Source organism: Semicossyphus pulcher, unplaced genomic scaffold (genome assembly GCF_022749685.1).
Source record: "Semicossyphus pulcher isolate SPU_LCO1_2020_fin unplaced genomic scaffold, fSemPul1.0.p SCAF_5, whole genome shotgun sequence".
Classification (NCBI taxonomy): domain Eukaryota; kingdom Metazoa; phylum Chordata; class Actinopteri; order Labriformes; family Labridae; genus Semicossyphus; species Semicossyphus pulcher.
This window is the reverse complement of record NW_027211726.1, coordinates 31509935-31774847: the sequence shown is the minus strand read 5'-3', so window position 1 is coordinate 31774847 and position 264913 is coordinate 31509935. Positions and strand designations below refer to the sequence as shown.

At 43.4% G+C, this 264913-nt stretch overlaps 3 protein-coding genes across 3 annotated transcripts; 1 reads left to right on the top strand and 2 right to left on the bottom strand.

The window, feature by feature from the left end:
• Positions 1-16532: 16532 nt before the first annotated feature.
• On the bottom strand, positions 16533-33745 carry scin (scinderin). Its single transcript, XM_069680963.1, has 16 exons — positions 33473-33745; positions 26791-26945; positions 26134-26295; positions 25882-26031; positions 25119-25211; positions 24279-24411; positions 24102-24190; positions 23794-24009; positions 22678-22799; positions 21869-21959; positions 20048-20218; positions 19785-19962; positions 17656-17777; positions 17397-17474; positions 17263-17323; positions 16533-17004 (listed from the first exon to the last, which is right to left on the bottom strand). Exons 1-16 carry the CDS (start codon positions 33663-33665, stop codon positions 16841-16843), a joined length of 2178 nt encoding a protein of 725 aa, XP_069537064.1. The 5' UTR covers positions 33666-33745; the 3' UTR covers positions 16533-16840.
• Positions 33746-51699: 17954 nt separating this feature from the next.
• LOC138609516 (transmembrane protein 106B-like) lies at positions 51700-63799 on the bottom strand. Its single transcript, XM_069682149.1, has 8 exons — positions 63722-63799; positions 61866-62063; positions 61608-61671; positions 59904-60063; positions 57899-58039; positions 57743-57792; positions 55484-55537; positions 51700-55391 (listed from the first exon to the last, which is right to left on the bottom strand). The coding sequence occupies exons 2-8, from the start codon at positions 62053-62055 to the stop codon at positions 55277-55279; spliced, it is 774 nt and encodes a 257-aa protein (XP_069538250.1). The 5' UTR covers positions 62056-62063; positions 63722-63799; the 3' UTR covers positions 51700-55276.
• A 44155-nt stretch (positions 63800-107954) lies between these two features.
• thsd7aa (thrombospondin, type I, domain containing 7Aa) lies at positions 107955-263738 on the top strand. The gene is made up of 29 exons (XM_069681280.1): positions 107955-108108; positions 176100-177342; positions 186652-186897; positions 188882-189066; positions 198167-198322; positions 200909-201112; positions 213472-213666; positions 219103-219343; positions 221821-221939; positions 223130-223262; positions 223657-223760; positions 226074-226268; positions 226560-226696; positions 226739-226826; positions 229030-229208; positions 229361-229366; positions 230105-230238; positions 231607-231760; positions 233540-233681; positions 233774-233889; positions 233974-234091; positions 240437-240582; positions 241043-241217; positions 244464-244637; positions 244761-244856; positions 248706-248788; positions 258785-258998; positions 259647-259734; positions 263083-263738. The coding sequence occupies exons 1-29, from the start codon at positions 107955-107957 to the stop codon at positions 263168-263170; spliced, it is 5313 nt and encodes a 1770-aa protein (XP_069537381.1). The 3' UTR covers positions 263171-263738.
• Positions 263739-264913: the final 1175 nt, after the last annotated feature.

The following is a 264913-nucleotide window of genomic DNA, read 5'->3' as shown; positions in this document are numbered from 1 at the left end:
ATCTGAGTAAAAATAAGTTAATTGTCTAAAAATCAAAAGTAGCAAAAACAGATTCATTTCTATTAAATTACATTTTAAAAAATACCTCTTGTCATGATCAGTTATTCCCCTGCTAACTTTTATTACAGATGAATGAATGAATTCAGAGGGAGCAGGAGAATCTCTCTGTCAGCAGGTAACACTTTTTACGTGTGAGAGTGATCATCAGTGAGGTCGGGTTTGATCAGCTGGACTTCATAATATTCTCAACTCTCTTGCTCCGCTTAAAACCGGATCTGTTTCCTTTTCTGTCTCCGCCCCTTGGTTCACCCCTGATCTTCGCACGACCCGGCTGCAGGCAGTCCACGACCCGTCCTGGAATCTCTCTTAGGTCCAGTCCTCCGAGCCCCCTCCTCCAGCTGCTTCACTGACTGTCGGTGATTCCAAAACTAGAACCAGTAAACAGCACTCTCCACGTCCATCCTCTCTGCCTCCGCTCATCCCTCCTACTACTTTAATAGTCGGTGATTCCATAATTAGAAACATCCGCTTTGTTAACGCAGTCACACACTGCTTTCCCGGAGCCACGACCCCTGACATCCTGAAGAAGCTCCCAGGACTCTTGGCCTCACTCCCATCGTCGATCACGAAAATAATGTCCGTCAGCAATCTGAGTTGACAAAAGCCGACTTCCTTCTCCTCTTTGAACTGCTAAACAGTACCGGAAAGTCTGCTCTCATCTCCGGTCTAGTACCAACGCTGGGCCGAGGATCTGCGAAATTTAGCCGAATCCTGAATCTTCATACCTGGCACCAATCCGTCTGTAATACCCACAACATCGGTTACATTCATAATTTTGATTTGTTCTGGGAGCGCTCTTCTCTGTACGCACATGACGGACTTCACCCTAGCAGGTTGGGCTGTCGCATGCTGGCGGCCAACTTACAGCATGCAGCGCTGTCCTTCCCACGTGATTGACTATTAACATCACACACACCTGAACCCCCGTCTTCTTCTCCGGTTCCATCTCAGAACCATCTATCCAGCGCCAGCCCCCCCTACTGTCCTCCCCCAGCAGTAACAACAGGTTATTCAAATACGACAATGGTCACTTTGGCTCGCAGACCGCAAGCTGACCTCTACCGCGCATCGTTGCCATCATCCCATTCAGGCACAGACTCACTAGCTCCCCCTTGTGCTCAGATGCTTTCAATGCCCATAATCCCAATTGCTAGTCAGGGATCACAGCATAGGACAAGATTACACAGACGGAAAAATCCCAGAAATCCAAATAATATTACTGCTATACCTCACCAAATTAACCAGTTATATCCACCACTGACATGGCCCTACTTAATGTAGGATCACTCACCACAAAGTCCTTTGCAATAAATGATTTGATCTCAGATAAGCACTTAGATTTCCTATTTCTTGTAGAGACATGGCTCAGCTCTGATGGTGCTGCGGTCCTTGTTGAAACCTGTCCTCCCAACTACAGTTTCTTTTATTCTATTAGGCAGAATAAAAGAGGGGGTGGAATTGCCACCATTTTCTCAGACAAATTCAGTTGCACTAGGGTAAGCTTTGGTGATTTCTCTACATTTGAGTACATTTCATTTACTTTAAAGGCTGAGCCAGTGGTACTCATACTTACAGTGTATCGCCCTCCTAAGCTATGGACAGGTTTTCTCTCAGAGTTTTCAGAACTTACGTCACTCACTATCACTAACTACGATAGAATAATTGTAAATGGTGATTTCAATATCCACGTAAATGATTTATCTGATTTCAAAGCCACAAAATTCCTCAACATCTTGGACAGCTTAGAACTCAGTCAACATGTTACAGGCCCTACCCATAACCGTGCTAACACTCTTGATCTCGTTATCTGCAGAGGAATCACTGTCACGGACCTAGTGGTGTCTGATATCAATGTGTCTGATCATTATTGTGTATCTTTTAATGTCTCATTGAACACCATAAGAAATCACTCTGAAACCATGATTAAAAGACATTAAGATACCACTGCAGATCTACGATTTACTGAGCTCACAAATTCTCCAGATCAAAATATCTTTAGTTATCCTCTAAATGAAATGGTAGATGCCTTCAACAGTGAACTGGCTAATATACTTGATAATGTAGCTCCTATGAAAACAAAACAAAGGTCTCAAATTAAAGCGCGGCCTTGGATGAACACAAATACTCGTGCACTAAAGCAGTCTTGCCAGAAAGCTGAACGAATATGGAGAAAAACTAAACTTGAGGTAAACCGTAATATTCTGAAAGAGAAAGTTGCCATGTATAACAAAAGTGTTCGCTTTGAGAGACAGACCCATTTCTCTAAGATTATAGCTGAGAATAGTGGCAACTCTAGGGTCCTATTCTCAACCAGCGATAGGCTATTAAATCACATTCCCTTTCACTCCGAGCAGGTTTCTGCTCAGAGATGTGAGGAGTTTGCCACCTTTTTTAATGACAGAGTTGCCACGATCAGGTCAGACATTAATAGAACAGCTGATAAGCCTGCTGAAACACCCCACAGCCACCCTCCAGCGTTTAAATGTTTTAACAGCATTTCGTATAACGACCTCCGTAACATTGTGGCTCAAACATCCTCCTCCACATGCACTCTTGATCCAGTCCCCAGCAATTTCTTCAAACGGGTATATGATAGCTTGTCTCCCTCGATCCTAAAGATAATCAATACTGCCTTTAAAACTGCAGTAGTGAAGCCTCTTTTAAAGAAGCCAAATCTAGATAAAAACATCCTCTGTAATTACAGACCTATATCCAACCTCCCCTTTATAAGCAAAGTTCTGGAAAAAGCAGTTTTTAATCAACTTAATACCTTTCTCAATGACAACAGTATTTTAGAGAACTTTCAATCCGGTTTTAGATCCAACCACAGTACAGAAACGGCCTTAGTCAAAATAGTGAATGATCTTAGACGTGCCACTGACTTGAATCAAGTGTCGATCCTCATCCTTTTAGAATTAAGCTCAGCATTTGACACCATTGACCATACTATTTTAATAGATCGTCTGGAAAGATGGGTTGGTCTTTCTGGCAGTGCTCTAGACTGGTTCCGTTCCTACATAACTGGCAGAAATTTCGATGTTTGTTTGGATGAACATGTGTCTGTTAAACATGACCTGCCGTTTGGTATTGCACAGGGAAGCTGTCTTGGTCCCCTGCTATTTTCCTTATACAGGCTTCCGTTAGGCTACATCATCAACAAGTTCAATACAAATTTTCACAGTTATGCAGATGATACCCAATTATACATTTCTGTTGAGCCAAGCAACCCAAATGGCCTATCTTCTCTGACTGCCTGCTTAGCCTCAATAAAACAACGGATGAGTGACAATCTTCTAAAACTTAACGAAGATAAAACAGAGATACTGCTTCTAGGACCAAAATGCAAAAGAGAGACACTTTCTAATGGGCTTGGGAACTTTGCTCACCAGAACATACCCGAAGCCAAATGTCTCGGTGTCATTTTGGACTCTGATTTAAGCTTTGAAGCCCACATTAGCAAGGTGACCAAGACAGCTTTCTTTCACCTGAGAAATGAGGCCAAAGTAAGACCGTTTGTAACAAAGCAGGATGCAGAGAAACTGATTCATGCTTTCATTACCAGCAGGCTGGACTAATGCAATGCCCTCTTCACTGGCCTACCTAAAAAGCTGATAGGGAAACTTCAGCTAGTTCAGAACTCTGCCGCCAGACTTTTAACAAAGACGAGGAAAAGAGAACACATTACTCCTGTTTTAGCTACCCTGCACTGGCTCCCCATTTCTTTTAGAATTGATTTTAAGGTCCTTTTACTAACATATAAAGCTCTAAATGGTACAGGACCATCTTATATTTCAGACTTTTTAACCCCTTATCAACCAACGAGAGCCCTTAGGTCCTCTGATGCTGGTATTTTAACTGTTCCCAAAGTGACCCACAAAACGAGTGGGGAAGCTGCTTTTAGTTATTATGCTCCAAGACTGTGGAACACCCTGCCCAGTCACATTAGATATGCAAACTCTGTTGAAGTCTTTAAAAATCAACTGAAGACCTACCTGTTTAGGCAGGCATTCAGTTAATGTAATGTTTTTATTTCTTCTTACTATCTGCTCTCATTTCTCTGCCTCTTACTGGATCTCCTTTAAGTAACTTTTATTTGTATTACATTTTCCACTGAGTTTCTGTTGCTCTTAATACCATACCGTAAAGCACTTTGGAGCTGTTTTCTTGTTTTTAATACGACATTTTGTGTATGAAAGGTGCTATACAAATAAAGTTATTATTATTATTATTATTATTATTAGATCTTTCTTAATGTGCAAAAGACAGTTTAAAAACAGGCTTGCTTTGCCTAACTGGTTACCATATTTGTGACTTTAGGGAAAATTCAGAACTAAAAAAACTCTGGAGCAAGAATTCAGAGGAGTGTGAGCAGGGCGGTGGTGTAGCTCAGGTGCTGGAGTGTGTGCTCCATGTGCAGAGGCTACAGTCCTCACTGCAGCGGCCCAGGGTTCAACTCCACCTCAGCCCTTTGCTGCATGTCATCCCCACTCTCTCTTCACAATATTTCCCGTCTCTCTAAAGCTGTTCTATAAATAATGGCAACATGGTCATAAAAAAATCTATAGAATAATATTTTATATTCATATTTATTTGATAAATTCTTACCTTCCATCAGCAGGATGTCCAACTTTAAAGTCAATAGGTCGACCCATAGACCGGTCACTCTTCATGGACACACAGCTGGGTCCAGGAGAGTCTGGTCTCTGCTGCTGCATCCTGATACAAACAAACAACATGATTAGTTACAGTGAGCTGTTGTTCACCTGTTCAGCAGCTGGGGTCCGTTTCAGAAAGCAGGTTTAGTGAAAACCCCGGGTTTGTTAACCCTGAAATGAGGGAAACCTCGGGTTTGTCACGATCAGTTATTCCCCTGCCAACTTTTATTACGGATGAATGAATGAATTCAGAGGGAACAGGAGAGTCTCTCTGTCAGCAGGTAACACTTTTTACGTGTGAGAGTGATCATCAGTGAGGTCGGGTTTGATCAGCTGGACTTCATAATATTCTCAACTTTCTTGCTCCGCTTAAAACCAGATCCTTTTCCGTCTCCTCCCCTTGGTTAACCCCCGATCTTTGTCTCATGAAAGCTGAAAGTCGGCGACTCGAACGACAACACAGAAAAACTGGTCTCACTATTCACAAAGAAATGTACAGTAACCACATATTACATGACAAGGACTCCATTGCCAGCACTAAAACCCACTACTACTCCAGTATAATCACCGCAAATGATGGAAACTCCAAGTCACTGTTCTCCCTGCTTAACAATTTCAGCCAACCCCAGGACTCTCTCCCCCCTCACTTGTACACAACCACCTTCTGCAACTCCCCCTCATTTCTGCCATTATCCACTCCTCTCTCACCACTGGAACTGTCCCTACATCCTTCAAAACTGCTGCCATTACCCCAATTCTGAAAAAACCTGGCGCCGACCCCTCCAACTTCAACAACTTCCGTCCTATCTCCAATCTACCCTTCATCTCCAATATCCTCGAAAAAACAGTTGCCTCCCAACTCCATTCTCACCTATCCCACAATGACCTGTATGAACAGTTCCAGTCCGGTTTCCGCCCACCCCATAGCACTGAAACAGCACTCATCAAAATCACCAATGACCTCTTTATGGCAGCTGATTCTGGACTCCTCACCATCCTAATCCTGCTCGACCTTAGTGCAGCCTTCGATACCATCTGTCACACCACCCTCCTCAACAGGCTATCTTCCATTGGCATCACCTACACTCCATTAGACTGGTTCACATCTTACCTCTCTGGCCACACTCAGTTCATTCAACTCAAGTCCTTTAAATCCACTCCTTCCTCCGTCACTACAGGTGTGCCCCTGGGCTCTGTCCTGGGGCCCCTCCTCTTCATTATCTACCTCCTTCCCCTCGGCAATATCTTCCACAAATTTAACATTCAGTTCCAGTTATGCAGATGACACCCAGCTCTACCTCACCACTTCACCCTCGTCCACTCTCCTGCCGACCTCCCTCACTGACTGCGTCTCTGAAACAAAAACCTGGTTCACCCTAAACTTTCTTAAATTAAACAGTGACAAAACCGAGGTTCTCCTCATTGGCACCAAATCCACTCCATCCAAAACCAACAGCTTCTCCCTCACTATTGATAACTCCTCCGTTTCACCCTCCACCCAGGTTAAGAGTCTGGGTGTCATCCTTGACAGCACACTATCCTTTCAATCCCATATCAATAACATAACCTGGTCTGCCTACTTCCACCTACGAAAAATCAATCGTCTCCGCGCCTCCCTCACCCCCCACACTGCCGCCATCCTTGTCCACAGTCTCGTCACTTCCCGTCTGGATTACTGTAACTCCCTCCTCTTCGGCCTCCCTCACAAATCCATCCATAAACTTCAACTGGTCCAGAATTCGGCTGCCCGTATCATTACTCGAACCCCTCCATCTACCACATCACTCCTGTCCTCCAACAGCTCCACTGGCTCCCGGTTCAGTTCCGTATTCAATTCAAAGTCCTCCTGTTAACATTCAAGGCCATCCACAACCTCGCCCCCCCATATCTGTCCGACCTCCTCCATGTTCCCACTCCCTCCCGCTCCCTCAGATCCTATTCCTCCTTACACCTGTCTGTCCCCTCCCCCCGTCTCACCACTATGGGGAGCAGAGCATTCAGCTGCTTTGCTCCCCGTCTCTGGAATTCATTACCACCCCAACTCAGAAACATTGATTCATTCCCCGATTTTAAATCACAACTCAAAACACATCTGTTTAAATCTGCCTATTCCATGACGCTAATTGCTTTGTCACTTTTATTGTTTTTTCTCTCTCTTTTCATGTGTATTTTGTATATATATATATATATATCTATATATATATGTAGATATATATATATATCTATGTACGGTGTCCTTGAGTGCCGAGAAAGGCGCCTTCAAATAAAATGTATTATTATTAATATTATTATTTCTATTTACCCTGAAACTTTTAGCCTAATAAATAATTGTCATAGTTCATGAACAGACAGTATTTGGGCTTATTAAATAATTAATTCAGATCAGATGATCAGTGATCAAAAATGTAAATAATGAACAAATAATATAAAGACACAGTGCTGGTAAGAAATGTCCGTCTGGCTCTGCAGCAGGAACACAGACTGCAGCCTGTTCTTCATGTGCAGGTGTTTGTTACACAGGTAACAGGTTACAGAGAGGAAACACTGTTACTGTGTGTTTTATTAGAATTAATACAGTGCACATGTGTGCAGACACAAACAGCTGTTAAAGCAGACTGACAGCTGATCCAGCTGTGATCAGCTGACGCGGTCATCACAAACAGACGTCGCAGCACGTGACGCTTCATCGGAAAGGACGTATCATGTCTCTTAAAAAACATTCCCTCGTTTCCTCTCTCCTCTCTTGGTTTCCTCGCGTCTCTGGTGGGAGGGACTAAGACGCAAGTGAAGGACACAAGATAAGGAAGCATGGATGCAATTTAAGAGACATGAGAAGCAGTCTCAGAGTTTCGCTCTGTCTCCTCCCTCTAGAATATAAAACCCTCATTCGACTTCATCCATTCATTCATTCATTCAGCCCATCTCACGCGCGGTTAGAAATTAAAAAAAAAAAATAACGTTGCATCTCTGTGCTGCTCTGACCCCTTTTTAAAAGTATTTTATAATTGTGATAAAATAATCAAATCTGTGTCAAAGTCATCATTTGTAGATTTTCCAACACCACTGCCGAGAGCGCTCAGATAAGACGCCGTAAGTTACTGGATTTGTTTTTGTTTTTTTAAACTAACACAATTCAGTTTAATCAACATGAATTATAATGTTTGTGAAGTCAGCATCATGTTAGGGATACAGCTAATGCACATTAAAACAGCCACTGAATGATATTTCATTAGTTTAATATTTAAAATATGATTGAAGTGAGGTTCAGCCATGAGCCTGTTCTGCCTGAGCCGCACCTTTGAATGATGTTCTGGTATTTTATCTGCTTCCATGTACGTTTTTCTCCCGCTGGATTGCTACATAATTAATATACATTTTAGCTTCCGGTCGTGATTAAGTATTAAATAAATAGACCAGTTTAAACTTGCGCATTTACTCGAGCAGCAGTTTCTTCCCACGCCGCTTCTCTCTCTTTTGCAGCTGCAGCCGTGTTACTTTATTTTTCTAAAAACATGCTCGTCTTCGCTGAACGTCTGCATGAGGATTTCGAGCTCCACTGGTGTGACGTAGGAGGACCTCTTTTTGTGTACCGTTGTCATGGTGAATCGTGGTATCGGGGCTCCATTAATGCTGGCTTTTTATTTTTATACGCACTAAACTCTGGCTGAACCTACTCAGAGTTGATTGAACTAACTCTGATCAGCTGTTCTGAAACCAAAAAGCCAGCAAATTCTAACTCAGAGTAAGTCAAACCACAGTCCGGGGTTAGACTGAGGGTTTGTTGAACCTCCTTTCTGAAACAGACCCCTGGTGTGATCGTCAGAAAGCCGCAGCTGGATAAACACAAACTCCTCCTTTAACTCGGTGTGAATAACTCCAAGTTCTGCTGTTTGGACAAACGATCACACGTTCACACTAAAGTGTGATCGTTTAGGAAAGGAAAGAATATCATTATTATATCTGCTGACCAATCGCGCTGCTACGGTCTGGATCATCTGCTATGACTACCAACACCACCAACTGGGAGGGTGCTAGGCCAAACGGCTAACCGCTTACCGGAGGACTGACACATCACAGCAGGCCCAGTCTCTGCTATATTACCGTGCTTTCCGCCGTGGGCTCCCGTTGTGGAGCCCTCGCGGGTACGTTTCGCCCGATGTTGCTGCCCAATTACCACCAAAGACAATAACATTGCATTTACTCCTATCACAACTCCTTTTACTGGCCATTGCTGTCTTTACTTCCCCAGCAAGTATCACCGGACACCATACATGTCTCCACTCACCTCTCCATCCGGGTGCGACAGCTGTCTCCGCCTGACACAGAAAATCACAGAACTGGAAGGGAGAATTTCCACCCTGTGCCAGATCAAAGAGGATGAACAGCTCCTGGACTCACTGGTCACTATCGGCCCCGCTGCCATCACCACAATCGCCGAAGAGCTGGACTCAACTGTCCCCTGTCCAGAGGCGGCAGACCGCTGGATCCAGCAGGGAGCTAGACCCAAGGCCCCGGTCAGCTCCACCCCTGATCAGAAAGAGCCATAAACCGCTGTTCGTAAGGGTATACATGGTGGGAAGTTCCTCTTTCCTCCCCCTCCTCTTCGGGCCCTTCAGCTGACCACAAACAATAAATTCTCCATCCTGGACGAGCAAGAATTTCCACCACTCACTCGCTGCCATATCTCCTCATCTTCTGATGGCTCCTTGTCGCCACCACCACTCTCCACAGCTGTGTCCAAACCGTCCGCATCTCCTGTTAACCGTCGCTCTCAATAGCATGTTCCCTCTTCAAGATCCGGCTGCATCCAGTTCACCCCCCGCCCTGTCACCAGCTCTCTGGTCCAGGTCTCCGAACCGGAGTTGTCTCCCCCCAAAAGACACGCCCCCTCCTCACGACCAAGCTGCAGGCAGTCCACCGCCCGTCCTGGAATCTCTCTTCGGTCCAGTCGTCCAAGCCCCCTCCTCCAGCTGCTTCACTGACTGTCGGTGATTCCAAAACTAGAACCAGTAAACAGCACTCTCCACGTCCATCCTCTCTGCCTCCGCTCATCCCTTCTACTACTTTAATAGTCGGTGATTCCATAATTAGAAACATCCGCTTTGTTAACGCAGTCACACACTGCTTTCTCGGAGCCACGACCCCTGACATCCTGAAGAAGCTCCCAGGACTCTTGGCCTCACTCCCATCGTCGATCACGAAAATAATGTCCGTCAGCAATCTGAGTTGACAAAAGCCGACTTCCTTCTCCTCTTTGAACTGCTAAACAGTACCGGAAAGTCTGCTCTCATCTCCGGTCTAGTACCAACGCTGGGCCGAGGATCTGCGAAATTTAGCCGAATCCTGAATCTTCATACCTGGCACCAATCCGTCTGTAATACCCACAACATCGGTTACATTCATAATTTTGATTTGTTCAGGGAGCGCTCTTCTCTGTACGCACATGACGGACTTCACCCTAGCAGGTTGGGCTGTCGCATGCTGGCGGCCAACTTACAGCATGCAGCGCTGTCCTTCCCACGTGATTGACTATTAACATCACACACACCTGAACCCCCGTCTTCTTCTCCGGTTCCATCTCAGAACCATCTATCCAGCGCCAGCCCCCCCTACTGTCCTCCCCCAGCAGTAACAACAGGTTATTCAAATACGACAATGGTCACTTTGGCTCGCAGACCGCAAGCTGACCTCTACCGCGCATCGTTGCCATCATCCCATTCAGGCACAGACTCACTAGCTCCCCCTTGTGCTCAGATGCTTTCAATGCCCATAATCCCAATTGCTAGTCAGGGATCACAGCATAGGACAAGATTACACAGACGGAAAAATCCCAGAAATCCAAATAATATTACTGCTATACCTCGCCAAATTAACCAGTTATATCCACCACTGACATGGCCCTACTTAATGTAGGATCACTCCCCACAAAGTCCTTTGCAATAAATGATTTGATCTCAGATAAGCACTTAGATTTCCTATTTCTTGTAGAGACATGGCTCAGCTCTGATGGTGCTGCGGTCCTTGTTGAAACCTGTCCTCCCAACTACAGTTTCTTTTATTCTATTAGGCAGAATAAAAGAGGGGGTGGAATTGCCACCATTTTCTCAGACAAATTCAGTTGCACTAGGGTAAGCTTTGGTGATTTCTCTACATTTGAGTACATTTCATTTACTTTAAAGGCTGAGCCAGTGTTACTCATACTTACAGTGTATCGCCCTCCTAAGCTATGGACAGGTTTTCTCTCAGAGTTTTCAGAACTTACGTCACTCACTATCACTAACTACGATAGAATAATTGTAAATGGTGATTTCAATATCCACGTAAATGATTTATCTGATTTCAAAGCCACAAAATTCCTCAACATCTTGGACAGCTTAGAACTCAGTCACACTCTTGATCTCGTTATCTGCAGAGGAATCACTGTCACGGACCTAGTGGTGTCTGATATCAATGTGTCTGATCATTATTGTGTATCTTTTAATGTCTCATTGAACACCATAAGAAATCACTCTGAAACCATGATTAAAAGACATTAAGATACCACTGCAGATCTACGATTTACTGAGCTCACAAATTCTCTAGATCAAAATATCTTTAGTTATCCTCTAAATGAAATGGTAGATGCCTTCAACAGTGAACTGGCTAATATACTTGATAATGTAGCTCCTATGAAAACAAAACAAAGGTCTCAAATTAAAGCGCGGCCTTGGATGAACACAAATACTCGTGCACTAAAGCAGTCTTGTCAGAAAGCTGAACGAATATGGAGAAAAACTAAACTTAAGGTAAACCGTAATATTCTGAAAGAGAAAGTTGCCATGTATAACAAAAGTGTTCGCTTTGAGAGACAGACCCATTTCTCTAAGATTATAGCTGAGAATAGTGGCAACTCTAGGGTCCTATTCTCAACCAGCGATAGGCTATTAAATCACATTCCCTTTCACTCCGAGCAGGTTTCTGCTCAGAGATGTGAGGAGTTTGCCACCTTTTTTAATGACAGAGTTGCCACGATCAGGTCAGACATTAATAGAACAGCTGATAAGCCTGCTGAAACACCCCACAGCCACCCTCCAGCGTTTAAATGTTTTAACAGCATTTCGTATAACGACCTCCGTAACATTGTGGCTCAAACATCCTCCTCCACATGCACTCTTGATCCAGTCCCCAGCAATTTCTTCAAACGTGTATATGATAGCTTGTCTCCCTCGATCCTAAAGATAATCAATACTGCCTTTAAAACTGCAGTAGTGAAGCCTCTTTTAAAGAAGCCAAATCTAGATAAAAACATCCTCTGTAATTACAGACCTATATCCAACCTCCCCTTTATAAGCAAAGTTCTGGAAAAAGCAGTTTTTAATCAACTTAATACCTTTCTCAATGACAACAGTATTTTAGAGAAGTTTCAATCCGGTTTTAGATCCAACCACAGTACAGAAACGGCCTTAGTCAAAATAGTGAATGATCTTAGACATGCCACTGACTTGAATCAAGTGTCGATCCTCATCCTTTTAGAATTAAGCTCAGCATTTGACACCATTGACCATACTATTTTAATAGATCATCTGGAAAGATGGGTTGGTCTTTCTGGCAGTGCTCTAGACTGGTTCCGTTCCTACATAACTGGCAGAAATTTCGATGTTTGTTTGGATGAACATGTGTCTGTTAAACATGACCTGCCGTTTGGTATTGCACAGGGAAGCTGTCTTGGTCCCCTGCTATTTTCCTTATACAGGCTTCCGTTAGGCTACATCATCAACAAGTTCAATACAAATTTTCACAGTTATGCAGATGATACCCAATTATACATTTCTGTTGAGCCAAGCAACCCAAATGGCCTATCTTCTCTGACTGCCCGCTTAGCCTCAATAAAACAATGGATGAGTGACAATCTTCTAAAACTTAACGAAGATAAAACAGAGATACTGCTTCTAGGACCAAAATGCAAAAGAGAGACACTTTCTAATGGGCTTGGGAACTTTGCTCACCAGAACATACCCGAAGCCAAATGTCTCGGTGTCATTTTGGACTCTGATTTAAGCTTTGAAGCCCACATTAGCAAGGTGACCAAGACAGCTTTCTTTCACCTGAGAAATGTGGCCAAAGTAAGACCGTTTGTAACAAAGCAGGATGCAGAGAAACTGATTCATGCTTTCATTACCAGCAGGCTGGACTAATGCAATGCCCTCTTCACTGGCCTACCTAAAAAGCTGATAGGGAAACTTCAGCTAGTTCAGAACTCTGCCACCAGACTTTTAACAAAGACGAGGAAAAGACAGCACATTACTCCTGTTTTAGCTACCCTGCACTGGCTCCCCATTTCTTTTAGAATTGATTTTAAGGTCCTTTTACTAACATATAAAGCTCTAAATGGTACAGGACCATCTTATATTTCAGACTTTTTAACCCCTTATCAACCAACGAGAGCCCTTAGGTCCTCTGATGCTGGTATTTTAACTGTTCCCAAAGTGACCCACAAAACGAGTGGGGAAGCTGCTTTTAGTTATTATGCTCCAAGACTGTGGAACACCCTGCCCAGTCACATTAGATATGCAAACTCTGTTGAAATCTTTAAAAATCAACTGAAGACCTACCTGTTTAGGCAGGCATTCAGTTAATGTAATGTTTTTATTTCTTCTTACTATCTGCTCTCATTTCTCTGCCTCTTACTGGATCTCCTTTAAGTAACTTTTATTTGTATTACATTTTCCACTGAGTTTCTGTTGCTTTCAATACCATACCGTAAAGCACTTTGGAGCTGTTTTCTTGTTTTTAATACGACATTTTGTGTATGAAAGGTGCTATACAAATAAAGTTATTATTATTATTATTATTATTAGATCTTTCTTAATGTGCAAAAGACAGTTTAAAAACAGGCTTGCTTTGCCTAACTGGTTACCATATTTGTGACTTTAGGGAAAATTCTGAACTAAAAAAACTCTGGAGCAAGAATTCAGAGGAGTGTGAGCAGGGCGGTGGTGTAGCTCAGGTGCTGGAGTGTGTGCTCCATGTGCAGAGGCTACAGTCCTCACTGCAGCGGCCCAGGGTTCAACTCCACCTCAGCCCTTTGCTGCATGTCATCCCCACTCTCTCTTCACAATATTTCCCGTCTCTCTAAAGCTGTTCTATAAATAATGGCAACATGGTCATAAAATAATCTAAAGAATAATATTTTATATTCATATTGATTTGATAAATTCTTACCTTCCATCAGCAGGATGTCCAACTTTAAAGTCAATAGGTCGACCCATAGACCGGTCACTCTTCATGGACACACAGCTGGGTCCAGGAGAGTCTGGTCTCTGCTGCTGCATCCTGATACAAACAAACAACATGATTAGTTACAGTGAGCTGTTGTTCACCTGTTCAGCAGCAGGTGTGACAGTGAGTGTGAGTGATGATGGTGCAGTGATGTGAGTGCTGAGCTGTGACATGGAGGAGAGTCATGGACAGTTAGAGATCCTCATCTCACCTCAGAGCTTCATGTTCCCCACACAGAGAGCTTTTAGAGGGAGGGGCTCCCTCCTCTGTGTCCTCACACTGATCCATAGCAGAGCGCCCCCTGCTGGCAGAGCTGCACTCTGAGCAGAAGCAGCACATTGATCAATAAAGAATGATTACAGCTTCATATGAAACTGTTCACAATGAGCTTCACAGTAAAACACGTGGTACACCTGAACGCATCACTGACAATGATGTCATCATATCACATGTTACAGCACACTCACACTGTGTACTTTTACTGCTCATACTTTAAGTCCATGTAGCTGATAATACTTTGAGCTTTTACTGCAGCACAGACTGTGAAGACTTCCTGAACATCACACTGATTCTGTCATGATTTGTATGTTTGACACGTTAATAATAATCGATGTCGTTCCCTCAGTTTCACTCACTGCTGTCTCTAACTGTCCTGTTAGCATGGTTAGCATAGCCTGCATGGTAAAATTAGAGTCATTGTGCTGTCTGCACTTCTACAGTAGTCAGAGCAGCTAATGCACCCGGTGGTTAACTGTTAGCTTACAGTTTTTTTTTTACAATTAAATTAAACTGAGAGTCTTTAAAACAGTGAAAAGTGTCACTTACCAAAGCTTCAACACGGAGAACAGATCTGCGTCACAACGAGAGAAAATGAAAGTAAAAACTCAGGAAACGCAGGAAATACCAGTCTGTTGATCTGCATAGCAACAAGGATTCAAAAGTCACAGCCTCCATTTGACTGAAGGAAGTTTGGTTTCACAAAATTGTGAATCAAGTTGTGTGAATCAAATGTCAAACTCCAAATCAGAAGCGTTTCAGTCCCAAACTCCCTCTAAGTTTTAACAACGCACCGATTTTTATCAGTAAGTACACGGAGCCGGCGGGTAGTTCATGGAGCCTGGGAGAGTGGAGTGTTACCGGTAATTATACACAATATATATTAACCTGAGATTTTACCAACATACTGATGTGTTTTCTGCCAAAGCCGAAATATGTGGTTAAAGTGTTTCTGTAGTTTTTACTGAATGCTTTATTCTCACATTTAGCCACAAGCTAACCCCAGAGACGACTGTCAGACAGACCGCTGTTATCAGAATACACATCCTGCAAACATTCTTTCACATTATGAACACAAACAGGCCTTAATCTATTTACAAATACAGGTTTTGGTCGTTTCTTTGTGAATATTTAATTATTCTTTTTAGAAATATAAACTGCTGAATGAATCAAAAGATATGAACACAGGATGACTCTAAAGATGGCTCTAATCTAAATTTTAAATAGACATATTTAAAAACAGAGCAAGTATTTTCTCTTTAATAAACACCATGTTTTTCTGCTAAAAAAGAAAAAGTAATTACAGTTATTACGCAGCAAATAACATCCACATGTTTGTGTTGTTCCCATGAAACATTTCACGTGTCAAACAGCGACCCCATGTGGCAGCGAGTGGTAATGAGAGTTAAATAATCTGACATCAGTCACAGGGCAGAGTGTCTGAACATGGACAGATTACAGTTACTGTATCGACAGATTTGATTAAACTTTATGTCCCCACAGTAAGTACAGCAGCTGCGTTTACAAAGTACTTACGTTTCTCAGGAAGTATGAATACAATTGGGACATACACCTTGAACTTTGACCCTTGTGCTCATTCATTAGTTAGAGTTTGTGGTACAAGTGTTGCCTTCAAGGTACAACAAGCCATTTCCTGAGCTCAACAGATGATGTCTCCTTCGGCCAAATAAAAAGCCTGCTGGCGTGAGAAAATGAGACGAGATGTAGCAGGAAACCCTTTTGCATAAAAGTTACATGATGTGGAGATGTTTTTATGACGTAATAAATACTCCTGTCACCTGTCAATCACAGGGCTGACACACAGAGACAGAAAACCTTTCTCGCTCACATTCACACCTACGGACAATTTAGAGTCACCACTGAACCTAACGAGCATGTCTTTGGACTGTGGGCTGTGTTTCAGCAGGATGTCCCTCCTGATTTTCACTTCACATTGTCTATCCGGTCGCTGATTCATCGGGAACCAGTGAAACGATTTGTCAGATTCACTGTTTGTATGTTTTGCAACATAAAATACCTCAGTACAACATTATAACAACACTCGAGCTTCCCACCCTGAGCATGATGTCACAGTAAAATGGCAACTGTGTGAATATGGTCAGTTAAGTGCTCTGAAATGCTAACTAGTTATATAAGGGGATGTGTTACCCTAACAGGAACATAAAGCAGTCTTTCACTTGCTTTTAATGAGTTAACATTATGAAATTATATTAAATATTTTCTCCAGAGAGAACCAGCTGTTTGAAAGAATATCTCAGCATCTCAGGAAATATCAATCTTTATTTATTTTGCATGCAAACAACAGACAAGTAATTTTACAAGAACGATTGCAAAGGAGACAAAATATCTGAGAGAGCAAATCAAAGACCAGTGGTTCTTCAACGTTTCCTTGTGTGCCCCCATTCAGCATCACATCCTGACAGTTTGAGAACCTCTGTGAAAGACGTCAGAGGAAGTGTGAGTGCCACAGTGCGGTAAAGAAAAGCACACGCAGACATTTATCAAAGACACTGAATGGATTAACTGATCATATAAAGAGCTTTATTCCAGCTGTCCTGTGTGATCTGAGTCTACAGACGCATGGCCTGCATGCTCCTGGTGACAGAGTCCCAGTGGGAGGGGTCCCAGCCCAGGAACCAGCCGGTGAAGGTGGGGGGCTCATGGCCTTGTTTCACCACCACCAGAGGGGTCTGCTTGTCCCGCCCGCTCGGGTCAGACTCCACGTACTGTTTGGCTGCAGAGGAAAGAGAGGAGCCACTTTTAAAACACGGCAAACAGCTACATGTGCTGATCAACATGTCTGCACCGCCCTCTTGTGGCAGGGGGAGGAAATACATGTGAAATGTATTATCTAGTGTATTATCTGGTGCTAACGTATAAAAATCCTGCTAACACCTTCCCACAGATTGTCCTCTTAATATTCACTCAGACCTTAAAATGCACCACTGCAAACCGAGCACCTCTCTGGACATGAGTCAAATAGAGAGCTCACCAGATTTGACAGATTGAGTCCTCTCCACCTCGTTGGCGTCCTTTCCGATCCAGACAAACACCTGAAACAGAGGATTGTGTTTATTAGAGTGACATCAGAGAGATGATCTAACACCTGATGAAGCTGCAGTGTACCTGATCCCAAACATCCAGCAGCATCACGTCGTCTTCAGCCAGGTCGTCCTGAGTGAACTCTCCTGGAACCTCCTCGATCTGCACAACAAGAGAACACGGGTTACTAAAGTGACTGCTGCAACACAAAGCAGTGAATGCACTGAAGAGGACTCATTCAGCCTCATGAGGAAGATAACAGCTTACTGAAGTGTTTGAAGGAATGTGTTGAAAATGATTCTTGTTACTGAGGAGGTTTTAATCATCTGGACCAGATACTTACGATGAACCTGCCCGTCTTGTTGGAGCATCCAAACAGACGAGGAGGGTGAGTCAGGGTCTGACTCTCCAGTCTCTCTGAGGTCTGGTACTCTGTCCTCCCGCCTAATGCTGCCCACAAGTCGGCTGCAACACAAACACACACATGAGAACACACACACTCAGGTGGACCTGTGCAGCAGGAAAGCAATTAGTGAACAGCAGAAATATAAAAATCTTACTGAAAATCTAAATCATGACACAAAGTTAATTCTAATCTTAATCCAAAAAGCAACTGGACTTGGTTGAACTTCTTGAAGACATTCTTAGGCCACCACCTCTGATGGTTTTTCCAGCTTCAGACACAACCTATCACCCACTTACAATGCAGTGTTGAATTCTCTGCCCAAACAGCTGAGATCACACTCAGGATCATGTGAGCCTAACGACCCATAAACACCAGAGGGTACTTAGGACTAGCACACTAATGACCTACAGAGGCTTACATTTCTAGCTTCGTCCACCAGAAGCCTTTCGGATGAGAGGTGAAACGTCTTCAAGAACTTCAACCAAGTCCAGTTGCCTTTTGGATTAAGCCCTGAATTACCACGACCTGGATGACTGAGACCCTTCACAGACATGAGACACAAAGTTGAGGCAAAACTTTGATTTAGTGTCACATGTCTGCGGCTCTTATCCTCCAATCTGCTCCCAGGTTGTTCAAAAAGGTTTAATCCGGATAAGAATTAAACTAGATTGAATCCACCTGATCCAGATACAGACTTTTAAAGGCTCTACATGGGACTTTACATTTACTTACTTTGTCCACATGGGGGCGCCAAAATCCACACAGTATACCACCCCCACATGTGTGACATCATCAGAAACCCCAGGATGTGACCTTCCCAGTGCGTTAGATCTTAAGTATATTTAAGTATAAAGGCCTCAGTGTCATGAACACCGTCATGCGCATTTTGTATACTGTATGTTTTATGTTGTATGTCACATGAGCCCTGAGACACTGATCTCTATTCATCGTAAAGTCCAACTGAAATCACACAAAGTCATCCCCTGTGGTCGACAAAAATAATAAAGAAGCTCTTATAGGAGATATCAGACATGTTCCTTTTTGTCACAAGAGGGGTATACAGGTCTCTGTGTGTGACTGACGGCAGTGTTACACCGCACTCAAGAGACAAACAAACTAACCCTGACCCTGCATGTCAGGGGAAGGCAGAGTGTATTCAAGAACCGCACCCTACACAAGAAACCATCCCGACACGAGGGATGTTTGCACGTCTGTTTTCTGACTAGGCAGGACTGATCAAGCTGTCTGACACGCGTTCCATGTTTACTTGGTCTTGTACACAACACAGTTAGCCATGCTGAGGTTACAGTTTATTTAGTGACCTGTTTTTCTGGCTGGGAGTCACAGCTGTTACTCATGTTGACACGAGTGTTTCAAAGAGAAATCCTGCATTTTTACACCCTGGCCTGTTTTTTTTTTCTACATACTTTTGGAGTCTAAATGACTTGATGGTTTAAAATATCTGATTTTCTCCAGTAGGTTGCTTCAGCCAGCGGCAACAATGTTCCTGTTCAAAGGTCGTCCACTAAAAGTTCTTGTTGTTTCCACTGACAGGCTCAGATTGTTATTCTAAGTGTGTGACAACATGACAGAAAGGATCCCTACAGAGATAGACCTTTTTGTTACAGAGGAAGATGATTGTTTTAACCACAAACAGACGTTACATCGCTCTCTGCAAACACACCAGACTCCATTCATAAAAACAGTGATTTAACCTCACAGAACACAGGAGTTAGTTTGTTAGTTTTTTTGTGTAATTATGTGACCTTCATGTTTTAAGTGGTTAGTTTGGATCCAACACAATATTTTTAACACACAATAACACAAACTAACTAACTGATCCAGGCAGCAGTTATCCAATAACTCCCTTGTTCTTCAAGGTAAAATTGCCGTTTTTGTCAATGGAGTCTGGTGACTTTGAAGGAAGCAACATTATCAGCTGTTTCTGGTTAAATAAACAAGTATCTGTCTGTTTAACAAAAAGGTCTTATTACTACTAAATGTGTAGATGATAATTAGATAGACACAGATTACTATATGTATGTAGGTTAAATGTAGACAATGACCTGGTTCATTTCCTTCCGTGATGCGTTCGCTGCTGCATTTCAGCTCTTTGCTCATGTACTCAGCTCCCTTTAACTCTTCCCCACTCGCTCCTTTACCCATCCACAGGTAGCCCCGCCCACCAGGCATCTTCAGCAGGAAGGCATCGTTAGAGTTCAGACTGGCTGCGACGGCGTCCACCTGAAACACAGCAGACATTTAACATATTCAAATAAAAAGAGGGATGATTTACTTTGTGTAGAAACAGCAGCAGGAGACTCCTCACCTCAGCGATCCTGGTGATGGTGCCGAGGTTCCGTCGGACCTGAAACAGTTGGGTGGGAGGCGTGGGAGCCTGACCTCCAAGGCGGGACGTACCACTCTTATAGACAACCAGGGGTTTAGATTTGAAGAGACTGAGCAGATGAGGAGGCTCTTTACCCTGGCACACTCTGACCTGATGACACACACAACATTTAAAGTCATCATCATGTTCATTTAAAGGAGAAGCATTCAACAAGACAGACTTCCTTCTCTCACTGAGTTGACCTAAAGATGATATATATATATATGTATTGTGTACCATTCATAATTCTTTATAATATTAATATCAGGGCTGACAAATGCAACTACTTATTTTGATGAGAGATTAACGCACGTGCGTTCCATTATAATGACCCTCCGCCCGCCCCGTAGTTTTGGAAATCACAAAGCAATGCAGCCGTGAGCAGAAATGGATCAACAAAAGGGTCTTTTAAATGTTCAGCCTCAAAGCCCTGCGAGATGGTTCTCTGGATAAGACAACACTTATTTGTATTTCCTGTCGATGTGAACCGAGTTACCACCCGAGGACGTCGAGTCTTAAATACCACTTGCTGGCCGAGCACACAGCTGATGCAGAGAGCACCAGGTTGTGAAAAATGTCTGTAAGTGATTAAACTTTGACTAACATGATGTTATTTTATCTCCTGCTGCAGACTCACTGACTTATACTGAATGTTACATTCAGGTCAGTATGCCGTCTGTTGTTGCTTGTTGGGCTTCAGTTTGCCATGTTCTGCTTTCAGCAGATTTTTTGAGCGTGCAGTACCTTTGAGGTTATTCTGTAGAATATTCTGGACAGTATTTGTCATTGTTTTGGAATGTTTCAATAATAATTAACATACATTTGCATAAAGGAAGCATGTTTGTCCATTCCCATGTTGACATGAGGATTAAAAACTTGAAGAATATCTCTTAAAGGTACATTTAGAACAGGTGAAAAATGTGCCATTAATTTGCGATTAATTGCGAGTTAACTAAGGACAACCACATTCCTCATTTCAGCCGAGGCAGCTGGCCGCTCTTCTGATATAAAAACATCCGAAACCACAGCCTCAAATTTGACACATTTTTTGCTTTCACATGGCCCCCGTACTCCATCACATATGCCAATGCTTTAAAATGACATCAAGTTAGGCAGGAGGTGGCTTTTAAAATATTGCAGGTCATTACCATTTTGATCTTTATATAGTGCTTGGTTGCTATTTAAAAGTAATAGCTTGACCCTTTTACGCTTTGAAGCCTCAGCGAGGATGGGGTTAGCGTAGCTTAGCATAAAGACTGGAAACAAGGGGAAACAGCTAGCCTTGCTCTGTACAAAGCTAACAAAAAGCCCTTTTTTAGCACGTCTAATGCTTTATATTTAACACAACATGCCTTGTTTCCTCCTGAAGCTGTTGGATATTTACCACAGACTGTTTGGTGATCATGTTATTATGCATCTGGACCTTATGTTCTACATAAGTTAGACTAACCAAAGGGTTTGTTTTAAGACCTGCAGTCTGCTTCTCTGACTGCTCGACCTTCTGAACCTTTGTTGGTGATGTTCAGCACTTCCTTTTTTTGAGTTTTAGATTGTCACTACCAAAAGGAACAATGACCAACAACTGCTGTATTAGATCCATGTTTAGATGATGCGGCATATCCTTTAAAAAAAGGACTTCCTATATATTATTCATACAGTGGTGTTCAGTTTAGTGTGTCAAGGCCCTGCAAACCTCACCAGGCGCAGGCAGAGAGATTTATGAGCACTTTCAGGCACATTCTGTTCATGTTCTCTTCATACCTGAACTGCATTCCCTCCCAGAGATCGATCCAGCTGCACCGTCAGGAAGGCCGAGGCCGTCAGCTCGTCCACAGAGCAGCTAGCTCCCTGCCTGCAGACCGGAAAGAGACACGTGACAAAGATCAGTGTCTCAAGATTAAAATATAGTAAACCTAAAGCTGAACTAATTTAACTAAATCATTTTGGTTTTACAGTACACAACACTTCCTGTCAGCACCTAACAGCAGATAAAGTTAGCTCCTAGCGAAAATAGCAGAGCATTAATCAGCTAAAGTGGAGCTAGAGCTGGTGGAGACTAAAACAGCTAAAACGAGAGATCTTATATTCATCAGAGGGACACAAACCTCGCTCAGATTGGATGCTAATGTTGCTCCATGCATGCCAAATGGGTTAAAAGGCAACTGTTTGCTACACATAAGCAATATATCAAGTTTATTAGGTAATAATATGTCCAGACGGCGAGTTCTGCTCCCCTGTTGCCTAAAAGTCAGTTAATATTCTTTAAGCCTGCATAAATATGCCTTTAAATCAAATCAAAGTACTTAAAAAGCTTCAGAGAGCCGACGGCATAGTTTTCTGTAGGGTGGACATCTTTCACGTTACACGGTAATTTGATAAAATACAAAAACAAAGCACTAAATGTGTCATTTCGACTCAACAGTTGGAAATTTAGATGCTCTGAAAATATGAAAATGAAGCACAGATGTGGTGTAGATAAGAGAGGAAGCAGAGTGGAGCATCAGAGCGTCTCACAGAGCGTCTCTGTGTCATTTATGTAAAACCGTCTCTGGGACCGATCGGAGGCGTACCAGGTGTAGATGATCTGTCTCTTCCCGTACGTGTACAGGATGATGTAACAGTCGCCGCCGTAGAACTGACCGTAGCTCTTTGGGTCCACAGGAACTCTGCCGCTGCTCTCCACCCTCCAGATCTGACGGATGGAAACAGGAAGCATGTGAGGATCATGACAAAGAGAGGACAACATTTTGGTTAAAGGTTCTTCCTTCATTAACCACAGTCCAGACTTCAGGTGCTGCCGGGGTCAGTTTCAGGTCAAGTCTTTCTTGGAATGAACTCTGAGATTTAGTTTAAGGTGGAACCGACCTTTCTCTTTTGCATTTTCAGTTTCTAGTTAAGTTAGTTCACTTAAATATTTTGGTAACTTTGTGACTGAAGACTCAGGTTTTGATGGCTGATGTGTTGTTGCACCATTTCCTGTCAGCTGATCCAGCAGATAAAAGCCCCTTTCACACATGACTGCACTCCCAACATTTCCTGACATTGTCTGGTTGGGCTGCATGTGTCCTTCTTATTTCTCCCCACACACCTTCTTCACCTGCTGTACCTGCACACAACGGCTCTTTCTCTCACTACGTGTGTCTGCTCTGTTCACGTTCATCATGAGCTGCACGTTTTACAAAGTCAGCAAAAAATCCAACTTGCATTCTGATTTTTTCACTCACAATGTCATTTCTCCTGCTGTGAGGGACATGTGTGAGAGGGCAACTCTTGAAAATTTCAGAGGCAGACGGTCCTGGAATGTTCAGGAAAATGTCAGGAGTGCATGTGTGAAAGGGGCTACAGACGCTGCAACAGGTTTTCCACCCTCACTCGACAAATACGGCAGCTAAAGCGACCTACTAAACCCTTTAGCGTCTAAACCCATGCTTTAGTCCCTGATCACCTCCCCAAGTTGACCTCCACACTCTTCATACTGGCTTGAACAGCACATCGAAACATTAAGCAAGAGCACAGCTTCCATAAATAAAGTGTTGAGCGACTGATCAATCTGCTGGGAGTGAGAACAGGGTGAAACAGAGAAACATTCTGGAGTCACGTTTGTGCCTCATAGAGTGCTCACTCTGGTTTGGTCCCTTCAAAATCCAAAAGCAAAATGATGGTGGAGGAGTCTGAAGCCTGCTCACCTGTGTGTCTCCGCTCCCATCGTCCACCATGTTGTACTGAGCTGCCATCTGCTGGGACTCGTGGAGCTTTGAGGCGTCAAACTCCACCTGCTGGATCCTCGCAACCCTCTCAGTGACGAACACCTTCCCGAAACCATCGCTCTGATCTCTGTCCCTCCAGCCCACGAAGAACTGCTTAAACATGGGGGTCTCTCCTCCTTCAGGTAACACCTGGATCTGCAGGAACAACAGCAACAAAACCATAACCAAATCCATGCAACAAAACACTCCTTAAAAATAACACATACAGTATAAAAGTGAAAGTGAACCTGTGTGTTTGCAGGGTAGCCCATCTGTTTGATGAAGCCCTCGGCTGTTTTCATCGCCTCCTTTCTCTCACTGGGGTTGGCGTTGTGCCCTGATGGACATAAAAGAGATTAAACTGTGGTTGATTTTAAGAACTCACACAACCTGCTGCACAGTGTGAACAGTCAGTGTCTGATTACCTTTCCATACAAATATCATCCTGTTTCTGCCGTGATCCAGGATGAAGCACTCCTCTGAGATCAGGTCGCTCTGGAGGAACGGATTCTCCTCCTTCACCACCGTCACTTTCATGGATCCTGACGCATCAGACACCTGGGAACACACCAACACAATAATCATATAAAAAGATGGGGTTTTTTTAGCTCATCAAAAAGTCTTACTAACAAGAATTTTCCCTAAAAAACATCAGGTGCGCACTCACTAAAAAATAATCCCTCTCAATGATCACTTACGACCCTTTAGAAGGGTGTGTTGTTGTGTCTGCAGAGACCCTGCCCCTTTGCCTACATTATGTTACTTTTCTATTGTTCTGCAGTGTTTGGGACGCTTCTGGATGTCAAACTTTGGGCAATTGTTGTTGAACCCCCGGCTCAAACCACACGCCGTCATACACTGCTGTCCCCGTCTGAAGACTTTCAGAGATGCCGCAGCGAGCAGGATGAAGCGTGGCTTCTGCTGGATTCACATAAAATCCAGCTCCTTCCTGCAGGGTGGTGCAGAGGTGGTGGTGTGTTTATTTGTGTTTATTTATTCTATTAGAAACGGAATTTTTATTCCTCGTTTTCACTGTATTTTTCTCGGGTCGTCCACTGATCACAGGTTCAATCCCCACCTCTTGTGCACGTCCTAGACAGGACACTGAACTCCTGTGTGTGTAATAAATGTAGCAATGTTTCAATTTAGCCATTTAGTCAGAGAGTATGTTTGCATGTGTGTGTGTGCGTGTGTGTGCGTGTGCGTGTGCGTGTGTGTGTGTGTGTGTGTGTGTTTGTGTGTGTGTGTGTGTGTGAACACTGTACCATGTAAAGTTTGGCCATTCTCCTGTTGGACACGTCTGCCTCCGTGTCATCATCGTCATCTCCCTGTGAAAGCTCCGGCTTCGCTCCGAGGACCTGTAACGTGAACAACGATAATACAAACCCTCGATGGATCCAGTGATTCAGGCTGAGTTAAACTTAACAGCATCCGACATCCAAACATCCAAAGCATGTTGAGCTTTACCACAATCCATATTATAAACTGTTGAGCAGATGGAAAATATTCACTGAACAGACCAACATAATGATTTACACTAACAAGGAGATCTGTCTTTGTAGATTTAGGATCTGTCAGAGGGATATTTCCGCAATCATGAGAAGATAGGCACCAGTCTCATGTCCTACAGTATGTTAAAGAGCGCTCACAATTCTCTGCTTGAAATAATACATTCTGTCTGAAATATTTTTTCTGCATAATAAGATTAATAACCTTGTAAAAATCCTCCAAAGGCATCCATCTCCTCCTTCCCTCATTATAAATTCCCCAATCTGCAGAGGCCCCGCCCACTACCCACTATAAACTTGAGTGCAACAGCTCTTTCTACATCAGTAGACTAATCTGCCTGATCCTCACACATCTTTATGCCGAGGTGGAAACTCAGACAACAGCCGGCTGGAGGAATGATGTTGGCCACATTATTACATCAGAAATATGTCTCTGGTTTTCTTTCTGTGTGTCCACTCTGAGTCAGACGCACCATGAGACACGTCCATGACGAAGAACTGTTGATGTGAAATAACTCACATCAGTCATTGTGGAAGGTTCACTTCCTTCTTCTACGACCACCAGCTCCGCTCTTGCGTTCCTCTCATTGTCGCGGATGCCTCGGGCCACTTGTGTTGCCTTCAGGCGCTCGAACTTGTTGCACTTGGATCCGCACCACTGATAGATCTTCTACAGTAAACACACAGGCAGGCGGGGAATCACTGTACACATATAAACGTTACAACAGACTTGTAACCCTCCCTCGGCAAACATGAGACACTTTGTCCTTACGCTCCCGAGGTCGACGATGAAGCAGTCCCCGCTGTTGAAGCTGGACCAGCTCAGAGGGACCTGCGTCGCCCTGATGACCCGCCGACCCTTAATGTGGAGCAGTCTCTCTGCTGAAAGGTCATTGGTGACCACATGATGAAAGCCAGAGGCCACGCCCCCTGTCTGAGGAAGAGAAAACACTGTAAAGTTTCTTCATTCACCCGTCTGTTGACATTAAACTCTGACTTCTTCTTCTGTCCCATGACTCATTGTGGTCAAGTTAAATCCTGTAACAGGATTTATGGGGGAAAAAACACGATTCATCAATAAAGTTCACCTCAGAAAACAGGAAGGCACAGGTTGTACGTGCTAATTAGCCATGCTTTGTGGTGTGTTCAAGTGCAACTTCTTGTCAACCAGAAAGGGCTTAACACAGAATGAGCCGAGCTTCCTTCAGGCTGTAAATCTTTTAAGCATTTTTATGTTTCCAGGAAGAAGTACAACAGCGCTAACTTCGGGACAACATTTACATTTTCAGACAGGTTTAAAGATGATTAAATTATCTAGATGTTGTTTAATCTGTTAGGAGCTGCTAGTGGAGTGTCTGGTACTAAAAGGCATCTGTAGACTTATATAACAGTGTAACTATATTCCACAGTTTTCAGATTTGATCCGTACTTTGTAGGTGATCCCTCCCTTGAAGTAGCTGGTGAAGGCTGTGGACTCGACCCCCTGCAGCTCTCTGTACTGGACCGGCTTCCCCCCCAGGTAGTCATCCAGCTGCACAGTATAGATGGCCGCTGCAGTGCTCTCATCCTGGCTGCACTCTTTTCCTTTAAATGACAAGCACAGGCTTAAACCAGATCATTGACTCAATGTGCAAACACTAAGGGCGCATTCACACCTAAAGTCGGTAAGTTTGGTCCGAATCAAAGACCAAATTGTTACAAAGTCACATTTTGCCTCTTGTTTGGTTTGTGCTCACACGGCAGCTTTTACCAGCTGACCAAAAGTTTTGATGCGCGGGGAAACTGCTCTCTGATTGGTCAGAAGTTCCACGTGTTAAACCTGCCTGAAGTAAACAAAGCAAGAGAGCACACTGATCGATCACACTTAACATGGTCGCGGACTTAAATGTTTTAACCGTCATTGTTGCACAGATCGATCAGCTCCACTCTCCTTCAGTTTTTCTCTGAACAGTTTGAACACCTCCGTGTTCTCGTGCGTTTCCACGAGCATTTGTGAAATTGTTTGGTCGTCCATTTTTCTATTTCCTTGTCGCTCCCCCACGCCTGTCCTCTACTTATCTCGCTGCATGTCTCTGCAAATGTCAGCACCTGTAAACATACTGCAATGTTACAACCGTTTTCTGGTTTGTTTCCTGTATTTGGTCCTACTTTAAGTCCGTTTACGTTCTCACCAGAATCAACCACCACCTAAACGAACCGCACCGAAGGAACAAACGCTCCAGGGTTCGGTTCAGTCGGACTAAACAAGGCTGGTTTGATCCCGCCCTCAAAGAGTCAAGTTATTTGTGAGTTTGTGAGTATCTGCAACAGATTTCTGTAACTGGGATTCTAAGTGGGCGTGTCTTTGACAGGATGAAGCCCAGGAAAAGGAGCATAATGTGGAAAGGAAAGAAACCTTACTGAAGGCTGTATTCAAAGTAAGTCAACACAACGAACCCGGTGTGATCCAAAAGGAAAGTCAAACAGAAAACTGTCTAAATGAGTTTGTTTCCACAGCTGAATACTTGCTGTCAGACACTAAAAGGAAAAACTTCATGTTCTCTTTCCAGCATCAGTCCAAATGCTCCAACCAAAATAAATGCCCTACAGCGTTGTACACTATGTGTGTAATTTAACTGCCCTATAGTCTTCAGTGCATGTTATCCTATCCTTTGGTATCGTGCCATTCCAAGACTTCACTGAGTGAGACAAAATAAATACATAATTTATATGGATTCCTACAAGATCTTTTGTAAATGTAAGATGTTTATTGGGTTGTTTTGTTTGTTTTTTAACAGAAACAGCTGTTACATTTTTCTTTTCCAGGCCACCAGACTCCATTCACAAAAACAGTAATTAAACCTCATAGAAGACGGGAGTTGCTGGTCTACCGCTGCCTTGATTAGGTCATTTGTTTGTGCTATTGTCTGACTTTGTTTTGTGAAATGGTTAGTCAACCAAACAATAACTAACCGATTGAGGCCCAGTTAAACCAACAGCTCCCTTGTTCTGTATCGTTAAATTACTGTTTTTGTTAATGGAGTCTGGTGGCCTTGAAGAGAGCAATGTAACGTCTGTTTCTGGTTAAAAAAATCACCTTCCTCTTTAGCAAAGACATACGTAAATTGATCTGTGTCTATCTGATTATCATCTACACATTTAGTAGTAAAAGTTTTTTTTTAATTTTTAGATAGAATAACCATTTTAAAAAGAAAAGTCACCAAATTACACAAAAAGAACAAACCAAGTAACTCCCCTGTTCTGTGCGGTAGAACTTTTTGTTTTTCTGAATGGAGTCTGGTGTGTTTGCAGAGAGCGATGTAACGTCTGTTTGTGGTTAAAACAATCATCTTCCTCTGTAACAAAAAGGTCTATCTCTGTAGGGATCCTTTCTTTGATGTTGTCACACACTTAGAATAACAATCTGAGCCTGTCAGTGGAAACAACAAGAACTTTTAGTGGACGACCTTTGACCCATCAAGGATTAAGTTGCAGCCATTACAGCCTGTTTCACTGCTGCAGGTACCAGCATTACCCCCATGTTTCACCTGCTAACCCTGAGGAGAGTTGTGCACAGATTGAAGCATGCACAAGCTAATCTTACTTTAAGGAATGACTGAAAAACATCGTCAGTATTTAATGTTGAATGTCTTGATGCATTTTCTGCAGTGTGACTGTTGGTGGGTGTTTTCAGCATCAGCAGAAACCTCTTTCACTGTGCTTCTACTCAAACTGCGTGTTAAGTGTTTTATCTTGCTGTGGTTCGCTGTGACAGGAAGGAAGTGTGGAGTCCATCTGCATGTAAGATGCTTAATGATTCATGCAGATGGGTCGTAACTCAGGGTAAACATCTAAGTGGTATTGACTTTCTGCTCTCAGAGGAAATGTAGTTTCTCTGCAGGAAGGAAGTATGCTCACTGATCAGAAGCAGCAGATTCTAACCTCAGACACATCACATTTTACAGTACTTAGTGGATTATACATGGTGCATTATTATTATTTGAATGTAATGTGACTTTGCCGTTTTAAATGGTTAGTTCGGAACTACACAATATTTTTTAAACACACAATAACACAAAAAAACACTAACTGATAGTGCAGCAGCAGACCAGCAACTCCCTTTGTTCTACAAGGTAAAATTACTATTTTTGTCAATGGAGTCTGGTGGCTTTGAAGGAAGCAGGAACAGGAACAGCCGTTTCTAGTTAAAAAAGTATTATTATTCTATCTAAAAATAATAATATTACTACTAAATGTGTATATGATAATCAGATAGACACAGATCAATTTATGTATGTATTTTTGTTAAAGATGAAGATGATTTTTTTTAACCAAAAAAACCTGTTACATCCCTCTCTTCAAAGCCACCAGACTCTTTTGAAATTGAAAAAAAGAGCAATTTAATCTTACAGAGCCAACTGGTGTAGATGGTCTGGTTTCTTGACTGGGGTGGCCCAACTGGGGCACTGACTTATGCAGGGGTGGCATGAAGTATGTGTCCATACACACACACACACACACACACACACACACACACACAAATGAATAGCATTTCATTTACCCTTCCTTCTAAGCTTAATTCTTTAAGGATTCAAACAGACGATGTGGTCAGAGTAACAATTTAAAGTATTAAAGGAAATGTGCCACACTGAAATGGAAAGAAAGCTACAAGCAGCTTGTTACAACACAGCCCAAATAGTTGATTTTTACACACATCCTACCGCTGACGAGGCAAATAGCCAATCCTAGTTTAGGATTTTGAGGTGGCACTTGGGGTGGCCAATCAGATTTCAAGGGGTGACCAGGCAACCCCTGGCCACCCCTCTGGATCCGCCCCTGCTGCTGCTGCCTGAATAATTAAGTTTGTTTGTGTGATTGTGTGTCTTTGGTGTTTTTAATTGCTACGTCTGATCAAACACAACATTTGTGTATCAATAACACACACACATTTAAAAAACAGTTTTTTAGTTCAGTTTTTGAGATGTGTCCGGATTTTCACCCTCATGAAACTGATGGGAAAGAAGTTTCCAGTTAACAGAAGAGGAAGTTTTAATAGTTAAATGATCAGAGACAGATGTTTCAAAATGTGGACGGATGAAACAATTATGGGGACTATTTTCAGCGGTGGATGAATCCACATGTGATGCGATCTCATGAGCATTTGGGACAGCTAGATGGTCTGTGTGGGACTGAGTAAATATATATAAGTACAGTGTGTGTGTCCGTGGTAAAGAAGGAACATGGGAGCCAGTGCAACAGTGTGGCTCATTGATGTGTCCTTTGATGGTCTTTGGACCACAGCGGAGCTCTGGGGCAACAAGAAGAAGATGTGTCAGACGCCCATGAAAGACTTGACAGTTATACATTCAGAGTTGGTGTGAGTCTGAACATGTAACTTGTCGAAATATGAAAAAGGTAGAAAATAACTTCAAGTGAGTTCGTCCGAATATGGCTTCATGTGTAAATGAACGTTACTTTACTTTTATCCCAAACACGTTGGTCAGAAATTAGGCCACCTGTGTGTTTTTTGTCAATACTTTTGTGATAAATATATTCTACGATTTCATATTCAAGTATTCCTAATAAATACTCGTGTTTTTTAGAATCCGTGCAGTTATTTAATGTGATGAGACGTCTCTTTCTCTTGTTGGACATTTTGCCTGAAAGCCTGACAGAAGCAGAGTCTCCTTGCATCAGAGCAGTTTAACTCACATAATAATCTTCTTTCTGCTTTAAACATATATTTAAACGTACGACCTCTGCGATTGGCTTCATAGTTTATTTTTTCTAAAGTTAAATGCACATTTATTGACATGTTTTTCTGTTTTTGTGTAGAGCTTTTTGTCCTTTTCCTGATTTTCTTCTGTTTCTATTTTATGAAACAAACGTCCATCCAGCAGTGTAGTTAAACATTTACACCATCAAGAATCTCAGTTTAACCCTCATTATTATCTTCTATATTTATCTTAATTAGTCATTTGAAAGCTTTAAAACAAATGGTGATCGCGCATAGTCAGTTGCCTAAACAGTCTTCCATCTCCATCCATCCATCATAGAGCTTTCGGAGGGGGGGGGGCTTGTACCCCCCTGTGCCCCCCTCAGTAAAATTGTTCAAGAACCACCGCTGCTTCCATCTCCATTAAAGTGTTCTAAACTAAGACTCATCATTGTTCTACAACCTTTCATCACCATTGTTTGGTTTAAAGTTTTTTGTTACTTCTGCAGTGCATTTTATTTTTTCTACTTTTATCAAGATTGCATTTATTCATTCACGTAAATCGTCTTATTTTTATGTCGGTTTATATTTGATAATTCCTGTTTTTTTTTTGTTTTTTTTTATATTATTATTATGCGCATGCACATGGAGAACATGCAAACTCCAGTGTTTTTTTTGACCCAGTTATGTAAGAGTGTAGATCCCAGTTACCCTTTCATCTCGGTCTAAACTATGTATTTCTTTTTCATTCTTGGTGCATTCAAGTGTTTCAGTGTTTTTTCAGCCCTGACAGTAACTCAGTGCAGTGTGTGTTTACTTGTATCCACACAGAGAACACACACACACACACACACACACACACACACACAGAAGCTGGTCAGTCAGTGTGTTAATATTTCCACGTGGACGCGCTGTGAAAACAGCTGGTAGGATGGCTGTCACTTTGTTGTTGTGTCTCTGACTGACTGCCTGCATGGCTGGAATCACTCAGAGAAGTCGTCAAACTGGAAAAGTCGAGTCCAGACTCTCCTGAACGGACTGAAACAGTTCTGCTGAACGTTTTAGGAAGAAATGATGGTGTTTATTCTAAACTTAAAAATACAGCCGTAAAGATTCTGTTTTTATCTTTATAAATGTTTCCTTTCACTTGAATGCAGCTGAGCAAGTCTTTCTTTAGACTCTGATGTGACACATATCTTCTATCTCCTTTCCTTTCATGACTACCAAACATGACTTCACCTTCTAACATCCCGTTATCAGATATTCAGCAGAAGAGGAGGTAGATCTTTGTTTTATTTTCCATTTAAGAATAAAAACAAAATGTTAAATAGAATTCTGTGAATAAAGGTGAACATGCAGTTTGACGGACAGGTGTTAAAATAAAAAATAAATTTCAATCATAAATACAAACAAAGTGTTTGGTATGTTGTATGTTGTAAATAAAGTCAAACTAAGTGCCAGGCTAAAAGTAAAATAAGATTTCTTGTAATCATACACTTGTGGAAAGAAGTCCGTCAAAAGAAAGTAGAGCCACAATCAAATCTAAATATTCAGGATTAAGTTCAAATGTTGAATAAAGTCGAAATGTTTAAATGTTTTTCTTTGTCCAAAGTCAAAATGTACGGAAGCCCTGAGCGGACATGCATCTATGTACTCTGTTGTCCTGTGATAACGAGTCCTTTCAGTTGTTTTCTGGAGATCAGCACACTTCAGACTGAACAAGTTTTGAACCAGAAGAAGAGGAGACTGAAGTAGAACCAGAGACAGAGGAGGACGTCTCAGAAGTGGAAGATAACACCGATTCATTTTGGAACACATTGTTAGTGTCTATTCTTTGTATATTCACTGCAGTTATCATGTTAACCACTAGTGTGAGACATTATTGACAGCTTAAAAAGGTATTAAATAACATTTGGTGATGATTGATGGTTTTTGTGTTCACGTAAGAGCAGATAAAACACCAAAGTAAGTCGAGAGAAACCAACACGACAGGAGGGTTGAGCCTGTTTCTGTGTTTGTTTGGTGCTCTTGCTGCTCTGGGGATACGAGTTATGATCATCTGACGTTACGGTGCTGCAGCGTTGTTATCTCCAGATGACGAGATAAATAAGTCGAGATCTCCAGAAAACCCCAGAAAATGAACCAAATCTACCTTTGATTTGACTTCAGATCTATGTCTTTGTGCGGTACGTGGCTCTAATACTGAACGTTTGACTGATCTCTTTTCGATCTCTGTTGCTTTGATGCTGCTGAGGAAGTCGTCTCTGACACAGGAGGACTTCATCTTCAACACTTTCCTTCCTTGACTCCCTGATTATCCCGAGTGCCTGTTCCATCCAATTACCTGACTCATTTATTTTGTAAGACAAAAAAAAAACAGACCAAACTGAGAAGCTTCGTCTCTTTACTATCTTACCTAACCAGTAGTGCAGGTGGTAGAAGAAGCTGTCTCTCTGCTTGACCGTGCTCAGAATCACGTAAGCGTCTCCGGTGTAGAAGTTCCCCTGTAGGCTCTCTGGAACAGGAACCAGCTCCAGACTCTCGATCCTCCAGATCTGCAGGCCGGCGGTCTGCCCTGCGGTGCTGAACTCTTTGTGATGAAGGACCATCTCTGCTGCTGCTGGGACGCTCAGAGTGATATGATGATGAGAGGACGACGGAGAGCAGGGACACACTGCTGCTCTGTTCCTCAGACGGGCTGACTGTAGCTGCAGTTTTTCCACTTCTGCTTTTAGACAGCCCTTAGACACACACACACACACACACACGCTCAGTGGGTGTGTCCACATGCTGCCAATACACACACACCAGCATCCTCAAACACACAGACATGAATGAAGCCTTTCAGCGCTCATGCAGACACACACACACACACCTTTGATTTTTTTTTTTACATTTCAGTGAATCAAAGCTTCACAAACTGAATGAATGTATTTTTGATCATTTATAAACTATTAAAGGAGAAACAATAGTTTACACATTAAGTGCCAGACATGCATGTTATGATTAAAGCTGCATCAATTCACTTTTTGACCACTAGGGGGCAGCAACATTGACCAAAGTCAAATATAATGTCCTGGTCAAACAGGCAACGCTAACACCTCAGCAAACAGACGTCTGTTTACACATCCAGCTGACACAGAGCAACATTAGCATTCATACAGAGCTCTGTTTGTGTGCATCTGAGTCCAACATGCACTCTCTTTTCGCTCTGTTTTGGTCCCCACCAACTCCTTTAAAAACATATTTGACTATTTCAGGTGGGAGTCAGGAAACAGTGTCATGGTGGAGAGCTTGAGAGATCAAGTGTCCAACCTGCGGCCTGCATGATGCAGGTTTCTGTGAGCAGCCTGGATGTGCGAGGTCAGGGGTGCAGGCAGAACAGTTTGTTGCTGCTTGATCTCCAGAGCGGTCCGGCTCGTCTGCCTGGCCTCCTGTCCATCCTCCAGGGCAGCTCTACATGTCTGACAGACTCCCAGAGCTGTCCTGCTCATGTAGCCACCCTCCAGATTGGTTATGACCATCTGCTCTGCCTCCAGAGCAATCCTGCACGTGCCCCGCCTCCAGAATGGTCCTGCTCGTCTGCCCGGTCTCCAGAGAGACCCCCACGTCCTTTCTATCCTCCAGAGCTGTTCCATCTCTGTTCCCCCATCCAGATCTACTCCACCCATCTGTCCTGACCCCCAGGCCAGCAGCTGTGCGACCGCTCGGCTAGATCCTGCTTTCCACTTTGCGTAGCAGCCTCTGCCATCGGTGTGTAAATGTGTGTGTGAAAGGGTGAATGTGACATGCAGTGTTAGAGCGGTACTAGCGGAGGTACTCTGCTCCTTGTACACCCGGCATCAACTACACTTCCTGCAGATGTTTTAAATGAGGTAAATCTAAACTCTCAAACTCAACATCATTAACGTTACTGAAATATAAACTAAATGTTGCTAAATTATACGATATATATCATACTTTAAAATATCATGCTCAGTCCAACTTCTCATTCTCCCCGAACCAAAATGATTCAGCTTTTTATCTTCGGGATTTCTGCCACAGTTAAGACAACGAAACTGGATTATCTTTAGCAATGGAATGGTTTGAGTTTAAATAAAACATTTACACTGAATTAGAGTTTCAGTTTATTGAGACAGGAACAGTGGTCTCCTGAGTGGAAGACAAACAGCTGAACTAAAATAGTTAGTCCGCAGCGATGTTTTCCAGCTCCTCCTGCAGGATCCCGAGGCGTTCCCAGGCCAGGTGAGTCACATAATCCCTCCAGCGAGCTCTGGGTCTGCCCTGGGGTCTCCTCCCAGTTGGACGTGCCCAGAAAACCTCCAGAGGGGGGCGTCCTAAGGGATCCTGATCAGATGCCTGAACCGCTTCGACTGGCTCCTTTCGATGCGAAGGAGTAGCAGGTCTAAACGTCGGATAGTTCAACTGCATGCAGAATGAAACAAAATGAAAATGTGTTTTTGTGTTGTTTTTATGCTACAAACATTATTGAGTGGTTGATTTTTGAAGCTTCCGAGTCTCGCAATATGAAGCAGCGGTTAATCAGTTGCATCTTCATCATTTGATATTTGTAAACTCTCTTTTAGGGGAAGATATATCCATTAATGCGATCAGGACTTGGAACAGTGCTGCAGATGGATTTTTTTGTTATTATAGAAATGGTCTAAATTTGGTCTGGAGCTTAAAAACACATTAAAACAGGGTTTATTGAAAGCAGACAGTACTAAGTGCAGAAAACCAGCAGACAAAGAGAGCTTTAAATCTGGATCACACGGGACGCAGAGGTAAGAATAAAGAGCAGCAGAGACGCCACTGAAGCTGTAGTCATGCAGAATTACAACAGAAGAGTGAATACATTTAATGTGATATGACGTTCATTAGTGATGCCTTCATGTGACCAACAGTCATCATACATTATATTTAATTCACAGACTTACACAACAGCGGATCGAATCTATTTAAAACTGTGCACAGACTCGAAACCCTACCTCCTGATTAATCACATGTTGAAGAGGATGACATAACGCTTCCTGTGAGTCACACAGCCGCGGGACATGTACTGAAGGTTGAGAAGGGAACACTTTAAGTGAAATGAATTTAGCATAAGGCTGCAACAGAAATGTATACAGGAGAGTTATGAATTTATTTTTCAGATCATGAAAATAGTCAGCGGACTGCTTTTTACTGAAATTGTTTAACAACATTTTAACCTGTTTGGATTTCTGTCGCTGCCCTAGTTTTGCATGTTATCTGGATTTCGTGTTCACTCACTTGTAGAGTTCCATAGTCGTATTTGTGTTATTCGTGTCCTGGCTGCTCTCTTGGCAGCTCAAGCTTGAAAAAGAGAATTTAATTTCATTGAGGCTGTAACCTGGTAACACAAAGTATCTATCCTTTTCTTGTGCTTGTATATATATTTATACAACAGTGAGTTCCGACCACAGACTGTATAACAAGATGGACGACACGACAGCTCCCTAAAAGTGAAGCCAAAACATTTCGGGCGCCCCCTGCTGACTGGCTGCAGTATAGCTCATAAAGCCCGCCTCCTACATGTTTAAGGGGGCATGGCTGGAGGATAACCTAGATTTAATTAATATGGAGAGAGCAGCCAGTTTGCTGACAGACTTATATACATATATATATATATATATATATATATATATATATGCACATAACTGTATTTGTATGTATATATTTGTATCTGTGTGCATGTGATTGTATACCAATCACCTGAACCTGTATTTAAGTCACCTCTTATATTCTATATTCTTATCTGTATAATTCTAAACTTGGTGAAAAGGATAGGCTGCAAGATTTCATGTACCCCCCCCACCCTTCCCCACACAGTCATGTTTTGTTTATCGTTTGTCTGTTATTGTTTTGTCTCTTCTCTGTGTTTAAAATGCAAAAATATTAAATTTAAAAAAAAAAAGAAAGAAAACAAAAAGGTTTTTTTTTTTAAACATTTATTTATAATAAATAAGAATCAGAAATACTTGATTCTTCTTTCAAACAGGATATGTTGGATCACAATCCTCCTAAAAACAAACAGATTAAAACACAGTCAGTAGAAACCAACAGGTGAATTCAATTCAGATTCTGCTCAGCAAAACAAAATGACAGAACGACAAGCCATCTTTTTTTTTTCATAATTAAATGAATGACTAAAACTACACATCAATACCACTATGATCAAAGAAAAGCTGATATTGGCAGCCTAATGAAGTTGCAGGCACATGATCGTGTTGTAACTGTGCAGTACCAACAACGTATTTGGTCCTAAATCCACATTATGCAGGTTACAAAGTGAGACGACGATCAAACATGACACAAATCTTTGTGGCATTACCTTGAGATGAGGCTCTCTCTTTCAGTCCACCTCCATTGGGGTCTCCTCCGTTGTGGCAGGTTGGGATGCCACATTACTGCAATGAGAATCAATGAGTCATTTATTTACATGACATTTAGCATGCATTAAACACAAGGCACACATATACATAACAATGTGTACAAGCGAATTAAAAAGATAATAAAACACTCAGTTCAGACATCAGACAGGATTCTGCTTTCTACTTTCAGTGCTGTGACGATCCTGCAGAGTTGATCTCGTTGCTGCAGACTTTAACCACCTCATATGTCTTGTGAGGTTCATTGAGGTTAAAGAGTAGGTCAGCACAGACTCAATAAAAGATTGATAAAACATTGTTATCAGGGCTTTAACATGATCTGACTTTGTTAAGTCATTTATAAACTAATGAGCTTTAATTATTTCGTGCCGATTAGATGAAAACAGATGCCACAACTGTACATGAGCAAAGACTATTCCCGTTCCCCAGGGACTAGGGACTTTAGGAGGTACTCGTTCTGTTTCCACTGCAGAGACCAGGGTCTCATACAGTCCCAGGGACCTTATTGTACCACCATAAGGTGGGGGTGGGGTGGGGTATTCTATGGTTAAAGACTTTGGGGTGGGAATAGCAATGATGAATGTTTGTGATTGATTAGCTACTGTAGTATCTAACCTGAGATGTGAGTTGCTTACAAGTGACTCTGGAATGTTGTTGTGCAGGAGTAGTAAAACTAATGGTATATGCCCTGTCTAAAATGATGTATATGGTACTATAAACATGCCAATGAGGAGAGGACCATATCTAATGTGTTGATGAGTTAAGAGTTTTTTGGGTTGAAAGAAAAGGGGTTTCGTCCTCATGTGAAACACATGGTAAGAGAAACATAAACACACCTGGAACATATATAAGTGCATGTTGGACTGTGTTTCGGGGAGACACTATTTGGCCGAGGTGATCTCCCAGGTATTCATGAAGCCTGACTGATGCTGATTCTTTGTAATGAATCTGTGCTTATATACAAACAAGTCGGTGTCAACGGAAGTTCTTTTCATCATCTGCGCATCATCGATGTCTGAGAAACAACAGCACTCACAGTGTTCAGAAGACTTTCAAATCTTAGCAGACTACTTTCTCCTCACGGGTATGTAGTTTTATATATTTATCAGATTTAGATCAAAAGTATGTGTGTTTCACTCAGTGAATCAGTTTGTCTCAAACCTGCATCTTTAAATGTATAAGCTATATTTCCACTGCAGGAACTTTTCCAAGAGGCTAAGGACTTGAACTAATGAGTTACGACCGCAGGGACCAGGGTCTAAGTTAAATCCCAGGGACCTTGTTTTAAGCCCTAAAGGGTTCTTTCTGATAGTACAGGGACTTTGGGGGCTGGCATTCATCGCTGAGCATTTCTGACTGGTTAAGTACTTGAAGCGTTCAGAAGACTACCTGGCTTAGATATTTCAAACCCTCTGAGACAGTAGTGGCTAACATTCAAAGCTTAATGCAGCTGGACCTGGTTGGAGTTCTTGGTCGAAGGCTTCTTCAGTTCTAAGTGACTGGTGGACGGAGCTAGAATATAAAATAAATAACCTGTGTGACCTTTTTCTAAACCAGGCAGATTTGAGAGAGCCAATCAATCAGTGATCTCTCACATTAGCTATCAGTGCTAAATTATAACTGAAACACAATTTGTGACTTAATAGACTGAGGTTGTCACCTGGTCAGTTCCCACTCCATCTCCCTGGTCTCCCACTCTGACTCTTCACCTGCCTGATTGGCTGATGGTCTAAAGGTAACAGGACATAATATGATCAAACTATGATTCAAGTGAAAATGTCATGAACTGCATATTTCAAAGAGCAGTGCTTCTGAAAATAGTTCCAAGATATACTGTACGTCATTATTGTCAAATTAAAAATGTATTTAGAAAATGAAGTCGTACATTGATTCTACCCCCGTGTGTGAGTTCTAAATATCCCTCACATCATCAATAGAGTTCCCAGTATATGATGTTCCCTAACATTGAGCTTTAATAATGTCAACAGTTTTTATAACTTTTATTTGCTCGAACATGTTTCAGTTCAGATATTTTTACAGTTAGATTTTTACCTGGTAGTCTCCCAGTCCATCTCAGAGGCTTCATCTCCTGATCCTGATGGTCTAACAGGTAACAGGACATCTATGTTCACAATATGACTGAAGTGAAAAGGTCCACCAATAAACACCTGGAATAAAAGAGCAACTTCGATATAAATCCGTCACTGCAGTTGCTCTGACCCGATTGCTCCCCAATACTACCAACACACTCCACAGAAATCTGCAAAATCATTCAAATTATCAACACACTGCAAAACTTTTCCAGGGTAACGCGAACAACTAGTGTTGCAAGCAGCATCGAACCGGCCCTCAGCCCTTCGTGAACCACAGAACGGTTTTTCACTTCGTCATTTCACAAGAATAAGTAGAAAAATAAACTTCCTCGGCTGCTGAAAACATCACTAACATGCTATGTTTGTGTAAAACAACTGTACATTTTTGCTAATGTATGTGAAAGCAAAGCTTATACCTGTCGTGGGGCGTCCATGTGCCCTTCCGCTAGATATGAGGGATCTATAATGAGATTACACAAGATACTGGCACATCCGTTCTAGGACATTATTAAAGTAAAGTCATCGTGGAGGGCATGAAAATAATTACAAATCAGCTCAAACTATTTGTTAGAAGTATAATTTTTTTTTGGTTGTAATTGAGTTTTTTTAAAGATTTATTTTCAGCATTTTGCCTTTATTTGATAAGGAAGTGAAGAAGTGAAGCCAGGAAATGTAACAAAGAGCCGCGAGATGGAGCCACATCGAACCCGTCGAGGGCTTTGCCTCTGTTCATACAGCACCTGCTCAACTGACTGAGCCACACCGACACCCCTGGTATATCCACCGTATAGCACTTTTCAAAGGTCAGTTCTTAAGGACTTTACATGTTACAGGCAGATACAAGTAGTAACATAAAAAACAACATAAATACAAACATAAAACTAAAACTAAACTAAGACTTTCTCAGATGGCAACAATATCAAATAATATATCTCAATCTTTTTAAGTGGTAGAAGAAATATCAAGATCATGTACTTACCTCACATGTTGAAATACCTTTAAGAAAATATCACTGGTCCAAAGCAGGTATATGAAATGTTGGGTAGTTCCAGTCATTACCAATCCACCCAGTAAAAAAGTGCCCTCGTGGCTCGACTGTGGCTCCTTTTGAATTCCCATAAAAAGGAACTTTAGAAATACGTCTCTCTTTGAGGTTCTTGAACAGAATTATAATTATTCCGACTTTTCCTTGATTCATGTTGGTTCTTGTTGGTTCACCATCTCTGAGAGATAAACTCAACATCTCAGCTCAGAGAAAATAAATCATGAACATCTATCCTCGCCGGTCAGTTAGCTTCAGGTAAGATGTCTCTGTAGGTGACATCCATCTGATATCCTTCCAGCCCTCCTGGACTCAGCTCATGATCAGAAGTGAAATCTTGGAGCTTTGTTGAGAAAGTCTATCTGTCTCTGTTCTCATTGCTCACCACACTGTGATGGTCAGCTGCAAGAGTAACAGCCACAGTAAAGTCAACGGGAAGTGAAAGTGAAACTCAATTGTGAGAATTTTCTATTAAATTAACTTCTATTGCTATGAACCAAAGTCTTTGAGGCATTACTTAATGACCATATCATCTGTGAATAATACATATTGATCTTGACTTAGACTGAACAAAAATATAAACGCAACAATTTGTTTTTGCTCTCATTTTTCATGAGCTGAACTCAAAGATCTAAGATTTTTTCTATGTACACAAAAGCCTATTTCTCTCGTGAGGCAAATGGTGGTCACACCAGATACTGACTGGTTTTCTGACCAGAGAAGGAGAAGTGCTCACTAACACAGATTTAGAGAGAAATAGGCTTTTGTGTACCTTAGAAAAAGTCTTAGATCTTTGAGTTCAGCTCATGAAAAATGGGAGCAAAAACAAAAGTGTTGCGTTTATATTTTTGTTCAGTGTAGTTTACGTGTCTCTCCTGAATTAAATAAGCTATGACATTAGTGGTATGTATGATGTTCGTGACTATCCAGACCTAAATTAGTCACAGAGAGGGGAATACAGGGATCTGTCTGACGCGCTGAATCCACGGAGGAAACATGAAGCCTTTACTGCAGTTGCGGTTGTTTATTTGACTTTCAATCAAACATACTTTCCGACACACATCAAAAATGTAGAGTGACTTGCAGGACTAGACTATATGGTGGAAAAAGGTTTTAGCGGTCAACAGAAAATATAAGCACCCTGCCTCCTCTCTCCCGGTATCAAACAAATTCACAGGTAGATGCAGGTGATACTCATTAGCCCATCAGTCAGCCCCAGTGACACACACACACACACCCACACACACACAGCTCCGCCCACACACACCCATTGTGTCAAGTGAGAAAACACATCCCGGCCTCTACATATGATGTTAATCTATAATTGTCACTTTGAATAGTAATGGCACCGATCCCATACAAATGGTAAATGGACTGTACTTATATGGCGTTTCTCTAGTCTTCCGACCACTCAAAGCTGCTTTTATACTACATGTCTGGTTTATCCATTCACACACTGATGGCAAAGGCCTAAAACAGAGTAATCACATTGTCCGTGTGTTCCAATACTGTGTTATCATGTTAACAGAAAGCCCCCATTGAAGCTGTGGCTGATGTGTTGAAGTCCGAGTCCTTTATTGTATTTTCTCCCGGCTCTTCTGACTCAGGAACAGGTGGAAAAGAGAGTTTTGTAACAAGATCCTTTTAAGTTCTGGATGTTTCTTTATCTGGCAAACATGGACATAACTTTTAAAAACATTCAATTGTCACTACTTCAAGACAAATTTCAAGTTAAATGTTTTGAAAATGGGTGAATCAAATCAGAAGCAGCAGGTGTAAAAGGTAAGGCATCTGTAATTGGTTGATAGTCATTGTCTTGATCACGATACCAGCATTTTGAACTTTGATACAACACTAGTTAAAAAAAAAAAAAAAAGGATACTTGATACCTGTTTGATACCACGGCAACAAAAACTCTTAGGTACCAAAAAGTAGTGTGAAAAATGTATTTACATTTTTTCCTGAACACTGTGCTGGTACAGAGAAAGCCACTGAACACATACCAGCTCATAAGACTTAGACAACTGTTTACAGAAAGGCTGATTGAGCAGGGTTTTAATGTTTAAAATGTTTATTATTAATATTATTTGATAGGTTATTGTTCAGACCAATATTAAAATATAGCCTACCATCTCTATTACCAGTCATAGACACAAGAAGTGTTTATTTGTATCTGCAGAGGATCTGCCCTTTGTCTCTATTTTCTCATTTTCTTTTAATTCTGCTCTTTGAGACATTTTTGGGTGTCAATGACTGTGTGTGACTGTCTCTCTGCTCTGCTCTCTGTCTGTCTCTCTGCTCTCTGCCTGTCTCTCTGCTCTGCTCTCTGGCTGTCTCTCTGCTCTGCTCTCTGGCTGTCTGTCTGCAACAGAGGCTAATGTAACCTTTGCTTTGTAATCTTCTATTAGACGCCAAAGGGACTTCACAAAACGTTGGTATTTGCTGAAATGGGAATGAGAACAGCCCGCTGTGTCGTCGCTATAAGCTGCAAGTGACAAAGGGCGGAGCAGACAGACGGTGAGTGTACAAAAGGCCATCAATCAGCAGTGATCGCACGATGCGCGAGCTTGATGTCTATGGCGGAAGCGCGTTCACTTGCATTTAAAACAATAAACACGCATAAACCTTTAAATTGTTGTTAGAATTAGTATTTGGGTCTAATAAACCTTTAAAAACTATAAGTTGTTTGACAAAAAAGTGGTATTTGGGCGGAAAACGGCAAGAAATGCAGTCCCTCAATTGCTGTCCTAAACCTGCAGACACATAGTATTGTTCTGAGGGGTAATGGTGCTTCACTTCAGCCCCTTGTGGCCAACATGGGTACTACCATAACAAATATAAGGAGGAAGAATCAAAAACCTACCATGCACATGTTATTTGAAAGGTTTTTAATGTGAATGAAATTAAATAAAATTAAGCAGTATCACACTCGAGGTTGTGATGTTGTACTCAATATCATCATGGCTGTGATTCGGTCGTAGGCACAAGGTCGCAGGCTGTTATACAACAGTTATACGTCAAATAGTAGTAAACAGGAACAAACAAACAACAGATTACTTTTTTGTTCCACCAACTGAGCGAGTTCCTCAGCTTACATGAAACTGGACTGTTGTTGCCGAGTAACCCAAACGTTCTCCTGCACTCTGTGTCTACAGGTGACCACAGATCAGCTGTTTTTATCTGTTTGTTTTAATTGATCATCAACCAGAGAAATTAGAGTCTGCTGTGTGATTCAGAGGTACCAGCTTGATCAGTGTAGACATACACGGCCTGCTGTGTCAGTTAACAGTACTCAGAACAGCTGGCTGAGGCGGAGTGATACACACAGTGACAAGTCCCAGTGATGTTGTTCTCTATATCACCACTCATGGAATGCCTCTTGTCTAATCAGTTTACTTGGTCGGAACCAATGACTTTATATATAGATGGACGACGCATCTCCATCTGCTTGCATGGTAAGAAAGTGATTCCAAAATAGCCCCCGTGATAGGCGCTGCCATCTTGCCATGGTGACGTCATACGGAGCCAGAGACTGCGCAGTAGAGATCAGCGGCCGTAGCCACTTCCGCTAACCCCAACACACACTTAACTTACCAAAAAAACAGCAAGGATCCCGCACAGCGGCGTGTTTAACAGCAGAACAGCTTCTTGTGTTGGTCTGAGGTTAACGTTCACGTGTATGGAAACTTCAACGACTGTAGTGATTGTTTCAGTTACGTTTCCACTCGCGGATCGTCCTCCGCCAACCCAGAACTGATCAGCTGCAGGAGCCGTATTGGTCAACAGAGCTGTCAATCATCATTTTTACAGCGTCAAATAACTAATTAAAAATAAACTTGTCCGAAAAATGAACACTTGGACATAAATCAGCATGATATGAACTAACTATAATGACAGAAACCATGTTTGAGAAAAGTTTATTTGACGTGTATTTTGATTTTATAGTTTGACTCATGTGCGTATAATAACCGGACTGGTTATATTATCAGGCTTCTTCACAATAATGCATACAGTAGGAGATAAGGGTAGATCCACATTCAAAACTCTCTGTCATCATGGCATGCATCTCTAACCACAGAGGTTTCACAACAGGACAGTCCCATAAGAAGTGAATTAAGGAGCCAGGAGCACCACAACTATGCCAACATAGCTCTGAGATGATTAAGGACAAATTTGGTGTCAAGGACTCTTTCTTTTTAACAGATGCTCAACTGTCCTCTATTTTGAAAAGTATGTGTGTGGAGGGTGCAGAGCCTTCTTGTCGCGAGGCACAGTTTCTAATAATATAGCTTGTTGTTTTTGGATGCTCACAAAGCCTGTACTCCAACTCAACTTAATACGTCTCTTTCTACGTCACAGTGGGCTTCTATATAGAGGTCAGGCATACATATATCTAAATGTGTCAGATACAAGATTATTCAATTTAAGATTTAATGTAGAGCTTATGTTGGCACCTTCTTATTTTCAATTATTCTAACACACACAATTATAAATGTTAGGACATCTTGTCTCGAGCATCTGACCTGAATGGGAATTTGACTTCCAAGTTTTTGTAGAAATATCAAATAAAATATTGTTTCCCAGCCTTTTTGACACCTTAATTCAAGTTGTGTTTAGACTAACTACTAAAACATTATTTAGTAGTAAAGATAAAATTATAGAAGTGAGCTTTGTTGATATTCCATCACAACCAGGACATTTTACTTTCCATTGGTTAGCATTCATATGTGGAATTTATACCATGAATAAATGGTCTATAACAATAATGTAGTTTTAAACAGATTTGTGTTTACTTGTGTGTTTGTATTAAGTTTATAAACACTTTAAAGTTTCCTCATAGCTGCGTAAAAAACTACAGTATAGTGGGTAATAAATTATGTATACTCCCAACAAACGCTGGACAGGTGGGACTTAGAGTAAACATTATGATGGCTCTGATGGCTTCACCTCTGCAGGTAAAACATTTAATTATTTTCTGGTGTAATGTGAAGACTGATGAGCCAAAAACATGTTGTACCCTCACTTTGATCCTCTCATTGAGTCGACATAATAATAAATCCACTGCTTTTGGAGCTTGATCCATACTCGCTGAAGTGTCCCTAATGTATGACAGTCGTTCACACTAAGCAGCAATGTGAAATGACATCACATACACGACGGTGTTTTTAAATTTGTGTTGCACTTCTGAAGATCAGTTCTCACTGCTGTCGAAGGAAACACTGGTCAATAAGATACTAATCAGGGATGTAACAGATCATGAACCGTTAACAGACAAGATTTCAAATGTAATATTTAGAATCAATGAATCTCTGTGACCCCTTTAAAGCATGAACAATGAAGTCAATTCAAAATATTCAAACAATACATTATCCTTTATAATAGGTTATGTGTGAGCCACTCCGGCACCGGTCGTGGCTGTAGTTTAACGGCAGTTTAACTCCGTGGTTCTCAACTGGTGGGTCGGGACCCTTGCTGGTCATTTTGGTTGACCGTTACACTGTTGTGTTTTGTGACGATGACATACTGTGGTGTTTTGTTCTGTCTCAGGTCCAAACTGCACCATGTTTCATTTAATAAGTTTGAGTTTGAAACATTTCTAAAATTTGAGGCAGACCAGTTTAGAACCGCTGCTTTCAGATGTATCACAGCTTTGAAGGGGAATTAGCCTTACAGCCAAAAGTCCAAAAGTAACCAGATCTTTACACCAGTCACTCACACATTACATCGTTTACATTAATACAATGAAAAAACAATACCAGGAACCAGGCTTTCAAAAAGACTTTATTAAGACGTTCTAAGCCTTTTCATGTCTTGGCAGGTGCTCAGTCATCCAGGTCATGGATAACGTCTTCAAGAACTTCAGCCAAGTCCAGCTGCCTTTTGGATTAAGCTTATGATATGCCTTGTCATCTTATCCACCCTCCTCCTCCTCCTTGAGACTGTGGGGAAAAAACAGAGACTAATCATAGGGATTACAGTCATTATAAAAAGTACAGCGGATGTAACAGCCTGAATTAGCTCAAAGCAGTCAAATATGCATTTGATCATTAGCTATACATACAGATTGAAAGAGGAGTTTTATTACCTAGCTGGTGAAGGACTGCTCGTCTCTTGAGGGTCCCAATCCATGTCCTGACTCTCATCATAGGCAGATAGGAAAGGCTGCACACAGCTACAGCACAACAGTTGCACAGAGAGATAAGTGCATTAAAAAAGATGTGTAGTATTAACAGATACAAATGTTACAAAATAATTTCACTTATTGCATGTACACTGGTTCATGTAATAAGTTTGATTCAATCTAACCCTTTGAATATCATAATCCAATAAATCCTGTTGATGAGTTTCAGCCTCATCTTGTTCCATCTATCACGTCTTTCTTATGTCTTCAATACAGAGTTAGTGTAGAGCTTTGAATCGCCCTGTTGAACAAAGACGCTATGTGAACACATCAGCCTTGACTAACCTGTAAGGTCCTTGTCCACCATCTTGAGCAGTCCACTCCATAGCATCCTGACCGTGCTAGAAAGCACAAAACACAACACTTAACATGCACTATATAAAGGTGTATGAACTCTGACGATAGATTTAAAGTGATTTCGACTGTGCCACTCCAACTAAGTGGTACAAGTCTTACCTGTGGAGGAGGAATGGGGATCGTTAGGTCATCATAGACAATAACACCAGGAAGTCCATCAGCATTGTCCACACACTCAATGGAAATCTGCAATATCATCAAAAATATACCAGGAAATAACAAATCTCATTCCGATATCAAACTGTACCACTTCACTTGCAAATGGCCTAAATTAATATCAACGTCCTTATTAGCTCGCTATGCTAACGTATTATCCGAATGAAAGGACTCGACTACGATAGAATCAATTCACGAGTCATCCTGACTCCAAGTACTAACCGTAACTTCCCAAACTACAATACATTCACACACTTAACCCAATATTTGTACATCTGTGTTCATTTCAGCCTGAAATATTTTAACTTACAGAGCAGTCCATATCAATGATGGACGCCACGTTGACTGCCAATGACAAGTAGCGTACTCAGGCTGTTTGAAGGGCGGGGCATAAAAAGGAGCATGGTACTGTAAGCCATATTGTATTCCCATGCTTATTCAGACAAGTGTATAAAACCATTTGCTTGGTCTAGTTATATTAATTACACTATCAAACTACCACATCCTTTAAAAAAAATCACTACGATAAAATAGTAAATTACTTCCTTCCCTCCTTAAAAAAAATACAATCGGTACAAATTTAAAATGCTCTTCTCCAAACAGGCATTTGTCAAATGCAGATTTTCACTACTCAGGATTTGTTAAAGAAATTAGCCCAACTCTCACAAGTCATTTCCATGTATGCTGATGACACCTGATTCAACATTTGTACCTGAAAGAAGTACAAACTATTGTTCTTCACCCACAACACAAAACAAAACATCATACCTCTTTCTCTCAGACCCTTTTGAGCTCTTTTCTTCTGTTAATGTTGATTCAACATCTCAGCTAAGAAGGATAAATCATGAACATCTGCCCCCCGTTGGTCAGTTAGCTTAAGATAAGATGTCTGTGTCTATTAGACCCCTGTAGGTGACATCAGATGGCAACAATATTTAATAACATACCTCAGTGGTAGAGGAAATATCCAGATGATTCCAAATGATTGGTAATCCCAGTCATTACCCATCAACCCAGTAAAAAAGGTGCCACAGTGGCTCGGCTTTGGCTCCTTTTTAACCCCCATAAAAAGGAACTTTAAAAATACGTCTCTTCTTGAAGTTCTTGAACAGAATTAATCTGACTTTTCTTTGATTCATGTTGGTTCTTGTTGGTTCACCATCACCAAGAGCTGGATAAGTGAAAAGATTTACCTACTACGCAAGTGACATACAAATCAAGCTCCACCCTACCCTCCTACTGGGCTCACAATCATGAATGTTTTTGTTACTCTGGTTGAGCACAACAACAATCGTATCTTTTACACTACACCCTCATTCCCCAGATCAAATCTGAAGAATGTGCCTACAGATCCCGTTCAGACACAGTGTGTGACCTGTGTATGATATCACACATGACATGGGCTGGATGTTAGGTTATGACTTGGGAACTTCAAAGCCGAGCGAATGAGTTATTCATTTTGATGCTGATGAATTGAACACACACAGATCATCATGATGACAACTGACAGGTGAAGTGAATAACATTGATTATCTTGTTACATTGGCCCCTGACAGTGGATGGGATATGTTAGACAGCAAGTGAGCCCTTTGTGAAGTCGATGTGTTGGAAGCAGGAAAAATGGGCAAGTGTGAGGATGTGAGCGACTTTGACAAGGACCAAACTGTGATGGCTAGACAGCTGGGTCAGAGCATCTCCAAACCTGCAGCTCTTGTGTTGTGTTCCCGGTCTGCAGCGATCAGGACCGACCAGACGTGGTCAAAGGAAGGAGAACACGTGAACAGGTGACAGGGTCATGGGAGGCCAAGGCTCATTGATGTGCATGGGGAGCAAAGGCTGGCCCATGTGGTCCGATCCAACAGAAGAGCTACTGCAGCTCAAACTGCTGAAAGAGTTGATGCTGGTTCTGATAGAACGGTGTCAGAACACACAGAGCATCACAGTTTGTTGTGTATGGGGCTGTGTAGCGGCAGACCGGTCAGGGTGCCCATGCTGACCCCTGTGCACCAAAAGCATCAGAACTGGACCACGGAGCGATGGAAGAAGGCGTCCTGGTCTGATGAATCACGTTTTCTTTTACATCATGTGGATGACCGGGTGTGTGTGCGTCTCTTACGCCGGGGACACACCGGACAAGGAAGCGCCGCGAAGCGGAGCCCGTTTCCTTTCGGCGCCCATGTTAACCGATTGTGTCGTTCACACCAGACGCGAAAGTCACACATGAAACAACGAGAGAATCCGGTCAATTTTCAAAATTAAAACAATTTTCAAAATAAAACACCGCGATTGACAAATGCGATGTTATATTTGTTAGCTTTTATATATTGGTCAGTATCTAAACAGAGCGCGAGAGAAATGAAGATACACACACGCATGCACACGCACACACACAAGAAAGAGAGAGACACAAAGTTTGCTGGCTATAGGGGGTGCGGGCGGGGTGTCAAAACACACACGCAAACAGAGAGAGAGAGAGCAAGAGAGAGAGAGCATGATGAAAAAAAAGGTCCAAATGTGAGTAAACAACAGCTGAGGAGCAGAGGCGCTTGTCGACCGGCACAGAGAAATGCGCGTCTGGTGTGAACAGTAGTGCTCGCGGGCGATTTTCCTTGCGCTGCGCTTCCTCGTCCCGTGTGTCCCCTTTGGGCAATGTTTTGCTGAGATCATGTTACACGCCAAATATTCAAATATTGTGCAAGATCAATCCTGAATAATGTTTTATCAAATGTAGTAGTGCTGTTTAGGTTAATGCTAAAGGCCGTGGTTATCAACTGGTGGGTCAGGACCCAAAAGTGGGTCGCTCTTATTTTGAAGGATATGACATTCTTGCAGTAGTCGTGTAGTTTGTCTATGGGGTAATCCCAGCTACGGTTACATTTACATTCTTGAAACTTAATAAGAACGACAGTAGTTGTGTTTATGTTTTATGTTTTTTTTTGCTTTATTTCTGTTGAAAAAAGCTTTTAATGAAATATTTTTGTCTTATGCACCCTTGCTGGTCATTTTGGTTGACTATTATACAGTTGTGTTTTATGATGATGAAACTGATGATTAAATAAATCCATTAAATAAATTATGGTTACGAATTGTCATTAAGCACCTGCTGGTGGGTCCTGAGGTTAGACCAGTTGAGGAACCACTGATAGTATTAGTGACCTGAATGATTGTTATCAGTTAAACGTCTCGATTACTAATCTGAACTAAAAAGTGGATTGACAGGGATACAGTCTTCGTTGATGACTTGCAAATGGAAAATTTGCATCTTCTAAGTTCTTCTTTCTGGTTAAAAAAAACTTTCCTGTAACACATAAAAAATATCAAATGGAATTTATATTTATTTATATTTATTAAAGGGGTCTCATGAAACCAGGAATTAGAAGATCCATGGGCCAAACCGTTGCTCTCTGTAACTGGGGTAGATTTGAGAAGCCATAAATGCACTAATAGACGTATGAGAATATAAGAAGGATGTGGGGATACAAGCGGCTGAAATGAGTTGTCTGGGCTCAGCCTTAGAGAGAGGAGACATCCAGAGGGAGCTTGGAGTACAGCTACTCCTTCACATTGAAAGGAGCCATTTGAGGTGGTTCAGGCATCTGATTAGGATGCTTTCCAGGCACATCCAAATGAGAGGAAACCCCGGGGCAGAGTTTGCTGGAAGGATTATATTTCCCACCTGGCTTGGGAACGCCTTGGGATACCCCAGGAGGAGCTGGAAAATGGTTGCTTGGGAGAGGGACGTCTGGGTCAACTTGCTTAGTCTGCTGCCACCGTGACCCGACCCCGTATAAGCGGAGGAAAATGGATGGATGGAAATTCCTACAAACTCAAGATGTGCTGAAACTAGAAACAAATGTGACTTTAGTACAAAGGAAGAAGACGACGTAAAACACTTATTTTATGAACGTCCGCTAACCAGGATATTCAGGAGAGCTGTGGGGAATGAAGTTGTTATTAAGATGCATTGCATAATTAATTTAGGGCTGAATGACATCATTTTATTTCACAGACAATAAAACTCTTGATGCTTCTTCTTCTCTTGCTTCTAAATTTCATATCCATAAGTCTAAATTCAGTAAATCTCCCCGAGCTTCAGTGTTCATCAGTGAATGTAAACGTTAGTTTGAAACTTTAAAACTTATTAACAAGAAATCTGTGCACACTACACATCTGATTATCTAGAAATATCAAATGCCTCTTAATTAATGTTTACTGTCAATGTGTTAAAACTAATTATACAAAATGTAACATGCAAGCTAAAACAGGAAGTTTAGTTCTCCTGGTCCTCAGTGTGTCTTACTGAGACTGAAGCGTTCATTTGTTTAATTAGAGAACTTACTGTACCTGCTCTCACCTGACTTCACTATAAATATATATAGAAATAAACATCACTCCACAGGTAACCATGTTTTAAAACTTTATTTATGCTCCCACAACAAAGCGTCTCTCTGAAAAATGACAACAAAATGTTTAAAATGACATTAGAGGTAGGAGTCTAAAATAGCTTTTTAAATGAAATCCACTCAGTACAAATGTTAGAGCTGTAGTTCATCAAAGTTATTATCTAAATGTTTACAGGATGGTGACATAAATCAGACGAAATACTAGATTTGCCTGATTCTTAAAATAGCTCTGGATGATTTACGATCAAAGATGAAAAAATATACGATTTCTTTTAGAGTTGTGTCAAAATAAATTACGTGAAATGCTCCACAAAATATTCATGAATATTATTTTAAGAGAGAGAAATAAGAGCAACATTTTGAATACAGGAAGTAGAATGTGGAAATGATCAGTGTGAGCATAATAGGCAAAAAAAAAACATGTAAAGTCAGAACAGCTTTTAAATCACAGGACGCCCCAAAATAATTTAAGATCAACTTTCATCAGCAGGACAGGAAGTGCAGAATGTAGCGATGCATTTGGGAAATGTTAGGAAGTTGGAATTTCTGTTTGCATGAAAGCAAAAAATACTTTATATATTATTTAAATTTAAAAAACAACAAGAAAAAAAGCCAGCCACAATAATATATGATTTATAATGTTGAACATTGTTAAAATGAAAATGTCTCATGACTTTATGGGAGAGTTGTTAATGCACCAGGAGCGTGACTAATTGATTTGTGAACCACCAACAATTCAGGTAATCAATCAATATCTAACTTACAGATGAACCTGAAATGTCAAACACCTGTTGGTCTGAGTTTAGGTCGATATGTTTTGGTTATGGACAGATTCATCGATAATTGTGAAAAAGGTTTTAAGTTGCAGCTCTGCACCAGTCCTACAGCCGTCCAACACTGAGGGAAACATGCCTGTTCCCCGTTTAATGAGCAAAACACGAGCTGTAGCTGAGATGACGAGGAGTGGCAGAAGTTAGAGAGGGAGCATAGCATCGCGCCGGAGAGGGGGCGGAGATTAGTGTGTTTTAAATGGTGATCGGAGCCGAGACGATAATTACCGGGTCTACTGCGGAGTTATTTGACCCGGGTCTGAATGCCGATTGTTTCCCATAACAAAAAAGCCGGTTGTTAGCGGGTGGTTTTTTGACCCGTGGGAAAGCGGCTTAATTCGCCAAGCGAGCTAGCCAATGAGCGAGGAGTTCACGCCTGTCTCTTCACTGCACAGACCCTGCCTCTTTTGTGGAGCAGTTCTTGCTTCAGGGTTATATCAGAGACACATGATGCAACAGGTCCCTTTCTCTGTGTTTAAAGATAAGGCGTGTTAAGTTTTGTACCACTTGGCAGTGCTAAACATATGTCAAAGATTTAAGTTGCCCACAGAAGCAAAAATCCTTTTAAGGGATTCCTTTGAAATGAAAAGATTTTGGTTTTAATTTGATTTGTTTTCAAATCCTGGTGTGACTGTACCTTAATGATAAATTACAGTATATTTAACATGGGCCCCATATTTAAATATGTTGAGGTCTATATGACTAATACACACAAAAGGTTGGGACAACCAACTCCCAAGTTCTGCAAGGTAAAATTACTGGTTTTGTCAATGGAGTCTGGTGGCTTTGAGGAGAGCGATGTGACGTCTGCTCCTGGTTTAAAATAAGTATTTTTTGGTGCATGTTATTGTGCGTTACACAAATAATGTGATGGATCCGAACTAATTATTTAAAACACCAAAAACACAAAAGAAATGAATAACGGATGCAGCGGTAGGCCAGCAGCTCCTGTGTTCTGTGAGGTAAAATTAATGTTTTTATGAATGGAGTCTGGTGTGTGTGCAGAGAGCGATGTAACGTCTGTTTGTGGTTAAAACAATCATCTTCCTCTGTAACAAAAAGCTCTATCTCTGCAGGGATCCTTTCTGTGATGTTGTCGCACACTTAGAATAACAATCTGAGTTAGTGGAAACAACAAGAACTTTTAGTGGAAAACTTTTTGTACCTGTACCTAAGTTAGTAAATATGCTTTAATTACCATAAGTCTTAAATAATATGATCAAGAATTCTTATCAGATTTTTGTTAGAAATAAAACATGCATATTTCCCAAACGTCTGGAGCTGGACCAGAGCAAATCAAAAGGCTTGAACTACGACCCATAAGAAGACTTTCAACAACATAACAGTAGATTTTCTATCTTTAAACAGATTGCAATAAGAGTGCCTTCTTTTCCTACAACATGGGAGACAAAATCAGCAATATAGAAACTATAATAACAAGCAAACCCCAAACAAATACTACAGTGTGTATGTCAGCAGATTGTACAAATAAAGGGACACTTAAGAGCTCGTCTCCCACAGTATCTACGTAATGTAATAATAATAATAATAATGTTTTGTTGATCCTTCATGGAGCCGAACACACAGTGGTAGAGAAATAAGCTGCAGAACTTATGACTGCAGATAAATGTGCATTTTCAATAGACAATAAAGTGCATTATGGTTTGGTAGGTAGTCAAATACGTCTGTCAAGGCTTTGCCTCTCTCCTTCTGCTGAGGAGCACAAATCATAAATCATAGATGGTGGTTTAAAACACAAAAGTGGAATCTATTCATTAAACCAATCCCAGCTGTCATTGGGCGAGAGGCGGGGTTACACCTGGACTGATCACCTATCAATCACAGGGACATAGAGACAGACAACCTTTCACACTCACATTCACACCTACGGGCAATTTAGAGTCACCGATGAACCTAACGAGCATGGGACTGTGGGAGGAACCTGGAGTACCCGAAGGGAACCCACGCATGCAGGGGGAGAACATGCAGACTGCACACAGAAAGGCCGAACGTCCGAACCGAGGTTTGAACCAGGAACCTTTTAGCTGTGAGGCAACGGCACTGCCGTTTAAATTGTAATATTTAAGCCTGTTACGAAAATTAACTTGACTTGAAGCTTGAGATATAAAATATTGTTTTGTCTTTATCAAAAAGTAAACGTGACGTTATTTATAACCCTGGTTGCAACTAAATTGGGATGCTGTTTAAAAATGAGAAAAAAATAGTGCATATGAAAAGAATGTTTCTAAGGGTGAAAATTCAATGTTTAGTCTCTGTTCTGTCTTTAATTGAATATATGTGAAAAAGGATTCAGATTTATTTACGTTTTGCGCAGCGTCCCAACTTTTTTGGAACCAGGGTGGTAGCAAAGAGACTACTACTGTCTGACAGACTTAAAACTTTAAACTGCTTCCTTTTGAAAGTTTGGGGATATTTAGCAAAAGAAAAAAATCAATTCACAAAGAAACACAAAACATTCCTCACACTCGGGACTGAAAACAGAGTCTATGTTTTGCTACAAAACTTGAAAAATTGAAATGGATGTGATATTTCTCTGCTGGATGCAGTGGGCATCATGAGAAACATCCTTCTCTCATGTCAGTGTGCGTTTGTTTTAGTAGTGATGATGTAAACATTGTGACAGCAGTTAGTTGGACGCAGCAGGTGGGGGAGACGTGAAAACAGTGGACCATCTAAGGCTTCGTCGCCCCGAGTCTGGGCCTGTGAGGAGGACTGTGGTGGGCTTACTCAGCAGGAGATCATCGCTCTGAGAGAGGTGGTGTTCCCTCCACAGTCCACGTACTGGTACATCTCCTGAGACACCTGCTCCGCGTGACCGAAGTACGTGGTGGTGACGGTGACTCTGCAGAGCACAGAGAGGACCAGGTGAGGCCACGTTACAGACACACAGTGAACGCTAATGTTTGGATAAGATGAGGATGCTGTTAGACTTACTGCATCATGACGACGATGTTGTGAACCTTGATGGTCTGCAGAGTGCAGTAATCACTGAAAGACAAAACAAGTGATAGTTAATGTGTCTGCGGACCTTAGGGTTGTCAAAGTTATGATATTTTCGATACCACGTGTTTTATATGAGTCAGTCTCGAATCTCTCTCTACTGAAGCTTTAAAAAAACAACCGACCAACAGCCAGATTTTCAACCCAAAGCTGCTGTGAGCAAAAGACAGAGCTGCTGTGGTCGAGTGACACAGGAAGTGAAGAGAGCAAGCGCCGTTAATGTAAATAAAGCAGTGAAACAAAGGTGTAATAATCCCGCCTTGAACTGGCAGTGTAAAAAGGACTCGAGAAATAAGACATTATGTTCTACGCTCTGAACAACAAACTAACACGCCTACACCTCCGCACAACCCCGCAGGAAGGGTTTAGGTTTTATAGGCCGAAGACGACTGTGTCTGTCTGCTCCGCCCTCCGTCACACCTGGAGCTCTGACACAGCAACGACACACCGGGCTGTTCTCATCCACAGAATGGCACATGGAGACGTTTCGTAAAGTCCCTTTGTGTCTAATTAAAGATGCAGAAGTTACGATAGTGTCTGTTACAGAGAGACAGACAGAGACTGTTACAGAGAGACAGACAGACAGAGAGCAGAGCAGACAGACAGAACAAGGTCACATCAAGTTTTCATCAAGTTATTTGAAAGGCCAAAGGCAGCGGCAACAGATGAGCTTTCGTGTGTGTTGGTCCTGCATCTCTGCAAACTGTATATGCACTGAGACAGAAGCAGCTTTCAACAGGGGGTGAGTCGGCTCAGACCGGATGCACCGGGCGTCCTAGTTCATGTACAAATAGGAAGGATCAGCCCAGGTCGTGCTTGCAGTGTGACAACATGCAAAGCGCTGATCCTGCATTAGTCTGAGGTCAGAGAAAAAAAACAAGCCATTCCAGAAAAACCCTTTTCTGCTCAGAAACAGTCTTTCCCCCACAGGAGCTATTCAGGAAAATGTAGAAAATCAGAGCTGGATCCTCGTCTGACCTCGGGATTCTAATTTTAAAATCTCACTAAAGCGGCTGTGAAACACTGAATGAAGCAGTTTCACATCAAACATCAGGATCTTTACGACACTTAACTAGACTCAGGATGTCTGGAGGATCTGTGACGTGCCGCTGCTGCTAACAAACTTTTTTCAGTTTCCTGGGTTGAGTCACTTCAGTGTTCATTGTTTGGCTTGTTATAACACAAGCTTGGTGTCACGTTCTGCCACAACATGGATTTTGTAATACGGTCAACACTGTGAACACAAACGTTTTGGTTTTGGTACACGTTTTCCCTCACTTATCTACAGGAAAAGTCGGTCGGGTAATACTGTAAACATGCGTGCGACGCTGCAGTCGACGTATGATGTTGGCGGGATAGCTGAGTCAGACGTGCAGTTATGCGAGTCTGCTTTTCAGTGCATATGTCCCCGTTACTTGCTGAACCCTGTCTCGGTGCTGTGGCCACATGAACGGATTGTTCACGGAGCAGTGGTGCCGCGGAGTGTTTACTCTCAGCTCACGCTGATTAAACGTACATTTGAACACCGTTAAAAACGGTAGATGACAAGTGACCCAGCTTTAGCCCACAGGTCTGTTTGTGGTCGCTGAACCAAGTGTGGTGAAAGTAGGACGATTTTTGTTTTGTAGAATAGAAAATAAAGTCCCAAATAACATTCAGTGTAATTGTTAATTGTTTATATGGACATGAAAACACATTGAGGTGAAACCTTACAATCATGTTTAAGTACCTTTTCATTTTGTAAGACCGCAATATAATACTGAAACTGTCAAAAGGAAAGGAAACACTGTGGTATACCGTGAAACCGCCCAGCACTACCACAGGCCACAACTACACGGTCACCGAGTGCAGTCTATCAGGAAAATGGTGTTTCTTTGACGATGTCTGGTAAAGAAATAAGACTAAGAAACAAAATCTAAAACATGACGGCGATTTGACTTCACGCTGTAAGAAAGTAGTCGACAAGGAATGTTTACATGTCCGTCATCGAAGCCAAAACCAGCAGTTTGTCTGGCTGTAAGTTTGCTGTGCCGTGTGAGAGGCTGTTTGATCCATATACACTTAGAAAAGTGCAAATTGTATCGTTGTTCACAATCCCATGTTTATTTTTTGTTTTTGTCATGAGGTTTAAAACCTTTTGACAGAGTATAGCTGGATTAAACTATGTCAGTCAGGGAGGTATAGAGTACTTACTACATGTAGTTCATCTCATCTGCAATGATGGTTGGGACCATATAATCAATCTGTAAACAGACAATAGGAACCAGAACAGAGTCAGAGCTGCACCCACACAGAGGACAGTTTAACAGGTGAACACACTCCAAGCTGCTGTACCAGGTTCCTGTGTACCTGTTTCATGTCCAGAGGACTGATGGCGGTGGTGTTACTGATGCGAGACTTTCCGATCACCGTCTTGGCAAACTGAACCTGAGCTGTGATGTTGGCCACCTCCACAGAGTAGTAGTTGTTGTTGGTGATGTTCAGAGTGTTCTGGAGGACAAAAAGCAGAAGAAAAGAGCATGAGTGAAGTTGTAAGTGGCCACAGATTTCTTTAACTGAAAAACACAAAATGAGTTCATCCTCATCTGCAGCTGTGCCCCCCAGGTGACATGTCCCCATCTTTGACTTTATAGTTACACATGCTCCCCAGGTAAGTGTTAATCAGCAGTATTACACTCACTGATGGTGAAACAGCAGTCATTCTGCCACACAGCCTCCTTTTTTAGCACTTGCATGCCACTTTGCAGCTCAGTAGTCCAGAAGGGACGTCATTTTTTTACTGAACTTTACTCATACTAGGGAGGGCGACACCAAACTTTTTTAATTCAATACAACACTGATACTTTTTGTTACAATTTTAACGATATCGAAACTGATCGTTTCTTTAAGTAATAATCTCAAACTTTTTCATTTAAATAAATGTCTGTTAGTCTCTATCTATCACTGATTGAGCTAACACAATGGTGATTTCGCATTTGTGGAAAAAAATCACAAACGGCGCCCAGTTAGTGACGCGTTTTCCATCAGCCAGCAGTGGTTGGTCTGCCAGAGAGGGTAGGCGGAGCTAAGCGGCTGCTTTTCCAGAAAGAAAAGATGGATGACTACAGATACAACTTCAACAATAAGTGAAAATCCAAAGAAAAAGAAACAAACTCGACGCTCAGATGAAGCAAACAGTCTAAAAAGAAAGTGAGGAAAATCAAGAGTTAGAACCGTGACAAAGGGAGCCAGCCGTAGACTTCTGGTTAAATTGATGCGTGTGCTCCTATAATCATGATTACCGCCAGTGAACGGCGTTCAAGAGCACAAAATCTGAACTATTCAAGATTGGACCTTTAAAAGCGCACGTGATAACTCAAAATAATTGTCTTTTTAATTTTATTTAAAGATCATTAGACTGAAAGGCAAATCATGCGACATACTGGCCACATACAGAAAAGCAAATGTGAGTACAATTAAATCAAAATGTTTGTGCTCCTAATGTAACAAAATAGTTACATTTACTTATTTACTATAGTTATGCTTTTATTCGGATCACCCCAGAATGTCCGACAGCCGACCACTAACGTTTTAGTCCCGTCATGTCTCCTTAATGAAAACAAAACATGTCGTCAGAGTTTTTATTATCAACGATCTATTTTTAGCTCGTCAACGCCTCGTCTTTGTCACGGAAAACAGATCGTTGAAGAACATTATTTTCGTTAACGAAATTAACACTGTTATGAAGTGATGCAGCTTCCCACGTTCTGCTGAAATATAATATTATTTTCTATATATATCTTTTAAGGAACCGATGCCAAATGAGTAGCTTGTGAGTACCAAAGTATTGATAACACAGAATCGATCCGCCCATCCCTACCTCATACCACTTATAATATGAGCTGGGAAATACAAATGCACAGGCTGGTTTTTCCTGTAAACAGTTATTTAGTGCACATGACGTTCCCTCTGGATTTCTCCAGGTTCAAACAGCACATTCTTTACCTTTCAGATACCAATTATAATGTCAATAATTGTCTATTTAATGACAATCATTGAACATATTGGGCTCACACAGCTTATCTGGAACATACCAAACTATCAGCACCTCCTCAGTTATAAACCATTTATCCACAAGAGGGCAGCACAGAGGCAACTTTCTACTTTGATAAACTTTGATTATTGGTGAAAAGCTGAAAAAATGTGTTTAGAAAGTAGTTGTATTCATCTCTACTAAACATGAATAAAGTGTGTTGCAAAACAAATCAAGGCAACTCGTTTTTTCAATATAGAATGAGAGAGATACAATTTCTTCTAGTCTAAAACACCAAACAACAAGTTTCAGTGGTTTAAGGCTGAGGAAACAACACCTCACCGTGATGTTGAGATAGACGCTGCGCTTGTCTTGGTCGTAGCTGACGAAAACAGTCTTCACCCCGGCGTAGGAAACGTCGATGGAGCGAGGGAAGAGGAAGAAGACGGCCAGACTGGAGAGCAACAGGCAGAGAACCACTGATGCCGATACGTACAACTTCCTGCAGAGGACACAAGGAAACCACAGGACCCGCTGAATAAAGCATGAAGTACCAAATCCACACTTTCATATCTTAATCCACGCATCAACACTGCACCAGCACTTTATTAAAATGATTATTTATAGCAACATAAATAACAGTATGTGAAATAGTTTTGAAGAAACATGTATCCTTCATCTTTGCATCCACCAGGTAAGAAGTGAAATTACCCTGTTCTCATTTATATAGGTGTATTTGATGAGGCAACATTATGTTGCAGCAATTAGTAAGCCAGATTTAACTTATTTACTGCACAAGCCTAAGCTTTTTTACCCAGGATTCCTCTGCACGAACAAAGAAGGGGGTTGTATTTTTAATGTTTCTGTTCCAAATCATGAACAGAAATCAATATTTTAACCTTTGCCAAGGAGGTTTACAGTAAGTGGATTTATTTCTCAATCAAATGGCTTGATTAAAAATGTAAAACCTGGAACAGATTTTAACCACTGGGTAACAATTTTGTGAAAAGATATTGTTTAATGATTTTAAAACCCAGCAGTGCATAGGTGTGATGCAGAAGTGTTGTGTACTGTGCACATGCAGAAACATGAATTTAAATGCATCTCTGTGTTACCTCGGAAAGCGTGTGAACGTTTGGAGGTTACAGAAAGATCAGAAACAGACATCGCTCTCTTCAGAGCCACCAGACTCCACTGGCAAAAACAGTCCTTCTACGCAACTTCAGTAGCTGGCAAAAACAGTCCTTCTACGTTGCACAAAACTGAAGTTGCTGGTCTACGGCATCATGACTGGTTATTTTGTTTGTGTTACTTGTGTTTTAAACGATTAGTATATTATTATTATTATTCACAAACTACCAATGTCTCACATTTTCTGTGAGGTAGAATGACTGTTTTTGTCAATGGAGTCTGGTGGCTCTGAACAGAGTGATGTAAGAGCTGGTCTTCCTCTTTGTACCTATTGTTCATTAAAGGGATAGTCAGGTTTGTTTGAAGTGTAAAACACTTCACACATGAAGGAAAACAACGTCCTCTGGTCCGCACCGTGAACGGCTCTTTGTCGTTTCCATAATATTGTATTTTCTTTAGTTTGTTGTCTCTGCCACAAACCGCTGACACAACCAGCTGATCCGACACCGCACGCTGCAGGCGTAGCAACACGTATGTGCCAAACAAAGAGGCGTTCGTACTGAAAAGTGAAACTATTCGATACCACTATTGATTTTTAGGTGAGATGTCCTTATAAGTGGATAAATTACGTGTGGGGTTGACCCTATCTGCAGCGGCATATAGCCTAGCTTCCACTTCGGCCGGTTTCTAAACACCGGGGGCCGTGCTGTCCGGCATCCACTGTATGTAGCACACTTACTATTGATAAGTATCTCATACAACCCCGCTTCAAACAAACCCAAATATCCCTTTAAGACGCCAAAATATGTTTAAAAAAATAGACCAAGGTTTATAAATACCAGAATGACCTTTAAAAAAATGCAGTGGTTTTGTTGCACAATGCTTTAAAGGTGACTCATAGAAGAGAGTACTTACGTCCTCCTTGGCCGCAGCCTTTGGTCACTGTATGGAATCAATGCCACGAGTTGATTTTCTTGTCCTGAAACAGGCAACAACAATCAACGATGAGTCACTGTCTGCTGATTTGGAAACTACGGTGGTGCAACTAAAGCCTATCTTACACCATCGGCCTGATTTTACTAATGATCATCACTGGATATTGTAAAGTCACGAGGTTATGAAAGACAGACAGCTAGAGGCTCCCTCCATCGTGCCTGAGAACAGCGGTGTTACCTCTGGGGATCCTCCCGGTGCCCTGACATGTTGGGCATGTCACACTGTCCCGCCCTGTGAACTCCACATAAGGAAACTGGGAGACGTCCTTCCCGTCCTCGGTCTGGTTGTCTTCCAGAGGAGACGTAAGGATGTCCTGACCATCATCATGTCCGCTCTGCTTAGAGAACAGGGAAAAAGACTCCCCCATAGTCACACCTGGAGGAGAACAAGGCGACTTAGTGGTGAAGAGAAATCAGCACTTGGAGACATGACTTGTTAAAATACATCTAATATTTAAAACATAAGACATAAGACCTGTAAGCTATAGCTAATATGCAAACCTCAATATTAATGCATCTATTAGACATTGCATTGTCATCACAAATTGTACTTGCATAATATTAAAATTACGTTGTGCAGTCTCTCTCTTTAGCTGGCCTCTTCATGTATAGAACTTCATTCATGGAAATAAAGAATTATTTAATCTCAAAACAACACAGCAGTGCCAAAAAAAAGCATGCTAATATATAAACAACAAAACTACAGGGCGGGCGGAGTTTGTAAGAAACCTCCGTGAGCAGAAATGGATCAACAAAAGGGTCTTTTAAATGTTCAGCCTCAAAACCCTGCGAGATGGTTCTCTGGACAAGACAAGGTTATTTGTATTTCCTGTCGATGTGAACCGAGTTACCACCGGAGGACGTCGAGTCTTAAATACCACTTGCTGGCCGAGCACACAGCTGATGCAGAGAGCCGCAGGTTGTGAAAAATGTCTTTAAGTGATGAAACTTTGACTAACATGATGTTATTTTATCTCCTGCTGCAGACTCACTGACTTATACTGAATGTTACATTCAGGTCAACATGCCGTCTGTTGGGCTTCAGTTTGCCATGTTCTGCTTTCAGCAGATTTTATGAGCATGCAGTACCTTTGAGGTTATTCTGTAGAATATTCTGGACAGTATTTGTCATTGTTTTGGAATGTTGCAATAATAATAAACATACATTTGCATAAAGGAAGCATATTTGTCCATTCCCATGTTGATAAGAGGATTAAAAACTTTAAAAATATCTATTTAAGGTACATTTACAACAGGTAAAAAATGTGCCATTAACTATGTATACACACACACACACACACACACACACACACACACATATACATACATACATATATATATATATGATTATATTTCAGGAAAATAATCAATAAGCCCATGTGTCTAAAGACTTAATGTAGAATGAGAAATAAAATCAGGACGCACGTATGAGTATAAAGAGCATTTCAAAATATATTGATTAAAGGTACTCTTCATAGTCTGCTGTTCATAAATAGCTACCTATCAACAGGTCAAAGAACATAACAGACAGATAAGCAGTCAGCCAAACTGTCAGCCATAACTTCTTGTATATAAGCGCTCTTTACCTCACACACCTTACATTGCATTTAGACTTTTAAAATTGAGGCTGGTACAGTAGGTGTAGTATTTAACATGCTAACGCTAACATTTAAACTGCTAACATTAGCTTAGTTCAGGCCTGTGAACTTTAAGTAGGAGCTAACTTCAGTGTTTCCACAAGACATGAAGGCGGTTAACATTAGTAATACATAGGTAGGACTACTGCTTTCAGCATTACCGATACTGAGGAAGCTGTCAAAATGACCCCTTAAAAAAAAAACCCATCACACTGACAGCTAGCCTATAAGCTAACTAGCATACAGCTAAGAAACTGTCCAAAAGGAACATACGCCATGGGCATTATCACGACAGCTAACTTACCTAGCCACCTTAGCATTAAACGGTGTTTTCGTCTTCAGTTAATGTGCGAATTGTTGCAACAAGAGGTAGTGAAATGAGGTCAGAGAAAATTACCTGAATGTGACTCTTAATCCTCCAGATATCTGCTACTGCGGTCCAGATTTGTTTATCCACAGAAGAGCAGACATGCGCGAATATGACGCGTTCAATGCCGTAGGAAAGACCCGATTTGAGCATAGAAATATAATTCAGCTCAGTTCAAACACCACTAGGAAATAATTCGAACAGTATGAACAGCAGAAGCTTTGAGAAGAATTATAAATTAGCACACAATTTAATCTGATAAAGAGGGTGTTACTTAAACTTGCCAAGAACTCGTTTTGCTACCCGTGACAATCCTTTAGTTAGGTGCAATAAATACTTATGATGTAAATCATTTTCTTTGTTCTGGTACTTTGAATCCGCCAACGCCCTCGAATTGACCGACAATTCTGACGATTTAGCTTAATCTTAGAATAATTATATTTTCTATGTCTATAGTGAATTGCACACTGTGGGATATGCTGTGAATATAATTACAGTACAAATAAGGATTCTAAAACAGTACAAAGTAAAACATTTCAAAGACAATATAAGTTTTGATTTCATTTTGGCACATGGCATCGTTGTAAAAACTTGTTGGAGTCTGGTTTTCTGATGTTTACTCTTCTGTGAAAACTATTAGTTTTATTAGTATTATTTTCAGTCTTATTTTGATTAAAATATGGCATAATAGAAAATTGTATATTCATAAAATATGGTTGGAACCAAGCCAACTTTTCTCCATTTCAGCAATAAAATTAAACAAGCACCATCTCATTCAAAGCTAAAATTATAGAAATTGAGAGATTTGACAAAATAACATGCTGAAATTCTACATAATCTCATCAACAAACTTAGATGGTTTGTATATTACATTCACTTATTAACAACCAACATTTGCAGCAACATTTACTCAGTCACAATCCACCACCGCTTCACATTGTCTCATTATTCTTAATTTGCAGTTTTTTTAAAACTGAAAAAGACGGAGCAACCACGACAAACAGAAACTGATAACATGCTCCTGCTGGGCTTCTGTCTTGTAGGAAGGGAAGGGTGAAATGTACAGAAGCCCAAAGCGGACATCCGTCCATCCATTTTATTTTCTCTGTTTTCCCCTCATAACAAGTAATTTTACTTGTTTTCTGGAGATCTCGACTTATGTATCTGAAGATAAATGAACTGGTTTTCTCGGTGATGACGGGATCATTTCCTGTCGATCTAGAAAACAGAACAACTGTGATTACAGAGCAGGACGCCATGCTGCCATCGCCTACACTGATGAGGTAAGTTAAGCCTGTTTGAGTTACGATCATCTGATATACTTGTACTTATTACTCGTTATCACAGGAAGACAGTAAATAAAATGTATGGATGCATGTCTGCTTAGGGCTTCCATAGAAAATAACAAGGCAAAAAAGTATTGAACTAGTTAATTATATTATTAGATTAATTAATTAACATAAAATAATCTAATAATCTACTGACATGAACTCATCTGAACACCTACATATATATACTGAATACTTAACACACACTATTATGTTCCTTTAATTTTGAAATAACCAAGATCCCTTAGAGAACAGTGCCTTCTTCATCTGAAGATTTCAATTCATCTCTGACTGCAGTTTTATGATCCAGCCACTTGGTGTCAGTGTTTATACAATTTCCCTGACGTGTGCGAGGCCGTCACTGCTGATCCATTCAAACATCTATAGCGTTTACCTTATTGGTACAAGTCATGGCGTACCAGGCACCTGATATTACCTCATGATTTATATAATTAAGTCTGAAGTGCGAAAGCCTCCTTCCGTGAGGTTAAAGACGCCGGTAGATTATTTTGTTTCATTAAAAATAAATAATCAAACCGTATCATCAGACTAAGAGACAATTTCCTACTCTATAGTCACTTCAGTTAAGATATAAAATAAGCCCTAAGCTTCATGACGGCTGCTTTTTTGACTTGATGATCACTGATTGGTCCATCTAAGCAATCTCAGTCTTACTGCTCAGTCTTACATGCTGCTTGTGTTTTGCGCACACAGATTACAGTTACTCAGAGCAAGAGGACATGGCAGTAAGACACACATGTTCCTCCATGATCACTAACAATAGTGATGAAATGCAGTGTCACTTCTGTCGGCTGCTGTCAGCTCGGAGACGACACCAGAGCTCCTCGTGTTAATGATCATACTGAGGAACAGTGACGCGTCAAGGGGAGTAAGGGATACATTATTATTATAATTGTGTATTGTTGAGTATTGTTAAATCTCTAATCTTACCAGAGATTTGTTTCTTTACATATTAAACATGTTAGTTGTCGAACACATGTAAAATATTATGTTTTGCTTCCGACGTTCATCCCAAGAGACTTTGACCCTCCATGCATCACGTCACCTGCCCTCCAAAAGGCTTTGTTGCTGCAGTCACAGTCAGCACAAATTTTAAACTAGTGCCAAATGAAAGTTATACTGTCAGGAAGAAAAGACACATTAAAGTCATGTACAAGGTCACCCCTATTTCTAGAATCTTGGATTGAAGAGCGAGATGATCAATCATAGGTGGGCATTGATGGTGAAGGACTCGCCTTAGAGTTCCTGTGTGAACACAAAATCTACTTTTGAGTGATGCATCTAAGTTCTCACATTTACATAACGTCATTCGTAGCCCTTTTCCCTTCAAAATGTAGCGCACTGAAGCAGGTTTTTCAGACCTGGGACAACCCGCTTATAAAAGCGGATTGTCTCTTTTCCCATTGCCAGTGAAGTATACTCCTGTCGGTCTCTTTTCCGCTGCGTCACCGTCTCACGTCACAAACGCGCCTGAAACAGGGTTAGTAACCAGTGAAGATGTGGTTAGGTCTTTATTGTATCTATTACTATTTGGAACGATGTTCGAGCGCTGCTCGGACGGAGACGGGTTTGTAGCTGAGATGACGAGGAGTCGCAGAAGTTACCGACGGAGCATAGCGTCGTGCCGGAAAGGGGGCGGAGATTAACGTGTCGACATGGGTTTACCCGGGTCTACCGCAGAGTCATGTGACCCGGGTCTGAATGCAGATTGGAACCTTTCCCACTAAGCCAAACAGCCGAGTGTAAGCATTTTTTTTACCAGTGGGAAAGCGGCTTTACTGTATGTAACGTAACCTTATGTTTTCTTACCTCACAGCATCCTTTTCTTACACGAACCACAACTTTTTTCTGAGTCCAACTTGACTGCGACTATTTCACAATGTGTTTGACTTGTTTGTCTGGTACGTACGTGTATATGGCTACGTTCACACTACAAGCCTGTGTGCTCAATTCAGATTTATTGCTCAGATCCGATTTTTTTCTTTGGCTGTTCACATTATTTTTCACATGTGGCCAGTATCAGATTGCAGTGTGAAATGGTCATGGCCCTGAACTGACCCGCATGCACTAAAGAACAATAGCAAAGACTACTCGCAGCACGCTGTTGTATGTAAACAAACATGTCAGCGTTTACGGTTTCATGTAGGTACATATTCTTTTTATTAATGTGCAAGATTTCGGCCAGTCTGCTGTAGGGCCTATCCTGTCCCCGTGCTTATTTTCCGGAGCTTGTTACCAGAGTGGCTGTGAGAGAGATATGTTTTGTTTCTATTACCAGAGCTGCTAATAAACAGCGTGTTGGTGCCAAGAGTTATATCTATGCCTGGTTCTTCACACAACGCATGAGAGAGAGTACACAGCCGCTACGGTCGCAGGAATTCCGATTTGACAGTTCAGACTCAGGTCGCGTCGCAAAGCATCAGACCTGTGTCTGATTCAGGACCATATATGAAAGTGGCCCAAATCCCATTTCAAAAGATCAGATTCCATGTGATTTGTGCTGGCGGTAAAAAAACAAGCAATCTTGTTTCATCCTAGATGTCATTTAAAGGTATAATAAAAAATAAAATATAGACTTTTACAGATATAATATAAATCATCACTTCTGGGCCTCTGTACATGTGTGTAGGTGAGTGTGTGCGCAGACCCTTGTGAGGCCCTTCCCTCTGCGTCTATTCTGTTGTTTTGCTTTGCACGAGACGTTTTCAGGAGGGGCGCTGTTGTGGTTCCCTGAGCCAATCACAACGTACAGGTGAGTGTGGGAGTGGTTCAGATTAGCAACTGGGCCCCATTCAGACCGGCGAACATGGATAAAGAGCGATGCAAAGTTGGCCTTCTTTCTGTTGGACAGGTAGGTGTCTCAAACCAGGTAGGACAAGTTAACGGCGGTTAACATGCTAGCACAGAGCTAACCCACGTTTAGCATGCAAGTGCAAAGCTAACCATGATGCTGTCGGTGTTAGCTCGACGGGGTGGGCATGTTCTCACAAGAGAGTGAGAGTGAGCTTCTGGTGATGAAGAGCCCAGGAGGAGGCGCCCAGTGTGAATGTGTTGTTGACAAAATGCAAGAAAAAATGCTGTTTTATTATATATTATACATATTATTATACCTTTAATTCTCTTAATATTATGACTTTTTTTCTCGTAAAATCACGACTTTATTCCTGCAATCTTAGATAATTTTTTCCCCTGAATGTGGCCCCACTAATCCGGCGTACTGTTCCATTTGGATGCCTAATATGAAAACATTCAACAACCAGGACAGCGAGGAGCTCCACACGCTTCTGGAGCCGTCTGAATAATCTCAGTTCATGTGAGGACAGAATGCTGTCTCTGTGCTAACTGGTTTCCAGTTTCAGTCCAGTCAGGTGACAGTGTAATGTATTTTATTCTCTGCAGTGGAAAGCTGTCATATTTCATCGTGGTGTTTGTGACAGGACACTCACCTCCCATCAAATCAAGCCAGAGGTCGCGACCTTTCATGCACGCACTTGTCAGCAGCTGAAGAGCAGCTGTCGCCTGTGAGAGTCATCGTCGCTCTGCAGCAGTCAGTCCGGAAACACTGTGACTGCTGCTTTCGTGCTCGGACACTTCAGCGCTCCACTGCTTGATTCTGTGCGACTGAGATTAATTGTTGTTGCTGGATTTTGCTTCACTTCAGCAGAGGCCTGAATTCTGGTTCACTGTACCGACCCAGCTGCTCAAATACAGCGACGTGTGACCTCGGTGTCATGTCCTCAGCGCTGTTAACCTCAAACATATACATTAAATGATCACTCCTACATTATCTTTACATAAAACAATTAGAAAGAGGTTTGCAAAGAGAATCACAACCCAAACGTCTTCTTGCTGATGAGTCAAAGCTTTCCACCTCCTTTTATGCTCAAGACGAGTGGTCCATGTACGACCGGAAGTTCCTGTTTAGATTGTTTACAGACACTAGAACTACTTCCTCTTTGTTGTGCGTGCAGTTTTCTGTGCAGTTACCCGTCCTAGTCCTAATTAAGCAAGAGGTGTGCATAGTGTGCATAGTTTTTTAATTATTATTATCAAAATATTTTTTTTTGTTGTTTGTATTTTTCATTTGATTACTTTTTTCTTTACGCTTGAGCTGCTTTAACAACTTCCATAAACTGGGGATCAATAAAGTTTATTTTACCTGTTCTTATCATATTTTGTCTTTGTTTCCTTTACATCACCTGAAGCCTACTGCCTCCTTTCTTTCAGGCCCATTTTTAGTCCTTACTCACATTTTGAAGGCTCCTTCAGATGGGTCCTTCTTTTCTCGGGCCACAAAGGATCCATCAGGTGCGTCCTTCTTTTCCCGGGCCACAAAGGATCCATCAGGTGCGTCCTTCTTTTCCCGGGCCACAAAGGATCCACCAGGTGCGTCCTTCATGGCCAAACGTATCTCAAGATTCAGTTCAAGAGAGCGCCAATTCAAACGAGATGGTGGAGAAAGTGGCCGAGGAATACACTTTAAATGTACGTTTTTGGTTTCATTCAATCGAATAGCTAGTGATACAAATGTTAATGAAGGAAAGGGGCCTATAAGTTATCTTTAAAATAATAAGTTAAAGTAATAAATAAATAAATCATTAAATAAATGTCTTAGTCACTATCTATTAGAGGTCTTCACAGGTCCACCAGAACCCTGACCCGGGACCTGACCCGTCTCATTTCAGTCGGGCCTTAGCGTCTACACAGGCACTGAATGAGTCATCCTTCGTAGCCTGAGTCCTTCGAAGGATGCAGCCCCCAATTGAGACACAGCTATCGTCTGGACTCTTACAATTTAAATTAAATGAGAAGAACAATAATCTGTTGCTTTGTTTGTGTCCTGTATTAACATTCTGCAGACTAAAGAGACATTTTGTACAGCATCCTGTTGTGTTTCTATACAGCATGTCTGTAGGGTTACATAATAAATATAGAGGAAAGTCTTAGTTTAAAAAGCTTTGATTCTCTTAACTCTCAACATATATTACAGAACATGTAGAGAACATGTGTCCACAGATCATCATGTTCTGTTTGACCTCCTCACCGCTGATTGAGGGACTATTGTCATTAGTCTTCTGATGAGCACTCTGCAGTTAAAATCAGCAGCTGCTTTGATGAGCTCCTGATTGGTCCTAATGTTTAAATTGCAGTCCTCGTCATTTCCATCGAGCGCACGAGGAGGCAGTGATTGTGTCGGAGGGCGTGTCTGAGAAAATCAGCAGTTTTCTGAGTGTTGTCTCTGCTGCACACTGAGGGCGACAGGAAGTGCTGTGACAGCACATATTTCTTCACCCTCACGTGCAGGAGCAGGGACGGAGTGCCCTCCTCCACCACCACTCAGAGAATAAGACTCAACAATTCATCATGTATATATATATATGTATATGTATGTATGTATAGAGGGTTTACCCATGTATTTGCATTGTACAAGTAAGTGGAATAAAAGGATGAGTTTGATATGTTAAACCTGGACCCTATTTTATCATATTTTGGTGTCTAAACGACTAAAAGGTACAAAAACTTTGTACCCTTTAAAGCAGCAGTAAAACAGGCTTTAACGGCTGCCACATAATCCTCAATGGATCAAAGTGCGTCCACTAAAAGTTCTTGTTGTTTCCACTGACAGGCTCAGATTGTTATTCTCAAACAATCAAGGCAGACACAGACCAGCAGCTCCTGTGTTCTGTCCTGGAAAAGTTAAATCCATTAGAACCATAGACTGTATAAATAATGTAGTCTCGGTGACGTCACCCATTGGTTTCTGAAGAAGCATTTTGAAGCCCGAATTGCGCCGGCGCTGGGGGTCGCCATATTGGAAATGCCAGAGGCAGGCAAAGAGGCGGAGCACAACCGAGCTGAAGCCTATGGCTGAGGACTATAGGCGGGCCGCATGAATCAGCCAGCTATGGCTATGAAGCTAGGCTAAATGCTCCTCAGCGTAGCTAGGAGATTCTCTTTGTGACTGACTGCAGGTGTTTAGTTACCAGAGTTAACAAGTAGCATAGCGGCGAGCCGACACGTAACGGGAAATAACCGATGTTCTCATCACTACGGTCCGCTGTAATCTCTCCGGGAAAAAGCCAACAACTCCGGACTCCTGTTTACTGACCGACGATTAAATAAATGTTTGATAAACACTGAACAGGCTGACAAGCAGCTAAAGTGAGCACAGTATACCTGCTACTTAGTGCTAACAATATATCAATACAGTAACACTAGCATTTTTTCAACATCGGAGCTTGTCGCTTGATTGCGACGTGTGGGGGATCTGAACAGGAGAGGGAAAAACATTAATTTTCTCCTTAATTTCCCGTATTCAGATGTTTTCGGGCTGATATAAGCTTCCTGAATGTTTAACTCTCTGACTGTTGACAAATCTGCGTCATTACAACCAACCACAGGAAGGTATTCTTCTATTCTGTTTGCATTGAAAGCTCATCTTCCTCAGGTATGTTATTTTCCTGCCTGTATACGACATACCTGCACACAGCTGACTCTCCATTATGTCTCTGTGACAACGCTAACAGAACAACACAGCGGTCCTTCAGAGGCCAAAACATGACACATCAACTGGTGTCTTTCAGTTTCCTTTCCCTCTCTTGCCATTTATTGCACTTAGCAAAGGTCAGACCTGTTAGTGTGCACATGTGGTCGCTATGGCAGCACTGAGGTATGTGTTTCATCCGTATCTTTAAGGGGAAATGCTGTGATTCAGGAGACAGGAGGACCGCCATGCTCGAGACCAAGCGAAGGGTCAAATACTGAGAACCATAAAAGTACCTGTGTCTGAACTGATATGTGCTCAGTGTTAGTGGGTTATCACACATCAGCAGCAGCTCTCATGACATATCAGCGGTTGCTAAGGTGTCTAATGATGGAGTCATTGTACAAAGTGTGCTGATAGTGTAACACTTCCAGTTTAGCCCAGCCCAGGCTGATCTGTGTGCTCTGCATGTCTGATTAAAGTCTGCACTCCTGCTACTGCAAAGGAAAAAACATGCAATGATTATGATTTATATTGTTTCACCCAGGTGTGACTGGACTCTAATTAAAGAAAGGCTTATTAATCATAACGCATTTAAATGTAACGCATATAAATTGAACTTTCAAAATCCAACACAACACACAGAAATGGTGAAAGAAGCTCTTTACAATTTCTGTGTACCAAAAGTGAAACTTGCTTCTTTTGTCCGACATTTCACAATCCAAAGAGCCTTCATTAACTATAACAGGAAGTTGACCTTTACATTTCCAGCCCACTATACTGTAATTATTGTGACCGTTTCATCCATGTTTGTTTTATATAGTATGAACCACCTGAAGTCCTGTCCTGTTTAATGTCGGTCCTTGTGTACTCTATCTCCACTTCCACAATTGTTTTGTTCTGTTTTTTCACCAATAAAAATATATAAATAAAAAATTAATACATTTCCAGCTCATTAACTGATTGGTTCATTGATTAATTGTTGCAGCCCTTAATAAGACATTTCACAAAAGACATCCTCGTTGTGTTTCGTCGCTTCGCAGTGCTTTTTGAAATGTGATTGTTTCTCCATTGACTACAGCATACGCCGACTATATAAAGCTGGACGCTGCCTCGTTTCCACCTCCTCTGTGTGCTGAGGTGTTACAATGTTACAATTAATTAAGCAGACGCTTTTGTCCAAAGCGACGTACATCTGAGAGTTCATACAACACAAGCAACGATCGAGACGGGAGGGAACAAAGTCAGTAAGTAAGTAAGTCAGAGCCAACAAACAGCTTCAGGTGCGATCGGACGCTGGTGCTGACAGGAAGTGTATAGGGCGTATATCAACATCAACAAGATCAGTATATTCATCATCATCATCATCATGAAAATCCTAGTCAGCATAAACTACATCCTCAATGTCAACATCATCAATAGCATCAGTATCATTAAGGTCAGAGGTGTTCATAAAGAGCTGGGTCTGTAGCTTCTTCTTCAAGGTGAAAGGGACTCTGTGGACCGAGTGGAGTTTGGTAACTCGTTCCACCACCGGGGGGCGACAGAGGAGAAGAGTCGAGTTAGAGACTTAGGGCCCTGTTGTGATGGAAGCACCAGGCGCCTTTCATTGGCAGAGTGTAGTGGGCGGGACGGAGTGTAGACCTGGATGAGGGCGTTCAGGTAGGCAGGAGACGATTGTGTTGCTGTTTTGTATACGAGCAACAGGGATTGAATTTGATGCGTGTACTACAAAGCCGAATTAGAGGGTCTGTTGAGTTTTTCGTGTCACAAAGCTGGCTCTCTTTTAACCTGGCTAAATCACCATGGTAACTTACTCTGCAGAGCTAACCTGGTTGGGACCAGGTTATGTTCAGAGTTTGGGCTTAAAGTTGGCTGTAAAGCGCTGTCCCGTCATTAATAATGTCCTCCGCTGGTAATGTAGATCCTCAGCTGAGAACCTTTAGAACCGTGTGTTTTTTGTGAAGGTTACTTTGCGCCTGTTCTAGCTGCAAAATGTTTAACTATAATATTTTAGAAGAACAATTCTTATTTGGCTGAGCTCTACAAAAGCACAAACGTGTTCCTCTGAAGTTTTACGCCTCTAGTGGCGTCGTGGAGATGTTCAAAGGTTTTCTGGTTCATCTTGTGCGGACTAGACGGCATATGAACCGATACGTGACTCTGCTGAAGGTGTCACACTAAGTCCACAAGTGGTAGCAAGGTGAGTAACAATAAATGTAAGTATAGCTTTAGTTCACATAAAAATAAGTCGGATTCTCCAAGAAGAATAAAATATAGACTTTTACAAATATAATATAAATCATCTCTTCTGGGCCTCTATACATGTGTGTAGGTGAGTGTGTGTGCAGACCCTTGTGAGACCCTTCCCTCTGCATCTATTCTGTTGTTTTGCTTTGCACAGGACGTTTTCAGGAGGGGCGCTGTCATGGTTCCCTGAGCCAATCACAGCGTAGAGGTGAGTGTGGGAGTGGTTCAAATTAGCAACTGGGCCCCATTCAGACCGGCGAACATGGCGAAAGAGCGATGCAGAGTCGGCCTTCTTTCTGTTGGACTGGTAGGTGCCTCAAACCGGGTAGGACAAGCTAACCGGCGGTTAGCATGCTAGCGCAAAGGTAACTGGCGGTTAGCATGCTAGCGCAACCTTAACTGGCAGTTAACATGCTAGCACAATGTTAACCGGCGGTTAGCATGCTAGCGCAACATTAACCGGCAGTTAGCATGCTAGCGCAACAGTAACTGGCAGTTAGCATGCTAGCCCAACTGTAACCGTGAGCTTGAATGGTAGCTCATCAGGGTGGGCGTGTTCTCGCAATAGAGAGTGAGAGTGAGCTTCTGGTGACGACGAGCCCAGGAGGAGGGGCCCAGTTTGAATGTGTTGTTGACAAAATGCGAAGAAAAAATCCTCCTCATTATACCTTTTAAAAAACCCTTCACACTGCCTCGTTACACGGAGTGTGTTTTCCAATAAGTGAGAGCTCTAATGAGAAGGATGAAGCGCTGGAGGACGTCCTCACCGTGAAGATTGATTACATCCAGTCAAATGTTTCACTGAGTGTCGCAAAACAAATTGTGTTAATTACTTTCAGTTCAAACGCTGCCGATCAGTGAAATATAAAATGATGTCATTTCATCAAAAGGGGGGCCGCCGTGTTAATTTGATTTACACTCCGTCTGAACAGCTCCAGTGCTTTCTGATAGAGCACATTAACAGCTCTGTTAACAGGAGCACACACACACACACACACACACACACACACACACACACACACACACACACACACACACAGGTCGACAGTAATGACTTCTTCTTTGTGACTCTGACATAATTCCACTTGGGAATTGTGGGAAGTGATGTGCGTCCCGGTGGAGCCGCAGTGCTGGAAGAAGAGACACTGCTGGCTCAATTATTGATGCCCTTTGATTCCCATGATGCTTTGCTGGTCATTCAATTCAATCCATAATGCAATCCTATAGTTTAGGATGGTGTAAATGGTACTAAAAAGCCAGTTATAGTTATCGTTATTATGTATCATGTAATGTCTTTACCATGCTGTAAAAGGTTACCACATATCCATCTGAAAGACCATTTTTTGCCATTATTTCATCCTTTATCACAGTTTAAGACCCCTCCTCCTCACCGTAGACGTGCTGTATGTCATTACATTCTATGAGATGAATTAAAGAAGCCATTACAGCTCAGCAAACAAGTAATAAATGTCAAACACTGCTGCTCCTGCTGCTGCTGCACAGGAACAAACTCATCAGTGTCTCTGTTCAAACCCCCACGGGACGACAGACACTTTACTGTCTGCTACATGACGCACACTGAGGATGGATTATGGAGGAGTGGAAAACTTACATCAAGTTATGATCTATAATTATATTGAGGCGTACTCCTTTCAGATATCATTGATAATAACCTTTAACTCAAACAACCTATAATTCAAAAATGTTCCCTCCCTAAAGCACAGTCCAACCCTGCTGCAGGTCAAACCAAGCGCTCCCTAAACTAACAGCCGCTCCCCCAGGGGACGATGGAGAGGTTTGGGCTTCACTTTTGGGAGAGCTGGCCTGTCATGTGATCAGCGCCAACACTGCAGAGTGGAAGAGTAAACAAAAGAGACGGTTGGAGAAACTTAAGTCAAAAAACAGCACAAAGTGCAACATGATGAGTGTGTGAAGGCCGAGAAGAAGAACGAGCTGCTCCCCGTCCTCCAGCGTCAAGTCAGACATCCAGAACAGAGACGCTGAAATTACCCATGATGCACCACATTCAGGTAAAGAATCTGATTTTAAGTCTTAGTTTGATGCTAAATTTGTACGAGCCTGAATGCAGCACATTAGAAACTGAAGGTGTTGTTTTTTTTAATTGTCCCTTAAAGTAATAAATAATCGTGATTATCATTTTAGTCATAATCGTGCAGCCCTTAAGACGAGCATTGAGAGTTGGTGTCCTGACATCGACGAGAAGAATCAATCAGCTAACTCTTACAACATCAGTTTGTGCACGTTCACCTACGAGCTTTATATTCCTCTATGGCTCACCAATCGCAGCTAACTGAGACAAATATTGACATCACTCCAATCTGAAGTCCTGCTCACACCACAAAGTGATACAGCTAAATTCATCTGATCTTTAAAGGGATAGTTCGGATTTTTGGACACCAAGTCGTATGACATACTCTCGGGCCCGCCGCAAGCGTAGTGATACTGGATTTGTCAAGAGAGAAAATAGTGCCAAAGAAAATGGCGCAGAATATGAAATCCTAGGACGATGATTTTGGAAATGACCCTGGCATCTCACCGGAAAGACTTATTCTACATTCGGAACCGGACAGAACTCCAACCATGGGACTCGGTGAGTGAGCTAATAGCTTTGCATCCACAGCGAGCAAGTGTTTCATACAACTTGGAGTCCAAAAATCTGATCTATCCCTTTAAGAAATATTCTGACTGTTCTGTTTCCACCATCTTGACATTTTTGACAACTTTATGCAGCATTAGAAATAAATAAATAAATAGCTTCCTCGTTAGCTTAGCTCAGTTGTTACAGGACACTGGGTCACACAGTTTTTTAAGGTGTATTTTAACCATCCAGACCTATCTCATTACAATCTGTGGATCATTGGTCTTTTAAAAATTTGCCTGAGTAGGTTTGATGAAAGTAAATGATGCATCACAGCTAATAAGCTCAGACTGGGTCCTCCATTCCTGACTCTTTCTCTTCACTGAAAACTCGGCACTGCCAACTTTACTTTGTTGAATGGTGCAAATTTACAGGTGAACTTGGACACACAGATTCCTTAACCCCTCAAAAGTGAATCCACTTATCACGATACCGTCAGCATTATTTAAAACGTGACATTTTGCAGTTTTCAGGGGTCGTGACCAAAAACCTTGATTCCTCTTTTGTCAAATTACAAAGACTCTACTGTGTCTATGAAAACTGAGGCTAAAACTGACAATCTCGAAGATTTCTGATTCATTCTCTTGGGCGCCACCTAATGGTGATATATGGTAGTTGTAGGAGGACACTTCTCAGTTTAACCAGACGTCCACGTTTGGCTCCGGTTGTAGCTCTTGATTTTCCTCGCTGACGGTCGCTTTCCTTTTCAGACTTTTTGCTTCATCTGAGCGTCGAGTTTGTTTCTTTTTCTTTGGATTTTCACTTCTTGTTGAAGTTGTATCTGTAGTCATCCATCTTCTCTTTGTTTGTTCAGCCATAGTAGATTACTGTTTACTCGCAACACTTGCAGAGAGCGGAAAAGCAGCCGCTTAGCTCCGCCTACCCTCTCTGGCAGACCAACCGCTGCTGGCAGATGGGAAACGCGTCACTAACTGGGCGCCCCTTTTGATGTTTTCCTCTAATGGCGCCACAGACATCCAGTCTGTAATAATACTGGCAAATCAGGAAGTCAATAAATAATAGATAGAATAATAGAATATAATAGAGATAATCTCAACAGGTCGCAGACCTGAAATGAAATGTCTTTAGATGTAAGAAGTGACTGTCCGTTGTGTGTGGATGACCGAAGTTGAGCTTTTGTCTTTGTGATGCTTCGGCGGCGAGAGTCATTCAGAGACCCTTCATCTCCCATATGCTCCTCTCAGCTCATGATCACATGACATCGTCCAAGCCTCTGTGTGTAAATGCTGCCTTTAAAGCCACCTGAGGTCCAGAATTGTAGGTCGATGGGTAAATCATCGATGTGCATGTGCTGCCAGCACAGTGATTGTCTGAGTCAGATTAATAATAAAGTATTCTGTGTCCGCGCTGTGTGGTCAGTCCAAATCTCTGCCCCGAGCAGAGGTCAAATAAACAACCACGCCGCAGGTCTGTGTTCCAAATCTGAAATGAAGTTTTTATGTCCTTCCTGCCAAGAAATGCTCAACATAATATAAACTCATGCCAGGAAACATTTACACTTGTCAAAACAAATTATTTTCAGAGCAGTATTTCACCCGCTTACAGAGTCTGGTGCTGAGAGAAACGCTGGATGAAATAGGTCAACGGGAATTCTTTAAATATCTTTAAACTTTCTTTCAGGGATGAGACGTTAACTTTGACATGAATCTGATGTTAGCCTAGCTTAGCATAAAGACTGAAAACAAGGGGAAACAGCTAACCTGAAGTTAATGTAGCCCACATTCAAACTGAAAGTCTGGTACTTGGTGAACAGCAGCCCGTTGCAGTGACTGACTCTTTATAGTAAGGCAGTAAGTCATCTTATCCCCTACCACCAAAACCTGTGCTTACTGGCTGTCTATAGAAACCTACACTATAGCCACAGATACTGAACTGAGTGTATGGATCAACAAGCACGCACTCCCCCTAAAAGCTAAAATTGATGCTTAATACAGTTTGTACAGAGTTTAACCTCCCGAGACCCTGAACATGATTTACATTTTACTTTTCATTTCTATCTGGGATGAGACCTGATAAGTATATGAACTAAGCATTGTCTGTAAAGAGGAAGTACTTTTGAAAACAATGAAGGCTTCATATTAGGACAATGTGATTATTTAGCTGTTGGACACAACATAACACCATGTGTCACAAATCATAAAAAGTGTTTACATCAATGCCTGAATGTCCCTGTGTAAAAACACGACTGCTGATGCAGCAAATCTAAAAGCCTTGTGATTTGTTGGCGATCCCCACATCGGAGTTGTCTCCTGCGTTTGCATTCAATCGAACACGGTTGCGCTGATTGAAAGAGAAATATACTCTTCTTCCCAAGGTATGTTTCCTTATTTCAACACGTTTACTTTGCATGAACAATATTAATGGTTCACCTTCTAACAGAGAGACAGAATCTTCTCAGTTACAATCAGAACATCGTCATAATTGACGACCAGCTAACCTTTAAGGTTCACGTGGCCTCGATTGCTCGGTCATGTTGATTTGCCCTGTACAACATCAGGAAGATCAGACCCTACCTGTCAGAGCATGCGGTACACCTGCTGGTACAGGCTCTCGTGATGTCACACACTAACTACTGCAACTCCCTCCTGGCAGGCCTTCCTGCATGCACATTCAATCCTCTGCAGATGATCCAGAACGCAGCAGTGCGACTACTGCGGTCTACAATCAACCCAAAACAGGACACGACACTCCACTGCTCATATCCCTCCACTGCTCATATCCCTCCACTTGCTACCAGTTGCCGCTCGCATCAAATTCAATCCCTGTGGCTCGCTTACAAAACAGCAACAAAAATGGCTCCTGCCTACCTGAACGCCCTCTTCCAGGTCTACACTCCGTCCCGCCCACTACACTCTGCTAATGAAAGGCGCCTGGTACTCCCATCACAACTAGACTCTTCTCCTCTGTAGTTCCCAGGTGGTGGAATGAGTTACCAAACCCCATTCGGTCCACAGAGTCCCTTTCACCTTTTAGTAAAAAGAAAATGCTCTGTGCGTTGTCTCTGTGCTCTTCCTGTCAGCACCAGTGTCTTATCGCACTTGAAGCTGTTTGTTGGCTCTTACTGACTTCGTTCCCTCCTGTCTTGATCGTTGCTTGCATTGTATTAACTCTCAGATGTACGTCGCTTTGGACAAAAGCGCCTGCTACATGAAATTGTAACATTGTAACATCATCACCTGTTCCCATTAATAATGGCATCCCACAGGGCTCAACTTTCGGGCCTCTATTATTTTCTTCACACACGTATATTTACAATTATTGGACACATTTTCTTTGTGTTTAAATTACATCAAACACTGCATTCTTCAACTTAAAGAAAAACCAATTGAATTAATCACGTTTGGACATCCTGGCTCAGAATGCGAAATACAGTTGGGCACCTGTCTGCAAATTTGCATAGTGAGGTCAAAAATCTTGGCATAATTTGAGACAGGTTACTTCCATTGTGAAGAGCAGTTTACATCAGCCAAATTAAAGACGATTTTAACCTATAAGGACCTAAAAACGCTTTTATTTAATCTCATACACTGATGGCTGTGTCTTTGGGAGCAATTTTTGGGTTTAGTGTCTTGCCCAAGGACATTTAGACATGTAGACTGCAGGAGCCGGCGATCGAACCACCAACCTTAAGATTAAGATTAAGAGACAACCCATTCTACCATCTAGCCAAGGAAAGGCTGTAGAATGAAGTGTCGACAAATGAAGAAAGTTATTTATGAACTTTATAATAAAACAGTTCATGCTTCTTGTCTATACTTTAACATTGATTTAAATCCAGCTCGAGAAGTTAAAGTAATATACAGTGCATCCCACACACAATGCTTTTAGGTACAGAATATTGACATGAAATGTAGATGATAAAAATACAAAAACAGGTAAGAAATAAGCAGATATAAAATATGTACTTAAAAAATAGAGACAACCCACTCTACCACCTAGCTGAGGGGTAAGTGGCAGAAGAACTTGATGACACTAATAAAAACAGGTCTAAGGTGAGCAGATTGAAGTATACGGTGTTGCAAGCCCAAAATGCAAAGTCCCCATATGAGGACGCAGGGTATGATATGTGCATGAGACAATGGTTTGAGTTCAACGGTGTTGGTGTGTTTATTGTACAGGGTAAATATCAGGGCTGGGTATCGATAAGGATTTCTCAGTGTGATTCGATTCCGATTCACAAGGTCCTGATCCGATTCGATACCGATTTGGTTCGGGGTATTTCAGTTACAATATCAGTGCACCTCTAACCTGGTGCATTATCAAAATGTTTAATGTTTACAATAAGAATTGACCCTATCACTGATGTCTCCGTAGTAGCTGCAGTAAACAAGTCCGGGCACATCTCCCTCACTGCCGTGTTTCAGAGTTTCGGGGGATCAGCTGAGTCGTGCTGCGTTCAGGAGCGCTCAGAAACATGAGTCATCAGACATGAGACCGTTTTTACACATATTTTTAAAGATTTTTAAACCCAGCCCTACTAAATATTACCCCCTGCTGCCAGTGGCGTACTCTGGCTGTATTAAGGGGCTGTACGTTTTACGATCACAATTATGTTTACTATACGTTTAGATTCTACATGCTAACTTTTAACTTGCTAACTTTTAACATGCTAATTTTCAACATGCTAACTTGCGAACAAACTCCAAAATGGTGTTTACTGGCTCCAACCAGGGAGGGAAATGAGGTAAAATCAGGCTGCCACACAAAGGTTTTTTATAAATATATCTTCATAAAACAACAACAACAACAACGACAACAATAGGGGCATTTTCAACTATAAATCATCCCATAAGGGCACAGGGGTTTGTGTTGGCCTGAGAGGGCACTTTAACCCCCCTGCAGCTCCAACTGAGTACACCACTGTCTGCTTCCAGCCTTTATGCTAAGCTAGGCTAACCATGTGCTGATTTCAGCTCTGCATTGATCTCAAAATGTTGAAATACTCCTTTATTTACTGTTCAAAACAAACTGTCTCACAAGTTTTTTTTCAGAGTTTGGGGCCTTTTTAAAAGTTGTTTAGGAAAAGGTATGGACTTCATACTGTTTGTGCTTCTTCTCTCTACTGTAACATTGATTAAAATGGAGCTAAGTAATATACAGTACATCCCACACAGCAGGGCTTTTAATAGGCACAGAACATCGAATTGAGTTGAAGATGATACAAACACAGTAATAGGTAAGAAATAAGCAGACAGAAAAATAAATACATTAAAAACACAACATTTCGACAAGAAGCTGTTGGCTTCAAACCACTGAGCGGTTTTTACATAAAGAGCTGTGGTTTAAAATCAATATAAAGTGCAGCACTGGACTCAATCCTGGAGCTGAGGTGTTCTTTGGGGATTTCTATGACTTATCGATATTTGACAGTGAAAGTCTTTCCCTCACCCCCCTCCATTAAAAAATGCTTTAGTTACAGTCCGTAGATATTGTAAGAAACCAAATGAAATACGTTGACGGTGAATGTTTTGCAGGTATACAAACATTTCTCATTGTGTTGATAAAAACTGTGTGTTATTTCCTGCAAAAAACATTCAGGACTGTAAACGCATGACGAAATAACCCTTTGGTAACACTTTGGTCCATGAGACAGAATCTTATTGAATAACATTTTATTGTCATGAAATTAGGTCGTTTAATTTCCCATAACGCTATTAAACAGCATGTTTCATTTTATTCCAACACAACCCCTATTTTTTTCACTGACCCAAGCCCAAACCGCAAAGAGACACAGAAGCTCCTCCATTATACAACTTTATTCATAGGTTGACTGGTAATAATCTCGACAAATAAGCTGAACATTAAATGTAAGAACATCTGTGAAACAAATTTCCTTCTTTATTAAGCCTCCTTATTTCCACTGTGCATGTAATACAGTTGAGTGTGTGTGTGTGAGTGTGTGTGTGTGTGTGTGTGTTTGGTATGCTACAAACTATAAAGGCAGAACTCAAGCTCTGTCTCTGTATTTATATATCCACAGCTATCCTGTTGCTTAACCGGAGTGTACATATAGGCCTAGTTGAGTCTCATAGCACCATACTGTTAGCATAAGTTAGCATATTGCACATATAACTCAAAACACGACCACAGTAAACGAAGATACATTACCATCGTTAATAAAACACCTTTGCAATGCAGCTAGCTAGCGCACTAACTGCTACCATGCTAATCGCTAATGTGCTAACTGCGGGCATGCAAATCACAAACTGAAGACAAAACATCAACTTTATGTTGAGTGCTTTGATATTTCGTATATAATTTCAGTCACGGGCAGCATCGAGGCCGACTCCTTATATCAGTTATCATCTCTTATGACTCATCAACAGCAGCTTACTTATTCTGCAATGATAGGGACCATGGTTTCAAACCTCCAAATAGGGACCACAAACACACATGTATGAGCTCACGATGGTACAATTGGATTTTTCATCAGTGCACCTTTCAACACCATGGACAGTGCCTCAGCAGATGAAAACATTAATGTCTCCTAAGATCAACCGAAACTTGAAAAATGTAATTATATAACACCAGTAAAGACAAAACACAAGGAATGCATTGGTGTAACAGAATATAATTCATTTATTTATGAACTTTGTGTTCCGGTTTCTGTTTGTACTACGCTTGTAGTCCGAGTAATATTGACCAATCACGTATCAGCAGGCTGCGGCGTATGCAGGAAAAACAGTCTGCGTGGAGAACAAAAGCAGGCAGATCCCATCAGCGTCATCTGACAACAATTTAGCTTCTTATTAATCTCCATAAACAGACATCTGCATGCTAACAGCTAACAATCTGTTCTAGATCTAAAATTCAACTTAAACAAATTCCTTGATGCTGTTTCACGAAAGCCATTCAGCGTTCAAATTTCCTGACTTCCTTAAATGCATCAGAAATGATCGATCCAACCTCTGTTCAACAAACGAGCATTTTAAAAGTAGTTTTCTTCTCCTCTTGAGGACAGACCTGACAAAGCTTCATTCTGACTTTTTACTAATCTGCATCATGATGTTGAAATTTGGGCGAAGGTAAGAGCCGTTAATTAAAGTCAATGCAGCACGCGGAAAAGGAAGTCTTCACTGGAAGTCGTTTGACAAAAACAAGGTAGGCCTGGAAATATCTTGAGGCCAATATATGAAAACATAAAAAAGGCACGACAGCCAGCCTACCTGACGTTACGCAGCAGGTCCTGCTGTTTTAGTATTTCAATAGGACAAAACCGGGAAATAGTGTTTTATAGATATTTCTCGGGACCCGGGACACAGAGCTTGAAAACGGGACAGTCCCCGGACATATGGTCATCCTATATGCAATAAGGATATTTATTTATTCAATGTTTATTTGTATAGGGACAAGTATGAAGCGAGTAAACCGTTGCCACACACCACAGCATCTGTAGACTTGGCTAATTTGTAATGCCCGTCCCAGATGGGCCTTTAAAATAGATCAAATCAATGTAAAATGCACAAGAGACGAAACAGACTCAACCATAAGACAGATATAACAATACAGGATACAAAATATCCTACCATAAAACAGGAAGCACAAAATCATACATGACTACAAGACTGAGCCCTCTTCAAACAACAAAAAGTCAGCGTCCAGTTTGAGCTCGGCAGGTGAGGCGTTCCACATATTGATCCCCTGAACAGAAGAGGCGCTTCGTCCAAGGGATCATTTGCGAAAGCGCACCTTACAATCACCGTGTAACAAAAAGCAGGCACGCAAACACAAGGGAATCAAGGCTGGAAAGCATGAACACAGGAGGGTGACAATGACAATCTGGCAGAGGGTGAGTGGAAACACAGGGGTATATATACAGGCTGGACTAATTACCAATGAGACACAGGTGTAGGGAAAAAACTGGCGGGAAACTGAACAAAGGCAGGAAGTAACACGAGACATAATACACAAGCACCAGGATACAAAATAAAACAGGAAGTGAACACAGAACAAATTAAAACAAACAGGTTACACAGAGCATTGCACTCCATTAGATGCTCCACGAGTTACAGAGTCTGATGCTCTCAGTGGAACCACGAGGTCACTGAGCGCCTGAGGCGCCTGATGATGAAAGCATTTATGGACGAGTTTAAGATTAGCACATTTAAGAAAATGATCAAAACGTAACATATTTTTTTTTAGAACATCACAGTGATATGATCTTATCGGCTTCCTGTCTAAAATCTTTATGGCTCTATTATATATATCATCATCAGAGGCCTGATTGTTGAAGGTGCTGCTTGTGACCAGGAGGTCACACAATAAAGTGTATAAAGCTATGAGCAGCGTCTCTAATAAACCTGAATGTGTGTAAGTTTGTTTATGCGACTCTGCTCACCGTTTTCACATGCTTTAGCTTCAGGTTAAGAGAAAACATGTGTCCTAATGTTTTCCAGACAGCGCTCTTCTGCCTTTTCAAAGCAGTTCAGACATTTTTATCAAAGATCATTTATTTAATCAGAGTTTAAGTGCTTGAATCAAGACCCTGAATTGGAAGAAGACAGAAAGAAGTTCTGTCAGGTAACATTACATTTAAACAGCCAGGAGACATATCCTTTAGCAAAATCCATTATGACAAAATATCTTAAATAAGACCAAAAAGTCCATTGACTAAATATTGATTAAAACAAAAAAATCTAAAATATGAAACCGACTACAATCCTCAGGAAGAGACTCGGACTGAAACAGCCCAGCCATCTGAAGTATCAGTTATGTGTTGTGCAATGCAGACTGCAGCCTCTAGGGGCCGATAGTGAGGTTCCCGATTGGGACTGGTTATTGCCTGGCTGGTTGCTGTCTGCATGCTTCCTCTCAGCCTCTGTAGAGTGGGGAGTGGTCTGCAGCTCCCCTTCCTCAGCTGCAGTAGAAAAACATGGCTGACCCACATTCGAGGAATATCAGCCTTCAGTACAGAAGCTGAATAATACATACTTTGTCACCAACACACACGGGACACTGTGTGTATCCCATACACTTCTACACCACAAGTCCTCACCTATAGAAAGTGGAGTTACTCTCTGAGCCACTGAAGCAGCGCAGAGATGAAATTGAAATTCATATCAGCTCTTTTTATCTCTTATCGCTTCTTCGACACCTTCTTCCCGCTCTCTTCACGCCTGTGTTCCCCTGCCGCCCGTCCTCCATGACGCTCCTGGATCAGCAGACCGCGGCGGGTGTCACAGTGAGCTGAGCGCTAGTTCAGAGCGTGACATTTCTGATACAGCAGCCAGACAAACCGGGAACATCAATTACCTGTGTTTACAGCACGCAGAAACAAGTGGCTCCTATTAACCCCGCTGTGTTCTCACAGCCGGCCTGGCGCGCTACCATTTCCCAGCATCCTTTGCTGAGATTGAGTGGTATTTCATTGCTAAAGGACCCAGGAAACAGCTGATTCCTTTTGTCTTTCAGCACGCCATCTCACTGATTAACTTGGTCACAAGGCTTGTATCCAGGAGGAGCATGAAGCGTGCTTAATCTGCAGATTAAAGAAACTTCTTCTGGTTGCATGTCTTGGAAAACTATCGGCTTCAGGAGGAGTTTTGTAGGTGCTGACGTCAAAGACAACAGATTTAACTTCACTGGTGACCAATTCTTTCAAAAGACATGGATAAAGTCTCTGAGACATTTCGTATGCATGTGAAAAAAAGTGAATGCGAGTATCTAAATTTATGCATTCACAAATTTAGATACTTGCGAGCTCAAAATCTTTTTGACCTTTTTTTAACCCCATAGGGATTTTGCTATTTTTGAGCCTGGACCTTATAATTACATATTTTGGGGTCTACCCAGAAACAGCCATTCTCTCTCTCTCCCTCTCTCTCTCTCTCTCTCTCGGTTGGTTAATGTGTTTGTGTTATTAGGTCAACATGGAGCGCTGCTGGTTTGGTGAGAGAACAAGTGCCTGTTTACTCTTGCATGCACACGCCTGTGTGTTTTCAGGTTTGCTAATGCGGACAGAGATTATTTCTGAATGGTGTAAAAACACTTGAAGACTGTTTTGGTTTCTAAAAGCCGTCACATTAAATTAAGTAGCTCTTCTTAAAACCAGTTTTCTTCTTTCAGTCACAGAACGATATTTGTAAATCACGCTTAACGAGGCTTTTAGCTGCAAAACGGTTGATTTTTGTCATCTTAGTTGGACTTATCGTTTTAATTCAGAGGCTTTGTTGGACTGAAAGTTTCTGGAACAATTTTGCCAAAACATCAGATTGATATAATATTGATAAATATTTGGACAAACACAGAAACAGTAATATAAGCAATACCAAAACATGTACCATCAAAACATGTGAAAATATCTGTAAAAACATTGAAACCATCCAAATGAATGTGGATAACTACGGAAGCCCGAAGCGGACCTGCTTCCATACATACATTTGATTTACTTTGTTTTCCTGTGATAACGAGTAGATTCAGTTGTTTTCTTGAGATCTCAACTTATTACTCGTTATTACGGGAAAACAGAGCAAACAAAATGTATGGATGCATGTCCGCTAAGGGCTTCCGTAGTTAAAGATACTATCTCAAAGATTTTCATGTAAATAAAAATCTGTTAAGTCTCTATCCATCGCCGAATGAGTTAACACAATGTTGACTTAGCCTATGGCCCACTGATGAAAGCCTTTGTATTTGCAATATATAGTATTATTATGGGCTGGGTGTCTGTGGCGGCGCCCAGTTAGTGACGCGTTTTCCATCAGCCAGCAGTGGTTGGTCTGCCAGAGAGGGTAGGCGGAGCTAAGCGGCTGCTTTTCCGCTCTCTGCAAGTGTTGCGAGTAAACAGTAATCTACTATAGCTGAACAAACAAAGAAAAGATGGATGACTACAGATACAACTTCAACAAGAAGTGAAAATCCAAAGAAGAAGAAACAAACTCGACGCTCAGATGAAGCAAAAAGTCTGAAAAGGAAAGCGACCGTCAGCCAGGAAAATCAAGAGTTACAACCGGAGCCGACCGTGGACGTCTGGTTAAAATAGGAAGTGTCCTCCTGCTATTTTAACTATCGCCAGTGAGTGGCGCTCAAGAGCACAAAAATGGAAATATTCGAGACTGTAACTTTAAAGTTATTCGTGTGGATGTTGTTCTCAACCTGTCATTCTGTAATCTTTCATAAATAATTTGAGTGCATTTTTTTTATATCTCTTTATATCAAAACAACTGAACCTTTTTGGTTCCTCAAATTTGGGTGAAGAAGGTTTTTTGTTTGCCCCAATTTTCCAGCTCTTTCCCCACACTCCCCTGCAGTCTCAGGTGTGTTACAATTCCTGAAATGAACAACTATTCTTCCCTTTCCTGACCTGGATTTGGTCTCAATGTAAAGTCCGATGGGCATTAAGAGCCCATATAATACCCCACAGAATCCGCTGACCCATTTATTTATAGGCCTTACATTATTGTTAGGTTGTAATAGGCCATTAAAAGAACATCTGTACTTCACCAACAGTATCCATGTCACTGTTACGCTTTCATAGAGAACATGCAAATGAATTTACAGCAGAAAGCTGCTGGATGTTTCTCATCTGCAGATTTGCTCGGGTTTGCAAAAACATCATTTGGAGAAATTGGATTGGATGAGGCTATAAATATAATGTAATCTCAGCTCCCCCAGCTGACATATTGTGACACTGATATTGACATTATGCTGAGCTGATTTTATTAATCTGAAGCAAGTAGCTCTGCGTTTCCAGCCCAGCCTCATTCTGATGCACAAGGAGGCTCCCAGCAGTGCAGCTGGAAATGTGAGAGGGGTCCGTGCTGACCACGGGCGTCCTTGGTTTGACTTTGAAAGGGAATCAAATGTGTGAAGAAGCAGGATTTTAAACTGTGCAGAATGAGAAATAAATACGGAAAATGTTTTTTTCTGTGTGCATGGCTTCACCAGGCAGCCAGTTGCCATGCCCGAGGGTAGTAACCATGAAAACCCACATATTGTGCACTTTGCCAATTCGGTAACTCTGTGAAGTGGAATCATTCGGCGCTGAGCTTGTGATTGGTGTTGAGCGGCATGACAGGCAGAGGGGAGGATGCACCAGACCTGGAGGTTCTTGTCTCTAGGAAGGAATGCGGCTGTAGAGCGCTCATTGGCAGAGCCCTGAAGATCCTGGGGGGTCGCGGGGAGTGCAGCGGGGGTTCGGGTGTTGGGGGATGGGGGAAAGGAGGCGTGGGGAAAGCATGGGGGAAAGATGAAAAACAAGCCCGCGTGGTTCCTCCAACCTCGTTAGAGCTAATATCCCATCAACTGTAATTAAGGCTGCCACTTTGTTGCTTTGCTTTAAACTTCTGTCACCGAGGTCTCCACAGACTCCGTCTCATTAACACACGGCTGCTAAATAAGTAAGAAAAATACTCGTCTCATGCGCTTTGTGAACATTCCCCCAACCACAAGAATATTCATGGCTGCAGCTTCATTTCTTAATCCCAATGTTGCAAATGTTAATGTATGCACAGCATGTGAGGCTGTGAAGGGCCAGATACCCTGCACACATGCTCAGTATAATACACTCAATATGAATGTTGTTGTTTTTTATCATGAGTGAAGTCTCATTCAGATACACATTTCTTTTTAAGTGTGTCCAGGTCAACACAGGCAGCAGACAACACACAACCATCTGCAACAAAAAACAACAACAAACATCTACATTATAAGATACAAAAAAAGCATGCATCAACATCTGCAGCCATATGTTCAATCAATTTATTTGCGTGAAGTGAATCCACCTCCTGTAGATTCAAATCATGTTGCAGCTGATGCGAGTAGAGGGAGCAGCATACCCGAAAGACCTTCTTCAAGTTATTTCTTTTGTGGCTTTTGCCTTTGTTGAGTCGGACTGTGGACAGAGTTGGAAATGAGGGAAAGGATGACTTGCAGCAAAGGGCCAGCGGTCAGAGTCGAAGCTGGGGTCACTGCGTGGAGCACTGTAGCCTCCATACAGGGGTTTTACATGCGCTTTAACTGCTGAGCTAAACTGGCACCCTGACCGTTTCCAACGTTATTACAGACTTCAGAAAGCAGAGCAGAGAAAAAAACAACCATACTGTTATAAAGAATGTCGATCGACATAGCTATCAAGTGTTTCCCAAGCGGCAACCTCCGGTGTTGACAAATGAAGCAAATGCGGAAGTGCAAAAAACTGCAGTTCCTCGAGTGGCCACTTGAGGCTCCAGAAAACAAGAAATAACATTACAGCAGAAATAAACATGTTTACAGCCTGGTACAGAAAACGGTTTTGTTATAAATAGCAACTTTTATAGCTCATGATAACTGTACGGGGGTGAATTTCTTTATAACACACCCGTTTTAATTATATTAAGCCTTAAATCATAGGGGCTGGATCACTTGATTGACAGGTGGATCCTGCTGGCTGTCTGCTAGACGTCAACACAGACACACAGACACTGAGCTTAACTTCACCTGTTTGTGTTGTTGGAGCCTTTAGAGGACAAATAATCCGTCTCTCTGTGGGATTTATGGAACTTTATGGCCGTGCAAGAAGTCTGAGCTCCAGCTTTTGAGTTAAATGTTTGTGTTATTGTACTGATATATTGTTAGCACTAAGTAGCAGGTATACTGTGCTCGCTTTAGCTGCTTGTTAGCCTGTGCAGTGTTTATCAAACATGTATTTAATCGGTCAGTAAACAGGAGTCAGGAGTTGTTGGCTTTTCCCCGGAGAGATTACAGCGGACCGTAGTGACGAGCAGAGCGGTTATTTTATGTCCTCTCCTGGCCTCATCTTATTTTACCACCCTGCTCTCGTCCATTAAAATATCTTCTTTGCTGTCTACACATTAATTATCTGACAACTTGTCAGGTGTTTATTTCCCATAAACCCAAAGACAGCTTTGGTGCAGAGTTCCTGCAGAAACGCAGCGTGGAAAGCTTTGTGACTTAATGTGAAACTGATCTCTCAGGTGCTCGAGGCAAATGAACGAAACAGGTTGGAAGCACTGCTACCTCCAAGCAACAGTGTCTGGTGCTCATGTATCTGCATCCAAGGTGGAATATTGCCAAGAATAATTTCATTTTCATCCTCCGAATATGTGATGCCCTTCTTTACTGCAGACCTCGCCGGTACTAGGTCTACTGTGAGACCATCCAGAAAGGTGTGGAAGGTATCTTTCCCAGACTCACCTCCATTGTGCAGGCGCCGGGACCGACCAGTAGGAGCTGCTAGTGCAGCAACATGGACTGGAACACACACTGGCTTATAACCAACAAATAACCAGTGACGTTGAGCTTACTGGAACTTCAGCTGGAATGCAGTGCTAAATGCACTGTGCTAAAAGAGGTACTCTTCAGTCAGATCTATGATATATGACTGCACAACAGTGGCAATGGAAGACCACAGAGCACCGCCTGTGTAAGGCAGGCAATGAGGCATGGCCCTGCTGGAGGGTGTCCCGGTTCCCTGTGGGGAAATTTCTGTTCCTGTTGTATGTGAATGCCTCATAAGACGCTGGAAGTTGGAAGTAAACTTATTCACTGCAGATTTTCCCAAAGATGGCTGACCTGATCTGGCCTTTTCACTACATGTCTGTGTAAAGCTCTTCTCCGTCTCTTGGATCCTTGGGACGCATCACATACATAAATAGTCAGATCCTGTGCTGTGGGTCCCAGAGAGCTGACAGATGGTGAGTCACACACACGCCTCGCTTTGCCTTTAAAACATCATCATCACTCTAAATTCCACCGGGGATCAGAGACCGGACGCTGGCGCTACGTGTAAAGTTGCAAACCACCCTGCTAATGGTGTTAATTTGCTTTGAAAGAATTGAATTAGTGTCCCAGGGGAGGCTGCAGTCAGGGCGACACGCGGCAGGCCTCTTCACCCACGCTGCTCTGTGTGTGACGGGGCTGTTTGTGCAATCACAAATCAATCAATCAACCCCGGCATGTGGAAGATGAGATAATGGAAAAGACTAAGAGTACACCGCGGCATGTTCTTTTAATGGCACTAGATGTTGGCAATGGGCCTCACTGTGTGATTAGAGGTTATTTGGGAGATAACAACGCTTCTCTTGTCAGAGCTAATTTGATTTGAGTGAATGAAATGTCACAGTGCAGGATGAAGCATGAACCTTTAGAAATTTAAAGCAGAAGCACGGCCATGGTGGACTTCTGACAAGCCCCCGAGGACGCTACCCCTTACACCTAACCTTAATCCCACTTGCCCCAGGTGGAGCCAGCAGGGAGCAGGAAAATAAGAGCTTGGACCCAACAATGATGCAACAGTCTTTAGTGATACAGGTTCTGACAAGGTGGAGCAGTCAGGCATCAGATAAACGATCTGGTGATGAGCAGGAAAAAGGGCAGGTCAGGAATTCTTGCTTCTCACATTGTCAGACTTTAAACATTGCAGCGCACTGAAAAGGAAATCCTTCATCACTAACCGCTCGCACCAAAAGTCGCCCGTTGCTGCCAGGAGCCAGATGTCACTCAGAATGTTATCGGCCAGTCGACTCCTCCACAGTAGAAACGGACGAACAGCAATATGAGCTGGATTTTGAAATCGGTTTTCAAGCCAATTTTCTAGAGTCTTTAAAAGACACTTACTATCAGCTGAACGGTCACTAGCAGAGCACATAACACTCGTTATACGAATGAGAGCTGACGACAGTTTATTTATTCCCTCTCCAGCAGCTCTGTGCACATGAAGGACATCTTCTCCTTGTGCTCAAGGTGCTGATGGACCTCTCAGTCTCACAAAGGACATATATTTGAATATGTCACCAGGTCCAGTGTGCTGCAAACCACAGCAGGATCAGTCCTGTCATACACAGCTGCCAGTACACATCTGTCAGGAGATGACAGGGACAGGCCTTACCTGAGCGTTTCACCTTGTCTGCAGGGCGCAGTCCGTCTCATCGTGGTGGACGTTCAGTGTCAGGAGGATGTGAGAGCGGCTCAGGACTCCTCTGTGAATATAAACCCGCCTCCTCAGACTGTGACAGAGACGTCTGAAATCACGAGCAGGTGAAGGAAACGCGCGCAGTGGGAGCGTCGTCGGATAGACTGAGCAGATGTTCGGATCCAGTCACAGCAGAGGAGATCCTGACGGCACAGCTGGAGCTTCACTACACACACACACACACACACACACACACACACACACATGAAAATGGTGATGAAAATGATCCAACAGGAACTGAATCCTTGATTCTCTGGTATGCCTCCTTCCTCACCTGCAGAGTCCAGCTTGTTAAGGTGAATAAAACTCTTTCATCTTCCTTCCCGACCGGTGCTGGTGCTCCCCCGGGCTCAGCAGTGCTTTTTACTTTCTGTACAGATGTCGTTCAGATACACCAAATCAAGTATTCTGATGATACAGCCCTGATTTCTTTGCTCGTAACTCAGCACACACACACACACACACACACACACACACACACACACACACACGCACGCACACCAGCATGCTGTGAACAAAGTGGTGGAGTGGAGAACAATGCTCTTGATAAGTACAAAAACCTCAGAAGAAAAACTCTCATGATGCTTCTATTATTATCCATAACAAAGAAATCAGGCAGGTTCCTTCTTATAAATACTCGTCTCGTCTGCAAAGAGACAAAACAAAGAATTTATTTCCATCACTGCCGTAGATCTTTCAGGGCGAGTAAACAGTTCCTCTTTTGTTTTTCACTTCTGTGCAGAGTTTACGCTGGACTGTTTTTTTGACGGACAATTTGGCCGTTAATAAACCAGAGCTCCCACCGTATAGAAAAACTATCGGACATATGAATAGCAATATATGCCTAATTAATTAATTCACCATGAATGAATTCATTAGACATCATCCTAAATGTGTGTCTTTGCATGTGATTAACGTTGAATAAAAAGCTACATGAAGAAGTCAATAAAGGTCTAAAAAAAGACCAAAAAAACTAATTAAAAGTAAACTTGTCAGAATGTTTGAGAAAAATGTATTTGACGTGTATTTTGATTTAATAGTTTGACTCATGTCCCATCTGTTAACATGGAGGAGGCGGGCTTTATGAGCTATACAGCAGCCAGCCAGCAGGGGGCGATAGAGAGGGTTTGGCTTCACTTTCAGGGAGCTGTCATGTCGGCCATCTTTTTATACAGTCTGTGATAGAAACAAAGAAAAGCAGTCAGCAGGCATCGAGGCACTCTGGTGTTGAATAAGATGTATTTAATCATGGATAGGTCAAGTCACTGGTTTCCACTTCATCAGCTGTTTAGGTCAGTTTGCGGCTTCATTGAACACAACTGCTCCGCTGCTTCCGCAAAGTTGAAGCCATCCAACCCGTGGGGACAACTTGCAATACGTTGCGATTAGTAAGGCTGTTTTTATCCGGTTCTGGAGCCACACGGGAATTGTGCTGGCAATCTTTTCCAGCTTTGCCCAGTCGGAGAAGATTTCCCTCAAATCCCGGATGATAGTTTCACAGGCCGTGTGGAATTTCAACGCGCCGTAGCTACATCTCGCAGAGATGTGCTGTTGTCCGTCTCCACCTGTCCATCTCTGAAAGGTTCTCACAGTGGAGGCAAAGGCTGTTTATCCAATCAAATTTAAGTTCTCTTGACAACATTTAATTAACACGATTTAATTCACCATTATTAATTTTGTAATTATTTATTTATTTGGCATATTTTCTCACCGGACATTTTGGCCATTGATACATAATGCTAACATTAACGAGGATTCTGTGATTAGAGCTGCTTTCCCACCGGTCAAAAAACCCGCTAACACCCGCTAACATACGGCTTTGTTGCTTAATGGGAAAGGTTACAATCTGCATTCAGACCCGGGTCACATGACTCTGCTGTAGACCCGGGTCATTATCACCTCGGCTCCGATCGGCAGTGATGGGAACACAAAACCCTTGTCGACACGTTAATCTCCGCCCCCTTTCGGGCGCGATGCTACAAATTCCGCCGTCTCCGTCCGAGCAGCACTCGAACATTGTTCCAGATTCGTCGGTGCCGAGTTTGATAAACAGACTGAATGAGTAACAGATACAATAAAGACCTAACCACCGTAACATCTTCACTGGTTACTAGCCCTGTCTGCGGCGCGTTTGTGACGTCAGACGGTGACGCAGCAGAAAAGAGACCGACAGGAGGATACTTCACTGGCAATGGGAAAAGAGACTATCGACTATTATAAGTGGGTCTTCCCGGGTTTTTCAAACCCCAGAGCTAAATTTAGGTGGGAAAGGGGTATATGAGAAACTTCATGAATCAGCCTGAAATAAAAACGTGTTCAGACTGGCAAACACAGTGTCTGAGCCCAGCCAGGCTCTGAACAGCCAGTATGAACTATGACCATCAAACCAGAGATTTTAATAAGGTCAGACTGAAGCACTCTTTTGTTCATCGGTGTATCCTAACACTAAACATGGAGCTGAATCCCAGATCAAAGGTGTTGAAGAGCTCTGAACACTGTGTTCTGTGTTGTGAACGTTTGTAGTTTGTGTCCTGTCCCTAACTTTCATGTTGCAAACAGAGCTGCTGTGATGCAAGAAGCACATCAGACTCGGTCTGACAGTAAAGTTTTATCTCTCCATCTTTTCTTGAAGTCGTTTTGGCTTCAGCAGCTCTCCAGCTCTCAGATGGTCAGCGAGTCGCCTCAGCTGCTCTCACATTTGCATTTTAATGTCGTTCCACCTGAAAATCGAATTTGAGGCATCTGGCACATCGAGGATAACTGTGTTAAAATAACAATTCAAGATTCTCCATGGCAGAGTCTGATGTCTCTTTAAGTATCTGGTTCATGTTAGAGAGGCTGTAATGATACTTTTAAGTGCACTACATATTTGTTGAGTCTGATCACTCGGGGAATTGATCGTGTTATGTTAATGTTTGTCATGATTTTGTGCACCGTGCACACTGACTTCATCACAGAGTTTAGCTTAAAAAGGGATCCTGGTTAAACCCTAAATCTGTCCTGCATGTTATCCACCCCTTCTCCAGAGAGATGCAGACATGTGGAACTGGTTTTGCCCCCCCGTAGATGGTGTAATATTTACAATGACTATTTCTTCCTGCAGCATGCAGCTGAGCCTGGTGCTTCCTAGAGAACAAACAGGGTCTGGTGCACACTGACTGATCTGCAGACATCATTTGACTCTGATGAAGACACAATGAGGTTGCAACACAATTAAAGGCTGCGTATCCCAACGTGCTGCAGGCTGTATCTGTGGGAAGTTCCTTCAAGTGGTTTCATTTAAAAAAAAGTTCAGTCCCACATTGATTGGTGGGTAACAAGCAATGAGTTTATAATTAATTCATAATATTTACTTCCTTGTGAAATCCACATCTGTGTGTCATGAGTCCAGGGGGAATCGTGTTCAGCCAGGGGGGGGCAGGGGGAGTCACGGCGGGAAAACAGGTTGACGGATAGTTAGACTCAGCTATAACACAATGGCCTCGTGTTTGTTTGCGTGATTCCCCGGAGGTTGCTCTTATGTTGTTGATAGTAGCCCGTTTAAATCCTCTTTTTGGGGTGTTGCAGACAGCCTGAAGTGGGACTTTTTCGGGGCTAAAAGCAGTGCCCCCCTCCTGCTCCCCCCCCAATCTGGTTACCAGCTCTGAGCCAACGAAGCGGAAGACAATGGAGAGCTGGGGATGAGGCTAAAGGCCGGTTGCCGTCATGGCCTCCGCCTGGCTGAACTCATTTCAGGGATGATTTGCTTTGACTGATATGAGCTGCTTGGATTACTGTTGAGTCTCTTTGTTCCTGATTGGGGAAGGGGTCAAAACAAGCTCCTGAGAGCTTAGCGGTTCCTCATAGTGCCCCCTGACACCCCCCTGTCATAGTGCTGTTGCTCATATCAGCGCCCTGCACAGTATACATGGATCTGCTTGACTTCAGAGGAGGAGAAAAGATCGATCTGCTTCCTTTAACTCGAACAGGAATATCCCTGTTGTTAAATGCACATTTCTTTCTCTGACGACAAAGAGACGCTTGACAGGAAGCTTGTTGTTTGTGTTGGTGACTTACACTGCACATGTCTTTCTTATTTGACTGAACAAATGAACCTCTTCATAGCCGAACATGTCGATCCACATTTCACCGCAGACCCAGTCTCTGATCCTTTTCTCCCTGGAGGTGAGACACGAGGCAGCGCTCCTGTTTTCACAACTTCTAAATGCGATAATTGATTTGTCGATCGTGCAAACCAACAATAGAAAACATTTAATTACATTACGAGCTGTTCTCTTCTGTTCTCCGTCATTGCCACCTTGTTTCTCCATCCTGCTCCCTGTGATAACATTTGCATATTTAAATTGGATGTGCTTGGCTTGGCCCTGAAGCCCCCCCTCACATGCTTTGGTAACCCCCCCTCCGCCGCCGCCACCACAACACACTCCTCACCCTAACCCCTACCCCCTCTTTCCACACCCCCTCCAGCTAAAAGCTAAGCACTGTAGATGTGTTGAACAGAGACTAAACAAAAGGATGTCAGGCTCGCTGCCAAACACTGTTTTTACTTTCTATTGTTTCATCCTTTCTAATGGCCAAAAAACTACAAGACTGAAAGTCAAGTGGTTTCCACAAGATGCAAGGAATTAACAACATAATGCAAATGCTCATGGACCAGATATAGTGCATGTCATGGTGTATACTACATCATGCATACAGCACACACACAACCCTGCACATGATGTAAGTACTGGTAGGTTTTCTTATGTGAGGTCCTGAAGGTTTCGTTTGTGTCCCAAGTTTTTTGTTTGATGTTTTCATGGGCCTCACTTGAAACGGAAGTTCTTCCAGATCCGCCATCTTGCACGCCGTTCAGGGGTCGCCAGCTCTTAATCTCCGGGAACCATAAGCGAGGACACACATGAAAAGCATTAATGGAAGACGTTTACTGGCCGACAAGCCCCACTATTGGATCTTGGTTGAGCAGTATTGATTGGACGCTCACTGAAGTTTCAGGCTGCACAGATCTTGACACAAACGCCAAAAGGACCTTAAAAATATGCAAAACATTCATTTCATTGGTTGTTCCCTCTTCTTATATCGTTTCTTTTCGGCTCTCCATGCATCCCACATGGGACAGACTACAACGAAGACCAAGTCAGGGAACCATGGATGCACCAAAGACAATCATTTGGGTTTAATTCCAACAATTCCTCCAACAAATCACAGGTCAGGGGTCACCAGATACAACAAACAGCTCATCCTGGGGCGTACAGGTCTTCATATGTCCAAGTTGTCTCTGATTTACTGTAGACTTATCTCAGGTGGGGTCCAACTTGTGTTTCATATAATCTTGGTCTGGTGAGGTTCTGGTTGTATTGCAAATATGTCTTACACAGAACTAAAACAGACCTGAGTTAATCAGCTCTGACCAGGTGATGGATCATCATCATCATTGCAGCAGAAAGACGTGTTTGTAAGATAGTGTGCAGTGCAGCAACAACGGCATGTATTTCAGCTTGTTAACTGGTGGAGCATCATTCTGCGGGCAGCGTCGGTGTTCCATCTCTTTTCCTGATTGTTCAGGTAAACCCATATTTAAATTGGCTGTAATAATCCACAGTTCGATTTGAATCCGATTCAGAATCTGCTGTTTTGGCCAGGTATGTGTGCACATACGAGGAATTTGACTTTACCTTGCTCTCAGTGCACACAGAATCAGACAAACAGCTTAACACAGGTAACATTACATCAACAATAAAAAAACAACTCTTTACATTTGACTACTATTTACAGGTATAAACATACGAATCAGGTCTGACTGTCCTGAGGCTTCAGGTTAGGCTGATTTGCATCACACAGAGCACATTATAAAATTACATTATTGAGGCCTTAATGGAGCCCGAACATGCCGCCCTGGTCTTGTAGAGGATCTACAATCTTGATTTGTGTGCGTGTAAGTGTCACATCAATGGTTAATTGTAAATGGACTGTACTTATATAGCTCTTCTCTGGTCGTGCTGTATTGACCATGCTATACATAATGTTTAAACGGGTTGTTCGAGGTGTTATGCAGATTATTATGCACATGGTGCATCTCCTCATTTGTATATGCAGCCGCTAAATGTTGCGTCATCTACCGTGTGTGGAATGTGGGCGTATACTTGTTGGTGCTGGTACGTTAGGTTGCAAATAATGGGGCTGCGTAATTGTTTTTTGCCCAGAGCAGCAGAAGTGTAGGCGCTCGGCGGCAGTCCCGATTGCAGCCATTGCAGCCTGTTCTGCAGCTGCTGGCTGAAGCAAGCTACAGGAGCAATATCAGAACTCATTTAAACCCGACCACATGTGAAAAATAAAAACTGGGCCCAGGTTCGGAAATCACAGAATTAGCCTTGAAATGCTCCCACATAAATTTACATGAAGATGCTCATTTCGAACTCAACAGTCTTACACTTCTGGTGACTCCAGATTTTATTTGACTCTCTGCTATCTAAGAGAGAGCGGAACATTTAAGTCGGTAAAGTACGTATGAAACCCTCCTCTTATAATTTGTAGCCTCGTGTTATGGCAGCAGCTGAGTTATGATGATGCTCTACTAATGGAGACAGTAATAAGTCTTTTATGTGCCGCCTTCAGCCTCTGAGTGCCTGCAGGGTTTTATGACATGGCTCCCTGTGATATGTTCTCTTACAGGCACCGTGCACATAGCTGCTAGGCCGAGTGCCTGGAACAGTGGAATTAATGTGTTGTGTTGGATTTGCATTAGCTGTGATATGCATTTCGGTGTCTGTTGATCAGAAACCATCAGAGAGGAGCATGTAGCGCTCTCCTCATTATTCTGCCTGGATCTGCTCTACTTATGCAGCCCTATTATTCAAATACACAACCCCCCCCCCCCCCTCACCTCTCTACATGTTAATCTCTGCCCTGTGCAGCCTTCATCTCTCTCTCTCCCTCATCATCACCTCACCTGATGTGTGTCTTTGGAGCTCTGTGATATGTGTCTTACACACACTCGTACTCGTCATTATCTTCCATGGTAATACGTGTGCCTTAAACAGCCAGAAATACAGAGACACGTTATGTAGAGTGTTAAAATATTCACTAAACAGCACCACGTGTTTTCTTACTCTTGCTGGTTAGCAAATTCTCATTTTATATTCAAGCCTTTTTAAGCATAGTGACCTGGTGTTGGAGGTGGCACATCTGTGTATTTGATTGAATTGAACCTTTCAAGGTGCTTTTATTGTCGCCAGATTTTTTGTACAGTCTGTGAACCTCTTGGCGAGCTTGGCCGTGAGCTACCGCTGCTCAAGTGATCGTTTACTTTAGTGAAGCACATCAATCTAAACTACACTGTACCATCCATTATCTATACCACTTATCGCGGGGGGGCTGGAGCCTGTCCCAGCTGTCATCGGGCGAGAGACAGACAACCTGTCACGCTCACACTCACACCTACGGGCAATTTAGAGTCACCAATGAACCTAACGAGCATGTCTTTGGACTGTGGGAGGAAGCCGGACGGAACCCACGCACACACGGGGAAAACATGAAGACTCCACACAGAAAGGCCCACTACATCTGGACCGGGATTCGAACCAGGAACCTTTCCGCAACCTATACTACACCAAGCTAACTTCCTGTTATTAAAATATAATCACTCAGGATGACGAGTGTCCATCTCAGGTTGTTGTCCGCTTTACATTTTCACTCTAGAAATGAAACAGTTATACAGCGTCCTTTCTTACAGAGGTGAGTTTAAATATAGACGCAGCCTCTACAATATAAAAAGATACGTCACCAGCGTCCAATGGGAATCGTCGTACAGATCTCGGCTTTGTATGGAACTCTTACACCTTGTGTAGGTGTGCTAAACCATCTAATAGACAGAACATGACGCACACTTAACTCTGTTTCCTCACATGGCTTTTTAAGTCTCTCTTAATCCATCATGATACATTACAATCTAAGATTATAATCTCTTTACTGTTTGTTGTTTAACAAAGCCCTCCTCCTCCTCCTCCTCCCGTATCTGCTCCCTCGCTCCTTCTCATTACCAGTGTCTGTTTGTCGTCTTAAACGCAGCAGCAGCTGTAATCCCACCCCGCAGATTCCCACTAATCAGGGTCACATTCATGCCCCTTAGAGCCCTGATAAGCCCTCCATCAGCCTCGCTCTCACTCCAACCTCGCTTCCTCCCGCTCCATCTCCTTCCACCTTGAGATGACCCGATGTGACCACTTGTGCAGCCGCACAGGCTGCCGTACCAAATGTGCACCTGGTCCTGAAGAGCAGAAGGCATTGTGGGAAGTGGCTTTCCTTCAGAGAAAGTGCCACACAGAGTCCTGCAGGAGCTCAGGCCATCATTAAAGCTCTGATGAGGATTTCAGTCTGGTTGTCTCATTATCTGGAAATTTAATTCATTCTCTCCGTTTCAGTGAAGTACAAGTGATTGCAGGAAACTCGTCAGAGCAGAAATGTATCCTACTGTTACAGTTTGTATCGCTAGTGTTGACCCGAGTTTTAAAAAATGTATGCATGTAAGGCCATTCACCGTTTGTGTGTGATGAATCTGGCTTCCACGGGGGTCTGAACAAAGCACCATGCCAGCTGGGTAGAGGGGGCCCGTGCAGCATGGTCCGTGCTGGGCTAATTTGTCGCGGGGTCCACATGGAGCAGCAGGTGAAAAGTTCCTTTATTAAGCTAATGGCTGTGAAATGACTGAAGGGGGCCTGGGGGGATTGGGGGGCTGTGTGGTGTGACGGAGGCTCTGGGGCGTTGTGTTGGTCAGGGCTGGCAGCAGAAGGAGGGTATGCATGTTACACCCCGTCTGCCAGCGAGGGAAGAAGAGCCACAACATGTCACTGGTTACATAAATATTTAAAATTAAATATATTTAAATAGATTAACGAGATACTTCCAGATTTTCAGACTGAAAAGAATAAAAAAAGCGTTAACGTGTGGTCATCAGCGTTGGGGAAAGTAAATCTGTTTCCCTTCTTCCCGGCATTTGACCAGGAGTAGGGGCTTTTAAAATCATTTGACTAGTCCGCGGTAGCTTGCTAACGTCAGTTAGCATGTTCTGGAATGACAGTTGCTCTGTTGTTAGTGCAGCAACTTGCGTGTAACGTGTTGCTGACAGCAGTAGCCAAAGTGCCTGCAGTGAAGCTGACATCGGATCGAATCACCGCGGGATCCTGCGTAGAAAGTAATCAGACCCGTCCATCGAGACTGTGAATCTCAGGAGGGCTACTATATTGTGTACATTGTGTGCTTGTGGATCCTACTGGCACACCGGGCCACTAAAATGCTTTATCTACTGGCCGGGGGGGTTAAACACATACCATCGGGCCACCGGGCCAGTGCTTATATCGAGCCCTGTTTTACACAGCCTCTTGTTTTCAAGAGTCTTGCCAATGCAAAATGCCTTGGTCCTATAGGAGAGAAAATGCTCCTCCTCCTCTCCTGATTTATTCCCTCAGTAAACATGTTCCTAATGACTTCATGTTCTCAATCTCTAGTTTCAAGTCTTCTTCAATACAGCAAGATGTTTGTTTAGTCAATTATGGCTCATTTTTAATGATAAATGTTCGTCAGAGACCTTTTTTTCCATCATGAAGACGAGGCGTTGACGAGCTAAAAAAAGCTTGTTGATCATAAAATCGACACGTATGTTTTGTTTTCATTAACGAGACGAGGCAGGACTAAAATGTTAATGGTGGCTGTCAGACATTTAAAATCCATATTTTCCCCCACTGTGTGTCTGATCTGTCCGTCACAATACAAGCAATGCATTCCTGTAACTGGTTGAAATGGTTGAAGGGCGTGCAGATCCTCCTGAGTCCGACCCTGCCATACAGGCGAGGATGTCCCAGAGCGGCAGCTTCACAAAAGCATGACGACATCCACGCGAAACGCTCACAGGTGTTTGTAGTAGCATTAATGATGGCTGTATTCCATTTAGCTGCTTCAATTTCATGGTCCTTGTTGTGTGCATGCTGACTGCCTGTCATGGCTTTCTCAGACACCTGAATAGAACAGAACCATTGTTAAAGTTATTATTAACACCTGTGCAATCTTGGATCTCATGTGCTACAGTCTGAGACGATACAGCCTCTGGGGACACCGGCGAACGTGCCGGGCACTAAGCGATAATCGATAGTCGACTTCCGTCAAGACTTCTTTTTCCGTGTGCTGCATCGTTACAGAAAGAGAAACCGTTTCCTTGTGATTTACGTGTTATTAACAGCTCTTACCTTTGCTTAAATTTCAATATCATGATGTAGGTCTGTCAGGTCTGTCCTCAAGAGGAGAAGAAAACTTTTAAAATGCTCGTTTGTTGAACGGAGGTCGGACCGATCTGATGCATTCGAGGAAGTCGGGAAACCTGAACGGCTTTCGTGACACAGCGTCAAGGGAGTTCATCTCGAGTAAAATTTTAGATCTAGAACAGATTGTTAGCTGTTAGCATGCAGATGTCTGTTTATAGAGATTAATAAGAAGCTAAATCGTCGTTAGATCGCGCTGATACGAGATTGGTCAATGTTACTCGGACTACAAGTGTAGTTCAAACGAAAACCAGAACACTTGACTTCCCGGAAATCCACGTCCCTGTAAAAAGAGATTTACACCTGTGCTTTTCCTCTTGTTGGATGTAAAAATGTCCGCTGTGAAAAAAGCCCATGTCTCCATAAAACTGAGAACCTGACGGCCTAAATGCCAAACTTTATACGGTTCTTTATATCACTCTGCAAACCAATGGATTGACGTCACAGTGGCTTTGTTAACTTCTTCCATACAGTCTATGATTGAAATAAGCGACTGGGCAGTTAGCTTGTGTATTAATCATGAGCACGTTTAAAAAGAAAGAAGAATATCACCAATTTAAAGTCACATTTTGAAAAGAAAATTAAGAACAAGTGTCAGGTGAGAACAGCGATGAACTACTGGCCCTAATCATGTTAATAAATCAAATAAAACCCTCTGTACTCCCATGGCTGCTGTGTGTGAGTGTGATGAGTGACACTGTCCATTTGATTTACTGACCCACCTGCCGCTGATCAAATTTATGATCTGCTTTCATTGAGTGCAGCGGTCGGCTCTCATGAATAATAAGTGGCTCTCCTGACTGAACGGGGACTCTTGGGCTTGAATATCATGCAAGGTCAAAGTGGTCAAACTGCACCGATCATTTCTACTTTGCTTCAGTATTTTTAGATTCTGTTCAATTTTTTTTGTACATTTAAATATAGACAATCCAACCAGAAGATACACAGAACAACACAAAACAAACTGTCATATTGTACAAAATGACCTTAAAGCACATTCATCATTACATTAACTGGTCCCTATAAACTGTTTCAACCTGAGTGTGAACCGATCCCAGTCAGGATCCATTTTTATTTCTTTGATTGATGCCCACAGAAAGAAGTCCTCCCTTCTCTTACACCAGAAATAAAAAGAGAAGAAGAAAGTTTCCCAAGGTGCACCTAAAAAATTGGGGCAGATTGTGTGAGTTACTGAGTCGTACACCCCAAGAGGTTTCACACTGTTGTTGGGAAATTGACAAATGTAAAGAAGTCGTATTCACTACTTAAGATCATGGCAGCCTCCGTTAACAAATTTAACTCATGCTTAAGTTGTGAATGCAATCATTCGCTAGTGTCTGATGCTAGCTAACAGGTTATCAAAGATGCTGTTATCCTTTCATAAATGGTCCGAAGGTACCTCCCTCCAGATTTCCATTATAAATGGTCTTTTCAGTTGCTTGTTGATTGGTAAGCAGAAAAATTCTAAACAGATACCCCGAATTTGTACGACTCAAAGTTGATGTGTTGGAAGCAGGAAAAATGGACGAGTGTGAGGATGAGAGCGACTTTGACGCGGGTCAAACTGTGATGGCTAGCCGACTGGGTCAGAGCATCTCCAAACCTGCAGCTCTTGTGGGGTGTTCCCGGTCTGCAGCGGTCAGGACCGACCAAAAGTGGTCCAAGGAAGGAAAACTGGGAGAACCAGCAACAGGGTCATGGGAGGCCAAGGCTCATTGATGCATGTGGTGAGCGAAGGCTGGCCTGTGTGGTCTGATCCAACAGAAGAGCTACTGCAGGTCAAACTGTTGAAAAAGTTAAAGCTGGTTGTGATAGAAAGGTGTCAGAACACACAGAGCATCACAGTTTGTTGTGTATGGGGCTGCGTAGCCAAATGCTGGCCCAGGCTGACCCCTGTGCACCAAAAGTGCCTACAATGGAGACGTGAGTATCAGAACCGGACCAGGGAGCGATGGAAGAAGGCGGCCTGGTCTGATGAATCATGTTTTCTTTTACATCACGTGGATGGCCGGATGCGTGTGCATCATTTAACTGGAGAAGACATGGCACCAGGATGCACTATGGGAAGAAGGTGAGCTGGCGGAGGCAGTGTGATGCTCTGGGCGATGTTCTGCTGGGAAACCTTGGGTCCTGCTGTTCATGTGGATGTTACTCTGACACGTACCACATACCTGAACATTGTTGCAGACCAGGTACACCCCTTCATGGAAACAGTATTCCCTAATGGCAGTGGCCTCTCTCAGCAGGATAATGCGCCCTGCCACACTGCAGACATGGTTCAGGAATGGTTTGAGGAACGAGTTCAAGGTGTTGACTTGGCCTTCAAATTCCCCTCAATCCAATGGAGCGTCTGTGGGATGTGCTGGACAAACAAGTCCGATCCATGGAGGCCCCACCTCGCAGCTTACAGGACTTAAAGGATCTGCTGCTCACGTCTTGGTGCCAGATACCTCAGCACACCTTCAGAGGTCTGGTGGAGTCCATGCCTCGAAGGGTCAGGGCTGCTTTGGCAGCAAAAGGGGACATACACAATATTAGGCAGGTAGTCATAATGTTATGATAATAAACAGGGCTTATAATACGTCACATACAGGCTCTGACTGGTAATCCGGCGTTTCTGGCTATTGCAACATGGCTCTGACATTGCGAATTGCCATCAGGCTTCCTCTTCTGTAAGGCAGGTGCAGTGGTTCGAGCCGTTGTCTCCTCCCCCCACCCAATCAAATGTAGCCGGACATGTAAAGTCAGAGGCCAAGCAAGAAATAATCAAACGAGATCAGGACAGAAGGAGCACAGTTGAATGAAAATACAAACGAAATGGATGAAAAGGGGAAAGGTACAGAAGAAAAGGTCAGACAAAAAACCCATGAGGCTTTAAAAAACATGAGGGGACCAGTCCAGATGAAAATTGTCTGGGCCAAATTTTGTTCCCAGCCCGACTAAGTTACAAAATCGGTTGTAAATGCTTCTCAGCTAAACTGGACTGTCTGAGGCAGGATTGTGCACTTGTGCAGTTTACTGTGGATAATAAATAATCATATTCCTCAATGTCCTGTAGTATGGGTACTGGGAAAGAGGATGGAAAAGAAACACGTGAGAACTACACAGCGTATTGTTGCACTAGTTCTTCTGCACTCCTGCACAGCCAAAAGACTTCTTAGACTTAAAATCAATGTAAGGTGCAGACTCAACCTTTAACGACTTTGTTAATGGCCTGGGTGCCCCATAGACTCTCATTACATGAAATAAATCATAAATAATAGAACAAAAATCTGATTCAGAAGTGTGTAAGCATGTTGTCCAGGATTGTAAGCAGGACCTGAGCTGATGAAAGGTAAGCCTACGACTAATTGTCTTGACTGCCGAGGTGGGATCTACAGCTGTAACTGTAATTAGGGAGAGTTTTCAGGAGTCACCTCGTATTTCTGACAACTTTTAACATCTGTGCTGAAACAGGCTCGTTACTTTAGCTCTAATGCATTTAAGAGGAATTATTGATTTTTGTGTGCTGCCTTCCCAACAGCTAGATGGTTAAACCTGGATGATGGACAATAACTGATAGAAACCACGATTCCTCACGCTCGACAGATGTAACATGACCTAAACTACCTCACTCTGTGCATTTAAACTCACCTTATTCTCTTTGGCAGCACCTGTGGTGAAAAGCAGTACATGCCGGTGTTGTTTGGACCTCGCTTCATCTGAACGTCAAATTTCTTTCTTTCGTTCCTTTTTCTTGGATTTTCACTTGTTTAAGAAGTTTCATCGTCTGACTTCATCAACCTTTTCTGCACTTGTTCCAATGACAATTCAGCCAGTAATCAGAACACAACTTTCACCTGGTCACTCTGGAGAACCAAACCACTGCTTGTTGATGTACGCCACTGGACAACCCAGTTCATACTAAGACGAAATGCTGCAGGCTTTCATCAGTTAGCCAGAGACTCAATCACTATTGTTTTAGCTCATTCTAAAGTCCGTTTGTTTGATCCGAATCAAAGACCAATGCTGCATTTTGCCTCCTGTTTGGTTTGTGTTCACACGGCAGCTTTTACCAGCGGACCAAACGTTTTGATGCACGAGGAAACTGCTCACTGATTGGTCAGAATTTTCACGTGGGAAAAAAACAAAGACAGCCAACAAGAAGAAAGAGAGTCTTTTTTACTTTTAACTGACATTGTTGCACCGTTCGATCAGTTCTCGTGTTCTCCTGTGTTTCGACAGCGTTTATGAAATGTTTGGTCAGCCCATATTTCCCTCAGAGCCCTCATCTTGTCGTCCCCCACGTCTGTCCTCTACTCATCTTGCTGCCTGGCTGCGTGGCATCTCTGCAAGTATTAACATCCATTAATAACCCTGCTGTGGTTTGCTTCTCATATTAGGTCCTACTTTAAGTCTGATTACGTTCTCGCCTGAATCGAACTGGAGGTTCATTTGGAAACAGACCGAGTCCCGTCTTTTCTGGCGGACCGTGGTCCGGTGGTTTGGTCCGCACCTGAGTTTGAATGTGTCTTCTCACCTGTCCATGTCCTGTCTGAAGATCTGTGAGATTAACTTTAGGTTCTGCAACTTCAAGGCGGAGATTTTTGAAATTGTTATTCCAGAAAAAAGGACAATATCGTCTGCATACAGGAAAATCTGAACCGACAGAACCCAGTGGAATCTGTGACATAATTAATTATTAAATAAACCTCATAAAACGTAATGATTGAAACTGCATCTGCAACATTTTTAAGTTTAAGTACTTTTTGTTTTAAAAACACAAACAATCACACCTCCACCTGCCCAACACAGCTGCCTCCTCTGTTCAGAGTGCAGACCAGCTTCACTGAACCCTTTGAAAAGAGGATGAGAGATGAGCGGGAGGGAGGGAGGGTGGAGGGAGTGGGCGTGTGTGCATGTGTCTGTGTGTGTAAGAGAGAGAGAGAGAGAGAGAGAGAGAGAGAGAGGGAGAGGGAGGGAGGCGCTGCATCAACCCGGCATACAGCAGCAGCAGCAGCAGCAGCAGGCTGGGCTTAGGGATCTATTGTTCCCTGTTTTATTACTGCCAGACCTTGTTCTCTCTCATTAAGGTTCCAGGAGAGAAAGAGAAACGGAGAGGACGAGGAGAGCGAGAGGAGACCTCAGCCCCGTTCGTCCGGGATTACTTCTTCTTGGACGCACTGCTGTGGACAAAGCAGAAAACACTCACTTGAGTCCAGCTCTGTACCTCGTGGCCAGGCTTGCTTTTTTCTCCTTCTTCACTGCATTGGGATCTACAGTACTCCCCGTGTGGTGGCCATGGGGCTGGCCGGCAGAGCCATGGGGACGCTGGGGGTCTCGAGAGGGGCACCGCTCCTCTTTCTCTGCAGGATAGTGCTGCTCTTTCTCTCCATCTGGGAGCTGGATGCACAAACCGCAGTGGAAACTAAACCTCTGTACATCTGGCAAACAGGTACGGACCATCCTCTCTATTCTTTCCCTCCGGGGTTCTGAAGGGGGGGCTTGGGGATGCTGATGTCCCATCCTCTTCTACTCGTGCAGCCTGATGTAATATTAATATGCAAATGTGTGTGTACACAGCAGAGTGCAGGGAAGCTGGTGAACTTACTCAAAGTGTCTTTCTTTGTGTTTTTTGCTTGATTTATTTAATGAAATCTTCCTTCAAATCAGCAGAACCTTCATGTACAGCTAAAGTTTCTTCCCTGTGCGTCTCTCCTCGCATGTGCCAGAGGTTGATGCATTGGAGCCATCTTGCTACTGTATAGTGTGGTAACATATTTACTGCAGTCCCTGAGGTGAAGGTCTCTTTGCCCCCAGACTAGGGGTGAGAGGAGCGGAGCTGTGCTTGCTGTCTTTTGGCTGCGCTTCCCCCGTCCTGGGCTGAGGCAGCTGGGAATCCTCAGCTGCCCCGCGCTGCTATTGGGCTCATTTATCACTGTTTGACATGTGTGCAATTGATGAAATGGTGTGTGCACTGTAGCTGCATGTGGCTCCTTTATGAGTCGGGGGAAATACGAGCACACTGCAGAGGAGACGGCAGAAGCACCCTGTAGTATTTTGGTGCTGATGCAGGTGTTTGATTTGAGTAAAAGTGACCCAGCGGTGGGTTTTAACAAGTGTTGTGAGTACAGTAGCTTCACTGTGAAGGAAGCCGTGCCGTAGAATACAACGCCCCCCTGCTGCCGCTGTTGTTTTGGGTGGTGCCCCTCACCGGTCGAGGCTCATTCACTGTGAGAGAGCAGCACATGGGCAGAAGGACACAATACTGATGAACGGTCCAACGAGCAGAGTGAAGGAGTGGGAGAAGGAGGGGAAGGGGGGTGAAGGAGGAGGAGGAGGAGGAATGATGGGAAGAAGAGTAAGGGGGATGGAACCCCCCCATCCATCGGGACAGGAGTGCCCTTTGGATGCAGCAGGAGATCAATGTTCTCTTTCTCTACTGTCTAATCTCTCTCTGTTTGGCTGGATCAATGTACTGGTTTCACTGGGATCCTGCAACCCCCTCACCAGTGGGAGCTGATCAATGGGTATAGTCCTGGCAGCCTGTACGGGATCAATGCTGGCTTTGGGTGGAGTCTAAAATGTAATCTATACTTGTTATTAATCTGTCTTCAGACTGAGCAGGAAGCAAACACTGGAATGCTTTCACAAATCAACTGAAATGAATGTGTGCTGACAAATCAACACGCAGGACACATGCCCAGCGTTTGTTCTGAATTGTGCTCTAATTTAGTCGATGTTGTTACATCCAGAAAGAAGGAGTTCTGTTTGTTTCTCTGCAGCGAGCATTGGTTTGATCCAAAGGGCATGAGTCGTGCAGCAATTTGATTTGTGAAATACCTGTGGCTGTAAATTAAAAACAGTCATTTTAATCAGTTTTAGTTTCAGCCAGTTTTAAAGGTGGCCAGCGTCACGAGCTATAATGGTTACGAGACGAACCCGCCTGGGTTAAAAGATTCCTCATAAGTCTGTTCGTTAGCCATCACCACATCATCCCGGAAGAAAGACTCTTGCTCTGACTTGAAAGATGTAAAATGCAGCGATACTTCGGAATGGGCTGGAATACTGAAAGGCAAAGCTGTGATGTGCACAATGTTGTAACAATCAAACACGGCCCGTCGAGTGGAGCAGGTCTGACTCGATGTTTTCCCACTGTACCTCTGAGCTTTAGGCGATCAGGCACGAGCTGGCACAATCACTGGATCTGGTTTGATTGGCTGCTCTCGAATCAGGAAGTAAAGTTTTGTTCTGGGTTTACTGAAAAGAAGATTTTTGGAATAATTGATGTCCTACATTTGGTGCCACTCTCGGATGTTTAGAAGGAGTCTGCAGCTGTTAAACAACATGAATGAAAGTGATATTGAGCCCAACGTTAGCGAGCAGACTTCCCTTTCAGAGTTCAGCACAAGCCGGCCTGGGGCTGTAATCTTACAGTGCTGAAGACAGAAATCAAAGCGATTCAGACTTATTAACGTTCAAACACTGACCTTTAATCTATGATGATTTTTCGCTGGTCACCACAGAGCTGACACGGTGTTACAGAGCACTGCCATCACTCAACCACTGCCACGTAACACTCCCACTCAGAGGACTCAGAGGGCCGAGGCTTACACAAAAAGCTGTTTAAAAGCTGTTTAAATAAAACTGATGAAATCTCTCCAAACACAAAAAGTGAAGTTTTAATTTTTGTTTCTTTTCGGCTCGGGGAATAATTTGTTGTGTCTAACTTTTCATCAGACTATTCTTCATTTTAAAGCAGGAACAAGCTGCACTTTTTTGGCAGAAAATCAGCAGAATGATGTAAAATTTAATTGCTGTTTCCTGTTTTTTTTAGTCCTGTGGGAGCCAAATTTAGCAGAGGAGGAAACAGAGAGCTTGTTAGCAGTGCCAAAACCTGCATTTATAATGAATGTAACATCTCTGCAGCACATTCTCTGCTGTAGTACCTTTAAAGGACGATTTTTGATCCTTCTGCTCACATTTATTATTGTTTACGAGCTCCATTGTTCACACTATGTGCAAAGGAATGGAAATCCTGTGGTATTATGTGCTGTACCTCCCACCGAGTTAAGGCAGGGGAGGAGATTAAGGGTAGAGAAACCAGAGCAGATTGGCCAGACAAAGTTAACCTAGATACAGTATAGACATGTTTATGTGTGTCTCCTCTTGGCTTAAGTGCGTCGGCACTTGGCTCTCTGATGCTAGTTTGGCTCGCTGTCGACGCCGTGGCACCGATGCCGAGATGAACGCCAGCTTTTTTTGTTGCATGATGTTGGTGCGTTCTTGTCTTTGATGTGACATTTTTGGTACGAGCCTGGCTTCCTCTCGGAGCTGCGACGCTTCCCCACGTGCTCTAGACTACAATACAGGAGGGTTTTTTTACACCTCAGCACCTCTCGTCTGCGAGGGAGGGGCTGGAGGAATAATAGTGCCTGTGACATCTTGGAAAGAGAGGTTTTTAGGGGGAGTATTATATTTATTTTTGCAATGACAAATTGGCTAAATCCCAGCCTCTGGTGCAGATGGGCGGCTGTAATCAGCCACAGGAGTAATGTGGGGGGTGGGTTCTCAAGAAGCTGCTGCTACCGGCAATAACTGCAGAAGAGCCGAGGGAAAGAGTCTTATTTCACTGGAAGCACTGCGGAAATATGAGTATTTAATCCATTTAATCATCCCCCGTGGATTAGCACAAAGCTGGTGTGTAACCAGGCCAAAGATGCTCAATGAAACAAACACATGACTCATGTGTTTCACATTAGTCCCCTACATTACCTGCACACGTATGGAAGTTTAACACAGTGTGTAATCTGGCACTGTGCGTAATGTCTCTTGGCAAATGACTTGCTGGTATTGTGTCAGTGTTGGAGCACAGAAGCACAGACAGAAGGTCGGGGATTAGAGTCCCGTTCCTCTCTGAGAGCGGGTTGAAGGCGTGTTCTGTCGGCTTCCTTCTTAGAAAAGATCCTCTCAAACAAGGTTTATAACATTTGAAAATAACCACGTTCGGATCAGATTTCAAGACAAAAATAACAGAATTGAAAAAGTATCCATATCAATCTGCAGTAATGTTGATGGATCTCAAGATATTAATGAAACGCGCTGAGCTGATGTCCGCAGCAGCCCAGCTCGTAGCCTCCCCCGACCTGCTGTGTCTGCAGAACGTCAAAGAGAAGCTGTTTTTTTAATGTTTTTACCAGTTTTGATTCGACTTCAAAAGCGATTCCTCTGTGCTACTTTGACGTCACAGCTGTTCTGATGATCATGTAGAGAGAGCAAACGCTGCGTGGTCCTCTGCTGAGACACGTGTGAAGCAGAAACTAGAGGTTGTTCAGATATCATGTATAATCAGATTAAACTCACCACTCAATGACGAATCAAATTAACAGGGTGAACGATCGTTTTCAGACCGACGGTGTGTGCTCTTTCGGTTCCAGCAGTCTCACTGTTAAAACGCAGTTTTGAGGGGAGTAAATAAAATCCATGCAAAGTATACAAGTCAGCATGTGAATTAATTGAAACGAGTAAGGCTTACCTGCATTGCCTCATTTTCAACAGTGACAATTGCAACCCAAAATAACATCATAAAATCTACCCAGAGATCTCGGCCTGTTCTGCAAAGTGAGCATGCGTCAGCGATCGTTCTTGGCTGCAGGCCGAGGTTGGATTAATCGGTGTGAGCATCGCCAGTGTCGGCCAGCCATCAGGGTTAAAGTTAAGATTCCTGTTTTGCTGTGTATAATAGAATGAATTAAAGTGTTTATATATTTATTAGTTAGATATACCAGACGATTTGTAGTCGGCGTGTCTGTATATGACAAGAAATGTAGCCCTGTAGCCCTCTCCTGGCGGTTACACTGGCTGAATATAAGTCAGTAAATTAACACGAGCAGGCTCATGTTGTTGATCATAATTTATTTTTATTAGAGCATCTTGAATTCTCAAAAGGCAGCACGGTGGTGCAGTGGTTAGCGCTGTCGCCTCACAGCTGGAAGGTTCCTGGTTCGAATCCCTGGTTCGGACATAGGGGGTTGTTCTCCCCGTGCGTGCGTGGGTTCCCTCCGGGTACTCCGGCTTCCTCCCACAGTCCAAAGACATGCTCGGTAGGTTCATCGGTGCCTCTAAATTACCCGTAGGCGCGAGTGTGAAAAGTTGTCTGTCCCTGTGTTGATACTCCAAGTAATTAGCTGTTTAATCTAATGACAAACGTTAAGTATAATTTACTGAATTTATTTTTGTGTATCATAGTTGTTTAACTTAGGTACTCTTCACTCAAAACATGGGGTCAAATTTTCTCAGTCCAATAAAGTGCAAATTATTACCTCAGTTTTATTGAGTAGATTCTATAGGTAGCTTTTTATAGAGCAGAAACACCTGCTGACCTGAATGCACCTTTACACCTATTCAGCTCCACATCGGTATCGGGTGGTTGGGCATTGAGAAGCACAGAAGAAGAGGACTCGGCCAGTTCAAACATTTACAAAAAATCGATAAACAAAATGTACTTGCAAAAAAATACATTTAGTCTGACGCTCACGGAGGAATGAGGAAGCGGATCTGACTGTTGAGAGGGCATTGTGACATTGCTGAAAGAGCCCTGATGGTCTAGATGAACCTGCAGGCCAGCGATCAGTCAGGTTGTAAACAAACAGACGTTTTTACAGAAGAGGAAAGCAGATGTTAAATCATGACCCAGACGATCTCTACTGCTCATCACATTTCACAGACCCACTGTACTTACCAAATTTGTTCTCTCAAGGGTTTCTGCACAATCCTGCACAAAGTAAGACCAAAGTCGTAATAACCTGGAATTATTGTTCAAAAGCTACCTTAAACAGTTCAGGGACGAAATCTCTCAAAGCAGCGTCAGATTATCGAGCACAGCAGTAACGTCCGGCCGAGTGTGTTTGAGGTAAAAGTCCTTCAGTTAAGTTCAATCTGCAGGTGTTGAAGTGAAATCATTTGAACCTGTATTTAACTACCAGTCGACTTGTTCCAAAATGAGTCCTAATGTGGTTGTGATAGAGTAAAGTTTAGGTAGAGATAAGAAGTCGCAGGCTGATTTGACCCAGAAGAGTGTCGTGTGTTTCGTGCTGCCGTCTTAAAAACGAGACAAAGAAAGCAGCATTAGTTCCCCACCGCTGACCAATCCTCTCCTGCTGCACTGTTCGGAGGTTTTGGACAAAAAGCTGATTAATCTCAGTGGCTCAGTAGTAAGTGCTGTATACTTCCAGGGTGCACTTAATGGTCTTTTTCAAGGAACCAACTGGCTTACACCAAGGGGCTTAACACTTCCTGGTACAGAGCGGGACAACAAAGCTCTCTGCAGAGCCAAACAAACCAAGAGATGACTGATGCTAATTAGTGGGGCAGTCCGCCTGTCCGGACCCAGTCAGCTTCAGAAGGACCCGATGAATGGAGGCTATTTAGGCGTGTGTGTAAGCCACACACACAGAAAACAACACAGTGTCTCTGCATTGTCCTCGCGCTGCTCTGCTCGGGCCGTCTGCCGCAGATGCTCGAGTCCGTGTGCTGCACAAAAGAAAGAGCGAGATTCACCTCGAGTCACATGGCCCGCTCTTTGTTCTTCCTCCGATGTCCCCACAGAATCACCCCCCGTCACACACCACCCTCTCCCTCTCTCAAGGTGACCTTTAACCTCTGAGCTGAGAGGGGTCTCGTGAGGGCATCAACAGTGAAAAGGAGGCGGGGGAGGCGGGTGAAATACAGCAGCTTCCCCTGATCAAGTGTCAAGTGCTTAATTCAGCCATTTACACCAGAAAATGTGGTCAGCTGTGAGTGGAGGTTCTTTAAAGATACAGTGATAGCAGTACCTGCATGTTGTGATTACAGATTCCAGTTATTTATGCACAGATCAATATTTCCTCATGTGCAAGTAGCAGAAGTACATGATGCATATGGGAATAGTTTCTGGTGTCACTTTCATGTCTGCACCCAGCACAGAGCTGGGTCCCGGATGTGATTAGCCTAGCTTAGCATCCAGACTGAAAACAGAAGTAGCTGCAGGCTTACATCAATATTCCTTCAAGTATATGTCGAGGTTCTGACGTTACTTTATTTAAATGTTGGGAAACTCTTAAAGTTGGAACATTGCATTTACAGTTTGCCGCAGCACGTAGTTTCTACTTGGTTAAATTAGAGTTTAACTTAATCTAGAGTTGACTCGAAGCTTCAGCGTTTCCTTCCCCTTTTTCCCACTTCAGCTCAAACCACACTCCTCTCACAGCCTACGTGAGTCTCACCTCTAAGACCCTTGTTTATCACATTTACCATAAGCGCCAGCTGGGGGCCAGACACACAAACATTTGCTCTCAGTATGTCAGGTCACACGTTGTTTAGCTGTAGCACAAAACCAGATGAAGGAATTGAGTAAGGTAGCAAGCCGAAGTTAGCCGTTCAGCTCGCAGCCCCTGAAGAAGATCATGGAGAAACACAGAAGTGCTTTCTGCATTATGTGTGTTGGAGAGGAAACCTCCAATGATAGTTCATCTTTCCGTAACAACTCATGATGATGAGCAGGGACGTGATCCAAACCTAAAACAAGTAAATTGCGGCAGCTCGGCTAGCAGCCCCTTCTGACGTCAGTTTTCTGTGGAAGAAAAGTGTCGGCGAGACGCAGAATTTCAACGTAAAACCACTTTTTTCTGATCCCATTGTGTTGGAGGGGAGAGGTTCTCTGTAGATTATTCCACTCTCAAGGAAGAATATTGGTTTTTCATTTTTAAACAGTCTGTAAAGTGGCTGTGTGACCAAAGGATGTATATCAGTAAGCAGAGGAAGCCCACGGCCCACCAACGACTGGTTCACGTCTCTAACAGCTGCTGTGTTAGTAACCTGCTACATTTCAGGCGCACCGGTGCGACCAGTGAAAGTGTAAACTCGTACTTATAAGATTGTTGACCCACTAGAGCTGTGAGCGAGCTAAATAAGGGAAGCGTGAGCGTGCCGATGGTGGTCAGCGAGGGTCAATTAAAGGATTGCGATACAGTTATTCACGGACACACGCCGCTGACGTTGCAAAACAAACCTTCATCAACAACTTAGAGTATGTTTTGTAGTGATGGGAGCGCCCGCCCCTGGCGCCCGACCTCACGTATTTTAGTCGCCAATTTAGATTTCTACCTGCATGTGGCGAGTGGCGGGTGCTGATTTTGCACCCTGGCTGCTCCTGCTCCTGCTCCTGCATTTTTCTGTGTAAATGAATGCAGCTCAAAAGAAGAAAAATGCTGATTTTCAAAAATGGCAAAATACTACTCGACCCCTGAGACATTTAGGGGTCATCAATACATAAATATATATTAATTGTTGTGTTAAAATCTTGACAGGGAAAGTGCGATGGCTCAGGAGGGAGTTTAAGGTGCATATGACCATTGTTTACACTGTTTTTGTTGCAAAGCAAATCTGAAAGCTTAAATGAAACAGGTTAAGTTGTTTGGCTTTTACTTTGACACCAGAGATGCTTAATCACATCCCATCTTCTACTAACAGTCTGTAGCTTTTTCTCTGGCTTCTGCTTAATTAAAGTTTGTGTTTTTCCTCATAAAGAACGATTTATATCTCAGCTAAAGGTCTGAATTCTCCTCCCGTCACTGCTACTTCAGTGCATTTTCTAATCTCTGATCAAAAACTCATAACATCAGGATTTATCAGACGACCTTTCCACACTCGACGATGTTGTGTAACCTATAAATAGATGCTGTGCTCTGCTTTCTGTCTTGATGCTAAGCTAATCCCACCTGGGCCTTTTTGCATGAGTCACACAGATAAAACCGATCGATCTTCTCGTTTCACCGTGACAGCAAACAGCCGTGTTTCCTAAAATGTCTGACTGTAACTCAGCAGCATGTGCAGCTCTGGTGGATTTTCTTCCTCCTTCTCCTCTGATGTGGTGGCACCCTTTCCAGTGAAAACATATGGACGCTCACAAGTGATTAAAGGACATTTGTTGTTGTGAACAGACACTCGAGCGTCAGATTGGCCTGCGCAGACGGAGCTGGAGGAGTGCTATCAAGCCATAATGGAGGCGGGTGAAATTATTTCTGTTTTCTCTGGGATTCATCAAGTGCCAAATTGCAGCCATTATTCTGTGTGGGTTTGAAGAAGCTGCATCCAGCTGTTCATTCAATCCTGCCGGGTGGACTGCCCCAGGTGGAGGAGGGATGTGTGTATATGTGTGTGTTTAAGCCCTCACACACACACACACACACACACACACACACACACACACACACAAGTGCATGTACAGAACTCAGTGCTCTGTCTTTGTCTCTTTGTCGGCCGTCTGCTGTATCTAATCATCCCCGTTACTCCTCTTTCTTTTCACTCACTTTTATTCACCATATGAACAAGGCGGCCATTTTCCTCTGACATCACGCTCAGGGTGATAATCTAATAATTGTCATTAATCATTTCTTTAATTTTTGATTAATCAGCAACTGAAAACACAATACATAATGAAAATCTAGAGGGGCATTTGGCCATATTTCAAGGTATAACAACATGTGTGTAAAGCCTTAGCTAGCTGTAACGTTAGCAAGGAGGTGGCTGAATGCTAACGTTAGCCATTGTCTCACGGTAGCTAACGGGTTATCAAATATGTTGTTACTACAAAGTTAAGTCTGTTAACACCTTTCCGAACATACTAGAACAAACTCAAAAGGTAACGTTAGCATTCAGCATGTTCCTGGCTATTGGTAATGTTAGCAAGGAAGCGGCTGAATGCTAACATTAGCTTTCTCCTGACAATAGCATATTTGTTGTTTAAACTTTCAGTGTGTGTCCCTCCAGATTCAATCTGAGATCACAATGATTTGTCTGATTTACTTCATTTATACGACGAACAACCTGGAACACAGCGTGAGACATTACAACAGCATTTGAGCCTGACTGTGATAGCTGCCATGTGACGACGCCCACTTCTTCTTTTTCTTCCTTGACAAGTGAAAAAATTATTTATAATCAGGTATTTTAAATCTCACCTTCACAAAGGCTGAGTGACACCCCCTCTCTCACCCACCTCCCTGCTATTTTATGCTTTTATTTCTGTCTCACTAACAGCATGTGCGCACACACAGGGATGGGCTTTGTGCAGAGCGTGTGTGCATGTGTGTGTGTGTGTGTGGCGTGCCTCATTACTCCCAGTGAGAGGGCTGACAGTGGGGGAGGAGTGGTTCTGTCAGTATCCCACCTACAGGCAGTGGACACGGGGAGGCTGAGTAATTACATGGGAGTGGGGTTTGTTCGATCCAGGTGCGACTCCACTGCATGGCTGCCACCTTGTCTGTTAACTGACAAGAGGCCAGCGCAGACTACATACACACTCGGGTTTGACTGATAAATGTGTTTACAGATGTATGTGGCAGACACCGGTCAATTATTTACAGGAGTACATGTCTAGAGAGAGTGGTCACAACATCCACAATATGACCGCGTTAGGCAGCACCAACAACAAACTCACAGTTAAATTGGGGCTTTTTCTGAACGCTTTCTAAACTCATATTGAGGCAAACTTTTACCTTGTGTTACCTGTGCAAGTTAGACCAAAGGATCATTTGTTTTTTCTCATTTTGTTTTAACATGATCCCCTTTCCCTTCCTGATATCTGGGTTCATAACATCATCCGTAGGTGCACACAGCTCTACCTTTTACAGGAACTATCTTGATTACCATTATTGCAGCTTACAGCTTCTTGAAGTTGACTAATTCCCGGTTTAATGACCTGTTAGCTAGGATACCGGGAATTTTGGGCTGGAAACCATCAGCACCTGTCCATCTGTCTCCGGTCAGTGGCAGATTTACTGTATCTGTCGGCTGTACTACAGCGCTATGAACCAGAAACATATTGTTGTAATGTCAATAAACAGGTTGAAAGGAAGCTGAAATGACTTCACGATGCAGATTTGTAAAAAGGCTGACTTCATGCTTTGTCAGGTCCGTCTGCAAGACGACAAGAAAACAGCTGTAGAGTTTAGTTAAAACCAATGGATTTTCCAATTCAGGAGAATCTCTGATTGATTTGACTTTTCCTGTCGGCCTGAAAACTGTAAGATAGTAAAAATCAAGGGGGTTTGAAGATTGACCTGTTTGTCAAATTTCAATGCAGTCCATCGGAAAATTCCAGTCTGGGTCCAAGTCGTGGTCTAAGTGAAAGACCTACAATACCTTCTCCTGAGCCACACTGCAAAGGTGACAAATCAGCCACCAAAATCCAGTAATGGTGGTTTATAACTATAAAAATGGCTGCTCACTAACCAACAGACCTAACAGTGAAACAAGAATGGAGGCATGTTGAGGTGATTGTGCTGGCCAAAAGGAAGCCCTGTTTAATGCTGAGCAACTGTTTGTGTGTGGGTGCAGCAGAACAATACCACACTACAACTTGCTAACCACATTACAGTGATAAGCTTGGTCTTCCTGCTCTGAGATAAACCCTTGTTTCCCTCCAGGCCTAACTCATGCTGCCTGTGTGGCTTGAGTAGCCCTGCTGGGTAACGTGCTGGAGGATTGGCCTAAGCAGCATAAAGAGCTTTTCACCAACCTGCTTCTTCCTCTCCATGTCAACATCTATTAGCGCTCACCTCAAGCTAACCCTCAACTGACATATGATCTAAAAACACAGCCAAGTCTCTCAGTGTTGGGCATCTCCAATTCTTAACTTCAGATAGTTCATAGGTTGACCTGGGCATGAGAGCATATTCAGCTGAGTTCACAGATATTCTTCTCTGTTCTCAAACATGAACATGACATACAAATGATGGCTCGCCTCTCACTACAGGTTATTAAGACTATTGTGTGTGCCAGAGAGAGCCACCGCCTCCCATGATCTTGTAACTTACACGATCTCACAGGGAAGCATTGTGGTGTAGTAGAGACAGAATCGATTAGTGTGCGAGCCATTCAGGAGGATTAAAACAGGATCTGTAAACCCCAAAAATCTGGGCTGAACGTTGGTACCAACCAAGAGTCCTCCCCTGATTGTAAGGAAACTGCTGTAGTCTGAGCCCCGCCCGATTGGCCACAACAACAGTAAGGGTTTGCTAAAGTTTTGTGTCTCCATCCAACCAGACACGATCCTGTCGGGGTTCCACCCGGACTGATCACCAGTCAGAGACAGACAACCTTTCACAGTCACACCTATTGGCTTAAGTTTAATGCAGTTAAACTACTTTGTTCGGGCTAGAGGAAGATGTAAGTCACTGGTTGGTAGTAGACCGAAACAAATAGCAAGGTCTGCTGTCAAAGTCTGACTCTTTCTTAATCTTAGAGTTGGAAGGAGGTGCACTGGGCAGCTTCCTCTCTGAGACCGTTCCATTTTACACCTCGTGTGAAAAGATGTTAAAATGGGAAACCTAAGTTTGTGGTGATGGTGCTAAGCTACATTTAAAGTTAGAACAGTATAGTTAGAGTTACCCTGAATAGTGTCTCCACGCTGTGAGGCTGTGCTGGCAGAACCCTCAGTGACACACACACATACGCACTGATAAGGTGGATAGGACTATTTTAGCTCCGTGTGATGTGTTATAAATAACCAAGGCGCTGACACAAGCAGAGATTCACCTCTGGCAGTGAAAACTGTGCAGGTAGACAAATAAGCATGGACACACACCCACGCATAAAGAAAGACAGTGAGATAGAAACGGCATACACTTTGAATGATTCTGATGCACGCAGAAGAAAGAAGATCGTATTTCATGGGGAGGGAATCTAGAATCAATTTATATGGAAGAAAAATGTACAATGGAAATAAAGACGTGGCCTCATCTGCAGCAAGGGAGTCCAGAGCAGGATACCTTCAACACGACCTGCTTAGTTACAATGACATTTGGCATGGTGTTCATTATATTTACTGAGTTCATTCATGCTCCCCAGGGGACGATTCCTTGTGCTGACCTCATGACTTGGGTACAGCAATACCTTCAGATGGGCAATTCACCTTGACGAATACGTTCTCTGAGAAACCCTGTCATGGACTGGATTTTCATGTTATTTGGAATGGACTCGATGGTCATCTGAGGATTTTTTCAGAGGATTCCTTATAAAAAGGTTTCTTTTAGCAAAGCAAATCCATCGGGAAAATATTTCACCTCGGCGCGTTGTTAATGTTTCAAAACCAAATGACTGGATTTGGTGACTTCCTGAATGTCCTTTTCCTCTGGTTTACAAGATGTATTTATAACGTAACGTAACGTAACGTAAGTAACGTGTGATTACTTTTGCGTTACCAAAAATTAAACCCCTTTGCGACTCGTTACACACGTGTGTTATATCATCAGGACGGCGTGTAGCCTGCTGTACGTCTACCTCTGAATGCATCGACTCTACCGTCTCTGCAAGGCCTCGTTTACGGCCCATAATCTGTAACTCTGCAACCAACGAGGGAAATATAAATGTCTATAAGGCAGATTGACATATTCATGCTCCTGAAGGACGAACAAACTTTTCCATGTAGGTCACCTCATGAGTTTTCCTCGTTTTATCAGGACAGACTTTGTCCACTTGACTTTTATTAATACGATTGTCACAATGCTCTTTCATTTGTTGAGTTTGTTCACATTCCCAAGTAGAAGATATTCTGATTATTAGACCTTTTGACTTTCCTCCAGCAACTCCAACAATTCATTCATTCAATGCATTCTCTAAGAAAATCTAAACTCCATGTACAGCATACGTGTTCTATCCGGCACTTTGGTATTTTGGTTTGTCATGCATACTGTGTCTCAGCCTTCAGGGGGGTTCGGTCTTCTGCTCTTGTTTTGAACTGAACTAAATTAAATGTAATTCAGTTCAGTGGAGAGAGAGAATGATAAGATATGAGATGCAAAATATTTCTTCTTTTTACCACCAAGCACCAAAGAAAGTCCCTTAAATAGCACTTTAACTGCACTCATCGCTGCATTATTCATCAGGTCTCGGAGGCAGCGGCTCCCTGGAAGACACAAACACAGTTACACCAGGCGTCCTCGGCCTAATGAGGCCCCGAGGAGGCCGCGGAAGTCAAAACACAACCAGCACCCGGAGAGTGAGCTGACTGCTTCACGGTCAAAGGAGTCAGACTAACCCTTTAATAAAAGATACAGCAGGAGTAACACTAAAAGGAAGAGACAGTCGCTCCACTCTGAATGAGGGGTTAAATTCAGGTCCCAAGTCGGAGGCTAAAATATTAGCTTGCTCTCTGTCACAGCAGTGTCACTTCAGTCTTTCCTGCTTAAAGTCACCATCAGATCTGCTCACGAAGATGAGAGGACGTCCCTTCCTGAAAAAGCAGATTAAACGATTGATTCAAGTGGAAAGATTGATCAGTCTTATCGGGTCACGGCCACATTTCTGGTCATTGTGTCACTGATTCCAATGCGTTTCTTCAAGTCAATAAAGAACATCTGCTTTATACTTCAACAGTTGTAAAAGTAAATATTGGTTTAAATAAGCTGTTGCACAGATGACCTATAAGGTCATGTTTATTTTAGTATAAAGTCTTGAACTCGTGCCTCTTCTCCTTTTTGCCTTACGCTTAATTTTATATTTAAATATTTACATTATTTCATGAGAATTTGGTTTAAATAACACATTTTGATCGTTTTTTAAAAACTCATCTGGTCTGAATCAAACAACCAATCATGGTTAGCTTATGTGTAACTAGCCAATCACAGTAACTCCCTAAAAGCTAGCATCATGCGGCCTCTACGTGACTTGTGTAGGCAGAGGTTCGATGTGTCCAATCCTTCAGAGATGCACTGCACATCGAGTCAGACAAGATGGCGGACACTTAAACGGCCGAGGATTACGCTTTAAATGTAAAAGTTTTTGGTTTCAACTCAGTCGAATAGCTAGAGATACAAATGTTAAAAAAAGGGAGAGGGGCCTCTTTTATCTTGGCTAGTTAGCCCGCTAGCTAGTTGCTAGGTGTCAGGAGCCGTGTTTGGTGACGCAAGGTGAAGAAACATCTGGTGACGCAAACAGGAATGACTCATCCGCCGTAGACCGCGTCCTTCTAAGCACGCAGCCCCCAAATTGAGACACTAGCTCTAACGGTAACAGCTAGCAGTAGCACTAGACTACAACACTTAGGGCAAAAAGGTCTGTCCGCACCCAGAACCAGAACTATAATAATAACTGTAGTAGTCCTTGAACATTTTGAAAGCAATAAAGTGTTCTTATTGAAATAAACAGCATCTGTCTCACTCTCTCTCCTGGCATCTGTGTTGCTGAGTGACGCAGAGGATGTTTTCATCTGCACTGATGGAGTTCTCCTCGTGGATATTTGACAAAAGCTCAAAACATATTTTTATGTAGCTGCTCTTTCCATAAATATGTTAACGACAGAAGTGTATGTGTCAGCCAGTGTTCAGGCTCTGAAATACCTCTCTTATAACTAGGACATATCTGTGTCACATCACATAATCTGACATGAAATAAACACAGCGGTCGGTCAGGAGTTGGCCAGGGAGCTCTGCAGGGGCCGTCAGTGCGCTGTGGGTCGGATTTGGCAAACTGTGCCTCTGACCTTGATCTATGGACGGAGCTGTTTCCTCCTGACGATGGTGATTCAGTCACTAAGAGATCAGTCTGGTCATCATCGTGCAGCTGCAGCAGTTAGAAATAAGCAACACAGCCTGTCTAATAATAACCACTCCTGGGTGTACAGAACGCACGAGGCATATGTGAACGTGCAAAGTGAGAAATGAAGCTATAAAGGAGCTTTTTTAACAGTAACAATATGTGCAGACGTGATTGAAGTGTTGATATCAGTGGGAGCAAAGCTGTGAGCATCTTTTCTCTTTATTTCTCATGTTGGAAGTGAGATTAAAGAAACTTTCAGGCTGTGTGTAAATGTTCATTTACTTTAATCACCTGAACACAAATTGAGAATATAATGAGGATACAGATGGCCTGAAAGGATCCCAGCAAACAGCAAGGATCTTCAGCTGGGAACAGAACTCATTTTTCCTGGCAACTTGGAGTCAGCAGAAAAAACATATTTACATATAACTACCTTATAGAGTTCACATGGCAAACATGCTACCACTTCCTATTTACAAATCCATCCGTCACAAAGAAACATTAGCTTTTAGCAAAATCCACGACATCTACGTGGAGGCCAAAACAGAGCTCAGAGTGGGTCCTGATTCCACATCATAGTTGGCAGAACAATCCTGAAGTGTAAGCCTCTACATCTGCTTCAGATCTTTCTGACCAAGCTGTTCTTATTCACAGTCAGTACTTCTTATGAAAAGAAAAGCACTGGAATTCTAATAAAACCGTAATTTGGAGCCAATTTGGAGGTTTTGGTTCCACTTGCTGCAGCCGTCCAACTTGCAGAAAATTAGGTTACGCAGTGGGAAGCGCAATCTCGGAACCCATCGGCTCTAGTCTGACGATGATATATCCTCTGGGAGCAACGGCAAACATGCCAGGCATTCTGGTTTAGCGATAAACTACTTCTAGCCAAGACTTCCTTCTCTGTGCGCTGCATTGTTTACAGTCCAGTTAGCAGCTTGAGAAGCGACCGTGTGTTCAGATCACAGTGAAGTGAAATTCTCCCCTCCAGATGTGTCTGCTAAATAAACGCTGTCATCTCTTGGTCCCATCCCCCGGAGGAGCGCCCGTTCATCTGTCTGTGCTGAGTCTCAGTCTCACTGTAAACAGTAAGTTACACAGAGGCTGCACTCTGGCTGACTTCAGCGGGATGAAGCCCAAACAGAAACAGATTTTCTTGTGATCGACTTTAATTAACGGCGTTTCAGTTTAATAACAACATCATGATGCAGATTAGGAACAAGTCAACATGAAGCTTCGTCAGGTCTGTCCTCAGGAGGAGAAGAAAACTACTTTAACATGAGACGGAGGGCGGAGCCATCGTTTCTGATGCATTCAAGGAAGTCAGGAAATCTAAACGCATAACAGCTTTCGCAACACAGCGTCAAATTTTTGATCTAGAGGAGATTGTTAGCTGTTAGCATTACGTTCCGCCTGCTTTTGCTCTCCACACAGACGGTTTTATCTGCATACGCCGCAGCCTGCTGATACGTGATTGGTCAACACTACTCGCACTACAAACCTACTACAATCGGAAACCAGAAAACTTCCTGTACTAAAATCAGGTCGTGTGCAAAGAGATCATAGAAATAGTAATAAAGTCTCCTGGAGGTGGTGTTAGGGGGTGATGGAGGGGTCAAACAATGCAGGTCTTTGAACAGGACACCGGGGTTTAAGTCCGGTGTGAACGAAAGAGTCAACATTGAGATTATTTTAACCCACATAATGTTGTGTTTTCTAAACGTAGTCAAGTTCTTTGTGCTCCTAAACCTTACCAAACAGAAATCTGAATGTAAACCACGTGTTAGGAAGCATCTGCATCAGGCCCATCAGGGCACGGTGACAATGTGTTGGAACTAGACGACATGGATTGAGAACACGTTTTACATTCTTAGAAATGGGCACGAAAAAATTGTGCCTTACATTCTGTAAGATATCATACGAACCATTGAGTGAGGAGGCTAGAGTGTGAGTATTGGTGGTGTTTACTCCGTTTCTTTGTACACTCTCTCTCTGTGACCTAAATTAGTTCACAACCTAGATATTTCTGTCTGGGCTGAGAACAACGCTTTACTTCTTCAATAGCGGATGAGAAAATCGAGCTATTCAGCAGCCAAGGTTACTCCTTCCATTCTTCAGCTTCAGTGCCGCCACATCCGCTGAGACTGAACCAGCTCCATGAGCACACGGAGAGAGATGTAAGTGTGAAAAAGACAAACTTTGTGGATAAAGAGGTTGGTTTTATTCGTGTCATTTTTCATCTGTGGGTGTCTAAGGGCCTGGAGTTAAGTGAGTTACAGGCTCCGCTCGATTCATCATACTTATGGCAGTCATGGAGCTCCCTGAAGGAACGCTTCAAATCATCCTTCTCTTTCTTCCCTACGATGCACCATTACCCACAAACCACCTGCCGCCCTCCACCACCTCTGGCTCATCAGCTTTACAGAATGGGACTCACTGGTTGATGGCTCTTTGTGGACCTGTTGGCCTCGTAACAGTATCGACAGCACAACCAAACAATGACTGTTGGATTTCTACTGTTGCTACTGCAGGCCTCGTATCACATGGCACAGAGAGTAAACAGCAGGAAAGATGGAGGTCAAAGGTTGTGTTAACCTTTGAAATCATTGTTTGCATACAACCCAAATTCAAACTTTATTTACAACATGCATTGAGGTTAAATGTCTTGAGACTGTTGCCTGACAGTGGCGTCAGTTCATGGGAAGGGTGTTTCCTCTGGGGTGCATATCTTCACTGGCCAGTAGATTCTAAGATATATTATAACTTATTGACTGAACAATAATCGCCTGCAAAGCTACCACTACAAAGCCATGCTAAAGCACACCATGCTAATGCTCTGTCCATGGGAAAGGGTTTATCCTCTGGAGAGTGTGCTACAGTTCCACGGTAATATGTGTGTAACTGTTGATATTTCTTCTGTTTTTAGTGCAGATGTATTCGACATTTTCTGATATTGCTGTTGAGATGACAGGACATCTCTTTACCACAGTTGGGTTGACAGGCTGACCACCCGATCTTGGAGCCTGCTGGTGATCATCCTTTAGGGTCTGGAGCCGGCTTTATCCTTTTACAGGAGATGACGTCCTCCTCCCTGAGCTGGGCATGGTTTACAATCTAACTGGCATTTTGAGAGGCAGAGTGGAGTTGTCTTCGAAAGATGAAATCTACGACCGGATTGTAATCAGCATTCATGCAGAGATCTATTTCCAAAGGCAATCGCGCTGCAACGGCCCAAACAGTTTCTATTGGAGGAAACAGGCTGCAAATCAGAAATGATGCAAATTCAAACACACATGCAAAAGTCCAAAACACATGAGCCAACATCAAACAAGCTGCTGGGCACCTTTTCCGGGCACGTCCAACTGGGACGAGACCCTGGGGCAGACCCAGAGCTCGCTGGAGGGATTATATATCCCGTCTGGCCTGGGAACGCCTCGGAATCCCCCAGGAGGAACTGGAAAATGTTGGTGGGGAGAGGGACGCCGGGGTCACCTTGCTGAGCCTGCTGCCACCGCGACCGGCCCCGGATAAGCAGAAGATAATGGATGGATGGAAGCTGCAAATACAGAAATGATTCCAAGTCAAAAACACACAAACTCAGAAAACACATGAAAAAGAAAAACACTGCAAATCCAGTCAACACAACAGAAGTGCTCCGGGTCAGCCATTGTAGATATCTGTTCAGAGATGAAGGAAAAGCTAAATTGTCAGAATCCGTTCCGCCTCTTTTGATGTCCACATTTCCTGCAGACAACTGACAGCCTACAGATTCTGTCTGCAAATTTGCACAAACAAATCATGACTGATATCCTACAAAGCTAGGCAACTAAACTCCATCTTTTCCAAAGATTAAGCACTTACGAAAATCTAAATAAATATGTGCTTCTTCTTGTTGAAGCGACACACGGCCACCAGAACAGTTCCTGAATGTTTTAGCATCTACATAACAAAGGCCATCAATCTTCAGCTATAGCTGAAGAGAATCTTTTACAAGCTATCAGGTTAAATTGAGGTGAATTGTGTGAGTTGTGCAGTTCACCTGAAGTGAACAGCAGCAGCAGCCGGAGCAGCAGCTAATCTATAAAGCTTACAACCTTTTAGTCCAGCCACATCGAGGTCAGGGGTCATTCGTGTCTCATTAATAAAAGTGAACCCTCTGCTTGCGACACACACACACACACACACACACACCTAAAATATATACAAATATTTTAATGATAAAAGAAGCCACACAGAAGGAATGAAACACGCTGGTCCTTTTGGCAAACGTCCTGTATGACATGTCGAGCTGCATTAGTCGTGTTAATCTCCTGCTCTTCACTCTCATCTCAACCTGCAGACTTATCTCATTCAGCATCTGTTGTGGCTGTTTGGCTCTCCACAGTTAGGCCTACGTGATACCTACAGACACACAGTATTGAAAGTGCGATGTATATTGTAATATGTCACTTTTTATTCAGTTTCTGTCATGTTGTCATCATTTAACACACCGACACTGCTTAGTTAACACTATTTAAATGTAGATGTTTGCTGTCTGCACATTAACTCAGCCCTCCTCCCAGCTCCTTCTTCATACTTTGGGAAAAGAGGTAAAAAAAAGGAAAGATGGAGTCACAGTGAAAGACTGTTTATTCCTCTAATGACTGTGTTGAACTAATTTGCACACATGCTGATGTATAAATATGCATGGATGAATGATTTAATACAAACCTGTGTTAAATGCTTTGAGAGGATTTAAAGAGCAGGTAATGTGCACTTCTGCTCCTGATTCACGAGCTCCCCGCTCTGCTGTAGCGCTGCAGTGAAAGGTGTTCAGTCGTCGGAATGACTCATAAACTGACAGCCTATTTACCAACCGTCTGTAATCCCTGCCAGACGAGATATTTTTAGGATGATTCTCATTTTATCCTGTTTAACCCAAATTCGCATGCCTACTGTTTCTGCTCAGTGTGACTCTGTCCTTAATTCTGCACGCCATGATACGTTTCTGGTTGCTATGGCTGCATGAATAAGGTCTCTGATGATATAATTAAACACTCACATCTGATTAGTTTTATTGTTATTACAGGCACTCAGTGGAATTCATAATGAAAGCCCAAACACTGTTTAAAGCTAAATTACTAAACCAGTCAGATCCTCACAACTGTTTCCATTGTGTCTGATAACTCCATCCATCCATCCACCCAGCTTATCCTGCTCAGGGTCGTAGGGGGGGCTGGAGCCTATCCCAGCTGTTACTGGGCGAGAGGCGGGGTTACAGCTGGACAGGTCACCTGTCAATTACACAGAGACAGACAACCTGTCACGCTCACACCTACTGGCAATTTAGAGTCACCAATGAACCTACCAAGCAGGTCTTTGGACTGTGGGAGGAAGCCGGAGTACCCGACGGGAACCCACGCATGCACGGGCTGTGAGGCGACAGCACTAACCACTGAACCGCCGTGCAGCTCAAATATTTTATAAATTATTCGTATTTTTCTCTTCGATCGTTTTGCTTTAAAATTGTAATTAGCTAAGGACTTAACTCAATGTTTTACCTTTATATCGTTTATCTTTATCAGAGTTTAACAATGGTGATGGACCAATGACCACCATAGTAACGTCTGCAGCATTAGCATTTTTGGGGATGAGTAACTGTTTCTATGGTCTATGGTCTCAGTTTCTAGTTTCAAGTCTTCTTCAACACAACGTGAAGTTCATTTAGTCACTGATGCTCCCACTGAGAGTCACACAGACCAGGAAGATGGGAGGGTTTAGGGCGGGGCTACCTGTGTGCTAGCTATGTCCGTCGATAACTTCTGCGACTCATCCCCGTCCGAGCAGCGCTCGAACATCGTTCCACATGTGTTGGCGCCGAGTTTGATAAACATACTGAATGAGTAATAGATACAATAAAGACCTAACCACCGTAACTTCTGCACTGGTTACTAACCCTGTCTCCGGAGCGTTCGATAGATGAGAGGAAAACAAAAAAGAAGGGGTTGGGGAGGGATGTGTCAAAGGGGGGAGGAACGGATCAGGTGTGGTTAAATACATTCAGCACGGAAATGGGATGTCTGTGAGGCGAGGTCTTTGTTCCCGAACCTGGTTTAAAAAACGTGATTTATTTAAAGCCTGTTTGTGGCTAGCCAAAATTAGCATCTCATTTAACAACATAGTAATCCATTTTCAAGCTCCACCCTCTCTTCCATATGCGGTCACTTCTGGCCCCCAAAATACAAGATGACGACGGCCAAAAATGACAAAGTCATGGGACTATGTCCTCGATAGAGTCTGTGGTTCTGATGAATGTAATCCTGCAGAGTGTTGTACATTTAAACAAGGGGTGTTACCCAACGCACACACAAGTTTTGACATGTGTTGAACCTGTGCACGTTCAAATTTCACCATCAGAGGGATTTAGCACTTTAGGTACACAGCTCATAATAAGTGTGTTTTATAATTTGCCACAAACTTGTTACTTACACATTAACCATCGTCCCTCGGCCTCCTGGTCCTCGTGTGGCCTCGCTGCTGTTCTCCTGCACGGCCTCGGCCTGTCCGCTGGTGTCAGAGAGCCAGCGCTGTGTGTGCCAACCCTTCCTGCCTATTTAACTTCTCTGAGGTGTGTGTGTGTGTGTGTGTGTGTGTGTGTGTGTGTGTTTGTGTGTCTGGAGTGACATTCCCTGGTGCGTCTGTTTCGCACCACTGCCCAACAAAATAAAATGGTCTGCACGCTGCGCTGACACATTGACACACACAAGTACAAATATATCACACTCACATCGCCAAACCCAGCCTCTCTCTTTAACACACACACACACACACACACACACACTCACACGTCGTTAAGGCTCTGTTTGTGTGGACTGCTTGATTCAGTCTGGCCCTTCATAACCTCGCCGCTACACAGAATTATTCTTTCCACTTCATCATTTACTGCCAGCGCGTTAAACAAAATGTCAGCGGCAGACGAGTGCTCCACCTCCTCAATAGCTGTAATTTGCTCGCCACTTGAGGGGCTAATGGCAAGCAAACATGACAGTTGGAATTGGTAAGTGTTGGTGTCTGGCTCGCACTAAACAAAAGGGCAGCAGGCTGGTGCAGAAGTGTTTTTGTCTGAATGTGCAGTCATCAGATAACACTCCTGCAGGAACACGAGAAGGAGGCACAGTTCAGTGTTTCTGTTACGCTGCATAAACTGTTAACTGTCTCCATCGCTGTGTGCAGCTTGAAATGATGCTATAAAATCACAGTGCTTTTAGTCTGCTCGTTTGGCTCTTCTCCACACAGTAGATAAACACAGACAGGCACCGCAACGAGGGGAACTAAATGGGGTGGATACTTGCACCAGCTGCTAACACAATCCAGTTCAGATTTTATATTTCACGTTACTCTTCAGGTATCTGTTGACCTGTAATAAAGCTATGCTAGCTTAGAGACATATCCTGGCATCTACGCCACCAACTATCAAGCATGCAGGTTAATGACTCAGTGACCCGAACATGAAGACAGACTGACACATCTCTATGAAAGTGTCCGTGGCACAGTGTCAGCTCCTCTCAACTTATTAATCTTAATGTGACTTTAATTATGCATTGAGAGCGATAAGATTGTACAGGTCAAAGGTTTAGTCTTATCAGGGTTCAGAAGCTTGTGAAACTGCAATAAAACATTAATTATCTGATGTGCCACCTTTAAAGTTAATGATGCCACAGTCACACACTTTACTACCAACCATCCACCCTGTTCTCCCTGAAGAGCTGCACGTACCAGGGGGGGCACCTGCATCCGACTCATCTTGCAACCATCCTTGGTTTAACTATTATTATGATACAAAGAAGAGGAAGAGGAAGATTTTCTTTGCATATCATATATATGATATATATATCATACAAGGCAGCTCAATGTGCAACGGGGCAACGGCCGGTGTTTCAGGGCTTCCTGTGCAGCCGGCGGTGATACTGATAACTGATATCGGATATCCAGGTCAAGACCTCCTCTTCAGTGGCTGATCCTTGTTTTAATCTGAGAAGCAACTTGAGACATGAGGACGGTTCAGAAACGACGTCTACAACCAGATTATCATCAGTTTGTGTATGTTTACAGAGATCCATATTAGGGATGGGGACGAGTACTGGAGTACTCTTCGTTGATGTCATTATTCGATTCACAGATGAGAGACAGAAGAGGACAGGTTCTGTTCCTTGCCTACAGCTTTTTCATTCGTATGAAAATATTTGTTTATTGACTCAAACTGGGGGTGCAGTGGTTAGCGCGGTTACCTCACAGCTGGAAGGTTCCTGGTTTTAATCCCGGTTCAGACGTTCTGTGTGGAGTTTGCATGTTCTCTTCGTGCATGTGTGGGTTCCCTCCGGGTTCCCCGGCATTCCTCCCACAGTCCACAGACATGCTCATTAGGCTCACTAGTGACTCTTAATTGCCCGTAGGTGTGAGTGTGAGCGTGAAAGCTTGTCTGTCTCTGTGTATCAGGTGTAACCCCGCCTCTCACGCAATGACAGCTGGGATAGGCTAAACCCCGGCGACCCTGAACAGGATAAGCGGTATAGATAATGAATGGAAGGATTTTCGAAGGAAACAAAAATGTCGCCTGGATTATTTTCTATGGCAAGGATGTGCTGCAGTCTTGCACCGTGCACAACTCACATAAAGTGCAGAGCTTTGACACCAGAGGCTGTGCTTCACATCCGAAGTCTTTTTCAGATTGTGAGGTTTGTGCCGGTTTTACTACAGGCACATCAGTAGGACGTCGCTCCTGCACTGCAGTTATGCTCCGGCCTCCAGGCAGCTTCAAAGCCAACCAGAGGCCTTTAGAAGCACAGCATGTTGCCTTCCACATTTTATACCTTGCTCCAATCTTATTGATACGGCCATGTTTCTATAAGTTTGGGCTTCTACCCTGGGCTTTGCTGTTAAACATTGATGCACTGTTATGATTTACAATTGGGAATGTGCACAGGGTGTTTCATTTTGAAAACTGATCCGATCAAACCGCACGCTGTTCCTGTGTCGGACGTCCTGCCCGGCTCACCCGCTCTGCGCAGCTTGACGAGTGCGTGCAGCAGCTCTGTCAGAAATAGACAAGGTGTGTATTTATAGCTGATCAGAGCGATGTGTTGCTGCTGGGACACCTCTGAAACGTGGTGCGGCAATCTGGTGGAATCACGAGCATTAAGGCGAGTGCCTGTGCCAAGGAATCAGAGAGTAAGCTATAAAAACACTTTTACTTTATTAAACAAAGATCTATACTTTATTGTACTTTTCAGACACACAGCACTAATATCAGACTACATACCAGAGCTGGATCTCATCTCATTGGCTCCCAACATGAACACATGGCGGCTGCAGTACCTGTCCGTGTGACGCGCTCGCTGGCCGCTGGCCATGGAGAGCAGAGAGTAAAAAAAGCTTACGAGAGGCAGTAAAGCAGCTTATGGTGACACAGCAGAGGGCAGCTGGACATTAACCTTCAGGTGTGGACACTGCAGGGTCACTGTGCAGTTAGCTGGAGGGAATCCTGCCTGTCGGAGCAGCTGTCTGAACACTGCTGTGGTTATCTTTATCCACACACATTTATCCTCGCTCTGCAGGACTAATGACAGCGGAGAGAGGGACAACGCTCACACACACCTTTTCTATCAGTGTGTTTACGCAGACGACTCACCGCTCTGTTTCTCTCTGACCCCGGCAGCAACAACACATCAGTCGCTCTCTGGAAATGTCTTAAGAAGTTACAAACTGGCTGTTAAACAACACTAATCACCTTTTATAATCATCTTTACTTTAATCAGCAAGTTAAATCGTCTGATCTTGTTTTTACAAAACAAACTAAACATGACCTCCCAGCTGGGTACCTGTGTGTCATCTTTTTAAGGTGCTGATTGGACTGCCTCCTGAGTTCATCAACAATAGTCTGCCTCCAACAAACCTTACCTGAGATCCTCTGGTTGGATGCATCTAACATGTTTTGTGACCTGTCAGAGTCATTCAAAGAAACAGGCTGCAAATTGCAAACAACACGTGCAAAAGTCCAAAACAAATACAACGATGTACACGTGCTGCAAATGAAAACAACGTGCTGCAAAACGACACAACAAATGTGGTTACATCAAACACGCTGCAGATACACAAACGACGCAAAGTCAAAAACACACAAACACTAATAACACATCCAGTCAACACAAGTGCTCCAGGCCTGTAGGGGGCGCTACATGATGTTTACAGTGAAGCTAAACTGGACTCTGACAGAGATGAGTTAGAGGGAGGGGAGGTCGGGCATTAGGAAAAAGCTACACGTGAGCCGATTTCTTTGCTCATGTTATAAAGTGACAAAGTCTGATAATGAATAAATTCACTACCTCCTCTCCCTCTCTCTCTCCCGTCAATAATAGACCTGTTGCACAGAGCGCCCCCTGCTGGCCTGGAGCCTTTCTGATTTGCACTGTTTTTCTTGTGTGTGTGTTTTCTGGCTTTGCATTAATTCATTAAATAATTAGTCACTGCATTTGTTTCGCCTTTTTGCAGCACATTTTTTTCATTTTCAGCACGTTTCCATCGTTGCATTTGTTTTGGACTTTTACTTGAGTTTAGGAATTTGCATCATTTGCAGCCAGTGTCTTCTAATTGAAACAGTTTGGTCTGTTGCAGCGCCATTGACCTTGTCGGCCACCGTAGGCCTACTACCCAAATATGAGAAACTCTAATGTTACCTGTAATGTCTTTGGATTTGTCTGATAATGTAACCTCTGAGATAAACGCTGGAATCTTCTCCAACCTTGACTGGCTTCAACTTTCAGTCGGCTTTTAACACACTGCAGGGCTTTATTGTGTTTACAGCATTCCAAAGGTGCAATGTCTCTGAAAAGCTTTAATATGAACACTGTTGAATAATGTCCTGAACATGGTCGTATTTAAATCAGCTGTTGCTGACCTAAATAAAGAACCAATATCAGACTTCTAGAATGCAGATAAAATCATTTGATGAATTTTGTGTTTAAAAGAGGAGATCAATAAAAGGTTGAGGTCAGGACACAGCAGTGAGTGAGATAACGACGGAGACAGGAGAGATTTATGATGAGCTGCAATGAGGAGGGCAATATCCACTCATGTCAGTGTGTGTGTGTGTGTGTGTGTGTGTGTGTGTGTGTGTGTGTGTGTGTGTGTGTGTGAGAGAGAGAAAGAGCTGGTGTGTGTTTCGCTGTCAGTCCTGTAATTGAGTGATGGGACGTCAGGATGTCTTATTGCAGTGAGATGCAATAACATCTCCTCTCCTCCTTCCTGTCGCTGCTGCAGTCTTCATATCAGTCTGTCGGTGTGGACAGGTGAGGTGGTGCTGCAACCTCTTCTCCTGCAGCAAAACATTCTCCATTAATGATGTCGGTTGGGTTTTAAAATCAGCCCAAACCTTTCGAGGCCTTGTAAAAAATTAGACTCTCATTTATAACACTGAGAGCATTTTTTGCTAAAAATGGCCTGACGCGCTCTCTCTTTGTTCCTCCAGTTAACAGTCTGCCTGCACGCTTAAATAAAGTTGAATTTACTGTAGTTTATTAATGGACTGTTTCTGAACATCAGTGGAAAAGCAGAGTGTAGCTAGATGTATTAATAGACCTTTGGAGAGAGTTGGACTCCAGCTGAGTTAATAATTAATCAAATCATAAGGCCTGCATCCATTCCTGTTTAAAACAAAGCAGTCTAGTTGTTCATGGTCGCAGCTTGAGGCACCAAAACGAGAGGGTTAGGTTTGGGCAAAGATAAAACTTTATGTATCTTTAAAAGAAGCGAAGATTGTCGGTTGGCAGGGCTGCATGATATTATAAAGTCTTAAAAAAAAAACTTCCAATTTTTACCACTTTTGCGACTCTCACACTGACTGATGAAAAAGTAGAGAGCTCAGGCGGAGCAACACGTTGCCTCTTAAATAAACACAGACAGACTGGTGGGGTGCAGTTGTGTTTCCTTTATGCTGTCAGCTACCATTTCTAACTGTGTTCAAATGTATGTTTAATCAGCGTGATCAGCTCCCTGACAGTAACTGTTGGAAAGGAAAGCTCACCTTATCCTACTTCCTGTTGGCAAACACAACCTCACGGCGTGTGTGTGCTGCAGGTGTAGCCGCTAAAGTAAACACTCCGCGGCACGTCCTCTCTGTTAACGGTCCGTTTATGTGGCCACAGTGTTAACCAGCGCTGAAAAGAGGGACCGCTGATCGCCAGAGTACACGCTGTCAGAAGCTGCCTCAGGTATCGGAGCGTCTGCCTCGATTATCTCACCGACATGATCTGTGACGGCAGCAGCGCACGTGTTTACAGTTTACAGCCTCTGCATGCACAGCGGTCAGTTCTCCCTGAGCTCTGGTGAGTTCACGTTTTGCACCGAGCAACAATAAAGCAGCAGCTTGACGTGTTTTACTTGATTTGCTTCACTATTGTCGTTTAACGATTTATCGTGCAGCCCGATCAGTTGTTCCAATAAGTAATCAAATCCAGCTCTTCTTATTAAAGTCTTGTGTTTGTGTTTGTACTCCAAGCAGGCTTTTGTACCCGTCATACGTCGACTGACTTTGATGGCACATGGGGACCATGAGCGAGAGGACGACGTCCAGAAATAAGCTGGGAGGGGAACGTTCAGCATCATCAGTATTTAGGGAGTGACTATTAGCGAGTGATTAATGCTGATCTTCTTTGTTCTCGAGGTAGAAGCTTATTCCCAGCACATCTTTGCACTGTTGTTATGAAATGAAACTGATTGGATAATGTCTGTAAAAACACATTTTGGCTGACAAAGGCTCAAAGACGATATTATTTAACATGAGCTGAGACGTAATGACAGCGCGACCGCTCTCAGCTCTGTTCCCAGGTGATCTCAGAGTCTGGATTTACACAGGAGCAGACATCACAGCACAAGATGACTACAGCAAACGAGGAGCTTGTAATTAGCTTGCTGCAAAGTGCCATTAGCTTAGGTTGGCTCTCTCTTTATTTCCTCCTCCGGCTCCTTCCACTGTGCCGCTCGGCTCGCTCTCATTAAGAGAAACCCCGAGCATCAGCAGAAAGCCGGGGGTCAGGGTCGGGCCTCCCCGGGACTCTCACATCCGGAATATTCTGCTGTGTTTATAGCAGGACAGAGGGAGAGGTGCTGCAGCGTTTATGCTAAATCCCCCATGACTGCAGAGAGAGTCAGATAAGAGGGAGATGGAGGAGTTTGGTGGGTCAGTGGCTACTCTTGATCTTTTCCCCGCTGATAAAGAGAAGATTTAAATGCAGAATCGAGCTGATTGACTGACAGTTGAAGCAGAACTGGCAGAGAGTGTTCGGCTTCACAGACGGGGAGCTTACTGCCAGAAGGACTCGTGTTGCTTTTTGACCAACACACGCACACACACACACACACACACACACACACACACTGAAGCGTGTCTGAAGAAGGAAACCCGCTGAACTTAAAAAAATTGGAATCATCGAGATTAGAGGAACAGTGAGACTTTTTGGGAGATGTGCTTCCTCGTCAAAACGATTTGGTCTAATGTGAAGATCAATATTCAGATCAGTCATTTTGGAAGGCGGTTATAATTCACATACAACAGTTAACGTTTCCGGAAGCCTATCAGCATTTAGATTCATCTTGACGATTGGTCAAACCAAACTCCATTCAAAAAACGAGCATTTTAAAGTAGTTTGCTTGTCGTCTTGCAGACAGACCTGACAAAGCATGAACTCAGACTTTTTACAAACTTGCATCATGATGTGGTTTTTTCAGCATCCTTTCAACCTGTTAAATGTCATGAAGTCTCAGTAACATCTGCTTATTTAGGGTTCATAGCTCTGCAGTAAGCCAGATGTCAGATGGACAGGTGCTCCACAGCTGAAACAAAACGCTGCTAGTTGGTGTCCATCCGAGAAATCCTGGTACTGATCCGAGCTAACAGCTCATCACACCGGGCACTTATCTGCCTCAAGGAGCTGGAAGCAGCAGGAGAGTTCATGCAGACATCCAGGCGTTTGGTTTTCATTACATCTGGAAGGGAAAATATTTGCAGGTTGTGTTTAACCAACAGGAATAAACACAGATGATCCCACGGCTTGATTTACTTCTCTTCTGAACACAGCAGGAAACAGAAAACGTGAGGAAGTAAATAAGAAGAAGACTGGGAGAAAAAACATTTCTCACCCTGTGATGTTTGCCCCCTCCTCCCATACAAACAGTATGATGTTGTTCTTTCTCACATGAGCGAGGAGCACCACCTCAACCTTTCATTGTTCTCTGCAGCGCTCTGGCCTCAGGCTGTTCTGACCACACTGGAAGCTCTGGTACAGATCTGCTCTGCACAGTTTAGCGCTAACAAAGATTTCCCTCTGAATCGTCTCCCTGTGGGCGTGAAGGAGCCACCCACCACCAAGACCGCACCTTTGGACTCTCATCTCTTTGACTCACCCCGGCTTGTGGTTTTACATGATTACTGGTGGAGTTATTTTAGAGAGGAGCTGTAGAGGTCGGTGTAGCTGCAGGGCTGCATGCAGTCAGAGAGGGCGCTGAGAGACACAGGCCTCCACAGTCCAGGGAAGGTTAAGCTCACATCCATCCCTACTTTGTGCATGAATCAACTCTGCTGCTGGTTGTGAAACTGGGATAAACTTCATTGTGAATATCATCGTCTCTTTACTGCTGCTCTGTTCAGAGAGCAGGTGGCTGACCTCGTAAACCCCCCCATCGATGACAGCATGCTTTTTGCATTCAGAGGACACTTCCTGTAAACACGGTGGTTTAATATTCTGACTCAATTTTAAAAAGCATTGTAGAGGTGACGTTAAGTTCAAATGTAAAAGTTGAATGCATTCATTTTTTGATATGAAAACGTATGAATAATTGTTCTGATGTATTCTTATTCTCGGTTTGCAGATATCGTTTCTGTTTTATTGTTTCAACTGGCTCGAACTGTGCGTCGGTATAAGATGCACCAGGTAGCGTCAACTGAGCATTTCAAGGTATCCTTCAGCATCAGTCTTCTTCATGTCTAACACAGTGTTAGGCCTATTTATAGGTATCCTGTAGCATTCATTTTCTGGTCTGTTTTCTTCCTGTCTAACTCATGGTTAGGTCTGGTTTAAGGCCCTGTTTAGCATCTATTTAAAGGTCTGTTTATGTCCTTTGTAACATGAGGTTAGGTCTGCTTTAAGGTGCCCCCTAGCATCTAATTTAAGGTCAGAGTTCTTGCAGGTCACATGGTTAGGTCTGTTTCAGAGTACCCTTTAGCATCGGTTTTAAAGGCTGTCTCCTTCCTTTGTAACACCTGGTTTGGTTTTATTTGACCCTTTGCTGTGTGTCTGTTTTCGTCCTGAGCATTTCATATTACAGACGGATTGTCTCACCTTTACATTTAAAGGTTAAAGTACGAACATTGCATGAGTACAGTTTACATCCAAGTGGTGATAAATAAACATGATGGAGCTTTAAGACACAGAGATAGACTCTAACTGTCTGCCTCCCTACAATTCGAGCTCTCTGCATGTAAACTGTGTGGGCGACTAGCTCTGGATCCTGAGATCAAACCCAGCTCAGCATTACACTGCTTCCTGTTTACTAATGTACAGCAGACCAGCGTCCCTGTAGCAGCCTATATAATATGTTATAGTCCAGTGGCTGTGTATTGTAAAGGGAAGCCTGTGTAAATAAGTTGTATGTGCAGCTTTAATCAGTTGTTGTTTGGCCCAGGGGTTCAATGAATATTCCTGCAGAGAGAGTCGATCGACAAACAGCAGCAGCAGCAGCAGCAGCACAGGGACCACTGGTTCCTTACAGGCCACTTACAGCAGGATGGCTTGTTTAATGCCAACGAAAGTGTGCACAAGCAACAGAGGATAAAACTGCTGATGTGCACAGATACTGCACAAGTGCATTTATTGATGATGCAGGCTGTATTACAATAATTGTACCTGGGAACAGCCTGGGTCCTATTTTTGCAGCTAACAGGTACAAAAGGTTTTGGAATGTCTCCAGTCGATGTGTTCATCCTGCAGCAGTGAAACAGGCTGTAATGGCAGCGACGTAATCCTCCATCGATCAAAGGTCGTCCACTAAAAGTTCTTGTTGTTTCCACTGACAGGCTCACATTGTTATTCTAAGTGTGTGACAACATCACAGAAAGGATCCCTGCAGAGATCCTGAGACACAGAGAGCCTGCTTCATGGAACCAATCACATGCTTTTCAGAGATCATCACCCAGTGGAGATTTGACTGATAAAATATCCCCAGTAATAAAATCTTCTTTTAAATATTGTTTGTAGTCCGAGCGGTGTGATTGGTCTATTGACCAATCACGTTTAAACAGGCTTTGGAGGATGCAGTCTGTGGAGAGCAAAAGCAGGCGGAACGTAATCCTCCGTAACGACATCCCGGCTCCATCAGCTCATCTGACAACAAATTAGCTTCTTATTAATCTCTATAAACGGACATCTGCAGCAGTTCAGTGTTCTAGATCAGAAGTCTGCTTGATGCTGTGTCGTAAAAGCCGTTCCTGAATGCATCAGAAATGATGGCTCCGCCCTCCGTATCATGTTAAAGTAGTGTTCTTCAAACAAAGCTTCACGTTGTTCCTAATCTGCATCATGATGTTGTTCTTTCAGCAAACTGAAGAGCCGTTAATTAAAGTCGATCACAAGAAAATCTGTTTCTGTTTGGGCTTCATCCCGCTGCAGTCAGCCAGAGTGCAGCCTCTGTGTTACTTACTGTTTACAGTGAGACTGAGACTCAGCACAGACAGATGAACGGGCGCTCCTCCGGGGGATGGGACGAACCAAGAGATGACAGCGTTTATTTAGCAGACACATCTGGAGGGAGAATTTCACTTCACTGTGATCTGAACACACGGTCGCTTCTCAAGCTGCTAACTGGACTGTAAACAATGCAGCGCACAGAGAAAGAAGTCTGGGCTGGAAGTCCTTATGGCTAATCGCCAGCTACACCCGAATGCCTGACATGTTCACCGTTGCTCCCAGAGGATATATCGTCATCCCACTGTAGACGATGGGTTCTAAGTTTGCCTGCAGTCACAATCTGTAGCTTTGCTTGGCCCTGCTGTAAGACAGAAAGTCATAATGCCTTGCTTTGCTTCACATCACTTTTATTTTGAAAGGAAAAAAATGAATGAAGAAAAACAACATGAAGAAGATCTAAACTTAAAGCCCCCGTACAAGCTTCTTTCCTGACCTTTAAACTTTGTGAACTGTGTGCGAGATGCTAATGCAAACTATCAGCTTGGGCAACGATTGATCAATAAGTTGCAGAAACATTATTGCTTGTTGCTTTCTTACTTGGGCCGGATCTTGTTTTCTTTCGAGGGCACCATCCAGCCAATGTGTGTGCTTCCTGCTGCGGCTCCAGCTCTGCTCTCCTGCAGGTTTGACTCTTCCTCCAAGCCGTACACGGACACGTCATCAAAAATGGATGAAAATCAGCGTTTTGGAGACGATCTGCTGCTGTGATGCTCGGCGTCTGTTACTTTATCCTGTGTTCACTTTACTTTTTGATCTCATGACTTTTTTACTCCACAATCTCTGCTGCTGTATTATTCTCTCTGTTCCAGCAGAGCTGCACATGACGTGATCACCTGACACGAACGTGAAAATGAACCACTAACAGAGTGTGAACAACATAAGCTTTTATTTCCTCCATATATTTCCTCCTCTCCACGCCCCTCCCACCCTGAACTCCCCCATGCAGCCCCCACAGGAGCACTTATGGGCATTCTGGGTAATTTCAAGCCACCAACATAATTAAATTCAGCGCTGAAAACGGAGAAGCGGTTGTGGTTGTGGAATGAGCGTGCAGTCTGAATACTAACCACGGGAAGAGCCCACTGCGTGACTGCAGCAGACGTGTTAATATCCCGACCACTCAGGCATGAACGCCATTATTAGCCAATTAAGCATCGTTCCTTATTGCTGCTTCCAAAATAGACGACCTGCATGGATCCAGGAGCTTTCCAAGGCCGGGATGTTGTTCTTTCATTCGTCTGTGCAGGAACAAAAGAGACAATGAAACGATACAGTGTGAGAGCGGTGTCATCGGTTACAGCTTTCACCGAACATCCTCAGGGCCTAATGAATGTTCATTCACACCGCAGAGTAGATCTGCTCTGTATGACATGTCCGGTTCCTTAAGAGACAAATGAAACAGTAATATGTTCTTGTTTTGTGATGGCCGAGCTCCTCTGTGCATTGAACAGCTGGAACATCTTTTCTATGATGTTCCATTAAAAGAATTTCATCTAAACTACGACCCTGTGAGAAATCAACAGATTGTGCTTTTTCTGTGAAGGGAGAGCTCAGCCGCTGTAAATCACGCGTGAGTGTACCGTAGGAACATTTTACAGGAAGAGGAAAGAGGGATTTTGATCGACTAAACTCAGGATTTTTTTTGTCATATTGAACTAATTCAAAGAAACGGCACATGGAGACGAGAAGATGAACTGTGTTTCTGACTTTTAAATCCATCTTTAAAGCTTTTACCTGCTGAAGGATCACACTGCATCTTCGCTCAGAGACTTGGTGTCATGTTAGTGTTCGTGTATTTTACAGCAGAACAGCTTCTTGTGTTGGTCTGAAGCAGACATTCACGCTTGTGGAAAGTTATAAATAAAGGCTTCTTGGGAGCCACTGAACCCCAAACTGAGTCTGTCAGGCCGGCACGATGCACGCAGCTCACCGCTGCACGCAGTCCTTTTACGCCTCCCACAAACATCAGTCCTCAGAGAACTGGATATTTAAATGCCGTGTGAGGCGGTGGACATCTTTACACAGGCAGATAACACTGTGGATGTTTTAATTGGCCGCTCTCACGCTGTGCTGATAAAACGGTCAAACAGCTGTAACAAGTGATAATTTTATTCAGATGTTTGGTGCATTATAGATCTCAGAGAAAATAAAGGGCAGGAAACAGAGCGGCAGAGTCGTGCTGAGAGAAGCGATTGGCTTAGCGGGACGTCCATGTGATTGTGGCTGACTGAGTCACTGAAAAATGCCACTAGTTTACGTGTAATTCTGCGCGGCGTCTTAATGTGCACTGTCTTTCTGTTAGTTATTAGTACGCTACGTGTGTGTGTGTGTGTGTGTGTGTGTGTGTGTGTGCAGTTTTAGATGAAGACGTGCACTCTTCCATTCTTAGCTTTTTTCCGCAGCTCCTCTGAGACCCTCCATCATGCCCAGCCAGGTGAAAATCACTGCAGGGCACGGCAGTCATTCCCCAGCCAGCGCGTGAAATGATACTCCAGCATTAAATATTAATGCCAGCTATTGTCTGACAGTGGTGCCCTCCGTAAGACTGATGCACTCATGGAGCCCGGATTTGTCATTTTACATGCTGGGTGTCAGCAGCAGCCATGAAATGAAAACACAGACTGTTCTCTGCAGACCCTACCCCTGAAATACCCCAATTATTCTAAACAGCCTTCTGCAGAGCTGGAACAATATCTCTTCTTCTTTGGTGCTGTCTGATTTGTTTTTTCACTGTGCAAACGGATGTTTTGTCTGTATTCTACGATTTACACAAGCGTCTTCTCTGTACTTTGTGTTTCCTTTCACTTGGCCTTAAACAAATGTATCCTCAGGGTTTCTATTGTTGTACGCAGTTAAATGGAATCTACAAAAAATCACTTAGTGCTGCAGCACACGGTCCATTAATCAATTACTCAATCAACAGAAAACTAATTAATTTGAAGTCTTTTATCAACTGAAAAAACCCAAACATTCCCGTTTCTCAAACTGGATTTGCTGCTTTTGTCTTTTACACATTCTAAATTCTAACAATGTGAAAAGACAACGAAAGACCGAACATATTTGGATCAAACAACAAATCAGGATTGTATTTATTTTAACATTTGATTGACAGAACGGACTTTTATGGTCCTCTTAGTGAATTTGTCTCCAACTTGAATGCCAACACAGAAAAGCTGCTCTGCTTATCTATACTGCTTAACCTATTCAGGGTCACGGGGGGGCTGGAGCCTATTCCAGCTGTCATTGGGCAAGAGGCGGGGTTACACCTGGACAGGTCACCTGTCAATCACAAGGCTGACACACAGACAGACGTCTTTCACACTCACATTCACACCTACGGGCAATTTAGAGTCACCAGTGAACCTAACGAGCATGTCTTTGGACTGTGGGAGGAAGCCGGAGTACCCGGAGGGAACCCACGCACACACGGGGAGAACATGCAGACTCCACACAGAAAGGCCCACTGCGTCTTAGCTGGGATTCAAACCAGGAACCTTCTAGCTGTGAGGCAACAGCGCTAACCGCTGCACCACCGTGCCGCCCAAAGAACAACAATTTACCCCCCGAATAGCCCCAATTTTACAATTAAAGGGATAAAAACACTCAACACAAGCTGTTGTACAGCTCCTGCAGCCTGTGCTATACATGTCTACCAGAGGGTTAGAGCTCGTAGTTAGAGCAGTAACTAAAAATATGAACTTCTTTCTTGCCTAATTTCAGCTCCATAAAGCCATCGTTACCTCACAAGTCATGTAGATACAACTTTGTTTTGTACCTTGGTGGAGTCCTGATGTGTAAGCTAATTATAAATTGCATAAATGAAACTAGATTCAAAGGTTTTATTACTCTTAAAATAAGGCTGGTGAGTGAGCCTAGATTTCAGCACCAGGAGCTGTCCACAGTCTGACCTGTTAAACAGGCTGCAGCAGAGAAGAAGGGGTTGGCTGGGGTATTCCAAACCTTTGTGGTGCGTTCATACACACACAAAGCTGTACTGTGCTCGTGTTCGGTGTCAGCGTGACCACAGCTCTGCACTTGTTTGGATTTAACTCTTCGGGATGTTGTGCTGAGAATGTGTTGACTCTTTCTCTGCTGTATTTCAGCACCCGTGCCACCAGATGATTTATTCCAGCGAGGAGCAACCAGACATCTCATACATTTAAGTCTTCTATAAGTGCATTTTGTCTATTGAAACATGCATTAGTCATATGATATGCCACGTCGCTCCCCTGTGTTAGGCCCTGCAGTAACCACAGGAAGGTTTTTGTCTCTCTCAGGGGGAGGGGTGTATTATCTTGTGATTTGGCTCTTACAGAGCTGTACTCATCATCCCGTCGCCTGAAGGCAAACTGCAGCGGGTCAGTCAGCGGTTCATCCTCGCTCTCAGGAAATTTCATGGTAAACAACTGTCAGTCAGGGAGATACCACGGTGTGTTTGCAGAGCCTTAAAAGCACACGTGTGCTGAGGGGACGATTGTTTGTTTCAGGTGATAAACACCTCCGCTGGATGGCAGATTAGGAAATGTCAGGGTGGAAGGATTTTCCGTAGCTCTGCCATGTCTGAATTTTATTGTGCTTTTTAATGAAAACTGGGTTCATAATAATTCCCATGAGCTCTTCTAGCTTTCGTGTCAATAGTTTATACCACAACATGACATTTCCTCTGATTTAAACCTGCCGACCGAGCAACAAAATTTAGGAAAAGCAAAATAATTAAATGAAGCAATCTTTCTGTCACTCCTGCTCTGATTGCAGAAGCTACATGTAGAGGTCCTCAAATAACAGGGGGCTGCAAGGACCCTTCTTCAGTGAATCTGAATCAGAGGGACAACGTAGATTAATTTAGATTATTGCATCCGACCTTCAACAAACTGTAACAGTAAGTCTAAAGAAATCTGGTCCAAGTGGAAACAGTTTTAGACTGATTACAAGTCAGAGGTGCTTTCAGCCTTTTAGTTGTTCTTGGAGGTTGTGTGCATAAATGAGGTCAGGAGGGCGAGATGAACGATACGTTGGTATTTAAATGTTAGAATAAGAGCCCGTGGTGGCTGACTGTAAAATAAGTTGTGTGTGCAGCGGAGGAAGATGCAGAAAGAAAATGAAGTTTTGAGAAGTTCAAACTTCATCGTGTTACTTTCCCTTCTCCATCATGTAACTTGCGTGTTCACCACGAGGTGCAGGGAGCCTCACTGCTGCCTGTCTGTTTATATCACCTGCTCCCTGCTCGGCTCATCAACCTGCCCGGCTGCAGCCCTGCACAAATCCCTGCTAATTTTCCACCTTCATTAGGCCACGCACAACTGTGCACATTAATATTTCAATAAAGCCATATGCTAATTTGAATACATTAATACACATCGGTCAGCATGGCTCATTTGAAGACGATCACAAGCCGTGCAGGAGACGGAGGAGAGGAAATTAGAGAGCGGAATCAATTATGGAGAGTGTTTGTAGTGTGCAGAAGTCATCGGTACATCTCCATCCCACTTACAGAGATTTATCTCATATCTCTCATGTTTGAAGCAGAACATTATCTCATCTGCAGATCCCATTCAAACCAACTCACAATGACGCTTTCATCTAATAATACACGGGAGCCTGAGGAGTTCAGGCCTGTGAGGTTTAATTGAAATCTCCTTCTCGGCGACGGCGCTGAAGATGAGATCCTGCGAAGCCTTTGAGTTTGTGTGAAGAACACAGGAAATGGATTACATTGTGTGTATTAATATGTCTCCTAAATGGGGGGAAAATGGATTAAGCATCAAGTGTGTGGATTGCCAAAGAGCGTGGCAGCAGGTTTATGCAGAGAGAATGCATTAGGCTAGAAATCGCTCACACACACCCCTCTCCACACCCCCACCCTGTTTCTATATGTGAGAAACGCTCCTGACTGCGAGTGGTGAAGCTAAATATATCGCTGGCAACGCGTCACAGCCGAGATCTCTGTGAGTCTACGGGGGGCTAATCAACACCTCTCCCATCCTCCCCCCACCCCCTCATTCTCCCACCCTCACCCTCATAAAGCCCTCCCTCAGGTGCTGCTGTACCCCATCTGCTCTGTTTACTGCAATTAGCCCGAGCAGGAGGAGACGGTGCAGAAGCAGGGGGTCACTCGCTTCTTTTCCCAGAGTGCCTTTCTCATTCTCTTTCATATTGTCTTCTATATTCTCTTTTATAAACCTCACCAGCATCAGTCCATGCATGCACATGAAATGTGATGCTAAAGTACATGTTGTGTATGTACTGCTCTTTCCCTGTGGATCGGGGGAGGGGGATTGCTTCAATCAGGTGCTAATGAAATACAGTCACTTTAGAGAAACAAGATGTCGTTATCCAGGTTTATAACTGAAATGCATGTTACGAGACGTCCTTCGCAAGCACAACTATCTCTGTGAAATTAAGTTGAATACGGTAAAGTAGATTTACATCACTATGGAAACAGCAATACACAACATCTGCTAGATAGCAACGTCTTCCGAGCTGTAGCTAACGTTAGCCAAAGCTCACAGCACAAGTGACGGCTGTAAATAAGAAGTGGACGTCCAGGTTTCAAAAGCTAAGCTACTTGGAAGTGTCTCAAACCTGCTTTCTTCCCAATGTCCAGCAGGGGGCGACTCCACAGTCTGATCCTATAGAAGTCTATGAGAAAAAGGTCCTCCTCCTCTCCTGATTTATTCCCTCAGTAAACATGTTCCTAATGAGTATATGGTCTCAGTCTCTAGTTTCAAGTCTTCTTCAACACAGCGTGATGTTCATTTAGTCACTGATACTCCCATTTAGAGTCACACAGACCAGGAAGAGGGGAGGGTTTAGGGCGGGGCTACCTGTGATTGCAAATGTCTTCAGTCACTGGTTGTACTAAAATACACTCTGGGGAGCTAGCTGTTTAATTTTTTAGAAAGTACTTTTGTTTAAAATGAAGATTTTACGGATGCTAACCCAGTTAGCGCTAGTGTTAGCTGACTATTACCAGTCCCCAAATCCTCACTCCTCTTTAACCCTACGTCGGAAATTTCTACTGGGAAGTTCTCGAACTCCCAGTTGGCTGAGACTAATCAGCAGAGATGTGGACTTGAGACTTGGTGACTTGGACTCGAGTCAACTCAAGTCACTGTTTTGATGACTTGCGACTCGACTTGAAAGAAAAAAAAAAAAAAAGACTTGAGACTCGACTTGTACTTGAGGCATGATGACTTGGATGTCCTGCGTGTGTTCATCAGTTTGACTGTTAGCTGTTAAATATAAAATGATACAACTGTCAAGTTTCTGTCCAACTATCAAGTATGTACGCAGCTCAAACTGGGAATCATGATGGACGACTCAAAAAGCTCCCCGTATGTGATTGTCATGATTGGATGACTGGCTGTCAGTCAAACTCCTCGCTATGGCAACACGCAATATCAAAGCCCCCAAAGAGAAGCCTCATCAGTCGTACTCATTACTCCTCAGTACGCTCTCAGAGCAGACCATCATCATGGCTGCGTCTGTGCCAAGATAACACAGATACAATTCACTGTCATACTTTGTGAACAGGTTATATAAACTGGCCAATAATATCATTATTAGCCGGGCTGCTAACACCTTGTGTTTTCTCTTTATAAAGACCGGATACTACAGGTCAGAGTGCTGGATCTTGAGTGGAAAAAAAGTGCCTTAACTAAGGACTCGACTTGACTTGCCCAAGAAAAATATGACTCGAGACTTGCTTGAGACTTTGAGCAAATGACTTGCGACTTACTTGGGACTTCAGCAAAGACGACTTGGTCACGACACTGCTAATCAGCACAGGGGAAAACAATGAGGGCGGGGCACACAATCCAAAGGGCGGGAAAAGAAACAAAGGAAGGAAGTAAAACAAGACATGACAACATTTGTTGGAGGGGTTTGAAGTAGCTCGCCTTAAACGTGCTGAGGGAGAAAAACAGGCCTGTCTTTAACATAAACCTGGTTCAATTAAATACCAGGTTGTCTTTGCGCTACAGCCCACATGTTTATGTGCATATGGGAAGTTCTGTTTACTGATATTATGGCTCTCACATACGTCCTTTACTCACTTGTTCTTCAAGTATTGCTGGAGTAATCTATAATCCACTTCCTGCCTGCCGTTCCTTCCACCTTGTTATTGACTGAAACTGAACCAAAGAGAATAAATAAAAGAGTTCTCGCTCCTTCTCACTTCTACCATAAAGAATACGTATACATATCACACAGTCACACACATGCTGAGGCTTAACCACGGCACAGAATAAATCCTTTTCGCTATGGTTATTAATTTTTCTGCTGTATTCAGATGAGATTGAGCTGCTGGCCGACACATGGGGAGGAAATGCTTTTTTACTGGAGGATTATTTACGTGTGAGAGTCCGTGTGTGAAGACTGAACCGTTCTCGTGTTGCTAGGGAGCTTTTTCTGCTTTTGCACATACTACCTTTTGTTTTTTCAAATATTTCTGGCATGCTACCAACTACAGCGCCTCTGCACATTACATGTCATTTATGCTTGTTGCAGAAATATTGATGCTATATTCTGCAAATAAACACAACCCTGGGTCCTCGTCTGCTGTTGTTTACAGTTTATAGAAGGAATTTTATGCACTGTTAAATTTTGCTGCACATGTATTCATACTGAGTAGATGTGTGTATGCGTGTGTGTGTGTGTGTGTGTGTGTGTGTGTGTGTGGACTCCCATCCCCCCACACGTTAGTATGCAGGCCTATTGAAGATCGTGCCCCACAGGCTGGCTGGCAGACACAGACAGGAGATGACAGCTCTGCTGGGACAGTAACACATGGTGACCAACAATGTTTGTTTTGCTCCCTGGTCATATTCTCTATTGTGTGTGTGTGTATACGGCATCATATACACAATATAGTCCATGACTGCTGTGTGCAAACAGGAGGAAGTGATAAAATCATATGAATAAAAAAAGGTGGTTCGAGATGATCTCTCCAGATGATCCCATGCTGTGAGGATGTTGAGAGTGATTTTACTTCCCCCGATCTGCTCAGAAGAACGTCGAAGAACATGCTCAATATTTACGATCTGATATCCTGTTGTGTGGGGGGAACCCCGAGGACAGCCGAGCCCGCGCTCTGTGGATCGTCACGTGGAACCAAACGATAGCCAATCAAGAAGCAAGCTGACTGAAGAAGGAAGCACAACAACCGCAGCCATGGCGACAAAAGCAAACGTGACATCCGAGACATTTATTCACAAATATGAATATGAGGATAGAAATGATGACTAGCCTACAGAGAAATGTTGTTGCAGTGTTTCCTGTTATAGCATATTGTCACTGAGTATGCGGTTGATTCTGGTCTAAGGGTGGCGCTGTCGCAAATGTTCCGCAATCCATGTGTAGTTTAGAGAAGCCGTCGTCACCCCGTACAGGCTGACAAGCTGTGGATTTGTTTCTGCTCCAACTTCATGGTTTCACTCGGTGAAAAATATGTGTGCATAAAGTCGGGAAAATATGTTAAAGAGAAAACAGAGGTCATCACTCGCTAACTTTAAAAAGCTGAACCAGGATTAAAATGAAGCGGAGGCCGTAGCTAACACTGGTGCATCTGCAGCTACTACGTGCACAGGGGAGCTGGGGGCTCCTCTCCCGCCCAGTCCCTCCCCAGAACCAGGTCAGGTTGAGAGCTCCTCTCAGGGAGGCATCAGTGACCTACCGCCTGGTTGGACAACTAAACAGTTAGGGTGTTTAGACCTGCTGTACATACTGTGAAAAGCTTTGCAGTGTGTAGTTGTTGCGTGGTTGTGTGAGTGGCCTTATTGTTCACGGTATTAGCCTCAGTGATGTGCATGCATGTATATCCTAGCTGACTGCAAAGGCTTGTGTCCATGAAATCTTGTATATAGCGTACACTACTTCATCCACAGTTTGTTATTTTTCTTCCTGAATTTTCAGTAAAAAGTACAAAAACTATCATCGCCAATTCTTCCTGCCCGTCGTCCGCCATGTTTGTTTAAAGTCTCGTTTGACCGCGAGAGATTTAGTGAGATTTCCAGCTGTGAGAGTCAGTCTCTGGTTGTTGGTGAATGAATCTGTGAGTGTTCGGTGTGCCGTTCGGGTCGTATCATTGCTCTCCACACACTACAGGAACTGAACTGTTCACTCTGTCGTTATCTGTCCTCATGTGTGGGAGATTTTAAACGTGTTAGTGAGGACCAGGCCTTTATATCTTATTATAACACAACAGCGACTTCTCACTGCTGGTCAGACTCACAGGCTTCAGTCCCTAAACATTCCCAATGTATACTAAAATAACTTAATGATCCGATGAAATCCTTTTACACCGCAGATTTTGGTAATAAAATCATGTGTCTGTTTTTGAAGTAGCCGCTTCCAACGTTCATTAAAAACAGAGCATTAGCTCCCTAGCTCCACAGTGCTAGCGTTAGCCTCGCTAAATCCTTCTTTGAACATGTTTGCTCTTTTCGTTCCCCTGCACCCAAATACATCCATACAACCCCCCCTTTGCTCTGGGCAGTCAAACAGATACATGACGCAGTTTTTTTTTAAGGATTTTAAAGGTTTTGTGTCATAGTAGCACCTAGTGGTACTATCATGAACATATATGAGACTTTAACAAGAGAGAAACGCCTTCATGCCATGCAGTGGTACATGCTCTAGAAGCTGAAGTGATTAAGCACATTTATAATAATGAAAATAATACAAATGTTAGAAAAACAGGTTTTGATTTCACAGCAAACATGACCGTAGAGTTGAATCAAGAATTTGGTAAAAACAAACAAACAAACTGCAGCCCTCATGAGCAGCGGCTTCATCGCAGGGCTTTCCACAGAGCGAGACGCACAAAGATGCTGCATCGTGATGAATTAAGTGCAGCTTCTGCATCTGGTGACAAATTTGAATGTTTTTATTGGAAATTGAAGCCTCTTTTCCCAAGAGCCCAACAGAACCATGCAGCGGGGGGAGGGGGGGTCATCACTAAGCCCAGTCAATATAACCATGCATTTCTTAGCATGCATATTAGCATGCATATGCATATGAATGCTGCCTGTTTTAAACACGTCACACTTAATCCCACTTCCACTTCCACACAGCGCACAGTGTGGTTAAATGATTGTGAGCTGATAACTTTAACACTGAGTGTCAGATTGCATTTCATTTGTGTTCGAAAGCATCCAGGAACAACACAGGCTGATCCCCGCTCTGAATAATTCATCAGTTACAGTACGCTGCCAGACAACCAGTGAAAGTCGAGACAATTTTAGAGCAGAGGAGCTGTGCTGGCAGCGGCACGCTGGAAAAGCAATGAGGTTTCATTTCTGTCACTTTAGACTTCAAGGAGCCTTCAAGGTAGCAGCTCTCTGACTACAGCAGCACACACACAAGAGATGTCATCAGTTATCTATTAAAATAATGCTACGCACTCCTATCAGGGTTGTTGAGAAGGACCAGGACCTCATTTTGTGTTTGAAAATCGTCCACAAGGTGTGAAATTTCGAGTAAAAATCAAAGTGAGTCATAAAAAGCTGTGAAATTACAGACTCAAGTGGTTTATAGATTCATTAAAGCAGGTGTATCAGACTGTAGCACATTCAGAAGGTTTGAAAAAGAGGCAATCGTTATCAGAGGCAGTGCTGGTGAAAATTAATTTCAATCCATCAAATTGTATTTTCAAAGATTTTTCACAGCGAGCGTTGATCAGTCCCTGCAGGACTTTGCTGATTTGTCTGTGATTGTTGCGGCCTGAGATGTCTGATCTCACCGCAGATTTAGAAAAACGTTCAATGTTTTTTTATGTGCAACACATCACACGTCCACTGTGAGCTACACACACTCTAATAAAGCCATCTATTGGCTGAGCAAGCTGTTTGTCTTCTGACATCACTTCCAGTCAATTTTGCTGTCAGGATGCCAAATAACACGGCTGTCCATCTGCCCAAGGAGTCCACACATCAGCTATCACACTGAAGCTGCTCGACTTGTTATCGGACTCTCATTGAAGTCAAACACACACACGTAACCTATTAATACAACAAATACAATCAGGTCACACAACCCAAAACAAGTAACAATGTTTGATCGCTTAAAATAAACAAATGAATAAATAAGGTCAAATCCAATCATAACAATGATATATATTCGAGGAGTCTGCTCCAGCAGCTTTAAAGATAAATCTTTTTCCTAACAAAATAATCAGATTAATAATAAAGCAATCTGTCTCTTTAAAGCCCAGTTCAGATCAATGATTCGCAGCGCAACAAACCAGTTTCAGAATGTTGCAGAGAAAGTTGCACCTGGGCCTAAAACTAACGTTATGGTATTAACGCAGAAGTAGTGGGGTATGTCATTTCGTCGTTGCTGTGGAGACGGTCAGCTGTGTCTGCATACGTTGCTTTGATGTTAACGGCCCAGTTTTAGAACGTTTACGATCAGATGTCGAGGGACTCTTTTGGCAGTTGCATCCAGTCTGGTTGCGAATCAATGATCTGAAGTGGCCTTAAGATCACCAAATACCACAGAGAAAAAATCTATTCTCAGGCACAGTTTTCCTTACATTGCACATCTCTTCAACCTCCCTCCAAAAGGCAGACATGTCATGACAACACCAGAGCAGATGTAACGCTCCGATTCCATACAACAAAAACGACACTCAACATTTCCTGGTAGCCAAAAGGTTCTAAATTATTTCTAATTGTCGAGGTGAAATGAAAAATGTCATTTTAATCCTTTGAAATCACATCCCCGGTAATATTGTGCATCTCTTTGGCAATATAGGAAAAAAAAAATACAGACAATCAATTTCTTCGTATTCTTATATCAAAATCCGATCATTTTTTCTTCCGGTAAAACTAAATTTCACGCGTGCTTACGTAAGTTAGCACCAAACAATTTCAACCAATCAATCTGCAACATTTAGCCGCAGAGCACCAAGAACGCTCGGTCAGTTAGCTAGCTACTGCGCTGTGGAGAACGTCTGTCTACGCCCACTTCTCAACGATCAAATCAAATCCCTCTAATGATATGTCCCGCCTGCACGTCCTGTTTCACTCGGAAATACGTCACGATATGGAAGCTAGATACTCCCGAAATGCCGTTTCAGCTCGACTTTAAACATTTGTGTCCATGGTATAGGACAATCAAAAGTGTCCTCCCATTTATTATAGATATTAGACGGAGGAACTCGATCAGATCTAGAAGTTAAATACATTTCCTTTAACCCATCTTGTATGTTGTATGTATGTTGTCTGTAGCGGGTTGATTGGTGGAAAGTTAAAGGAAGTGGCTAAGTGGAAGGCTAACAGTTGTCAACATGGATAAATAATCACAAGAAGATTTGCGAAACAGTGGCATTCACTGAATCGCAACTTTCTGAAGAGACTGACTGATGATCTATATGAGACGTATGTTGAGCAGAGGGAGTTTAGCGCTGTAATAGTGTAACACTAGCTAACACTTAAGAGCTCACATCTAGCATTGCATTCATAGCTTTGAGAACAAAAAGGGGGATATTAGCAAACGTTGCACATGTATGCTAACTGCTAACTACGATATGTTAGCAAAGCATTCTGTAACTCATCATTCAGTGAGCAGTTAAACGTTAAGATGGCCTCAGATGACTCTTCTGACACAGATGAGTTAAACCTTTAAAGCCAGACCTCACTGACTGTCACGTGTCACAGATGTCAGTCAAAGAATGATCGGCCACGCCCACACAGTCTTGAGAACTGGTCTGAATAAAATGAGTGTATTTTCTTCTGGTTTCTTCTCAGATTTCAGTGGATGCTTAATGAGACGTCAGCTTTGATATAATATGTGCAGTTTCATTATTTCAGGCCAAACATCCAGAGGCTTTCAAGAAGAATCATAGTGAATCACAGCAGAGCTGACAGAGACGATCTTGTACAGCAGTATTATCTGTGTCGATGTGGGTGCATGATACTATAACTCTCACTGGTACACTGACTGATTTACATGGCCGCTGGATTTGTGTGCTCACTGACACAGTGGCCCTGATCCGATGAGCTAATGTTACAGGGCGAGGCCGTCTCTGCACACTGTGCTAATTTTATTCCAGTCAGAGAGGAAAAGCCGCTGACACACAGCTCGACCCAAATGACTCTGTAGCTCTCCTCTTAAACCCTGGATTATAATACTGAGCGTGATACTATTATGCCACATTACTGCTGCCGTAGCTGGGGCTGCTGGGGCTGCTGCTGCAACAACTAAACATGTTCATTCATCTGGTGAAAGAAAAACGGATACTAGTAATCAGCTTCTAAAGCACATCATGTGTGTTGAAGAGATCTGTCCGTCATGTAGCTGTTGATTTTAGTTTAAAAAACAAACCTTTAAACTAAAGTGCCAAGGTTTCTGTGAAGACAGAATGTTTAAACCTAGGCCCTTTCCTTTTTTACAGATTTCTGGGTCTTATAAAAAATGATAGGTGTTAAGTTTTTTGAATTAGCCCGGTTAATCCAGTAGCAGTGAAACAGGCTGTAATGGCAACAACATAATCCTTGATGGATCAAAGGTCGTCCACTAAAAGTTCTTGTTGTTTCCACTGACAGGCTCAGATTGTTATTCTAAGTGTGTGACAACATCACAGAAAGGATCCCTACAAAGATAGACCTTTTTGTTACAGAGGAAGATGATTGTTTTAACCACACACAGACGTTACATCGCTCTCTGCAAACACACCAGACTCCATTGATAAAAACAGAGATTTAACCGAGCAGAATACGGGAGTTGCTGGTCTACCTCGTTTGTTTGTGTTATTGTTTGACTTAAGTAATTTAAATGGTTAAAGTGATAATCTCGAAGATCACAGTAACACCAGAGCACACTTCCCAGATATCCACACAGGGCTGCATGTGTGACGTCCACGGTTGGCTCCGGTTGTAACTCTTGATTTTCCTGGCTGACGGTCGCTTCCTTTTCAGACTGTTTGCTTCATCTGAGCGTCGAGTTTGTTTCTTGTTCTTTGGATTTTCACTTCTTGTTGAAGTTGTATCTGTAGTCATCCATCTTTTCTTTGTTTGTTCAGCCATAGTAGATTACTGTTTACTCACAACACTTGCAGAGAGCGGAAAAGCAGCCGCTTAGCTCTGCCTACCCTCTCTGGCAGACCAACCACTGCTGGCTGATGGAAAACGCGTCACTAACTGGGCGTCGCCACAGACAGCCAGTCCATAATAATACTATATACTGCACATGCAAAGGCTTTCATCAGTGGGCCATAGGCTCAGTCACCATTGTGATAGAGACTTAACATTAACACATTTATTTACATGAAAATCTTCCAGAATGTTACTTTAACTTGAAAACAATATTTGTGTCACACATTCAATATAATAAAAGAACAAACCAATCAAGGAAGCAACTCCTGTGGTCTTTGCAGCAAAATTACTGTTTTTATGAATGGAGTCTGGTGTGTTTGCAGAGAGCGATGTAACGTCTGTTTGTGGTTAAAACAATCATCTTCCTCTGTAACAAAAAGGTCTATACAATCTGAGCCTGTCAGTGGAAACAACAAGAACTTTTAGTGGACGACCTTTGACCCATCAAGGATTATGTTGCAGCCATTACAGCCTGTGTCACTGCTGCAGGATGAACACATCTACTGGAGACATTTGAGTGATTTAGACAAAATGCGCAACAATAAAGCCCAGATTTAAAGAATACCTAATGACCCATAGAGCAGCATTAACAGAACATCACTTGTATTTGTGAAGTAAAGCCTTCGAGTCAAAGTAAGGAAACCAACAGATCATATATGTTGTTCCTGGTTGAGGTGAAAACAATCTGCATTTTTGCGCAGAAGACACTCTCGAAGAATAATTAAGTCTGCAGCAGACTGTGACCACGAGAGACGGCAGATCATGCAGCACTCCAGGTTCTGCAATTCACAGGAGGAAAGAATCATCTCTCAAATCAAATTATTCACACGTGGAGCGAAAACAGCCGGAGGGAGCACTCCACTTAAACTGCGTGGAAACATAAGAAAATGATTGGCTTCCTCTCTTGTTGGGCAATAACTGAGAGCTCGTCAAACATAAACAATGAAATACTCGTCCTTCAGGCCCTCTCAGCGTTCACCTTTCACACGCTCACTAATCGCTGCAGTTCAAAGAGATGTAAAGGCTCCATGAGAGGAGCCTACAGATCCTCTCGTTCAGCTCATTGAGGACTTTAAGTAGTTGAATTTAAAATCATGTCAAAACAGATTTTGGCGCAGAGACACGCTGAAGAAACGGCTATTCTGTGTGTCACATCCGAGCCCGTGGGTGCTCAGTGGGTGCTGCTGGTGTCTCCGCCCGTGCAGGGAATCCCCTCGTATCACTGTCTCCACCCCGCTGTGCTCACTGAGCCGCACAGCCCTCGCCCTCGTCGCAGCCAGACGAAGCTGCGCTGATGAATATTCAGATTATTTTCGGGGAGGTTTAATGTTTATTCAGAGCAACTAAAGCGCAGCAGGCTCGTGTTTGTGACCTTGTGCTACAGTGACTGATCATTAGTATTCACAGAGGACGCTCACTTCGTCTGCAGATTGTCAGATTGCCGTCATTACGCTCCTCAAATGTGTGATTTAATCTCTTTCCTGATACATTCTGCACATTATCAGAAGAGCTAAACAGTGTGACGTTGATTCAAATATGTTCACTAAGAGACAGTGGACTCTTCTAACCTTGCTCCCCATCCTGCCCGGGAACAGAAACAGGACTTTTCTGTTATTTCTCATTAAGTGAAATGATTTCCTTCCCTGCATCGACTTTGCTTTTACTTTTAATCAAGTTTAGCTGCAATTCTTCAACTCAGAGAGAGTCATCATCTGTTCATCTGTTCCGAATGACATCTCAGGGTTGTTGCAGAGTCATTCTTTTATTTCTTATTTTCTGTTCCATAGCACCAAACCTCTTTGTGCTCCTCAAACTCACACAATATTTAAGAAAGCTTATGAGGTCACGACTAAATGCATCACTGCCTCATGTTTTAGTGAGAGCACCATGATGCACCCGAGGATAAATATAATGAGAACAGTTTTTGTGCCGTTTACGAATCACATCATTCAGAGCTGTTCAGAGCACGAGTGTGACACTGCACAACGACATGAGCCTGAAAAGCAGATCACGGTCGAGATATTGGAGAAAAAGTAGTCACAAGAGAAGTTAAATCTATGAAGCAACCTAAAACCTACTGCTTTAATCATACCAGTACTTTTCCTGGTCGATTTTCCAACTTGGGAAGCCGGAAGATCTAACGCTGGCCTGCAGCTGTCGTGGATGTGGCAAATGGATGCAAAGAAATATGTTTGTTGTTGTACCCTGATGCCAGGGTTTCATGCGTCATGGAAATGCAGAATATAGTTCTGATTGATCCGTCACATAAGCCTCTGCTTTTCACAGCATCATTTTAAATGTAACCAGAGCTGTTGTGTCCTGAAACATGTTTCCCCGCCTGCTGCAGACCGAAGCTTCTGCACAAGTCAAAAGAACACCACATGCCCTGCTGACATGAAGCTTCGCCCCCCGACTTCATCTGCATCTGAAATCGTAATCCTTCTTCACATCCCATGTAGAGACTGCTGATCCTGCTGTGTGATTTAAATCACTCCTTCTGTCTTTTCCTCTGCTTCTATTTAACATTAAAGAGACATTTTTAAAGAACAACAGCGGAGGCTGCGATCTCCATCAGCAGATTAGTAGTCCCGTCACACTGATGTATGAAGACGTCTTGGTGGACCTGATCACGCCTGGCTCCTGTTTCCAAACAGATGTTCTTAGACTTCATCTCTTCTGTCTGTGTTTGACTCTCCCCAGAGTCAACACTTTGTTATTCCTGCTGATGGCTGCTGCTGATTGTGTAAATGCATCCGTGTTATTATCTCTTTGATTCCTGACAAGGAGCAGGAGGTATTTCCTGAGTAGTGTATCCTGGGAGGAAGGAGGTAAACTGACGCACGTGAATTAGAATGAAGATAACGTGAGACCTGAAACTTCATGATGACAAAGAAAAGGCGGGGTCAAAAGAAACTACTGTTTTGCATCTGTATTAAAAAAGGGATTTATTTTATCCAACATCTATGAGACGAGCTAGATTAACCCTGAGCTTGAGATGTGACTTATTTAGCCTAGCTTAGCATCAAGATTGGAAGCAGGGGGACGCTGCTAGCTGGGCTCTTTCCAAACTGAGTAATGCGTCTATGAGAACCTCTAAAGTTAAGCAATTAACACGTAATGTTTTGTGGAGTTTTGTGCTGAAATGGGAACTTGTGGATGTGTGCGGGGATGTTTTCCATCTGATGGACGAACATAATCTAGTGTTACACATTCATTTCCTTTGGCGCTCATTTTTGACCGGGAACAGCACAGGTGTGACAAAGTCGACTGAACTACTCAAAATTCAATGAAAGCTGTTTTATATGTTCAAACGCTTCATGTGGAGGACATCAAGAGACCGTGAGGCGATCAAATGTAAAACACAATATTTGTGATTGAAGAGTTTGAGAAGTTGTAAATCGGTCACATCTGACCCAAACAAGACGGGAGGAGGCGTAGCAGAGACGTCCTGAACTGGCGGTGTAAACGCGGCCTGTGGGTTTTGTTCTGGTACAGGAAAGAAAAACTCCAAAACTCAGAAGCGCCAGCGCCTGGCTGTTTTCATAAAGAAATGAATAAACTCAAAAGAAGACATGTTGAGTTACAATAGTTATTTAGCTTTAGAGTTGTTGGAAGGGCTCTGGTTGGGATGTAATTTGGGCTTTTGATAGATACAGGCTAGCTGCATGATGCAGGGCAGGATGCATCGCCATATGCATTCCTATGAAAGCTGCTGAAGGTGCAATGGAGCAAAAAAATGGACTAAATTACCTGGATATCTTCTGCAGCGAGGGGCCCTTATGGTGCAAGCTCATTTTTTAAAATCTGCCTCCCAATCCCTCACGGCTCCGATGCATTATGCCGAGTGAATCGGCTGTTTTGCTCTGCTCTATTATAGTGCAATCATAAATGACACACTGTAACAATTAATCTCTCTCTTGCAAAGAAAGCGAAGACGCGTTCTCCCCAAAATGTTGAACCATTCTTTGAAATGAACTCTCTGAACTCCAATGTTCAGACATGAAACGGTATTTGAATTGAAATGTTTCTCAGTGTCTCAGAGCCGCTCACAGTTTCATCCTGTTTCCTACGATGCCTCATATGAGTCTCTAAGTAAGCAGACATCCACCAGCCTCCCTCTGTGCTTTGTCTCGTCTCACCTCAGTCCCAGTGACATTTAAGCAACCTGCCCATCCTTTCCACCCTCCCAGCCCCCCCTCACCATCCTCCCTGCCACCCTTTGTTCCCCACCTCTCTGCAGAGTCTGTCAGCATCCCCCCTGCTCCCTCCCTCATGCTGCTTTAAACTCTCCCTCTTCATCATTTCACCTGCCTGAACATTAAACACTGGATTTAATAATGTCCTTCATAATGCACCAATTTATGTGATCAATATGAGCCTTTTATTGAGTTCAAATGGACCTCCATCATCTGAACCCTGATATTAATATTTTAATAACCTGGGCTCCACTGCTGACTTGTGATGATCGTCACATGACGACGGATGAAGAAATCCTCCCACATTCACTCACGCTCACTGATCTGGTGTTCCAGCCGCTCATGCATTGATGTTGACTTATTCATTTATTTCTGCCCCCGACCGGAGGCTGAGCTAAGCTAATTAGCTAAGCGTGCTGATGGCATACATAACAGGAACATGGTGATTAAAAACGGTTACACTGCAGTTCTTTTTCACCTGGCAGCTATTTTCCTCGTGAGCCTCATCGTGCACGAAAAGAGCTGCGTTCAATAAGATGGTTTGTAGGTCTGCAGCTTTTAGGAAACTGGTTTTGGCTCCCAGTAATTCAGATTTCTTGACCTTGTGTGAAAGATGTGTTCAGGATTAGGTCTTTTTCACTGCCTGGAGTTCTCGTGTCAGTCAAAGCATTTGTCCAGAGTAAGAACATCTGATTTTCTTTTGCTGCCCAGAGTAAACACCAATGTTCAAAGTGTCTGTGAACAACGTTCAGATCATAAAATAAGCTGAAGTTCTGGATAGCTGTTGGCTCTAAAGGTTGAGTTTGCTTCCTCCCTGTGGATGAGTTAGATTAGCTCCTGATGGGCAGGTTAGGGTTAGGGTTATGACTGCATGAATGTGTGTGAATGCTTCAGTGTGGCGGTCCATTTATTTAAATTATAATTACTGAGTTGCATCCACACTAATTATTTTAAACACCAAAACAAGCCAATAACACAAAGAAACCAGCTGATCGAGGCAGGGGGAGACCAGCGACTCCTTTGTTCTCTCTGCGCTAAAATTACTGTTTTTATGAATGGAGTCTGGTGTGTGTGCAGAGAGCGATGTAACGTCTGTGTGTGGTTAAAAAAATCATCTTCCTCTGTAACAAAAAGGTCTATCTCTGTAGGGATCCTTTCTGTCATGTTGTCACACACTTAGAATAACAATCTGAGCCTGTCAGGGGAACAACAAGGATTATGTTGCAGCCATTACAACCTGTTTCACTGCTGCAGGCTGAACAAAACGTTTTGTACCTTTTAGTTGTTTTAAGAAAAATGGTGCACATTCTACCAGATTTCACCCTCTGACTGCGTGCATGTAAAGCATTAAGTGCAGACTACAATGCTTTAGAATGATGTTGATTTTAGTTGATTAAGTTGATCACAGAGGTTTTAATTCAGAACCACTAAATATCAACTCTCCCGTCACGGTGTCTGTTTGATGTCTGGTCAGTGATTTAGTCGATTGATTACATCATATCTGACCTCCATTCTATGCTGGGCTCCATGGCGGCACTGTGGGAAGGCCTTTAGCACGCAACTGTAATGATTATGTTGGAATGAGGCGTGCAGCAGAGCAGGAAGAGCCAGGCATAGACTGGAGCCACAGTTGGCATTTTCCGAGTTGCCAAGCAAAGTCTCCTAATCAGATCAGGACAAGTGGATTAGTGCCAGTCCTGAGTGCAAAGCTGGTGACAAAAGCCTCAGCCGCCCAGCGTCTCCCACTGAAACACCCCCTGGCTCAAACTCAAAACGTCTTCTGTCCGTCTTTCTTCCCTCTCCATCCTTCCTCTCTCGTCCTCAGGGAGTGTTCTTCCTCATGTTTCCGTGCCAAATCCAATCATGTTAGCCTCTCCACTCCCTGGTCCTGGCTGACTAATGCCTTTTCATCTAAAGGGCAGATTTCGCGAAAGAGTCACCCTGTTATCTCCTCTCTGAAGCCATCCGTCCTCTCCTTCTCCACCCAATGGCTGTGTGTCTCCTCCTCCTCCTCCTCCTCCCTTGGGGCAGCTATTTCTTCTCAGATGAACCTCAGCAAACCCTCAGGTGTCTTGATAAGGTCGGCGGCCACTCAAAGCATGATGGTTCCTCATATTTCCTTGCTGCTCTGAGATCATCCATCAGTACTGCAACACCCTTTTCCCTTTTTTCTCCACATATACTGACAAACCCATCGGAGGGAGAGCCGGCCTGCGCTCACCTTGAGAACATTTTTATCAGCAGCTTTAATGTGTTTTTTTAATCCTACAGCAGACAGACTAATTAATATTTCACAGTTTCTTCACATCATTTCTTTCTGCAACCGGCGGTTCGAGTTGCAGGTGAAAACTGTAGGTTAATTTCATCTCAGAACCTAATGGGTGCTTTTTATTCAGGACAGATCTCTGTGTTTCCTGCTCACATTGTGATGAGGACAAACAGTCCCTGCACGCCTCGGTCGCACAGTGAAGGAAAGAACAAAGGAGAAATTCTTAACATCTGCAGGCTGGTGCTTTTTAGGAGGGGGGTGTAAGGGGGTGGAGAAGGGGTTTGATGGGGAGGGGGGGTGGTTGGCAGTTGCAGTCATTAGGGGAGACAAACAGGGAGTGATTGTTTCGGCAGAGCTCAAGCTGTCACAGCAGGAATGGGCAGTTGGTGTTGGTAATGGCGAGCGGCCTGCAGAGAAGGTTAGAGTGATAGTTGGAGGCTGAAATGAACGTTATTACAGAAGCTGCTGCTGTACGGCTGCAGCTGACCTCAACCACTTTGTCATCTCATCTTGTGGAGGCATGATCGGCTGCATGTCGCTGCGCTTGAACAAAAAGGAACTGACCAGCAAAGGTTTTGTCCAACACAGCAGCCTGAGCGACCCAGCGCTTCCAAATGTCAAGATCCAGGTACCCCTGTATTAGTTTGACACGTGCAGGACTTGAGTCTGGTTGACTTTCAAAATAAAGCTGCAAAGTAAACAGTAAAATAGTGAGTCATGCTGGTCAGAGTTTCAGAGTAAAGAAGAACGTTTGCAAAGTCCAGTTAGCATTCAAATCAGCTTTCACATAGTGAAATCAGATATGCCCTGTTCATGTAGAATTTCAAAATAAAGCAGTCAAATTAGCAATAAAAAATATGCAGCATCTGGACGGACTTTCAAAATAAAGCATCCATCCATTACCTCTTCCTGTTCAGGGTCGCAGGGGGCCTGGAGCCTATCCCAGCTGTCACTGGGCGAGAGGCGGGGTTACACCTGGACACCTGTCAATCACAGGGCTGACACACAGAGACGGAGAACCTTTCACGCTCACATTCACACCTACGGGCAATTTTAGAGTCACCAGTGAACCTAACGAGCATGGGACTGTGGGAGGAAGCAGGAGTACCCGGAGGGGACCCACACATGCACGGGGAGAACCTGCAGACTCCACACGGAAAGGCCCACTACGTCTGAACCGGGATTCAAACCAGGAACCTTCTAGCTGTGAGGCGACAGCGCTAACCACTGCACCACCGTGCAGCCACTAAAATAAAGCATGTTAGCAGTAATAAACTATGATGACACTATCAATGGCAGTCAACTTAGCACTAAAAAATGAGCCACGGCTGGCTAGATTTTCAAAATAAAGCTTGCTTCAAAAGATTTCACATTTGATAAGTTCTGGACATGCAGTCATCATGAACGTAGTTTAAAATCTTAGTTTGGCTGGCCTTCGATGTTTTTTATCTTAGCCTCCAGCGGCACATCAACCCCGAGAGGACAGAGCAGATACGAGGCCGGAGGGGAACCCGGAGCGTCGTCTTTCCACCAGCTGGGAGTCCGGAGTATTAATGAGTAATCCTAACAGTGGAGTGTTTCCTGTGAGGCTGTGAGCGCTGTGAGTGGGTGTTTGTATGTAATTAATCCTTTTGAAAACACTTGAGATAAATGTGCTCTTATGCGTCCCCCGTCACTTTAGCACATTCGCTCAGACAAGTAGCGCCTGCTTTCTGCCTGAGTAGCGCAGTAGCGTGAAATAGCCTCCTCTGTGTGTCTGTGTGTCTCCTCTGATGTGTTTTTGGGTGACTGTATAAGAAGCGTACTGATGAGTCACTGCGAGCTGGCGCACACGATGCCCCCCTGCGGTGCCTCGAAGGTCAGCCAGGGTTCATATCAGAACTCTGAACACATCGTTTTTAACAAACAATCAGCTCAAACAGACCGTGTCGGCAAAGGCATGAATAACCAAAACTCAGTCAGAAGAAGCACAGAGGACCGGAACAATCTGATCACAGAGATTTTCAGCATGACAATCTTATCTATTTCTGCATGGCACACACTTTGCCCAGCTTTCTTCACACATCAGTAACCACATTTGAAAATACTCAATTCTGAGGAGGAAAAAAAAATCGCCTTTTCGAGGCTTCTTCCATCAAATGGATCAAATATGTGTTCTCTAGTTTGTGTCACCACAACATGAAAACAGGGACATCCAAATAAAGATCGAACACTGCAGCATTTATTAAAAGACGAATGTAACGTCAACATTCACTTCCTGTGTGGGTCCTATCAGTCCCAACTAGAAGAAGCCCTTGTTAGTTTCATGTGCCACACAGAGATGTGCCTTGTGTCTTGTCATTTCAGAAGCAGATACCGACAAAGATACCCACAATAAGATAAGATAAGATAAGATAGTACATTATTTATTGTTGCAACAGCACAAAGACAGGCGAGAAGCAAGAAGGCAAATACAACGAGAAAGTAATAATGTAAAAAAACATGTTTGTATTAGCAATCGTGGAAAAGCTGTGTTTGACCTGGTTTCTTCGACAGCGATGAGTCAGACCAACTAACTGGCAAGAAGGCAGACACGATGACCTGTCTCTAACCCCAAATTTAATCAGAAGCTGATTGTTTCTCAGAAATTTGACAATATTTCTTGTCAAGCATGAAAATTGGAAGCAGAGAGAAACGAGCCCTCTGAGAGGGTTTGTGAGAAGAAGTCGTTCTCGAATATGTCTGCACGATGGACACAAATTTAATTCAACACGATTAGATGGTTGCAAAGAGAAAACACTTCCTTTCTGTGTCCATGCAATTACAATATCATGCACAGAGTAAACAGACTCTCATGTCATTGCCAAACAAATAATCTTTAAAAATTAGGTTAACTTACGCGACATTAGTTATGCTAGCTACTTTGCCCGCTAGCTACCTGCTGGGCGACAGGAGTGGCATTTGGTGAGGCAAGGGTAGACCGGACCGTCTCATTTCAGTTCGGCTTTAACGTCTACGCAGGCTATGAATGGAGCATCCTCCGTGGACCGCCTCCTTCGAAGGCTGCAGCCCGTGGATTGGGACACAGCTCATGTCTTTGTCATGTCCGTCATTTTGCAAGGAATGTTGCCTCCTTAATGACGCGTCACCATGGAGATAACGGCGCACAGCCTGACGTCACAAGCCAAAAACGCTGTTTACCCCTTCTACACGTCTCCGCGGAAACTGAGTTTCTACAAGTCTTCACCCTGGCCGTGGTTTTACAGAACTCGCAGGGTAACTCACAGTACGATATGTGATATGTGACGCGATTCTGCGATTAATGATATATTGCAAAACGATCAAATAATCAGATCATATCTTAACTGAAGAATACAAAACACCCTAAAAGGTTACGTGCAGGATGGATGTGTTTATTGGTGTCACTTTCACAGAATTTGACACTAACTGAGATGAAACAATGAACGTGTTTTCAGTCTGTACATTAAGTTTACAGAACAACTGTAAGAAAACAAATCAGGACTTTGGATTTGAAAGTGGCCGGAGCATCTCTTAACCTCTTTTCACCGCTGTCCGACATTATCCCGCTGTCTTCTTCTTCTTTTATCCTGCTGTCAACTTCTTCTTCGGCCAATTAATGTCTGTTCACGTTACCCTCCATCATGTCATAAGCGCCACCATGAGGAGTCATGAAGTAGTGACGTGATGAGTCAAAACAGCTGGGAAGTCTGTCTAGAGCGCCAAATATTTGTCAATTAAAGTATCGATTTTTATTCGATAATTGTGTTGCACAAGTGAGGCGGACGATATATTGGCGTATCGATATTGTCCCACTCCTTTCAGCTAACACACAACACATTCTCTTCCTTTCCTGATGCTTAAATGCTACTTTTTGGCTCCGCTTGAATTGCTTGTTTGGTCCTGGCACGTGTGCTTCCTTGTCATGTTGGTTGTGCAGGTCTTGTAAAATCATTTGCATGTTTCCTCACGCCCGCTTCCTGCTTTCAAGTGTTTGCAAAAGTTGTTGCTCCCACTGTTGAACTTCATTCTCCTCTTTTCTCTTCTTTATTCTTCTGCTTTTTTTTCTATCAATGACATTTGTAAAGGTCAGAGTAAACCAAAGAAAGATGATAATCTTTGCAAGAGAAGGTGAAAATGATTGCAGCAGCAGGGGGAGGATTACTCCTCAGTCGATCCAAATAGATGAAAGGAGGCGAACACGTTCAGATAAAACACTCAGTGTTACAAGTGGACCAAAAACTTTGTTGATCTAGCAGCTGTGATGACGCCTTGTTCCATAGTTGTTCTAGTTTGCTCGTAATTTTAATAAAGCAGACCAGAAACAAGAGCGGCAAGCTAGTTTGAGTGAACTGCTTAAACATGTTTGCCTAGCTAACATGCGCTATATGAAAATGCTAACTTGTTGATGTTAGTAACTTTTCGGAGCCACAAGTTACCATGTTTGTAAAGGAAGGTTGATACGCATTGCTAGGTCTCTACACTGGTTGATCGGTGTCAGTGATGTAAGTCGTGATATATCAAGAGAGAAGGCGGCACATTAGTAGACTTATTGGTGATCTGAATTATTTTTGGAACAAGTGGAGTCGCCCCCTGCTGGTCAGATTTAAAGCTCTCCCATAGTGGCTTCTCTTTTGACTCCAGGATGCTTCGTCACCACACGACCGAGTCATGACCGAGTCTGAGGGGACGTTTTCAAGTTTTGCAGGTTATTGGTCAAAAACAAAAGTCGTGGATGAATCTAATGTCTGCTTGAGGAAGAGAAGAAGGAACATTGAGAACTTTGAATATCTGTTTTAATGTTTAATCTATTTGTTGTGACCGTTTTGAAAAGATGTACTCAGAGCCAAACCAACATTTCTTTCTTCATGGACACAAAAATGGATTCACACCACATGAATGCATCCGGATGAATTTCAAGAGCCCAAAAAGAGACGGCTGTTGGTCATAAAATCATCCTCGAAATCCTGACTTGGGCACAAAAGCAAACAAAAGAGAATACAAGTGTGCACCATCTGTTCATGTTTTGCTTCAGGTCTGCGTTACAGCACCCAGAGCCAAACGCTGCATTTAACAAGCAGCACGCGCCGCTCGGAGCTGCTGTAGTGAAGCTGTTTTCCATGTAGCAGCACGACACCCCAAATGAGCCGTGTAATGTCGCTTCCTGAAACGGATGGCTTCGCTCTCCTGACAAGCCTTATGAAAGATGCATGAACGCTGGTTTGTTATAGCCTGTGGTGCCTCTGCACACCTTTAATAAAGCCGCCGAATTAAAGCTGCGTTAATATTCTCACCACGCTCTGAGGTTACAATTTAAACATTGTTTAAACGGCTCGTATCGTCTGCGGATTAGAGTTGGCTGCTTTTGTGAACACACTGTAATGCTTCATGAAGCCCTCACAATGTGAAGTCTATCTCTTACAAATAAAGCCGATCCGGTCGGATTGTGCAGCTGTGTCTGCGGCTGAGACAGAGCAATCATGCAGTCACATCTGGTTTTATGCTGTACTTTACATCAGGCCGGCAGGGGGTCTTTGGTGACCCCGGGACGGGCGCAGAGCACGGTCCCGTCGTTCCACGGCAGCTCTCCGTTTGATCAGGCTGTCTGCACATCAAAGACTCGTACAGGCACTCAGCCAGAGTCACCAAACATCGAAGCTGAAAGCAGTTTGCTCTAAAGAGGAGGCGGACAGACAGAGTGAGCTGCTGCTCAATCTGATGATGTAGACACATCCTAAAGACGTTTTTACTCTTGCTTTTTAATGGAAAGTCCACCAAGCGAGAAACGACTATGTTCTACTTGTTACTGCTGTAACTGTTATTCATGTGCTGCTGCCTTACAGGGCCTCAATCACATCATATCAATATTATCCTGTATTCAGTTTCTGTGCCTGGAAGTTCTATCAGAGGCTGTTTCCAGGAGTTGACAAGGTCTGGGGCTGAGCCCAAACCGTCCATGGCTGAGGTCACAGCACGCGGAGCTGTTTTTGGGTTGTCTCAGATGTTTGACTTCTGCCATGATTGTTCTTCATTTGAAACTTGCTTTGGGTAAATGCACATCTTCAGGGCAGCTCCTGAACCTCTGGCACGTTTTGTTTCTACTTAACTTCTTTTTTGACAGCTGAATGTTGTTGGGCACTTTGTGTTGTACAGATTGAACAAAATGACATTTAGGGATGAGGTGTTCTGACCATCTCGCTTCTCCCAAATTGTGTCTTAATAAGACCATCATTTACAAAATAAACCTCCTGCAGCATCTTGTAACTCGCGACTTCACCATCTCAAAAGTGATTTGTGGATTCCCCAAATTGCATTTTAAATTCTCATTATGGGGTCAAATTGCAGCTTAAAACTACGACAAAAGAACTGTAACATAAGATAGATGCGATTTTTTCTCCCAATATAATCATCCCTTCCTGGATGTCTGACGTGGACCACTCGACGTGCTGTTGAACAAGATAATCCTCCGAAACTGGATCTGTGGTCATTTGCATAGATTACAAATTCAGTGTGATTTGGAGTTGTTTTCTTTGTGTTCTTTTTTACAGCCCTGTTAAGCACGTGTGCAGAGCCAGAAACAAATTGCTCTTTAACCCGATAAGAGCCATAATTCCTGCATGTTTTGTGTAAATCTGTGGGCATCAATCAATGCAAACCTAATCATTTAGAACCTCCCGTGGCTAATGAAAGTCACACAAACTCTGAGATGCATGATGTCTCCTTGTTTCATCAAAATCTGATCAGCAGCGTCTCACACGGTGTGCGTGATGGAATGATGAGCAACAAACAAGAAAACAATGATGATGAAATCAACAAAACAAAGAGTGCAAGAAAGGTGCAGCCTCGCAAACCAAGTCATACTGCATGCATGAGAGGAGCGACGAGGGTGAGGAGACAGAGAGGCCCGCAGAGAAATGATAAGTGAGTTAGCTTCTAACTCTGCAGGATCAGTAACAGATTGCTTTCTCTGCAGCATGAAGCGCTCCACAACTCTAATGTTGAGAGAGCTGCCAGGAATAACTCAGTAATGCACACAGAGGAGCGCGCTGGCTGAGGTGCTGTAGGGCCATTAGGGTCATTAGGTGGTAAAGTCTGTGTTAAGATTCCACTACAGAGTATGGGCCCTAGAAATGGTGGAATGCCCTGCATGCTAACGTAGTGCGCATCAAAACAAACAGTGGTTGGTGATAATGTGGTAAATATGATGCATTTGTATATACTAAAGTAATGTTTATATTTAGCACAGTGCAGTTACACGCAGAGTCAATGCAAAGGCGAGATTAGACCCAGTATCTCAGCCGACAAGGAAAATGGCGCGAATAGAGCACCGGAGTTGCCTGAACATGCGTTGCACAATTTGCGTCTGTCATGCACTGACGTGAGATAAAAATGTTCAACTCCAGGGAGAGGAATTCACGTCAGCCTTCAGATCCTCCTGACATCCTGACGTTGCATCAGAAATGTTCAAACCAAACTCCATTCAAAAAAACAAGCATTTAAAAGTTGTTTTCTTGTCGTCTTGCAGACAGACCTGACGAAGCCTGAGTTCAGATCATGATGCTGTTTATGTCAGAATCCTTTTACTACCATTAATTGGAATTAAAATCTGTTTATGTTGGCTTCATAGCGCTGTAGTAAGACAGATCTCAGCCAACGTGTGACTTGCTAGATACAGTGAAACTGCCTCTCAGCGGAGACAGATGGACAGAACGCTGGTAGTTGGTGTCCATCAGAGAAATTCTGGTACTGATCCGAGCTAACAGCTCATCACACTGGGCACTGGTCAGCCTCAAGGAGCAGGAAGCAGCAGGAGAGTTCATCCAGACACAGCTCCTGGAGAAGCAGGGGACATGTTGTGTCGATGTTATGAACTAGACACGGCAGCATTTGGTGCTCCGATGTATCTCAAAGGACAAATGTTCGCTGTCGAGGTAAACGAACGCAAACACAAATAATCCTGTGGTCAGAATCGATGTAAACAACGTGAGGCTAAAACTGGCTTTGCTGTTGGTCAGAACACAGCAGCTGAGTTCATGCTCCATCCATTCTGCTGATGCTGTGTTTATGGTTCCAGAAGGTGGATCTGAAAAAATGCATATTAACATTTATTCACTTTACATAGAAAAGAATGAGATGGTTTATATTTTACAGTAACTGTCTGTGCAGCAGTTCTCATGCATGCTCCAAAAGCAGGTCAGTGGGTCGAGGACTCTGTCGCAGGAGTAATGCATGTAAATGAAAACAATTTTCAGCACGTTCTGTGAAAGCACGAAATGTAAAAGAGAGAAGAGAGGATTCAATCAGGTGCTGGCTGTTTATCTTTGCGCTGAGCTTCTTATTGGATTTCCAGCTGGAATAAGATTTCTTTATTTCCCCGTTATGGAAATGGCGTCTTTGCATGAGGGCGTCCAGTCGTTAAAGGTAAATTTCTGACCTTTTCAAAGTCTCTTTATCGTGGACATGTGTTCAACATATGAATACAGATTGACTGCCTGCTGCTGCTCATTTCTCTGGCCTTTCCATCACAGGGCCACTGGTGGGATGCACATCTCACACTGGTTTCCATTTTCCCTGTAAATGCCAATGCCAATCTTCTGTTTGGCACCATGGGAAAGGTGGGAGGGGGGACCAGGTGGGAGGTCTGGGGGTTGCAGGGTAGGATGCGTCCAAAAAGCACAATCCCATTATCAGGGGGGTGAAGTCATTTCACACAGATCTAAATGTCTTTGTGCAGCTACAGAGGAGATAAGCCTGCAAATAACCAGAGAGCAGCTCTTTGTCTCCCTGTGGCCTGATGGCTATTACGTCGACTTATGTCTGAATAGTGGGTGTTAAAGAAGTGTGTTGCACCTGTTGAGATTCATTTACATCTCTCAAAGAGATGTAATGTGTATCAGTCTGCTGAGTGTGTAAGTCTAATAAAAATGGTGAAGTCAGTGAGTCAGAATTTGAATGTTGTGTGACTGCAGAGGGCAAACTGAAGCCTTATTGGAGCTTGAACCATATTTTTATTCAAATTACGATGAATTAATTGCCTCAGGTTAGCTTTGTGTTTAGTTGCAGGTTAATGGAGTGCTAATTTATGTGTGATATGGGTAGATGAGAAACACCAGCAGGCCCGACAAGCATCAGATTTCTGCACATGCCAACGCGGCGTGCATGGGTCTGTGGGGAAAGAGAACCTTTGAAGAAATCAGAGGGTTTGTTTTTCCTGAAACTCAGGACAGAAGTTATGGACAAACCAATTTCCTGTTTTTGTCAGTGGACTCCGGTGGCTTTGAAAGAGCAAAGTTAACAGCATCTTGCCTCACGAGATTCTTCTGACGCATCAACTGCTTGTATCAGTCCGAACAAGCCGTACCCTTTTTTCTTGGTTACACCTGAGGGTCTGACTAACGCCTGAAAGAATCATGACCATGCCATAAGGGTCTCATACAGTGGAGATGTTGTTCACTGCTCCAGTAAATAGAACAGGTCTTAGGTTCGACTTGGTGATGGGAGATACTTACTTAGTTAGCTCAGCTCAAAAAATGCTTCAGCTCAATTATTAGCTAGAAAGCTCACGGTCGGCTAGCAACATTGTGTACGGTGAACCTACAGTAAATATAATCTGATGGTAATTTTAACAACAAGAATAGCTAGCAACCAGCCGGGTCGCTGTCCCCAAATCAACAAAGATTTTCTCTAACAAATGATCAGCTTAGTTTTCTGTCGGCCATGTTTCCTCTCGGCCGCAGCCTGAAGCAGAGAGCAGAACAGTGAATGGGATGTTACATGATGGCTGATGTGATCCACAGTATCAGTAAGTTCAGACAGGCAGTGGACTACCTGCAGCTTTTATGTTGCAGGCGCCATCCTGTGGTGATCGGAGGTACTGAAGGACGACGTTCCGTGTTTAAATAATAAAAGTTTCTTTTTTTTTATTTTAGACTCCGCCTGTAGCAGCTCAATCATTCAGAACTGGGAACAGACAGTTTTAGGGCTGCGATGACTAATCGATTAAAATCGGCAACGAATTTCATCATCGATTAGTAGGGTCTACGTTATGATGACGTCACTGGGGGCAACCAGCAAACACCGTGGCTTGTGTAGCTCACGTGATGAATTACAGGAAGTTAGGCCGTCTCCGATATCCACTGGGATAAACAGTTATCTTTCACTGAGGAGTATCGCTTTGTTGTGCATCTGTTTACATGGAAAAACGTACGATTACGATTTCTAACGTTCATTTCAAAACAAACGTAAGGGACTTAAACTGTGTCTATTTTCTCTCCTCTCCATTTTGTGATGGGCCCATAGCCGGGCCGCTGATAAAGCAGCGGAGGACAGTATACCGTGGTAATAAAGCTGTTAATAAGCTAACGCCACTGGTAAAGCTAATTTAATGCTAACTCTTGATAAAGCTAATGTCCGGCTTCATTAAACATCACAACATGGAGAGAAAACTGACGGAAAGTGATTCTGTCCGTCACGTTGTGTTTAATTTAACTTGTAATCGCATGTTTGTCCGTCAGAACAGACACTAAGCTATCGCTAATTAGCTGAAATTCAGTCGGACAGACACTCCAGTATAACATAACATAATATTGCATCATAGGGTATTGAGCGTATCATATCACATCATATCGCATCATATCGTATTGCATCATGTCGCATCGTATCGCATCATATTGTATCGCATCATATCGCATCATAACATATTGTATCATATCGCATCATATCGCATCATAACATATTGTATCGTATCATATCGCATCATATCGCATCATATCGCATCATAACATATTGTATCGCATCGTATCGCATCATAACATATTGTATCGTATCATATCGCATCATATCGCATCATAACATATTGTATCGCATCATATCGCATCATAAAATATTGTATCGTATCATATCGCATCATATCGCATCATAACATATTGTATCGCATCATAACATATTGTATCGCATCGTATCGCATCATATCGCATCATAACATATTGTATCATATCGCATCATATCGCATCATAACATATTGTATCGTATCATATCGCATCATATCGCATCATATCGCATCATAACATATTGTATCGCATCATATTGTATCGCATCATATCGCATCGCATCATATCGCATCATAACATATTGTATCGTATCATATCGCATCATATTGTATCGCATCATATCGCATCATAACATATTGTATCGTATCATATAGCATGTCGTATCGTGTCATATTGTATCATTTTTGAAACAGCTACACATTGAGTAGAAGCCTAGCTTCCCTTGTCTCTCAGCGTTGTGATTGGGACTTTGCTGATGGGTATTTGTAGTTTAAGGATGGAGGCGGGGTACGATTTAATATGTGACATACCTGCTGCAGCTCCAGGCTCTCTGGCACACTGCCCTCCGTGCCTCCTGGCTCCCCTCAGTATGTGATAATGTGATGTAGGCCAGCGTGAGCACAGGCACCCCACTTTGACTCCTAGGCTTGCCATTGGCCAGTAGATAACCGTGTAATTCAGTGGCATGTTCATAAATTATAGTGAACACCTGCATGGCGCTGAGACAATACCTCCTGCCAGGGAACTGATACTTATGGCTGTAAACACACTGGCCTCTTTGGAGAGCAGGGTGGGGATGAAAACTGCAGCCCAGATGGCCACTTAGCCGTGCAGCATGTAGCCTTTTGTCTGTATTGTTAATTACAAAATCAATTTAGGGTTGTTTTTCATCACTGACCTCCTCACACAGTATACGTTACATTAAATGTTACATTAAATGAGCGGTTTGCCTCAGACATCCTTCTCTTCCTGTGGTTCATTCCCTTATTTCCAGCAGCTAGAGAGGATAATGGACGCCGGTGAGATGTGTGACTGCAGCTGTCTCTTGTGTCTGGGTGCAGTTTCTTGCTCCTCTTATTGATCTGTATTGATCCGGACCCTCTGCCTGCAGCTGTAAGCTAATTCAGCCCGCTGCTTCTTCCGCTGACATTTTCATTGCTGTATCTCAGCGTTATTGAGTGAAACCATAAAGCACTGTTTAATACAGCCCTGACTTCATACTCTGAGTGCAATAAATTACTGCATTGTCTCCTGATAGACAGTTTTTTTCAAGGCTGCTCTCACTGGGAGTAGGCAGTCTGGCAATTGACTCCATTTGCAGCCTGATCTCACTATGAAGTCAAGTTAAATTTATTTCTATAGCACAGTTAAAACGACGTGAGCTGACCAACGTGCTCGACAGACGTGGGCAGAAGAAACAATGTAAACAGACATGAGTGAACATCAGGATAGAAACAATACGTATATTTGAAAGCCAAAGACAGAGCTGGACTTTGAGCATCAGATGTGCTCGGTCGGCGGCCAAACTCTTCAACGTATAATTCTGTAGGTTCCACTGAACTGTCTTTTCTGGACGCTGCCCCCTAGCTTATTTGTCCCATGTGCCTCCAAGTCAGGTGACGTAATATGAGTAGTAGTTGGGGGCGATGGACGGGTAAAAAAAACCAAACGACATTAATGCAGGAGACCGATTTTATAGACTGATGTTGACTTATTTAGGAAGCTGATTTATTTTAATCGTAATGTACGTTTAATCGTTAACGTTAATACGTTAATACTTACTCCTTACTTAAACTGATATTTTTCTTTAAACCTAGCTAATTAAACATCACCGATCTGCAACCAAGCTGTAAGAACGTGCTATCGCGGTTTTTAATACTTTCCTCAGACCCAATTTCTGCTACTGTGTTTGGCCGATTCATCACCAATCTATTCCTTTATTGATTTGGTGTGTATTTAGTGCAGATATTTAAGATATCCCGAGGATGAACCCGAGTGACTTTGTTCATTTTTTGAACTCTGCGTTTGAGTATTGACTTCAACGATCCTGTGATGCTTCCTCAAGTGCAGAAAGCAGGTATAGAGTTGAAATTTGGTCCATTCATGGATGAATGACAGCTGTATGTATAACAATTCAGGGCCTCATAATGTGGCAGTAACTAACGACCTTCTTTTCAACTGTAACTTGACATCGATATTCACTTCATTGGTCCTCTGCATGATGTTAAACCCTGCAGTCAGTCCAGCAGAGCTCGGGGTGTTTTCACTGCAGGGCTGGTTACTGAGGGGGAGAAATGACCCACTTCTGCTCTGTGATTAAGATTCCTTTGATCAGCCAGGGTTTCCCTCGGATACAACACGAATCATGGAGAGGTTGTACAGGGCTAAACCAGGGCAGCAACTTTCTCTGTGATATGACAAAGACGTCATAAACAGGAAGTACTTCCTTCCTGTCGATGATTTGGAGTTTGGTGTTTTCTGACTTGAGCATAAAACAAACTCCTTAGTTAATCTCTGGATCTCTTAATGTAATTGTATCATTGCTAAATGTTTTTAAGGCTTTTTTTTCTCTTTTGAGCAAAGTCTGCATTTCAAAGAGCTCCTTTTCAAAATAAAAGCTTGAATATTATCTTGAAGTTAGTATTTTGAAGGTTTTTGTTTTATTCTTTGGATAATGAATCCTTTTTGTGAGTGTGTTCCTGATGTCCTTTGTACAATATGTTTAGCTTCCTTGTCCTGGTAAAATGCCTGATGCTGTTATCAGGAAAGCAGTGCTTGTTATCCCCCTAACAGCAGATTTATTCTGTTATAATAATTAAATTAATTTTCAATGAAAAATAAAGTTTTAATTTAAAAAAGAATCAACATTTACCAAAGTGAAAATGATTGACAGACATCTTTATTAACCTTTTAGCTGCTTCAGACCTCATTAGCGTGTGAGTGATGCCTCTGTGAGTCCAGACCTCTGATGGTTCTCAGCGGTGTAGAAGACGAGGCTAAAGACGTGCAGCGCTGCAGCGTTTCTCACATCAGCTAATTTTTATGTTGCTGCCGTATTGATTGACTCTTCAGCTGCTCCGGCTCTGTCTGCTGCGCTCCTAACAGGCTCTGTGCTGAAAGTCGATGTTTACTTAGACCTATAATTACATTCTCATAAATCCAGTGGAAGTGCAATCACAGTATTGAGAGAGAGTGATTTAACCGTAAGTGTGGATTTGTCGGGACATTATTATTGCACGCGGAAGCACTTAGGTTTCAGATACAGCTGCTTTGTCCAACGGCTGTCAACTGCTGAAGAAGTAATTTATTTCAACTAAAGTCTGACTCATGTAGAAGATTCTTATGATAACGTTACACTCACAGAAACACAGGGTCAAATCTACGATCATGTCTACGACACATGATCAGTATTATCTAAATGTAGAAAGACTCCCTCGCAGCAAAGGGACACTGTGCACTTGCTACACCTCAGAGTTAGCTGGGCTAATCTGTTTGTTTTGTTTTAAACTTATTGTTAGCACCGTGTTCTCAGATCTCAGTTATTAATTTGATGCAAATGTAAGACCACAGTTTTGTGAAGATCGTGATCAAACACTTTGTAAAAAGTGGATGAGCATTACTTTATAACTCCACCAAACAGAAAGCAGAGTTCTGTTGTCTCTGTCTGACTTTGACCTTTCCCTAACCTCTCTGTCGTCTCTGTCTCTGCAGGTCCGTGGGGTCGTTGTATGGGCAGTGAGTGTGGACCAGGCGGCAGTCAGAGCAGGGCGGTATGGTGTGCTCACTCTGAAGGCTGGACCACGCTGCACACAAATTGCGACCAGACCGAGCGGCCGGACAACCAGCAGAGCTGCTTCAGAGTGTGCGACTGGCACAAAGATCTGTACGACTGGCAGCTGGGCGCCTGGAACCAATGTGTCCCGGTGTCGATGCGCAGTGCAGGGGTGCAGCGCCCCGCTGTGTGTACCCGGGGAGATGAGGGTATCCAGACCCGAGAGGTGGGCTGCGTCCAGAAGGCGAATGGTGAGCCAGCAGAGGATGCGATCTGTGAATACTTTGAGCCTAAACCACGCCTGGAGCAGGCCTGTCTCATCCCCTGTCCCCGGGACTGTGTGGTGTCTGAGTTCAGCCCGTGGACTGCCTGTTCTAAAACCTGTGGGATGGGCTTACAGAACCGGATACGCTTCGTTTTGGCGCCGCCGCTATTTGGAGGGTCGGCCTGCCCAAACCTGACAGAGTTTCAGACCTGCCAGCCAGGGTTCTGTGTGGGAGCCGAGAGCCTCTACAGCCTCAGGGTGGGACCCTGGGGGCCCTGCTCTGTCCCCCTGCCCAGGCAAGCCAGACAAGCAGAAGAAGTACCTGCAGAAAGTGACAAACCGACCACAGAAAGTGACACACAGTCCAGAGAGGGAGACAAACAGTCCAGGGAGGGAGACACACAGACCAGGGAGCGAGACAAAAAGTCCAGGGAGGGGGACAAACCATCCAAAGGGGGTGACAAACAGACGACAGAGGGTCTCAAACAGTCCGGTGAGGGCGACAAACAGTCAAAAGGAGACAAACAGACCAGAGAAGGTGACAAGCAGCACAAAGAAGGAGGCAAAAGGAAAGAGGGTAAAAAACTGTCAAAAGAAGGTGACAAACAATCAAGAGCCAACAGAAAACTGGCCAAGGCCAACAGGAAACCAGACAGGCCGTCCCGACAGGCAGACAGGCCCAAACGACAGAAAAAGGCTAAAAACAAAGAGAAAAGAGAGAAAATGAGAGAGAAAGCCCGAGAGAGGTTACGGGAGAAGGGTAAGGTGAAGGATCCAGAGACCAGAGAACTCATCAAGAAGAAGAGGAACAGGAACCGTCAGAACCGCCCGGGAGGGAAGTTCTGGGAGCTGCAGGTCGGATACCAGACCAGAGAGGTGACCTGTGTGCATAAGAGCGGCAGCGTAGAAGCTCTCAGGTAACAATCACTCCAGTTACTTTCCTTATGTGTGACTTACTTTCATGCGTGTGGTTTCATCTTCAGTGATGCAACAGTAGCTTTGTGGGACTGTGTGCTTTCAAAGGTTTATTTGTGAGACCACCTTGGCTCCACTTTTTATAGAGCGGGCCTGGGTAATACCAAACTGTAGGTAAGGGGTTAATGTACAGAGAGCACGTTGTTAGAGCAGAAACAAAACACGGTCATGGAGGGGTCTTGGTTCTCCCCGAGGGGTATAACACAGTTTACGTTATGAAAAGCCTTTATGGAAGCCTTAATGCCTGTGATGCCTTTCGGGATCACTTCATAAAGTGTTTACAGAATGGATACAGTAAGTTGTCTTCAGGGGAAAGTTCCGGAGGAAAGTGGCTTTTTTAAAACCAAAGACAGAAACAGTTTGAACCCAAACCTACAAAGTCCAGAGAAGCACAGCACTCATCAAGCCAACAACGCAGAATTTATTTAACAATGAGAAAAATGTGGGAAAAAAACTGCCTTTCAGTGTGGCCAGTCTGTGTGACCTACACAGTTTAAAGAAAAGAGCAGAATAACAAGAAGGGATGCACGATATTGGAGGTTTTTCTGATATGCCGATTTTTTCCAACCCTTTTTGCCGATACCGAGATTTTAGGCTCATGTTTTTTTTCCTCCTAACTGCAGAGAACATCAAGCCTCCCCTGTAGTGGAGCTGATATCACACCTGCTCTTATTGTAGTGGCCAAAAACTGCCATACCGCAGACATCTCTCACTCTTCTTCACGCTTGACAGAAGAGGTGTTGTACAAAAGGTCACGTGTCTGATCACTCACGTTCCTGAGTTCACCTGAATGCAGCATCCACCCGAAACACGGCAGTGAGGGAGACATGCCCGGACTTGTTTACTGCACCTGCTACAGAGACATCAGTGATCGCCGACAGACTCTTTTTATCGTGTGTGCGTCCATGAATATGTGAGTTAGTTTTGCACTGATGTTTATGTTACTCTCTGTTAGTGCGAGTGTATTGTCGGCGTGTTTGATGTTGTTAAGTCCTTAAAATGACGAGAATGTGAGCTAACTGTTAGCTAGCTAAGAGTTGTGAAAGTTGTTTAACTTCTGTTCATCAGCTCGAGTTTCTGCGACTGTTTAGTCTTTATATGTTTGTTGTTGATAACATTGCCCAGGCAGTGCGTGCGCACTCGCAGAGTTAGGGTCGTAGCATTACGTCGAGCTTTTTAGGGAATCATCGAGCGTTTAGACAGAATTAAAGCGTTGTTTTATCGGCGGAAAATATCGACAGAAAAATGAAATATGTGCTGATGCCGATATGTCCGATCATGTTCAAGCCATAATCTGCAGATACCAATGAAGGGCACCTAGCTTCACCGTGTGTTTCTACAAACAACCTTTCTTTTCCCTGAAGCATTTGTGATCTGGTGACGTAGTGGTTTAAGGTGCTGGACCAGTGTCAACCCATAAATCAATGCTCTTATTCCCCCTCATTTCTGGTCATCTCCCAACTGTCCACTGTATAATACAGGCATAAACTAAGCCAATCCTTAAAAGCACCCATTCCATAGAAGGAAGACGTTTTTAATGTACGCATAAGACGTACATGTAGCTACCATGACGTCACCCATTAGTTTGTGGACCACAGTTTTGAAGCCTTGAGTCTGTAATTGAGGCCGTCGCCATCTTGTTTTTTTGGAAAAAAGTGAAGTGAAGAAGTGACCATATTTTGAGTAGAGGGGAGCTGGAAAGGAGCGAGGGGTTAGCAAACACTGGATCATTAGCTAAAGATAGTGCTAGCTTGGTAAGCAACGCTCCCAGTATACTATGATATTCATTTGGAGGCTTATTTTAACAGCTGACTTCAAAGTGTTTTTTACTTCTGCCAAAAGCTCAACAATACATTTTGCAGGTAGTGTTAGAGACCTGTCAATCACAGGTAGCCCCGCCCTAAACCCTCCCCTGCTTTATGGCCTCTGTGACTCTAAATGGGACCATCGTTGACTACATGAACATCATGCTGTGTCCAAAAGACTTGAAACCAGCGATTGAGACCATAAACTCATTACAAACATGTTGACTGAGAGAATAAATGAAGAGAGGACCATTTTCTCATAGACTTCTATAGGACCACACTTCTTATGCAGCCAGGGAGTCGCCCCCTGCTGAGCATTAGAACTAATTCAGATTTAAGGCACTACCGCTTTGGCTTCGCTTTTCAGACCTGCAGGTTCACCTCATATAAACCGTGTTTTGCAGAATTGTTCTTTGGGTGCATTTTGTTGCCCATTGAAAAAAGGGTTGTTTATCTTGTCGACACATTTTCACAGTGAGGGAAGAGGCCCGTTTGTTGTGCTCCGTCAGAGAGCTGCATGCATGTCCCTGACACTCGATGACTCCCAGTGTCAGGGCTCATATCGCTCAGTCATACTGTCTGTGCTGTGAAACCCTGTGAGCCCTCAGCCTGATCTCTGTTGTCCGTCCTGAAGCGAATGTTTTGTCGAGCTAATTGAGATTATTTCAAATCCAACATGAAGACTTGAGTTTCATCAGCGGACAGTGTGTGTGGTTCGTCTAATGTAACAACCATATCCATTTATAATTAATAACCGAACAATGCAGGGTCTCACTAATGAGGACAAAGGTCATGGGGAAAATTGCTGTCAGCTTAAATTAGTCAACATCATCTTATGTATCGTTGGACAAAAGAGGCGTGCACGGAATAATCTAAAGTAACACGAGTTCTTGGGTTTGATACACATGTCCAAAGCTTTTACAGACACATTATTTCTGTAGAGAACCAGATTCATGTTTCAAAAAGATTCTGGCAAATCTTCAGGCAGCTGCAGGTAGTGACAGATATTTATCCGTAAGAATACAAGGATAGTTACAGGCTCCTATTAGAATGTTACAGACCTATAAACCTACATCCAAACATCATCATGGACACACATCAAAGATTCACATGTCTAAATATGAATAGAACAAAAGTTGGATTGAATTTTAGGACATTAAGTCCCTCCAGGAAGTCGTGCAACGTTTCCGCAAATTTGAACCTACTTCAAATTTGCTACTTCCCCCATGGGCGTCGATGTGTTAATCACCAAATATTGATCTTCATAAGTCTGCAGTGTTGTATAAACATCAGAGAGTATTGTTTACTGTGCCTTTAATATCTCCAGAATGCTGCATGTTAGAGACAGACGGCTGATCCCTCCTAACGAGGCTCTGGTGTGATCGTCTCTCTGTAAAAAGCTTCCTGCTCCTCAAATTACAGAGTCTTTAATGAGACTCGATACAGTGAATCCATGATAACAAACCCAACACTTGTGATTATTTATCCATGTTGAAAACTGTTAGCGGTTCACCAAGCCACTTCCTGGTGCCTTTCACTTTCCACCAACCAGAGGCTCTGAGTCAGTGTTGATCTCAAAGAGTGCTTGTACTGTGAGATAGTGATCACCGTCTCTTATCAGTGGTTTTATACAAGCGCATCACCAAAATAACAAGAACAACAGCTTACATGTGATCAATAATGTGTAGATTCTTCTTTGGGCAGATGGAGAGCATCGAAAGCATTGATTGTTCTTAGCTGTTACACCTCACAGGCCTGGAGCACTTTTCTCGTGATGAATGGATGCGCACGCTAGAAGCAGTTGCGCCCTGATTGGACAGTTTAGCTTCCTCTGATTGGATGGTCAGTGGACAACGTGGAGGTGAGCTGATTGGCTGGTTAGCTGAGGCGTCAAGAAATGGTCAAAATTCGTGCTTGTCCATTGCAGTATTGTGACCAAGTCATCTTTGCTCAAGTCTCAAGCAAGTCTCGAGTCATTTTGTCTTGGGCAAGTCAAATCAAGTTAAGTCACAGGTCATGTCAAGTCAAGTCAAGTCAAGTCGAGTCCTTAGTTAAGGCAAGTTAAGTCACTTTTTTTCCACCAAAGATCCAGCACCCTTACCTGTAGTATCTGTTCTTTATAAAGAAAAAACACAAGGTGTTAGCAGCCCGTCTAATAATGATATTATTGGCCAGTTTATATAACCTGTTCACAAAGTATGACAGTGAATTGTATCTGTGTTATCTTGGCACAGACGCAGCCATGATGATGGTCTGCTCTGAGACCGTGTTGAGTAGTAACGAGTACGACTGATGAGGCTTCTCTTTGGGGGCTTTGATGTTGCGTGTTGCCATAGTGAGGAGTTTGACTGACAGACAGTCATCCAGTCATGACAATCACATACTGGGGAGCTTTTTGAGTCGTCCAATCATGACTACCAGTTTGCGCTGCGTACATACTTGATAGTTGGAGAGAAAGTTGACAACAATGAATTATATTTTATATTTAACAGCTAACATTCAAACTTATAAACAAGTGCAAGTCATACCATCATTAACTTGCAAGTACATGTCGAGTCTCAAGTCATTTAGTTTTTGTCAAATCAAGTCGCAAGTCATCAAAACAGTGACTCGAGTCGACGGGAGTCCAAGTCATCAAGTCTCGAGTCCACGTCTCTGGTAAACTGTAACTGGTAGTTGTAACTTCAGGTTCGAACATGCAGATTGGAGATTTGTGTGTCCGTCACACAAACTGTTTCTACACCTACAAAAACTTCCACAAACTTGAATGTGTGAGGACTTTTTTTTTTACTCTTTCACAACATTATTTTATTCAGAAGCTCAGAATCTTTTTGACCTTTACTTGACTCCATATGAAATAGGCAAAATTACTATTATGTGGCAATTTGCTTTAGTTTCATTAATTTTTTTTCATGTTTTATTTGGCATCATGAAACAGAAATTGTCTGTAAGTGATGCTTCATTGGAGCGTTTGTAGCTCACAGTGCATGTGTCACGTTACACACAAAAAAAAGCCTGAAAAACGTCCAAACTTGCTCTGCAACTTTAAAAAATATCTGCTGCAAAATCTGTTTTTTTAAGCCACAACAACCACGCAAAGTGCTGGAGGGACTGAATATTGTACATGTTGTACATACAACTGTACATGGTACATTCAGGCTCCAGTCTTCATATATCTAAAAAAAATTCCCTCCACCTTGCATAGTGTAGATTTTTGTCCAAATTTAAAAGATGCCTTACTTCATTTAACTCTTCACTAGTTTTTGCAGCTCAATCTGTTGCAAATACAAGAATGTTTATGCACAGGCTCCTGTAGGATATGACAGTAAACTGTCTTCCATCAGAGATGCACTTCAGAGATTCACTAAGATATGGAAAGATCAGAAAAACAGATCTTTATGGATTACCTTTCAGGGTATTACATGTGTATTTCACCAGGATTTTTCAGCATCACATCTTGTCCGTTGTAGGGGACATCTCCACATACAACCCCTCAAAGATCTGGAGTGTAATCTTGTTAGATATTGTCTGTAACTTTGAACAAATACAAACGTATCACCACATTGCACAGTGCTGTGTTCAGCGCACACGCGGCGCCTCTCAGCTCTCTAACACTGGACACGTTCCTTAAAGCTCCTCTGTGAGATGTACAGTCTCTATAAATGTTTTCCTCCAGCGAGGTCAACGTCCATGTGGCGTCTGAGAGCCGTGCTCTTTGTGAGGAGATGAATGGCCTCATTCTGTCTCTGTGTGCCGCTCGGCTCTAATAGAGGCCAGTGAGTAGCTTCCATTACAACCGGGAGAATCAAGGCTCTTGTGATACATTTTCTTTTAATGCCCGCGAGAAGGTCAGGATTCATAAATCATTCAAACTTCTAGCAAATGCCACTCATCATATTCCTACGTTCAAGTAGAATATTATATTTGCGTGATACACACTCAGATTAATATCTGCTTTGAAATATTTACCCAAAGAGAACCACACATCCATACTCATTTTTCAGCCACTCGCTGAATGCACAGATGGCCCAAAGCTTCAAAGAGGCTTAGTCGATCATGATGACCGGATTAATGTTGGCCAAAGTCCAGGATCAAGTTTATTTACAGTGGGAGCATCGCTGTGGGACTTTCTCTTTTTATCTGATGACTCAAACTGCTAATTATCCCCTCGAGTCCAGGCTCGCAAAGATGATGAACTGCAGGCTCCACAGGAGGAAGAAATACATTTATAATTATTTTAAATACTTTATGTAAAAGTTTCATTTCTTTCTCCTTTATGGGCAAAATAATTTAAAGAGGGCAACACATGGAGGGGGATGATTGGCTGGAAATAAGAGTCAAAACTTCATCAGACAGCAGTTTGCCTTCAGCAGAGAGGGTTTGAACTCTTGCTTGCAGCCGTGTTGGTTTTTCTGCTTATTGTGAGGTCATTTTTAGGAGCATCTTCAAATTCTTCATATGCCTAGAATCTGTACAACCTTAGCTTCAGGTTTATGCAAGTCAATACAACACAATATTTGATTAAATTATTAAAATTAATAAAGATATCTTTTTTGAGACGCTTACCCCTACCCCTCCATTTTGCGCGTTCACGTGTTGGGGTAGGGTGTCCTGATTCCGGTTTGGATAGAGGGCGAAGCTCCAAACGGAGATTTTTCAGAGGCACACTCAAAAACGAGAATTATGAGAAATCTCTCGGGAGAGGACAGTGAGAGGAAGGCAAGTGCTGCACAAGCAACAAATGCATTTTCTTTGTTAATAAAACTGGTAACCATCGCATAGTTTAATGTCGTTACAATGTATTTCTTTATAACAAGCAGAACAAAAAATCGCTACTATGCTAACGTTGTTTAAAGGCATGATAGTCCCACATTTTAACATATTTCCATGTCCATATGGTGCCCGAGCTCCAGCAGCGAAGTAGAACCGTGGGCTCGGCTATTCTTCCCTCTGACAGTAACCCAGCCACTGCATCCCGGCTGCTCCGGAGTTGCCGGGGCAGTAGCTATGCTAGGTCGGCCCGCACCGGCTGCTGGAGGCTGGCTGCTAACGACAGCAGCTAGCGATGTTTTGTTTTCCAAGGTGCTGAACCGCGTCTCAATTCCGTGATCCTCGCCGCCGAAGCAACAAAAATGCTTTATACATTTAATACAAATACCCTTGTCTGTAAAGGAGGCCGAGGTAGAACTGACCATCTGACCCAACGAACAGGACAGAGCAGGAGCGCGAGAGGCAGAAGGTGAAGCCATTTCAGTCTATTAAGATAACGATTGAAAGTGCTAAGCGAGTATTAAAGATATAACAGTTTAGCAGATAAGTCGCTAAAGTAACGACGACAGTGCTTGATGATAACTAGTGTATGATTAAGTGTACAGCAGCGATATAACCGCAGTGATGACAGTCAAAGCAAATTGATCGATTCAGCTCGAGCTCCATCGACAGCTACAAACAGCACAGGACGACACAGGAGCGGAGAGACAACAGGAAATGACGCAACACACTAACCGTAGAACATAGTACTACATGGCAAATGTCATTGTGAGGGTGTCCCATTTCAGAGAATTCAGCCACTATCCCTTATAACTCTTTTTCAAGGGGCACTCAAAAACGAGGGGTAGGGGTAAAAATAAGAAATGGGATTGGGCCTCGGAGTCTCTTCAAATGCTTCATATCCCTAAAATCTGTACAACTTAAAGGTTCTGTAAATTATTCTCTGGCAATGCTTTTTATTTCAAATCATCTAAAACAGGATTATGCAAACAGTAATCCTCAGTGGGCAGATTGCAGACGCCCCCTGCCCCTGCATTTTTACCCGTTTTAAGCCGCATGTAACATAATGTAACAGCATCATCAATGCACGTGCAAAGCGGTGGCATAAAAAGTCTTTGCTTTCAGCTGCAAAAAGAATGACGCCTCTAGCTGTTAAAGTTTTTGTAGTAGATCCCTTTAAACAGGATCGTGTAACAAACTGCTGTTCCACAGGGTAAAGAGAAAACTCACAGGCTGCAGTAGAACTGTGGAAAAAACCTGAATACATTTTCTCTGAAACAAAGAGCCGACCGTCTGTTTGTAGAAAAGGCTTCAAGAGGTCTGAAGAAGTTCAGTGGAGTCGAGGAAAAATGGAACCGTTGAGACTAAAAGGGCAAAGAAGTAAAAAGGAGGACAGAGACGCAGAGTGTCATTATTCCAAATGGTCTCGACAAACAGAAAGAGAAACACGACGTCTTTCAGCTTCACAGCCTCCCATCATCAAACGAGCCATAGTGCTGAGCAGCAGACAGAATATACAGATAACAAACTGTTTGTGTTGGTAATGAACAACTTTCAAACCGTGTTTATCACACAGGCTGACTCAGACAAAGAGAAGCTGTAGGGCGTAAAGCAGAGCTTCTTTAAATCTGTGTAATCCCGACACTACAGTCTCTTTATGAAGCTTCAATAATCCTTTTATTTCAACGTGGAGGCGTTTTAACTCAGAAACAATGTGTGTTTCTTTCTGCTGTCGTCATCTACTGTTGTGTTTCTGTCAATATAAACATCATGTTGACATCCCAGTTCACAGACTGAATATAAGCAGTCAATTCACAACAGTAATTCTTCACGCTTTTATGTTATACAAAGTGACTCTGTTATAGCCAATGCTGTGACAGCATGATAATGTAAAAGTTTGGGATTGTCTCCAGTAGATGTGTTCATCCTGCAGCAGCGAAACAGGCTGTAACGGCTGCAACATAATCCTCGATGGGTCAAAGGTCGTCCTCTAAAAGTTCTTGTTGTTTCCACTGACAGGCTCAGATTGTTATTCTAAGTGTGTGACAACATTACAGAAATTATCCCTACAGAGATAGACCTTTTTGTTACAGAGGAAGATGATTGTTTTAACCACAAACAGACGTTACATCGCTCTCTGCACACACACCAGACTCCATTCATAAAAACAGGGATTTTACCTTGCAGCTCCAGTTGCTTGTCTACCGCTGCCTCGATCAGTTTCGTTTTGTGGGGAGTTATTGTGTATAACACAGATATTGTGTTGGATCCAAATTAACAATTTAAAACACAATAACACAAACTAACTTACTGATTGAGGCAGTGGTAGACCAGCAACTTCTGTGTGCTGCGAGGTTAAGTTATTGATTTTGTCAGTGGAGTCTGGTGGCTTTGAAGAGAGCAATGTAACGGGTATTTCTGGTGCCATAAAAAGCATCTAAAAGGTCTATCTCTGTAGGGATCCTTTCCATGATGAAAGGTTTTGTTGAATTCATCACAGCCTGTTTTCGTGGCTGCTGGCTGAAGCAAACTACAGGAGTAATTCCATAACGGTCTGTCCCTGGGCACTATCCATCCCGGGAAAATTAAAAGATGCAGATTAATCCAGTATGAGTTACACACACTTTTATCAAAATCTCGATGTATTAAAGTTGCGTCTTGTTGTCTTGTTTGCAGCCTGTGCTCTCAGGAGATGCCGGTGACTTTCCAGGCCTGCGTCATGACCAAAGACTGCGATGTGACCGAGTGGTCTGACTGGTCGTCGTGCTCCAAGGAGTGCTACGACCCCAACGGGCCCAAGGGGGAGCGCATTCGCACCAGGAAAGTAAGCCAGTTCCCGATCGGTGGAGGAGCAGACTGTCCCGAGCTGGAGGAGAAGGAGCCCTGCAGCCCGCAGGGAGACGGAGTGCTGCCCTGCATCGTGTAAGTATACAAGACGAAGTCTGTCCGTTAGCTGCTGCTGCTTGTGAGCTTTCAGGTGGAATACTGGCTTTGTCATGAGTTCATCCTTTAATCAGTAATTGCATAAGCATGCTTATTTTTTAAACTGAGACGAGTGGAAGGGGCTTGGTGGGATTTTGTGTCCAGAGATGAAGAGGAGATGGCTTGTGTCTAGCTCAGAGAAAGTTCTCTTACCCCACCCTTACACCTCCACCCTGCTCCCCACTCGGAGTTTGTCTGAACATGTGCTTGGGTCTCCTCTCGAGCTTAATAGATAAAAGTTAAACCTATAATGAAAAGTTGATGTCTGATCTCTTCATAATCCACACATGCGATGCGAGGAGTCACCTGCTGATTTTATTGGTCTGTTTTATTGTCAGAGAAGAATCAGCCATAATGTGGAGCAGTAAATCAATGTCCATCGACTGCTGCTGCCTTCTGGACGGACAGCAGGAGGACAGGCAGCGGCTCTGTCCATGGTGCTGAAGAACTGCTCTGTTTGAGTGTCCCCATCTGGAGAACTTAAAGCCCCAAGATGCATTGCTCTCCCTGGGGCCTCATTGTCCCGCAGCAGTGCAGAGGCAGCAGAGAGAGAGACCCTCCTCATGAATATGGAGCCTTTCATTGGCGACCTCAAATGAATTCCATTATCGGCAGCGTTGGAGGCAGGGTTTACATTTTGTGACCTCGGGCTGAAACCACAAAGCATTACTGCTGAAGCAGACTGCTGCCAATTCAGCAGCCAGACACACACCCTGCTATGAATAGACGCTGCGATTAACAACCTCCGTTGAGCTTAAAAAAACCCAGTCTTAGAGAGCTCTGAGTGGACAGTCTGGTTAAATTGCAAATCCTCAGGCGTGTTGTAAACAGAGATCGCGAGTCAATAACGTAAAAAGTACCTCTGACAAAGCTGAGAGAACCCCGCCGGCCCGGATCACTCAGGCACAACCTCTTCTGTTCAGTGCCTGCAAGAAGCATAGACGATAAATAATGGGCGTAGCCAACGTGACGTCACACACTGATTCCTGCTCTGCCTTTCTGACTCCTTCAGCTTATACTGTAGTCATTGCTGTGTTTGTTTTCCGGAGCCAGAGATGACCATATTTAGGCGAGAGGGGCTGGAGTGAAGCAAGGGGTTAACAAATGATCGTCACAGGCAAAGTCTGAGTCTGTGGCTGATTCATGAGCTGTCTGATTCGCCAGTTAACCATTGTGTTCCCACAGAATGAGATTCTGTTGGTGGTCGTATCTGACCGGAGTTCTATTTATTAGACAAAAAAAGAGCTTGTGGAAAGTAGTGAGCTCACTGCTCTCTTGCACACGTCTCCGGTGAAGAAAGTGAACGATACCAAACTTTACAAGAACGGCCCGCCATCTTCTCTGCTCATCTCTGACTCCCGTACATCTCCTACTACACATAACACAATGTATGAGCAACACTGAACAAGCTGACAAACAGCTACTTTGAGCACAGACACAGATACCTGCTAGGGGCTAACATATACCACCTTTGGGCAGCTGTGGCTGAGAGACAGAGTGGGTAGTCCTCCAATCGGAAAGTCTGCAGTTCGATCCCTCGAGAAAATCCATCGCACTCCAAACTAAATACAGAGAAAGAAATACATCATGGAGTATCTGTTTCCTGCTCCTGAACACTGTTTACTCACTAGATCCATTTAATGTGCGTCGATGACAGAAAGCAAACAGAAATATAAGCCGTGTTTGAGCTACTTTGAAACATTCGTTGAAACACTAAGTTGGCGCTTAAACTGTATCTTTAGAATCCGATCAGATTTAGCAGTGTCAGAGTCAAAATAAACACCAATAAAATATGATTAAAAGTGTTCAAAAGCTAGATCGTGTCCCATTCATGGTCCAGGTGAAGCCTAAGATTATCTTGCACTGGATTGCATCAAAAGACAACCATCCTTATATGTCCTCTCATGTCCACCTGTGTCCTCAGGTACAGCTGGAAGACCACAGAGTGGACGGAGTGCCGGGTGGACGTGCTGCTGAGCCAGCAGGACCGGCGTCGTGGAAACCAGACGGGCTTGTGCGGAGGCGGGATTCAGACGCGAGAGGTGTACTGTGTCCAGACCAGCGCTGATACACCAGCACCCAACCTGGCCTCGCTCCGGAGCAGAGAAGGTGAATTTCCCAGCATGCTTTTCTTCTATCGTCTGCACTTTTTGTCATGTAGTTGATCAACTGCCCTAAGAGATGAAACTAAAGTCAATATTATTGCCTGCATTTGGCTTGTTGGATTGTATCTTTGACAGCCAAAGGAAGAACATGGTTTGCTGACTTTGATATATCTGCGTTTTCAAAATAACGATATGAAGTGATTTCAAGGCATTTTATCATCGAGACATGTTCAGACACCACTCGCCCAGCCTCCAGACTGCAGAGACGTCTATATACATCACTAATATGTAACACTGGGACCCTCTCAGGATGAGCAGTATAGCTAATAGCTGGTTGGATTATGGAGCTTCTGTTCTGGCGTTCTCTGCCAGTGAGAAGATTCCTCACATGGTTCTGGGCTTTGGCTCTAAATGAACGCCATCTGTGTGTCTTTTTCTTGGTCAAAGATCATTATGATTAACTACCACAGGAACACTACTGTATCTGTCCTTATAGGAACATGTTATATTATAGAGCCTGCGCATTGGGTCATGCTCAAACTCTGTTTTTAAATCAGGAGTATGTATTGAAAGTACAGGAAGGTTTCTTTGGTTGCATGTCCGGAATCAGCTGATAAATGATGATGGTGCTGATTCGAATCTTAGTGGTCTCATGAAGGAAAATGTCACAGTGACACAGACACAAGTTAAAGAACGTTGTAGTAGAAAGCTTTGAGTAGAGGAGGGTGGGCTAAAGGCGTGGCAGGTTGGCACGTAGTTGAGCAGGGAGGCAGGTTAGCAGTTAAAGGTTCGGCTGCAATCCAGAAACAGAAATCCAAAGAACAAGTGACTTATGAAGCCTAGAGCTCGTCTCCACCACGGAGACAAACAAACAACCTGGCAGTGAGTGGGTAAAGGTCTAGGTTAGAGAGACTGCTGGGCTGATTACTCGACGGACAGCAGGTGCAGCAGGTGTGCATGGTTAGCAGTGATCCAGGAGAGTCAGAGACACTGCCACAATCAAACTTCAGATACAGCAGGGTTTAGAGCAGGGTGGGCGATATGACCTAAAATGTATATTGATTCATATTTATTGTCCTTCCGGCGGTATCAGTATTATATTGCGGTGAATGAAATGAAAAGGTACTTAAAATCCTCAAACTTTCACCACACTTGGTTCAGCGACTACAAGCAGACCTGTGGGCTGCAGCTGGGTCGCTGGTCATCCACCGTTTCTAATGTGTTCAAATGTTTGTTTGATCAGCGTGAGCTGCCCCGTGATGGGAACTTTTGGAAACCAAACTCATGCATCCTACTTCCTGTCGCCAAACGCACAACCTCATGCCGTGTGTGCGCAGCAGGTGAAACTGCTGAGAGTAAACGCTCCGCAGCTCCTCTGCGCCGTGAACGGTTCATGCGGCCACAGCACCGGGACGAGGTTCAGCAAATAACGTGGACACATTCACTGAAAGCCGACTCGCGTAACTGCGCGTCTGACTCCATTATCCCGCCGACATCATATGCGACGCTGCAGGTGACACACGGTCTGCATGCAGAGCGTCAGGCCTCTGTGTGCTCTGCAGAAGAGATGTGATATCAGACGGTCTTTCCCTGTAGATGATTGATGGAAAACGTGCAGGACAACCAAAACGTTTGTGTTTATCACGGTATGGGCGGTATTGCGAAATCCATGTCGTGGCATAAAGTGACACCGGTGACAGCATGAAGGCGGTATCCCGCCCACCCCTGCCGTTTAGTATATGAATTATTGTAAACAAACTTGTGTTACGATTATAAACTAAGAACACTGACAGCCTCTTGTCATTGTTTAATCGCTGCATGCCAGGTCTGATTTGACTAGCAAACATCTGTTCTAGTTCCCGTGTGTCTTTGTGGTCAAATATTGTGACTGTCTGCAGGTAATCCACAACTTGATCCCAGTTCCACTATTGTACCCGCCCATCGGGGCTGTTATGAGCCCAATAACAAATGAACAACAGCTGTATCTTGGTAACAGGAAGCAAAGAGGGTTTGTGGGGTAAATAACAACATTTTTAATAGCTCATGTTTTGACACACGCTGCTTCAAATCACATCTGCGAGCGCCGAGCGGCAGACAAAAAAAAGTTGTTTATGAGCTTTTGAATCATCTGCTCCGGCTTTCGTTTCACACACACACCACAGTCGTGTCATCTGTTACAGCTCTGCACAGAGTCACTGATATCCTCCCCCCTGCTCTACCCGCCATACGTGAACCAGAGAGGAGAATTAAAGCTGTTTTTCCCCTCATATCAAATCTGGAACCGAGCTTATATGAATATGCTAATGTACGTGCAAAAGCCACACGGCGAGGAGAGCAGATGAAATATGAGCTTTCACGTAAATTGGTGGTATTACTGAGCACACGGAGGCTGGAAGCGGCCTGGTATCATGCCCGTGCTTATCCAGCACTGACACAGTAAGTCTCAGTCCATCTGGCTGAGGAGGCTGCTCCGGCTTCTCAAATTATTCAGATCAGATGCTCACAACCAGCCGCACGCTTTCATCCTTCAGTGTCAAGAAGCCACATTGCTAATTTTGTTAACAGCAGTGAGTTTCACTGTTTCTGCCGTTCCCCTTTACATACACTGTCAGGATGAGATCAGAAATACCGGCTGCACCTCCAGCTGAGCCGCCCTGCCTGCATGTTAACACGGTAATTGTTATGGAAAGTGTTTTTGGGTGGAAGCAGGGAGACATTAATGGAGGTTTTATGACAGCTGAAAGGTGGCTGGGTTTGGCTTGAAGGTGTTGTAACAAAGGAAGAAGGAGGAGGAGAGTGAGAACAACAGAAGAATAGCTGTGATAAATGAGCAGAAGCTCTGCCAGCTCGGCTGCAGAGCCACGTCCCCCTTGTTTTTCACCTGCACCTGTCCCCGCTCTCAGACAGGTTTGTGCTGTCATGTCCTGTATAATTATAACAATCCTCTTACCTGGACATGCCAGGATGTTAATGAGGGCCTTTATCCATCACCCGTGTTCATTTTCACGCCATCTTCTTTCTGCTGTTTCTGTGTTGGCTCCGTCTTTCCATAAAGTGAACTATTTGGCTAAAGGAGATGAAGGCTCAGGTCAGCTCACTGTCCTTTCATGCTGACAGGTCGTCCAGCAGTTTCACTCTGAGCGTTCATTGACAACGATCTGAGATCATGTGTTTTTGGATCCTTTGCTTCAAGTATTTCTTCACATGGATTAGCCACTTTATGAATGACAATAACTCTAACAGATATATTTTAGATTTTAAATTACATAATTTCAACAGAAGGCCATTAAAAAATACTGACTATACTTTAGAAGACTTTGAAAAGGCAGACACCCTCACAGATCTAAAGCCATTGAAGGCACAGACTTCGAACAGATACAGAAGACTTTGCAGGGACTGGATATCTTGCAGGGTCACTATTTACAAGACTACGATACAGCATCTGGGGCAGCAGCGAACGTTTAGCTGTAGAACAGATCGTTAGCTGTTAGCATGCAGACGTCTGTTTATAGAGATTAATAAGAAGCTAAATCGTTGTCAGATCACGCTGATGGAAGCCGGGATGGCATTATGTTCCGCCTGTTTTTGTTCTCCTCACGGACTGTTTTTCCTGCATACGCCGCAGCCTGCTGATAGGTGATGGGTCAATATAACTTGGACTGCAAGTGTAGTTCTAACAGAACACTTGCCTTCCTGGAAATCCACGTCGCTGCCTACAGACTCTACACTTCTATGTAGAATCTGTAAATAGAGATTAACATTAGCTGGGTAAGCATTACGAGCTACATGTCATCAGCAGGTTATTTCCTTTCTTCCTACTTCAAATTTTTCAGCGCTCATCACTGCTGTGCTGGTTCGGACAGAAGAGTCCCCTCCATGTTGACTTTCTACTCAGTTTGTTGCTTCCTGTTTGCTGCTGCAGATGTTCATGTCATCGAACTTAGGTTGTTGTGGCTCAAACAAACATTGTGTTGGATCCATCATTTAAAACTCAAAAGTTGAACAACACAAGACTTTAAAGATCACGACAGCAGTAGACCAGCAGCTCTGGTGTTCTGCAAAGTAAAAGTAGAGTTTTTTTGAATGGGGTCTGGTGGATTTTAAGAAAACCACATAATGACTTCCTCTGTAACAAAAAGGTCTCTCTCTGCAGGGACTGATTAGGGGTTATGATGCAGCCGTTACAGCCTGTTTCACTGCTGCCGGCTGAAGGAATTTTCTGGAGCAATTCCAAAACTTTTTGTGCCTATTCGTCATTTAGAGCCCAAAATATGTAAAAAAAAAAAAAAAAAAAAGGTCCCAGGTTTAAAAATACAGGAATTTCTCTTTCTGTGTTTTCTCTGTTATTGAAGTGAATTCTTCATGTGTGAACGCTCTTTGTAAGCAGCACAGTAACCGCTTCCTTTCCCTTGTAAGAAAGCGCTGCACTAGATGATTTCATCGTGATGAGCCAAGCAGCTTTGAGGAGGGAATGTGTAGCCCAATTAAGCTGATGTAATCTCATCATTTGCTTTCAAGGATGATCAGCAAATCCCAGTGTGACTGAGATACGATAGTCTGGCAGTAATATCTGTGAACACACATCATTCCCAGTCCGATTACTGGGAGCCAAAACCATCCCGGATCCCTGTTTGTTCTTGATTTGATTTACTTGCAGAAGGATTTACTGCATCCTGAAATTCTGCCACTCTTACTGCTGACAACATCACTGTTTATTTCAGCTCTACGCTCTTAAATAGTGTTTTTTCTGATGCTAAGCAGCTTTTAATCTCCCCGCTGCCACAGATTCCATCCCATGTTCTTCTGAAGATAAAAAGATATGAAAACATGTTAATAACTTGTATCAGTTGTTTTTCCTGTTCTGGTTCCGGCCAGTGCAAAACCCTATTGGGGAGCAAACTGTGACATGCTGTAGAACAGCTGTGCCACTGCGATGCCTGGCGATGAGTCCCTGGCTGGAAAGGAGCTGCGAGTCAGGTTATTGATGGCAGTTGGCACGTTGCAGCGCAGGACGGCTGCCTCTGAGGTTCCTAATTTGGCGGCTGGAAGCGCAGCACAGGGAAGACTAGACCATCTGGCACAAAGATACCTGAACAAGGTCAGCCGGTGCGCAGATTTCCATTAATCAGCCTTTGTTATGGTTGTGCAGAGCTGCTCAGGCTGGACGAGGAGGGAGGAGAACAAAGAGGCCATTGTCCTCCAAAAGTTCCTAATGAACCATTAGGAAGAAAAGCTTTTCATGTGAGATGTTCTGTTAGCGTGACAACACAGGCACATGTTGGAATTAAAGTCCTCAACAGGTCGTTTGGATGATCTAATCCAGCAGCTGTGAGCACAGCAGCATATTTGCTTATCATGTGTTTAATATCTGCCAGCTGAGAGCTCGCTAAAATGATCATGAGCATTCTGACGGCCAGTGCTAACATTATGATATTAGATATTTTCTGCCATTATCATCAACATTTCACTGAAAACATGGTCAGACCGGCCAACCAAAGAGGAGCTGACGTAGCCGTGTAGCTGTAGTGATGTGGCTCAAAGGCCGCCTGTTGGTCAGTCCAGACCAGAGACTGTACAAGTGGATACGCGTTGTTACGTCTCTGACCTGGTTAACAGGCGGCGGCTTTAGTGACAAATCACAAGGAAGCCACGCCCTAAAGTGCATCCTGCTGTATCGTCTGTTTTACTCTAACATTTACTGAATGAACATCACTGATTGAGACCATAAGCTCGTTAGGAACAGGTTTACTGAGGGGATAAATCAAGAGAGAAGGAGGACTTCAATAGGCTTCTTTTGCACCCAGTGGAGTCGCCCCCTGTTGGCCATTAGAAAAGCCACACTTTTGAAACAAAGATGTTATGTCCACTTCTTGTACACAGTCTGTGGCCCAGACTGAAATATCACCATCATTATTGGACTTTTAGGGTCCCCAGAGTTTTCAACATTAGGTGATGACTTTGGAGGTCTCAAGCACGCTAGCTAACTTAACATGGAGGCTAGTACTTTGATTATAACTGGTCCAAAAGGCCAGACATAGAAATAAATGCTAAATAAACACAGCTCGATCAGAGTAAACAGGCAGAGGGAGATTTAAACCGTTTTATAAAACAACAGAATAATACGATGTAAACGATTTGACGTGATGACTTTGTGGCTGCGCTCTTTCTGCACATGCTCAGTCTTGACATACTGCTGTCAGAGAGGAAAGCTGTAGTGTGCTCCTCTGTGCTGAAAGGCAGTGCTTGAGGGAGACAAATGCATGATGGATTCATCACTGCTGCACGCGTCACACAGCTGTTTCCATTAAATGCACCACCGCATGTACACACCCGACTGCATCAGATCACGTCCTGTGTTAACAGTTGACCTGAAATCTGGTCTGATTTCAATCAAGCTGTAAAAGTGTGCATGTAACCACAACAAGACATCTCATAGAAGCTGTGCAGAATACAAACACAGGCAGGGTGTGGAGGAATATTCAGAGTACTGTGGTTATTAATCACTGTCTTCTTGGCCGGTCGTATTACAGTCCTTCTGCCTTCTACATCGCCGTCCCAGTCACAGTCGGGCATGACAGAAATGATTCATGAAATAGAGGGCAGGGTGCAGAAAGTAGAAAAATAATAATATTGTTGTGAAGGTTCAAAGCAGCAGCGTGTGAACATTTTGGATGCACAGGTCGGCAGCCAGAGGTGAATGCCTCTCAAAGTTCAGTCTGTTGACAATTTGCACATTTTAAATCTTGCAGTTCATGACTTCTGTTGCCAAACCCTTCCTGCAACTAGCTCCACTCTTTTCCAGACCCTCATTTTAATACCAAACATGAAGTATCTCGGCATCTCGTTCATGAATGAGGGTAGAATGGACCGTGAGAAGGACTTGCAGATTGATTTGACAATGTACCAGACTGTTGTGGTAAACGGGGGCTGAGCCGGGAGGCAGAGCTCTGGATTTCCCAGCCCCATCCCAATCTCCACCCTAAAGCCTGAGCACTCAACACTCAGGGACTTAACTGTGATCAGTCGTGCAGTGCATGAGTGTGTGAGTCCATGAGGGCTCAAAATGGTGTAAAGTGGACTGGGACACACGTTTGTGGCTTCACACATTCCCCCGAAAAAAGCATCACCATTAAATAATAAGAAAAAACATCTCAAGCGTGTTTTGTGACAGTGTTTACACGTTAAAGCTAGCCACCAAAAGTCAGGAAAGCTGTCTGAAGATACAAATAACTCTGCAAACTCCGAATAAATAGCCACTACAGCCAGTAGTCAGATGTTCTCTCTTACTTATTTCTTCCCTTAGGGTTAGGGCTGGAAAACAAAGTACTTCCAGTTCTTCCAAACAAATGTCGCCAATTCTGCCACAAACTACGGCCAAGTCTACCGGAAAAATCTGCACAAATGTGGACTCAGATAAATGGTGCAATTTTGTGTTCAAACCCTCCATCAGAGACAGTTTGACACTGGGACAGCCCTGACACACTAAGCGGAAACGCACCTCAAAGTTTGAAAGCTGGGATTGAGTACTGACCCTCATCTATGACCTCTGCATAGTGATCCAAACTGTAAGACTTCGGAGACAAGAGGCCGGTATGAGTTTCCCCTTTAGGGAGGCTTAGGGTAAGGAGTTTGTTCTAGAGCCGCTGCTTCTTTGCCATGACAGAAAACAGCAGCTCGATGGGGCACCTTCCTTTGGAGGTTTTCTTGGCGCGTTCCAACTGCAAGCAGACGCTAGGGCAGACCAAGACCTTGCTGTTGAGATTATATATCACATTTGGTCTGGGGGCTCCTCAGGATCCCCAAGGAGGAGCTGGAGAAGCTGTGGAGATGGACATCTGGAAAACCTAGCATGCTACCAGTGCAGCCTTGCCCCGCATAAGCAGAAGAAAATGGATGGATGGATGGATGGATGGATGGAATTTAGCTCTCATGTAAAAAACTTAAGTTCTAAATACAACAGGCATGTTCATACTGAGGGGTATACTCCAGATGGCTGTTATCTGTGAAAATAGGTCGATGTGTAACTGTTACAAATTGGGTGTAATGAATAGAATTGGTTGTAAAATAATCATTTGACATTAATGCAAATATATATCTAATTCTAGCACTCCTGTAGGACATTGGATTTCCAATCTCACCACTTTAACGGCCACACTTGATGGCCTGATCCGTTAAAGTGGTTCCACATATCAGCACAGTGAAGGTTTTGTTGTTCTCTGTGTGAATATGTTTAAAAGTGTCACAAAATAAAGATGTAACTATGTAAAGCAATTAGAAATTGATTTGAAGTTGATGTTGATGAAAGAGCACCTAATCACGTCACACCATCTGACACATCACTCACTCTCGTGTTGCACCGGCACTCAAGGGCATGCAACGTGTACGCACGCTTAAGCGACACTATTAGAGGACACACCTTTGGCCAAGCGGAGGCAATTTGCATGTGAATGAGGCTGAGTGCTGTGGTGGCACAGCAAGAATGATTCATCAGCCTGACGACCTTGCAGAGAGTCACCTACAGCTGTTTGGAGCTGAGGTCCGCTGAGAATCAGGCGGATGGAAGACCGGCCTGCTGCGCGGGGAAAAACAGGACAGCTTTGTTGTTTGAAAGTTGTCTGGTTTTGGAAGATTTGGAGGTTTGGGGGGTACCGTGAATGAAAGAGGAGAGTGTTGCATTATTTGGCTTTGATTTTTAGCTGAAAGGATTTGTTTCAGGGGGGCGGTGTTGGAGGGGGGTATAGGACTCTGAAGGCAGCAGTGTTGGAGATCTAAAGACCATTTTCAGCTCTTTCTTTTTTATGTGTTTTCATGTCTGTGGTTTATTCTGTTAAATTACATACATTTCACCTAACTTTAAAAACGCAAGTTGTAGTTCTAGTTTGCTCAGCATACTGTACATGCATTATCTTCTGTACAGCTGTGGAAGTGAATGCAAGGTATGTGTTAGAAACTCCCACGTTGCAGCTGGTGGTGCAGAAGGGAAATGCTCTCACGCCACCTCAGCAACCCGGGTCCACTCCCCAACTTTGTTTCCTCTGTTTGCATGGTGAGAAGAACTGTGATGCCCATTTTGATGCCCATTACTCTCGCCTGTGTCTCCATAGCATTACGACCAATGGACAGTGATCTGTGTCTGGGGATCCCTCCGAACACCACCCAGCTCTGTCACATCAGCTGTCCTGTTGAGTGTGAGGTCTCTTCGTGGAGCGCATGGGGACCCTGCACCTATGAAAACTGCCAGGACCAGGTATCCAAGAAAGGTAAGACATCATTGAGAGAAGGGGTTGCCAGAGCGACGTGAAATCTAATGGATATCAAAATTGTCAAAGCAAACCTTACTACCTTGATTCCAGAAAATAACAAACAAAATAAAATGGGTTTGAGGGCCAACGTGTGGACGCTTCCAGATGTTACTGGATATCCTTCAAAAGACTCTGGTCATCACTTACAGTCCAATTAGAAACTTCAGACTCAAGAATGGAGTTCAAATAACAATGTCTATGATCGCAATCTGCACTCATACTCAGATATCTGTGAATAGAAATGAATCCCACAAACCCACAATGGCCTTGTCGCAGCACTAGATGAGGCCGTAACTTCGGAGCGCCATCGTCTCCTCCTGTCGCCTGTTTGTCGGTTGTTGTAGCAGGTTGTGCGAGTCAATCAGCCGGGCTGACGCGGTCGCTGCTTCAGCCCTTAATTATCCCCGGAACAGCAGCGTCCGCCATGACTAATGCATGTTGACTCTGCCTTAATGAAGCGCCTCAAATGAAAGGGACGGTTGGAAATTCCCCTCCATGCATCTTAATGATGGATCCGCTGCCGCTCCACGTTGGATCGCTACACTTCCTCCGCACACGGTGTCGTCTACTGTACATAATGGAAAGTGAACACGAACACACACACGCGCGTTCTTAAGTGTGTGTACCCTGGCTCTCATTATCCAGAAAGATATGAGCTCGAAATTGGTCCTCCTGGCTTCACATCTTTTCATCCTCCTGACACATGACATGGGAATCAGTCGGCTGTGATTACGAGTTACTTTGTTGAATGATCATTTGTTCTTTATGATCTACTGTCTGCAGACGGATGCACACCTTTTAAACGCTGTAAGTCTCACTAAGTTTGACATAATAATTAACCAACTTCACAATCGAGGTCGTGATGTTGTCTTGAATATCATCACGGCTGTGATTATCTTCGGCCTCCTGCCTACGACTGTTTGCAGCTGTGATGATATTCAGCATAACATCACCTCGATTGCTTTTAATTATTTATTTTTTTTAAGATATTTTTTGGGCTTTTATTTGATAAGACAGCTGAGGTGAGACGGGAAATGTTGGGAGTAGAAAGTGGGGGAAGACAAGCACCAAATGATCGGCCTGCGATCAGTGCGTCGGGGAGCCTCTGTGCACGGGTCGCCCGCTCTGCCAGCTGAGCTAAAACAGCACGTGCTTTTATACAACAGTTATACAAGCAGCAAACAGACAATGGATTATTATTTTTGCTCCACCAACTGAACTAGTTCCACGACTTAATTGAAACTGGACTTTTGTTGCCGAGCAACCCAAACATTCTCCTGCACTCTGCGTCTACAGGTGACCACAGATCAGCCAGGGAAGTAAGAGTCTGCTGTGTGATTCAGAGGCTCCAGCTTGATCGATGTAGACGTACACGGTCTACTGTGATGGTAATAAACAGTATTCAGAACACCGCGCTGAGGCGGAGAGAAGTCCAAGTGATCCTCTATGTCATCACTTATTGAATGCCTCTTATCCAATCAGATTACTCGGACAGAACTAACTGTTATATAAATAATTACATATAAGATAGGATATTGAAAACCACCTGAGTCAAACGTCACATCAGTTATGTTATGAAATCAATCCTAGTCAGAAAGTCTCATTAATGCAGTTTCCTCATTATCTGGTGTAAAAGTGGAGAAACTGATCCAGCGTTGGATTTAATAAGTGAATGGCGTATCTTCTCCCTCACCTTATCTATAAAACCACTGCACAGCCTCGGTATCCTGCGCTGATCTCACGCTCGTGATCGGGTCATCACATGATGGTCTCCATGAATGTGTTGTTTTCGGTCAGCGACGCCTGGAGCTCTGACAGCAGCTGCCTGCTCTCCTGCAGCCGTGCTGTTCATAACACCTCCTGCAGATAGCGAGTGAGTGATGCCTGATAGAATTGAATTCCCTGCACCCCACGTCTCATCTTCCTTCATACTAACCCCTCCCCCCCCTCAGATGAACGCTCCATCTATGGGTCTAGACACATGACAGTACATGTTCTGCTGACCTGCCTGATTAAATAAAGCCTTTTGAGGGGAGAGAAGAGACACAATGAGATAGAAAAGGGGAGATTCTGTCGTCTCCACCTGAGGCCTGCGGGCACTCCGGCCGTCCGCTGCCTTATCGGGCTGGAGCAGGAGTGTGGATTAGACGGTGGGTGACCTTGGCTGGGCTGGAGTTAACATCCCCCCTTCCCAGGACTCGGGTCATGGAATCTCATGCCCTTGAGCGGAGGACACGACACATACATGTGGACACACTCGGCTGAAGTGACGGATTCCTGCGTGCGTTCATCTTAATTAATCTTAATTTTGGATTAAAGCTTCTCTAATGAGAGGAGAATAACTAGAAGTTCTGTGAACTTCAGGCGTAATGGACTGTCACTTTAGATGCAAAATAACTGTTATCATCAAAGGCACACTGTGGCCACAGAGTGAAGTTAATGTGCTCACAGATTTCTCTGAGCAGATCACAGAGGGGGAGGGGCTGTGCTTGATTAGCATGGGGCTGATTTGTGCTCATTCACTTCCTCTCTTCTTCCCGACAGGCTTCAAACTGAGGAAGAGGAAGATCGTCAATGAGCCGACAGGCGGGACGGGGAACTGCCCCCACCTGGTGGAGGCGATACCGTGCGAGGACCCCAGCTGCTACGACTGGCTGGTGGTCAAACTGGAGGAGTGCATCCCTGATAATGAGAAGGAGTGTGGACCAGGAACCCAGAACCCACAAGTGCAGTGTGTCAACAGTGATGGTGAGCAGAAACACTTTACCTTAAAGCAGCTCTTCAGCTCTGAGCATGACTGGTACCTACAGCACTATTGATTACCACCCCTTGTTCCACGATCGCCTGTCTGTATGTTTTGCAAGGATGGCGATCATCCGGCGGCCATTTTCCTCTAAGATAGAGCTCAGGGTGGGAACCTTAAATGCTGTTATTTAAAGGATAATGTCTTATTGCTGTGTTCCAGGTTTGCATCATTCAAAAATATGAAATCTGTCAAATCAGTATCATTTTTCTGATTCATCAGAAATTAAAATACTGTAATCTGAAAGGACATCGGGCCATGTGCAAGGTAAAATAACTCAGGATGTAACGATACACTCAACTCATGATTCCATACAAATCCCGATTCTGGGATACGATTTACTCACGATACAATTTTCTCATATTTATATAGTTGAATAGTGTATTTATTGTGATGTTAAAAAAAGGAAACAGGAAATTATAGCCTATAAGATAAATGCAGTGAGCCATAATGCTAATAAATACAACTAACAAGAAAGAATACGTTGTATTCGGCTGTTTGGGACTTTTCAGTCTGTTATCTTCCAACAGCATAAATCCCCCTCCCTACTTTAACCCCTCTTTACCACCAAGTGAGACACTCGCATAACAGTCGAGAGAGTTCAGGTGGAGCGACACGTTTCTTTATAAGTACAAACAGACCTGTGGGCTGCAGTCGTGTTATTTATACAACATTTCACCTACCGTTTCTAACGCCGTTTAAATGTTTGTTTGATCAGCGTGAGGAGCCCGGTGACGGTAACTGTTGGAAACGAAGGCTCAGTCTCCTACTTCCTGTCGACACACCGCATCACGGCGTGTGTGCTGTGGGCATGTCCTCTCCGTGGACTGTAAGACAACGGCTAACATAATCACTTATATTACAGTTTGATAGTATTACACCTTGAGCATTTCTAGCTGATGGTAAAGTTAGCTTGGAATAGGTTGATTCCTGAGGTTAGCTGTCGTTTAACTAGCTGTGTGTTGTTTTAACGGCCTTTTGTCCTTATTCATTGACTTTTCAGTTGTTGATCATTTGGGAAATAGTGAAATGATAATGATTTGTCAGATTGTCAATTTTTATGCAACTTGCAACCTGGAACACAGCAGTACACCTTTATAATAATAATAAGAACTTTATTTATATAGCACCTTTAAAAACAAGAGTTTACAAAGTGCTTTGACAGCCAAGCGAGCAAAGTAAAGCAGAGAACGAGCAGATCATGAAACCAGCAAATCACAGAACAAGCAAAGCACAAAACCCGATATCCTGTAGGCAACAGGAGAACCCACACAACCAAGAGCAAGGGGACGAAGCAGGAAGAGGTAGAAAGAGTCAGTAAAATAAAATAACTAAAAGAGATAAAAGAAAGGAAACAAAGCAAAAAGATTATAAGAGCAGCGACATCAAAGAAAAATGGCTGCAATGTAAGTAAATTAAATACTGTTCCAAACACTAAAGCTATTTATGGAAGCACATCATCGCCGGTACCTTAAAGCTCCTGTGAGGAACATTAGGTTAGTGTTGATTTTGGCGCCCCCTGTGGACAAAGCTGGGGCTGATTTTGTCCTGTACATGCTTAAGTGTTTAAACCAAAGATCTCATCTTCATCTGGTTTATGTTGGTTTTTCCTTCAAATTGACACCCATCTGTACATTCCTACCATCACCAACAGACGTTAGCTATTGGGAGCAGTGCTGTCAAAACTGAGCCAAACTGACGATCGATTATTCCTTCTGAAACAGCCGTCTCCCACCCTGCTCCTGGAGAGCTACCTTCCTGCATGTTTTAGGTTTCTCCGTACTCTAACACACCTGATTCGAATGATCTGCTCGTTATCAATCCCCTGAGACGCTTTAGTTGGTTGGTAACGAGCAAATCATTCAAATCAGGTGTGTACGGAGAAACCTAAAACATGCAGGAAGGTAGCTCTCCAGGAGCAGGGCTGTTCTAAAAAAACACAGAGGTTCGAACTATTCGAATATCTATTTTTGTGCAGTATGTCCACACGACGGCGAGAGACAAACTTGCTTGCAAAGATAATTTATTTAAACATAAACATGCCTTTTAAAAGGTCGACATAGGCTTCCTACACCTCGCAAAATATACAAATACGATACGAACGGACATTTAGCGCTGGCAGCGAGCTGTGCTGTGACAGGTTCATTCATTTAAACATCATTAAACAACAGTCAGCATAGCCTACCTGTACCTGTCTGTTATGCTGGAGGGGAGAACCTCTCTCTCTCCGGCCGGGCAGGGATTTGAATTCTCCGCCATCATTACCACACGCCACACGGTTGTTGTTTTAGCTCGTTTCAGCTCGACTAAAGGTAATCATTAACGTATCGTAATATAAAGTGACGTTTTGATGCATTCAAAGATCCGTAACCAAGAGAGTGCACGCGAGAACATATGAGAACACATGAGAGCTGGCGAGACGGCCGTGGTAGTGCTGATTTTTGTCACGACGAATATTAATTTTAATATTTGATTTTTATTACAGTTCGGTTATATATTCCAATTTGGAATATTCGTTGACAGCCCTAATTGGGAGTGACTGTGAAAGAGATCGCTGCTAAAATAAGTTCCCTCTTAAAGGAGGCAGAGAAAACCTTAAAGGTGTGTTCGTCCAATCATCATGCAAATGGTGAAATTCCTCAGCTTTGAAACCTTCAACTCAAGCGAGATAAACGTGTTCTTGCTTATTGAGACTTTCCTGACGTCCTCGTGTTGAACCAGAAAGTCATTTATCAAGTGAGAAGGTCGTTCTCTTTCTCTGATGGGAAGATTCACTGACACTTTATGTCACTGTGAATCCTATTGCTTTGAGTTATTTGGACAAAACGTTTTTTTGCACTTTAGACAGAAGCAGTAATTGTGATGCTGTTAACTTAATACGCTTGTTTAAAAGAACCTTAACAAAAGGTCCATTTAGTCCTACTCAGTTTGGATCTGGTGCGGACATTAGCCTGCGTGTGTCTTCGTGTTTGGAGGTTGTGTCCTGTGTGTTTTCCGTCCACTCAGCTCTGATGCTGCAGAGTCACTTGGCCTCTCTTTGAACCACCACACTGTTGACCCTTCAGCCCGGGCCCACTGCCCGACCATGTAATTGCTGTACTTGTTGTAGGGAGATATTCCTCTATTGTTTGGGCTATTTCTAAGCAATTACATTGTGTTCATGTTGGTTCATGTGCGTGCATGGCTGCTTTCCCCTGAGCTCAAGCACAGGCGACTGGCCAGAACTGTGCTGGAGGAGAATGTGAGGCAGCAGCAGAGCAGTGCTGGCACCGCCCCGGGGAGGTCACACACAAACACACACGCGCACACACTCTGACCTCAGGACTCAGCGTCTGCTCTCTTGTCCATACCCACCATACCAGGGACACAGCAGGCTGACAAATGCATCCTCTCATTTCCAGACAATAACACCTGTAATACTGCTGAGTGTTTTAAGGCGTAGTGCACATGTCTTTGTCTCTCAGATTCCTTCACCTGTTTCCAAACCAAGCACACCCACTCAGCGCGCTCCTGCAGCTCCTTTAGAAGTCTCACAAGCTCTTCACATGTCGAGAAGTAAAACAACAGCAAAGCTTGCCTCACGAGAAACCCACAGTTTGTTTTAACTAAAGTTACAGAAAGATCTGTCTTTAGATGTTTAGCTATTAGAGAAACATACACACGCCTTATATTAAAGATAAAGTACAAAGTTTACCGACTTTATGGAGTGCGTCTGAGTAACTGTATGTCTTTTAAAAGATACGTGGGATCACATCCATCACTCCAAGAGTTCCTTTGAAGACGTTCCTCTGAAGATAAACTAAAAAAGTTTCATACAAAGTGCTTTTAATGAAAACAATGGAATAGGTGTGATGAAAAAGGTTTGACGTGCTTGATTAGGGTACAAATTTTCCCTCAGACATTAAGGGAGAATTGTAGCACAAACACAGGTACACTTTGGTGCTCGTAAAACAACATGAAGTAAGTCATTGTAGTTTGGCTGCTCATTTCATCAGCATGTTAAAGGTGATACTGTGCTAATTTCAAGCTTCATATTTCACTCTGTGATACGTGTGGAGTAGCTTAGCGTAATTTACAGTTGAAAAAACTCCTCATGTTTCTCACTCTGCTGCTCTGTGCAGGCCCTCATACAGCCTCTGCCTGAAACCACTCAGTCAGCTCTGTCCCTTTAAGAAACCCTGCCCCCTACAAGCCCACTTTCTTCTGATTGGCCGGCTTTGTGACGTCACAAAGTGCAGCGTGTTGAAAAAACTGCGTGAAACCTGGCGTTCACAGCAGCCTGCAGACTGAGCTGCAGAAGCCTGGGGATTACTCCAACACACTTTTACCTACAGATCTGAAACTTCACCCACGTTTAGTCTGAACATCCAACATTGTAACATTATATAAATGTCTCAGAATGTGAAACAGCGTAACACCCCCTCTTTAAACTGTCGGAGCTGCAGCAGAAGTTATGAAATAATATATTTGTGTCAGTACATATTTTTTTATCTCTGAGTCTTAGCTCCATTTTTTTATTCATTGAGACAAGAACATCATCATGTTGGATAAACTTCCAGAAATCTGCTTCGGATCACAGATAAGAGAGGCATCATATAACATGCCTAAGAGTCCTCAATTTAGTCAGCATAAAGTGAGTCCAGTGATAATTTCCTGCGGGTGAACTGCAGACATGAAGTGAAAATGGCTCATTCAGCACACTTCTAATGGTGCCGGTTTTGCTTGCTTATACACAGCTGTAAGTGTAGCCCACAGTTACATGAGTCAGTTGCAGCTTTATACTTCCTGTTTACATCCCACAAATTACAGGACGAGTAGTAGATGTTAAAGAAAAATCAGTTGTTGGGGGCTTTTGTTCCTGAGGAGGTGACGACAATATGAAAGCCTCCAGGCTGTACAGTTAACTTGATTTAACTTGAAGCCTGTAGTGCAATAATGGAGGCCTGGGATATATTAACATTTGGGATCATTTAAGGGCCTCATAACTCAAGAATGCTCATAATGATCACTTTTCAAAATAATCATTTTGAATGATTAAGTCATTTGAATGTTTGCGACTCGACATGAGCAAACACCGCGAGCTGCCTTTGCACTGCGTTGAACATCATGTGGTCCAACCAGTTTAATCTGCCGGATTATTGAACAACATGTTCCTGTTCTTCAGGGAAAGATGAGAACAGAAATGTTGGAGATATTTTCTTTCTGTTTCTTCGTTTTTATGAATCAGAATCAAATTGTAAGCGATGCTAAACACTGACTTCCACCTCTCTCTCGTTTCCTCTGAGGCAGTCTGAGGGAGAGCAAACATTTGTTTTGGTGAAACTGCAGGAGGCAGAACACCGTGAGAAAGAGAGAGAGAGTTGTTCTGATACATTTTGAATGTTTTTTCTAAAAGATATGATGTGAATAATGTAGCATGCTCGGGGAAATTTCAAATTCACCGACAAATATTGAGACAGAAACACGCTAAAATCAAAAACACACTCATACAATATGACAGACAATGAAAAGCAGGTACAATATGAACTGTATTGGACTTGCCAGTGCTTTGTAGCCACTTAAATGCAAAAGGAAGTCTGATCCTATAGAAGTCTATGAGAAAATGCTCCACCTTCTCTCCTGATTTATGCCCTCTGTAAACGTCATGTTCCTAATGAGTTTATGGTCTCAGTCTCTAGTGTCAAGTCTTCTTCAACACAGCATGATGTTCATTCAGTCACTGATGCTCCTATTTAGAGTCACACAGACCAGGAAGCAGGGGAGGGTTTAGGGCGGGGCTACCAGTGTGGGTCTCTTTTGTTAAGTACATTTAGTTGAAAGCCTGTTTTCTGCTAGCCATAATTGATTAGTATCTCAATTCAGCGTATTCGCATAGCGGCCATTTTTCTCTGATGTCACAGGTTGAGATGCTCACAGGCTCTACGTTATTGTTCTTCTGTGTTCCAGGTTTTAAGTCGTATAAATGTAGGAAACATGACAAATGTTTATCATTTTACCGCTGAAAAGATAAAGAACAGTGAATATCTGCAGGGACGTATTTCAAATTAAAATAACAGATTTGATAACGCAGTGGCCAACGTTAGCCAACAGCTAATGTTAGCATTCAACCCAACGTGATAACATATCATGAAAAACTAGTAAACCATTCTCGGAAGCGGCTGAATGCTAACATTAGCTGTTGTGTTAAATTAGCTAATGGGCTATCAAATATGTCCTTGAATACGACACAGATTTTCACCACACGTTGTCTTCTTGATTGCTGATCAATCAGGAAGTGATAATTTCATAGCGTTTTTTTATAGTTCCCTACGTTTAACAAACCTTATAACACATTGCTGCGACATTACGCTTTAATAACAGCATCTGATCAGCCCTCACTGCTCTCCACTCTCATCCTCTTTTAAAATATGGCCACTTCTGGCTCTGAAAAACCAACATGGCGACATTAAAAAGGCCAAACCCTTCAAAACGGTACTAACCAGTGGGTGACGTCCACCTCTTCCATGCAGCCTTTGTACAACAGAAGTAAATGTGTGCAGAGCTCGTTTTAATATCGTACCGTAAGTTTGAGAAATCTGAAGGAACTTGCTTCCATTAATGAATCAATAATGACCTGAATATGGTAATTTCATCCAATCTGTATTCTTTCCTACCAAAACTGCGTGTGTGTGTGTGTGTGTGTGTGTGTGTGTGTGTGTGTGTGTGTGTGTGTGTGTCTGGTGTGTATGTAGCAAAATGGCAGTTATGGGTAGATTCCTGAACCATAACACAGTAGCTGCTAATGAGGGCCCAGGGGAGAACCAGGGAGAGAAAGAGAGAGACAGGAAGGGGGAGACGGGGGGTGTTCCACATTATGCTCATAATCAAGGTCCCCATTCATTCACAGGCTGCACTGCTCCCTGTTGTTGCAGTGGCACGAATTACATCTTCCCGACTTCTCCTCTGCTAATTATCTTTTGTCTCTTTGCCCTGAAATTTGAAAGACAACTGACAATGAAATATAAATTATTATCACAAAGAAGGACATTAAAACACGTCTGAGACGTGTATTATAGTTTATAAATTATTTTCCAATGTTTGGATTCATTTTAGGTGTCTTACAAGTTCAACACGGCAGGCATGTTGAAAATTCATTTATTCTCTCATTTTCTTACCATTTGAAAATTAAAGAATAAAATGCTGAAAGGAAATAACAGAAGTGGGTGTAAGTCACAAGCAAGTCTCAGGTCTTACACTTCAAGTCACAAGCAAGTCTCAGGTCTTACACTTCAAGTCACAAGCAAGTCTCAGGTCTTACTCTTCAAGTCACAAGCAAGTCTCAGGTCTTACACTTCAAGTCACAAGCAAGTCTCAGGTCTTACTCTTCAAGTCACAAGCAAGTCTCAGGTCTTACTCTTCAAGTCACAAGCAAGTCTCAGGTCTTACACTTCAAGTCACAAGCAAGTCTCAAGTCTTACACTTCAAGTCACAAGCAAGTCTCAGGTCTTACACTTCAAGTCACAAGCAAGTCCTAAGTCACTGTGTTGAGAATCAAGCGAGTCAAGTCAAATGAAATATGATCCACCCCGTTTCCACATTTAAATCATTTAAAGACAGCTGTTATGAAAAGTTGAGTTTATTTTCAACTAGCGCTGTCGATCTATCTATATAAAAATTAACTCATTAATCGCACAATTTGCTCTCACAATTAATTGCAATGAATCGCTTTTTTCTTCTTAAGACTGAAGCTTGTAATAATGGATATTTAGTCACAGCGTTAATTGCGTTTTTTTTTTTTTAACGTTTTAAATATTTCAAATTAATCACAAACATTATCGCATTAATTCTGAGAGCATTATTTTCAACACAGCTCCTCCTGAATAAACAGTTAAACAACACATCTGAGGTTCCTCTCATTTCTTATTGTTTTCCTTTTTAACTTTCTGTGCACAAAATGCACTGACCCATGCAGTGACCATAATGCATTATAACATTAAGCCAATGATAGCTGTTGAGTAACGCGTTAACAACGCTGGCAGCAAAGTGATCGAAACAGAGCGGGGACAAAATGAACGTCAATTGTGTTTTAAAGAGCCGCTTAAAACGACAGAGAAAGGGCTCAATGGCGTCACGAGAGGACTCACGTTAACTATCATGCTAGCATGCAGCTCTGTTGCCATAGCAACACGCCCGCATAACGTTAGTTAGCCTGGTTATATGGCCCCGAATCAGTCCTCTGATTGTCTTTTTCAAAAACGTCTCCTCAACAATTGACTCGAGGTGAGTCTAACACAGCTTGAACTTAATGTTTCTAGTTCACGCTTGACCAGCTGATTAATTAACTAAACAGACACAGTAACGTAACTTTCTTTGTGGGTTTTAAAGTGATGGACGAAGTTTGACATGGCGGTCGTCGTAACAATACACTTAAAGTAACAACAACCTTTTTCATGTAAATAAATGTCTGCTAAGTCTCTATCTATCGCCGCATGAGGAACGCAATGGTGACTGAGCCGATGGCCCACTGATGAAAGTTGTTGTTTCAGTTAGCGTCAGTATAAATTTTCATTTGAACACCTTCTTAAATGAGGAAGCTGCAGTATATCTCATAGTGTCCTTAAGTGAACTCTCATATATGACTCTATCTTTCACCCCTTCCCTTCCAACCCTCCTCTCTTATTACCTGGTTCCATTTAAACGGCTGGTGAATAAATCCGGGTAAGTAGTTTCTGCCCCGACCATAAAAGAGAAACTCCTGAAGGTGACCTCATCTTCATCTTCCTTTCTGTCTTCCTCCCCTTCCACTGTCTGAAAGGCATTGTGCTGAAGAGATGCTGGCTTTCCTGTTAAATCAGACTTATTGGTAAATTAGATTAGCACAGCCGGCTCCACACAGTCAGCTTGGATTTACTCTGCCTTTCTTCCCCATTACCTCTGACTGCGTTAGAACCATTCTCCCCCGGATGTGGCAGAATTGAATAGAGGCGATGTCAGCCTCCGTCTGCTACGTTTCCATCAGCTGAGGTTCAGACAGCGGTTTGACTCGTCTGATGTTTGTAATGTTAAAAAAGAAAATTCTGTCTTTGATCACCTCAATTGCTTGCTGAGCTCAGGGCGAAGCGATTCCTCTTCAGCCTCTCAGATCTGCGAGTTTAGCAGAGTGATTCTGAACAGCGTGCGGAACAGGAGAGAAGAAGGCGCTCTCTCTGAAACTCTTCCTTCCCGCTATGCTACAAGGAATCTTTGATTTGACTTTCATTCACACTCAAAGTCTTTCATTTCCCAGAAAGTTATACATACAGACAGTGACTCAGAGTGTTCCTTGAATGCATCTTACCTGCTTATGTCATAGCTGTTGCTAAAGAGGTAGCTAACTAACCTCCATCCTCACTGGATAAATTGGTGATTTTCATGTCCTTCCATATATTAGCTTCTTCTGATCCAGCACCCCGTCATCAGAATCAAGTTGATCGCCAAGTCAGTTTACACACACAAATAAGAAGGGCCTGTGTCCACTAACAGCGTTTTTTTTTGCGCTGAGAGCGCCCACAACCTCAATTTCAGAGCACTTCTCACCGGCGCTTACTGTTGCTAGGTTACGCAAGTAGTTGCGCTTTTCAGCTTCCCTCGGTAGTGACCGTTACGTCTGTCTTAAATTGCTCTGTGTGCTTCAAATTTGCTTTTATTCATGGGAATTTGACAAAGAAAACGTAAAAACAATGGAAAGGAATCGGAAATTGTACCCTCAAAGAAACGAAAGGATTAGCTTTTCCTCCGCCAAAGAATAGAAGTGGAATACCAGCCCCTTCTCGATTTTGATTGGTCAGTGAGGGAGAAGTGACATTGACGAGCGCGGCAGTGTTCAAAAAGTTCAACTGAGATCGCTGTGAGTTCGGCGACCAAAAACCAACTCTCTCTCTCTATGGCTCTGAAAGTACCATCACCCAGTCAGTCAGTCAGTCAGTCACATACAGACCCATGTGTAGGGCTGACCCTGGCGCCTGTACACCTGCTCCAAACTACAAACAAAGAGAGACTATGTTTGACTTTATATTTATTTCGACCTACATTTATATTTTGGACATTTTGCTGCATTCTGGTGTTAGAGCCTCAAGTATGATTGTGATGGGACCACAAACAACCCAGAGCATTTCGTCGTTAATCTGGACCCATGATGAGTTCAGCGGTGATAGGCCTGGCTATGGAAGAGATAGTGTCATACAGGCGCTTTAATGATTTCCTCCAGAAATCTATCTCAAGGAAGTCTTCTATTACCCCTGTCAAGGCTCCATACGTCCCCCATCACCAACCCCCGCCCCACCCCCACAGCCATGTGGCACCCCTCAGAGTTTCTCTTGACTGGCCTCTTATTGATCTCTCGTTGTCTCCCTCTAATGAAAATGGATCTGTTTTTTTCCCCGGGGTTCCAGACGTATCACTCAACTCACTGGTTGCCATTCTTCCAGCTCTTCACCAGGAGATTTTCACAGATATGGTCCTTCAGCGACAGGATGGGCTGGAATGGGGGGAGTGAGGAGAGTGAGGACAGCTGGCAGATCTAGATCAATATTAGCCACATCAGTATCTTAGCACCCCCACCCCTCCAAAACCAGACCCTTGATAATACCTTGAATACAAGACAGTATGCACGCTCAGATCTACGGATCATCCATTCCCCTCAAGTCGTCCAGGAAGAACGTAATGGTTCTGCAACTCATGCTAAGCATGTCAAGGTTTCAACAGTAGATCTGAGCATCTAAGCAGGCTAAGTCGACATGCCCTGGTCTTGAATTCAAGCAAGCTTTGGTACCATCACGTTCCAACAGCACCAACGTATTCTGAAAAAGCACCTGGGCTGAGAGTGCACCTGGGCTGTAAATGCTTTACTCCACCTTTCTCCAGTTACACTGTACGTTCGATCCAATCTGTTGTTTCAACATCTATTTGTGCTCAGATATCACACAGCAATTGCACTGTAAATGGAGACATGTTGTAGTGCTGGAGAGATGCGTAAACATGCACATCAAGAAATAGCTTCAACATTTAACTCAACCTGAAACCACAAGATGTCCTTATGACGTACATATAAGTTTCATAGGTGTTGGTAGGTGTGCTTTGGAACTTCATGTGTACTTCCTGTATTTTTAAAGCCCTGTTCCTACATGTTCTGGGGTCTAAATGACCAATCTGTGCAAAAAGGTTTTGGAAATGCCCCAGTGGGTTTCTTCAGCTGGCGGCAGTGAAACAGACTGCGATGACTGCAACCCAGTGATTGCAGAGTAACGCACCAGAATCAAGTACCGTGTTATTGTAAGAGTCTGACAACATTACAGAAAGGTCCGGTTCTTGATCCCAGAAAGGTTCTGGTCCACAGATTAGTTTTGTGTCACTTTGTGTTCTGGATAAGAATGAACCATTTAAAACAGCAAAGTCACTCAATAAGACAGCTGTACACCTATCTAGAAAAACCTCTGGAACAACCCTTTAATCTGCACTGCCGTTAAGGAAAACTGACGTTCCAACATGACCTTTTTTTTGGCTTTTCAAAAAGTGCACATCTCACATTTTCAAACATCCATCAGCTCTTGTTAAACCTGCCATTTCTGATTTAGTAACCATGGCAGCGATGTTAAAGAATTGATGTCCAGCTAAGTGGTTTTATGTATTAAACATGTGAAAATAATTCATAAGTGTCATGACCATTTCATTTATGCATGAAGCAGGGGTTGAACATGTTTGCAAACACATTTTAAGTTAATACAGTATAGTCAAAGACTGCTTAGGCTTCAGTAACTTTCAACATGAACCACACTGATGAACAGAGCTGCTCACCCTCGCTTGCAATGAACACTGATGATATACAGATTGTTTTTAACCGTCAGACGTCCATGTGGAAGATACATGACCAGCGCTGTCTCCTCAGACACATTGATTTCAAATGAACATGATCAATGTGGCGTCCAGTCACCAGTCTTAATGTGGAGACGTTCATATTGATGAACTGTGTAGGTCTTTGTGTCTGATACTTTTGTATTGTCCTTTATTTTATTAATGTGAAGTCTGCTGACTCCATGACTCCCACTTCTAACAGTTTTTAACAGACTCATTATTAGAAACATGAAGCCCCTTTTCAAATCTTTCATTCATTCATTCAACAATCATTGATGTTTCCCTCATTCGCAATGATGTCGAGATACAGAAAACCACACATTTAAAACAACCAAAAACACAGTAATTATTAAAAACATTTGCAAGCTGAGGCGTTGAGATCAACGGCTTAATTGTGTCCACTGTCATATTTCTAAATCTGCTTTTGTCCGTGCAGGTGAATACGTGGAGAGGCAGCTCTGCCGTGATGCCATCCTGCCCATGCCCGCCATCTGTGAGGTGCCTTGCCCAAAGGACTGTGCCCTGAGCCCCTGGACCCCCTGGTCTCTGTGCTCTCACACCTGCTCTGGAAAAAACACAGAAGGCAAACAGACCAGAGCGCGCTCCATCCTGGCCTACAATGCAGGAGAGGGTAAGTCCTGCACACTCTGGAAGAGTCAGACAGGCATAAGGTTTTGCCTCCATGGGATTCATGCGGGTCTTTGAATCTTGTCATGTGAACAAAGAATAACCTAGCCATAACCCTTCCTACAGAAACCTGATAAAATCCCACGTGATGCTAGAACACGTCTCATTCTCTGTGTGTATCTCAGACGTCTCTCCTCCTTCAGGCCCTTTCAGACCAAAGAGTCGTGACGAGACAAATGGAAACTCGCTGCTTCCTGCAATATTCTGAATTACAACAATCTGAAACCTGCCAGTTTACACCAAAGTGTGTCTGCTCTCTGTCTGCCGTGTATTTAGCCTGTAGCGGGCTTTGTGTGGAGACGTGCACCATCATTTCATACTTTAGGATGTAATCCAGAATGTTTTATTTCTCTGATTGACTGCTTTGTTCCGCTGCTTTCCCTCTCTCTCTCGCTCTCTCTCTCTCTCGCCCGGGAGGAGGACACAACTTTTAATGGTTCGTTAACAAGCAAGAACAAAAAAAGCCTCCTGTTTTTAGCCTTTAGGCATATTTCATACAGACAGGGCTGTTGATCCTGATCCGAGCTGATCCTCCAAAAGTCTGACATTACAACAAGCATACAGTTTATATCTGTCTGTCTTGTCGGGACTCTGTGGTCTGAAGTGGCCTTTACGAACAGCAAGTGAAATGTTTGAGTGAAATGAACTATTCTGTGTTCTTCTACAGCGACTGCAAAGGCTGTGGCTTGGGTTACTGTGATGCAGGGTAAGAAGTGACTAGAAGAGTAACCAGCCTGATTGTCTGGACTCTTGCAGGACTAAAACCTTATTGCACAGTTTGTCTATTAATTAATAATCACCTGGATTCTGCCTTCTGTTCAAGGTCCTTCCCGGCTGTCAAAGGTCCAGCCAGTCTTCGGTACAGTCATATTTCATGTTCCTAGATGATAGCAGTGATTTTTGCTGACGTAGAACCTCGTCTCCTTATGTTTGTGTAGAAGGAAATAGAAATGAGGCTGCCTTGATGTAATCTCCTCCCGCCAGTCTGCTGACCCTGCAGAATCGCTGTGCTTTTAGATCAGAAAAAAAGCTCTTACACACTCTTAGTAGCTCTGAGTATTCCCCAGCATTAAGTGTTCAACCCCCCGAGGTGGGGAGTGGGTATGTAAATGGTGCTGAATGATGCTGAAGTAAGTGCTTGTGTTAAAGCCCAACCCTCCACGCTGCCAGTCACACTCTGAGGAGTGAGCCGTTCTCACCAAACCTCGTGATGAGAAGAAACGGGAGGCTGCACAGATGGTTAGCATGTAGCCTGGCAGCAGATCAGCATTTTATCCTTAGCTTCCCGCTTTCATTTTAACAACTCTCGCAGTCGTCTTCTGGACCACATTGCGTGACATGCTGTCTTTGGCATATTCACAACTACGCAGCATCCACGCTGGAGTAAGGAGACGCCTCATACATTATGGATGCTCCTACTCCATCGTCCATGCCGGGCTGCAGGAGGACGTCCGTGCCAGAGCGCGATGCAGGCTGCAGGCTGCACGCTGCACGCTGCACGCTGCCACTTGTTTATTGGCTTTCCCAGCATGTAGGTGGCAGACGCTGCTGCGGTGTTAGATGGATGTCAACCGGCAGAGCACGGAGCCCGACGGGTTGACGGTGTGTGCTGAGTGAAGCATCACGTCACAAAGACCTCTCTCTGCTGGCCATCGGCTGTGGATGGAGTTGAGAGTAGTAATAGAAAGGATAAAAGTGCAAAAAACAAATGGTTAAATCCCTCGGTCAGTGAAGACCAGATGAGTTTAATGTTTTCTGGTGGAAATAGTAAAGTATGAAACATTGCATTATTTATTTCCATTATCAAAAGCAAAGTCAGTGTACAAAGAGAGGGCTGGCAGCAGCGCTGTCTGTGTGGACACCAGACCAGAGCTGTCCATCAGTCCGAACCCAATGACGAACCCAAACCCTGACAGACGTGGAAAATGTATTCTGGAGTAAATGTGTCCCAACATTTTGTTAAAATATGCCCATTCCTGATTGTTTTGCCTGAGATACTACAGACCTGATCGAGGGCATCTGCGAGAGAAGGAAGACCCCAGACCCGGACAGACGAGTCCTTTTAAAACCTTGTAGCTGCTCTTAAAAATGCTGTTATACTGCCCAAAACATATATAAAATATTCATTTTATTTTAGCCCCTTTTTAAACCCAGTGAAGAGCTTCCACTGTCTCCAACTCACAAGCTACTCTACCTTTTCCTTATTGTACTTTTGCTCTTGTAGTCTGACCCTGAGTGGGCCTATTAATCACACACGTTACACATGCAGCACTCGTGCATTTCTCTGCACGGCAGACCTGGAACACACCTGAAACCTGGGCTAATGGAGTGACCCAAATAAAACACTGACCTGAACTGTTATGGGCCCAGGGTCGGGTCACGGTGAGACCAATGACGATCGTACACCAAAGCTTATGCGAGCCACAGTTCAGGGAGGTCGCCCTCATAGCTTTGACCATCACCGCGTCACTTATAAGACTATTTGACTTTTATTGTATAGAATAGTAAAAGAAAAAATATATATATTTTATTATTTATTATCAGATACTATTCCATTAAAAAATGCAACCATCAAATATTTTTACATTCTGTTTGTGCAGCATTTAGCCGACGGACTGTTTTCAATGAACAATAAGCTGCATAATCACATCGCCACACTCACACTGAACATTAATAGGAGGAGCGAAGCAGCATGTAAGATCATTATTCAGGTCAAGACAAACACTGGGGATGACAGGAGGGATTATCGCCTCACAAGGTCGTGCTGAGTAAATAATCCAGACAGTTAATATGTGAACGCAGTGATGATGATACGGAGAAGACTGTGAGGGAGCTGTTGACATGGCAGCAGGAATGATCGCGGTCATTTGAGCGGTGCATTTTTCAGATACGTCTTGATAGCACTTAAATATTTATCAATTGACTATTTAATTAAGCGCTGCAGCAGTAATGGTGTGTCCTCCGATGTGCTAATGAGCTGCAGGCCTGATAAATGACTGCCCTGATGAAATCCAATAATATATATTTTATAAATGACCCTGTGAAGGACATTACCCCCGCGCTGTTACACACAGGTCAGCCATTCTTCTGTCCGAGGCTCCGTCTCACGTCCGGCTCAGACGCTTCGTCTCTGACTCATAGACGTCGTTCAGTGACTTCAGAGGCACTAATGGCTGACCTTCTCCGGGGGGGGGTCTCTCTTCCCAAGGTGATGGCAGCTGCTAATGACAAGGTTTTGTGGTGAAGAGGGTCACATGGTGCGCACACCCCACCTGGGTCCACATCCAAGCTTGTGGCTTTGTGGAGACATTTTGCCCCCTGGGTCATCTCATCTTTGTTGATCCTCGCGGCCGGTCGTCCCCCAGAGACCCTCGGTTTATCTCTCATGCTGCTTCAGGGTCTTTTGTTTTCCAGCAAGTCAGAGCTAAAAGCTCATTTATAATAAAGATTTATAGCCTTTGTTTTAAAGCTTTAACAAAGAAAACGCTCCCATCAGTTCGATTCACTGTAGCTTTGCCTTCTCTCAGTCAAAGACAGAAAGTAAGGGGTCGTCTTTATAAAACCTTTGGAGAATCACACAGCCTTATAAGCCTTCTGACTGTACTTTAAGGCCTTATGTGCATGAAAGCAAGCATCTTAAAGTAATACTAGTTTCAAATGTCATTAGGAAATATCATTAAAGTTTCTCTTACTTTCCTGATATTGGCTCGGAATAGGCCGTGCTGAGGCTCAGATATTTTAGACGTAATTAAATCTGTGATCCATCCAAAGGGAAAGTACCACAGAAGCTATTCGGCTGTTAACATCCAGCTTTAGCGTTGTCCAAGGGCCAAGTTTTGATGGCTGCAGGTGATTATTGATGGCTGTAGGTGTATATTATCGGCTAGGGGATCTGGTCGTTGTATTTATGAAAAAATTCCTCTTCATTGTTTGTTTCCACCTTTGGTTGACAGCCATAACTTTAAGACGGAGCCTTGTACTCAGCACTCGCTTTAATTATTCCCTTGGTTTCTGTTCTCTGTTGTTTGTCTCGCCTAGGAGCTGTTTCTTTTGCTAACAGCCTCTCATATTAATATGTAACACCTGCTGTCCAGTGGGACTTTACTGAGGAGAAGAATGAGTGTGCCACTTCTCAGTTTGTTGTTCTTAAAGTGGATATCCAAATGAAGCATCTAACTGGTGCCAACAGACAAGTGACTCAACAGCAGATTTAAGACGCAGAGCGGTAGAATAAGAAATGAGGCGGCAGGATGCAGGACACGGAGGTGAAGCAAAACAAAGGCATTCAAACGCTGCACAAAGTCTGACAGAAACAAGGTCTACATCTCTTTAAGAGCAAAAACGAAACATACAGGGGCAGGGAGTAAAGTATCTGAAATTAGAGGAGACGTGAATTTACCAAAAGAAAACAGGAAATAGCTGAAAACTGGAAACAAGGAGACACACCTGAGCTGTGCTCCCCCGACAGGCCAGGAAACTTCCACTAAGATGTTTTTGCATTGTGTTTCTGGGCTTCTGAATTTGCAGCGTCATGTTTTTCACTCGCAGCACATTCCTCGTGTACTGGTTTTGTGTTGCGGTATATGTTTTGGAATTGTCATCGTTTCTGAGTTTGCAGCACACACATCTTCACTTCCAGCTATATTTCTGGCTGTTGTAGCGCTTGCTCCTGTCTGCCACGTTTCTGTACCCAGAAAAGATGTGAAAAGTAAAACAGTAAGAAGTTTATAGAAAACGCTTCACAAAGGACAGAAAGGCAAAGTGAGAGGATGCTTCAAAACAACAATGCAGTCAGAACTTGAACTGAAAGCGTGTCGGTTCAGTGAGTTACAGGTGACAATAAACAAACATATATTTAACAGGTTGGTTGAAACAGGAAATGGGGTATGTCTCCTCTGTGCCTGCACCAAATGTTGGTGAGCACACAAGAACTCCCCACTAACCCACTGGGCGGGGTAGAAACCACTAGAAGATTGGCACAAGTTCATCTCAGAGGAAGTGATGGGGAACAACGGGGAATCTGTAAGATAAAGTGAACCCCACTTTGAAGAGACTTCTGACGACACCTGGTGCATTCTGGCCAGAACACATCCCAACTGGAGTGTTGGCAACCAGTGTGTGTTGCACTTGGATTTCTTGGTGAACTCACCAGAAGTGTGAAGTTATTTCCCTGATTGTCTGTCTGCCAAGTGAAGGGAATCATCTTTGCCTACCTTACAGACTCTCTGGCTCCCTTGGATCTGTATTTGCCTTGTGGGATTCTTAACCACCAAATTACACCCAAAGGCTCCAACAAGCTTTCTATCTTCCTTTATAGATGCTGTTTTTGTCAGTATGGCTATAACACTTACGCTGATGTCTCAATGCTTTCATGTCTCAGGTGGAATCCAGTGCCCCAACATCAGCGCCTTGCAGGAGGTGAGGAGCTGCAACGACCATCCCTGCACCGTGTACCACTGGCAGACCGGCTCGTGGGGGCAGTGCATCGAGGACTCCTCCATCCCGGCCACCAACACATCTGCGGGTCGAACGCGTGGCGACGATGCCTCGTGTTCGGTGGGGATGCAAACACGCAAGGTCATCTGTGTCCGGGTCAATGTGGGCCAGGTTCCTCCAAAAAAGTAAGATCCCAGATTGTTCCTGATACCTGAAGACTGCACATCTCTGTTAGCCACACTGTAAGGCTGAAGTAGAAGGTGCTCAGGACAGAACGTCAAAATGTTTCATTTCATCTTTTTTTTTTATTACACTCACGGAAGATTAGAATTAAATGGTGTCAGGAGATAGTTTGGGCTCCAGCGCTCATTAAGTTAAATTGCTGTTCATTTCCTGCAAAGACCATGATAGAGAAGCTGTGTTTGCAGGACTGGGGCTGAAACTCAGAACAAAACATTACAACTCGTGTATGAAAAGGTCTTCTCTCTTTTTAAAAACGTCCAATTAGCAAGCAGAAGATCTCCTGTGTGAGCCCGTAACGGCTCGGTGTGAACAAAGATCCGACTGTATAAAAACCCTGTAACAGATGCAGCAGTTTTAATAAGTCGCCTTTTAGTTTTCGGGGTCACTTTGGTGACTTTGGTGCAGCTTTTTGATCCCAATTACATCAAAGAAGTGTTTTGCATTTGCCATCTCCGTTGGCAACAATGAATAAGGATGAATTCAACAGACCTGATTATGAAGTAATAATTGAACATCCAGTTCATTTTAATTCAACATAATACACAGATGTTTGGCACGACATGATTTAGTATTCGACTCTCATTATCATGTGTAACATGAAGTACCGCCCTGTTATGACGCAATAACAGATTCATAAGTTTCCACATCAGCGACAGCCATCTTTGTTGTTTACAAAAAGCCTTAATGGTAAACAAGCAGCTTGCAGTTTTATCTGGTTCCCAGGCTACAGACCTGCAGCACAGAACCTCTGAACCATCGGGGAAATGTGTTGAGTAAATTGTCTTTATGATAGAGAACAATACTGAAATCAGCAGATTCAAAAGCATTCAAATCTTACCTTGATGCAGTTATTGAAAAACGTCTGGTCTGTCCCATTTTTTTAGCTTTTCAGATTTTTTTAGATTTAATCAGAATATTTCTCCCAACACCAAAAAAACACTGCCACAAATTTTATTGGCACAGAGTTGTATGTTCTGGTCGGACGTGTCTCTCCGATGAGTGGCAAAACAACAAAATAAAATAACCCCAAAGAAGAAGAAGTCAGCGTGATACAAAGCGGGCCGAGTGAGGTCACAGTTTAGGTTAAAGGTGAAATCACTGTCTGTCCTCGATACATCCATCATGCTAAAAGCTTAACCCTTACACAGATATAGAATAGTCCATGTACCGTTATTTCTTCGTGGTGTTCTGCACCTTTACTGATAACTCTCCAGGTGGTGACTTTATTAATGGTTTCATTTGAGCGGCAGCCTTTGTTTCTTGGCAGCAGACGTTGTTTGCACATGGCACGTTCTCCGTTTAGTCTCCTGGTTAGTGTGTTGTTGCTGCTGTCTGGAGGAGGTGTTAGCTGATGAGCTGATGAGCTGCTGGCCCACTGTTTTAGCATCAGGGTCTGTTTCCCTCCCGAAGGCATCTGCTGGGAACATGAATTATCTATTTATTTATTCAACAGAACGGGAGCATTATTCTGGCAGCACAGCAGCACTACGCAGGCAAACCCCGGCAGCCCCATGCTGTGTATGGAAATTAATCTCGCTTTCTACTCCTAAACCTACTGTTACATGCTGAGCAGTGAGCCCGCTGCCTTGGGACACACTTTCACATCAATGGACAGAGGGGCTCCAGCTTTCACCAGCAGCAGCACCAGCTGTGGCCAGGATGTGACCACTGAACACAAAGTGGCATTAGAGCATTCGGATGCATTAGCATGATAGCTAAAATTAAAGATGTATTACGATATTTGTTTGTTGTTTGTGCTAGAATATCTTTTTGTTTCCAACAGAGATTCTTCTCTGGACAGATTTTAATTGGTGATCTGCCATGGGAAGTCTGAGCAGAGATAATTTCCTTCTTTTCTTTTCTGTTGGGAAGAGATTTCACGATGTGGGGAAAGGTTAAAGGAGAACTCTTGTATTTTTAAAGCTGTTCCCTGAGGCAGCTTCTTTTATTCTTCTGTCCTTCTTTTCTTTACGACCTTTCCTTCATCCTTTCCTTCAATTATCCCTCCCTACCTCCATCCTTTCTTTCCTTTCAGTCTTCCCTTTCTCCCCTCCTTCTGTCTTTCTCTTGCCTCCTCCCTCCCTATATCCTTTCTTATTTCCTGTCCCTTAACTGGTCTAAAAATAAACACAACAAACAAACAAATAAACCCTTATTTTAGATACAAGGTTTCCCTTGTTTCCCCATGTTGTCTATGACCGAGATAGGTGCAGTACACACACACACACACACACACACACACACACACGCGCGCGCAGTCCCAGTCTCACAAAAAGATCCTGTGCTAAATCATGCACATTAGGAACCTCCACATGAACTCCCAGCGTGCTCCCTCTGGCTCTGATCCAGCACATCTCTCTCAGATTTTCAAGGGTACTCTGTGAGTGTGTGTCTGAGCATTTCAATGATGTACTTGCAGGTGTCCGGAGAGTCTGCGGCCCGACACCGTCAGGCCCTGCTTACTGCCGTGCAAGAGAGACTGCATCGTCACCCCGTACAGCGACTGGAGCCAGTGCCCATCCACATGTCGAGCAGGTAGCTTCAGTTGTTGTTTTCAGTGCGAGCACTGAGGCTTCACAAGGTATCACACATGCTAAATGCTGCAGTGTTTCTTTTATTTTTAAACCCTGTGTTTACATAGCTTTGGGTCTAAATGACTCATAGGTGCTCCCGTATCAGATGAGAAAACCAGCGCTAATGGTTACAACGTAATGCTTGCCAAAAGTTCTTGTTATGCGACTGACAGGCACTGTTGTTCTAAATGTCAATGACAGCATTACAGAAAGGATCCCGACAGAGTCAGACCCTTTTTGGAAGAGTGAGATGTTTCTTTGAAATCATCAACAGCCATCAAATTGCTCTGCTTGAAGCCACCAGACTCCACGTACAGAAACATTGATTTTACCTCAGAGCTCGATTTTTGAATGATTGTGTGTTACACAAATATTGTGTTGGATCAGAAGCAAAATCAGAACAAATAATTTCAAACTACTGAAAACTTGTTGTTTTTTCTGTCCCAGAAGCTGCATAGCACCACTGATGAGCTAATTAATGATCAACTTAAATCTAAGATGATGACAAACTGAGCTCAAACATCGCAATATGCCAAATATACATGAAGGAAGTTAAAGAGACAGACAGAGACACAACAACCATAAAGATGTAAGGAGATGAACAGGATAAGCAACGTTCTGTTCAGGATCGGTATCTGCATCATGTTTGAAGCATCGCCATCTTCATTTGTAGAAACTAAAAGCTCTTTATATCTGCATGCTGAGATGAAGCTGCTCCAGACTCTGTGAATCGTCTCAGCCCTTTATAAAGTCTGGAACCTGCCATGACTTTGGCATTGTGAGAACTGCAATCTGATATGATAGTCCAGATATAGATGCTGGCTTCCTGTAAAGTCAATAACCTCCACCACCCATGGAGATGTATTAGATACCACCGAGCAGATGATGGGGATGGTATTCGATATCCCACATGATTGTGTTAGCCTCTTCTTAAAGTGGTCACTTCAGCAGAGGATGAGCAAATAGATGCATTACAGAAAAACGAACCAGGCTTTATTACGCTCGCTCTACAATGAGAGACTTCACAAAAGACATTAACACTTTTAAAGTGTGTCTTTATATCTTCTGCATTTTTCACTTTCCGCTCAGTCTCCACATCATAAGGCACACTCAGCTGAAAGGTCACTGTACATGTGTCGTTGTGTCTTTGCCTAGGCGGTAACACAAAGAAGAAGCAGAACAGGAAACGTATTGTCATCCAGTCACCTGCCAATGGAGGACAAGACTGTCCTGAAGTGCTGACCCAGGAGAGAGAGTGTGAGGCTCCATCGGTCTGTCAAGGATACAGGTAACAAACACCTGCACGCTTCACTCACTGAAAGCCTCCGAGTTGGAATACATGTAAAAGTTATGGGTTATTTGTGATGGCTACGACCCTGCAGTCACGTTCTCCTTGAGTTACGCAGTCATTCTTCTAATGTTGGTGTGTTCACGAGCTTTCAGTCATGACGTGAAAACAATCGTTTTTTGTTCAGGACTAAGCTCGATCACTCTGATGGAGCAACAAAGAGTTACAACCTAAAACTATATAATGAATCCGATGCAAAAATGTATGAGAATGAATAAAAAGTTTGATCAACCCAACGTTGGGTCTGCATTTGAAAATAGCTCAACTAGAACCAGGTATGAGAAACCCCCCCTGGTTTAAGACCCCTTTGATTCTCATGCCACTTGTTTCTCAGATGGAAAACCCATAAGTGGAGGCGATGCCAGCTGGTTCCATGGTCAGTTCGTCAGGACAGTCCCGGAGCTCAGGAAATCTGTGGGCCGGGCCTGCAGATTCGAGGTGAGGAAGCCACATATACATCCACACAAACACACAGACTCCACAAACAAACATTTTCTTCTCTGTATGAACACATTAGTTAAACAGAGCAGGAAGAACAGCGTAACCAGGAGCAGTCATCGGGGAGAGGCAGTAGACTGAGCTGGGAAGGTTTCAGTGGGGATCAGATCCTTCCATCTACACGCTCTCTTTGCAGCAGCCAGGAACAAGGGAGCTGGCATCAAAGCAGTACCTGAGGGGTTCATATAACTTTGATCCGGTTATAAATGATACGGGACTGAGGAGAGTGATGGGAATTTTATAGATTAAATGCAACAAATCTAACCTTCCAAACCCAAGAGTAGCATGTGAGCTGCCCGAGGTTCAGCTTTCAATGTCAGGATGTTCAGTTCTTCAGTGGACAGTAATACGTGAGTAAGAAGCTGCTGGTCCACTTGGACTGAGTGTTACTTTAATATCAAATGATGAGAACGCTCAGGGCTGGATGCTCTTCTCTGCTCATAAATGAGTTGTTTAGTTAGTGTTTAAAATAGATTGTCAATCTGGCACTGCAAACAGCAGTGTCTGTGCTGATTCTGTGTTTTCATATTATTTTTCATATTATTTTTTAGATAAGATAACGCTAGCCCTTCATACTGAAACATCAAGATATAAGTGATATTTTAGCAGTTCACCATTGAGCTAGTGATAACTTCTTTAAGTTTACTTCAGTGGTTCCAAACATGCGGTTTCTGCCTCCTTTTCAGGGTCCCTTCAAGTAGTATTTTCTACTATACATAACTGCAGGCTGGGTATTAAAACTCACTAATAATAATTAATTATGATAATGGTGATTTTAGTGCCTAATTAACAACTGGAGGACCGTCTCAAACCCAAACATGCCCTATCCCTTTAAGCAGACCTGCTGAGTGTAGCACTAACGCCAGAGGCCTGAGTGAGGGGCAAACAGCTATCAGTACACACACACACACACACACACACACACACACACACACGCAGACTCCGATTAAAGTGTCAGAGACAGAGGCCATTATCTGATTCCAATGATGAGCATCCTGCTCCTCCATCTTGGGAGGCTCTTGTCATTATGTACCATTACCTGTAATAGTATACTCTGAGCTGTAGAGACACAACTCAATACATGCCTCTTACTATTCACCCACTCACTCAATACAACTAGCAGAAGGCCAAAGCCACTTTACAGTCCAGTATTTCCCATAAAATTGGGCGTGTGTGTGTGTGTGAACTTCCTTTCCGACAGTGGACCTCGACATCATTCCACGTTTACCAACAGGGGACCACGAACCCCACAAGGGACGTTTTGAAGGTCCCTGTTGGTTACGCTTTAAAGCCTACTAAAATCATTTCTGAAACCTCTCTTGTGCATTTTTATAACTTAATCCAAGAGCAGGCCAGAAGGGGTGTGAGTGTTCAAGTCATGCTCAGCACTGCCCCTGCAGGCAGGAGCAGGGATTTTATCAACTCACTCCCACTGGCTGTTTTCTTGCATTTAAATATTTTCTATTTTTACCAAAATGACCTGAAGCAGATATCCACACTTGGTTATTAGTGTGTTCATCACACTGGTAAGAATCACGCAAAGAAAATGTTAACTGGCACAGCACAACTCTGACTGGTCATTTAAACCATCAGAGAGCAACTCCCCTCAAAGTCTTGTATATGCATTGGCACAGTGACCTCTTCAGGGGACTAGGTAAAAGTCCATTTTAATGTTTGACCACATACATATTCACGACAGGTTTTCTTAACAAGATATGTAAACAACGACTGAACTTCCACAGTGATTGAATGTAAACACAGACTGTTTGTAAGAGGTGGAAGTAGCCTCCGGGTGTGAATACTAAGAGGTTTTGGGAGTTGGTTGTTTTTCTGTATTTTGTAGCTGGCCAAAATTAGTATTCCCATAAACATGAAGTGATTTTTACTGAATAACCCCCTGCAAACCAAGCTAGAGCTAGCATTAGCTGATGACCCCCTTAGCTCCTCTCCAGCTCGACCATCTCATCAGAATATGCCAAACGTGAGGCTTTGAAACCACAGTCCCCAAACAAATAGGTCACGTCTATGTCCACTTGCACAAATTGCAGATAATTGCACTTTACTTGAGTGTTTCAATGATGTTCTCTCCCTATACTAACAATGTATCAGGGCTATGCGCATACTATCAGTATGTAGTGCAACAATGGAGCATCAAACCCTACAATCTACAATGAACATGGATTTCCTCACGATCCACACAAAGGTTGACCATGACTAATCCACACACAATTCCACCACTCTTTTCCCTTGTAGCTGTTTCGTGCCGGAAGCAGGATGGTGGGCAGGCAGACATTGAAGCTTGTCTTAAGTTTGCCAGCTCCATGCCGCCTCTCACACAGCCCTGCCAGCTGCCCTGCCAAGAAGACTGTCAACTCAGCAGCTGGTCCAAGTTCTCTCCCTGCTCAGCCGATTGCGTGGGCGTCAGGACTCGCAAGAGGATGCTCGTTGGTGAGTGGCATACTACAACTTGACTTCTATATTAAATGAACCTTTAGAGTAAGGTCAGTGGATGTGGAAAACTTGTTTTTGAATTATTAATCTGCTGTGTTAAGTTTTCTGTATTTAAATGTCCTCAGTTCCTCAGGGAACTTCTCAATCTGAGCCGTCTTTTACTGACCATAAGCAGCTTCAGTGTAACAGCTCCATGCTTTATCTTAAGGACCAAGAATCTGGAAAATGCAAATTCTTAAGTAATTAATGCTTAATGTGTGGTTTTGCATATACACCATTTTTTTGCAGGGAAAAGCAAAAAGCGGGACCAGTGTAAAAACCATCAGATGTACCCGGTGAGTGAGACCCAGTACTGTCCATGTAACAAATACAACGCCCAGCCTGTGGGCAACTGGTCAGACTGTGTCCTGCCTGAGGGCGGCCGGGTGGAAGGTCAACTGGGCATGAAGGTCCAAGGTGACATCAAGGAGTGCGGCCAGGGTTATCGTTACCAGGCCATGGTGTGCTATGACCAGGACAACCGCATAGTGGAGACGTCTCGCTGCAACAGCCACGGTGAGCCTTCCTAGCTCAAAGAACCCACTGAACCTTAACCCTAACTCAGCATGATTTATGTATTCATAGGGTTTTACTTCATCACATTAAGACTGTAAAACACGTAGTTAGTTCATCCATATTAAGTCTGTCAGTATTTATTCTCACAACCTGCATGTACGACTTGTGCAGGTGAAAAGAGACTTCCATTATTTATACCCTCGTTTGGCTGTATTCTGTAATGATCTATGACCATCTGGAAGCCAACACCTGTTGGATACACAAACTAGTTGGTGTCTGAAACAGTCTGGTTGTAGTCTGATGCTATTGACCAACCACATGGTAAGCCCCAAAATATTGGCTGTAAGGCCCGAGAGGGTAGATATTTGTCAGACGATAGCCAATGTGTTCCAACACTGAACGTGGTTTTACCCACTCTTCCCCTGTCAAAAAAGGAAGTTACTATTTTCATGATTTTTGCTGCTGCTGCTTGACTTGGTCTGTTATGAGCTCATGTTGGCTAATGTTGGTAAACTTGAAGGCTTATCTCTTCTTCTACTGTGCTTCTGTTACACTGTATTGGAGGATACATACCATAATCCTTTGCTTTAACGACCACATGTGGCCACAGCAGATACAGTCAGCAAAAGTTACATTTTAATCTAATCCATTTATGGTTTATGCATGCACTGAGCAAGTTGGGTGAGTAATTGCACCTTCTCGTCCCCCCGTCCATCCTCTTTTTATTTCCTCTAGTGGCCGCATTTAACTAAAACCATAGTTTACTGTCCCGTCTTTGACCTACCTACCAGAAACACATGGCTGTATTTTGTGAGGCACGGATTGGTCGTTCTGGACGGCACTAACAAACAGCCTCCTTTGGTACAGAAAACAAAACGTGTTGGATGTAATGCCTCTTGTGGATTTCAAAAGATAGACCCTGAAGTGGGACACATTCGCCTCCATTGCCATCTTATTTTTAGTCGTACAGGAGAAAGTTTGCCAAAGAGAGCAACTTTTAATGTTGTAACTCCCTGAAATACTTAGATAACAATTGTTCTTCAACAAAGAAATATTGTTGAAGTACTTGAAAACAATCAACCTCTTAGATTGCTCACATTTGATCCATCTCAGGGTCAGTTATTAGTCTGTTTCAAACCTCTAAGGTACATTCAACAGTAAATCACACATACTCTGGGATGTGTTGTATGTGAGGATTGTCTGTATTAACATTCGACAGAATATTCCAGAAGGAAAAAAGGGAATTAAGAATCACAGTGCCGTCGTACTCTTGCATGTCAGCCCTGGGAAGATACAGCACACATCAAAGCACTCGGGGGACTGAGCGTGTCTGTGTTTGCTCATTGAGAAACCCGTCTCATTGTAAGTCAAAGCTCTGCTCACACTGTTGGGCTGCTTGATGGTAACTGGCAGTAACAAGACAAAGAAACTGGACTCTGAGTTTGTACTGCTGCTTGGTTTCTATCTGACTAACAAGTATTTGATTGGCTGTCTTGTGCCAGAGAGTTTTTTGGTGGTTACATGGTAATTTCTTGCTTCTTGCTGGTGATATTTATCCTCTGGCTACAGTTGGATATCAGGGATGCGTGGTTTGTGTATGGCAGGAGTCAAAGAGAGGACTGCATGCTTGACTAACAGGGAGAATGCTTTTATGCCTGAGGAAAGTTCGAGGCTGGCAACGAGGCTGGTGGTTTGGCCTGGAGTGCTGGGTTTGATAAGAAAGTGAGACCATTAAAATGAGAATCCCATCTCCCTTACACGTCCTCACAAAAGATAAGACCACTCTGCACTCGAGACGTTGTGAAAATCCTATTTCTCATGCTCTTCCGCTGCAATCTAAGATCCTGCAGTTAATAATTAATAAACCTTTCTCGTGTGTTTTGGTGTTTCCATTTCAGTGAGGATTTCTTCCCTCAGCCTTCGCCTTCATTCTTCTCTACAACCTTTAGAGAACGGTTTGCTTTCAATCAAACCTGGTTCTATTGACAGATTTGACGCTTCCTTAGTGGTATATTGTGATCATTGATTTTTCCTCATTTTGATCATAAAGCCTTTGAGTGGCTAATCTTGTTATGGTGGAAGCTATTGTGGTGGTGTCCCTACAATGAGCGGTATACAGGCGGGTATTCCTTTCACCGCTCCATGCTGCTGATGATGATGGATCTGCACTGAAGCTGCTTTTTCCTTCTGTGATTGGCTACAGGGTACATCGAGGAGGCTTGCATCATCCCCTGTCCGTCTGACTGCAAACTGAGTGAGTGGTCCAACTGGTCACGCTGCAGCAAGTCCTGCGGCAGTGGGGTCAAAGTTCGCTCCAAGTGGCTCCGAGAGAAGCCCTACAACGGCGGGAGGCCGTGTCCCAAGCTGGACCACGTCAACCAGGTGAGAGAGGTCTCACTTCAGACTGTGTGATGACTTGTTCAACAAAGTACAATGAAATGTTCGTCTTTGTGAGGTTGTTTCATTTTCTAAGAATCTGACTGACTCTTTTCTTTCTCCTCCTTCTCTCCTTTGATGATGGATTCCATCCACAGGCTCAGGTAGGCACACTGCTTCATGTTTCCACCTCTACTGTAATTATTATTTAGGAAACTGACCTAATGTTATTTTCTTGGTTTTAGTTATATTGTTAAAGTCCAACAAATGATTATATCATTAATTTGGATTTTACTCTAATGAGCCAATATGAAGGCGGGATTCTGGTGTTTGTATACCTGGGAGACGTCTTGTGAAGAGGTAAAACTGCCACTCGCTTCAAAGGCACCAGACTCTGTTTACAACAGCAGAACACAGGAGCTGCTGATCAAACACTGCCTAAAACACCAAAGGCACACGCTAGCACAACCAAACCTACCGCTCTAGGCAATGGTAGTCCTGCAACTCCTGTTTTATGTGGGTTAAAATTACTTTTGCCAGTTGAGCCTTTTTGCTCTGATAGTGATGTAACAAAAACCAGCTTCCTCTGTAACAAAAAGGTCTGTCTCTGTAGGGATCCTTTCTGTAATGTTGTCAGACCCTTAGAATAACAATGTGAGCCTGTCAGTGGAAACAACAAGAACCTTTGGAAGACGTACCTTGATCAGGTCCATTTGCTACAGGAATTACATGACAGCCATTACAGCCCATTTCACGGCTTCAGGCTGAAACAATCTGCTGGAGAAATTCCTAAACTTTCAAAACACGTTAACACAAGGCCCAGGTTTAAAATGAAGTCAACATAAATACAAAACTCTTGTTCATGTTCAGACCAGTAACTGTGGTGTTCTCCTGTGTGTCAGGTGTACGAGGTGGTGCCGTGCCTCAGTGACTGTGGGCAGTATGTCTGGGTGGCTGAGCCTTGGAGTGTGTGGAAGGTCAGCAATGTGGACCTGAAGGACAACTGTGGTGAAGGTGTTCAGACCAGGAAGGTCAGGTAAGAGGAACCAAACCGAGTCTACACTGCCAGACGCTTGGCCTTTCTTATTCTTTGTTCTGCAAAATTCCACGAGCTCAGATGTTATGTTACTTGGTAACCCTGTAGATGTGCTGGCTCGCTGCCCTTCTACCTACAAGTGTGAGTTGTGGGGGCCATTAGGAGCCATGTAGGAAGCATTGGTGCTTTCAACACCTGCAGCTCGCATGAACGGAGCGTGAGTCTGTTGAAAAGTGGCGTTCACTGAGCACTTATCATACCGTATCATTAGGTATCACAAGTATCTCAGCTGCTGCCCAAGTTCACTTTAAATTCTGCTTTCAGAAAAGTGTCCCAGCATGAACTAGTCAGATATAAATGGAAGTTACCCATTGGTTTTGTTTGCTACCATAATGAAGCATCGCCATGTTGTTTTTTAGAGGCAGAGGTGACCATGGCTTTGGACGCGTCTGCTAAATGGAATTGTAACATTGTTACATTGTAACATATTTGGACGAGAGGGTGGGGAGGGTAACAAACTCTCTAATGGCCAGCCCATGCTACAGCTAGCTTGGATAGTATTTATGCTATAAGTAATATACATAACATATTTCAGCTTGAAAAACAGACTTCTTCCCATAGTGTCTTTTAATGCAACCTGGAGCATAACAAAGCATTTTTCAGGTCACCATGGTAGAGACTTGTCAATCACAGTGTAGCCCCGCCCTGAAGCATACCCTGCTTAATCATGTAAGTTACTCTAAACGGGACCATAAGGTACAAAATGAACACCGTGCTGTTTTAAGGAAGACTTGAAACTATCACATATAAACACATGTTTATATGGAAAATGTTAACTGAAATGACGTGCAACGTGGGCACAGTCTCTGCTGGCCATCAGAACGAAGAACATTAGCTTCACCTGTCAGACCCCACAGCTTCGTACTCTCCGGCCTGGAATGAATGAAGATGGAATGAAGACAGCCAGACTCAGAGCTGTCACTGTGTCACCGCAGGTTGTTTGAGTTATTCAGGAGAGAATTTATCCATTTATGTGATAGATTTTTAAAATGAGTGCTTACTTAAAAATGTCCTCTGATGTTTTAGTAAACATCAGAGGCCAGACCGGCTTTCACTGAGTCCATGATCACAGCAGTCTGAGCCTCAGCGGCCCTCTGGTCGTTAACTTGTGTGTCTGATGTCTCCAAAGTGTTTTAAATATGAGATATTCTTTTTGCCTCTCAGGTGCTTTAGAGACCAATAACACAACGACTTCAACATTCAGATATTTAATTTTGCAGACACAGACTTTCAATTTTGAACTTCTACCACTGATCGTTGGTTATTATTTGATGGAAAAGTCTTTAACCTGAATCTCTCTGTGTTCAGATGTATGCTGAACACCATCGATGGGCCGTCTGAGCAGGTGGAGGACTACCTGTGTGATCCAGAGGAGATGCCTCTGGGGGCCAGAAACAGCCGGCTGCCCTGCCCTGAGGACTGTGTGTTATCAGACTGGGGAGTCTGGAGCGGCTGTCCACTGGTAAGAACCTTCTCTGTCACTATTCTACTCCTAGTAAACAGTCTTAAGATATCTTTTGGGCACCACTTAGACTTCAAGACTCACCTGCTTCTATCATTTCATTCTTAAGTCAAATGGAGAATAAATCTGTGCCACACCAGAGTTTCATTCCGGCGTAGCATGAGCCGCACCGATGGGACAAACGCTCCAGGGTTCAGTCGGACTGAACAAAGCTGGTGTGAACACGCCCTTAGAAACACTGACTGTTGGTAATGTCGGAGTAAGCTCCCCCCAAATACAGATTGAACTTCTTCATGCCAAGTGATAATGATAATGCATTGCACATGTTATAAAGCAAAGTAACAGACTCCTGTTCATGCATAAGGTTTGAAAAATAATGGAGAACATGAGGACAAAGTGTCAGTCAGCTGTGACAATGGAGTCTGCAGAGAACTACAAGCTTGATCTGCAGCTTCCTTTCACTTTGCAGGGCTCATTGTTCAGCGGTGTGGCCCCCACTTTAATGTTGATCTAAAAAGAAGATCCCCTTGAGCACGATGGAGTCATCGGGTGGCCATAAAAGAAGACTGTTACGTACCCGGTCCCTGGCAGTATGTTGGGCCTCTCCCCATGACAGGCTCATTTTTTCCAGCTCCTGTGTCACAGTTCTGCAGCAGGTGGATTTGGGCCTTCCGGGTTTTCATTTGCCTGGTGGTGTCCACCTTAAGACAACGCTCGGGATCCGGTCCTGCTCCATTCTCAGCACATGGCCGAGCCATCTCAGACGTCTGTGTGTGATTTCCTTGGTGATGCTCCGGCTACCTGTTTTCTTGTACAGATGTTGTTTGGAGATTTTGTTTGGCCAAAAGATCTGGCATATTCATCTGAGGCATCCAGTGTGGGAAGAAAAAGAGTATGGGACAACAAATTCACTGACGCTGCGCATGCACAACTTCCTGTTGCAGCTACTTCCTGTTGTCCACATTAAACAGGAATTTACTTGTCAGGACAGGAAGACCCGTCCACACAAGTTGATTGACAGCTTGGCCTGTCTGGGAGAAGCAAAAGCAGTGGGGGAGATATGTTATATGGTTTTATTTATTCTCATTTAAAATGGTTTGTGTGTGCGGCAGCCACGCCAGAGACATTTAAAGTTCGCTCCCCGCTCAGTTGGCTTCATCTCTTCACTCGACACAGGAAGACATTTCAAATCACAATTTATTTAAAGACACTGAATGTTTTGTTCACAGTGGTGTCTTCATCAGGGTTTTGACCAGAACATTGGAGCAGTGTGGAGCGACGAGATTCTTTGCTTCTTGTTCATAGAGCTTGTTTTTACCGCTCTCAACCTCAAAGCTGCCGTATCTCAACTCAGCACATCTTTGTCAGCTGTTTGTGTTACAGGAATAGTACGCCAGTAAGACTTCTCAGTGTCCTTTGAAGGTGCTTTGTGAACTTCTCTGCCACGCTCGCAACAGCTGATTTTTGATCCATCCTGGTTCGACACCAATATGAGCTCGAAGCACTGGAAGCGACGCTCTTATATTTTAAAATATCTGCTCTGCACTCCATCACAACATCCTCACCACTCGAACTCCTTTCGACACCACGCTCCTCTCACAGTCTCTGATTTTGGCCTGTTTTGTTGTCGGTGTGCAGACACGACTCTCTTTTCATGAGCTGCTTCAAACTCTGCAGCAGCATATGTAGGAATATTAGGTATTTAGTTTTTATAAGAGATAAGGACACTAACAGGGCTGTGTGCAATAAATAAGTCCGATCCCTTCCTCTGCTCCTCAGCCCTGCAGTGAGAACAGCACCCGGGAGAGGAATGCTTACCCGCTCCGGCAGCCTGGAGAGCAGAAGGAGTGTCCTCCCACTAAGGAGACGGAGTCCTGCAAACTCAACAGCAACTGCTTCCACTACTCCTACAACATCACCGGTGAGAATCAAACCAAGCTTCCATAACACAACAAAACATTCTGATGTTGGTTTTACCCGAGTTGTTTGTGCTAACATGTTGTCTCCGTGCAGATTGGAGCACCTGTCAGCTCAGCGAAAGAGCAGTGTGCGGAATCGGCATCAAAACCAGGATGCTGGACTGTGTGCGCAGCGACAGCAAATCTGTGGACCTCAAGTTCTGCAAAGAGGCGAGTCGTGTTGGACGTCCTGGTAAACTTCCTGTTGTTTTTAAGCGACTTTGACTAAATGAAGGCTGTTTTTCTCTCTTGCAGCTGGGCCTGGAGAGGAAGTGGCAGATGAACGCTTCCTGTGTGGTGGAGTGTCCCGTCAACTGCCAGCTGTCTGATTGGTCGACCTGGTCTGAGTGCACACACACCTGTGGACTGGCAGGTGTGTATGTGTGTAGTTCTGTATATTACAGTTGATCTTGTTCATATTGAGGTTGAGATTTCACAGAACGATTGGCTGAGTCTGACACCAGACAAGTCCCTGTGGTCTGCCGTGATTGGACTAAACTTGACCTTCAGCTAAAGGTCGCCGATGCGCGACGCTGTGACGCTAAACTATAGAATGAATGAGCTTTGCCCGTTAATGCAACTTCATATTTACAGCTCTTGTGTGGCGTTACCAGATAATCTGAGCCGAACACCAGAACCGACCAAAGGCCCGAAGCTGATTTCTGTTACTGATCGTGGGAGAGGTGAATTATGGCGTCAAATCCCACAAGCGCACATGAGATACTCGCACGAGGATGTAGAAGCGCCACACACACAAATCAAACAATCATGTATGCATTTTATTTTCTCAAGTGCTTTTGCAGCACTTGCATGCAACGTTTGTCTGCTTGTGAGTGCAATATTGCAGCCTGTGAGGAGAAAACTATGTTTTAAACGGGCGCAGAATCGGACCGCACGAGTGATTTCAGTGCTCTCCTGCTCACAAAAACTTTCACCCGCTTGCGCTCAAGTAGCTTTTTGTTTTTGCCAGCGAGTGGGCGGGGTTTAAGTGGTGACGTAGCTCCTCCGCATTAAACTGTTTCCGGGTCTAAGCTGCTCCCACGTCTGCCTCCCTGTTTTAAGCATTCTGAGTCTAAAAAACACCTTCAGCTGTCTTCAGCGTTGCCAACTTGTCACCGATCAGCCCCCACAGAGAAGAATGACTGTTACTCGTTTTTAAACTGAATATTTCCGTAGATCGCTTTATCGCTCTTGCTGGATTAGAGCAACAACCTGTAGCCACTCTGCTCCGTCAGATAACATAATCCACTCCTGATGTGGGCTGAAAGTTCCTAGAAGGATTTTCATTGCTTTGGACCTTCTTCGTCTTGTTTCGGTTGCCAACCATTTGTGTGCTTTGAAGTTTAGCTAACGGTAGCATCTACCGCTAAAAGCCTAACGTTGTTTTAGGTCGTAGTTAATCTATTTCACCATCTGCGATAACATACACGATGAAGAGCCGTTAAACATGGCGATCAATAAAAGACTCAGAAGGCTTAAAACAGGGAGGACAACAGCACTGCTGCACGTTGTAAACAGGAGACGTGTTAGCAGCTTAGACCCGGAAACAGTTTGACGCGGTGATGCTACGTCACCACTTAACCCCCGCCCACCTGTAGTCGTGCCGTAATCATGCCATGAGAAACATCAGGCTGCTGGCTGCAACCACAAGGTCCATTTAGGATCTGCTCCGGAGCCTCCGATCCTGTCACATGACTTCTGTCAGCAGATGGAGTTTGTTCAGTTGTCGTGGAAAAGCAGATGTTCAGAATTACATTGACTTTTGGCCACATCAAAGACGTATTTTTCATGTTGGCTAAAAAGCAGCAGAGATTTAAAAGAGTGAAAGTTAACCCTGAGAAGACTTGAAAATATCCTCCCATGAACTTTTTAAATTCTCACAGTGACACAGCAGAAAATGGCAACTCAACAAACTTACTCATTCAGCTGATGATTGACAGAAGACTTCATCAATATTTGAGTCCATTGACTTTTTAGCTTCCAGTAACTCAATCCATTAAAGCAGTAACGTTTTGTATAACGCAGTAAACCGTTCAACATGATGATGATTCGTTAGGTCGAACCTTCTCACTCATGTTATATGTGATACACTTTCACCTGGGGCCTTAATCCTCTTCCCTTACATCAGCATTATTTGATTACATTACAAGGAAATTCCAACATGGCCGCCTCTCCACACAGCTTACTTTGACAGCTGTAGGTAAACCATCCCTGCTGTAGGCCTCCATCGCTCGGCTCGGTTGTGTGCTAAAGTAAGTCAGGCTCGTCTTTACGCTGATGGAGGAAACCAGAGACGCTTCATGATGTGGGAAACGATGATGTTATAGCCCTGAACCGACTGAGAGGGGGATCATAATGTCCTCGCATGTAATTCCATCGGATCAGACGATTGATTGGCGGTCCATTACGAGTGTGTGCTCTGGGGCTCGGGGAGCACTCTGCTCTCCACGAGTCCTTGAGAAGAGCAGCAGCCAGAGGCAACAAGAGCAAACAGCAGATATGAAACCAATACGGGCTTCAGCTATTGTGGTAACCTTAATCTGTCCCCAGGCGAGGAGGATTTTTCTCTGTGTGCAGAGAAACAGCAGGTAGGCCACAGGAAGAGAGGCCCTCCTCTCTCTCTCCTTCCTGTGTTTCGTTTTATCTCCCGGCTGGCTGCGACGACCAACTTCCCTGGAGAAGCTAATTTCTGTTCCGGAGCCAGGAATAGCAATGAGCCGGGTTGTTATTTCAAGCAAATGAACATACCTGGAAGCGGCAAGGTGCCGTTATCAATCAGGTGGTGTATTTTCCTGGATGTGTCCAACCTGCGTGCATAGATAATCATGGCATTGTGTGTTCTCCAGCCAAACACTGAAAGGGACAGCTGGCACGGGCCCGCACACAGGCCCAGCAGATCTCCCTGCTACCCGCTGCTCAGCCCCAAACACTGCCATGGCCCCCCTGCAGGGACACCAAGAAGCATGGGGATCGTAATGGAGGGGGATGGCTGCTTTCTGTGGGCGTAAGGAGCTAGCATCTTCAGCAACGTTCATACATGATGCTGGAGACGGTGAACTTTGATTCAAGATATGGAACCACTTCACAGTGGTTTATAATTGGCCTTAGAGTTGTTTGTCAGGTTTGAGAGGAGCTTTAAGACTGGCATTTAATTTATATTTATTGTGAGGCTTTTTTAAGGCTACACCCTCCCTAAATAATGTGTCAACAAGTCCTCCAACCCAAAAGATCACATAAGTCTGTACCTTGTCCCTTTCCTTAAGTAGCTCCCCTTCGATGGCACACATCGAGTCCTCAGCACCTAAACCACTTCAGGCTTCAGGTCTGATCACTACCCCAAACGGAAACATAGTTCTTTGTACCACGTCACCTGACTTCTGACATTTCTCTGGTTACAGAATGTAAATAAGTTCTGAAATAAGCTGTTTTGCAAAGGAACAGGGTGGTCATTTTATTAACACAGAAGAGAGGCAGCTGAAGACAAGTATCTCCCATGTTCTGCCTGGTTAAGTTACTGATGAAGACACGGATGTAAAATCTAGGTTCCCTGCAGCGACAGACCTTTTCAAAGAGTTAGATGGTATTTATGAAACTGAAGACAAATGTCAAATGTCTCTTTAAAGCCACCAGACTCCACTGATAAAAACTGTGACTGAGGAACCCTGGAGTTGCTGCTCTACCCCGCCTCGATGGATTTTAATTCTTTTATGCAACTTTGGTGCTGTAGATCAGTGGTGCTCAAAGTGGGGGTCTACAAACCATAGCCTGGGGGTCCGCAAAGAAATGATAAAACATGTATCATAAATGATAAAATTGTGCTGTATCATTAAAAACTGCATGTCTACAGATGACGACCATTTGCGACATTGGAACAAGCACTTTGTGTCAATTCCTACAGCTTCTTAGCTTGGCTTATTAGCCAGCTAGCTAGCTGGCGAGCATGGAGAAATACTTCAACCAGTCCACAAGTGATGCTAAGCCCAAACTAGCTAAATTGAGAAAATATTATACTGATTACAAAGCACCCGGAATATAAGGACGAAAACAAAAGATATATTCAATCGAAAGAGTGAGGAATACACCCGGCAAAAAACACAGATGGTGAACATGGCCACAACTTCAGAGACAGCACAGAGGGCTTCTTATTTGGTGGCTCAATAGATTGCTAAAGCTAAGAAGCGACACACGGAGAGCTCCTACTTCCAGCAGCGGTTGAAATGTGTGAAGTCATGCTCAGGACAGAGTAAGAATGTACAATACAAATAGTTCCAATGGCATCTAAGAGTGTAAATGGTCGTAAGCACACAGGTAATCAGTGTTACGATTATGAGACGGTCCTTGGAAAAAGTTCAGATCCAACACAGTTGTTTGCAGTTGCGCCCACAAACAAAACAACAAGCTGATGAAGCAAGTTTTGGAGCGGGAAATCGTTTGTTCTGACAGGTCCATTTCTGTGTCAGCTTCAAAAAGAGCGAAGTAACGACTGTTTGTGGTTATAAAAAGAACAAACGCATCTTAAAGGTCTCTCTCTGTCTCTCTGTCGGGATCCTTTCTGTTGTCAGACACACAGAGTAACAATCTGAGCCTGTCAGTGGCAAACGCATTAACTTTAAGTGGACGCACTTTGATCGGGCTCATTTGCCCCCAAAGATAATGATGAATTGATGAAATGAGTAATTTACTGGATCGATCCCAGAACTTTTGGTACCTATTAGTCATTGAGACCTAATTGGGCCCGGGCTTAAAATACAGGGATTCCCATTTAAGTGCTTCCTAATGTGGAGAGAAGCTGGCTTACTGTACAGGACTATTACAACAGGACCACTTGGGAATGTCTTCGTTGGGAATACAATTTCATGACTGAATGCAACAGTTAAGTCATTCCCATGTTCGGCGTACAGATTGAATCTGCTCTTATGCATAGGGCCCATTGTTTGATAGTCACAGAGGATTTTGGCTGCTCCCTCTGAGCTTCATGCACGTTGGTTTGTTTGCTGGCAGCTGCTGAGACCCGCTGCTGGGGAATCGTCACCCTGGGACTTGTTCCTGATAGTGTTCGACATTCAGTGCAGTTTTGCAGGGCTTGGCAATAACAACACTGGGGATTACACCAATTAATCCTTCATGTATTTAAGAATGGGAGTTAATGATCTATTTGCAAAGGCCTGGAGCTCCCGGGATGACCTTTTGAAGCAGATCAAAACAATTTCATAATTTGTGTCTGCATACAAGAGCATGCTTTTACTCTGAAACATTAATATCAGAGTTGTGCTTCACAGAATGTATTTTAAATTTTACAAATTTCCAGGATTTTCCGAGGCCTACTTTTCTATTTTGCGTCGCAAGTGTTCTCGCTGAGTGTCGTATTTGTTTGAGGTGCTATAGTGGGTAAACACCGCATGCACTTCCCTGGAGACGGCAGCTAATTGAGAGTTTTCTCACACGCCTCCCCTGGGGGCTCGTGGTTAAAATGCAGAGTGAATTTGGTAAAGGCCGCTCCTCCCCTCCTCCCCACTCGTATCCTCCAACCTTAGACAGTCGTGTGTTTCATTTTAACACAACAAAGAAATATGAATATGAAACGTGGCCACAGGGCAGACGATGGAGCCCCAAAATTGCACCAAAGTTTAATTCAGCTGAAAGAGAAGAAAATGGGTAGAATTATTACGAGACAGAAGAAAAAAAAGCTACTGAGAAATTCGTCCATGTGTACAGTAAAGTCAGGTGGGGAGGTCATTATTATTATTACGCAGTCTAAGTGAGCTTTAACTGTACGGATCACAAAGACAAGACCACTTTGTGTATGGAGGGAGAAACGTTCCTCATATTAACGTGTTTCCCGTAAAACCAGAACACTAGGAGGTTTTTTCGGTGGGTGTTGATTGGCGTTTACAAAAACAGAATGACAACGGGAGGCTGGAAAACTGTGGTACAGACGGGCCCCTGTTTGCCCCTGACTGCCCCTGACTGCCCTCTTTCGCTCTCTCTGTCGATTCGATTGACAAATATGTGTAACAAATACTTAATTTATAAACGTCATCACAAATAGTGCATTACTAACAAATATGGCAATAGAAATATCAAGAGGCGGTCTTCTAATTTTCATTCTTGGGGGGGCTGTGGGAATTGAAAATCCATGAGAAAAGCGAGGACAGGGACAAATCAAAAGGGTAGGCAAGCATGGGATACCTGAATGAAAATGTAGTCAACTATTTTGGTTTCATTGGGACTCCATTCATTCATTCATTCGTTCGTTGGTCCAAACCAAGATCATCACGACATCATCAGAGAAATGTCCATCCAGAGTGAGGACAGACATTATAAAGCTGTTTCTGCATGCTCAATACTCCCTGTGAAGGGTAAAGTGACCTCAATGTGTAAACTTGGTGTCATACCCCTTTAAGTTTAACTGATTAAAATGTGATTGAGTTAGAGCTGTGGAATCGTTCAGATGTTGAATTTACCACATGAACTCTCCAACATTATAATTTTGGTTTGAGAATCTGCTGCGGCTCCAGAGGTGAAAGAACCAGAGGTCACCTTGACGGACAATAACGTATTCCAAACCACTTTATACGCCCACACCCTTCCAGCAGCTCTGACCCAACCGTCTTCCTGATCTTAACAAGGCTCGAGCCATGGGCCGGTCAAGTTTCAGCATTCCAGTCAACGTCCTCATGAATAAATGATCTCTTTTTTCTTATCTGCTGTTCTGCAGGCAAGCTGTGGAGGAGGCGGACAGTGATCCAGGCTCCCCAGGGCGACGGGAGGCCGTGTCCATCCCAGATGGAGCAGTGGAAGCCCTGCCTGGTGAAGCCCTGCTACAGCTGGAGATACAGCGCCTGGTCCGAGTGCAAGTCTGAGGTCAGCCTCCATCCTGCTGTCTGTCAGAACTCTGCATCACAATCAACCAGTTGTCTGAGCGCTTTCCCTACAGAATTGGCACAATAGACCCCTCCATCCTTTTCTTACATATTTGGTTGGCAAAAAGGATCCGTTCCAAACTTACTATGCTCCTTTCTGTCTACTAGAATCTTTTCTGTTGTTGTTCATCTTTTCCCCATCAGACGCATGGCATCCCTCAGGGGTCAATCTTAGGTCCTTTACTCTTCTATATTCTTAGCTTCCCTTGCCCTTCCCTCTGTTTCCATAACAACTTTGAGACGCTGCTGGACTTCCTAAGACATACATTTCACTCTTGTTTTGTTTTTATTCATTTTTTTTGCAGCCAGATGAAAAAAAGAGTTAAAAGAAGTTAAAAACAAGCGTCTAAAACAAGCAAATCTACTGTTAATATAAACATCAATGTTTTCTGTTCCACCAGGGGGCGAGGTGCGGAGAAGGCCTGCGCTTCAGGAACGTGTCGTGCTTCGTGTCGGATGGCTCAGGTCAGCAGGACAGCAGCCTGGTGGATGACGAGCTGTGTGGAGATCTGGAGCCCTCAGTGGATGGAGATCCACAGATCATTCTGCAGGAGGCCTGTACCGTTCCCTGTCCAGGTAAGACCGCAGAGCAGTGAGTGGCTGGTCCCGGAGCAGTAAGCTAGCTAAAGAAAACAAAGCTTATGTAATGTTATGCTCTTAGAGAATGGAGATCCAGGAGGACTTCTGTGAGCTTAATCATAAAGAGAAAGGAAGAATATGAAGCTGCACAGCTTTTGACTTCTTTACGTTAGATTTCAGCAGCTGGACAGCATGCATGACCTGACAGAGGTCCAACTGCTCGACAGCCCGATCATTGATGGTGTAAACAATATATCAGCTATCATGACACGTCCTACAAGGGAGCCAGATTCTTAAGGTAGTTGGGGATGACTGATTAATCTCTACCCTGTCTAGTAGAGCTCCCCACTAATGAGTGCAAGTCGGCCAAGTTTTCATTGGTTGGGTAGCTGCAGAAAAAAACCCTCAATATCCATCTGGGAGCTGCAACTTGTCTGTTGTCGTAGTGTCCTTCAGACCTGTCTGCTGTGTCTGTTGTGTTACCGGCTCAGCCTTTGCCTTAAACAAAGGAGGCCTTGTGGGTAACCTATCCATGTGATGTAGTCTGTTATGGGTTGGTTATATAAAATACATCTCTCCTGTTTGTGAGTTATAGAAACCTAAAAAGATGTAGGTGTTCAGCACACACAGTGAAGCCCATGTTGTCATGGGTTGTTCAGTTTGCACATTAGCTCAGGTTCCAGTGCAGATGTTGCACTGAGTGTAACAGAGTACCTGTTTTATGCACATTACCAAAAAGACTTATGACCATTATTCAGCTCTTAGTAGGAAGGTAGTGATCAGCTAGGAGCAAAGACAGAGGCCCAAAGCTGGGGAGGGACGATGTTTAACTGTTTAAATCATGTTCCGCCACGGGCCTGGTTCTTCAGACACATTCAGAAATGTTAACGTTACCTCACCTGCCTTCAGCACGGTCTTTAACACCAGCTTGCTTCAGGCTTGCATTGTTCAGGGACAGCCCTACCGCCCAGTTTAACCAGCTGATGTTACCGAGAAATTCAACATTCAACTAATGCAACAACATAACACGACCGTCTACCGCCTGTTTTCCTGCTACAACCGACACTGCTCAGCCCAGGTTTTCACAATAACAAGAAGGACCTGACAGTCGGGGCACTTGTTGTTGAGTGTGTTTGATTGAAGGAGCTTCAAGAGCTTCACAAAACGCCGCACAAAGCAGCGCTGATGTTCACAGGTGGGAGGCTGCGAAGAGCTTTACAGAGCTCATAATGGCTGTTTGTGTACCTCAGTGGAAGCCTTTCAGTTGCTACCAAAACTCTGTCTGTAGTGACGGCAGCTGTGTGTGTGTGTGTGTGTGTGTGTGGCTGTGTGTGTGTGTGTGTGTGTGTGTGCAGTATTTATAGAAACATGTGTGCAAGTGTGGATACTTAAACTGAGTACTCCAGGTTGGATTGTGTGTGGGTGCAATCAGCCCTTGATGAACTGTAATAGGCTTAGAGAGGACCACGAGGTCAAAGAGGACGCAGATACGGTTCAGCTGGTGTCCATTCAGACGTCTATTCAAACAGGTTTCCACCACAGTGAATGTGATTATACATATCTGTGCTTAATTACTGGATATTTTATTAATTGAAAGTGCAGAAACGAGCTCATCAGCCCAAACGTTACAGAGAGCAGCGTGACCTATTTTACAGAGAGCGTTCCCTTTGCTTCTGGGCAGACGATTGTTCTGAAAAATGGATCAGGAAAATATGAGAGCAGGTGTTTTCATATTGATTTCACTGCAGTGTTACTGACCTTTGTTCAGCTGCACAACGTCCCACTGTCAGCGAGTGAAGGTGACAGCTGAATGTTTATACCTTAATGACACGTGTCACATCCTTATGTGACAGCCTAGTAAGATCGAATGTTTTAAAGACTATTACACTTCAAATGCTGACATTTTTTATTTGATTGCGCCATTTGCAATTTGCTAATTACCAGCTCGTTAAATACAGCAGCTGGGTCTGAGGCCATACGCTACAATCTATAATCTAGCATCAGTTTTGCTCGTGCAGGGCTTCCCAGAAAAGTTCGGCTGCAGACCTGCACTCTCAGGTCGGGTCCGTTGCCGCTGTCAGGACAGGAAATCGATGCAGGAAATGACCAAATAAAACCGTGTAGACTCTTCCGGTTTGGGCGCTCTCATCATTTATCTTTCAATTGTTCTACTATTAGCCTGGCTAACAGTATCTTATTTATACGCGTTATTAATGCATTCTGTAAAAGAGAGATAAACCGGAGTGAGTTACATAAATGTACACAAAAATAAAGCTCACCTCGTGTAGTCTGCAGTTGGAGCTTAGGCTCTCTCCTCTTTCTGAAAAAACAGACTTTTCATTCAGAATTTCCCTTTGAAAAATAATATAGTTCAGCATTTTACTGCAGTCAGCTCCATTTAATATGAAAAACAGACAACTGTTGGTACTTTGTAGAAGCTAACGTCTCCTCGTGCTGTAAACCTGAAGTTCTTTAGAGGCCAGTAAATATTTTAATTTAGAACAGTGTTGGTACACATGAAGGGCAGGAACAGTTCTAACCTCAATTTCTCTTAAAAGAATAAGTGTATTCTTTATGTCATGACACCTTAATATGTATAATAGGCCTAATGTGTCACTTCCTGTCCTGACAAAGGAGGTGGCCTGACGGAGCCTGCAAAGGAACCGGAGGGAGAGTGCAGGTCTGCAGCCAGACTCTTCTCAAAAGTGTGCGATAATAAATAATATGAAATGTCCGCTTAGATTTTCAAATTAAAGCCGGCTGAGAATTATGTTTAATTTGTATAAACGTTGGATTTGCAACAACATCAAAACACTTGTTTATGTTCAAGGAAAAGATCGTGGTTACGGTTTAAATTCATTTGACGCCACCCCGAGCAGACTTCCACGCTTTTCATCTTACATAACGTGACTTCAGTGTCACATCAAAAGATGAAGCTTCATGACAGCGGCAAGAAATGTAGCTCGGGGGTTCCCCTCTTAGATCATCATTGGGCAAGTGACCAAGCTGCCATGTTTGACGAGTTGGGAGTGAGACTCGGCTGCCGGGCTGGAAATCCATTTTTAACTCGTTAAGACGTTCAAACATGTAACTGCTCGTTTTCCCTCTTTGCTTTGACATGAAACATATTTTCAACAATCTCATGCGTTTTGTTTTATTGAATTCAGTTTAACGGTGAGTTTCCTCAAATGCAGCACGAACATATTTTAGTTTGGGTTGCTGAACTTCCTGTTTGTTCTGCAGGAGAGTGCTACCTGACAGACTGGACTGTTTGGAGTCCGTGCCAGCTGAGCTGCGTGAGCGGGGACGACCTGGGCTTCGGCTCGGTCCAGGTCCGATCCCGAGCCGTGGTGGCCCAGGATCCAGAGAACCTGCTGCAGTGCCCAGAACAGGAGCTGGAGGCTCGGCCATGTACAGGTCAGTCTGACACCACAGTGATTATACAGAGGCATGTTACAGAAGTACACTTGTTTTATTTACAGTATGAGCCTAACTGCTTCTGAAGCTTTGAACAAAGTCACGACCCTGCTCTTCCTGCAGACGGCCAGTGTTTTGAGTACAAGTGGAGGACTGGACCGTGGAGGGGTTCTTCTCGACTCGTCTGGTGTCAGCGATCAGATGGACTAAATATTACAGGTAAGCATAATAAAGCTCTGGCTCTTAATGGGCAGTGACTGTGAACTGGATTTTGGACCTGATTTGGCAGAGTAGACTTCTTTTGCACTTAGACTGCTCAAAAGTTAGCTATCCTACTTACAGGTGTCCTCAGGTCGACATCAACTAAAACTACTTGTCTTTGGCAGTGACAGGCGAAGTAGTTAAAACATTCTAGGCTTAATCCAAAAGGCAATTGGACCTGGTTGAAGTTCTTGAAGATGTTTCACTGAAAGGCTTCTTCAGTTCTTCGGCTGAGAGGTGAAACATCTTCAAGAACTTCAATTCCAGCTGCCTTTTGGATTAAGCTTAGAATTACAACGACCTGGATGATTGAGAACCTTCACAGACAGAGTTATAAATAGGATCCAGACAGGGATAGACCTTTTTGTTACATTACGATGGCTGACAGGTGCAAACGTACTGAAACGGCCCAACGATTTCCAATAAGAGAAACAGGCTGCAAAAAAAACACGTTTACATGTCACATTCAGACGTTCACACACTGAGGGCAGAGGATGCTTTGCAACCTGCTCAGCGGGATCTAACTCATGACATTCACGCACACGTCATACACCAGTGGCTTCAGGGTTTAGAGTCCTACCCAAGGACACTTTGGCATGTAGACTGCAGGAGCTGGGGATCAAACTGCCCACTTTCCCCTGAGCCACAGCCGCCCTGTCTGTGTTATTGTGTGTAACGAATAATTGTGTTGAAGCCAGACTAAACATTTAAAGCACCAAAGTGTCAGAATGAGACGAACAAACTAACAGACCGAGGAAACAGTAGATCAGAAGCTCCTGTACTATGTGAAGTAAAATGTTTCATTCAATGTTGTCTGGTGGCTTTGAAGAGAGCGATGTAACAGCTGGTTCTGCATAAAAACAGCCTCTCAGTTTTTCATAAAAAACAAATTTTTGGTAACTAATTGTCATTTGGACCAAGGTTTAAAAATACTGTAATCACTGTTAACTACTTTAAAATGTTTGTCACATATTACAGCTTTCGTTTGTACCATTACTGAAACAAACATTTTAATGGACACCCTAACCCTAACCCTAACCATAACCCTAACAACAATCAAACTTTTCAGCATGTGGCAGAAATAACAAAAAAGTGTCACCCTCACTGACGGGCCCAAACTGTTTTTTTACTAAATGAAGAGTTATTCCCTCTGATCTGAGCTTAATGAGGGTTTAATGAGCTTACAGTTTAAAAATACATGAATCTGGGACGAGAAAAAGTGACTAGAAGCTCCCAGGTTCCATAAATGCACATTAGTCTGTATTCATCAAAAACAAACACATCCCCTTTGAGTTTTGTACCATCCTGCTTAGGTGACATTTTTAATTTTGGCTTCATATTTCATCCAAATATTAAAGGATTCTCAGTTCATCCGGTCCAGAGTTAGTTTAGAAGTAGACCGTTTTTGCTTTTACCGAGGAAATCAGTCAAATTAGACCCTCTACACAGCGACTAAAACCTCCTGTGTGAACCCGTCTGTAATCCCGGCTCCAGTCAAATAGTACGGATGTGACCTAAATGAGTTCAGCCGCCGCCGCACAGCTCCGACACATGAGGTGTTGAGCTGCTCGGGGAAGAGTGATAGTTTGAATGAGGTTACTTAAAACTGTCTGACTCTGGAGTATCCCAGATAGCTTTCCAAGCATCAGTTGACAGAGAATTCCAGGAAACTGTAAGCAGATGAGTATTTAATCCACAGCAGCGCCACAGTGAGTGTTTAATCCCATTGCCCATCACTTGTCAGGGCTAAGCTCAGTCCTCATAACATTGTTACCCAGTTCTCAGGTGGTAAACCATATCTGTATGAATGAGCTCCGCTCGTCAGGGGATCGGACGTTATGGCCTGGAGTCATGGCAGATCAGACGACGCTCAGCTCAGAGTCCAACGGTAAAGTCAGCGCAGCCATGACTCCAGATGGTGTGCTTATGTGGGGTGGATCTGCCTGGCACACTGCTTTTTTCTTCTTGTTAATGTTCCTCACAGGAAGCACCCTTCTGAACATGCATAATGAGCTCTCTCTCCGAGTATCCCTCCCTAATAATTATTCAAGAAGCTCCGACAGATTAGCATGTTTTGCAGACGTGCGTTTCCTCTGAAAGTCTGGAATCAGTGTCAGTTGCACTGTATGTCTACGGTATCCAGCTTATGTTATCCACTGTGGGAATCCACCCTCCTTACCTGACATAGCCTTTCCCTCCCACAAAACCCCAGATGAACCTGATTAACACGTGATTAAATTAGACCCCACCTACCGACAATATTGTGCATTCAGTCAGGAGCTTTAGAGGGTGTAGATTCCTTTACACTGTAAACAGTATCCTCCCTCATGTAGTCCAGGAGTGTCATTAAGAGCTCTTGCCTTTGCTTCCAGGCACTTTATTCCATAGCAACAACAGTTTGCTTTGGTCCAGGGGAAGCAGCAGACTGGATCCATCCAGCACAGCCATGTGGGGCCCAGATCCCAAACTGGGGCCTAAGCAGTGTTGTCCTCAGTTCCTAAAGAGGCCCAGTATGGGTTAGACCAGATGGGTTGATGAAGGACCCTCGATGCGATCCATACATGGCCCTTAGGGGTGAATGTTACCCACTTGTGACCCATCCAGTACCCATGTTTGCTGTTTAATGATAGCCCATTGCAACCCATGAATGTCCCCATGTGGGCCACAGCACCACCCCACTTAAGAGCCCATGCCCAGTTGCAGTCCACCCAAGCCCATGTAAGCCCCACTTGGATGTGTTGGCTGGAATCCGTGCAGATAGTTGGCGGAATACGTTCATATACCTACAAAGAGTTATGCAATATTGTCATAAATAATCGACATCATCTTTGAGCCAGCTTGGAGGTCTTTCAGAAGCTAAAGGCATCAGCATTTCAACTCATTGTTTGACCTCAAAACAACTCCTCTGGTTGTACAGCCAGTGGAAACTCATGGGACTTGGTCAAGAGGCCGCTTGGGTTGTTGGTTGGGGTGATGGATGGCTCAACCAACACAGGACTTTCAGCAGCTTTACTTTCACACTAAACCAAGCAGTGCTGGCAGTACCTTTCCTAAACACCACACGATGACATCATTTTGCCAGCGCTGAACAGAGTCATCTACAACACACTTATTCTATGCTGCTGGTGCATTACATAATCATTAAACTTCAGAGAGGCAGATATCTGTCAAATGACCAGTGATTTGGGCTCATAGGTTTCCAACATTATCCAGTCACTGCACCCCCCTCCCATCACCCCCCTTATAGTTGTTTTGGTCACAAATGCAGCATTTGTGTGATGTTTTTATGGAGGAGCTACTGTGTAGGTGCAGAGAATTGCAGTGGTCTTGGCTTTAATGCAGTAAATCACCACATAAAGGGAAAAGTAAATAACATTTCATGCTTATTAAATCAATTCTGGAAGCTTTTAAACCCGACGCCTCCACGCAGCGTGTCTGCCAAAGGATACATTTAAAACAGGGCCGTAACTCTTCTGGGGATTTAAGCTGAATTTTTAGTGCTTTTCAAACTGGCCTCATTGTCGGATTCCAGCATCTCTGTTATTGTAATGAGCTGAATCTAAGTGTTATTTTCAGAGAGACAGGAGAGCCGAGTGCAGCTGCTCGTAACGTTCATCGCCTCCAGCTCGAGAAACTGTAGAAGTGTACGAAAAGCAGTTAAAAAACTGGGCCACAATTGTTCCTGCTCAAGGATTCTATTTTTGCTTCTCTAAACTCGGAGCAAAGCTTTGAGAGACTTACGATGACAGAAACAGCAGCTGTAAACCTCTGACTCTGACTCTGACCTGTTTGGTGTTTGCTCTTCAGGTGGATGTCCAGCAACAGCCAGGCCGATGGCTGACTGGTCCTGTGACCCGCCCTGCACCAAGCCCCGCTCTCTGTGCACGGAGGTGAGTTTTACATGGAGTGATGACATTATTGTACACACCTGGGGTCAAATTAAATCCTTTGAGCTCTTGGGCCACATTCAGCTTCTTGTAGACTTGAGTGAATGAACCTTTTGTAAACGTGCATGCACCTGCCTGCTCCTGCACATGTTGTCATCAGAACAGATCCATTACCTGTAAGTATTTCCCAGTCAGAGCTGTACCACAGGCTACACAGTCGCTCACTTTGAAGTGCTTTAGTTTCACTTGTGAAATTCAAGCTTGAATTCAAAGCATAGCCTAACATGCAGAAACAATCTAAGCTGTCGGATCATAAGTGTCCCATTAATTGGACGGATGCCAACACTGGGACTAAAGGTTGTGCCACAGGTGGCCCATTGGCTTTGCTAATGTCAGCTGGGTTAGACGTTAAAAAGGTGCATGTTTCTACATTTGTTTGTCTCACATGCTGACTGCCCGCTCTAGTTAAAAGAAGTTTTACAGATGTATCTTCAATCTATTACATAACTTATCCCCGAGCGCCTTTTGGAATCTTTTCTCTTGGTGTATTTTGGTGCTGTTTCTTCACGCCTTCTGACTTGCTGGCTCATGGTGGATTCACGGCTGTAGATAGTAAAACAAAGAATACGGTTTAGACCTGCTCTTTTTGTAAATTGTCTTGAGATAACTTTTTGGTTACGAGTTGGCCCTATATAAATAACTGACTTTTCTTTCAGTGTCTCGTAGTGTCGTTTGGTGCTTGAAAGCTTCTGCTAGCATCTCATGGTGGCGCCAGTAATGACTCTGCAGTCCACACAAGCCTAATACACCAAAATACAACACGTCATTACCTGTATGAAGTAAATCAAATGACGAGTCAGTTTGTTAATCTGAACAAACGTACTTTGGTTTGTAGCTGAGTCGCTTGCAGATAACTAAAACCAATGTTACTTATGCATGAAGAAGATCACCCATTGGTTGGTGGACTTTCATTTTTCTAACTTGAAGTTTGCATGTTGACCATCTCCATGTAATTGTTTTGAGCCAGGGGCATATTGTACGGTGGCCCCGAGAGCTCAACACACAGCAAATACAAAAGTATTTGCTGCATTTTTGTATTTGCTGCTTGTTTCTAAATGCTGCGCATGTGTTGTCAAATTGATGAAGATGTTTTCTTAATTTGCTTGTGTTTTGTGTATTTGCATGTGTTTTCTTAAGTCGCTGTGCGTTGAGCTCTCAGGGCCACCGTAATATTGGGACAGAGACAGAAAAGAGAGGCTACACAGTAATGTGGTTGACAGATCAGTCATGAATTAAAGCATACCCTGCTGTATCGTCTTTTGGACTCTAAATGGGACCATCATTTACAGACTGAACATCACTCTGTATCAAAGAAGACTTAAAACTATCGAGTCCGAAAACTGGTGAGGAAAATGTTACAGGGGTAATAAATCAATCTGCTGCCAAATAATCAGACCTGTTTTTGCATCCAGTGGAGTCTCCCCCTGCTGGATATTAAAAAGAAAGACACTCCTGATTTGGCATCAATTTGTTACCAGAGGCGACCTACAGTACTTTCCCTACATACAGTCTATGGCCATGCATCTATGACAGGGCAAATCAATCAGCAGTTCAGAGCCCAGTAGCTGTATGTGCAGACCTGCAGTGTGGCTGAAAGAAGGCCTGCTGAAGGCCTGATTGAGCCCCAGACCTCCTGCTGGGATGAGAGCAGAGCAGCTGGATAGTGAAAGGAAAAAAAGATGCAGAACAGACAAAAAAAAAAAGAGAGTGAAAAAACACACTAATCTGACTCTGTTGGTGTTGGCGCTTGTTGTTAATCTTTTCAATTATCTTCCGAACACACCTGGACTAAAACACTGCAGGTTAAACAGCAGCTGCTCAGGGTTTGTTTGTGTTTTTGAGAACACAAAGCAGCAAAGCAGAGACAATAAGGAAAGATGATTTCATGCTTCAAAATGAGGAAGATCATAGAGAGAACAGAACAGTGTTATTATCCTTTGGAGGGATGGATGGGCATCGACAGAACGCCAGTCAGTGACACAGCTGACACATAGATACTGATGAAATACCATGTCGTTCGTAACGTCAGTGCCGTTGTACACAGTGGCTCGTTCTCCGACATTGTGTTCTGTGATTTTACATTTAAATCTGTTATCATTTGAAGAGGAGGCAAAATATGGACATTTACCGGGCAGGAGGGGTCTAATGATGGGATGTTATGGGTGGAGTAATGGAGAAAAATTATCTCGTTTTTGGAGCTACGATTTGTTTTACCTGTTAATTATGGAGAGAACTGCTTAGATTCAGGCAACGCTGGAGGTCGACCGGTTAATTACGACTCATCTTTGTTTTTACATTCACAAAGTTAGAATTATAGCAAATGTGCTAACAGATGATTTTATATTTATTTTCAGCCGCACCGGTGGTTTAGCTCTGGAGATGCTTTTGGTCGCCGCGTTGATCTGTAGAGAAATTATAGGGGCAATGTGGAGCAGATGTTAAAGATCCACAGGCAGAGAACTCTAAAGGACAAAGTGATTTTTTGCACACAGAAAAGATGCACATTTGCGTCATTCCCATATCAGCAATCAGAATAACAGCACGATCTGAATATTTTGGGCGCATACTCACGTAGTAAACCAGCTCAATTTTTACTTTCAAAACTCGTTTTTGGTCTTAACATAGCCTCCAACTTTGGTGTTCTCGCTAACTTTTCTTCTGCTATTGCGCGCTAATTCTCAAAGAGCTGCTAGCATGACTGTAGTGTGTTTGTCATGTTAATAGCCCATCGGGTATTTGAATAATGTACGCACCAGTGTGTTGTACAGTCATCATATTTAGGAATGAGTCAGTGTATTGCTAATTTGTTCTGTTGAAATAAAGTAAAATCATTTTAAGGCTCTGAGCTGATTGTTAATTTAGGTAATCATCTTGGACCAAAGAAATGAGCTCTTTGCTGCTAACTATTGAATAATATAGTGGCTTCTTCTGGTGACTCTTTTTACTCTTTTTTTTAATGCTGATTTAATTACAGAATCTGAATCCAAAGTTGAAACTTGTGATATGTGACTAAAGTAAAACACGGATTATGACTGTAAACTTTAGATTATTTTTCTTTTGATTTAGTTAACATTTCTGAGGCCAAAAGCAGATCAATACATTTTTTCCCTTTAAGTTTGTTTCTAAAGAAGAAGTACAAATTGATGCTTCTTCTACCAGATACCCACGACACTGGGTTTGAAGTTATTTTAGGCCTCGTGATGACTAATCTGTATCTTGGCTGTAAATACAAGGTCAGGATTTAATGTGCTACTCAGGTAGAGGAGGAAGATAATCAATAGTGTTTTGCTCAGACGGTTGCCAGGCTGAAATGTCAGGCTAGTCTGAGGCCTGCTCATGCTCTCTGCTCTGTAGTCTGTAGTCAGGAACCTTCTGCTTGTTAGACGAACAAACAGCTAACAAGTGTGTTTGCAGTCATTTCTAAATGCCGCCACCGTGTGCAAAGTCTGCGCTGATACTTGATTTAAATCACCACTCAGAGCCTGAAGCATGTCGAACCTTTCCTAGCATAGAATGAACAAAGTGACCAAATGCGTTTGTTTCATCATGACCAACTGGTTTAAAAGCTGTTTTATAATCTCCTCTGCGGTTTGGATGAACACACAGTGATGTCATGATGTTATGGGCTTAGAGACTACGTTACAGGCTGGTGTCGTGGGAGTGTACCTGGCAGACAGCGGCTAATGAGAAGATGCTGTAAATGTAGAATCCAGGTTTTTACAGAGCTTGACATATACCTGTTGGCCTCTGCTGCTTTGAATTTGACCTTCTCCTTTTAATCTGTTTCTTTTGAGTCTGCCAACATCGAAGCATCGCAGTAAGAAATCATTAGAGTGCCCTTAGAGCTCAAAGTCCTGGTGGCATTCTGTGGACGCTGAGTTCAAGTGAATGTTTTTTACCTGAGTCTTAAGAATAAAGAAAATTTAATGGGTCCATACAATCAGACAAACAATCCATTTTTTGAGATGTGTTTGGCACAAGGAGAAATGTTGCCCTGACCGTGGTACTGAGGAAAGGTCAAGAGGTCACTGAGACTTCTTCGATGCCTGTGTGCTGATGAGAGCTGCTGCCGGGGTTGGAAACAGCAAAGGTCTGGAGGAAGTCTTTAAATCTGATAAAAAATAAACGTCTACTTGGACTCCTGGATGAACTCATTGGATTATGGTCAAAGGTCAAAGGTCACGCTTGGTGGGACCCCTCTGTAATTAATTTTTGGACAAAAGTCAAAAACTCATAATAAAATTTCACTCAAACGTCTAAGAGGAAAAATGATGCAGTGATGACATTTTTTACCCAAAAGGTCAAAGGTCAACTGTGATAACATAATGTCCTGGACAAACACTCATTTCGTCCCATTCTTGTTCCTTAGATATCTCAGGAACATCTTTAAATGTGGCACAAACATCTCTTCCTCTTCGACTCGAGGTTAAACAGATTAGAGTTTCAAGGTCAAAGGTCAAAGGTCGCATGAGTTGTCTGTTCGTCCAGTTCTTGTGAATGTGATGCCTCAGCAGAACCGAGGGGGGATTTTATATAATCTGGTTTAATTCATTCTTTTCATGCGTCCCAGCGGACGAGCTCGTGTACCTGTTCGTTCTGAGAAGGTGAGAAGGTTCTACTGACGACCTCACACTCTGCAAAGGAACACACACAGACGTTCTCTGGTATTATGTTCCTTCTGTTAATGGTCCTTTAATGCAGGTCTCGTTACGCTGTTCAAATAATTTCAATACACAGATATATCCTCCGTCCCAGCCGCAGTTACACTGTCATTCTTTTGGAAGCATTGAAGAAGGAGGCAAGGCGGGAATCCTAATTTGTTGAAGTGTCCGTAGCATCACGTATCAGCTTTTCTTTGTGGAACCTCAAACATTCCCAGCCTCGGTTTGAAGATGAAGTTTTCAGTGTAACTTTACACCACGATGCATTATACATCACAGAGCAGAAGCCGAGCTGTGTTAGTTTTAGCATGTGGTTGTATGATTCAGAGATGTGGTTGCAGGAAGGAAGATGGAGATGCCTGCAGGGATAAGTTTGCACTGTGTATGTGTGAACGTTACAGCCTCAGGAGAATGAAAGCAGATACATCAAATGATAAAACATGTCCTCCTTTGTTTGCCGCTGAGGAGATGCAGATGATCATTTCCTCGTCTCTCGCTCTGGCTGCTGACGGACGGACGCAGCTTCTGTTTGCACGGCGGGGATTTCTGAGGACGATTATCCTCCAGAGATTGTCGTGGAGCTGGGGACCCCCTGCAGGGTGATGAATAGAGACAGGGAGGAGAGGGAGGAGAGGTGTGGAGGAGGGGCGGCATCCCCGAACACACACAAACAGCTCTGCACACTCAAACACACACCCTGTCTGACAAAACAGGCAGAGGCATCAGACTGCGGCGCTTTTACTGAGATGAGTTTAGAATCAGATGGTAAATCATAGCTTTGTCATAATGCTCTGTGATTTGTTAAAGATGCTGAATGTTTTTCATTTTAGCATAAATACAAACAACAAATACACTCTTTTGTTCCTTGTTTACCAGCAGATCAGCGGCACAAATAGCAACCAATCCTAGAGGATAAAAGTGCAATTTAAACGCTCTTTAAAGGGTATAAAGCAAAGTGCAGACTACATGACTTTTCAGTTGGTCTGTCTATGAGATTTGACTTATAAGACATCAGAAAACTCATTAAATTGATCACCTAAATCCTGTTTGAGACACCTTGGCTAATCAATCCGTTCCAACGACAAACATATCTTGTTTTTTCGACTACTGACGCAACATCTAAGACAGTTCACAACAACAAGACAGTCTGTCAGAACCACATCGTTCATGTTGATCTTCACAGGCTCTATTTTGGTCAGAGGATGTCGTCCATGCCTCAGATGGATGAAAGTATTTGCTTGACAGCCGCTTCCTCCTCCGAGCGTTGTAAATATTTAAGCATGGTATGGCAACACACCCGGACAAACTACCAGCTACTCATCCAGTCTTCTGAATGCTGCGAGTATTCGACCGAGATAAAATGTTCCGCGCTGCAAGGCCAACCTCCGACACACCTAAAGAGCCTGTCCTTTGGGAAATACTACCCCTGGAGCTCTGGGGGTCTAAATAATGTTTTTGGGACTTTATTCAGACCTGCTCTCTGCAGTGGAGTAGCTCCAAGTCCCTGGGGAGAGCTGGTTTCCCTGCGGTGTGTCACAAATGGAGTGATACGTTTGCTTTCAACCAACAAAAAGGCTTTAACACAAAAAACTTCATGTTGCCACAGTAAATACAGGGCTCTCGACACAGCAACTGTCATTGTAGAACACATTAACTGACGTTAGCAAGTTACCGCAGACTAGTTAAATGTTTTGTTTGATCGAATGCCTGGAAAAAGGGCAACAGAGTGCACTGGACTATGAAAGAAGAGGTTTTAATACCGGCACCGGTGTCACCTTCTGCCACGACATGGATTTTGCAATACCGTCGTTACCGGGATAAGCACTCGTTTCAGTTTTTGTGCAAACACGAGGGGGATTTACTGCCCCCGCTGTGCATGCAGAGTCTGTGTGTCACCTGCCGGTAAACTGTAAACATGCACGTGACGCTGCAGCTGTCACAGATGTGCCTGTGGGACGACCGAGGTAAACGGGAGTTACGCGAGTATAACCGTTATCAGCAGCACCTCGCCCCGTTACGTTGTGGCAACGTAAATGGACCGTTCACGGAGCGGACGTGCCGCAGACCGTTTGCTTTTAACGGCTACACCTGCAGCACACACGCAGCGTGATGTGGGTGTGCTGACAGAAAGCAGGAGACGGTAAGCTTTCCTTTAAAAAATGACCTTTTTATTTATATGATTATTTGGTTCTATTTTTATGAGTTTATAAAAGTTCCACAAGTGAACATTCAGTAAGAAGAACCCTTACATAAGGAGAAACAACATTTGACGTTAAAAAACACATTATTTCAGGGCCAGTAAATTTGTAAAGTTCGTGGCCCGGCGTGCCAGTGGAAACTTGTGCTCATTGTCGACCCCTGACATACATTTGAAACACCAAACCTGAACCAGTCCCTGGTTTAAAGCTCTGTGGAAGAACACAGGGATTAACTTTAAACTCGACTCTGGCACTGAAAGCAGCAGTTTCAACACTTTCCTGTCCAACCCTTGATCTGACCTGAGACCCACGGCAAAACCCAGTCCGACTTGTACTTGGGCCCACTGATGGGCTTTCATTACCTGCATCGCGAAGGTGAAGAACCATGAAGACAAGTGGTCTGGTTCTGACAGACAGGTCTTGATCCTGCGAGGAGCTCTCACTGCTCCATCGGTTCTCACACAGGCTCGGTCTCTCACAGCCACACACACAACAGCTTTGCAGCTGGAACACCTGGAACACACCTTTCAGACAGTTATTCAGTGAGAGTGTATCAGAAGTGACCGAACTCACAGATCACATTAATAAACAGACATTAACCAAAGTGCTTTACAGAAAATACGGAGGAGTCAACAGCTACACATACAGTGTGTGTACATATAGGTGTGTTTAGCATCTGATTAAGTTCTGTCTTCTTCCTTTATATTTGGTCTGATTTAAGGTTTATTCACTTTCTCCTACAGTTAGGGTTTCTTAAAGGTTCCCATTAGGTCTGTTTTCTTCCCGTCTATCACTTGGTTCATGTTGAACGCTCTCTTTGGTCAGGTTTCAGGTAACAACTACTTGTTTCATATTTAGATACACGTCATGGTGCGTGAAAGTCTTTTTCTTTCACACGTAACTGGACCTCAGTCTCCTGCATTGTGTGAAAGAGCCGTCGCCTCACATAGCAGTCCCAGACAAACTGTATACGTCTTAAGTTTAAATCTTTCCTACGGTTCTGTAAAGATGGATAAGTCGATTTTAAAGTAGCAAACATAACAGTTGTAAGCAATGTAGTGAAATAAATGATATCTGAGGTACAAAATAGTTCCGAATACGTTTAATAATCAGTGTGTCATTGAGTTGTCCCTCCTCCACCCTGAAATAACTGCATGTTGACACCAGAACAAAGAGATTAAAGGGTTAAGAAATAAAGGAAACCCCAGAAGAAAAATTAGTGTCAAACCAACTCAACTTGTTAACAAGAGACTCACAGTCAAAATAAAGTCGAATGGCTTTCAAGGAATTAGAGATTAACAGATGTTAATCTGCAGAGAGCGACAGAATCAGAGGTCAACAAGTTATAGTCTCTCCTTCCGCTCCGTGTTTCTCTTCATCTCTTCTCTCTAACTGAGCCTGTGTGGGCTTACTTTGTTTATTTCCGTACTATTTAAAGACTGAGAGGCTTTGCTCTGAACGATGCATTTTAGTTACCATCCTGCAGGCTGCAGGGATCTTCATGTTGGTCAGCTGAATAGTCCACCAGGGACAACATTTGGAGGGATTAGCATCACATTTCCCCCCGGGTGAATATGAAGCTGGTGTGACCTCTGACTGCTGTGTCCCCTGTCAGACCAAAATACAATCTTTGCATTTTGTTTTAGCCTGAACGATCTTTTCTCCAAACTATGACCGTCACAAAGAATCAGAAGAAACCCTCACAGTTTGGTTGATGCACCAAACCTACTTGGTACGGGTTAGGAGGAGATGTAGTAAAGTTACAAGAAGCAAAAATCCCTGGGATGTAAGGCACAGCCCCTGGTAATGTTACAGTGTTACAATTTCATGTAGCAGGCGCTTTTGTCCAAAGTGACAACTGAGAGTTAATACAACACAAGCAACAAGACAGGAGGGAACGGAGTCAGTAAGAGCCAACAAACAGCTTCAAGTGCGAGTGATATGAGCAGTGGAGTGATATGAGCAGTGGAGTGACGTGAGCAGTGGAGGGATATGAGCAGTGGGGTGATATGAGCAGTGGAGTGATATGAGCAGTGGAGTGACGTGAACAGTGGAGGGATATGAGCAGTGGAGTGATATGAGCAGTGGAGGGATATGAGCAGTGGAGTGATATGAGCAGTGGGGTGATATGAGCAGTGGAGTGATATGAGCAGTGGAGTGATATGAGCAGTGGAGTGATATGAGCAGTAGAGGGATATGAGCAGTGGGATGATATGAGCAGTGGAGTGACGTGAACAGTGGAGGGATATGAACAGTGGAGTGACGTGAGCAGTGGAGGGATATGAACAGTGGAGTGACGTGAACAGTGGAGGGATATGAACAGTAGAGTGACGTGAACAGTGGAGGGATATGAACAGTGGAGTGACGTGAGCAGTGGAGTGATATGTGCTGATTTGAGTTGATTGAAGACCAGTCGTGCTGCTGCGTTCTGGATCATCTGCAGACGTTTGAATGTGCGTGCAGGAAGGCCTGCCAGTACGGAGTTGCAGTAATCAATGTGTGACATGGTGAATGGTAAATGAATTGCACTTGTGTCGCGCTTTTCTAGTCTTCAGACCATTCAAAGCACTTCCACACTACATGTCACCTTCATCCTTCCACACACTGATGGAAGAGGCTGCTATGCATGGTGCCAGCCTCCAATCAGGGACTAACTACATTCATACACCTGCATTTTGGGGGATCAGTGTCTTGCCAAAGGGAGCTTTGACATGTAGACTGTAGCTGTCAGGGATCGAACCACCAACCTTCTGATTAGGAGACATCCAAACTTCCACTGAGCCACAGGCCCTCCCATTAGGAGAAGTACCTTGTCTCTAAGGAGTCCCCAGCCTCAGCTGTATGTCCTGTTCAGCGCTAATTAGCAAACGTTAGCATACCAACATGTTAAACCAAGATGGTGAACATGGTAAACATTATACCTGCTAAGCATCACCGTGTTAGCATTGCTCCTGTGAACATGCTAGCATTAAGCTACTAGCTCTGTGTGTCCTCATGGGCTGCTAACATGGCAGTATGTATAGCGTATGAGGCTTGTTTGTTTGTGTCACCGTGCTAACCCCTCCTCCTCCCCGTGTCAGGCGGGGGTGTGCGGCTGTGAGGAGGGCTACACTGAGGTGATGACATCAGACGGCCTGCTGGACCAGTGCACAGTCATCCCGGTGCTGGAGATCCCCACCGCAGGAGACAACAAGGCCGACGTCAAGACCATCCGAGCCTTCAACCCCACCCAGCCCGAAGCCAGCTCACCGGGCAGGGCGGGCCGCACCTGGTTCCTGCAGCCCTTCGGCCCAGGTAACACACCTCGACACAGTCTGTTTTTATCAAACAGAAATGTGTTTTTTTTTATAAAAAAGTAGAATATGAAGCAAATATAACCAGGAGAGGAGGGAAAGTATGTAGTGTGATGATGTAACACTCACCAAAACAAAGAAAATCTGTCCTCCTTCAGTCTGTACCAAATTATTCAAACCAGAGGAGCCATTGTGTGTAATTGCTGAGAGCACAAAATTACTGCTTACTCAGCTATTAAAGGAGGGACGAAGGAGGGGTGTAACACGGCAGCCAAACAGGAGGTCATATGAAAAAGAGGATGAGATGATGGGGAAAGGACAAAAGAAATCAGGGACCAATGAAGAGAGGGGAAAAACAGAACGAGGGCGGAAAAGGTGAAAGGAAAAAAACAGCAGTGAAGGAAAAATTAAGGATGCTTTGACGATGAAATGATCTTCTAAACAGTTTTTACTCTCCATCTATTCTTGTGTTTGTTTAACCTTTGTGTAATAGAAATGTAAACAGTTTTATCCACACTAAAAAACCACTCAGTGTCATGTGTATAACTCTACTGCCCCCTTCAGCTTAGAAATGGAAATTTAATTGCATACAGTGTATAAAAAGTGTGTGTGTGTGTGTGTGTGTGTGTGTGTGTGTTTCTCTGTGCAGACGGGAAGCTGAAGACCTGGGTGTACGGAGTCGCAGCAGGAGCGTTTGTTCTGCTCGTCTTTATTATCTCCATGACGTACTTAGCATGGTAACGTACCTGCACTTATTTACATCTTTTCTCTGTGTGTCCAGACCATGTGATTTGTGTCTATCTTTATGTGAGTTACCATTTATGTCACCATCCATATATTTTTAGTGAAGTAATGGAGGTCCTGATGAAGCAAAGACAGACTTTGATCACTTAGGTTGCTCCAGCTGGCAGCATCTTGGAGGACTGTAATTTCTGCAGTGTAATCGTTCAGGGAAAATGAACCTGATTAAAGTGCGTCTTGTTGTTTCCACTGACAGGCTCAGGTTGTTATTCTAAGTGTGTGACAACATTGCAGAAAGGATCCCTACAGAGACAGACCTTTTTGTTAAAGAGGAAGAGGATTTTACAGACGTTACATCGCTCTCTGCAGAGACACCAGACGTCATTGACAAACACAGGGATTTAACCTCACGTAACACGGTACTTTGCTGGTTTACCACTGCCTTGATTGTTTTGTTTTTTTGTGTTATTGAGTTTTACACAAATATAGTGTTTGATCCAACCTAACCATTTAAACCACCAAACTCACAAAATAACACAAACAACACAACTGATCAAGGCAGACGTACAACAGCAACTTCCCTGTTCTGCAAGGTTAAATTGCAGATTTTGTTAATGGAGTTTGGTGATTTTAAAGAGAGTGATGTAACGTCTGTTTCTTGTTAAAATAAGGATCTTACCTCAACCAAAAAAAAGTCTATCTCTGTAGGGAGCCTTTCTCAAATGCTGTCAGACTCCAAAGATAACAGTTGCAGCCTGTCAGTGGAAACAACAAGAACATTTAGTGGACGTATTTTAATTAGGCACACTAACGTTGCAGGCAATGCAGCCGGAAAGCAATCTACTCGAGCAATTCCAAAAACTTTTGTCATTGACGCCCAAAATATTTTAAAAAAGTTCCCAGGTTTAAATAGCAAATTAACCCTTTAAGGCATTTCACCTGGGTGTGACCTCCTTTACATCACTGCTTGTGTTTATTCATTTATTCAGTTAACTTCATTTAACTTTTTGTTCCCTCATCATTTGTCAGTTCATTTCTTGTTTTTTTGTCTCCACCTTCACCCTCACACTCCCCGCCCAGTTATTGTGGTTGTTGCCTTTGCTGCAAGTCAAGCTCCGGTCCCCCCCCAGACGGGGTTTACTGGATGGACCCACACAGCTACACTGTGCCTTACATCTGCCCTGCCTGCCAGATACTAGAGCAAGAAAAGTTACAGCGGCACAGCCAACTCCACCAACAACATCAGCAGCAGCAGTATGTGGCTCTGCTCCAGCAGCCTCCTCCATCACAACAGCAGCCACAGCAGGAGCAGCAGTCACTGCCACCTCCTCCTCCTCACTTTGAAACGCTCATCACATAGTCAGGGCCTCAGCTCAGCCCCTGTTACTCTCTGTGCCTCACATTCATATGTGCCCAAACACGTCCGGTGCCTGTGCACTCTTTCACTGGATCACTTCCTGGAGGTGAGCCGTCCAAACACACCACATAACTGCAGGGTGCTCCTGTAAACATAATCTGCAGCTCTTTATTTATAGCTATTATCTTATCATGTTTTCAGCGATCGTGCAACAGAATTTTTAATTAATTCTATTATTAAATACTAAAACTCCCTGCGCCTACTTCTGTACTGTAGCTGCTTGTATCATGCGACGATGTGAGATGCCAAAATAGAGAAACTGCAGGTGCAGTTTATTAGTTTTTATTGGGCTCAGAGTCAAACTGAGTTTTAAACCACAAACATCTAAAAATATCCATCATGTGAAATATTTTATCACAATAATTCACAAATGATAAATATGCATTATGACTTTAAGATCCTTATTAAGAGGCCAGTCGTTCTACCTGAAGAAATCAGGATACAATTCTACCCTCTGCTGCCACCTGGTGTTCGTCTGTACACATTTCATTTCATTCATTTTCAGTCACTGTCGTCCATTTTTCTATTCTCATGAGTTTAACTGAATGAGAAATGTGTAGTTGAAATATATTGTCACTGTAAACAAGGCCCGTAATAAATATGATACAGTATTTATTTATCTCTTATAAGTACAACTTTCTGCATGCCTGTAGAGTATAGTCACGCAGAATAAGTCATTAATAAGTGCATTAAGGGACTAATTATCAGCCAATATGTGACTAATATGATGCTAATAAGCCACTTGTTAATGTGTTTATCTTAATATATCAACCTGAACTTGAACAAACTTTAAGCGTCTGTGTCCACTAACAGCGCTTTTTGTCGCCGCGCTCTCAGTTGAAAGAAGTTCAACTTTTGGAACACTGCCGCTCTCATCAATGTCACTTCTCCCTCATCAACCAACCAAAATCAAGAAGGGGCAGGACTTTCAAATATCAACAATGTCGGAGGAGAAGCTTATCCTTTCGTTGTTTCGAGGGTATAGTTTCCAGGTGTAGAGCTGCTGCTGATGCAGGACACGATTCCTGTGCATTGTTTTCTTTCCGTGAATAAAAGCAAAATAAAATAGCAAATATTAAGCACACAGAGAAATTTAAAACAGACTTAACTATCAGTACCGAGGGAAGCGCAGGTGCCGCCAGACAACTTTGGTAACCTAGCAACAGTAAGGGCCAGTGAAAAGCACTCTGAAATTGAGGTCGTGGGCGCTGCCAGCGCAAAAAACACCGACACAGGCCCTAAAGGGGGAATAAACAGACCATGAAACTCTTGTATGAATAATTTTGACAGGAGAACTAACTTTGGAAGACTTGTTCAGTTAATATAACTTATAACGGATTATGAGTAAATTAAAGAACAGTTCACAAACCAGACCACGCCATAGTTGAAGTAAGGTGGGATGAGATGGGGTCAAAGTAAGGTGGGATTAGAGGGGGTCGAGGTAAAGTGACATGAGAGGGGGTCAAGGTAAGGTGGGCTGAGAGGGGGTAGAGGTAAGGTGGGATTAGAGGGGGTCGAATTGTTTAGAGTTAACTGGAGCCGTCAGGAATCCGGGGGTCAATACTTGCTCTCTGATTCAGCATCCCCCAGTGGTTCCTGTGATGAGATAGGAGAGAGGAGAGGACTGGGGTTTTCGGGGGGCGGGTTTTGGGAACTGAGGAGGGAAGGGTTAGGCAGGCTTATATGTGTACACACAGGTAATTGTATCAGGGAGGCACAGGTGTGAGAGCTAGTGAGACACGGGTGATGGAGTTAGTGGGGGAGGCGTGGTCCTGTTCCTGAGTCTACGATATAATGACTTCATTAGTATGGTCCATAAACTCACTTAGCTTCAGCACTCTGCCTCTCACAATGAATTCACTCTGGAAAAGTTAAAACAAAGCTGTGGTTGAATCTCTAAACATTTCTTCATGTTGTCTGTCTGCAGCAAAAAGCCAAAGAGGCCGCAACGACGGCAAATGAACAACAGACTGAAGCCGCTGACTCTGGCTTACGACGGAGACGCCGACATGTAGAAGTCTTCCTGCTGACCTCGCTGACCTACAGACATTCGTCCTCCTGCAGGACACTCAGGGTTTCAGAGGAAACCCTACTGATGTCAGGGCTGCCGCTGGGCATTGTTCAACCTCCAGGTGGACTCCCCGGGAAGATGATTCTGCCAGAAAGAGAAACCTCAAAGATCACGACACTGAATCCATGTCCATTAGCAGCCTTGATGTTCCTGTCCTCTTTTTTATTTATATTTTGATACTTTTTTTCACGAGAGCCTTCATGAATTCTTTATCTTCTTCTGGAAGTCTGCCTTTGCTTCTCTGCCATCTACTACTGCCGGTAACATCCAAACCATGGACGTGGGGAGGGTCACCTGAAACAAAGATTTTGCTCTAAAGCACAAATCTTCATCGATGTTTTAGTTACTTTTGTCTGAGCTGAATGGGATCATCTCTTTAACACTCTCGTCTTTCTTTGTCCCATGAAGAACATTTGAACTCCTCTGTGATGCTGTGGTCTGGCTCCATCTCACCAGAAAAGATCAAACCAGAGAAGGAAAGCGTGATGATTCCCAGAGCCACCGTCACTTCTGCCTGCCTCTCCCTTCTCCGTTTTTCAGGCATAATTTTGCACTATATTAGTGCAGCATGATATGTACTTATGTCTAGCTTTGCCATAGGAAACTGCCTCTCTCAATACAAGATGGTGTACAGTCTTGTGCTAGAAATGTAAAAAAGTAGACTTTTTTTTGCAAAGGAACTCACCAATGTTTGTTAATATTTTTCTTCTATTACCTCTTCTGTGTGAAACGATGGGACGCAATGTAAATAGGACTTTTTCTGTCTTCTTAACTTTACCTTTCTAGTATGTACAGCTACAAGTCCCGAACTCTGCCTGAAGTTATTTATTCTCTGACGTTATTTTTGACTGTGGCTTAAGATCATGATGTTTTACTTTTGTAAATTATTGATATGCATTACTTTCATCAACTCAAACAGTAGGAGAAACCCTGTCCGATATGAACCCATTTAGCTGTGAAACAGGGAGAAGAACAGTGGAAACAAAAGCTGAAGATGAAAAAAGTCATTGAATCTACTTTGGAAGTCAGAGAGTAAAGAAAAAACACTCAATATGCATCAGACTAACTTCCTCATACCTTTAATAGCCAGTTAAAAATGTCCTGTCCCCATGTACCTTCATAGCTGCCACGTTGCTGTATCCTGCGTCCTCCGCGATCTGTCTCAATGAACTCTTGAGCTGTGTCCCACGTCAGCGGCCGCAGCCTTCGGTGGCCATATTTGAAGGCCGATTGCGTCACAGAAGTGCGTCAAAGGCGGACCCAATTCGAAGGCTCCTTCAGATGCAGCCGACAAATGCGTCCTCCGTTACCCCAGCCGCAAAGGATCCATTGGGTGCATCCTTTGCGGCCCACCGTATCTCGAGATGCATTGTGCGATAATTCAAACGAGACTTTTAAACGGCCAAGGAATAAACTTTGAAATGTAAACGTTTTTGTCAATCGAATTTCAAACAAATTATCTTTAAAATAATTGGTTAACTTACGCAACGTTAGTTATGCTAGCTAATTAGCCCACTAGCTACCTGTTGCTAGGCAACAGGAGCGGCGTTTAGTGACGCAAGGGTAGACCAGACCGTCTCATTTCAGTTCGGCTTTAACAGCCTACGCAGGCTATGAATGGAGCATCCTCCGTGGACCGCCTCCTTCAGAGGCTGCAGCCCGTGGGTTGGGACTCAGCTGTAGTTTC

Coding starts and splice junctions, on each gene's coding strand:
- scin (XM_069680963.1), bottom strand. CDS start 33,665: ATGGTCCTTCATCACAAAGAGTTCAGCACCGCAGGGCAGACCGCCGGC. Junction 26,946..33,472: donor CCACCTGCACTACTGGTTAG/GTAAGATAGTAA, acceptor TGTCATTTAAAG/GAAAAGAGTGCAGCCAGGAT. Junction 22,800..23,793: donor ATGGGAGCGGAGACACACAG/GTGAGCAGGCTT, acceptor TCCATCCGTCAG/ATCTGGAGGGTGGAGAGCAG.
- LOC138609516 (XM_069682149.1), bottom strand. CDS start 62,055: ATGGGGGAGTCTTTTTCCCTGTTCTCTAAGCAGAGCGGACATGATGAT. Junction 60,064..61,607: donor AGGCTGCGGCCAAGGAGGAC/GTAAGTACTCTC, acceptor TGTCCTCTGCAG/GAAGTTGTACGTATCGGCAT. Junction 55,538..57,742: donor GATGAGATGAACTACATGTA/GTAAGTACTCTA, acceptor TTTGTCTTTCAG/TGATTACTGCACTCTGCAGA.
- thsd7aa (XM_069681280.1), top strand. CDS start 107,955: ATGGGGCTGGCCGGCAGAGCCATGGGGACGCTGGGGGTCTCGAGAGGG. Junction 186,898..188,881: donor GGAGTGCTGCCCTGCATCGT/GTAAGTATACAA, acceptor CTGTGTCCTCAG/GTACAGCTGGAAGACCACAG. Junction 233,682..233,773: donor CTACTCCTACAACATCACCG/GTGAGAATCAAA, acceptor GTCTCCGTGCAG/ATTGGAGCACCTGTCAGCTC.